Raw genomic sequence first — 288,358 nt, forward strand, 5'->3', positions numbered from 1 at the left:
GTGACGAGTCCAATAAGTTATACATTCTGTACTCCTTTTTGTACTAACTTCAGTGACGAATAAAGTTCTATTCTATTCTATTCTATTCAAAGGGATTTGAGAAACAGTACAATGTGTCACATCAAGCAGATATTGGAAGGAGTGAAGTTATCAAGTGAATATAGTTTAAAGAACTAAAAAACACGCTTTTGAAGAACATCGAACTAAAAATTTATGAATATTTTTTTTAATGAGCTTACAACAATAACGAACGAAAAATACTAGTTTTATTATGAAAAAAGCGATGGGCGCTTGAACTACAAAAAATATGGCACAAAGGCCCACGCTTTTTCACAATAATACTAGTATTTTTCGTTCGTTATTGTTTTAAGCTTATTTAAAAAATATTTTTAACTTTTTAGTTCGATGTTCTTTAAAGGCGTATTTTTTAAACTATATTTATTTTTTAATTTTTTAGTTTCGTATGCTATAAAAGCGTGTTTTTCAGTCTTTTCAAATTATATTTATTTTATCTAAACTTTGAGATCAATCAGCCGTATATTGTTTAGAAAAATGACCATTGATATTTTGCGATTCCGGAGAGGGAGTCTGAAAATCAGCCACCAAACCCAAGTCAGCAGGCGCGCAAAGGGGGGTTAAAAATAAGGCAGCAAGCGCGCGTGTTAATAAAAAAGATAATTTTTCCAAATGAAGAAATACATGTAAAGTGAGTTCGAATTATATCAAGGAGGTTACGTACAACGCCATTTGCCCGCGAATAGATCAAGCAATAATGTCGATATATCAAAGAGGTTACGTAAAGCGCCATCTGCCTGTGAATAGATCAAGCAATAATGTAGATAATTCTGTCAAATACAGATCCCGAGTTTGATTGTTACAAATAAACAAACAAACATACATACTGACATACAGATGAAGCTAATAAACGCGTGTTAATTAAAAAGGGAAACGTATTGAATAAAATTGAACTGTTTCCATTATTTTACTAATAAAACATACCTACCAATTCTATTCTTCAACTCTTTGGAATCATCAAGTTAACTAGAACTAGATTCGAACCCAATTTACAATACACACCAGCTGCTCTAACTGGTGGAAATAATATGATTTGGTACTCAGTACCATGATGAGTATACCAATTGTTTAGAATCTGTGCAGTTATTTTTGAAATCCAATGCTGTTAAATATCAGTATCTTGCTTACTAGAGATTCGTATGCTACTGTATGTCAGTATTTATTGATTTCATGGATTACATTATTTAGAAGCTCAGAAAATTTAATGAAATGGTTTAGAATAAATGTTATTAGTTTAGAAAATTCATTGGGCAGGTTTAGAATGACTGTAATAAGTTCTTAATTTTTCATAAGATATGAATTTTTGAAAAACAAAGGATCATTTTTCAGTATTTTAATTCTAAAATATTTTAGTCCACCGTCTTTTGTCCGTGTAGGGGATCGAAATGCAGAGGTCAGAAGGGGCGGCAAAATTTGAATAGCCTACTGGCGGCAAATGTGTTAATCCGCCACTTATTTGGTGTAACAAGTTGTTGGATATAAAAGCGAATGTAATGGGCTCACCCGAGAAAAAAGAGAGCTCTTATTTTGGTAACAGCTTCCATTCACTACATCAAAGACAGATGTGTAAACTGCTATTTCCTAGATTTTTAGACCAATTGGTACATAATTTCTAGACAACATGTGAGATGAATCTCTCAATTGGGATCTACATATTGATGATGTTTATAACCAAATTAACCAAATGAAATTGTTAAATATAAGGTCATGGGGATGCGATAGAGATTTTAATAGAATATTTGTTGCCGAAAAACGAATTATAAGACTAATTTTTGATATGGATATTGTGATAGCTGAAAACATATTCTTATAAGGGGAAATTATTATCAGTCCCATTTGGTATTATCAGTCCCATGCATATAAACAACATATAACATATATATCCAAATGTGTGACTCATGTAAGAAACAATCTAGCATTTTTTGGAACGAAGTTCAAAAGTTTTAGATATCAATGTATTGGTTTTTTTGAAAATATTCTTCGATTAACGGTACCCAGTAGAAGCGTGGTGTATCAAGTGAGGTTTTTTTCATAGAATAAGATGAATTGCTTTCCATATTAGGATTTCGTTAGAAAAATACTCTTGAAAAATATAAATCTGTATTGTCTTACGAGGTCTGTTAAAAAATAACGTGAATATTCGAATTTTGCGGGCACGTACATTCGATTAGCGATTTTTTTATGTTGGTTAACTAGTCTTGAATATATATTCACAGATTAGGATGTTTAGTTTGTTAGTCAGAGGTATGAAAGTTACAAACATTTTGCGTGTTTGACGATTTTCTGATATCGAAAAAAATGGATCAGAGAGGTATCTTCAAATTTTATGTTAAAAATTGAATTAAGTGTCCAAAAACACTTGAAATGTTGACATTGGCATACGGTGGTTACACTATAGTAAAAATGACATGGAGAAATCTTGCAGATTGGGGTGCTGCTACAAAATCATCTTCGCAAACCAGTAGCCTGCCAATTGAAATACGTAGACCTGAAGAAATCAATGACTATTTTTTAAACGTGGCTGGACATTCAATAGTAAATAAGAACACTCTCTCATTCTACAATAATGATAAATTGAACGCTCCTACGAACTTTTCCCTCACCGATATATGTGATGATTATATTTTGACTGCTATCAAAGAAATAAAATCTAATGCACTAGGTATTGACAATATAAATATCAAGATAATTTCTTTAGTGATACCACACTGTATTAATGAAGTTAAACATATTTTCAACGGGTCCTTCAGACAGAGTATTTCTACAGATGTTGCTAATATAGTTCTATTTCTGAAAAAAGAATGCACCTACCACGTTCAGTGACCTACGCCCTATCAGCATTCTGCCCCCATTCTCTAAAATATTCGAGAAAAATATTTCCCGTCAAGTAAGGACTTTTCTTGAAGAAAATCGAATACTCCCTTACGAGCAGTCTGGGTTCCGCAAAAAACACGGAAGTAGAAAGTCAAAACCTTCCTCAGAGCTTTGCTGTAATGACCTCAAAAAGCTACTTAGTCGGTTGTCGAATTCACTTCAAAATCATTAGTTTATTCTTTCTTCAGCTTATATTTATCGATGAAGTCAGAAAAACCACCTAGTACATTTTTTTCTAACAAATCAGGTGCAAGATGTTAGCGTAACAGTTTCAAATGGATTACATCAAATACGTACTTGTGTTACGATCATTTCTTTATACTTGAGTGAGAAGTCAAAAATGTATCTTTTTTGTTCGGCCACTGCAACTTATCTAACTTGGCCATGCTCTAGTGAACGCAATAGAAAAGAAAGGTATTGACATACTATGTAGATACATATTATGTAATCCAGTCGATGAAAGGAGAACTGTACTAATCATGAATTGATGTATTGAAAGAACTTGCTACAGTGAATTAAATGCAATATGAGGCCACATTTATCAGTCAAGAAAGTATGAAGAGTATTTTCGTTCATGTCCAACAACAATATTTTTAACTCTTACTATAGAGAAATTCAAAATTTCACACGATGTAAAATTTGTATTATCAGTAACCTATTTGTGTGAAATGGTTCCTTAGTCTTATCTGTGATTTAGAAGAACATTTACTGTCGATAAAGAAGTTCATGCGTCTCACGGTTGTCGGGAGGTGAAGAGGCGCGCACGTCCGCGTCTCGTCTCCGACGTCCGGACTGTGTGAATCGGCGTCTAAGTAAACAAAAAGTGTAATTTTGAACACACTGATCCTTCTTATACTCTTGTTGTAAATAAGTGTGGGATGCTTTAAATAATATTTTTATCATGCCATAGGACTTATTGTTGATATTGAACACAATCAAAATTTTTCACATATAGTCAGTGGGCATACTTGAAGACTGGCTATAATCAAATCATATAAATGAACAATTCGCTCTGACCAGTCTCAACTCTCTACACTGTAGGTTAATGGACTGATACCCATCAGAAAACAACTACTCCCCTGGCTAATACCATGAAGGGCGTTGAATTATATCCAACGAGTGTCAGAGCAGGATTCTTCACTGAAGTTATTCCTACTATTGAAAATCGTCGAGATTTCATGGAATTTTGGAGTTTGGAGCACCCAGTATTGGCTGTTTTGTGTTCTGATTTATAAAAATAAATGAAACATGATTTGTCAGATTTTGATATAAGAATTGTCAGATTAAAAGTTTTTAGAGTCTTTGTAAAGAGTTTATTCCATTTGTATCCTTTTCGATACGTATTCTTCACCGGGTAGGTGCTGTTTTACGAATTTTTATAACATTTGGCGACCGTGACAGGACACGGAAAAACTTTTGAAGACTTTAGATGTCCACCGAACTTCGTTCACACGAATCTATACCGAAACGGTTCGACTAATGGAAAATGCAGATTTGGATATAGCTGACGTAATGGGGAATGTTAAGGTGTTAGACGAGAATATTGAAGTTATTCGAGATTTGGATAAGCAGTTCCTAGAGAAGATGTTGGAAGAAGATACGCCTGCCGACGACGTAGATGATGAGATAGCAAGGTCAGATTTTGATATAAGAATTGTCAGAATGAAAGTTTTTGAGATTTTCTGCAGTTTCGAAAAGTTATTAGAGTCTTTGTAAAGAGTTTATTCCATTTGTATCCTTTTCGATACGTATTCTTCACCGGGTAGGTGCTGTTTTACAAATTTTTATAACACCTACTTATGCTGTTGGCGATACAACTGACGCAATAGATTTTCAATTATTGAAATACGCAGACCGATTTCGGGCTGTTTGGCCACTCGCCAGTGCAAGGTAATGTCTATCTTCAACATAAAGTCTATGATTTCCGATAATTGAAAATCGAATTCCTTCAGAGAATCATTCCTCGAACTAGGCTGAAGCGGACAACAAAGAACATGTTCGTCATCACCCCATCTGCCTGTGAACGAGGTAACCAACCGCATATCCGATATTTGCCCAATTCCTCGTATAAACAAAGAAAACTATTCACATATAGTCAGTGGGTAAACTTATAGACTTGCTATAAATCAAATCATCTAAAAGAACAATTCGTTCAGGCCAGTCTGAGCTCTCTACATTGTAGGTTCATGGACTGACGCCCATCAAAAAAACTACTCCTCTGGCTAATACCACGAAGGGCGTTGGATATGCTAGCTTAGACTGGCAAAAAACACCCTCATTTTCAATCAAAAATTCTCGCGTCAAAATATCAGCTTTTTTCAAAAATGGTGTGCTTTTTGTTCGTTGAAATCTCTATTTTCTGATGGTGTGAAAAAATATACATTACTATAGTAAACGTTCTCAGAAAATGCAAAAAATGTAAAAAAAACTCGAATTCGATTTTTTTAATCAATATGTACAATTTTGATCTGTACATTGAGATTTACACTTTATTTACTCAAAAAAAACGTAAAATTTGAGATTCCATATATAGCTTTTCCATACTGTCTTTGATTGGTACCCCGAAATTAAAAAATCAGTTACTGTCACAACAGTACCAGCAACTACTTTAACTAAAAGAGAAGAACGTAGTCATAGAAAAACCACGGACAATATTCCAGAGTTTGATTATCAAAACCATACAATAAAACCATTTTTGCAAGAAAAATTTTCATCTTAGGAGAATAACAAGGACAAAATAATAAAAACTTTAATGAAAAGATTACAGTCACAAGGGTTTTCCTGTAAACAATTAGAAGAAGATGCTGTCATAATTAAGACCTCGATAGAAATTGCCTGAGATACTAATAAAACTGTCATTGTTGTGGGTCAAGATATTGATATTTTGGTCTTTTTATAGCAATGAAAATCAAATATCTAATCATAACGTTTATTTTGTCGAACCAGGTTCTGGTCTACATTGTTTTTCTGGTTGCGATAAAGTATCTGGATTTTCCAGAAAGGAAAGAAACGTATCGTAAATTCATTATTAGATGATGAAACTTAGTAAAATTGGGCCAATGTTTTTTATAAAGAAGATGCAAGAAGAGAAGATATTAAAAAAATGGATTACAATTAATCAAAGTTATTTATAAATGTAAAAAGGAAAAAATAACACTGAATCAATTAAGATTTCAAAAATATCAATTGGCAAAAATCAAATCATCTTTCATTTTGGCAAACCTCCCACCCACAGAAGGGGCAGTAGAACAATATTGTTATAGGCAATATTATCAGCTTCAAACTTGGTTGGGTAACGAACTGACAGCACAGATTGGAGCTGGAAGCAACATCAACGTGGCATTATCCCCAAATTTACAGAAAAGGAATTACTCCCGGAAGTACTGCTTAAAACTATTTGCTACAGCTGTCAAACTGGATGTAACAGTTTAAAATGTGGCTGTCGTAAACATGGTTTGAAATGCACAAATTCATGCTCAAATTGTCATGGTTCTGTAAATTTGCTCCAATATGTAAGAAAAAACCTACGAGGAAGTTAATGATTCAGATGAAATTTTGGATGAAGAACCAATGCAGACTGAAAAGAATATTAGATACGAAGAATGGTCTTGAAGATTTCGAAGATCAACTAGAATTGGAAAGGTTTGTCGTATCTAACGATGAAGAAATGCCATCAAAAAGACAATAACTAATGGATTAGTGATTAAAATTCAAGATAAGGTAATTATAAATAACAGGATTAACGTTTTTGAAAATATTATTATTATTATCCTAATCAGAATGCAGTATCTGAATTCAATAGTACTATTTATATGTATATTTATATTTTATAAGATTTTCTATGACATGAATGTAATTAGAATTAAATAAATGAACTTTTCAACTGAATAAAATTGCAGCAATCACATTTTTTGATAAAATTTTACATAATGATTGAAAAAAAAATTCGAAATCGAATTTTTTTCGATTTTTTACATTTTCTGAGAACATTAACTATAGTAATATATTTTTTCACATCATCAGGAAGTAGATATTTCAACGAACAAGAAACACACCGACTTTTTGAAAAAAGTTGATATTTTGATGCGAGAATTTTCGATTTGAAATTAGGGTGCTTTTTTGAAATTAAGTCAAAATAAGGTAAAAAAATCAATATTTTAAATCAAATGAATTACAGTGTATTTGGAATATAAAAAGGTAGGTTTTCACCAAATTTCGTGGCCATTTTTTTAAGATAAAAATAGAAAACCAAACACTTGGTTATTTGAATTTTTTACATAAATTTTGAGGTTATGTGAAAAAACTGTGGATAGAAAAGTTGTAGATCTTTTCATTACCTACAACTTTGCTTCCCAAATGTTTTTTCACAGGACTCGTAGTTTTGCCGGAAATCGAGATGAACCATTTTTTCCCTCATAAATTCACCCCCTTCCACTGCCCGGACTCATATTTATTTGAAAATAGTTGTTTGGAGAGGGCTTTTTTCTTTCAGTTTGTGTCTGAAGGTTACTTCTTTTCACAAACTACCCATCTTTAGATGATTCCCCCATCTTACATTTTTTGTATAAGGATGTAGAAGTAGAAAACGAAAACCTTTATTTCCCAAATAGTGAAGAAATAGAAATATTTTCTTCGATAAAGTATTTGCACCGTTCCGAAATAAAATATTTTCATCTGTGAATTTCATTAGTTCGGACTTCCATCGTCTAATGTTTTGAATTCCCTGGAAGAACAAACAAAATTGAAATGAATAGCTGTATTTTTTTGCTCAATATAATTGTTATATTCAGCTATTCATTCATTCATTCGTTTGTTTCATGTTGTTTTGCGTTGGTGTTGTTTCGAAAATTTGGTTGTTGCAAATACGTATCTAATGTCTGATGGTTTTCAAAATAGTAATATTATCAACACGAAAAAACTACTTTTCGAGCTGTGAAGAGGAATTTAATTAAATTCGAAACGTCGGAGAGAAAACAATTGTTTTTTTTTTTGAGAGAAAATTAATCCTGTTACCCAAAAAAACCTGTTTTATTTGTACTTTCAGGGATTTCAAATCATATTATATCATATTAGACAATAGAAGTCCGAACTAATGAAATTCATCATGAAACATCGTCAACCACCTTCAAACAAATTTTTGTCTGTATTCTAATTTTGTCAAGCGTACATCAAAACTGAAAAAACATTCGAAAACTAATTGATTAATTGATGAAAAATCAATTCATAACTCTTTAAAGAAATGTTTACTTAGTGAATCTTACATGAACGGAAATTAAATGATTCCAATATCTACCAGTTGAGCTGCCCTAAATAAAAACTGTTCTACGCTATTTTTATCATTGTTTCACTTTGTCCAAATCCTAATTGATATTGTATATGATTAGAAAAGTGCTTGTACTTTAGAGAATAATAAAAAAATCATGTCTTACCCTCCACCAGCTTTAACTCCTAAAAATGAACACAGTGCCAAGATACCCCACAAAAACTGAAAAAAAAAACACTCAAATCAATAAAAAATCACTGAGTAACACCGACCGAACCTTACCCAAGACCTGATGTTAAAATTCATTTTTGATTTCCGAATTGGACTCGGCACCTTTTGACTGTGACGAATATGCGAATGTTTGCTCTAGCTTTTATAGAAACGAGGGAATTCAAATTGGAATGGCAGACAACATGCATTGTATAGTGGGCATATCGGGTGAAATTTTACTCTCTCCTGATGCGTATGTAATAATCACATCCGTAAATCCAACATTACATGATTACAAGTGGTAAAAATGATTAGTTTGCAAAAACATCATTAGACTTGTCAACGGATTCAAAATTTCAAAAAGTATAGATTTATTAATCCTGCCAGTTTGATTTATCTAGGTGGTTTTTGAAATAAACTGCCAAAAGCATTCATTTATTTATAGTTGGAGTTCAATTTGTTGAAATTTCAACCGTTTCTTTACCCCGAACTCAATTCGAAATGAAAATGAAGTTGATAGGTACTGGTTAACAGAAGAATTACCAGTAATCCGGTCAATATAGACATTGGAAGGAACATAAATTTACAACAAGCTGCAAACCCGTGTAATTGTTCAAAACATAGTAAAAAATGAGGATTTTAAAATTCCGAATGATTGCGATGCCTGGAAAAAAATGTATTCGAGGTCAAAGGTCAAAAATCTCGAAAAAAATTGGTTTCTTGCGATTTTCAGGGAAACGGTGAGATTTATCCTAAAATAACTTCAGATAAAAATTGTAGATCATAAAATATTCTCTACAAAAAATGTATCAATACTTTTTTTCTTAGAGCCACCGTTTCTGAGATACGATGAGTCAAAAAGTTGTAATCGTCATTATATACACACGTTTCCACGCCACCTATGAGGTACTGTACTAACCGCATTATTTTTAACGTGGTTTCCACAGTAGGCCTATTCCACATGAATGTTGTGATTCTGTCATATTGAAAACTTCCATAATAAAATATATTAGGAAGGGTTGAAAATTATAAAAGCGATTGAAATTTAAAAAATATAAAAATTTATTCATCTGAGTCATAACCTTCAAATACTTCTTCTTGTCGTTCTTCTTCTTGGTGTTCTTCTTCCTCTTCTTGATGTTCATCCTGGGTGTAGGTAAACTGCGTCAAGAGTGATGTATTGCATGTTTCCTCGTTGGTATCAAATGAATCCTCCACTATTGGTGATGCAGCATTAGAACATGACTGGCCTTGACAATGTGTACATGCCAGAGAACACAACAGTCCAACTTTTTTACAACCACATTTAGCGCTACATCCCTTTTTACAGTTGCAAAAAATTGTGTTCAGCAGTTTTTCCGGCGCAGGTGGGGAGTAAAGTCTGAATAGGTTCTAATGCATTGTCGACCAACTTCCAACCCCAGTCTTTTGGGTCTAGGTGATAACCAAGTCATACTTGAACTTAGTAATATACCCGAAAAAGATGTTGATGATCAGCAACTGAGGTTGGAGGAAGACAAGCTAATTGCACCTGCTTCTTATTTTTAGTGTTTTTTACGAAACATGCATATCGATACTTATCTAAGCAGGTGGTTTTTTTGGGAGCTTTGTGCATATAAACTATGTTTTGAACGATTACACGCATTTGCAGCTTGTTGTAAATTTATGTACCTCCACTCTTATTTTATAGTCTAATTTGACCGGACTACAGATTCTAGAACCTTCTTTGAACAATCTTCATTCAACAATACTTTTTTACAGATTTTATATGACTGCTTTGGAGAGCGAATTGAAGGTTTAGTCTTCATATAGGGACTTTTTCAAAGCCTTTGATAGAGTCAGCCATGATTTGATCATTGCCAAAATATCGTCTTCTGGTTTTCATGGAGCATTGTTGAAACGGTTGAAGATTCTTTTAGGTCATATTGTAAGAATTGCTCTAATATCCCCTCTCATTCAAACTACAACAGGGATCTATCTCATTATGGTCCATTATGTATGGCCCATTATGAATGGTATATAATTAGTTGCATGACCCTTGCAGTAGTCAAATGTCATCGCCAATCGTTTTTCAGAATATCGCAGCCAGTTTTTTTAAGGACAAAATACAAGCACTTCAGGAAAATCCTTGAGGCGCTCTCAGAGCGGTGCCTGTGCGAAAGTAGCGATTCACATTGGATTTGAATCGCTGGAGATTGAATCTATTTGGGAAAACGTTCTCAGGAAGTTTATTCCACATAAACGCAGTTCTCCAAATGAAAGAGGTATTAAACAGTGAAGTTCAAGGTGTACTGATTTGAACCTCCAAACGATGAGCAGCCACAATCCGTCGTTTATTTCTTATATATACCACTCTTGGTAGAATCAAATGTGCCAAGTCACTTGAACACTTTCCGTGAAAGTATCTATAGAAGTTAGACAAATCCCCATCCTTTCTTCTATGTTCCAGACTATCAAGGTTCCAAGTGATGTTCGCCCTTCCAATCAGGCGGGTGGCTCTTTTCTGCAGCTTCAGGGTATGCTTAGAAGCAGAGCTCCATACATGAGAACAATACTCCAAAGAAGGTCTGATCTGAGCGTTAAAAATCATCAAAAGTGGCTGAGGTGTGTACAGTTTTCTGGTTCAGAACAATGTTCCAAGCTTCTGATATCCTTCTGGAAGGATATCTATGAACATCCGCAGCCACTCAACTTAGACACTCCAGCCCTAGCGCAGTTCGAAGCTTTCAACAGAGAGCTTCGACAGCCTGAGCTCGATGAACTGCGCAATCCGATAACCCCGGATGACGTTCGAAGAGCCCTTGTGGGTTCCAAGAACTTTGCTGCACCAGGCCCAGAGTGGGCTGAACACTTATTGGTGGAAAAAACTACCAAGTACCCACCGCCATCTGGCCAGAGTTTTCAATTCATAGCTGGACGGAGAGCAGCCGATTCCGGATTGGTTTGTCGAGGGTCGGACCGTTTTTATCCCCAAAAGCGGAGACTTGTCGATTCCTAAGAATTACAGAGCGATAACATGCTTGAATCCGTGTTATAAGTTGTTTACAAACATCTTAAACATACAAATACTCACCGCAGTTGACCGAGTGTTCGAACGGATATATGAGCAGAGAGGGTCGAAGAGAGGAGTCGCTAGATGTAAAGAGAACCTTCTCATCGATAAATGTATAACGCAGGACTCGATACAATATAAGCGTAACCTCTCTATGGTCTGGATTGATTACCGTAAGGCATTTGATACAATTTTGCATGAGCTCATCTTGCATTTGCTCAGATGCCTTGCGGTACCCGATAACATAGTGAGATGCATTGAACAACTGATACCACTTTGGTGAACTCGCTTCACGATAACATCTGGTCAAGCAAGAGTCCAAACAGGGTGAGTCACTTTCAGAAGTGGTGTATTTCAGGGTGATTCCCTCAGTCCCTTCTCTTCTGCATCTCACTATTGCCATTACCTATTGCGCTTAGAAATACTCGAGGGTATAACTGTGGTACCACCAGAAACCGGAGGCACAAGGTAACCCATTTGTTTTATATGGATGATCTTGAACTTTATGCCTCTGGAGAGAAGGATCTCCATGCACACATGGGTGTGGAAGAGTACACGCATGTTATCGGTATGAAATTCGGGATGTCCATCTCAAAAGAGGACGATGAGGGGACTACGGAGAGGATGTGCAGCTCGTAGATGGAAGTTTCCTACCCCATCTGGATGCCGGAGAGACGTATACTTACCTCGGGGTGGAACAACGCCACTCACAAGAGGTAAAAGCAGTGAAAAACTCTCTCCGCGGCAAGTAACAGCACAAACTTCGACAGATCTGGTCATCGGAACTGTCGGGGAAGAACAAAGTTGCTGCAACAAATATTCTTGTCGTTCCAATCTTACTCTACTCGTTTGGAGTAGTGAAGTGAACTCGGGACTGTATCAACTCGACGTAAAGACCCGAAAAATGATGCATCTCTATAGGAGTTTGCATCCCAAATCGTCCGTTCCACGGTTGTACTTACCCCGACAACAGGGAGGCCGTGGACTTTTGAGTTTGGAGTGTCTATATGACAAAATGGTACTGGATACAGCCTGTAAAGTCGTCAAGAGTTCGGATCCCCTTCTCTGCATGGTCCGTGACCATGAGAAAATAGGAATTGGAGCATTTCTCCTTGGGAGAAGCTGATGAACTCGGTATAGTTTTCAACTCTGAACGAGGTGACCACAACTCTGTCACCGAGTTGGAACCCGTTCACCAAAAAGCTCAGATAAAAGCCGCAGAGATCACCTTACTTCTGCGGAGACACAAGGATAAGCCAATGCATGGGGTCTTCTTCAATAACATTGGAGACCTTGGCTTATCAAAGCGCCTGACGTTCACTTTTCTCAGGTCGAGTGGGCTGAAGTCGGAAACTGAGGGGTTCATCATGGCTTGCCAGAATGGTGTCTTCAACACCTTAGTCTACCGCAGTCGCATGATGGATATAGAGGTTACTGACACAAAGTGCACGGCCTGCCGCGAGGCGCCCGAGACCCTAATGCACTTGCTATCAGCATGTCCAGCATATGCCGTCTCGGCCCATATCCATCGACATAACGCGGCCCTAAGAGTGCTATATTACCATCTACAGCACTCTTACGGTATTGACGAGACATCGGTGTTGCCCTACGCCCCGGAGGATATTGAATCCGTTGTGGGAAACGAAAAGTGCCGAATTTATTGGAACTATTCGTTCCCCACCCTCAGGCTCATACAAGCTAATAAGCCTGATGTAGTCCTTCTCGACCACCAGAGCAGAACGATATTTGTGGTGGAGTTTTCAGCTCCTGGCGAGAGAAATATCGTCAGAAAAGAGGAGGAAAAACGGATAAAATATCGAGATTTTTTCTTCAAACTCCGCAGACTCTATCCATATTACTCTGTCAAGATGTTTTTCTGATTATTGGGGTCCTTGGTGGAATGATGCCCTCTCTACTCTCGAATCTTAAAATCATACCGGCTTGCCGCACTAAGGCAAAAATCTTAGCCGCACAGATACAGAAGGCTGTTATTCTTGGCTCACTGCGCTTGCTCAGGGCACATAATTCTCGGACCCAATGATCACTTACCCCACGGTGTGGGGAGTGGTCATTGTATCGGGGCTTCGGGGGATAGGGCCTGACCAGTGCACACTACGGTGAAAAAATAATAATAATAATAATCTTTATTTAATTTCCATAATACGAAGAAGTGTCTTATAATAAAATAAAGTGAATAAAGCCGATGAGCGATAAGTGCTATTGCACTTGCTTCGCCATACAATACCTAAAAATACGGATAACAATAACATACATATACAAGTACTAAACAATAGCAAAAAGGAATAAATAAATACATAGTATATTATATAATAATAATAATCAGAGTAGTTATAAATTTACTCCTCATTTATGTAAGTAATAATAATAATTAACTCTATTCAATAGTGATACAAAAGTGTTATCTTACGAAACACATGGATGAAGCTAATGAGCGGTATATGTTGTTGCACACTAATTATGATTCTTTTGGGCAAATCTGGATTGCCGTTGACCTCATTCAACAATTTCTGAGCGATGCTCATGCGATGTTTTTTAGTCAAAATTTAGCAATTTTGGAACGAATTTCGCTGCCACACGCTTCGTGCCTGAAACTGTGAATATATGTAGTTTCGGAAATGTAAGATTTTGTTTTTCTTCCATCAATTACAAGCTTGCTTACTAAGAACCAGATTTTGGCTCGTTCTATAACTTCCTCAAGGATCGCAATGGGGTACTTGTCTTCACGGTTATAATGTTGCCAAATGTGTGGTATCATCACTTTATATTTGAGGTGGAGATATTTGGTAAATCATTCATATGAATTATAAAGAAAAGTGGGGCCATTATTTGTGTTCTGGCGATATACATGAAGAACAATTGAAAGACAATTCCGCTTTTTACTTCGATAATGTCTTAGCACAATCATGTCGCTGAAATTGCTAAGCTTGGAACACTGCATAGAAAACTGCACACACCTCAGCAAGTTTTGATTCTTTCTGAAGCTGAGATCAGACTTTCTGTGGAGTATTGTTCTCATGTATGGAGCTCTGCCTCCAAACATACCCTGAAGCTGCTGGATTCCATTCAGGAAAGAACCACCCGTCTGATTGGAGACGCGAACATCACGTGCAACCTTGATAGCCTTGGGCATCGAAGAAAGGTTGGAGATTTGTCTCCTATAGATACTTTCACGGGAAGTGTTCAAGTGACTTGGCACAAATCCACCAAGATTTCACCCAGAGTGGTACATATCAAAAATACACGATGGACATTGGCTGCTCATCGTTTTGAGGTTCAACTCATTACACCTCGAACGTCACTGTTTGTACTCTTTCTTTTGGAGAACGGCGTTTATGTGGAATAAACTTTCTGGGAACGCTTTTCCAAATGGATTCATTCTCCAGCGATTCAAATCCAATGTGAATCACTACTTTTGCACAGGCACCGCTCTAAGAGCGCCTTAGAGATTTTCCTGTAGTGCTTGTGTTTTTTCTTAAAAAAATACTACAACATTTCCAGTATTTACTCGATTGTAATGTTAGTTTTCAAGGAAAATCTGTTAAATTATTGCATTTTTCAGGAAACGACTTATTGGCATTTCAGAGCTCCAAACTCTCTAAACAAGGGGATTGATTTACGAAAACAAAGTAGCAAAGAAAAGAAAACGAAATATCTTTTCAAAGTGATATCACTCAACTCATATTCATAGTCGGAAAAAATTGCAAGAGTTGAAGATTTTGCGTTGGTTTTTTCATCAAAATTCATTTGCATCACGAACAAGTATGATGTGCTTCCGAAAAAGCTCTTTCCCTGACAGATTTAAATAGATGAGTTTGATTTTTAGATTCTAGTTTTATCATTTCTGTATGGAGGAAGGATAAAAATTCCCTAGGCTGCTAGTTCAATAGGTATTAGGTAGGGTATTAGAATATTAAATTCATCCAACAATAAAAAATTCCCAAATAAATTCGTCACCCACCTGAGATGAAGAAAATAAATCACACTTTGTGTGTAGGGACTCGTTTTCAACTCATCAGCAATCTTTTGGATGAGGAAGAAACAGTCCTTATCAAACAACCACTCTTTATAGCAAACTAAACATTTGAATCCAACATACTCAAAACTGACCTGACCACTGGTCTATACTTATTTTTCTCAACGGTTCATTTCGTGCGAATTCTTCAAATTTCCGCAGTATTTTGTATCAGAGTAATCACCAACTTCCGTTGAAGTACTGACTGGGACAGGAATAAATAGAAGATAAAATCTTATGTTTACTACTTCTGTGTTTGAATATGTAATATACAGTGCTGCCTAAAAGTATCGGGTATATTGTCTAGAATCGTTGATAGAACATTTCAGCAAAATGTTCAGACAGGTAGAATTTCTTTTCAAAATGGCCATTTGGTAATATAAACTTCATTTTCCTCTTCTTCGCCGAACTTAACCTAACCTGAAGCTCTGAAATCCAAATTTATTTATTTATACCTACACTGTTCTATATGTTACACCTAATAACTACAGGGATATAAGTCAAATCACAATACAATACAATTACAATACGTTATAAGATAAAAACATTACATATAGAATTAGCTGAAGTAAAAAGACCCAATCTCAGAGATGGAACAGTAAAAAATGTCGAGCTGATAACTTGCCGAATTACATTAGACACACATGTTATGCAGAAGTGAACGTTTCAGAATATTTGTACGTGGTATTGACAGATAAAAAGGATTAACCACTCTAGAGGTTGGTCTAGGTACATTGAAATTAAGTTTTTGCAGAATATATGGGTCAATAATTACATTATTAATCAGTTCAAAAAGAAAAACTGTGGAGTGAATGAATGAATGAAAATCGTTTATTCAAAATTTTTTGGTTAATTACACTTCATTTGTTCGGTATGTTTGTGTGGGGCCCTGCTATAGGCTAATTCCTCTACAGGGTAAGTATGTTGTATGTGTGTGTGTTTTGTTGTGTGTTGGAGTCTGTGTTGTGTTGTTTTTGTGTTCCGCTTGTTCATATGGTTTGTTCCGTTGATCCGTAGGGTGGTCCGGGTCCATTGCAGAGGTCGTGGTGTTGGTACTTTTTGGGTACGGGTTTTTTGGCCGGGGCTGTAGGGGGTGAAACTCTTCGGATTTCGGGTTTTTCCAAGACGCTGCTATCCACTGTCCGCTATCTGATTCTCAGTGGGAATTCCTCTAGGATATCTTGGATCGGCTCCGGCGGGTCTTCCATTGCCCCAAGAAGTCTGGCTGGGGGAAAGGGGAGCTTTTTCCTGGGTATCCTTCTGGATCCTCCACGGGGAATCCAAGGCGTTGTGAGCGTGTTGATGGCATCGGTGTTGTTGCTGCTCATCGTTCTGGTCGCATATCGTCCTTGAAATTCCTGAAATCGTTGGTTGATAGGTGTAGTATTGGTTAAGTTGTATAGGTTTAGGGATGGGTTCGATAGGGGAGGTTATGTATATTCCGAAGGATTCTTTTCTCGGTTGTGAGGATTCGGTGGGATAGTCTCGGGGAAAGGGTACAGTATATCATCGCTTTGTAGTCTAGGACTGGTCTTATGAAATATTTATACGTATGAAGGAGAGTTTCACTGTCGCATCTCCCGAGCTTGCCTCCCAGAGCCTTGAGCACGTTGGCTCTCTTCCGGACTCTCTCTCTCAGGTCGGTCTCCCAGTTGAGGGTCCTCGTGAAGGTGACCCCCAAGTAGGACACCAAATCCTGGAGTATGAGGTTTTCCCCTAAAAGTCTGAGATTCAAGTTATCACTGTGGAGTGACAATCACGATGGCAACTCAGGCTATTCATAGTATGTCTAGCTAACAATGCATCATGGGGAAATCCAATTGGTGGATTGGATTTCCCCATGATGCATTGATCTATAGGAGAGAAGTTTTAGGAAACGACGTTGTACTGATTCAACTTTCTCTGTATACACCTGAAGGTTTTACTCAAGCTTTCTGCTTAGGTCAATTAGTTGTTGTTTTTTCGTTGGGCATCTGCCACAAAATCATGGGTGAGAGGCAAGGGGTAAGGTGTTTTCACCTGAACCTGGAGCATGTCATATGCAAAATATACATATAGATGGAGCTAAAGAAGTTTTACTTCAGTCGTGCGGTCTAAAGCACACTCGCTTTTTTTCTATTTTTGAATTCATACAGTAGTTAAGCTGAAACTATATTTTTTATAAAAACAATGTCTTGAAGTTTTTCTCGATTAACTGTTCATCAAAATGAAACTCCCTAGTATATTATTGTCAATAGATAGGAACTGTAGAAATTAGAAATACACTATGGAACACAATGAAAAAAAAACTATGCACTTAGTGAAAAAACATCTATTTATTGAAAAATAATGTTGTGATATGAAGTATTCTATTTTGGAATGATTAATAAAAATTAGACTGACTAGGTATTTGAAGAAATTTAACATTTTGTCGGAATTTCAATATGGTCTTAGAGAAAGCAGATCAACTCATACCTGGAATATCTACAGACCTCTACAGGCCTCTTGCCACTGTATGTCACAAAACCCTTTTACGAAAGCTGGATGATTATGGAATCCGTGGGAATAGATACGACTTTTTGTCCAGTTATTCATCAGATCTTGAACAGAGTTTTGGAACTGATAGTGTCCTGAGTGTTTCCAGAACTGTGAGCTTTGGTGTTCCTCAAGGCACTGTACTGGGGCTACTTCTTTTGCCTATCTATATGAATAGTCTGTTTTCTTTAAATATGACTGGTCAAACTATCAGTTTCTCCGATGATACTTCCATTTTGGACACTTCTTCAACTTGGCAAAATATGAAACAATCCATTGAAGATAATTTTTCAGATATTTCGAAATGGTTTCAATTCAATGAATTAACTGTTAATTACCAAAAAAACTTGGTACTTACAATTTACATCTTATATTAGTGGGTTACCGAACTTAGGTCCCCTTAAAATAGCCTTGAATAAACAAATCTCTTCAGCAACATCGGTGAAATACCTTGGTGTCATGATAGATCGACATATAATAATAATAATAATGATGTTTATTCAAAAAATTTTCAAAATTTTACAATTGAAGTACATAAGCATATTTGATGATTGTTGAATAAACAACGGCATCACTGAAGCAATATAAAAAGTATTGCTTATATGTGATATAGCCAACATACAGAATAATTTAACGAAATAATATTTGACGAGAACATATATAATAATGAAGTACAAATATTACATAGACAAAATACTAAGATAAAACATATATAATAGTATTAATATAATAGGTATAAGAATAATGATAATATAATAATAATAATAATCATAATACAGACAAGTTTCAAAATAGATATGATATGAAGTGGGATTTACATATAAAACCACTTGTCAAAAAATTGAGAGGGTTTCTTCCAAAAATTAGATATTTCAAAAAACTTATGGATATCAGACAATTAAAAATGATTTTTTTCTCGCTAGTACCATCACAAATTACATACGGAAGTTTAGGATTGGGGGGGGGTGTTAGTGATTGTTTTGCAGAAAATGTAAATGTGGTTCAAAAATGGATTCTGAAACTAATATTTGCCGAGAAACGTTACTATAGCAGTGATCTCTTTTATAAAGATGCATTTTGCATGAAAATATTATTTCTCATTAAAAATAAGAAATGTATACTACAAGTTTATGAACATGTCCATAATAAAAGAAAGAATGATTCTATTTTTTTACCCCGATGTGACAAAACGATTGGATAACGAAGTGTCAATAACCTGGCACCAAGAATATAGAAGCAAATACCTGATGAGATTCAGAATATTGAAAAATTAGGAAAATTCAAAAATTCTTTAGCTAAGTGGATTCTCAAGACGGAACGTAATATTTTTAATGATAAATTGTAAGTGAGTATTTGAAAGAAAAATTAAAAAGGGTACCCCCTGATTATGTCATTTACCTCCTGATTAGGTCATTTACCAAAGTGTGAAATTTACTCTACATGTAAATCATCAAAAAACCCATATATGACTTCACCTGGATGTGTCATCATATCACGTACAAGCAGTTTGTACTGCATCTGTGATTTTTCTGTTTATTTGTTCTTTTCCAAGTGTCACATTGTTTCGTAAGATTTTATTTTATTATACAAGTAAACATTATTATTATAAAAAATTAAAGATTTTCACTTCCTGTTTGGCGGCCACTAGTACGGGTGCCCTCGGCGATCACCGACTAGCTGACCTGGCTAGTCCGGACCTGGTTTTATTTATTTGTTTCAATATTCCACATATTCTAGAAAAAGAAAACATTTTCTATGTTCGATCCCTCATAAATATATTCAAACGACTGCATATTGCTATTCAACAGCTAATAAAAGGAATTATGAGGATGATAGAAAGTATTTTGAATTAATTTCCGTTGTAACATGGTTGGACGTTTTAATTGGGCTTAAGTGTATCATCGAATATTCAATAAGCGTTACGTAATGCCTTTCATTATTTCTTTTTTATTCTCACACGGAAATGAAGGTTGATCAGTTCCAGTTTCGATTCAGAAAAAAATGTGCTTCCTTTCTTGACTTTCGAGATAAAAATCCAAACAAGGAGTTACGTAAGTGTTTCGCTTCTTACGCAATTACTCTGAAAATTAGTCGGACAAAGTTCGAAGAAAGTCATTAGGCCTGGTGTTAGTCCTGAAAATATTGACGGAAGCCTTGTATTGTCACACTCTTGATGTGCAACTAATTTGTGAGAATGGGGAAATTATTATTCTGTTTGAAATCTGTTTTTCCATTAATCAGCTGTCGCCCCCATACGAACGATGACTCTCAGAAGTTGAGAAACTTGTGCGAGCTAAAGACTAACGAGGTCTTACCTTTCAACGTATGATTCCTTATTATGAAATTAATCAATTAGAAAATTCTCATCTTTGTCGTTTCTGATAATTCGTTTTAATTTAGTCTGGCAACATTACTTGGCGTTGAGCTGCTATCGCGGGGAATCCCGGTCAGAGACCTCGGGACTTCCTCTTAATAGAAAGTCAATCAAAGTATTGCATGCAGACGCAGTCTCGCTTCATGTTCCAATATCATAATTTCTAAAAGTATTTCATGTGGGAATAATTAATAGTGTTACATAGTTTTACAATGATAACAAGTGTTTAATAGTTAGAAATTAGGATTGTTTCATCGAGTAAAGTAAAGTGAGTGAATAGCCGCGGTGTCAGTATCTTTGACTGGGGTTTCAATACGGCGACCTAGACATGATTTTTTATTACTTTTCAGTCGGGTTATTTCAATTTTTGATTTTGTTGTTTATTTCATAAGCCCTTCTTCTTGCACCATCAGAGGGCCTCGCGAAATGTACCTTGTCCACATTAAATTTCGATCTTGCGCCGCCACTGCCATCAAGGCATAATACACTGTATTACCATCCTATTGAATATATTCATTCATGCAGATTTGGTGCACGGTTTGTTTTCTAATGCATTGTTTTCCAGCTACAATTCTTCATCTGCCAAGAGAGTGAGGGAACTGCCTCAGTCACTATACAGTATGTAACAACGAAAACTTAACAGAGCCGTTTTTGAATACAAAAAGTAAGATGTTTAAAAACAGCTCGGACAAGTCGATTTCTAATTGAAGGGGGACACCTTTCAGACTTATCAGATTTTTTGTAGTACGCACCCTCTCGGAGGGGTGCGTCCGACGACACTTATTTAGATAGGGAAAGTAGGTCGAGTGGCACCTTGTTATAAAGGTCTTTCGAATACCTTTACATCTTTGTTGAAAGAAAAATTTTGTAACTATTAGTTTTCGAGATAATTTGAAGATTTAAAGGTGGTTTTATTGAGTTCAACTCTTTTTAAAATAAATCAAATAGTTTTTAAGGTACAATTTACGTTCAGAACTTAAAAAAAAAGTTTTTTGCTTTTTATGACAACCTGCTAATACGTGTCCATTTGATTTCGTAAAAAAGTAAGAATTATTTGTTTATTACGAGGAGATTTTTTTGAGGGATGGGGTTGGTTACCACCCTTACATTTTAGGTAAATTGAGTGGCACCTCCTTATGAAGGTTGCCTTTTGACGTGGATATTTTATGTTTCTGATAAAAAGTGAATCATACTAAAAACTCACCTACACAACGAATACAACCTGCTGATTTCCTTGAATGCTGATGACACAGAAAAGTTTAAAAAACTGTTTTAGGTTTAATAAATTCCAATAATTGTTTTTGAAGCACACACAAAAAAAGTAACACCTAATAAGGGTAACTCACATAGGAAATTTAGAGAAAATGTTCAAAATGTGCGCCATTTTGCTCCATGCAACAATAAAGATTTTGTTCGAATTTTGCTCTTACATTATTCAACATCTCAGGAGTTATAGCTCGGCATTCATCAATAATTCTACGACGTAATTCATCCAAATTGACTGGCTGTGTAGCATAAACTTTAGACTTTAAATATCCCCACAAAAAGTAGTCCAGTGGTGTTGAATCTGGTGATCGTGCTGGCCATTCAATTGGACCTCTTCTGCCAATCCATTGTCCTTCAAAATGATTATTCAAAAAATTTCGAACCTGCTGGGCATAATGGGGTGGTGCACCGTCTTGTTGAAAATGGATAAATTCATCTTGACATCTTGGATCCTGTTCAATTATTTCAACTATACGAGGTTGTATTGCCTCTTCAAGAAGTTGAAAATAAGAATCACCGGTTAAATTTCCATCAATTAAAAATGGACCTATAATATGATTGCCTAATATTCCGGCCCAGACAATCAACTTTTGGGGATGTTGGGTATGTAATAACGGCAATTGTGACGGTTCACGCAACCATTTAAATAAAATGAGCTTTCGTCCGAAAAACAGATGTTATAAAGCAGCTCGGGATTTTGCATTAATATCTCACTCATGCCCTCACAAAACTCCCGTCTTCGGTCAAAATCATCCTCATTGAGTTCATGAACAAGTTTAATTTTGTAAGGATGGAATTTGTGGTTTTTAAGGATTCTCCATGCGCTCATATGGCTTATTCGGTCATTGCTGATAAACCTCTGGTGCTTAACCTGGGATTGGCGATGATTTGACCAATCACTCCAATTGCATTATCGTCATTCACTACCCTTCTCTGAACATTTCTTTTCTTATTCAAAACCGAACCTGCCTCCCTGAATTTTGTGACCAAATCCAGTACGTGATTTCTGCTTAGGTGTTTACCAGGGTTTTGCTCGTTAAATAAAATTGATGTTCTATTAGCATCTTGGTCGTTGTCAAAAAATAAAGCAATAACTGAAACCCTTTCAGCAGTAGTGTAAGGCATTTTTAAATAAATAACAATACACGACCCGTTTAAACAAAACAATCGAACGATGTACTAATGAAAACTGGAAGAAGAGGAGTGGGTATTGATTTTAAAAAAGGGATTTTTATTTAACAAAAAACTGATAAGAAGAACTGCTCGAATTTTTTTTACCGAGTGGTCTGTCTAATGCATTATTAACATGGCAATTTTAACTTCAAATTATCTAAAAAACTAATCGTTACAAAAATTTTCTTTTAACAGAGTTGTAAAGATATCGAAAGACCTTTAAAACAAGGTGCCACTCGACCTACTTTTCCTATCTGAATAAGGGTCGTCGGACGCACCCCTCCGAGGGTGTGCGTACTACAAAAAATCTCATTAGTCTGAAAGATATCCCCCTCTGATTAGAAATCGACGTGTCCGAGCTTTTTTCAAAAATCTTACTTTTTATATTCAAAAACGGCTCTGTTAAGTTTCCGTTGTTACACACTGTATTGGCAGACTTGGTCCACTGCGACTTTTTCATGTTCCCAAGATTCAAAAGACCCATGGAAGGGTTTCGCGACGATTATATCTGTGGGGAATACTTTGAATGTAAAAATATAAAAATTAATGAATAAATTATTTTTTGCGAAATATGAAAATTCACTTCATTTTTTGAACAGACCTAGTACAGGAAATAGGAGTACCATTTGGAATAAAATTCATATTTTCACTCACATCTGAAAATTAAATAGAAATATTGAAACGGTATCGAATTTGATTGAGCTATCCTTTATGATCTTGTTTGAAATTGTTCATTATTTCGGGAAAGATAAATGAACAAGAGTAAATCTAACACCTAATTATGCAAGACCATCACACGACGGGTGATATTTCATATTTATGAAACACTTTCTGATTAACTCATCGAATGAAACTGCCGAGGTTAATGAGCTGTCGAACACGAAGACGAAAATTAATGTTCCGTTGTTATGGGTTTAATTTGAAATTTCGACATGGATTATCTGTGATTTGTTTATTTTTAGGTGAACAACGGCGAAATCTACTGTCGTTATCATTAACTTGTTGAATTAATACCACAGAGCCTCAAAAAAATTTGACGAGGAAAAGAAGCAAGAACATTTGTTTGAAAGTACCATGTTCGAATATTTGAAAAGAATACTTCAATGACTAAACTCGTATTTGTCAACAATAGGCGATCTACTTAACGCGACTAGATGCTTAACCAATACGTCGCGTATTCTTTTCGATTTCACTGAAGTTTAGATTAACATTTCTATTCGATGATCTCAAGATTTCTGAATATTACAACTAAATTGTTGTTTTTCCAGGAGGAGTTTTGATTGGAGGATTACTTTATTATTATGTTATGTGAATCGGTAAAGTGTGGTAATTCATTTTTCATTTCAGTCTCTAAAATCTGTTCCTTGAAAGAGTTTCACTTGATTTACAGGACGCCGCTAACGAGCCATTAAAATAGTGTCTTGCGACAAACAACGTCAAAAGAGGCGGCTAACACTTCTTCTCAAGTATGGACCCCTCCATGTCCCCTCCCGGGTTGAGTGCCCTGAAGTAGAAGCTTCCCCCCCCAGCTATTCAGCGAGGAGAACCTACTACCCCACTTCATCCACCCCCGCTCTCCAAGCGGTCCTCAACTCACTGATGGGCACTTCAGCAAGATTGACATCTGACCTCATTTGGTCGAAAGTCAGCCTTTAGGTGCTATTCTTTCGCGATCGGTAAAAAGTATATTGTCTGACTATTCCTAACTGAATTTTTGCATGGGGGCCCCCAAAAACTAACCGGCGGCTATTGCTATTAACGTCGGGCGTTCCTTGGTGAATCTAAGGGTAATTGGATCGCGGTCGAGTTGTTCTGCGGTGAACTTGCTGGAAGAAAATCTGATTAGTGTACTTACCGGAGTCGCCTGACGGCGACTCGAGGGGGCGGTCTTTGGTTCTGTTTCGTCGACCTTGGATGTTTGTCCCTTTCTCGGAACCTGGAGTCATCCATGTTCAACGCATCGTGTAGATCGCGTAGCGTTGGGTTGTTATGCGATCTGATTCTATCGAACACGCTTTCTGCGTGTTCTCTCATATACACGTCCACATATTGCGTGTCCAGGTCTAAGTCTCTGTATATATACATGTGGACGAGCATTATCGTGCATTAGGTTGAAGTTTTCACCAATAGCACCAGCAAACGGACGGACGATAGGTAGAAGAATGGTGTCGAGGTACTGTCGAGTTGTGAGGGAGCGATTTGGAAAAAACGAGATCGGTTCTGCCGCCGATCATGATTCCGCCCCATAGCATTACTGTACCACCTCTGTATGTGTGGACTTCCTGGACGTGTCTCAAACGTTCATTATTTCCAGGTCGTCTCCACAGTCTTACTCGACGAGAATCTGGATGAAATCCAAATCTGAATTCGTCTGTAAACAAAACTGTGGCCCAATCATTTGCATCCCAGTTTTGATGTTCTTGACACCACTCTAATCTTCTACCGCGATTGCCTCTCGACAAAGGTGGACATCTAAGTGGCCTTCTGTTGTGGAGATCTGCTTCATGCAGTCGATTTCTGACAGTATCACGACCAATGGTTACCTGGGGTGTCTGCTGCAACACGTTAACCAACTCAGGTGCTGTGATTGTCGGTTGTCTTCTTGCGGTTAAGACCAAAAATCGGTCTTGAACTGCAGTTATAGAGCGTCCTCGCCCTGGATGTTGTTCGGCTGGACTGCCAGTTTCACGGGAACGCCGCCACAATCGACTGATAACACTTTGGGAGACCCCCAAACGAAGAGCTACATCATTTTGTCGCATGCCACCTTGAAGAAGCCCTACAGCTCTATTCATCTCAGCCAATGGTAAGTGATGGCGTTCCATGTTAAAGCACAATATTTCCAGTTTAATTGCTGAACAAGAACTGCATATAATGTACAAACTCGACACTTTCAGATTATTCATTTTTGCCGAAAACCTACAGTTTGTAAAAAACTTGATAAAAGATTAGTTACCGTTTTTGCAGGCTTTGTTCAACCATAGAAATCTACAGGGTGGTCGATTGTACCAATTTAATCGAAATTAAACTCATGCATTTATTTTTATGATATTTAGTATGTTATAAAAATATCCCTACACTTTTCCGATGTGTGTATATATCTATTTGGGCATGAGGACAGTTAAGTATGGAATACTGGGTCCATACTTAAACGTGCCTCACGGTGTCAGAAACATATGTGTGTTTATTTCTTTATACAGAATGTCAATTTGAAAAGGTACCACCTTATATTATGGCCCCTAAACAAAATCTAAAAGTACTCAGAAACAGGTCTGATATTTTCAAGGGGGACATTCTGTAGGCAAGTTTTCAATTACATTACATCGACCATCTAGCAGGGCCGGACACAACATCTTGTATAGCGAAACATGTGTTTTGCAATGAAAAATATATAAATCAATAAAAAGTTATTCATTTGATTGAATGTTTGAAAAGGTGTCCATTTTTTTCTAAACAGTGAAAAAGTCTACTCTAAAAGCCTTCTCTTAACATTCTGAAAACTTCTGTCTGCGTGGAGTTTCCTTCAAATCTCCCAATCGAGTCTCTGATTTATGAATAGTCAATTATAGATGCCCACATAGGAAGAAATCTAGAGGCGCTAGGTCAAGTGATCGTGATGGTCATTCTATAGCTCATTTTCAACCAATTCATCTGCCAAGAAAGCTGTCGAGAAAAGTGGTGTATAGGAATTGATTGTGAAAAAAAATCGTTTTGAAAAATCATGTCAGTCACATCAATTTGATTTTCCAAACTAGTTATTGTTAAAAGGTATATTATTTCTTCAAGCAGATTGTAGTACAGATTTGAGTAAAGCTGGCCAGTTAGATATTCCTCAATGAATAAACGTCCAATACTAGTATTTTCAAGAATACCAGACCGAAGATTCACTTCCTCCGGATACTGTGTATGACCTTTTCTAAAAAAAGCGGATTTGCATTACTCCAATAGCGACAATCCGTTAACAACTTGTTAACATGCCCATTATAGCAACAAACGTACCCTCATTATTGTGCAAAACATTTTAGTATTCATTTATAAAATACGTCATGGAGCTGTTTTCATTTTATGCGTGTGAAATGTATTTAACTTGAGTCGTTTCCTACATGACGTGCCACAATGCGAAGTGATGTGGATGGATCTGCAGTGAAAGTGTCTAAAACTTCTATTTGCGCTGCTTCATCCGAAACACGCCGATCATTTCTTTTTTTGTTAGCAACGGAAACAGTTTCACTAAAATTACCTACTAATTTCCACAAAATCCCCATAAATGAGAATGATTTCAGGTATTTGCTGAATTGTAACCACCAATCTGTAGAAAATTGAAATTTGTTTTTCCTTCAACCAGCTTTTGCTTCCCTGTGAATGCCAACCCTCAGAAGTGGAAACCTGTACGATTTGAGGATTACTGAGGTCTTACCTTTCAACATGCGATTCATAGCAGGAGTTGGACGAGTGGAACAACCAATTGCTCCAACCCAGCCGGATTCTGTCTCGTCATTATTGAAAATCATTTAATAAACGCATAACATCTAATTCGCATTTTACAATTTGGTGACCAGAATTGGTCTCGTGAATGATAAATAATCTGTTTAAAATCTGTTTTTCCGTTAATCAGCTGCCGCCCCATACGAACGACAACTCTCAGAAGTTGAGAAACTTGTGCGAGCTAAGGACTAACGAGGTCTTACCTTTTAACGTGTGATTCCTAACACGTTTCTGATGCATAATTTAACAAAGAAATTTTTTTTCAGCGGTATGAGAATTGTATTTAACTTGTGAAATGTGACAAAATAGGTAGAACGATCATTTCAGTGATTGATGTTTATTTCTTTATTTTTAACAATCCTTTAACTAACTTGTCATTCGAAACTACCATACAAGTAGGTACTATTTTAGATGAATTACATTATTTCTATTAATTATTATTTTCTTGTTGCATATTAGAAGTGAAAATACTTCATAAACATTTACCGCTGTGTAATACGACTTCAGTTTCTTTCATTTCATTTCATTGAAATAATATCACACGGTGTTTTTGACACCAAAACTTGTAATGCCCTGTGTAGTAATGAATATTACTACACAGTTATTTTAACACCTCGACACGTGTTTCGATCACCAAGTGATCATCTTCAAGAGGAATATCAAATTAATCCTATTTACAAAGTTTTCCTTATTTATACCATCAATTTCACAATATTGCCTTATCTACTAGTCTTAAATCCTGTCCTTATGTAATAGTCAGGTACATCTAATAATTGAAATATTATTTTAACAAGCTATATAAAATTAATTTCGCAATATTGCCTTATCTACTAGTCTTAAATTAATTTTAGACTATCTTCTTATGAAAATCCAATAATTGAAATATTATTTCAACAAGCTATACATATAGTATACTTTCACTAGTTCGGACTTCCATTGTCTACTATATAAAATGATTTGAAATCCCTGAAACAAGTAAAAAAGAATAATTAAAAAAGAATAGTTGAAAAAAACAATTATATTAAGCAACAATAAACCTGAAATGAAATGATAGTGAAATAACCTACAAGTGAGTGCGGAAAATCCTATATTGGTGAAACTAAGAGGCCATTGAATGTTCGCATTGCCGAGCACAAGAAGCACACACAGCGAGGAGAAACCAGCAAATCAGGAATAGCAGACCATGTTTGGACCCATCAACACAACATCGAGTGGTCCTAAGCTGAGATCTTCCACAGAGAGGAACATTGGTTCAGGAGAAAATTTAAGGAAGCCGCATACATGTTGTCCAACAACGTATTCAGCCAGGCCAGCGTAGATATACGAAACATATGGAAACCCATCATCAAACGAAAAATGACCAACTCCCGCCAAAACGGTCATCTCTCACGGAATCAGTGAAGCGGAAAATGGAAAGTAGAGAAAGTGAAAGTATTTTAACGGCCTATAAAATAGTCATCTCTCGGAGGAATCAGTCCAGTAATCACCCGAAGACGATTGTAGATACCAACAATCGAAACGTCGTGAACTAACGTGACTTGGAATCTCTACACTTTTTTATTTTTTTATTATTTTCTTTTTCCATTCCTTTAATTTTTATTTATTCAATTATTATATTTTTACTTGTAGGTTATTTCACTATCATTTCATTTCAGGTTTATTGTTGCTTAATATAATTGTTTTTTTCAACTATTCTTTTTTAATTATTCTTTTTTACTTGTTTCAGGGATTTCAAATCATTTTATAGTAGACAATGGAAGTCCGAACTAGTGAAATTCATCACGAAACATTGTCAATCACCTTCAAACATATAGTATACTATTAGGTATTGGTCCACCATCGTTATTCATAATATGCTGTTTTTACACTAGATGCCTGTTGTTGTTAACTAGTTAGTTGAGTCTAATCTTAATGAACTGAATTCTATGGAATGGTTTTTTTTTAGAATTCATACACTACAGAGCCTTTTAGAAAGTCCAAAAGACAAAGTCGAGAGTTCGAAAAAGTCTGAAATTTACGAAATTAAATGTAAGGACTGCGATGCAATATATTATGGACAGACAAACAGATCTATTGAAATAAGATATAAGGAACACTTGGCACACTTAAATTATGGAAGACCTGAAAAATCAGCAGTCACCGATAATATTTTGCAACAAATCCATTCCACAGACTTCAGTTCATTAGGCTTAGTTAGACAAGTTAACAACAACAGGCATATAGATGCCTATGAGAGTGTAGAAATGAGTAAACATAATCATATTATGAATAACGATGGTGAACCAATCGACCAATACCTACTAGTATACTATACAGGGTGGTAATTAGGTATGTACCATAAATTCAACAGACGATTCTTTAGATAATTTCAAGACGAAATGTTCATATGAACATGGGTCCGCAAATCCTTCGTTCTCAAGATACAGGGTGTTGAAATAGAAATAAAAAAAAGTTATTCGTAAATATCTTAAATATCTTTCACCTAATTTTGTTGTAATTTGGCAATGGTATTTATAACACTAAGGAGCTAAGTTACCCTGAACGTGATTCAATTCATTGAGTCCAGTGGCGTCTCGAGCGGGAAATGAACGAATATTTTTGACTTAAAAATGTACGCCACTGACTTTTGTGCATTTTTCATCATTCTTTCAGATCAAACAATTAGAAATACAACTTTTTTTTCTCCTGAATTTTTTTCGTATCTTGCTTAGTTTTTAAGAAAAGAAAGTCGACCTAATTGCATATCCCTGGACCTCACAAGGAATAATATGTGGAATTAAATGTTTCTTTTGGAAATTATTACTTTTTCAATTTTTCATTACTGATTATGTAACAATAACAACAAATATTAAATAACATTAATATCTAGACTAACGAATTGCACTAAATTATAAGTGTTGGAAATGGACTAATTTGGCTTCAATACAACCGTCTAGCCGCCGCATCATTGAATTTCGCACTCTTCTGAAAATACCATAAATAATCAAGGATTGCCTTGGAAAACGATTGCAGCATTTGATAAATAACTTGACAGTTGTTGTCAACTTTATAAGCTTTTGTTATAGAAAGTGTGTTCAGTGGTTATTTTTCGAACCATTTTTGTTAAACATAGTTCAATTTACTAACAGTGAAATGGCAGATATGCATTTCTGTTATGGAATGGCTCACGAAAACTCGAATGCTGCAAGACGCATTCACCATGAAAGATTTCCTCAGCGTGTAGTGCCTAATAGAAGAACTTTTGAACGTCTCCATGCACGACATTCTGAAACAGGCAGATTTAAAAGATCGACGGTTGTCATTGGGAGGCCTGCAACGGTACGAACAGTTCAAATTGAAGAAGCTGTTTCAAATGAGTTTGAAGTAAATCCTCATACCAGTACTCGGAAAATAGCTGAAGAACTGAATATTATTATGTCACAGTGTGCAAGCTCTATTGCCCAGAGATTTGCCTGTAAGACTAGCTTTTTCTAATTGGTTACGCGGTAAAATAAAAAGAAATCCAGGTTTTCTAAGTCGAATCTTGTTTACAGGTGAAGCTTGTTTTTCTCACAATTCAATTATTAACTTCCACAACAATCACATTTAGGCCGAAAACAATCCACACGCCTTGATAGAAAATAATTTTCAAGAACAGTTTTCTTTTAATATTTGGGTTGGAATTGTCGGTGACCATCTCATTGGGCATCACTTCCTTCCACCTAGACTTAATGGAGAAGAATACCGAAGGTTTTTAGAATTTGTTTTACCTGGACTTTCAGAAGAAATTCCAGTCATGGAAAGATTCCGTATGTGGTACATGCACGATGGTGCTCCACCACACTTTAGTGTAGTGGCACGGCAATTTTTACATGAAAATTACCATAATCGCTGGATTGGGAGAGCAGGCCAACACACATGGCCACCTCGCTCGCCCGAAATGAATCCCTTGGATCATTTTCTCTGGGGACACCTTAAAGCGTTGGTATACAAAACTGCTATTCAAAGTGAAGAGGATTTACGGAATAAAATCATTAATTCATGAGACATAATAAAAAATACGCCAGGTATTTTCAGAAGAGTGCGAAATTCAATGATGCGGCTGCTAGACGGTTGTATTGAAGCCGAAGGAGGCCATTTCCAACACTCAATTTAGTGCAATTCGTTAGTCTAGATGTTAATGTTATTTAATATTTGTTGTTATTGTTACATAATTAGTAATGAAAAATTGTTAAAATAATAATTTTCATATAATTCATAATTCCCCATATAATTCCTTGTGAGGAATACGAAAAAAATTCAAGAGACAAAAAAGTTGTATTTCTAATTGCTCAATTCGAACAAATAATAAAAATTGCACAAAAGTCAGTGGCGTACATTTTTAAGTCAAAAATATTCATTCAAATCTCGCTCGAGACGCCACTGGACTTAATAAATTGAATTACGTTCGGGCTAAATTAGCTCCTTAATGCTATAGAAACCATTGCCAAATAACAACAAAATTAGGTGAAGGAAGATATTTACGAATAACTTTTTTTTAATTTTATTTCAACACCCGGTATCTTGAGAACGAAGGATTTACGGACCTATGTTTATATGAAAATTTCGTCTTAAAATTACCTAAAGGATCATCTCTTTAAATTTATGATACATACTTACCCTGTATAGCTTGTTAAAATAATATTTCAATTATTAGAATTACCTGACTATCACATAAGGACACATCGTAAAATTAATTTAAGACTAGTAAATGAGGCAATATTGTGAAATTATTTTACGACATTCAAGACTCAAGTACCTAGAAGAGGTACTTATGGTATAAATAAGGAAAACTTTGCAAATAGGATTAGTTCGATCTTACTTTTGAAGATGGTCACTTGATGATCGAAACACGTGTCGAGGTGTTAAATAAACGGTTTGGTGTTGAGAAAAAACTCCAGTAATATTCATTACTACACCAAAGGTTCCAAACAGTGCATTACAAATTATTTCTATTGATAATTATCAACGAAATATTTTGCTTTTTATTGTTTTGTTGGATATTAAAAGCAAAAATACCGCTATGTGATACAACTTCAGTCCCACTCATTTTAGTCTATTGAAATAATACTGCAAGGTGGTTTGGACACCTAAACTTGTTTACAATTTCCACCAGATACCTCGTGAACTGCTAAAACAAAGGTCAACAAGTATGTTGTATTTCTGAAGAGATAGCTGAACGATTTTCAAAATAAGGTATTACTCAACACCCTTTTCTATTAAAAATTTTAGAGACTGTGCCCGCCTCTCTAGAGGTTTAATGCAATACTATAGAAAACTAGCCTACAAAATGACCACCCCAAAAATAAGTTTCATGTGTTTTTGCATATTCTTATATTTTCTGCTGGGCTCGAAATATAGAGGGTGGTATTCACAAATTGACACACTGTATTTATTTTGCGGTTCAATACAAATCGTTCTTCTGGAATATTGAAACAATCAATCCTGTTAAAACATTCTGTTAAGTGCTACAAGCGAAGAGACAAATTGTCATGATAAATTTCCCACCGAAACAAGAGTCTCACTCCACATTCAACGACTTCGATGTCGAGTCTAATTAAAATTCCAAATATGAAAAAGAAATGGATCAAGTTACTTAGGCCACATACCGAAGGGTATCTCGAAGGGATCCTTAATAAGGCGTGGGTATATCTGTTTGTATTAGTGTCGAGTTCATTGCCTGTACAGATATTATCATAATAAGCGCTTTTCTATGATTTCTCGCATTCCAGAGGACCAAGACATGCCGCTTGTTAGTCACTTCAGTTCGGAGATTAATTTCGTGTTGATGTACATGAGAATACTTAGATTCGAAATATCGTTGGCGATGATCTGAAACATCAGTGGCAGCCTTCTAGAGACTGTGGTGAATTGCGATTGCAAAATTTGGATTTCATTTCACAATTTACATGTAGTTTTGTTCTATAAAGTGGCCTCAGAAACCCTTCATGGAACTTCTGAAGAAAGTCGACAAAAATTGCAGAACTTAACTAAAAAATACCAAGAAAAACACTCTGAATTGACAATTATATTTCACACCATTCTGATTGTTGCTATCATTTTCTAATTTACTAATTAAACCACTATATTTGCTGCAAATGAAAAAAAACACATTTATACAGTTAATTATATGATTTTCACTATAAAGGGGTTTTGTTAAATCCTTTATATTGAAAATAAAGGGTTTTACAAAAGCCCTTTATAGAGACACCTGTTTCGCTATACAAATAGTATTCTCAAGCGTAAAATAATAAGTTATTTCTAAATTACAACTTTTTTATACTCTAACAAGTTACCTACTTGTATGCCTACTTTCTAATGAATGAATCTACCTGAAAAGGTCAGGTATAAATTCAATATCTATATGAATAAATCAAATTTCGGAAAGTACCCTAATTATATTTAACTTTTCTCACCTGGAAATGAACAGGTTGAGTTTTAAACCTTTCTTATGGAAATGGAGGGTCTTGAATTCAGGGTTGAACTTATGTCCCTCTGTGAGTGGCATATGTGGAGTTTATTTTTCCATTCTGGAAACTATTTCTGTGTTCCTTTATGCGAGCTTTGAACGTTCTTCCAGTTTGACTTATAAATAAAAGATCGGATATGACCAACATGATAATTTATTCACTCCTGATTTTTGTGAAACTGAACTTTTATCTTTGTTATTCTCAATGTGCTGAGTTGTTGTTAGTATTGAAAGCAATATTTGCACCTTTGTTATACAGAAAATTTCAAATATTCGTAGTGACTTGACCTAAAAAGGTTGAGGTTCTATAACTTTTATCCTCATCTCTTCTAATTGCGTAAACTTTACTCAAAGCTTGGCTGTATAACTTTTTCGATAATATAGAATGTATTAGACTGCTATCGTAATCCTTCTTGACGACTGTTTTAATTTGGTCACTTCTCTATTGAAACTTGCATCTGACAAGGGAATTGTTATCAGTCTTTGGATCGTACTGTTGAATGCTGCTACTTTGTGTTGATACAGGTGGGGAACGAATTATGAAAGATAATATCTGTATATACTGGTTTACGATAAATTGAAAAATCATGTTCATTATCAACTTTTGTTATTGTCGAGTCGAAAAAAATTATAGAGTCGTCCTTTTCCATCTCCATGGTGAATATGATAGAAGGGTGGAGAAAATTGATGAAATTCAAGAACAGGTCCAAAGTGAGTGGGTCGATTCGACCCTTCACTGCAACCCACAAGGTTTAATTGTGGCTCACACCTATTCACAATCGGGCAAATAGACTCAGCTTCTTAACGAAGCCGATTAGTTTGTATGGTGAGTGGTCTTTCAGGTCAGATGGTGAGATTACGGCTCTGCCAAATTCTAAAGACCTGATTCGGTCCCCAGCGGGGCAGGTACAAAGTATATGCTCTGTTAAAAAGGTAGTCGGATAGTCAAATTGCAAGATTCCTACCTTGTTACCCACAACAACCTTCCCATATGAGGGTTTTTGCACGTCAGCTACACCTGACGATGCCTTAGATTCAGCCGTGCAGGGCTTTTTCACCTCTGGTTTTGATGAATCATCACTTGAGCGCAAACGTTTGCTAACCTGCTCATGGGGCGTTTGTTCCCCCACCTGAGACAGATTCTGCGTACGCCGCTCAAGAATTTGGTGCAAGGTGGCTTTATAAAGTACCCCGCTCTTGAAGAGACGACTCAGTCATCGACATTCATCTCCTGCACTAAATGTATAGGGAGGTCAGTTGGAGTTGTAAACTCGACATCCAGCTCCTCTGTAGACTAGCTCCTGAATTAAATTTACAGGGAGGTCAGTTGGAGTCGTAAACTCGACATCCATCTCCTTTGTAGAATCGCTCCTGATCTAAGTTTACAGGGAGGTCAGTTGGCGTCGTAGGCTCGACATCCATCTCCTCTATAGACTCGGTGTCGGAAAAAAATTTTAAGTTTACTCTGTCCATACAAGTAGCTAGGGAAAGAAGGTCAATCACGGCAGAGCCCCGCATTACCGTGACAAGGCGATGCTACGACGAGAGGGCGCCCGGTATCTCGAAGATTCCGTAGAGACATTGTCATTCATCCTCTCGGCACGGATACACACACCTTAGGATTAAGCCATCGTTGGAATACCATTCAGTTAGGGAATAACAGAACCACAAGTGATTCTGTCATTCCCGTATCCAGCAGGGCTACGTGGAAACAGACATCCGATGGTCGGTTTGCTCAACCCCCACATCCCAAGCAATGCACTCGCGGAAAACAGCATGCACAGTGGTTCAGGCAGTGAAAGATGAACAAGGACAGCCAACCCGCCAATTCGAAAATTTAGTCAATTGTGTGTTCGTTCCTGTGAAACATACCAGGATATCATCTACATATCTATACCAATACACGAAACTTTTTACCAGTGGGTTACTATGTATTTTTCTCTCCAAATCGCCCATGAAAAGTTCTGCCATTATGAAACCTTCACAGGACAAGTAGAAAATTTCTTTGAATTGGAAGTAATTCTGTGACAAACAAACCGTAAGCAAGTCTAATATTTCCTGTTTTACCCCTATACAATAGATTATCTACAATAGATTATCTACAAGCGAAAATGCGGGAAAAACGGCATTTCTATCACTACTACATTCCTCAATTCCTCTCGTGCGTTTTTTGGTTCAAATAACAACAGCAGATAAGTGTACAAAAAGAATTTAGGCAAACGTTCATTGATTCAGTTCGGTTGCTTTTGAAATTATTTCAACTCTACTGTAAAAATGGTTCATTCCATTCCTGAACGGGTTGAAATTGTTAAACTTTATTATCAACATAATAGTTGTGCTAGACTCACTGCTTGCCTCTTTAATAAAAATGTGAATGATTCGTACGTTGCCAAATTAGTCCAAAAGTTTGTCGACACCGGATCTGTCTGTAATGCGAAACACCAGCCACGGAAACCGATCAGAAATGAAGCAGTGGAAGTCGCTGTTTTGGGACATGTTGAATTGGATCATACTCAAAGTACCCGTCAGCTTGCTGCAGCCTCAGGTGTCTCCCGTTCGTCCATAATACGGATATTAAAAGCCTATAAATTTCATCCGTACAAAATTGAATTAGTACAGGAACTCAATGAAGATGATCCTGATAGAAGGCTGCAATTTTGTGAAAAACTGAGCCAGCTACTAATTGATGATCCGCACCTATCATTCAACACGTGCTTTTCCGATGAGAGTACATTTTTTTTGAATGGAGCTGTGAATAGGCATAATTGCCGTTACTGAGATGACAGTAACCCACACTTATTCCGAGAGGTCCATACCCAGTACCCTCAAAAAAAAAAATCAATGTCTGGCATATTAGGTAGTCATATCGTAGGGCCACTTTTTATTCCTGGGAATTTAACTGGTGAGATCTACCTGAACATGCTTGAAGATACAATTGATCCCCTCATAACAGAAATAATTGAAAATGACCAAAATCATAATGATGATCGGCTTCATTTCTGGCAAGATGGAGCACATCCTCACTATGTTGCTCCGGTAAGAGAGTTTTTAGATGACCAGTTTCCTGGACGGTGGATTGGAAAGAGAGGCCCCATTGAATGGCCTGCCAGGTCACCTGATTTATCGCCTTTACACTTTTTCCTTTGGGGACACTTGAAAAATAAATGTTTTGTTACGCAGCCCGAGTCCATAGAAGATCTTCGCCAACGAATTACAACAGAGTGCAGAAGTATAACATCTGATATGCTACAGAATGTTAGGAATAGATTTGAACAAAATCTGTATTATTGTATGGAAGCAAATGGGTAACATTTTCAGCACTTGCTAAAGTAGGATTCTACTTAGTCAATTACACATTCCAAAGTACTGGGTTGTGGTTGTTTTTCTTCATAATACCTACATGTTTGATTGAAATACAACAAATTAGGTATCATTGGGAAGATAATTTTGTGCCCTTTCAAATGATATATCACTCGAACCCACTTTCCATTTAAAATTTTAGAGGTGTTACTCACCCTCGCTAGGGGGTTGAAGGTACAGGTAGAAAAATACATCTAAAGTGTGTCCCCCTCATTCAATACGTGCTTTTTCGATGAGAGTACAAAATTGACCTGTCCGAGCATTTTTGCGTTAAGTTACAAAAAAAGGAGAAAAGCAAGGTGCATACTTTTCGTTGGACCACTCTGTATAACTAGTATTACTAATAGTAGAGCGTGTTCATACTATGAGCGCCTGAGGCAGCTATTGTATAGCAAAACACGTGTTACGGTTTTGTAAACTGTAAACAATTTTATTCATTCGGCAAATCATAAATATTAGGAACTCCAGCAGAAACGTTAATGAGAAGCAAGTAGATCTCCGTTTGTTTGAAGGTGATTGACAATGTTTCGTGATGAATTTCACTAGTTCGGACTTCCATTGTCTATTATATAAAATGATTTGAAATCCCTGAAACAAGTAAAAAAGAATAATAAAAAAAATAGCTGAAAATAACAATTATATTGAGCAAAAATAACCTGAAATGAAATAATAGTGAAATAATATAACAATTGAATAAATATAAATTAAGGAATGAAATTAGAAAATAATAAAAATAAAAAAGTGTAGAGATTCCAAGTCACGTTAGTTCACGACGTTTCGACTGTTGGTATCTACAATCGTCTTAGGCAAGTAGATCTGTTTACTTTCCGAATTATCTTTATGACGTTCAACATTTCGCGTTCATAACACTGATTTTTGATATTTCAAATTATTACGACGTACTAGTTGAGTTAAGTAATTTATTTATTTATGAGAAATGCAGAGTTTTTTTCTGATTGATTCGGCCGTTACTTGATGAAGATCCATAGTGATTTGAAAAACTACACCTCACGATTTGATCTTCTCAAACTTTATTTGAAAAATATATCACATCACATGTTTCGTTAGCACAGTAGCTTTCTCAAGTGATTTGAATACTTCAACTTGTTCCTACATTAATATTTATATACCTACTAGAGGTAACCATAATTGAGACTACCACCAAAAAATTACCTAAACCTCTACCTAAGGTACCTGTTCAATTACGATCACCTGAAGCATATTACCTCACATCTACATCAATAATAATTCTTTCTCGGTTTTTAAGAAAACAAGTTCAATAATGCTGATCTATTCAAATCCAGTTGGTCATTCATTAGAATAACTTGCCAAGAAAGTCTAAGCAAAAGGGACTCGATGTAGATAATCAAAAAGATAATCAAAATTATAGAGCTTCAACGTATTTTGGACAGCCAACGGAAAAATTAGCTTCATTTTAAGGAAACGATATATAAAAATTGCATATAAAACAAGTAATACATTGGGAAAGTTAGTTAAAAATAATAAAGACAAAACATTCAAATTCGAGAAAACAGAAGTGTATTAATTAAAGTGTGGAACGTGCCCTAAGGTATATATTGGTCAAACGGGCAGAACATTTAGGAACATCATACGAGCTATGTAAATAAGAAAGCAAATTCAACATATTCAAATCATTTTCTAGAAGAAAATCATATCCTTAACGATTAGTTCAAAATTTTGCACATAGAAAATGAAGATTTGAAACTGAATCATTTGGAAGCAATGGAAATTAATAAACTTAAAAATTCAAATATTGTAAGTTGAAGTATTCATATCACTCGAGACAGCTACTGAGCTAGCGAAACATGTTATGATATATTTTTCAAATAAAGTTTGTGAAGATCAAATCGTGATATGTAGTTTTTGAGATTACAGAGTTTTTTAACGATATTTATATTTCTAACTGAGACCGATTAAACTGTTATTATAAAGAACTGAGGTCATTATCGTTAGTGCTCTTGTTCACTTATAAATAGTGCTTTTTATTATTTGATCATTGTTTAATAGTGGTTATTAAAGTTTTATCTCAATAAACAAATGATATGATTTCAGTAAAGATCCCAAAAACTATTTGAGATATCTGAAAAGCAAATGCTTTGAAAAAAGCACCACCATCCGGAACTATAACTCAATACTTATTTCGAACTAAACAAGGGGAAGAATTTGGGTTGCGCATAGACACATGAATAAACAATGAATTCGTCGATTAGGTAACTTTCGAGAAATGCAAGTTAACATAGAAATACAGATAATTTTTAAACAAAAATTCTAGGATTTTCATCATTTTTGGAACTACTCTTCGAAAACATTAAAAATTATACCCATTGGAAAACAGGTTTGATTTTCCAGTTATCTTAAAAGTTGGAGGCGTTGAAGAATTGAAAATGTTAATGAAGAAATCAATGTAATGAAATTTCCAGTCGACATAAAAATAGTTTCTTTCATCAACCTTCAATCAAAATGTTTGTTTCATATTTGTTTTTATCTGATATAGGCCAATTTGCAACACGCCGTTTAGTTCATTAGATTTCATCATCAACGTTATCTTTTTAAATACGGACCTTTATTCTAATACATAGCTGAATTTGTTATAACAGTAGCAACAAAAATCGATGAAAAATACTAGAGGTCCGTATTTAGAAAAGTAAAGTTGAAGATGAAATATAATAAACGGAACGTCGCATTGCAAATTGGTTCACATCAGATTATCACAAATATGAAACAGATTTGAAAATCCCTCAGCTTTTTTTTATTCATTCGAAATGGAGGCGGTAGAGCCCAAAAACGAAGTTCAACAATTCTAGTTTTTGGCGAATATTTCAAAAACAACCAACAATTCTTGGTCCCCAAAACATATACTACATGGTTTACACCTTTTTCCGGGACTCTGTTGGTATCTTGATCTATTCATTTTTGGAATTTTCCAAGGTGTTGCGTATTCAAAAGAATTTACAACTGATTTTTTCATTGAATAGGGACCCAACTTACGTGAGTTCAACTGCGTAACAATTAAAGAACCGGTTTTATTTTATATGCATAGATATATTGGGAAACTTCGAACTGTTATTTTTTATGGTTTATGTCTGTATGAGATGCAGTGGTGCTGATATATGAATGGATTTAAAACCTGTTAGATCATGAAGGTATTAAATGAGTGCTGACCTATAAGAAGCGTTGGTACGTGGGAATTTATCGTCACGAACCACTTCTATATCCTCCTCAACTCAGACTTATTATATATGATATATACGGACATTATTTTTTCACTTCAAATTCATGCATAAACGTTCTTCAGTTTCAGGGCTATCGCATATGACAGGTTTTGATGCATGCGCATCAAAGAACACTTTTTTTAGCCAACTGCGATCGTTTTTGCTTGATTTCTTTCCTCAAACGTTCCAATAAGTCAGTGACGGCTCGTGCATTGGAGAACAGGGGAGGCTAAAGTCATAAAGACTATATACACACAGAAAAGCCCGCCGGAGGCGCAAAAATTTTTTGGGATACCGCACCTATTCAAATCAAAATACGTAATATTTGCATAAATGCAAACAAAAATTGTGTATTGCCGAAAATTATACGTATAAAATTGACCATTAAAAAACAAAAACAAGGAAAAAGGGTTGTCATTGAGATATTTAATATAAATGAACTCTTCTCAGTCAATAAATAATAATACTTTTCTCTTCTAATATAACAGTTTTGTTAAAAATTGCTACAAATATTTTATAAGCACAAGTACTTAATTTTGCTTATCTTTGATATATCTCAAAACGATTGGAAGTTGTGATGTACAGATAATATCTGTAGTTTCATCAATTTTCCATGCGAAAAAAGAAACACTTTCAATCTCCTTGCCTATATTTTCCTTAATAATATATGCCAGACTGTCTAAACTCATTTTGGATGGTTTTTGAGGTGCCTGAAAAACGCTACCGTTTAAAAAAGTGCCAAATTGTGAATCATATTTGCCCCATAACATTAAAAGTTCCTTGTAATTGCCGCGATTATTCGAATCTTCGGTTTCATCGTGTCCGCGAAAAGCTAATTCTGGGAAACCCAAATAAATCGTAATATCGATAAGTCTTTTTAAATTCGACCGATTTTCCTTAACCTGATTATTAAAAGAAATTATGGCCTCTTTTTGAGCTGTATCTAAAGCTGTTTCTATATTTTCTTTGCTAAACAATTTTAATTTACAAGACATATACTCCTAAGATTTAAAATGTCTTTCTGTAGAATAAGGTGAATTTTTTAAATCGAAGTACTATTTTAGGCCACGTTTGGTATTCGGTTTGTACGGAAAATAAAACAAAGGGCCAACAAAATAGTTTTTCTTGTTTAATGGAGCCGGTTAACCAATCGCATTTATCGTACCAACTAATATTAAATCTTCGATTTTGTCGATTATTTGACGCTTCAAAACCAAAAAGAGCTAAATCGAGTACATGTGAACCAGACTATATAAAATCATAATGGACATTCTCAACTGGAATACTCACATTCTTAACTGGAATACTCTGGCTCATAGAAGAATGAAATAAGATCTTACACTAATTCACAAAATGATCAATCATTATCCGGAACTTGTTGAACTTTAAATGTGAATCCATTAAGGAGAACAAGAATTACAGAAATCTTCAGAGTATATACCCTCTCATCATACCAACTATGGCCAGCGGGCCATATAGGTAAAAATTTTGAGATTTGCGTATACTTACAATGTGGATTCAGACCTATTCAGTTCTTCTTTGGAATCATTCAAAAACGCTGTGAAAAGGATGTAAATGATTGGCTTATTTTTGACTTTTTTGCGTGAAAAGATAGTGTTAAACACTCCTGTACCTATAAAGAAAATATTTAAACGACTTCATTCCTATAATATATCCTCTTCAGTAAATTATCTCCATAAATGAGAAAACACCTGTTTCAACATGTCAGAAACTGTTTTTAAAAGTATGTTTAAACAGCATCTGTTTAGCATTCAGAATAACTAGGTCCGCGGCGAGAATCCTGAAAAAGGTTTAAGCTATTCATATATCTCTATATCTATATATCACCTTCTCTTTTCTTTTTTCCTTTCTTCTTTTCTTCTCTTCAAACCCTAAAAGAATATTCTATATTTATACATTTTTGGCATTGGTGGAAGAGCAGATGCGAATGCAAATTCGCCTTTTGAACCAAAAGCCATTTGCACATCAAATATAAAGTATTTTTATTTTTTTCTCTATAGTATTTTTTTTTAATTGAAGGGGTTATATTTTTAGGAGTGATTAATTTTTTTTGTATCAAGATGGAGTAATAGAAAGCCAAAAACTATTTTTTTTGTTATCTTGTTATTTTGATGGGCAATAAATGTATTATTATTATTTTTTTATTTTGAGTGATGCAACTAATTTTCCTTTATTTTCAGTATTTCAATATTAAATTTTACAAAAAGGATTTAAAGCTTTATATCTTCTATTAATTTTCTGCGAGCGCTTTCGACAGTTGGTAGTACTGTCATCTTCTTGGCCCTTCTCAAACTGAACTTGTTATCCTGTCGTCTGCCTCTTTATACGTTAAGAGCGTCTTAACTCAGGTATTTCAGGCACTTTAAGTAAATTTGCCTGAATTTGTACTGCATCAGGTACTCTTCTTTGTGTTAGATCTTCTCTAGGAATGTGTATGGTTTTCTTTAATATATTGAATGAGAGGTCTTGTTGTGTTTTGATTTGTACTTGTTCCTCGATAAGTGATTTATGACTGTTAAATTTATGGATGTTCAAGTTTTCCCAAATGTCTATGCGGTTTCCCTTGTTGATTTGTTTTATGAGGTTTATGTTCTCTGGTGAGGGAAAATTATGTTTGTTTTGTATGGCGAGTGTTACGAGGTTTGATTTATATACTATTGGATTTATGTATGCCTTTTTGTGCTCATTGTACCTTTGTATCAGTTTTTTCTTGGTTTGGCCGATATAGAATTTGTTGCAGTCCGAGCATTGTATAATGTATATCCCGTTTTGGTCTTTGTCTTCTTCTTTTTCATAGTTGTTTATTTTTTGTGTTATCTTCGTGTTCGGCTTGTATGTAATGTTGATGTTCAGTGGTTTTAAGATGTTTGTTAGTTTTTTGGTATAAGAATGGAATAAGAATAGAACAAATAAAAAAAGAAATTAACGAAATAAATCAAAAACTATGTTTCAGCATTGAGGAAGAACACAACTCAAAACTTAACTACCTGAACATAACCATAGGATATAACCACAACAAAACACAATTTCGAATGGCAATAAACAGGAAACCAACACAAACAAGCTCCACCATACCCGCAAGTTCAAACCATCCACTATCACACAAAATGGCTGCCTATAACGCATTCATATATAGAATGTTAAGGATACCACTCAGCAATGAAGCCCGAAACAAAGAACGGAAAGACATATACCAAATAGCGAACGAAAACGGATACACCCAAAAGACAATAGATAAACTAGAAAACAGCATCAAACAAAAAATACAGAAGAAGGATCAAGCCACCCCAACAGACAAAACAACACAATGATGGACAGCATTTACGTACGTAGGGCACCAAACCAAAAAACTAACAAATAAGCCGAACACGAAGATAACACAAAAAATAAACAACTATGAAAAAGAAGAAGACAAAGACCAAAACGGGATATACAGTATACAATGCTCGGACTGCAACAAATTCTATATCGGCCAAACCAAGAAAAAACTGATCCAAAGGTACAATGAGCACAAAAAGGCATACATAAATCCAATAGTATATAAATCAAACCTCGCAACACACGCCATATAAACATAATTTCCCCCACCAGAGAACATAAAACTCATAAAACAAGTCAACAAGGGAAACCGCATGGACATTTGGGAAAACTTGAACATCCATAAATTTAACAGCCATAAATCACTTATCGAGGAACAAGTACAAATCAAAACACAAGACCTCACATTCAATATATTAAACAAAACCATACACATTCCTAGAGAAGATCTAACACAAAGAAGAGTACCTGATGCAGTACAAATACAGCCAAATTTACCTAAAGTACCTGAAATACCTGAGTTGAGACGCTCTGACCGTATAAAGAGGCAGACAACAGGATGACAAGTTCAGTTTGAGGAGTGCCTAGAAGATGACAGTACTACCAACTGTCGAAAGCGCTCGCAGATAATTGATAGAAGATATAAAACTTCAAATCAAATTTAATATTTAAATAAAGGAAAATTTGTCGCATCATTCAATATATATATATATATATATATATATATATATATATATATATATATATATATATATATATATATATATATATATATATATATATATATATAACCTTCTTTTTTCTTTTTTTCCTTTCTTCTTTTCTACTCTTCAAATCCTAAAAGAATATTTTATTTTTATACATTTTCAGCATTGGTGGAAGAGCAGATGCGAATGCAATTTCGCCTTCTGAACCCAAAGCCATTTGCACATCAAATATAAAGTGTTTTTATTTTTTTCTGTATAGTATTTTTTTATTGAAGGGGTTATTTTGATTGGCAATAAATGTATTATCATTATTATTATTATTTTTATATATTTTTTCCTTACATTTAGCTGATAGTTATAGTACATATGTGTGAACTTGTTAATTATTTTGTGAATAGCCGTAAATACATAAATAAAATAGATTTTCCAAGTTTGTCAAATTAAATACGGTCTATTTCCCTTCGCACTGTATAATAGTACCCGGGATATCGCTTTCAAAAGATGGTAATTTCTTTCAGGTGAGAAGAACGAGTCGCGTTCACTTGTAATAAATAATCTCCAGTAATAACGGTCTGAATGGACCAGATCGTAGATACGTGTGGCCGGCTTTTTGACCAAGGGCCAAAGGGGCAGGGCAAGGTCTAGCTGAGCTTATATAACATCCTCCTTCGGCGCCAGTCCACTAGATTATTCAGTTTTGTGGTTAATCTAGTGTGCACGAGTGATTTTTTCTATCGAAGGGACCGGACCATGGAACTGACGAGTAGGATTTTTGTGAGTAGAGTGAAGTTTACGAGTGAAACAATTGGAAATTTATTTTCAAATTTGTATAGGATATTTTTTGCATCGACCGTTTTATTGAAAAAAAAAACAAGACGTTAGAATCTGATGGGCTGCTTATACATTTTTGTATTGATATTGCATTAAGACATTTTTTTTTTAAATTACTAATACGAACAACAGATCTATATTTTCCGGGATCAGTAATATTTAATAATTCTGAGCAAAGACTGGTTGGGTAACAGGATAAATTTTTCTTTAAAAAACAATACCTCCCACAAAACTTATACTTTACAAGAAATAATGAATTTTTAATTAAATTACCTACCGGAAATTAGTTTCTTTGTGTTGAAAATCATACTATTTTGATAACCATCTGACATATTAGATACATAATAAAAAATAAAAAACATTGAAACAACTGAATTTTTGAGACAACACCAACGCAGCAATGACTTTAACTGTGATTCTGGTGAGGTAGGGTGTTTTTTTATCAATGACAGAAAGAAAAAGAATGAAAAAAGGGAAATTATTTAGGTATTTTACTCATCAAATTGAAATATACAGTGTAAGGCTATCTACGTCCCTTCTAGTGTTAACACTATCACATTTAAGGATATGTATCATTTCGTTCAAAAGTCTTTTGGGTAAATGTGGTTGAACATCTAGAATAGTTGGACGATCAAAATCAAAAATGTTTTCATATTCATTTTCATGTTCAACGAGGGCTGTGGGGTTTTTGATATTTAGTTTCTTAGAATCTCTCATGTGTTTTAAGGTACCCTCCGGTTTGACCAACATAGCATTTGTGACAGCTTCCATAGTTCAATTTGTACACAATATTGGATTGTATTTCTTGTGTTTGTTGTTTCCAACTGTATTTTCATTTGAATAGGCTACTTTAATTTGTTCGTCACTGAGTAGCATTCCAAGTTCATCGGATAAACTTTCTACAAATGGAATTTTGTGATATTAGAGTTACACCCCTGTATTTTGGGAAGAGGAACCTCTTTCTTGAATTATTTTTCTAATAAGGGCTCTAGGAAAATTATTTTTTCATAATCGTATAATTTTTGTGACGGATATATTTATGAAAATTCAGTGTTACAGAGCCCTGAAGAAGAATTCAATCAAACTCGAAACTTCGACAAGAAAACAAATGTTTTTAAAAAAATGCATCCTGTTAACCAACCAACTTTTCTTCATAAAAATTATTGGATAACTAAACTAGTTAACCGATTATTGAATAATACCAAAAAACGATTAACTCCTCTGGTTCTTTAAAAGTGGAAAAACACAAAAGTAGTCTGACTTGAATCACTCTCAATTTTGAAATTACAAATACGGATCTATATTTTTTAAGTATTTCCTGGATCGTCACTGATTTCATTATTATTGAATGTCGTAGAATTTAAACTGGTCCCAATTTTCCTGATAGGTTCGATAATTTCATGAGGTTCAAATGAATGTGAATTCTTTAAAGAAATAAAAAAATCATTGACACTACGTTATTTGAATAAGGCACCAAATGAATAGAAAGTATTATTGCAACTCTGTGAGTCAAGAGAAGTTTTTCTAAATCATATAACATCCAGAAACTTCAGGAAAACTTTTTCATCTTGGCACTGAGTTCAATGATTCTTGTAAAAAGTTGCTTTAAGACTATTGAAAAGTATGAAAAAAATATGAGTCAGCTTTTAAACTAATGAGCTAGTTGATGACTAAATCCTGTTGACTGATTGATCTTTCCTAATATGAAGTTAATGCGAAGTTGCTGAGTAATTTTGAATGATATACGGAAAGTCAATAAATAGAAGATCTCTCAATATATTTCTCCAGCATCTTCGAAACTATGAACATGTCATAATTTTCAATCCTGGTCTTCCATATTCCAGGTGTGCTAAGTGTTCCTTATATCTCATTTTAATAGATCTTTTTGTCTGTCCATAATATTTTGCATCGCAGTCCTTACATTCAATTTCGTAAATTTCAGACTTTTTCCAATTCTCGACTTTGTCTTTTGGATTTCCTAAAAGACTCTGTAATGTATGACTTGTTTTAAATACCACCTTCATACCTAGTTCTTTGAAAATATTTCCAAACTTCTTCATGTATTGGTGGTATGGAACTGAGATACTTATATTATTCATCTTGGTTTTCGTCATTTTTTAATTCTTAACCTAAACTTCTTCTTCCTCATTATATCATCTACAATACCCCTCGAGAAATCGTTAGTGGCTGCTATTATCTGTATTGTACGTTTTTCTTTTGTGAACCTCTCATGTGTGGGAGGAAAATTCAATAGACGATGCACTAGAAAATTCAGCCCAGCACGTTAGTGCTCTCCACAGTGATATGAACTGTCAAAAATATACCTATACGTGCTTGTTTCCTGAAAAGATTAACTCTAGTAAATTTTAGAATGATTAACCCTAATAATTGATTTGAATAAACTACATATACTTTTTTAAAGAACTAATGAACGTTTCTCATGCAACATAATATTCGACTCTCCAATTTTTCTAATTCGTTAAAGCTCTTGGAAAATATGTTATTCATACATTTGTCTGAATCTGTTCGGTCAGATTCAAAATTATTATTGAATCTTGTGCTTTATGTATGTACATACCTAATAAATTGAGTTCATAACTTTGATAATACTGTAGAAGTTTCAAATCCCGAGAAAGTATATTCTATCGTATGGATCTCTTAGATCTAAAAAACCTATCTCTGATATTTAAATAAGTATCTAGATATTACTATTTTGATCTCATTGAATCTTCTGAATTTTGATGTTGCGTGATGCATCTATGAATTCAAATGAAATTTTGATACATTACACTATAAATGATAGCTGTAGTATTCATAAAAGTTCAATATTTCATGTTTCTTCTTTCAGTTTTGACGCCCGACATGTCATTGATGCTCTCGATAATGAAATCAAATAAATAGGTCAAACAGAAACTCAATTTTGTCATCGATAATGCTCATATTTCTTGAGAGGCTATTTCGATTACGTAGTTCAGAACCAGAATTAATTTGATTTCATGCATCAATGAGTCATTTATATTTTTGACTGCGTTGGCAATATCTTCCTCCGAATCATGAACCAATCTATAATCAGAACACAGACTCAAGGGGTATAAACTTAGTTTTAATAAATGATTAATGAAAGCGGCCCCAAAATGCTTCCTTGGTGAACTCCTATTCCATTCAATGATTTATTGAGATCACAATATATAAGGATAACAATGATTGAAGAAACTTTCAAACTAATTGAATGCAGTTCCAGCTGTACAAAATTTTTATAATTGGAGAAGAAATTTCTTACGAACCGCCAATTCTTCAGTCCACGTGGACTAGTTGACAGCGGCTTTATTTCTCTGTATTGGTTTTGTTGGCCTTTGAAAGCGCCGACACTCTAGGTATGCACAATACCGGTTGCTTCGACTATAGAAGATCATATGACCCAAATTTTTTATTCAAATGAAACACTGATTGGGTGAAATTTGATTAGTATGAAAAGTTGGCGGATCAATTATATAGATTAGAAACAGTGGAATCAGTATTGAACTCTGGGGGACATTGATAAGTACTGTCATGGATATTTTAACAAGTATCTTCGATGCTTATTTGGAGATGGATAATAATCTGAGACAGAGAGTAAAATTCCTGAAGTCGCTTTCGATCACCAATCAATAGATCGATCAGTATAATTGAAGGTAATATCAAACTTCCTGTCCCTAGAATTCCGAAGGCAATCAACTAGAACATGTACGATATCAACCAATTACGATCAACATCATCCCAAATATCTTCCGCCTACGGATGAAAGAAAATACATCTCGAAACTCTCAACGAAATTTCGACAATCACGTCTCTGGGAGTACTTCTTGTCGAGATTTATGGAAGCTAATGTGAACTAATTTAACACTCCGGGGGCCTAACCCGTAATCTTCAATAGTGACAAGGCAAGTTCCCACACGAATATTCTGAATGGGGCCATTAAGAGGGCCCTCGATCTGTCTACAGGAGCAAGCATGTATTTGTTTACGAAGGCAAGACAACAGAATTATTATTTAAAAAATGGATGTTTGATTGGACATGTCAGGTAAACACGATTTTTCAGTCGACACAGTAGCGCAGGGGCGGCTTTAGGATTTGTAGTTGTAATTTAAATGAAGGGATTTGGAATGAAGATAGTATTTTCATGTGTTGAATAAAATGAGTAAAAAATAGTTTTTATATTGGACAGTTTTTTTGAAAAAAAAGATAATGATGTAGAAAATGTATTTAAATCTAAAAAATAATTCAGAATGTCCTAGGTAGCAGTCATCACACCATTCTCCCCAGCAATCTTCGGTATTGATCAGATAAAAAATAATGAAATCGTTCAGCGTAGCGTAACCTGAGTAAATAAGTGAATATTTTCGAATTATTTTTTAGCTTTTAGTACATCATCTACACCAGTATTTTTTTTCAATAAAACCTTTCGAAATATTTTTTTTTACTCATTTCATTTTTGTTTGTTACAGTTTTATTATTATTTACCATGTTGTTCCACGAGTATCTAATATACATTATAACGGTAGACTCCCCTCCAGTGGTCTAATAGAGGGGCAAGGCATTATATACAACAAACTGTGCCAGAATCTTGAAAATGCTGACGATATATCATTTTTATCCACCGTAACGCCAAACATTTCTTGGCACGATACAAAATGTTGAATTTCATCAGTTCAGACTTCCATTGTCTGAAAATAACAATTTTATTAAACAAAAAACTGAAATTACAAAGAAATAACATACAAGCAACAACCAAACAAATAAAAATTGAAATATTAAAAGCTGAAAATTAAAAAAATTAAAAATATTATTGGGCAGATACGTAAACGACACCCTCATAAATTATACAAATTCAACAAATCTTAAATTTAATGTAAATTATGAAATGCACCATGTGCATCTGGTATGTTTCCATTTGAGCTGAAGAAAATCTATAGTTTTTCCTATTAGAATATGTAGAAATGTTACATCAGCTCTACTACCAGTTGAGCTGAAATTGAGCTGGTATGATTAACCAAAAATATATAATACATTATAAATGTATTTTGGTGGTATCAATAAACAAATAAGCATCAATTAAAACTTAATTTGCAAATTATTACCTTCATTCACTCCAATTGTCAGGATTCGAAATTATCAAATACAAAAATTGTAATGAACCATATATTTTTGCATCAAAAGAATATTATAATTGGATTTCTATAATACTATTTTTCTCTCGACCTCTCTTAACTTCTCTTGTCGAGAGAAGCCTCTCTTGTCTTGTCTTGTCTTGTCTTGTCCAAGAGGACCTTATGTCTTGTCTTGACGAGACAAAATTTTTCGAAAGGAAAATCTTCTCTTGTCTCGATCGAGACATGATTAGACAAGACAAGACGAGACAAGAGTCGAGAATCTCTTGTCTCGGCGGCAACACTACTCATAATATGGAACTATGGGAATGCAGAACTAGACACTTTCCCGAAGCACATCAACAATGTGATTCCTTCCATCACTTTCAAAATGGAGAAGGAAATCCACAACGAATTGCCTTTCTTAGACGTATTAGTGAAGAGGACCGACACCAAATGAGAAACATCTGTATATCGAAAACCCACTCACACAGGACAGTATCTGAACCAGAAATCCAACCACCATCAATCGACTGAGAGAGGAATCATCAAGACTCTGCTAGACCGTGCTTTTGGGCTCTGTAATACAAAGGAAGGTCTCGAAAAGGAACTAGGCATCATCAAAAATGACCTTCAACGGAATGGTTACTCCAGAGCGATGGTGGAACAGGCCTTAGCTAGAAAAAAGCAAGAACTTCACAAGGAAGAGAAGCCGCCACAACCAGTACTTGTACTTCCCTACATCCGAGGATTATCGGAAAGGATAAGACGGATTGGGTTCAAGTATAACATCAGGACTTGCTTCAGATCTGGGAACACAATCCATAGCAGCCTCACGAAAGCCAGGCCACCAAACACGGACTGCGACTCCAAGAATTGCATTTACCGGATACCTTGCGAGTGCGGAGAATCATACATCGTTGAAACTAAGAGGCCATTGAAAGTTCGCATTGCTGAACACAAGAAACACACACAGCGAGGAGAAACCAGCAAATCTGGAATAGCAGAGCATGTTTGGACATTTGATGTTATGTTAATACATAATATCAAATGGGCTCAAGCTGAAATCATTCACAAAGAGGAACACTGGTTTAGGATAAAATTCAAAGAAGCCGCGTATATGTTGTCCAACAATGCATTTAGTCAAGCTAGCGTAGAGATACGTAACATATGGAAACCTCTAATCAAGCGAAAAATGACCAACTTCCGCCAAACAGTCATCTCCCGCTAAAACCAATGAAGCGGAAAGAGGGAAGAGAGGATAGATGAAAGCACTCGAATGACTTATAAATAGTCAGATCTCGGAGGAATAAGTCCAGTTATCACCTGAAGACGATTGTGGATACTAACAATCGAAACGTCGTAACATAACTTGGTTTGAAATTTTTTAATTTTCATTTTTTGTCAATAATATTTTTAATTTTTTAATTTTCAGCTTTAAATATTTCAATTTTCATTTTTTTGGTTGTTGCTTGTATGTTATTTCTTTGTAATTTCAGTTTTTTGTTCAATAAAATTGTCATTTTCAGTTGATCTTTTTAATTTTTTTACGGTTGTCAAATAAATTTATATTATATTAGACAATGGATGTCCGAACTGATGAAATACACCACGAAACATTGTCAACCACCTTCAAACAAATGACAAAATCTTGACTTGGACGGGAGATCCATGTTTATATCCCGATTCTGAGTTGATAAAATTCTTTGTATATATTTTATTGGATATGCATCTTTTTCATGTTATACGACTATAGTATTAGTCAAGCCCTTTCAGTTGATAGCCATATTGAGGTAGTTGTGTATTAATATGTAAACCTCCATTTTCTATCTGTGGCCATTTTTAATTTGCTTTCTTTTTCGAAGTGTACCTACTATTCAACTAGTCAAGCCCTGTCGTTTGATACCCATATTGAGGAAGTTGCGAAAATATATCTAACTCGCCATTTTGTAGCTGCGGCCATCTTGGATTCACAATGATACATAATTCATCAAGTTGCATCATCATCAAAACTAAATGTGTGTACCAAATATCAGATTAATTTGTCAACAGGAAGGTGGTTTTGACCCCCTTCAATTATTAAATTTGACCCAAACAAACAGGTCAAGCTAAATAAAACCATTAAAAAAAGAGTAACCTCAGAGAAGTTACTCTCATCAAACAAGTAAGAATATATTTATTGGTACGGGTATGTTGACGATGATAGCTTGCTTCAGAGAAACAGATTGACATTTACAGTTACTTTTCCAAAGAATGAACAATATAGTATAATAATAATGATGTTATTTTCATTCTTACATTTGCAATATGTATGATGTGTGCCCTCAAGCTTAATTTTCAATTCCGAGAAACTAGCAATAACTTTGTAAGGAAAAAAACATAATACCTGGTCGACGTTTGAATCAAACAATCCCTTCGTGGTTCAGCCTAATACTACTGATGACACTTGGCGAATGCTTTGTTTTTGAACTATGGTTTCATCTGGTTTCAGTTGTGTTCCAAAGTAGTTCATATTTATTGAAGTATATTGTCAAGATTAAGATGCAGCATTCGGTATATTACTATCAAATTTATATGTAGTTAAATGGTGAGATAAAATTGGATTCACTGAGATACTTTTCGTAGTCAAACAGAATGTAGTTAAACGTCATCAAGGTCTAAGTGTACACAAGATAAAGTCCTGTTCCAGTCCTTTTCCTGATCTATGATTTTTTTAGGAATACGTGTTGGGAATTATTGAAAAGTTATGATATAGTTCCAGTGGATTTGTTAATTTTGTAGATAAAACTTCTTTAACAATTATTCCTGAATTTTTTGTTTCAGATATTATTAGGTGCCATTGTAGCACTAACGTCGTCCACATCAGCATTTTGGCTAGGTTGGGGATCACCCGAACAGCAGTAAGTATAAGGGAAATTTAAAACTCACTATATTTTACTGCAGTTAGTCGAATGGATGCAATGAAATATTTTCAAAAGGGTTCAATACGATTTCCACAACTAGAACAACTGACTAAAAATAACTTTATCATTAAATTTTTCACTATCCATGATAATAACTAGATTTCTAGACACGCTTCGTTAACATCTCGGCAGAAGTTTCTACCGAGGAAGCTATGTTGTTAGGAAAACGAGCCTAGAAACAAAAATGCTTGTGAATATTTTGTGTAACTATTCTCAGATAGTGTCATTAATTTTCATGAAGTAACGGGTCAGTCTATTCATGATTTTTCACTATAGACAATAACTTGACAATAACAACTAAACACAAATCACAAATAGATCAAAAAACCACCAATGAAAGCGTGAAAAAATTGAACGATCACCGAATCACAATCGATGAAGTTGATCATGTTGGGTATGAAATCTGTGGCAGCGAAATTTGTTCCAGAATCATTGAATTTTTGAACAAAAACAATGGCGAATGGAAGTTGCTCGAGAGTTACCAAATGAAACTAAAACTGAGTCGCCCCAGTGGAGCCATTATATCTCGCCAAGACCGAAAAAGGCTCGAAAAGTGCGATTGAAGTTCTTCGATTTCAATAGCATGGTGTATCATAAATTCTTGTCATGAGGTCCTGCGGTCAATAAGGAGAACTACCTTCAATGACTTAGCACCACGATAATGCATCTGCTCACACTTCATCAGCCTCCAAATTCGCAGACATGAGTCCTTGTGACTTTTTCCTATTTCCAAAAATGAAGAGAACTTCAAATATCCGTCGTTTCACAAGTATAGATGACATCAAAATCGCATTGCTGAAAGAGCTAAAGACTAACCCAAAGATCGGGACTGGGTAGTGAGGAAATAAAAAACAAATACTCAATTATAATCACGTTCTAAGGAAATATTGCACTTCTCTATCAATTTTCTTCTTTTTTGCTCTCTAAATTTCCAAAACTCACGGATAGACTTCACTGTGATTCTTACTATGACAGGTTTACAAAATCGCGACACTTGTTTTGCCATACAACCAGGACCACTTGATGAAGCAGTGGTTTTATATAACTGTTCAAAGTGAATATCACAATAAACGATATCAGTAATTTGTGATACTGATTTTCATCAAGTGTGGGCTAGTTCCATTCAATTTTTAAAATTTCGTTTCTAATGCATTTTACAAGTACACAATTTATAAAGCATATATGTCTCAAGTCTGAAGACGCTGCATTGTTAAGTATTTGTTTGGCAGCCATCATTAGCGAACATTCTCGGTGAATTTGTGGAAATGAAGAAAATTAATCAACGTTTTGTGGTACAATACTTTCATTCGAAAGACTTCAGCCCGACCAATATAAAAGCTGAACGAGATTCTACTCTGGGTGAGTCTCCTTTGTTTACAACAGCCAAATATTGGGTATATAGCAGAGTTTAAATGAGGTCGTACGAGCTGCCAAGACGACCATCGCAGTGGTCGACCAAATGAGGTGACAACTCCAGAAACGGTGAAGAAAAACCACAAAACGGTACTGAATGATCGTTGACTGAAAGTATGCGAGCCAGCGTACTTTCAAAAAGTGCAGTATATAGTATATTTCCTGAAAAGTTGGACATGAGAAAGCTTTGTGCAAGATGGTAGTCGCGTTTACTCACACTCGAGCAAAAGCAGTACCTACCGTGAAGATGTTTCAGTTGAGTGTTTAGCGAAGTTTCACAGCAACAAAGCAGAATTCTCACGTCGTATCTCACAAATCCATTATCACAATGACCAACATTAATGAATTAAAATTTGTATCGTTGCCTCATACACCCTATTCGCCAGATATAGCTCCCTCGGATCATTTTCTGTTTCCAAACTTGAAAAAATGACTCAGTTATCAAAGATTTTCCAACGATGATGAAGTGATGTAGGCAGTTAATGGCTATTTTGAGGAGCAAGACAGTTCTTATTATAAAAACGGTATCGAACTACTTTGAACGTCGCTGGGAAAAGTGCATAGAGCTTTTTTCCATTTTTTTGGGCCGGGTACTTCTAGGACCACTCTCTTATATTAGTCCAGTCATTTTAGGGGGTTTGCCTAGCAAAGTGGACATACCCAGCTGTAGTATAAACTTTGTATTTTAGCGTCATAAAAGTATTCTCAAAATTCACATATGATTCGACGGCCGCAACTTCAAAAATTAGGGGTCAAAAGCAATATCTCGTTCACAATGGGTTTTATGCTAATTGTATTTCTCATCAATATTGTAGAGAATTAAATTTTCTACAACTTTTGTTTTAAACATTTTTTCATACGTTGAATTGTTTTTCAGATAAAGGGCAGCGCGAACGCAGATTAAATATGATTTGAAATCAACTGTCCCGATCGAAATCAGCTCATTTAAGGTTTATAAATTATTACTCAATAAATAATTATAAATAATTTTCATTGTTTATCAACAAATACACTTTATTTAAATATTTTTTCATTAATTATTTATTTTCAATTAGGTATCAATTTATTCAATAACACTTACCTGCCCGTGTGATTATAAATTTGTAAAGGGAAAAATATATATTACATCATAATTTAAATCTAATCTATAGTAATTATTCTTCAATAAATAAAAATGAAAAAAGAAATAAAATTTTAAATAATATTTTTATTAAAAAATCTCATTTGATACATTTGTGAATATCAAAATAAAAAAACAGATAAAATAAATAAAAGAATAATGAGTTTGAATTTCAATTTTTCTCTTCATCGTCGTCGGCGTTATCATCTTCATTGTCATCTACACCCAGATTCGTTTCCAATTCTTCCATGATTTCTGATTCAAAGGACCTATCTTCGTTAACATCCGTCTCATATGGTATAGCATTGAGAGAAGCTTGTCCATTACACTGGCCACAAGCTAAAGAGCATTGCAACCCCGCTTTCCTGCATCCACATCTTGAACCACAACCACTTTTGCAGTTAAAGAATATCGTATTGAGTAACTCATCTGGAGCAGGTGGTAAAATGGTCATGATAGGTTCTAGCAATTAGTTACGCATTGTCCAACCCCATTCCTGGGGTTCCAAATCATGTCCTAACCAAGTTTGAACTTGGTAATTAACACGATCAAAATGTTGGTGAGCTGCTCCGCTTGTTGGTGGGATATTTGATAACTGCACAGGTTTATTGAGCTTCGTTAGCTTGACATATTGTGCATAACGAAGATGATCGATAGTATCTACAGACTTTGGAGCATTATAAACAGCTAATAAAGTTTGCACTCCACTATCAAATAATCTTTGAACCGGACAGTTTTCTTCTTCAAATTCTGCGGCAAGTTCATCCAAATTAGATAGTTTCTCGAATGTTTCCAAGAACGTTTTTTTTCTTTTTTTAAACAGCGCAGAAGTCGTATCACAGCCCCAAAAATACGTAAAGGAACAAAATGGGTTTTTTAGAACTTGAATATTTGTCGAAACTCTCAGAGGAGTATATTTCCGTTTTCACATTTGTTTTGACACCTTTTTTAAAGAAAATTTCTTGTTCAAAAGATAGTGTACGCCCAATTAAAATCACAAGTAAATCAATATCTTGCTCTTCTTTGACGTTTAGATTCTTCAATAGCTGTCTCAAAAATGAGAACATCCGCATCATCTCTGGCCTGTTTAGTGTTGATATATTTGTTGATTAAAAATGAAAATTATTCATAATTATTGATTAACTAATGATGTATAAACCTTAAATGAGCTGATTTCGATCGGGACGACCAGTTGATTTCAAATAAATTTTAATCTGCGTTCGCGCTGCCCTCTATTTCAAAAACGATTCAACGTATCAAAAAATGTTTGAAATAAAAGTTGTAGAGAATTTAATTTTCTACAATATTGATAATCAATTTAATTAGCATAAAACCCATTGGAAAGGAGATATTCGAAAAAAGCGTGCAAAAAGTTGGTATTTTTACTTTTGACGACCAATTTTTGAAGTTGCGGCCATCGATTCATATGTGAATACTTTTATGATGCCAAAATCCAAAGTTTATACAAATTCACAGCTGGGTATGTCAACTTTTCGAAATACAGGTCTAAATCGACCTAAAATGACTGGACAATATTAGTATTCAAGTTTGGGGAAGGTATTTTAGAATTCTACTGATCCTACTATCTTTTATTCTGAATTCAATAAATATTTGATAAAGATAATAATAGAGAAATGGTAGAAACTACAATATTTGTTATTCTTCACCATTTTTTTTATTTCATTCAACAAAATTGCCATTTCGATAATAAGTTGATTTTCTTTAAAACGTCTCTACTTTTTCGATAAAAGTTATTATTTTTCGCGTCCCAGTCAACTGAAGTCAACTGGAAATTTGAACGGATTATTTGCTAAATAGTCACTTACAAACAATTGGAAGTCTAGTAATTCTTTACTTTCAGGTCCCCCGCAACCAACTACTACTACCACAAACGTGTGATCCAACCCCCGTACACCATAGAAGATCGCCGACCTGGAGCAGTACCGTCAGTACCTGTACAACTTCCCCTACAGGTACCTCTACAGGCTCAGCTTGCTCCAGTGCCCAACCTTCAGCACGTGCAGCTAGTACCCTGCCTGTGTCCTGTTTCTCAGGACTATCCCTACAGTGGTCAGCCTCAGGAGAATGTTTATTCGCAATCACAGCCGCAAGCGCAGTTCCAACAGGCCAATGTGGTACCGTCAAGCTCGCAAACGCAGCAATAATGGATGCAGGAATATTTTTTTTCTTGTTGAACAGAACTGAACGGTGGTTTGACCACAATTTGACTGATATTCAGTGGCTAATGAATTTGTTGTAGGTTGTAGCCTGTCATGTATGAAATTGTGTGTTGTATTTTTATATTATTCGTTAAATTATTTGAAATGTGTCTGTAAAATTATTGTGTAGGTAATAAAATATTATAAATTTTATGTGATTTCCCTTTGCCTTACAAACGGCATAAAAATATCACAAGTCTGCAAAAAATATATTGAGAGCTGTTTTATTTTTGTTTGTGGACAAATCTTTTGTTTTTGGGTGTGCTGAATCCCAAAATGACATTAACTTCGTCATAGAACGTCATGTTTTCTGACAATGTAGTTATCTATGTTGAATCTATGATCTTGATAGCTTGCAAAATTGGTTCAGTGAAAATTCATTGTTTTTGAATACCTCCAAAACGAAAGCAGTACCTTTTTATACTGCCCAAAATATTAACACGGTAGACACAGCTATCCGCTAGGACTATACATATCCGTCTTTCAGGCGGAAGTGTATGCTATCTTGCAGTGTGCAAGGCTTATTAAATAGAGACCTCAAAGAAATGAGCGAATCAGTATTTTTACAGACAGCAAGAGCGCTCTAGGGGCTCTGACAAATACGAAGGTGACATCAAAACTGGTCTGGGAATACCATGAAGAAATGAATGAACTTGCGAACAGGAACAAGTTAACTTTGTACTGGGTGCCAGGGCATTCAGGAATCACAGGTAATGATAAAGCTGATGAAAGCTCTAGACGCGGATCATCAACTTCATATAAAGGTCCCTCCTCTGGAGGTACCAAAATTATTGGTAGGAAACCAGATCAGGACATGGACCAATAAGAAGCACACAGAGTACTGGACAAAAGTACCTGGCAACAAACACAGTAGAACCTTCATTAGGGAACCGTCCGAGAAAAGAACCGAAGAACTACTTCAATATAGTAGGGTTCGGCTCAGAATAATTACTAGTCCAGTCATTATAGTAAGTTCACCTCGGAATTCGAGATACCCAGCTGTAAGTCTGTAAATACTTGTATATTGACACCCTAAAAGTTGTCTGAAAACCTACATATGGTAGGGTGTACGCAACTATTAAACTTCAAGGTCAAAGGTCACAAAAATCGGTTTCTTGCGCTTTTTTTGTAAATATCTCATTTCCTATTGGTTTTTTGCCATTTGTATTCATTATCAATATTGTATAATACAGAATTCTCTACAAATTTTGTTCAAAAAATTTTTCATACGGTGAACCGTTTTCGAAATAAAGGGCGGAGAGCGCGCGGTCACAGGATCACTTCAGGTCAACCGGTGCCTCCGATCGAAAACGCGCCATATATAGTTGATGAACTATCGATAAATCAATGATTATAAATATTTGTCAATTTTTATAAACTATAATATTATATTTTATAATTTTTTTCCTAACCTATCCACTTTTTATTCAGTATTAATTTATTCAACAACACTTACCTGCCCATGTAATTGCAGAATTGTTAATGAAAATATAGAAATTATATTTGAGTTTTAACCTAATTAATAACTTCTTACATGATGAAAAAAACAAATGAATTATGAATTAATCTTTTTATTAAAAAATATTCAATACATTTATTTTTATTAAAAGTGAAAAAATGGAATAAAGGTACAAAAACTACAATTTATAATTTTAATCATCTTCTTCCTCTTCATCGTCGTCTTCCGGCTGCTGTTAAATTTCAAACTGGTCTTCATTATCGTCTTCAACGACATTTGTCTCAAGTTCTTCCATGATTTCGAGTTCCATCTTCGTTAATGTCGCTCTGATATGGTAGAGCATTGAGACAAGCTTGCCCATTACATTGGCCATAAGCCAAAGAGCATTGCAAGCCCGCTTTCCTGTATCCGCATCGCGAACCACAACCACTCTTGCAGTTGCAGAAAATTGTATTTAACAAATCTTCTGGAGCAGGTGGTAAAATTGTCATGATAGGCTTCGGAAAATCGTTTCGCATTGCCCAACCCCATACCTGGGGTTCCAAATCATGCCCTAACAAAGTTTGAACTTGATAATATACACGTTTGAAATGTTGATGAGCAGCTGCACTTGTTGGTGGAATATTTGAAAGCTGCACAGGTTTATTTAGTTTTGCAGACTTGACGTAATGCATATAACGAAGATGATCGAGACTTTTCACAGATTTCGGAGCATTATAGACTGCCAATAAGGTTTGAGTTCCAGTCTCTAATAATCTCTGGGCCGAACAATTTTCTTCCTCAAATGCTGCAGCTAGTTCATCCAAATTTGTCAGTTTCTCAAAAACTTTTGAATATTATTTTTTTCCCTTTTTAAAAAGCGCAGAAGTTGTGTCACAGCCACTTAATGCGTGCAGAAATAAAATATGTGTTTTGGAATGAGGATAATTATCAAAACTTTTAGCCGAGTATATCTCCGTTTTTACATTTCCTTTCCCAACTTTTTTAAAGAAAATTTCTTGTTCGTAAGACAGTGTACGCCCAATCAAAATGACAAGTAAATCAATATCTTGTCCTATTATAACTGCAGTTTTTTCAGACTTTGATTCTTGAATTGCAGTTTCAACAATAAGAACATCCGCATCATCCCTTGCTTATTTAGTAGTAATATTTGCAGCTTGTAATTTTCCAATTAACATATTAATGAATTTTTCTTGAGTAACTGGTACAACCATTGTTTCATCGAAACAGACTTCATACGTTCTTCTCTGCTGCTCCATAGCGTTTACGTTTTTACTGTAGTCTGAATATCCGTCAAATACAACAATTATTTTGGAACTGTAATGCCTTTGTAAATATAATTCATGTATTTATCAAAAATAATAGAAAAAGTATCTTCTCTGCTCCATACAACATGATGAAGAAGAAATCCGCCATCAATAATTTACGTCACATTATTTTCATTGAGAACAAAATCAATTGGGCTCATGTTGTCATACAATGACGATTTTGTTGTTTTTCTCATGCCATCATTTTCAAATAGAGCTGTTCGATACGGACTTATGCGAATGTGAGGCACTGAATCAAAGGAGGCAGGCAATATATGGACTCACAAAATTACGCCCAGAAGAATATGACGAACATCCAACACGGAACCTGTATAAACTAGTACAGGGAACGAGACTGATGGAATGGGTGTCATGAGAAGATGGAAAACACTGCAGTCCAAGAGGCTGCAGTGTTTTCTGGAGACTTGGACTAAATGGACAAGTCAGACAGCTGTCAAGGTACAAAAAAAAACACGAATATTGGAATATCCGGTATTAGAATAGAGAGAGTTGACATTATAAAATGTGTATGGCTTTTTCTAGTCAGCAATCTCAATTTCCGTCAGCATGGCGATAATTAGACCAGGGCTGAAGCCTTCAAAAATGGTAAAAAGTGAAAAAAATAATAGTAGGATGAAACCCATTAAAAAAGGAAGGGAATATGATAAAAATGGAAAGAAAAATAAATTACGGGGCGAGTTTTTAAGGGTGAAAAATGATTTATCTCGATTTCCGGCAAAACTAGAAGTTCTATGGAAGAAAGTTAAATAGCAAAGTTGTTGGTAATAAAAAGATCTACAACTTTTATGAAAACAATTTTTTCACATAACCTCAAAATTTATGTGAAAACTTCAAATAACCAAGTTTTCGGTTTTTTATTTTTCTTTTTCAAAAAAAAAAAATTCTGGAAATTTGGTGAAAACTCACCTACTTTCTGACGGTGTAAAAAATATACATTACCATAGTGAATGTTCTCAGAAAATGCAAAAAATCGAAAAAAACTTGAATTCGAAAATATTTTTTTTAATCATTATGTACAATTCTGATTTGAAACGTAAGATTCCATGTTACATTTATGAACGAAAAAATTGCAAATCGAAATATACTACTATAATTAACAAACAAATAAGTTAATAAACTTAAAATTTGATAAAACATCTACAATATTTTGAAAAGGTTGTAGAATCTTCTTTAAATAATATTTGTAGATGAATATTTATTTCTTAGGTTAGGGTAGGTTAAAAATATCGAAATAATTCGAGTTTTTTTTGATATTTTGCATTTTTTGAGAACTTTTACTCTATGGCAATGTATTTTTTTACACCATCAGAAATTAGAGATTCCAACGAACAAAAAGAACACCGACTTTTGAAAAAAGCTGATATTTTGACGCCAGAATTTTCGATTGAAAATTAGGGTGCTCTTTTAATATTAAGTGAAAATAAGGTGAAAAAATAAATATTTTAGATCAAATAGTGTATTTGAGACATGGAAAGGTAAGTTTTCACCAAATTTCGTATCAGACAATTATACTTTGTTCAAAAAGGATGCCAACTGAAGATGACACTCCAAACAATTCATATGCAACGAGAACAAGGCATCACCATTGTAGGTATTTCACTGGTTTCCAAATCTATAGGACAGAGAAGCTACTGGTATCTAGCTCCCAAACTATTCAACTTTTTACCAAAAGAAATTACACATGAAACTTCTCTGAGACGTTTTAAAAAACAATTAACATCATTTGTAAAGAAAAATGAAAGAATGGATATTCATAAACTGATCAAAGGTTGAACCACTGTGCAAATATATCATTGTTTGCTTATATTTATCAATCCCATTTCGCAGATTAATATGATTAGCAATAGCCTATAAATAGCCTCATTATTCATTAGCTATAACATCTATGGAGATATTGAAATGAATGTATGTATACTCATATACATATATGATATAATTCAATTAAATATAATTTTATTTGATGTGAATTTATTTTACACTTAGTTTATTCATATTTATTCATGATTGTATGTATTGTAATTCCAAGTATGTATAATACTTCTGTGGATATTGTTATGTTTATACATTTTTATACCCAAATCTGATATTTCTGTATCGATTTTCCTTTTACCACGAATAAACGTCTTTATTATTATTATTTAATTTTAGTACCTGATCTATCTCAATTGAAATATCGAGATGTGTATTCTAAATTCAGTCATCTCCCGAAACAAAATTCTGATTGAATCACCCCATCCCAATATCCTAGGTGAACCCTTGTTTCGTTGTCACGAGTGATTGGCATCTTCAGGGTACATAAATTTATGCATTCACCGGCGTCAGTATTCTGAAAAAGATAGACAAATTACATATTCATAATGCTTTTTTCATTCATCTAGGTATTTCATATATCTATTCAATGTAGTGTGAATACTCGTATGTCCATTGATTATTATGAATCTGAGTTGTAGTTGTGTCACTTCTAGTAAGGGTACGGGTAATCCAGATGTTCTTTTAGGCTGAAAAATAAAATTATTCAGAATATGTCTGACATTTCAAGGAAGTTTGATTTCATCAAATTATCATACACAAATAGAAGAACAATATTAGAACAGGGAATTGTCAGTGATGGGTAAGAAAAAATTGAATATACTCACCTAGGAATGAATTGTGACAATCTAAATAATCTCCCACTTTCTCCTTTATCAAGATTCTCAATTTCTTTCACATCATCCATGCTGAGGGAAAAGTCGAACAGATTGAAATTTTCCTCAAGCCTGGTAGGGTTTGAACTTTTCGGTATTACAACGATATTCTTCTGAATAAAAAACCTGAGGATCACCTGAGCGGTTGATTTTCCATACTTGGCCCCAATTTTCTTCAGGGTTTCGTCACCAAGGATATTCGGTCCATCAGGCATATCACTGAAACCAACAAAAATGTTTTTGTCTCGGTACCCTCAATTTCAGAACCCGGGTGATGAAAATCGACTTTGTGGAGTTGTAAAAAAAAATAGAGTTTTTCATCAGAAACTAAAGTCAGAAAGGTGGCAAGAGAAGATACTCCTTCAATGAGCCTTTTTTCCGAGAATAGTACAGCGAACGTATCACGAGAGGCAGCACTAGTAATAGGGACGAATAAACTATTCACAAGTAAAACAGTGTTATTTACGTAATGTTAATTTATTATTTAAAAATATAAATCTGATATAAAAAATTATTTTGTGCTAGTATAATGACAACAAAGCATTGCTGTTTTGCGAATTGTACATCGGATAATCGATAACCTCACATTAATGAGGTAAGATGTAAGAAATGGATACATGCTTCGAGAAGAGTGGATTTAACAGTGCAAAAAATAAATAAATATTCATATGTATGCATGAAATGAATAGTAAACTTTTCATAGTTAATTACCATTGATTAGAATGAGATATAACCTCAATCGTTTATTAAACTGTATTCATTTATAATATTTAATTAAATTTATTTCATTACCATCTACAGTGTGACCCATTTTTAATGGAAACATCCCCCTAAAATTTGTAATTCGATTTTAATAATTTTTTTTTGAAATATCAAGTACTAAAAGATCTACCTTGGGACAAAATTTGAAACGTTTATTAAAGTTTCAGGGCATACTACGATATTTTTTCCTAGTCGAAAATCGGGATTTTTTATTAGCGATTTTTTTATTGAAAAAATCATCACTACGCCACTGGATTCATAGTGCCTCTAAACAGGTGTGACCAAAATTTTATGAAAAAATATTCATTTTAACAAAGTTATGACAACTCAAAAATTCGAAAACTCACACAGCTAACAGTTACAAAAAACACCCTCTATCAACAGATATAGCCATGAGAATCTTTTTTTTTATAATTTCAACAATAAAGTGCCGCCAGATGAAAAAAAAATAAATAGCGTCAATGTTTTTAATGAAAATAACGGAATTGCATTCAAGTTTTCAGGCAAATTAACTACAACTAAGACCTAATATTTCAATTTAAATCTTAGTTGTGAAAGATTTAAGTGTACTATTGTCAACAATGTTCACCTTACAGTTTTTCCAATTATTTTGTGTCATGGCTATAAGTTTGAGCGTGAGAGAGAAAATTGAAATTGTACGCCTTTCGGGAGATGATGTTAGAAGTGCTAGAGCGGTTTGTAGAGTATTTAATGAGAGACATCCAGATCGTCCTCGTATTAGCTGCGGTACGGTAAATAAAATAAATAAAATATTCAATGAAACTGGTGCAGTATCAAAAATGATGTAAAAAAGTAATCCTGTACAAAGACGAAACAGGAATGACAGGAAATAATCCTAATGCCAGTATAAGGAATGCCACTTTAGATTTGAATATTCCACGAGAAACTATTCGGAGATGTCTCAAGGCAAAGAATATTAAACCTTTCAAGCCAAAGTTTTTACACACACTTCAAGAAGGCGACGAAGCAAGACGCCTGGAATATTGTTTATGTGCCCAAGGGGAATATTTAAACAATAGAAATTTCCTAAAAAATATTTTATATAGCGACGAAGCCACTTGCACTACAAATGGAGTAGTGTCATCACAGAATTGTTGCTATTGGGCAGAGGATAATCCTAACTGGGTAATAAACTGTAAAAGCCAGTATTCCCAAAAAATCAACGTCTGGTGTGGGATATTGAACGAACGAATTATTGGTCCTTTCTTTTTTGAGGAAAACATCAATACGCAGAGGTTTCTACAATTTTTAAACACAGAGTTTTGGGATGCTATTCACGAGCTGCCAATCAATGAACGATCAAATTTAATTGTCCAGTTAGATGGGTGTTCAGTTCATTATGCCAGAGCTGTGAGGCAATGGCTTAACGAACATTTTCCAAACCGATGGATAGGCCGTGATAGTCCGTTTATAGAGTGGCCACCCAGATCTCCAGACCTCATAGTTTTGGACTTTTTTCTCTGGGGACTTCTCACACAAAAGGTTTACAAAAACCGCTCAAGAGATAGAAATGAACTTTGTGCAAGAATTCGACAGGTATGTGCAGATATTAGCCCTTTATTGGCTATATGTTGAAATCATAAAATTAATATTCTCATGGCTATATCTGTTGATATGGGAAGTTTTTTGTAACTGTTAGCTGTGTGAGTTTTCGAATTTTTGAATTGTCATAACTTTGTTACTAATGAATATTTTTTCATGAAATTTTGGTCACACCTGTTTAGAGGCACTCTGAATTCAGTGGCGTAGTGGTTTTTTCAATAAAAAAATCCCTAATATAAAATCCCGATTTTCGACTAAGAAAAAATATCGTAGTATGCCCTGAAACATGAATAAACATTTCAAATTTTGTCCCAAGGTAGACCTTTTAGTACTTGACATTTAAAAAAAAATTATTGAAATCGATTAACAACTTCAAATTTTAGCGGGGTGTTTCCATTAAAAATGGGTCACACTGCATATTTGATTCATATTTCACTCGGAAATAAATTTGAAATTCATAATTATTTTAAATTTCTTTAAATGTATTTATTACAGTTTGGATTGTCTCACCTGTCTATTACTTTTCTTTTTTCCAGTTACTTTTAAATTACGGCATGCACAACGTTTTAATGTTACAACATTGTTATCATTTACAGTTGCAAATTTTAGTTTTGCTCCAGGAACATCTTCTTGTATTAAAAACATTTTTTTCAAATGTACTTCATCATATGTTTATATGAGGATAAAGCAGTGTTTGTCCCTACCGAACTACTAGCGCTGCTAGTGAGTGATTTTTCGTACTTCAGGAAAAAGTTTCGTTGAATGAAACAAATAAAGATCAACTTCGAATAAAACTCGTACTGCAATTATTCATTAATAAAACAATATCATAAATGTTCTCTAATGAGCACTTTCAACTGATGGCTTCGAAAATAAAATGACATAATTTTCCTGGTGTCGTGTTCTGGACAGCTAACGTCAATAACTTTTAAAGCCACTTGAAAGCATTCTGGCTATTTGTAGACCTGTCAGCCATGTAATCAACAATTAATCCACCTCTATTGAAAATACATTTTTCCGTTAATCAACGGTTCGCACAGCGGTCGATTGAGTGAGTGGAGCAAACCACCCACGTCAACCCACCACCCTACCGTCCCAACTTCAATTGTATACCTTTTTGTGAGGAAAATATCTGATCGATGGGAAATTTGAACCCCCAATTCACTGCTGAAAAGACATATATTTATATTGGAATTGAAGAAAAATATGTCGGGGTTTATGTATCAGGTGTAGTCTTCCCTGGATTTGATATCACCAGCCTTTTCTAAAATTATTATATGCATATGTTGTACTAATTACATACGTAAAAAGTTCCTTCTTCCTAATATTTTAAATAGAACTAGATTTCAAGATCAGAACAATACGTAAAAATGCATTATTCTAGCAAAAAAATTGGCAGTATCCTCTAGATGATGCGTGACTCAACATAGTGTCTTTCTTATGTAAAATTACTAAAATGACGCATTTTTACGTAAATTTTGTGCGCCTTTGATATCTTGTCCCGTTCAAAACTAAAAGGTGGGAAACTTTCTAGTTCACAATTTATTCCACTTTGTAATGTACTTACAAACCCTTTTGGGCAAGAATTTTGCCGATTCCTGGTGACCCCAAAGACGAATACGACACAACTACAATGTCGTTATCGTGGCAGAACTTGACAAGTTCAGGTTGTTGTAGACATACTGTTAGTTCGATCTGCAAACTAGCTGGTTTTATTCTAGAAGATTGGATGACTTTTTCGATCTGTTTGATGTTGAAATTTGATAAACCAATCGTTTTCGCTCGGCCAGCATCTACTTGTTGTTCCATAGCCTAACAAATGTATCAAAATAAGTAATTTCATATTGATATGAACAGCAATTGATTTTTATTGTTACACGCTATCCACTATTACTTATATAAGTTTACAAGTAAACAGAAAAAAAGATAGGGACAGCACTGTAGGTATTCGTATTCTAGACATATACGATATGTTCCGAAATTTCAATTTCACCGGACCTTAAACCTCCCGAAATCTTCAAAAGCAAACTGAAGAGGTGAAATACCTTGGTACTATCCTCGACAGGAAGCTAACATGAAACTCTCACCTACAGAGTAGATCAAAAAGAGCATATGTGGCTTATGAGCAATGTCGGAGAACAGTGGGACACGTATGGGGTCTTTTACCCGTGTGGTCACCTGGATCTATACTGCAATAATAAGACCTATGTTAACGTACGGAGCCATTGCATGGGGACCAAAAGTTCTACAAGCAACCGCCATCCAAAAATCGTATAAAATACAGCGATTGGCTTGTTTAAACATCACAAGAGCCATGAGGACAACACCAACCGCGGCAATGGAATTGATTACTGGTCTGACCCCTCTGTACCTGTACGCACGGCTGGTGTAAACCTCGAAGTAGGGATGGGTCAATTGAGGCTGAGCCTATGGCGAGGAGCGCTTACTGCGCAACCTCTGCTGGAGGCAACCAGTAATGCAAGTGAACCCAGGTATGTGTTTAATAAACCCTGCAAAATACAAATAAAACATAATACAGAGTCAGATGCTACAAATGCAATACGCATATATACAGACGGTTCAAAAACCAAAGAAAGATCAGGATGTGGAGTATACTCCAGATCACTAAGCCAGCGTTGTTCAAACAGAACTGGCTGGTATCTGAATCGCCACAAAAGAAATAACCAGGAAAGGAACGTGTTACCTCAGGGCTAATACTAGAGTGCCACCAAGATTTAGCCAAAGCCTCGGTAGATAATAACAGTATCCTGAGGTGAGTTAAAGGGCACGATAGGAGTAAAAGTAATCGCATTGCCGACTCTTTAGCCAAGGAAGCGGCGCTGAACTAAGAATTTTAGGACCCAGTGGCACCTACAGCCTGATGACTTCGACAATTGCGGAACCAGCCAAATGTCACACCAATGCTTAATCCCTAAAGAGATGGGATGGAATCAAAGGATGCAATCTTGCCAGGATCACCCTGGGCGACCCTGAAAAGCTGGCGCCGAAGAAAATATCTGGCGATGACCAGAAAAAATCTACGCTTAACAGTACGATTTCTGACTGGTCACTGTCAACTAAGGAAACACCTCCACAATATGGGGCTAGTAGACACACCTCTATGCAGGATGTGTGAACAGGAAGATGAAACTGTCAGGCATGTCCTATGCAAGTGTCCGGAGTTATCGTCAGTAAGAGAGTGTGTGTTCGGCGAGTCTTGGCCTACACCTGCCGATATAAAGGAGATGTCTCCCAGCGACCTGTCCCCCTTCCTGGAAAGCACAGGATGGACGATGACCTAGGAGGCAACTCCTCGGGAGGTTGTACAATGGGCTTACACTCACCCTCCCTACTCTACAGATACAGATACCTTGAATACTATAAGTTGGCACCCAACGTGGGGCTCAAATATAAACATGGAGGAAGCATTACTAACATTTTCAAGTCAACGAAGGTTATTCCCGTCAAAACATAAATACAGTGCAAAAAAATGAGTAAGACCCTAGACCTGTTTAATCGATTGAAATTAACACTAATCGGTGCTTACGACGAGAGCTGTCAACAGGTTATTATAATTTTCGTAACTTTGGAACATAATTCCTGAAATGTTGAATTTGAATTATCGTTTTTTTTTCCTTGAACGTCGAGTACCTTCAGCCGTTTTTTTGAAACTTTTCTCACCCTTTTTTTATTCTCATCAATTCCTTATCTCTGATATTCAAAATGTAGATAAAATAGTTGCCAATACATACATGACTTTGCTATTAGGAAAACTTCCATCAGAGACAGTGTTACCACATTGGCCTGAACGATAAACAGAGAAAAATATTTTTAATGCATGTTTGACCACTACATATTACAAAACGAAGTCCCCCCACCGAGTGTGTCTAAATGTATGTCTATCTAAATGCGATTAACTCAAAAACTTTTGACATGATTTTCATACGGTTTTCATCAATAGACAGAGTGATTTATCAAAAAGCAGTTCCGATATGCCTTTTCTGGTATGTCCTTGAGCTCTCTCAGCATTTTATGAATCTCTTCAATCTTGGGAACAGAAAAAGTCACAGGAGGTCAAATCTGGTAAATACGGTGGCTGAGGCATGATTACGGTGTTGTTTCTAGCCAATATATTACAAACAAACAATGACTAGTAATGAGGTACACTATCATGATGCAAAAGCTATGAATTATTTGTTGGTTATGATTACGACAGTAACTATACCTTAACTCTACTGAGACAACTCAGATGAATATATGAATCAAATAAAACTCACAAATTCAAAAAACAAATATAAGAGACCGAAAGGAAACATTAATTGCCAAACTTCACTGATTCACTTAACCTCACGAAAAAAATACAACAATCCTTCAATTCAAAGTCCTTGAATTTATATATGAAGTCCAGAAGTCTCAAGATCATAATCGGAACCTCTCGTATCGATAAAATTTTGAGGTCTTGTGGTATTACTATTGAATAAATAAGTTATTATCCTCAAACTAAACTATGTATATTTGCTACAAACAGTCAAAAAATCTTGTTTTATTTGCAATATCAGATAACACACCACAACTGTAACATGCCAAATGACGCCATTTTTGGCGTTGAGAAACGCACGTCGGGAAAAGTATTACAGCTTTGGGGTGTGAAATAAGTGTTGGGAAACTTATCAAGGTTTTTCCTAGAGAACTTTTGCATATCTATCAATTAATTCGTAATAATAATAATAATAATATACTTTATTTCAAAAAATGCAGACTAATACAGCTGAAGCAGTAATGAAGACATAGAATGAAAAGGCGTCACAGAGAAAAACATTAAACATTTGTATATATAAAATCTAAAAAAAAGATTAAATAATAAAGTAGATATAAAATATGTTGCAAAAATATTCATAAACATATATTGAAGACATATAGAGTTGCCTATCAGCTGGGAAAATTACAATTAAAATATTCACCAGTATTATATGGTTCATTTTCTATAATAATTTTTTTAATTTCTTTCTTGAATTTGCTGATGCCATTGATTGATTTTATTCGAGCTGGCAATTTATTGAAAAATTCTATACACATGTAGTGAGGACTACTTTCTGTTATAGAGACTCTGTGTAATGGATACATGATATTTCTCGTTCTTGTTTCATGCCCGTGTGAAATATTATAGGTCAAAAAGGTATCTTTATTTTTGAAAAAATATATTAAGCATTCATATATATATATATATATTATATATATATATATATATATATATATATATATATATAATATATATATATAAATATTATATATATATATTATATATATATATATATATATATATATATATATAATATATGCCAAAACTTGTCATTATATTATTCTTCCGAAAACACCCTCTACATGATGCTATGTAGGCCATGTTTAACATAACCCGTAAGGTTCTTCTTTTTTGTATTACAAAAATTTTTTGAACATCATGACTACATCCCAAAACAAAATTCCGTACTTTGCCACCAATTCGAAGCTGGAATGATATATTATTTTCATTGAGTTTGGGTGGAGATATTTGTTGAGAGATCTTATAGCATAAAGCACCCTATTGAGTTTCATACATAGATCTTCTATGTGTTCTGACCAGGTCAGAAATTCATTGATATATAAACCAAGAAACTTTGATTTTGATGTTATTTCTCTGTCTTTTGTAACTATTTTAATTGTCGGTGGACATTCCAACTGCAGCTGTCTTGAGCGAAACAATACTGTGTGGGTTTTTGATTCGTTAAAAATTAATTTGTTGCTATCAAACCATTCTTTTGTTTTTTTAAAAGAGATTTTCAGTATTTCTATGATTTTTGGGAAATTTTCACCGCCAATCAATATATTTGTATCATCAGCATAGCTTGTTATGAACTGATCATTTCTGGTATTCATTGAGCATAAGTCATTGGTAAAGATTATAAATAGAATCGGTCCGAGAATGCTACCTTGCGGTATTCCAATATTTGATTGGAGTATCTGTGATTTATAAAACATTCCCTCATTTTTAATGGAAACTCTCTGAGTTCGACCATTCAGGTATGAACTAGCCCATTTCAAAGCGTTTCCTCTAATTCCATACTTCTCTAATTTATACATTAGAAGAGATCTGTCCAAACAGTCATATGCTTTAGAAAGATCTAAAAACATTCCTAACGATAAATATTTTTTTTCAATGAAATTCAATACATGTTGAGTGAATTGGAAGATGGCTGACATTGTAGATCTACCTTGGATGTAACCATGTTGATTCTTACTGAAAATGTTACATTCATTAAAGAAATCTATCAGTTGTTCAGAAAATGTTAATTCAAACAATTTTGAGAAACTAGGAGGTTGACTTATTGGCCTATAATTTTCCATGAGTTCTTTATCACCGTTTTTATATATAGGTGTAACTAAAGATACTTTATAAACAAATTAGCTTTTACCTTCCACACTGCAACGTGATCAGCCACCACTGGCTTGCCAGGTGTGTTTATATCAATAAATTCCATCGCGATCGGAGTGTGGATGAGATACAGATCCACATAATCCAGCTGCAGTAGTTCCAGTGAGCGCTTCAAGAAGAGTTCCACTTTATCCGCGAAAACGCCTTGATTAGGTAGTTTAGTAGTTATGAAGAGGTCTTCTCTCTTGATTTTGCCAGAGGAAAGCCACCGTTTGAGAACACGACCAATGATCTCTTCGGTGTCGTACATAAAGGCTGTGTCGATGTGTCGGTATCCAAGTTCAAGGGCAGCGTTGACTGCATTCTCAACAACCTCTTCCTTACCTTTCTGAAAGAAAATTATAATTTTTTTGAGAAATAATTCTCTCGACCAACCATAAAAAACAGTTGGCATAACAAAAACGATCCCCTACACGTAAAATTCCACGACGTTTCGTTTCCATGACGAGGATATATATGCTGTCTGTTCAAAAAATAGGGTGAATTTTTATTCTTACCAAAAATTTCAATTATTCATCAATTTCTATTTTATTCCATTCAAAGTAGCCCCCCTTCTCAAATATAATATAATTGTGCCAGCTCTTTCAGCAATTCAGTTCTTATCTCTTCAAAAACGAAAGCTATGATTCTAACAACCTCTTACAAATATAAACAAATAAATATAAATACTCTTTCCCTGTATGCTGATGGTCAGAAACTTGAATTTGTGAAAGAATTCAAATATTTAAGTTTTATGTTGGACAACAGTATGTCTTTTGGTGCACACTATAACTATATGACTAAAAAGATTTCAAAAAAACTATATTTCTTCACTAGAATTTCGAAACACCTTTCTACAAATGCGAAAATAACCGTATATAATACAATAATACAGCCCCATTTTGATTATTGCAGTACGCTGTTATACAGTTTTGACCAAAATAAAATTATGTCTCCGCAAAAGTTACAGAACAGAGGAATGAGGGTGGTTCTTGGATGTAATCGTTATGCAAGTATATGCTTTATGCTCAGTGCATTACAGTGGATGTCTATTCGTGAAAGATATTACAGGTCAGCAATGATATTTATTTTTAAGATAACCAATCATATGCTACCTTCTTATTTCGAAGAATTTATCATTTATAGAAATTCCACTCACAATTACACTACTAGACAAAATGACAATTTTCACCTGCCACGATGTAGTTTATCAAACTCCATGAAAATTTTATTATATAAAGGCCTCATTGAATATAACAAACTTCCCCAAAATGTGAAGAATAATAAAAACCTGTTTCAATTCAAAAAAGATTTGACTGATTATATGAAAGGTATCACAATAGAATAGATAGTAAGTGACTCGGTATATATTATGTATTTATGTGTACCTATATGTATATATGTATTATATCCTTATTATGTGTGTCTATATAACATGAAATATTATGTATATTATGTTTGTGTATTAGGATCTTTCTACCAATAAATCATTCATTCAATCATTCATTCATTCTCCTCAATCATCGCATAACGCCAGTCTTCCATGGGTCTCTTCAACCTTAGGAAGAGAAAACACTCGTAGGAGGTCAAATCAGGTGAATACGGTGGCTGAGGCATAAATACGGTGGCTGAGGCATGATTACGGTGTTGTTTTCGAACTTGGCGTGCTTTTTTGGTCATGGCTCTCCGTGGCTCTTCCGCTGAGATGATTGGACTTTGGTTTCGAGTTGATAACGATATACCGTAAAAAGGGGGCAATAGAAACAGTTTTCGACCTTTCAGACTCTACAGCTGAGTTGGTATTCACTTTATCTAAAAGGAATAAATTGGAAAATGTGTGTTATTACTGATATAAAAAAAGGTCTCACAAGGCAATGCCAAAAAATGTCACAGTTTTTTCCGAAAATTCGAAATTTTTTCTTCACCCTCCAAGCGGGGTGAATAGAAACAGAAGTTATTTTAGCACTCAATTTATCACTGAACCTTGTAGAAGGCGAATAGAAACAATAACATTTTACCTTCAAGTGTATATATAGTCATTGGAAAATTTTTGAAAAATAAAGCAAAATGTTCCACTCAAAGGTTTTTTACGAAAACAACAATATAAGCTTTCATTACAAATATAGCAACATAAAAAAATAAATGTATCATTTTATAGATCTGGTGCTCAGACGGCTCAAAAAAAAAAGAAGGCTCAGGATGTGGGGTGTACTCCAGATCACTAAGCGTGGTTCAAACAGAACGGGCTGGTATCTCAATCGCCACAAAGAAAAAATAACCAGGAAAGGAGTTTCTGGTAAAAACTCAACAATCTGCACTGACAGCAGATAAGCCCTATTATTAGCCTTGAACAGACAACGTGCTACCTCAGGGCTAGTACTAGAGTGCCACCAAGATTTAGCAAAAGCTCGTAGATAATACATTATCCTGAGGTGGATTAAAGAGCAAGACAGGAGTAAAGGTAATCGCAATGCCAATTTTTTAGCCAAGGAAGCGGCTGGACTAAGAATTTTAGGACCCAGTGGCACCTACGGCCCGATGACTTCGACAATTGTGGAATTAGCCAAACGTCACACCCATGCTCGAACCTTAAAGAGATGGAATGAAATCAAACGATGCAATCTTGCCAAGATCACCCTGGACGACCCTGGGAAGCTGGCGCCGAAGAAATATCTGGCGATGACCAGGAAAAATCTACGTTCAACAATAGGATTTCTGACTGGCCACTGTCAACTAAGAAAACACCTCCATAATATGGGGCTAGTGGACACACCTCTATGCAGCCTCAAAACTTATTTAAGAAACTCCACAAGCCAGGAACGACTAAACGGTTTGACGTTAACGTCAATCCACCGTAGAATTGACATCGACACCGAGAAGGTAATTGATTTGTTTGCTGCGAAGAAAACTAGAAAAATAAATTTGATTTTGTAAAAAGATGTTGATATTTCTGTAATGGTTTTCTAATAAATATATATGATCATGTAACACCATTTTCTTTCTTTCGTTATTTTTATATTTCATGTTGTTCTATTGTTCCACCAAACCAATTTCCCCCTCGAAATTGTTTTCTAGCTACGGCCTTGATCCTAGGTGAGTGAGAAGTAGGCTATTCTGCCTGCGTAGCAGCCTGAGGCAAGTTTTTTTTTCAAGTTTTTCATGTGTTCCTCAAATTTTAGCTTATCGTCTAAGTAAATAATACCCAAAACTTTTGTATATGATGTGTTGTTAACATTATGGATAGGTACCTAGATAAAGATCATTATGAATGAATTTAAATGTCGAAATACTGGTTTTTTCATAATTAAAACAAAGCGAAGTTGATACACACGTTTCTCAAGTCCTTGGCAGGGCCGTCGCCATGGGGGAATGGGGGGGGCTGCTTTTTCGACTTGGGGAAAAGTTAAGAAATCTTGGGCCATGAAGATAGAAAAAAATAATAGTGAAATAATAAATAAAAATAAAAAAAATTAAAATAATTAACTTGAAGAGAATTCTGAGTTGTTTGAAATCTTCAAAAAAGTTCAATTTCTCCCAAGTAAGAGAACAGTCCTGAATAGTAGAAAACAATAAGAACAATATTATTTAAGTGTTGTTTCCTTTCATTTGTATTGAATATTCCTATATATGGACCAAGGACCTTGGTCCAAAGTAGAATAATTTCCATTAATATTTTTATAATCACCAAATTTTTTTTTTTGTGCATACCCTGACGGGCATAAGCATTCAGCCAATCTTTGGATAGCTAAGTAAGAAAATTGATATATTATAGCAGTAACTAATCCCTCGGCTTTCATTTCTTGGAAAGTTGGGAAATTTTGCTGGTGGAGTTGGGAAAATTTGGATTCCCTTCCCCCCCCTGGTTTTTCTTTTCGCTACGGCCCTGGTCCTTGGAGATGTTTGCTTTCAGAAGTTAATATTATTTCATGCCACATTAACGTAGTATTATCCGCAAACATGGTAAATGATCCTTGAACGTCTAATTTACTGAAATCATTCAGATAAATGATTTTTTGTTCTGGAAATTTGAAACATATCTCGTATGTCAATTCAAAATACCTGTTATTGTTGTAATGTTTCATGATAGTTACGAAATTCCATAACAACGATGAATTTTTCGGTAGAGTTCGTTTCTATTTGAACAGCCTCGTACAATATATATTGTACCAACCTAGTCAATATAAAAGCACTCTTCATTTATCAATCATTACTACGAGTAGGTATAGTACGCATACAAAATTCACGGCAAAAAAACAAGGATGACCATATCGACTCTCAACAATAACCTTCAGGTTCACTCTTTCAAAAAATATTTTTACCCAAAGATCGTTCATGTATTTCGGTCCAAAATTTTTCAACCATATCCCACCCGACCTTAGAGAAATGAAAAATCACAAAACTTTTGAAATACAAGTGAAAAAATGTATATTACTAAACCTTGATAAATTTCCGATAGATAAAATTTAGCAATGGTATATTTATTCTATTAATCCCATGATGCACCTAAGGCATAAAAGGAAAACCAATCCCTGTTGTTTCCGCTGGTTAATCCTCGTTATAACAACAAACTTCTTTTTGACTGAGTATATAGATACTCTATATACTCGCAACTTATATGTATTGTTATCATATAAGTTAATAAGTTGATTAATGAATTTTATATCTATATAGTCACCTCGAAAGTTCCGGTTCCAAGTCCTACTGATGGTATTTTGTATCCACCAATCATAGTTTGATATTTCGCCATATTCAGTTCACTTTAACAAATTACACCGAGTTAATGTACTCAATTGACTTTGACAAAGTAAGGTCGGATGCACATTGATATCTGTTCCTTGATACTTATTTGAACTACTAAATCATCAGCGTCAGCAAGTAAGAGTAAACACTTGAGAACTGAGTTGCTTGATTACAGTTTGTTGGTTATATAATCATATATAATCATAGTTTCATGATGCACACTGATCAGTGAGGTACATTCATTAACAAAAACAAAGGTTTCAAAAATGTTTTAAAAGAATTAATTCTATTGTTGGAGGCTGTACATTTCAGTTCGCTTACGGAATACGAACTCTGCATGATTTGTCAACGGTACTATACAGTGTGATCAAACCCAAATCGATACTATTTCTAACTTCTTCATTATTGCAGATACGAGTTCGGGTACATTAGAGAACTCATAGTGTATTTCAAAAAATGTGTTTGATAAGACACCCTATATATTTCTGCCTTGATCGGCTGCTAACTCTTTTCTGAATTTGATGATTGGATGATATTGTTATCCATCATGTCCATCATTTGCACACAAAAATAAGTTCTTTTATCAAGATCGTCTTTCATGAACTCCTGAGTAGGTATCATTTTATAGGGATGCATTTTGTTTTCTTTTAATATGTTTACTATCGATTTATGGCTAACATAACCTTATTAGGAACCACACGTTGAAATGTAAGACCTCGTTGGTCCTTAGCTCGCAAAAGTTTCTCAACTTCTGAGAGTTATCGTTCGTATGAGGGCGACAGCTGATTAACGGAAAAACAGATTTTAAACAGATTTTTAAACATTGAATGTAGTGGATGCCTGTCTACTCGATGTATGTGGGTTTTCCTTAAAACTCAGGCATCATATCTAGTTTGAGTTCATCACTCATTGCATTGACAGCTGTTTTTTTTTATCTGCCCAACATAACCAAGCTCACGAAACTGCTTTTTTTATTTTGCTTATTGTTCCTTGAGATATGGGCGGTAAATTAGGAAATTTCTCATGAAAAACGCGACCTAATTCTGTTGTGTTCGAGTTTTATCTACGTAACCAATCATTTGTAAAACTGTCATTTTATGCATATCTCCCAACACCAAACCGTTATTTTAACACCTCCACACGTGTTTCGATCACCAAGTGATCATCTTCAAGAGGAAGATTAATCTTCCTATTCACTGTATGTATTTGTTCCATTTAAAATTGTGACAATTGTATATGTGCCGTGATTTATGTGTTTATATTTGTTTTATCTTTAGTATTCAAGTATTCTAACTATTGTTTTCATTCTTATGTAGCACAATTATTGACTTACCATATGTACATTAAGTATCGATAAATTTATCATCATTATTTTTATTGATTGTGATGCACTATTTGGAACCTATGGTGGAGTAATGAAATTGACTGGAGCTTTATTCCAACAGCAAACCGTTATTTTCAACACCTCGACACGTGTTTCGATCACCAAATGATCATCTTCAAGAGGAAGTTTTTAAAAGAAGAAGAAGAAAATAACGGTTTGGTGTTGGGATAAAACTTCAGTAATATTCATTTTTATTAATACTGTTTCCGTTAACCAGCTGTCGTTGCCCTACGAACGACAACCCTCAAAAGTCGAATCTTGTTCGATCTAAGTATTAACGAGGTCCCATTTTAGAACACAGACAATATAAACGTCGATAACCTAATGATTTTCAAGTTTCACTTGTGAAACGTTAGTGAAGTCATATCTATCAGATAGAGATCAGTTTGATGCTTTCAATAGAAAAAGGTCGACACTATTCAGACCAATCTCTGGCGCTCCTCAGGGATCAATTCTAGGCCCACTTTTATTTATAATGATCATTAACAATATAGGTGATTATATGAGACATTCCAAATTCCTACTCTATGCAGATGATTTCAAATTATACCAAACCATCAACGATGAAAGAGACAGTGAAAACCTTCAAAAAGACTTAGATTATATCACTATCTTTTGTGAGACGAACAACTTCAGGTATGCTGAATGAGGAAAAATGCAAAGTTATGTCTTTTTCACGGAAAAATGTTATTACTCCAACGGAATACTCAATAAATGGCACCAAACTGGAAAAACTTGCTTAAATCAAAGATCTAGGAGTCATATTTAATAGTAACTTCAACTTCAGAAATCACATGGAATATATTGTACGTGATGCAAACAGAAAGCTTGGTTTTGTATTAAGAAATGCCAGGGATTTCAAATGGGAACTAGGAATTTTTCTATTCAATGACTTTGTCAGATCAAAGCTTGAATACGCTTCAACAATTTTGAATCCGCAAACAGCATTTCATTCAGAGATGATAAGAAAAAATACAGAAGAAATTTCTTAGCCACACCTACTTCAAAAAAAATTAAGTTTCCTTCTATGATCTCCTATAGGACTCAACTAGAACATTTTGACATGCCAACCCTGTCGGATCATCGAAGCGTGAATGATGTACTATTTATATTCAACATATTTAATCAGATAATAAATGTACCTGAATTCCTCTGTGTGATCAATCTTCATGTTCCTAGTGCTAGTCTAAGAAATCGCAGTAGGGTTTTCTATGCAGACACCCGATCAGAGTCTCCACTCAATCGCTGCCTCAGGCAAGTCAATGATCTAGTCGTAAGTCATCAAAGTCTTGATTTTTTTGCTGTGATGAATTAGAATAAAACAGTCGTTTTAAAAAAAATGTGCCATATATACCTGTTTTTATTAATGTTTTTCTTGTACGTAATTTTAGATGTTTATTTATTCTGTGTATTGTAAAATCATATAATTTATGTACCATGACATTGACTGTATACATGCAGTTTAAATAAAATCTATATCTATCTACAATTGCTGAAATGAAAATTGATGATTTCATGTTAAAACAATACACAATAATTGATACATAATAGTAGGCATTACAGATTTATTTTTTCAAATAAACGCTTAAGCTGTAACATACTACTTCATTGTGACTATTTATTTGGGAATGCATAAATGCTATTCATTTTTGATGATCGCTACTTGTCAATCTAGTATGCATTAATGGGGAATGTTCCTCCTGACGAAAATCAAGTAGTTTTCATAAAAGAGCTCTAAAACAAAGCATTTTAAACTTATCATTTCAACCTTTTTCTTCAAAAAATATTTAAATACTTAAAAAAGAGGAATGAAATAATGCATTCAACATTTAAAGGAATTCGTTTCTATTTCACCATTTGGCAACATCGGTTATAGCTAATAAGGGACAATGAATCTGTTACCTGTATGAGACAAACAAAGATGACATATTTCAGTGGCGTGGTGTTCTGTTTACTTATGTTCCAAGACATTCTGTGACATATGACATTTTGTGCACCTAACCTATCTTTCTCTATATGAATAAATAACAAAACAACTGTTGTGTATGTGGCTTGTGGTATTGAACTATAATTTATATGGTTTATGAAGATAATTTTCCTTTTTTTTTAAAGTAGAATATCTAGGTACGCATAAATTATTTCAACTTGATATAGGCGCTGTTGCCAATATGTGAATTAGAAACAAATGCCTTTAAAAATTAAAACTCAACAAACGTCAGTGTTGCCAATCATTAAACACCTGACATATGTACAACCATTTTTTTATTTCATTGAAAATTGTATTTCATAATACTGCATTTTATACTGCTAGATAATGAAATGAAACAAGCTGTAATTTGTAAACAGTGTAATGTATAAATAAAATATAGGTATATTAACAATATGTACAAATTATATACAGAAAAATTAAATGTAAGGTAGAGATAAAAAACAAGATTAAACTTTAATCTTATAATAATTTTTATGCTTACCATCAAAGTTAAAAATAATCCAATAACAATACTATTTTAAATATATACCAGTTCACTCTTAGAAATTACATACATCCAAGTATATCATAATACAATTCATGAAGCAAATTAACTCTACTGCACTAATCATTTATATACAGTCTTTGTCATTTTTTCACACCGCAGTTCATAAGTTCCACAAGAATTGGTAGACGATTTTTTCTGAGCAGCGCAGCGATAGATGTTATACCTATATAGTTACAAACATATTTACGGTAAGTTTTTTCATAGCTACAATGTACGAGTCCAATTCATTCAAGTACAGATACAGCAGAAATTAACTGCTTGTTTTTACATAAAAATTGTTTTACAATAAAGGAACTAGGTACAAAAGTAAGGACCAAGGAGGTATCAAGTGAAATACAGTGGATCATAAGTGTATCAAGTGACGAAGTCACTTCATACTTCGATTTGTCCCAATCATCAAAATAAATCTGGTCTTCTTATAACCTTAAGCTGTTTACAGTGATGAAACTGAAGAACAAAATATTTATTTTCTATAAGACTTGCACAGTGCCGAAATTGTATTCCAAATATGTGGAGAAATGATTACATTCTTCAAAAATTTACTGTTACCGATAATATTTTTTGGTAGAACATATAACTAGCCTCTTGGGGAAAAACGAAAAAATTTAAACAAACTGCCCAAAAGATCAAGTTATGAAACTCCGAACAATGAAAATCTATAACGTATTCAAGAAACACTAACCAGTTTTACAAAAACCCAAAACATATTTCGCTTACAGAACTTGCTCAAAATTATAATCAGGAAGAGGGCTCCCCCTAAACCATCATCTGACACTTCATCCTTTAGAGTAAAACAGCGGGGATAGGATTATCTCCAGGATAGTTTCTTAATAGTAAAAATATGGCTGAACAAAAAATTAGCAAAAAAAGATCCCATCGGCTTACTAGAAAACGATAAGATATTGGCCAGTTAAGCTGACAGCTGACACTCGGCAGAACATAAATGGCGTTTAGTCAAAACAGGGAGAAAACAAGTGACATCAGACAAACTTTGAAGTATGATATGTTTTTTACCTGCTCAATCTCGAAACCTAAGATCAATCATATTTCACTCAACCCTTCCTGAGGTTTGAAGGTTTTTTGGAATTTGGGTTTACATATTGGAATCATGCATATAACTTTCACGAGTCGAGACATGAAAATTATATACAATACATATGAATAAATTATGACTAAAGTATACAGCTTATAAACATTCAATGCAATCGAAAAAATAGAAATAGAATCCGACAATACGGTGAAGTATCAACAAAAATAAATATACAAAGAATAAAAAATTAAAATTCACTTGAAATAATTGATTGTAATGATCTGAAAATGTCAAAATCGAAATTTTCTCAAAAACCTGATGTTTCCAAATCAAAATACAAATAACTTCGTTCACAGATGTTGGTTTTTCATTCGGAATTTGTTTCCACAACTAAAAGAAATAGTGAATCATCATCATTAGAATCCCAGTTCATCATCAGGTAATTCAAAATTGACATTTCTGAAGTGACATAGCACCGAAAAAAATTTAATTATACTACATAGTTGGCAGTACACGTCAATATAACTGCATCATCTGTAACATATCTAATTATTGAAACAAAAATAGCAAGAAGCAGAAAAATATCACAGTTGTTGAAAAATATTCGATTTAAATAAAATATATATGTATATGTGCATGCTAGTTAGTAATAATGAACGCTACAAAAATCATATCACAGCTTCAATCACAGATTCGACTTTCAATAAAGATCACGCAAAAATCATATCAACATCTACAAAAATGACTAGACCAGACAAACATCATCTCATATTTCCACAATGAGAGATTTTCGCACACTTCACAGCTTCTCTCAAACTATGGACCATTTTTTTATATATGAAAATGAAAAATTACTGGCTTTGTTCATAATAACCTTTTTCACCTGCTAAAAATCTAAATTCTGATTCAAGACCTGAAGTAAAACGTACAAAATAACATTTTGTACGAGAACATTTCAAAAAGAAACGGAAATATTACCATGTTAGACGTGAGGTGAAACATATAAAATAACATGTTGTACAAAAGCACTTCAGGAAGTAATCGTATTATTAATTTTAGAGAAAAATAAGAGGTAATATGGCATATCACCTCGCATATGCTGGTGCATAATGTTCTCAGAAGTTGTCTACAGTCTCGACGAGAACACATTACATAAAAAATGTAGCAAGTAATAGTTTGACCCACACTGCGGTAATTTAACATGTCCAGGAATGCCACTTGATCAATAAAAAAAGTTTGGCGTTTATATGACATAAACCAATGATTATATAAATTTCAGTTTGGAATCAGAAAACGAATTAAAATACTGATGAAAAAACTGGTAAGTTTCTATAATTTGCCAAATATTGGGAAACAAAGTACCTTGAGTTAATGTTATTCAAAAAACATGCAAACTCCTTCATATCAGTCACACACTTGATACATCCTTTCCACTCGTTCTTATAAAAATTCCATATTCAACAATCAGACTCATTAATCTTGATCTATGTCATTACAATATTGAATAATGAGGTTCAAAGAAAGAAAATAATGGAATTTTGAGGTGACATCACATTGAAAGATTTTTTTTAATTAAAACTATCCCTTATCCTTCCTAAAATGTGACAAAAGTAATTAATATTGGCAAAAACTTTTTTGAAGTGTAACAATGAAAAACATTTGTTGCTTTTTCTCATTTCTCACTTTAGATTTGGCGAATTTTTTTATTCAAAAATATTTCTTTTCAGGTATGAACCAATTATCTTCAATTTTTTGAAACATTTAAGAGGTTCATAACAATTTCAGAATAGCTTGCCATGTACATGTCAACAATTTTAAAAATTTGTAAAAACTGAATCGATATCTCTCTATATATGCAATTTCCAACTACGAAATACTCTTATTACATGAGTGGATGGACAATGTGAATGTACACTGTTTATAAAGTTATAAACTTACCCATTTTTAATTATAAAATATCTTAATATTCAGTCAGTTAAAGAGAACAAAACCCGGGCAAATACTGTTGGAAATACCCAATGTTCTCTTATTTGATATTTGTGGCGACATCTACCTATGTATAATGTATGCAATATCCATATTGTTAAATGGCAACACTACCATGCATTTGTTTTGTATTTAAAGCAGTTGAATAAAAAATTTTATCACGGCTACAGCCTTTTTCTTCAACAACTTTTGCTTTATCTATAAAAATCTGCTATTCAAACAACAGGTTATGGTTCCAGATGGCTCATATCACATTTAGTTATCTCTTCGAACAGCAAAATAAAAACAATTTGTAGTGTCACGAGTCGCCTTCAGTTCCTGTTCCTCTTAAAAGAAAGATGGCAATTAACTACCTAACAAGTGTGCTGAAGCTTTTAGGCAGTGAGAACTATGATGACTAAGCGTTTGCTGTCAAAAATATTATTATTCTCCAAGGCTTGAATTAATGCATCGATGACAAAGAGACAGATACGAAGACTATCAAAAAGGCAAAGGCTAAGCTGAACCTCACTCAATGGGGCACGTGAAATATGCAAAAACGGCCGAGGACGTGTTGACGAGTCTGAAAAACCTGTACGATGATAGTGGATTCATGCGTGAAATAGGTCTCCTACGCACACTCATATCATCAAGATAGAAAAACCATGATAGCATATAAAGCTACATAAATCAAATTATCGAGACATCCCAGAAATTGAGACGGACCCGTTTCAATATCGAAGAAGAATGGGTGGGGTCACTCCTGTTGGCGGGGCTTCCTGAGAGATACATACCCATGATCATGGCCGTCGAACATTCGGTAATCAACATTACTACTCATATCATCAACACAAAGTTGTTGGTCATACAGATGGCGGCACCTTCGGTGGCAACAACGGTGCGTTTGCGGCCAATCGATATCCCAAGCCAAGCTTCCAAAAAACGAATAGAGATGGCGATAGTAGGATTAATTTACGAGGCAAATCAGCTGGAAGCGGTCAAGCCTAAACATCGAACCATGAGGTTGGGGTCATTCGAGTTCAAGTTCAACACGTGTTGTAAATTAGAAGGACCTCAAAAAATGGTTACTATATGTCCAAATGCCTTAATACTAATGAATCCAAAAGTGGGTTCAGTGCTGTATTTACCACAAGCAATTTCAAAGACACATATTGATATGTTGACAGTGGAGCCAGTGTTCATTTGACTGCCAGCAAACAGTGGTAAGTCAACATAAGAAAACCAGATTTGCAGGGGATTGTGGATTGAATCAAAGTGGAATGTGCAGGTGACATTGAAATGAACACACTCACAGATTAAAGACATATTTTATTGAAAGGGGTTCAGTATGCCCTTTGTCTAACCTAACCTAACCTTTTGTCCGTTTGCCAATTCATTAAAAATGGCTATTGAGTATGTTTCAGTGAACATGGATGTCTCATGTATAATCCAGAAAATGTACTGGTAGCTTCAGCTAGCCTAAATTACAAGTTTATAAATTGGATGTTTATGAAATCACTGTGAATAGTGAAATTTGGCATAGGCCCTTAGGATATCTAAACAATTCTTACCAAGACAAGACAGCGAAATTAGTAAGTAAGTAATAAAGGGCAAACTAATGTGCAAAACTATGAAGTCTGCTGTAGAGGCAAGCAAACTCGCCTTCCATTTCCCAAAGAGGGAAGATGAGCAGGAGTATTACTCATGAAACAACATCATTAGGAGGAGCAAAATATTTTTCAACATACATCAATGATTACAGTCGCATGAGCATCATTTACTTCCTGAAGACCAAAGATGAGACATTCAAGAAGTTTAAAGAATTCAAAAATATGGTGGAAAATCATAAAAACCTGAAGATAAAGATCCTTAGAAGCGATAATGGTGGTGAATATAGCAAGGAATTCAGCAGGTGTCATCAAACCTCAAATAGCCATACACCACATCAAATTGGCATGACTGAGATACTAAATTGGACCCTAATTGAGAAGGCAAAATGCCTTATATTTGATGAAGGCCTTAGTAACCGATTAATTTCATATACCTCTCAAAATTTGAATTTTGAAACCGAGTTTTTGGGTTTATATTATCATTTCCCTTTTTCTGGAAATGATTTCAACATTAATCTCTCATACACCAAGCTCAATTGATGAACATGAATGTGATCTCATAATATTAAAAAATTTGCTGTTAAGCTAATATTTTCATGTATAATGAAATCAAAGATAAAATGAAATATTAGTGTAATGTATTGAAATGGTTTCAATCGTTCCTAGAAAATAAGCTACAAGTAACTAAAATAGTTGAGTCAGTATCAGATTGCACGAGTTGTAAGTTTAATAGCAACGAAGCATATTCTGATTCCAACAACTAGATTTAGAGAATCATCAATCATCATATAGTTCAGAACTTCTAAATATATTAATAGATTTGAAATGAATATAATCTTCCCACTAAATCATTCAATGCAAAGTCAACCTCGTTTCGAAAACTAATTAAAGAAAAAGGACAAGCTATATGGGTCTTACATCGATACTGTTCTAGAATATGAATGTCGCAACAAAAGATAATATACCTGCTCCAGTACCTCACGGTTTTTCCTTTTCCTCGATTTTTTTTTCACCTTCACATCTTCAAAGGTGTCGGACTGGTCAGCGATGCCCAGACGCAGATGAATTGGCAATTTTCCATCTGAAAAAGAAAACAAAAAATATGTCCTTCAGTAAGTTACTACCAAGCTCGATAGCGTACATTGAAAACAAAAGCCACTGTCCAAACAAGCTCAAGTAATAATTACTGATCGATGAAAAAATTGTGGAAACAAAATGAGTTATTTGAAAAACTACGGAGAAATGCAGATATTACAGAAATATCAATTTGCTCAACAACCTATAAAGGTGTGAAAGGTCACAGAATATTTTCTTCCACAATTGACAGATCGGAACTGTCAGCAGTTTTACAGAAAAACAAAGCACCGTTGGAACTGAATAAACTCTTTGATGACATTGTTGAAGCTTTTTATATATCTATAGTGGTTTATGGTCAATTTGTAGACAATTCCAAAGCTCCAACCATCAAATTCTCATGCAAAAATTATCGAAATATGGTATAAGTTGTTAAATACAATGTTGGTTTTCCAAACATTAATCTATTCATTTCACTTGCTGCAAAGTACAAAAAAGAAACTTATTTCTCTATATACAATAGCAAAGAAAAAATCAAAGGAAAATTACTTGCAAATGAATTAGTAAAAGAATTCATGGAAAGTGATTTTTATCAATTAATAATGTTTTTGATCTTGATTTGAAAATATTTATATTACGGGCTGCTTTTAGAATCTCATCAAATTTGTTGATAAGTTTTGTTCCAGGATAGAGATGGCTTTATGAATACACTGGCCCGTTATTTGATAAAAATTAACGGTGTCGAGAGCTTCATCAGTTGGACTAGTGCATCAGACTATTTTACAATGTCTTTTATATAATAATAGGTAATTACAGAATTCAAGTAGATAGATAATTAATTCTGTTGACACGACTGATCTAGAAAAAAAATAGTTACCAGGAAAAGTCTACCATAATCATTTGATAAAAACCCTGCTAGCTACTTCAATATTCAGCTTGATGAAGAATTAGAAAAATAATCAAGTGATGAGAGTGAAACCCAAACCCCAGTAGAGGATATAGAAGATATTAAATAAGCAGATTTCATCCATGCAAGTTTCATATGTGGAGAAGGAATGCTTCAAGATTTATATACAGTTATATACAGTACATTTTCAGATGATTCAACAATAAGCTTTGCACGGACTGGTTATTAGTCATATTAGGAAAAGCTAGATGAAGTTCCAGAAATTCACATAAGTTTTCGGTACTTCTTGAACATTTACCACAAAGTAAACAAGTGAGGATTTTTCTCGTTAGAAGTGTTTTACGTGATCGGCAATTTTATGCTAAAAAAAACAGATCAAAGAATTTGCAGCAAAGTTTGTGTAAATGGAGTGCATAAAAATACTTGAAATATTGACAGTGGCATACGGTGATTGTACTCATAGTCAGAAAAATGTTTACAAGTGATACAAAAGGTCAGAAGATGTTAATGACGATGCTCGTCCTAGACGCCCCAGCACATCAACGACAGATGAAAATGTAGAGAAAGTGAAAAAAATTGTTATGGAGAATCGTCGAATCACTATTGGATTAAATCTGAAAATATTAAGCTTTTCCGAATTTTCAGTAAATGCGATTCAGAACTGGACCATAATTGGTACATTTAGGTTATTTTCTTTCACACTCTTGAAATAAAATAAATATTATCACTGTTATAACTGAATTGTCAATAAACCTTGACAGAAAATTATTGTTGATTATTTATCACCCTTATTTTAAACTGTCGATTATCTATAATCCTCAACTTAACAGTTCAACTGTTGGTAATGGCTAATAGACTGTTTCAATTGTCAATTATAGATAGTTCAAATTGTCGATTGTCCATTATTTACAGATAAATGGCAATTTGAACTGTTGATTATGACTGATTGATACTTTGAAGAGTCAATCATGGCTAATCAACAGTTTAAACTGTTGATTATAGATAAGTTCACATTGTCAATTATAAAAATACTCTGTGGCCTTTCAGCCCCTTCATGACAACCTAAAAAAGAAAAATAATATTCAAATAGTTTCAGTTCAGTAATAGATTTCAAATAATAGAAAATTTAAATAATTTTTCCAGTGTCACATCAGTAGATTCTGAAGCTCGTCTCGACATGCCTTATATGGAAATAATAAAACTTGTGATACCTGGTCTGCGATAGTATCTAAATTTGAATTGTCTACGCTTGTATCGAGGCTTGTACACACGAACTTTTCTCTCTGTTTTGCAGGCAACACAAAACTTTCTTGAAAAATAATCAGCATGCAGTATTTCTCTAACAGCCGCAATCTCTAAATACAACAAAATCGTACTTAGTTTCACAGTCAGAAAATTTCAATGGACCCTTTCATGTCACCTCTTTTAATCGATATTATGAATTTCGCTTTCTACTTCCACATTTACCTATCGAAAACGATTTTGAGTGTGCAACACTTACCACTGTGAGTAATACTCTTGTCCCGCGACTTCTTTTTGGACTTCTTGAAGACGGCTCCCTGCAGGGCAAATTGGAGTAACCTAGAAGAGACTTCTTCTTGTGCTGGTAACTTATTTAGCTTCTCAGCTCTTTTTCTACTGAGTTGAGCTCTGAGATCTCCTGCAAGAAATACATATAATATGTTAGGTTATAGTATAAAATTTCAAGAGAGAGAGAGAGACCACTTCTGAAGAAAGTAGCTATTCTTGCTCTCAATTTTTTCTGCCAAGTTGTATTATGTACTCTGTATTTTATTAAGTAAAACTTCATTATATAAAAGAATAGACTGTTCTATGATTCAAACAATAATAATAAAGGTGGTTCTTCAATTTCTTGTTTATTTTCTTGATCATCAATTATTTCAAGTTGGTAAAGGACTTCAAAAGCTCTAATGCAAGTAGCTATGATCATGTCTTGAATGATCTTGAAAAATCTACAAATGAACTGTCTTTACTCTTTGTTATTTCTCATAAATCTCTCTGTGGTACATGGATTTTTTTTCAAAAAACTGAAAATGGCACTGGTTATTCCTATCTTTAAAAAAGGTGACCATAATGAGTATGAAAACTATAAATCATTTTTGAACTCCAAAAATATCTCGCCAAATCAACTGGCAATAAATCATTTATTCATTTCCCGCCAAATGAAAATTTGTATTTGCACCAATCAGAAAACTTTCAGATCAACGGATGACAGAACTGCGTGAGTGTAGCCTTATTTCCTTTGGGAATTTATTTTATATTGAAAAAAAAAAGTACAAGGAAAAAAATCACTCACCGTCATTCACTGCAGAATTCTCCTCCTCCTCGCTATCATTAAAAATCAAATCAGATTTCATTTCCTCATCTTCATCTTCAACTTCTACAGAGATTTCACAATCGCTTTCAACCGCTGCAACCTTCTCATTCTTGATTTGGATCTTTTCCTCCTCCTTTTTCACAGACCTAGACTTTGTATTCTTCTCATACTTTGACGGATTCTTGATTTTAATCTCGATCTTTCTCTCAAACTTCCTATCCATGACCGGAGATGGTTTCTCACTCTTTCCTGATATTCGACGTTTAACTTGCGCTTTTTCCTGAGATTCTATTTTCTTCGGGACTGGTTTTTCCTTGGACTCTCGGTGTGATTCTCGCCTACTACTAGATTCCCTTCTGCCAGCCGGAGAACGAGTTCTGGTCCTCCTGTCACTAAATCTGCTGCAGTAGCTTCCCCCTCTTTCTCTGTCTCTAGTATCCCTTCGAGTATCTGGCAGAGCCTCAGATTTTATCTCTTCCTTGGCGCCATTCACCAACTTCGTGAAAGGCAAACTTACCACTTTTTCATTAGCTTTTTCTTTGACTTTGAAACGTCCCTCATTGTCGCTGGCGAAATCATCGTCAGAAAATATATCTTCCACCTTTTGGTCCAGTACGATTTCATCATCTTCGAGTAAAGCGTCCTCGTTGAGCAGCTTCTCCAGTTCTTTGAACTCGTCGGGATCCTTGTCAGTGTCTTTTTTTGTTGGATCAACTTCTTCCAACTCTTCTTCAACTATTGGCTGCGGAGGAACTTCCACGGGCACCTCCGCAGGTTTGTTCTCCTTTGGCTTCAGCCTTATGATGCCTTTCTTGCCAATTTCGTTTGTTTCGAACTTCCTCTTTCGTGCCTCAAGAACTGGGTCCAAAGGTACCACCTCTTTCTGGGGCACAACCTCTTTCTCTTTAGATGCTCTGCTCGAATTCCCGTTTCCAGAATTATTAGGTTTGCCAGACCCCAGTCTTTCCCGTACCCTGGGCCTATTTGTAGGAGAATGATCACTATTTGGAGGTTTTACTCTTCTAGGAGATCCGGACCTTTTGTTCGGGGATAGAGATCGCCTTCTGGGGGACAGTCTACGGGGGGATCGCCTGGGAGAAATAGACCTCCTTGGAAACCGTCTTGGGGGGGTCAAGGACCTCCTAGGGCTTCGTGAAAGGCTCCTGGAAGGACTTCGAGAATAAGATCGCCTGGGTGACCTCCTGCGTTTTTCGATTATTGCCTTGTTTTGTAGAACAAAAGCTGCACTCCTCGGAGATAGAGGGGCCCTCGTGGTCGTTGTTAAAGATTCGGTGTTGATGGCAAGTGGTGACAATGGTCTGTCGAAAAACATTGGCATTTGTGGTGGAATGACACCTGGAGGTGCAAACATTGGATTGAACTGCTGATTTGGGAAAGGTAAAATGTGTGGCTGAAAATGATTCGGGGGCGGACCATACTGTACATGAGGAGGTGGAACAAGAGGAAAATTAATTGCATGGTTGGAGAAGTTCCTGTGGTTTGTCCTTCTGTGGAATGCTCTTCTATTAAATGGAGACCTCGATCTGACAGGTCGTTTACTGGGACTAGGAACATCTGCAGGTATTGGTTCAATTTTTACTGGGTTCATAGGCTGAGCCGAGATTTCCCCTGCAACTTCTTTCTTTTCTATTTCAATTTCCTGGATATTCTTTATATCTTTATCAGGCTCTTCAACATTTTTCTCAAGATCTTCACTGTCATGTTTGGAATCTTGATTCTTGGGTTCAGACTCTGACACTGTCCTTTTCTTCTTCTTTACTTTTTTCACTTTCGGCTTATCCTCCGCAATTTGATTATCTTCTTTAGGTTTTCCTTGAATTTCATTATCTAGTTCTTGCATTAAGGCTTCCAAACTATCAGCTCTTTGTAGTTTTCCTCCAGTAACTTCATCCTCTGAAGAAATATCTCCTACATCTGATTCTGACTCAGATTTATCTGAATTATTATAACGGCTGAACTTGCTTGTGCCTTCTTTTTCAATCCCTTGTTGCTCATCTGATGTTTTACTGTATTTTTCTTGTGGTAGGGTCAGTGATGCAGGAGATTTCTGTGCGACTGTGTCTTCAACGTTTGCTTCGTCTAATACAGGTGTTATGGATATCAGGTTTGTACTTCGAACTCGATTGAATTGGACCTATAAATACAATTTTTAATTTTACAGAGTTTCATGTGTCTATAACTTTTTCTTTATCTTCAACTGCAGTTCAACTGATCGAAGATCAGTATTTACAGAAACTTCGCAGTGGTTCTATTCAAAAACTATCAGAATATAAACATTTGGGGTTCAAGAACACAAAATTTCACTACAGCCCATAATGGCTCACACTGTTAATGGATTTCGTGAAACCTTACGGCAAGTATTTGTGAAGCTCTTTACTCTTATGTCTACAGACAAGTTATAGACAAATTCGTGTTTCTTCAAGAAAATGAAACATTAATTGAGGTGTCCTTTAACGTAGTGTTTTGGGACATATCTTTTTATATTGGAATTATAAAAAACTGAAATAAGTCGGTTTTTTTACTGCAATTAAATTTGAATTTGTATATGTTTTTAGTGATACTATACTTGTATTCATCTTGCATTTCATTTAATGTTTACATTAGTTTCATTTTTGCTTTTAACTTTACATTTTTGATTGGGACTACCTGGAGAATATTTAAAAAAGTTAACTACATACTGATGAAGGTTTATCACTTCCTTAACCTTAATAAACTTAAGCTAAATTTCAATAAGACAAAAAACAACTATTATCACAACACTTTACAGATGTAACTTCATTGATAAAAATTCTATAGCAATTGATGTTACTCAACACTCCCTTAAAACTGATCATATATATATAATAATAATAATAATATTTTTTATTGCGATACGGTCGTGTTTTCTTCAAGACTTGATGAACAGATAGGAAGATTCGTTTGAATTTTCTCAAAATTCCGGAGGTCGGGTCCCGACTAAGTCTTTTGTATGTCCTTGGATGGAGTAAAACAATTTTCTCATTATAATCCTTGGTGTTTCATCAGGACCATAGCATTTCTTTTGTCAGCAGACAATACCAAGATATTCTTATCTGTATTACCTGTTTTTACCAGTGAATTAATGATTATATTTGTTCTTTCAGATAGATAAATCAAACCTAAAATTGACTAGGTGACTGGACCATTGGTAATAGCTAATGCTTCTGGAATTTGAAATAGTTATAATTAAGGAAAAATACATCAGTCCTGCCCAAGGAAACTGTTGTATAGTGAAACACGGGTCGCAGCTTCATAAACCTTCCATAATGAAAATCTCAGTTTGATATATTAGAAAGGTTTGATATGGATTTTCATCAGGTATTGATCTTTTCCATTAAATTTGTGTAGCAATGGTACAATAATAAACAGACCCAGCTTACATTTTTTCCTACTCTCCCCTGATGTCCAAAATATCTTCCTCTTTTATTTCGTCCTTTAAGTGATCTGTAATGATTGCCTTTCTCGGGGCTTGAACATTGATTGTATGGTAGAGTAGAACATTCAGGGAACTCATTTTTCCTCTTCAGGGACTGTAATGCTGCTAGTCGCAAACTTTCTATGTCATCTTCTTCATCGGAACCAGCAACCTAAAAGGTCCACTTTTGAATATATTCAAAATATAATTTAATGAAAATAAAAAATACCTTTTTTAGGTTATTCATTCCTAAAATCATAGGAAGTTCTAACTAGCACTTCAAACGATTATTGTACGAAATTTAAATTTGTTTGAACTCTTCAATATCTCATAATAAACTTCTAATCGAAGAGCAAATATGGCTGCTTCAGCATTTTACATTTGTGTGACGTGCGACATTTGACATAACAGAGGTTAGTTTCTTATGGTTAGTTTCTTATGGTGCGTATATGGCGTAAAGAGGAAAGTGCTATGCTGTTCAATTCAACACTGGATTTACCGATTACTTTCAACGACATTCAGTATTAAAGAGACTTTAACCACAGAATACGTTACGAAAAAGGCACACAGCATGGAAAAAAGTGCAATTTTTGTGTAATAAACTTTTCAATTTTCTAGAGCCTAAATTAGAATTGAATAGAATTTCCCAGCTTCATTTTGTACATCCTTACAACGTAGGTATTTGATACAAAGTTTTCAACACTTTATAAACTATAACTATCAAAATAAAGCAGAAACTGACGTAACATTACATTAAATTCCGTTTCAAAACCAACCTCACGTCAGTTTTGAATCATCATTAATACGTTTCAAATCATAGTTTATATGAAGTCATCGTTTCAATGCCATAATGAATGTATTTGAATCACAAACGAATACGTCTTGAATACATGAGCGCCAGAAAACGCCTTCTTTGTTTATCAAACAAGTACTTGACAGTAGCAAAATAGTTATCTTCTTTTGAAGTTTAATATGTAGAAGTTGGCCATACTAATTAATCCGATTGTGTTTCATTGAAAACATTCTTGGAAAACCTAACGGATTTTTTTTCACTGGTAGTGTTGTAATTCATAACATTAACAATTGTTTATTCATATTAACCCAACATAAACATCTCAACAATCATTGTCTAAATATTTTTCTTACTGCCTGGCGATCTATGCCACAAACCACCTACTATATAGACTCCCCACGGCAATGGTATTGGTCGAAGATGCTTTTGTAAGAGTAAGAGAGTAAGCAGTTTGTGATCTATGCACCTGGACAGTTCTGTACTAGATGCAACGACTATAATTGGCTTGCAAGATTGATAATATAGAGATAACTACGTTTTTTCATATTTTCGGTCATTACTCAATCATTTTCATTAGATATTAGTATTAATTTGAATCATGAGGCCACTATCTGTGGTACTCATTCAATGTTTCCCCTTCATGCGAGTTTAATTTGTTTTGATTTGACACTAGTCATGTACAACTCCTTCATCATGCTCTGAACAGTTTTGGAACTATTATATAAATTGATAATTTCATTATGATAGTACACCTTTTTGGATCTTTCGGTTACATTTTTATGTTGGTTGTTAATTATATTAATTTGTTGTAGATATATTATGTCAGCTCAAGGAAAACTGCATGTAATCTAAACACTTTATTTTTTCATACAAGCTGCAGTTTGACCTACGTACACCTAAGACATGATCCACATGACGATTTATTCCACATGACAATTTATAAACGCCTAATTTTGCTGATACCCAACTCTTGTATTTATTTTTAATATGCATGGTTAAGTTATTATTGACTTTATGAGCCTTGTTCACACCTTCATTATGTAAGCACTTTTTCATGCTAATGTTTAATTGTACACTAGATTGCTATCACAACCATTGTTGATCGCGATTGTTTAATGTAACACGCAGCTCTTTATTAAAATTCACGGTAGACACATAGTCATGGTGCTATATGCCACTTTGTGCTGATATGAATAGGAGGAATATGATATTATATCCATGTGGACTGAAAAACTTGTGTATTATTAAATTTGTCGAGTCCAGAAAATTCATTGAATCATTTTCTTTTTTATCCATAGTAAATGTGATGGAAGGGTCAAGAAAATTAATGACATCCAATACAGTTTTCATTCTCTCTCTCTCTCTAAAGTGGTTGGACGTTGCTTCCCACTCCGGCGCATTTTCCCTCCTGTATCGAATTGACAGAAGCTTCGTCGGGGGGAGGGGAGGGCAACGGTCTTGCTCGAAGCAATGCTGCCACTCCGTTTTTATCGAACTTTTAATAATAAAAAACAGTAGTTTTTTTTAACATAAAAACAATTTGATTTTTTTGAAGTCGCCTCCTGCTTGGGAACCTTCAGTTTTCTATTCATTCTGGTGAAATATACTAGAACGTCATTGACATAACAAGCATAACACAACAAATTTCCCACCTGCGGGTTACTGGGTATTTTTCGTTCAAAATCATCCATGGAAATTTCCGTCAACAGAGGTTCGGTTTATCTATGAATGTGACAAGTAGGCCGTTTTATAGGTTTCGATTAAGAATTGTTGGATTTACCTCCGATGACTGTAGGCTAACGTAAACGATGGATGGAGCAGTAGTTAATAAAAGTTAATTCGGGTTGAGCATGCCCATCATCCAAGGATATATTAATATACAGGGTGTCCCTGGACTTCCTCTTTTCCTCTCGGGAATGTATAGATGGGGTCAAAATATCACCAGTACTTCATATAACTTTTTTCCTAAAAGTCTTCGTAACCAAGTTACGGGCCCTCGAAGTTACAAAATGAAAAATGTTTTTCTTTGATAACTTTTCAAGTGAATATTCAAAATCATCCAAATTTTGGTAATTGACTAAACAAATGAATTCCGTCGATGAGCTTTCATGCAGGAGTCAGTTGTTTTGCTACAAAGTCAGGAACGGACTACCCCCGATGGTCCACACCCCAAAACTTTGAAATGACAGATATTTTTCAATATTTTTCAACAAAATAAGGTTACTTGGACAATTTTATGAATAAAAGTACTCGTGTGGAAAGTCGATCGGAGCAACGAGTCTTGATAAAAATGTAGTTCTACTCGACGACATCAAACCCGCTCGTCCACCATTATTTGAAATGAATAATTATCAAAGCAGAAATAATAATGATAACGTTAATTCAACAACATTTATCCTGAGATGTCTACCATTATTCAAAAATATTAGTTTTTAAGGAAAATGGAAATGATAGGTAAAATGTTCATAAGGAATTTTTATAATGCAAACACGTTTAACTAACGAAACTCAAGAGCCTCAAGAGCAAACAAAAATGAAAAATCCGCTACAGAAACTGCTCGATATGACCACCTTCTCTCTCTATACATTTTCTTAGTCTGCGAAGACACCCTCTCTGTACTTGAAATAGCATTCCAGGGTCGTTTCGTATGGCTTCACAATGTAATGTTATTCTATTCAACAATGCATCTCTTGTGTGAATAGGTGTAGCGTAAACAAGGCTTTTTAGATGCCCCCACAGAAAGAAATCCAATGGATTTAAATCCGGAGACCGCGATGGTCATGAATATGGCCCACCTCTACCAATCCATCTATTGTGGAAAATATGGTTCAGATGGTCACGCACAATCAAACTAAAATGAGGAGGAGCGCCATCATGCATAAACCACATATCTCTTCGGGTTTGCAATGGAACTGTTCCAAAAGTCCATTCAAATTGTTCTGAATGAACTCCAAATAACGTTCTCCATTCAATCGGTCCTGTAGAACGAATGGTCCTATAAGATGGTTTCCTATGATACCAGCCCAAACATTCACGTTGAATTTCCGTTGGTGTTTGGTTTGCAATATCCCATGGGGATTTTCTTCGGCCCATATATGGAGATTATGAGAGTTGATAACTCCATCTCTACTGAAACCTGCTTCATCAGTGAATAAAACTCGATTAATAAAAGTCATATACTCTCTTTGCCTATCCATGAACCAATTGGCATATTCCAGTCGTGCTGGAAAATCTTGAGGTGTCATGGCATGTACCTTCTGGATGTGAAATGGGTGGAGCAGTTGTTCCCTAATTATTCTATGAATAGTGGACTTGGATGTATGGAACTGTTCTGATAGATTTCTGATGCTCATTGAAGGATCATCAGCGACGGCTTCCAAAATATTTTCCTCCAATACAACAGTACGTACAGCCCTAGGAGCGCCCTCACCACTCCGTTTTGGCAAAACTGTACCTACAATAATATCGAAATAAAACAACGTGCTCAAATTAATTATCAATTATTACATACCTGTCTTCCTCAAGCTGCGATCGACACGCTCGAATGTTTCTCTTGACGGTACCGTTCGATTGGGAAAATGCTCGGAATACAGACGACGAGCTTCTGCAGCATTACAAAATGCTCGTCCATAAAATACATGCATATCTGCATATTCATTGAATGTAAACTGTTCGGCCATATCAAAAAAATTCAAAATATCCTATAGAATATTGACAATACAATGATAGTCATATGACAACGCACCACTCAACAAAACAAAATCGCATTCCAGTTTCTCATTTTTTATCAAAACTTTCTAAAAGGTTTTTTGTCAACATCTGTGGAAGAAATGGAACATAATTATTCCCTGGATATTTTTCACCTGATCATGTGCAGCCGTTTTTGTAGTTCATTCGTTTGCTTTTTATTAGTATAGTAAATATTTTTTCCGATGTGCGTTTTTTCAGCTAAATTTAGATTCGTGTTAAAGAATTTCTCCCATAAAATTATAATTATCAGTGAAACTCCTCAACAGTTTAGCTGTGAAGAAGAATTTGAAACATTCGAATGTTGAGTTTCATGAGATTCAGATAACTGATCAACACAAAACGTGATTATTCCACACGTATTATGTACATACAAAATATGGAATGAATTCGATATTTCATAGTAGAGTAGCTTGTTAGTTTAAAAACACCACGAATCTACAGAACTTGATATTTCTTTTGAAAAAATATCTGCTATCACAATTGTGACTTAAACTTCCATATAGGTACTGTACTTTTTGTTTACGACTTCATTTTAGCATACTTTGTATTATTATCGTTATTTAAATCAATAATGAATTTATTAATATGGAAGTGTCCAATCTCCATATAGTCTTTTTCAACTAAAATAACTCCTTTAATCCTTTTCTGCCAGTCTTCTTAGGTAATATTAGATACTTCTTCAATTAGCTCTACTACCCCTTATCAAATTTTGGAAAATAATTTTTACACCTGATGCTTTGTTTCAATTTTCCCCAAATCAACTAGATGGGATTGAAAACACAAAAATAAAGGGGAAGTCTCAGTATGGTGTGTCCATACTTTTCAGCAATACTCTCAAGGGATTTCACTTTTTCAAATGTTTTTATCTGTAAAACTTCAAGTAGTTGGTTTTTGGTAACAGTAATCTTCAAAATACAAATTGATATCCATTAAAAAACTTTGTATTTCATTTTTCCTCGAATTTTTATTCTGTACTTTGATGAGCTGTCGCGAATGATAGAAAGCGTCGTCAAGAACTATTACATTATTCGCACCCAAATTTGGGATCGATGTGTTTTCAAACCATTCCTCGAAAATGTTTTTATGATAGTCCTCAGTCCACAAGTTTTTTCCACATAATTTCAGAGAATTCGAAACCATCCTTTACTTCCTCCGCAACGCACAATGATTAGTCGCGATCCATTGTTTGCAGGCATGTTAGGCGTACACATTCTCGAACCATCAGTCCACCCTTTCGTAACTGTGTCGTGAGTGTCATACCAAGTTTCATCCAAATAGAAAATTTGCCGTTGTTCTTGTCTATATTTAGTTATTTGTTACGCAATTCCACAATTCTTCTGCTTTCCATAACTGCTTGACGTTTGTCTTTTATTTTAAATCTAAATCTTAAGTTTCTTTATCCAATTCTGAAGAGTTTTGTCACAGCAGCTCACGTTATGGCCGGAAGTATTCAATTTCTTCCTTATGATTTCAGTTGTAGGATTATCATTGCTTTTGTAATAGTCTGATTTTATTAGGTGAACATCTGAAGGTTTTGGTAATCTTGTATCACATCGCGTCTTGCATTCATAAAGTTTGTTTTTGACTATTTTACGTACAGTTGAGAAAGGAATTTCAGTCAAATCTAATGTTGCTTGTAATAGTTTGTTTTCTCGAACCAAACTTGAGATGTAGATTCTTATATACAATGAAACATACTCTGTGTGTTTCAATATTCAAATGCATCCGAATCTCATTCACTGGTCTCTCTTTTTCGCATTGTTCACCATCACTATTGGAATCGCTATACTGGAAAAAGTCTTCGTTGTTATCATACTCGTTATTACTATTAGTACTTGTCCAAGGAAGCCATATTTTAAACAGATAACAAAAAATTTAAGTAATCATAACTGCACCAATATTAAATTTCAACACTCAATCGCGATCAGTTCCTGAACTGAACACGACAGCTTTAACCATCCCCGCATTCCCCGATTTCTATTAGTCACTGTAACATGACTTCAAATTTAATTTTATGACTCTTCAGCCAATCATATAACTCGGCTAGTAAAAATTATCCAATATGAACCGCCAATTCTGTAGTCCATATGGACTACTATTTCTCGGCCGGTTCATTTCTATGTATCGGTTTTTTGGCCTTTGAGAGTGCCGACAACTTTAAATGTTCACAATATCGTTTACTTCGACTATACGTGTGGCAGATACCCAACGGAAAGATAACTAACGCAGTTGATGTCGCGCAGAAATACAAATACCGTAGGTCTACATAATAGGCAAGGGGTGAGGTGTTTTTCACCTGAACTTTGGGCATATATGAAAGAGAGGAAGTAACATGCTTTTCAATCAATACGCTTCTGAAAAACAAACTGAGAATACCTGATTGGTCGGAGGCTTGACGGGAAGCGTTTTGGTTGGTTGGTGGGGTAATTGTGTGGTGTGATGGATCACGCTCGACGCGGGGCACATTTATTAATAATAATAATAATGATAATAGGTCTTTATTCCCAGAATGATACAATGAATAAATGTGAACATTCAGTGAAATGGGAAAGGCTGAAGATCAGTTGGTTGCATCGAAAGATGCAACCTCTGTTTTTCATCTTAGGCCAATTGTTCTGTACGCGCGTCGAGGGGAGTGTTGCAGTTCTGGTGTGTTCAAGCAGTGTTTCTGTTGGAATATTCAAGATTTAAAAAAACCTCTAGACACTTACATCGATGTTGGTAATATTTTGAAATAGCTGCCAAAGATGCGGTTTCTCTTTAAACGCTGTTAAGTTCCTTGGAGACAAACAAATGCAACAAACCCCAGATTCCTTCAAAGATACGTTGTTTTTATCGCCTTCACTTGCTCTACTGGTTTTATATTCTACTACTTCACTATAGTTTTCTGGCAAAAATTTCATTCTCAGAATGGCATCGTTGTTCTTAGCGATTTCAATAAACAATGATATTTCTTCCAGTGTATCAATGCATGCCTTGCATATATTCTTCGGAAAATTGATCAGGGAATGAACCTTTAAGAAAATGTTCGTTTAGATTTGAAATGAAGGAGTGAGTGTGTAAGGATGTTGAAAATTTCTGTAAAATACGAAAATCATATTTCGGTATAATTTATTATTCTATACCTAGAAAATCACATCAGCATACATTTTTTGTAACAGCGTCATAAAGATATATAAAAAAACTGGCAATACTGATATTCGATGCTAAATCATAGTTAACTGATTTCCAAAGTGGCTTTGTTAATAAGTGGCACACTTAACAAATTTACCACTTTATTTGATAATACAAAAATATTACTCAAGAACAATCGTTTTTTTGAAGGTGGTTGACAATGATTCATAGTGCATTTCATCAGTTCAGACTTCCATTGTCTAATATAATATAAATTGATTTGAAATCCCTGAAAGAATCTGTAAAAAATTAAATCCGGAATAGCAGAGCATGTTTGGACTCATCAACATAACATCAAGTGGTCTCAAGCTGAGGAAGAACACTGGTTTAGGAGAAAATTCAAAGAAGCTGCATATATGTTATCCAATAACGCATTTCGCCAAGTTAGCGTAGAGATACACAACATATGGAAATCTGTAATCAAGCGGAACATGACCAACTCCCGCCAAATGGTCAGTTCCTGCTAAAACCAATGAAGCAGAGAGAGGGAAGAGGGGATGAGTGAGAGCACCCGAATGACTTATAAATAGTCAGATCTCCGAGGAATAAGTCCAGTTATCACCAGAAGACGATTGTTTTTCAATTTTCTTAATTTTCAGCTCGTGTTAATATGTCAATTTTTTTGTTTTTTTTTGTTGTTGCCTGTATGTTATTCCTTTGTATTTTCTGTTTTTTTGCTTATTGAAATTGTTATTTTTCAGCTAATCTTTTTAATTTTTTACAGATTCTTTCAGGGATTTCAAATCAATTTATATTATATTAGACAATGGAAGTCCGAACTGATGAAAAGTTTCTGGACTTTTCGCCACCTCCACTCTCTTTCAAATAGTTTTTCTCCCTCTCGCTTGTTCTGAAATAACTCTTCGTAACTTTTAATTGGGACTAGAAACGGTAGCTTGACATTTTTAGAGTTGTCAAGGCCACACTTGCCACTTGGTTGTATTCTCTACAAAATCAACCATTTAAGCAATACAAAATAAAACGATATTTAATTGAAAATTACCTGAAGCTAGCTCTGAAGTCACAAGCATAGAACAATGGAACATTAAATTGATTAAATGAGAAAATAACACCTCGATTGGGTTCTCCGGTCGAATTCAAACAATTGTTTTGACGTCGTAGCGATTGATCAAGGTTTTTTCAATGCAAAAACAAAAAGTATGTTGTATACGAGTAAGAGATATAAAATATTTCAATCATTAAATCTCAGTAATGAACAAACTACAGCAGATAGAAGAACTTAGATGTGATTGTCACAAATCTCTTTAAACAGGCGAGGAAAATTTCTTAACGTGCGAACTACACCAATAACGAAATTATCTTAAAAGTACAATTGGTTTTAGGTAGGAAAGGGCTCCTGAACTTATGCTTTTGCTTGCAGCCATATTTCATTTGATAATGCAACATGGAGAATAGCAGTTGAACACAAAAACATATAATAAGACTCATGTACGATTTGAAATATAGAGAATCATGTAGATCTAACTTTTTGGAGCATCGTTTTTTACTATTACATCCGATATTTATACTCAAGTATGTAGTGTGAAAAGAAATGTTACTGATTTTTGTCTACTGTCTAAATGTCATAACTACCCTTCAAGAGAAATTACAATAAAGGTGTCAAAATTCAAAACAACTTTCGAAAAGTCGACCTTCTACAACAAGCTGCCAAATTTTCTGAAGGAAATCAGTGACTATAACAAATTTAAAAAAAGATATCTAGCTAAGGGTTGCTTCCATTCTGTTGAGGAATTTCTGAATCACCAACTGTTACATATTTCATTTTATTGCCATTTCTGTACCATTTCATTGAGTAAATCATTATATTACTGTATCTATGTACTTCATTTATTTTATTTTAGGATATTTTATGAGTTGCTCAACATGTACGATGTACTTAATCCATTGCTTGTTATGTTATGGGGTGTTTTTCAATTTTTTTTTTAATTCCAAGTACATTTTATTGCTTTTATTGATTGGTTACCTAATCATTTTTTTTGTTCAATATTTTTTCTATAGGAACACAATCATTATTGCATTACATCACAAAACTAAAAAATCATGGATTACAAAAGGTATAAAAGTATCTGTGAAAAAAATGCAAATAATGCATGACATTACATGGAGACATCGATAGTACTCATATTATATAGATATAGCGAGCGCTTTCTATAGAAGGCTATGCTATCATCTTCATGGCACTACTCAAACTACCAAAGTTGAACAACTTTGGTAGTTTGGCAACGCTGGGTGTAATTCATTGGATCTCTGGAGCAGTGAAGAATGAGTTTCTGACAAAATATTCAACATTAGAAAGGGGTTCACCTGATCACACCGAGGATTGATAATGTACTCAATTTTTTTTTTCTTTCAGCACAAGTTTCCCACTTTTTGTGTAATGATAGAAAAGTAGAAAACCAAAAGTATTTTTCTGCACATTTTTTAAATCTCACTAGCATCATTGGGTAGCATCTTCAAAAACCCTCTGTTTTTGCAGCAAATCATATGAACTGTAGGTAGATTCATGCACCAGTTTCAAGTTGAAAATTATAGGTATGTGCACGAATGTTCCAATTGAATTTTATTTGATGTCAAGTGCATCAACTGCTGTGGTCATGCTTGTGTTCTAGGAAGGTAATCTCAGTAACTCCCCAAGCAACCCAAGGTGCATTCGTAGAACCATACAAATTCACTTGAGAAAAATAGCTGCTCATAAATGAGTTCAACCCACAATTTCCGGATAGTGAGTGAGCCGCACTACCACTTGCGTCAATTGATAATTTACAACTTCTTATAACTGAATACTGGTGCATAAATTGACCTTATATGTTCCTAATGTACCTAATAATGTTCTTGTCGGGTGAACCTGACAAAATTATTTTAGCGTAGGTAAATGGGTATGAAACAACTTTGCAGGCAACTTACATCAATTTTCCTGATCTCATGAAATAATTCAAACAGATGGCTTTTTTCTTGGAACAAGCTCAAGTCGCCTGGTTTCAAACAAATTCGACAAATATATGGAAAACTTTCAAGGGTTGCAATAGAGCCCTTATCATCCTCAATCTTTATCTCATCCATTTTACAAAATACTGGATAGGATTACCAATATTGTTATGTGTTGATTGGTTGAATCACACAATGCATCAATAGTTGTCAAAAATTAAAATCTTGCCATATTTGCTTGCCTGCTTCATTTTTTTGCATCTACTCATGGCCATACATGAACTTGTGGATTATAATTTCACTGAAAAATCTAAAATAGTATAAGTACAGAGGAGCTAAATAAACACAAACATAAAGTTACCCATCTTCTTCTTCTTCTTTTTTTACCCATTTAGTCAGAAACATGACAAGTGACAAGTTGGATAAGAGAGCATTGACTGCTTAGACAAGAGAATAAAGAATAAATCAGGTTTCCAGTAGGAACTATTTGAACAGGATACATTTCCACCTGAAATGATTTATTTTATAAATGTATATTTCTCCGATTATCAACTAAACCAACCGTCACTGTTTTATGGTCTAACTTACTTCAAATGTAAACAAATTCTCCAAACCTCTCATTACCCGCCACCCCCCTCTACCGTAAGTTGTACAGAAAATGATAGTCCGATACCCGCTTCAAAATACATGTATTGTATTGGTATAGGCACCGTATCGTATAGGCATGGCAACTCATGTCTTATTGACCTTATTAAGTGATGTGTACCCATGGTTGCCAACTTCGGTAAATAATGACATTTGCTAATAAATATCTGTTTAAAAACTGTTTTTCCGTTAACCAGCTGTTGCACCCCTACGAACGACAACCCTCAGAGAAGCGAAACTTGTGCGAGTTAAGGATTAACGAGGTGTGATTCCTAACACAGAAAGATAAATAACATATCTTTCTAAATTCCTTCTGCATTTTCCTTTTTGGTAAATGAGAAACAGATTTCCAGAATATGGCCGAAAAGAGATTTCCAGTCGTCCTATATGAAGTTGGGGCTCCAGAATGAAGAATAAGATATTAAGAAATATGTCCCAAAAATGAAAATGCAAAAAGAACTCAAAAAGATAGGTTATATATATAAATTATATATTATAAACTATTTAGTTTCTACAATTAATGAAACGAATTCGAGACGAGTAACTGAGAATAGGTTATTTATTCATAAGCAAATGTCATTATTTTATCGCATGTGGTCGCATAACTTAAGGTCAATTATTACTCTGAGAATTTACCGCTTTTGGCCTATCAGACTGAAGATGTTTTGCTTGTAGAATCATGATGAAGGCAAGTTTTGTTCTGGCTAATATTACTACTTCGCCAGAAATATTCTAAGCTCTGATTAACTTCATACTGTATTCGTATTTTAAAAGATATGAAAACAATGTTTAAAGAAATGAGACTTTTAAAAGAAACAACGAAGATGTTACCAATGGGATGATGTTCGCAAAGGGCGTTTAGGGGTATATGTACCCCTGAAATAACCTTGTTTTCAGAATTCAACTGTTACTTTTTACTTGATAATGGGGTAAAATCCGTAACTGGTCGTAAAAATGAAATAACTAGTGAAAATTAGACGAAAATGTTTTTCATTCCTTTCATTGAAGTGATCATGAATTTCCACAAAATAAAGTCATCAATTAGACAGATCCAGTTACTAAATAGAAATAAAAATTAGTATATTCTGATACTGTTAGATTATTAAAATCTTGCATAACATTATTAGTATGTCTTGTGTTTAACTGATCTGTGTAATGTCCAGTTTCCCACTGGGCGTATTTGCCGAATATATGATCAGTGAGAAGAGAATCGCGCATGGCGACCCATCGCCACGTCAGCAATCGATTTTACGTGCGGCTATAGATGTTCAACATGAAAAATCGAGATCAATTAGTTTATTGAGATTTCGTTGTTAACAAAATAATGAGGAAAAATGCTACCTCAGTCAACTCAATGATGAATTTGTTTACTATTTTTTACAAAAAAGACACAGTGTCTCCACCATATTTCTCATTCTACCTAAAGATATAAAATTTTCCTAAATAATAGACCTGACCAGAATAATCACTAAAATACGTCAAGTAGCTCTCATGAAGGCTATTCTAATGATGCAATATTGAATTATTTTAATTGTATCTTTGAATTGTGCTATATAAATTCTAGCAAGAAAACACAAATGGTTTATTCGCTTTATTTTTTCTTGAGTATACAAACATTGTATTATAAAATATCTGTGAAGATGTTTTGATATATTTTCATAAATTTCCATTTTTATTGGTTGGTCAGTACCATCATCGGTCTTTTAATGAATCAACTAATGGCTCGTAACCCCCTCAATATTTGCATGCTAACAAAATCTTGAACTTGACAACAACTATGGCAGTTCAAGAGACAGCATTGCCAAAAAAAAGTTGAAAGAAATATGTCGGCTCACTGCCGTCTTCAAGTCTACTTATACTTTTTTTCGAAGCAAGTTTTTAAGCAAAAAGATGTGAATAAGTAAAACCGTTGATGAATGTTCAGTGTTTTCAGTGACATCAAAAAATTCTATAAAAATTCGAAAAAGAGATGACTTTCGGGGAACGGATGCCCATGCCACCTCATTTCGTAGTGGGATTCATATAGAATGATCCAAGAACGACTATTCAGATTGCGCTTCTAGAAAATGATTACGTAGTTAGCCTCATTCTGACTAAAACTTCTATTTTCAAATCTCTTTTCACAATTGAACTTTTTATTAGGTTGTTTCAAAAGTTTTGTCCGTTTTCATGAGTCTACTCCAAACTGTAATATCTCACCGAATACTTATTCAATTTAATCGAAATAAGCACCATTTGAATCAGTGCACTTTTGCCAACATAGCACAAGTCGATTAATTCCGTCAGCATAAAAAATTTTAGCTCGGGATTCGATGGAGTCGACGAAGGCCGTTTTTGACTGGTCCTGATCGGCGAAGGTTTGACTTTGTAGCCGTAGAAAAAAGAAGAAATCAGGCATTTGTTTTATTTCTATATAAGCTATTGAATGGAAAATTGGATTGTCCTGTACTATTATCAGAAATTGATATCTTTGTTCCAAGAATATCTTCTAGGCACATCAATACTTTTTTATGCAAAAGGGCACAAACTAACTTAATGTTGAAATCACCAATCAATTTGATGTGTCGTAATGCGAACAAGCTCTCTACTAACATCGATATTTTTTGTTGCAGTATTTGTGAAATTAAAAATGAGTCTCGTGCGTACCTACAAGTCATTTATGTTTTTTATATCAAATAGTATTGATCTTATATCAAATACTATTAATTCTTCAAGTATGTTACTTTTGCTCTGTAAATGGGAAACTGTTGGGCAGTAAACGCTATTATTATTATCATTATTATTATTAAAATAGGATCGAAAATTGAACAACCTAATAGTATCCACTCTTAACTTCAACTGCCTTTTTCTGGTATGGGATAGCAAATTATGCAGGAATTGACTGGCTCGATGGAATCTTCTCTTGCTCGGATATTTTTCCATAAAATGTCGTTAATAGTGAAACTTTACAACAATAACATATGTTACTTATGTTCTGGGTATTTGAGGTGGTGCCTCCGTAAACTGCTGATGGTAGTGTAACTTTTATTGCACGTCTCACACGTATAAAGCATTTTTCCTTCGTGGGTAAGCATATGCTGGCGCAAAAGATTCTTTGTAGTATAAAATTCATTGCAAATAGCACATCTATATTCTGTTTCGTCAGCATGGATGATCATATGCTGTTTCAAATGAGTCGATCTAACAAATGATTTCTCGCAGTACTGGCACTGAAACGGCCTTTCTCCTGTGTGATAACGAAAATGATCTTTCAAATGTGATTTAAGGAGAAAACGTTTCTCGCATAAACTACATTGAAAATCCCTTTTGTTAGTGTGGGTGAGTAAATGACTGTATAAATTACTTTTGTGAGAAAATCTTTTCTCACAGCAATCACATTTGTGTGGTTTTTCTCCAGTGTGAGAGATCAAATGGACGCTCAAATTATGCTTTTCTGCGAAATCTTTTTGACAATAATCACATTTAAAAGGTTTCTCTTCTGCGTGCCTGACCATATGCCGTTTGTAACTCGATTTCAGGGGAAAACGCTTTTGGCAAACATCACATTGAAATGGTAATTCTTTGGTGTGACTGAGTAAATGGATAGTCAGTTCACGTTTCTCGTCGAAATTTTCCTTACAGATATTACACTGGAATGCCTTTTTGTTTTCAGTAGTTTCACTATGTGTGAGTAAATGTTCTTTCAAGGTATCCTTATCAGGCAGAAATTTTTTGCAGAAATGACATTGGAGAGGCTTTTCTTCAGTGTGAGTTAGCAGATGACCTTTCAACTGACACTTTTGAATAAATATTTCTTTGCAGAATTGACACGGGAATGGCTTTTTTTCATTGGGAGAATCTATATGTCGTTTCAAATTCGACTTAGATGCAAACACCCCTTGACAAAATTCACATTGGAACGAATTCCCAGGGGGAATTGGCGTGTGTAATTCGGATTCGCTTTCGTAGGATTGCACTGTTGGAGTTGACAGTTCGTTCGCCTCCTCGCTGACATCTATTCTTTCTTCTTTGATGTCGAAAAACTCTTTCTTGATCTCAGTAAATTCTTTTTTTACATCCGCAAATTCTTTATCATTTATAATTTTATTTTGTTCAAGATCCCCTTCAGCATTGAAGTCTCTACACGTAGAAGATTCAATTTTGATAGGATTTGAAAAAAATTCTGTTTTCACAACATGAGCTATGCTGATAGCATTATCTAGTTTTCTCTCATTGGCTAAAGACGAGGTGATGAATGCTGACATTTTTTCCAGTTTGTCTATACATACAACACATGTGAAGATTTCATTTTCAACCTGAAAAAATTGAAATTATTGAAATTGAAATGTTCGAGTGCAAGACACTTACATCTATGTTGGTAACATTTAGAATCAGTTGAGTTAGATGTGATTCCTTTTTAATTCGAGCTCCATTACTTGCAGATGAACAAATGCGACAAATTACACTTTCCTGTCTGAATGTGTCTTCCTTGTTATATTCATCAACTGATCCATCATTTTTTATTTTCAATTCAGATTTTCCACGTTCAATACGATTTGGATATTCAATGTCTTTTTTTAGAATCGATTTTATTTCCATGTTGGCATCATTAGTCTTGGCAACTTCAATAAACATCAATATTTCTTCAAGCTGATTTACGCATTCGTTGCATATATTCCTCGGGAAATTGATCACTTGCGGTACCTTTAAGAAAATATCTACTTAAATTGAAGATTGAATAACCATTAGGACAATGATAAACTGATTGGTATTGGTAGAATAATATTATCTTGAAGCTCACAGGTGTAAAATATTTCGTAGTAGATCGATTGATTATGAAGATTATTGGGTGTCTTGATATAGATACAGAAGGTAATAATTGGACATAGCCCTCAAGGAAGTGGCCCATCATCAGTATAGTGCAACCAAGTGTAAGGATGGACAATACTTGGTTACCATGTGTTTCCCATAGATATGAAATTGTATAATAAACTGCCTTGGAAGAATATGAACATAAACAAATTTAAATATACAATCAAAAAGGCAATACTCAAAAGTTGTTTCTATTCCATAAACGAGTTTATGGAATTAAATATATTCGATAATTAACCACTTTTCACAGTGCTATTCATGAGTCTTTTATGACTCCGAAATTTAATTTATTTTTAGTGTTAGTGTCTTATATGTTGTATGAATTCAAATCATTCCATTTCACCATGGAAGATAATCTTATCCACCGCGCTCGTCCTATTACAGATGTATTATATTACGTAGTCAATAAAATCTATCGATCTATCATTAAGTTAGTGCGACATGCAATAGTGGAATCAGAGCCATTTCGTTCTTAAGTTTTTGATTTTCATTATAAAATTACTTTTTTCATTGCAATTATTTATTTGAGTTTTAGGTGTGTTAGGTTAGAGTAATGCAAATTGTAGTGGAACTTATTTGTTGAAGGTATTTTAATCATATAACATGGCTGAAGTACTGGAGACAATTTCCCTAATTTTCAACTACATAATATTACTGCAGTTTTTTCTCAACGCCAAACCGTTATTTTAACACCACGACACGTGGTGTTAAAATAAACAAGTGATAATCTTCAAGAGGAATATTTAACTAAATATATTTACAATGTTATCCTTATTTATACCATAGATACCTCTTCTAGGTATCTACCTGTGTCTTAAGTGTCAAAATAATTTCACAATATCGGTCGGTCGGTAGCCAAGCGGTTCGGCGTGGGTGATTTGTTCACTCACTCGAATTGACTGCCGTGTTGGTCGGTGGTTCAAGCCCTAGTATGAACGATCGATCTTCACTTGCTATTGTCCAACCCGTGTTGGAATCACAAGATGAAAGGTAAGACCTCGTTAATCCTTAGCTCGCACAAGTTTCAACTTCTGAGGGTTGTCGTTCGTAGGGGTGCGACAGCTGGTTAACGGAAAAAACAGATTTTAAACAGATTTTTCAAAACAGATATTGTCTTATATCTACTAGTCTCAAATAAATGTGTCCTTATGTAATAGTCAGGTAAATCTAATAATTAAAATTATCATGTTTACTTATTTCTACACTCTCATAGGCATCTAGATCCCTGTTATTGCTAACTTGTGTAACTAATCTTAATGAACTGAAGTCTATGGAATGGTTTTGTTGCTCTTTCATATTTTAAATGTGATAAGTGCTCCTTATATCTTCTTTTAATAGATCTTTTTGTCTGTCCATAATATTTTGCATCACAGTCCCTAAATTTAATTTTGTAAATTCCAGACTTTTCCGAATTCTCGACTTTGTCTCTTGGATTTCATAAAAAGCTCTCTATTGTATAATAATAACAATATACTTTATTGTCATCAAGAATAAATCTTGTGGCCAAAGCTTGTGAAAATAAATACAAATGTAAATATAGAAATATAAAATGTGAATATAAAAACACCTACAAAAAAGTAAAGTTAGAACATACATTATAGTTCAACGCCGAAATTTGGTATCAACATGGTTGTGTACAGACTTGTTTAAAAATATTATCATATATACTTATATATAATATTCCATGAATAAACACACCCATTGCACCAGACAATCAAACATTTATATCCAAACAAGAATATAAACAAAAATCTTATATAACCTAAATTCAAATATGCACATTTTGTAACGTAAATTTATCATTATAGAACTCTTGGAAATTATAATAGGGCCTATCAGCCAAAAATATTTTTACTCTTATTCTAAACAATTAGTTGGTCAAATTTGCCTGTCTTATATCTGAGGGCAAGTGATTAAACAACTTAACCATATTTTAATAAATAGAATTCTTAACCAAATTTGTTAGAGGAATTGGTGATTTCAACGCGGTGGAACGGGTGCTATAAGAATGGCATTAAGCCTCAAATAGGGAAATATTTATGTAAATGAGGCAAACCGATTCCAAAATGAACAAAGCAATCACTGTTAAAATCTTTTGCTCAATGAATTTGTGTCTGCACGAATCACGAGGTTTAATCTTACACATATACCTGATAGCCCGTTTCTGCAGTACTAATAAAGACAGAAGTGCTGATGAATTGCATACTCCCCAAAATAGTATTCCATAACGTAGGTGGGATTCAACGAGGGTGTAATACACCGTTCTAGAAATTTTGATTCCCAAATTTAATGAAGTTACTTTCACTGCATAACATCCAGAACAAATTTTACTCTCAAGTTGTTTGATATGTTCAATAAATTTGAGCTTATTGTCAATATGAATACATAGAAATTTAGATTGGTTCTCGTTCTTGATCACTAAGTTATCACCAAATGACAGTTCATCAAGAGCACATCTGAATGATAAAATGTTTGTTTTAGTGATATTGAAGGATAGCAAATTAGCATCACACCACTACTTGATTTTTTTCATATCAGTATCTATTGCATTATGTAAATCATTTTAGTTTTTTTGTTCCACAATATCGTCGTGTCATTAGCGAAAAGCGTGAAATTTCCAGAAACGTTCAAATTTGCAATGTCATTGACATATAATGAGAATATGATGGGTCCTAAAACTGATCCTTGTGGAATACCACACAAAATTTCTCTTTTTTTTCTGAAAGTCCTGTTGTTCTTACCATTTGATCCCTTTCTGAAAGATAAGATTCAAACCATTTGAGCGTCATTTCTCTGCAGCAGTATTGGTGAATTTTTCTTGGCAATATCTTATGATCAACGCAATCGAACGCCTTAGAAAGATCACAAAAGACTTGTTTTAAAATCCTCCTTCATACCTAGTTCCTTGATAATCTTTCCAAAGTTCTTCGTGTATTGCTGGTATGGAACAGATATATTTATCTTGGTTTTCGTTGTTTATAAAAGTCGAGATTTCGTTCATTCCTAACCTAAACTTTTTCTTCCTTATTATATCATCTACAATACCACTCGAGAAACCGTTACTGCCTGCTGTTTCTTGTATTGTACATTTTTCATTTGTGAACCTTTCATATGTGAGAGGAAAAGTCAAAAGACGATGCACTAGAAAATTCAGCCCAGCACGTCTTTGCTGTCCACAGTGATGTAAACTGTCAGAAATATACCTGTACGTGCTTGTTTCCTTTAATACATTGCATTCTATCCCTCCATATTGGCTCCTCATTACTAAAACGTCAAGAAATGGAAGTTGTCCTTTATTTTCTATATATGATGGAATCGGCCGATACTTGATAAAAATCCATAACTAACTTATTCTAAAAAAACTTCATTGTGTGATTTTCACTAGATAGTTTTACAAAAACGCAACACGTGTTTCGCCATACAATGGCTTCCTCGGGCGTCGATTAAGACACTAGATAGTTTTACAAAAACACAAACACGTGTTTCGCCATACAATGGCTTCCTCGGGCGTGTCTTAATCGACGCCCGAGGAAGCCATTGTATGGCGAAACACGTGTTGCGTTTTTGTAAAACTATCTAGTGAAAACCACACAATAAAGTGTTTTTAGAATACGTTCTTTATTTTCTAATTCATAAGGGAGTTTTATTGATGGAAATCTATTATTAAAAAAGGAAACAAAGTCCTCAATATTCGATTTTATGTTACCGAATATCGCGAAAACATCATCCACATACCTCAGCCATATCCTAGGAAACTACTTTTTTTCTTTGGTTTCCATTTCGAATCTGCTCCTCTACAGGTTTGCCAGTTAGGGGGTCAATTGGTTAACGATAGTCGTTCCCTCCTGTTGTTAACAAATGTAACCTTCTACCTGGAATCGGTTTTGTTTCATACACAAATTAGTAAGAGAAACGAATTCATCAATTTCGTTATTATTGAAATTATTATTATTTAGTAATTCCCTGAGGTATTGTAAGGTCTGTGGAATTGGGACGCTAGGAAATTAGGAACTAAAATCAAATGAAACCAAAAACAAAAGAACTAACATCAAAGAAACAAAAAAAGATAAGGCAATATTGTGAAATTAATTTGGTATAAATAAGGATAACATTGTAAGTATATTGAGTTTGATCTTTCTCTTGAAAATGATCACTTGGTGATCAAAAAACGTATCGAGGTGTTAAAATAACGGTTTGGTGTTGGAAGAACCTCTAATAATATTTATTAGGTACTACACCAAAGATTCCAAACAGTGCATCACAAGTTCAACAACATAATTAAGGACATTTGTTCATTTACATACTCTTTCAATCCTAAAATAATTTCCACTATAACTTTTTACTGATTATTTTCTGAAAAAATAATGAGAATTGATGTCACTGCATCAAGATCTTTTTGTGCCCATCTCACATTGAAGATAAATTAGATGGTTCAAACTTGATTCTGATTCTCATAACCATTTAAATCGATAATAGACAAATCTTCACCAATTCACTCAAAAGATTGATATTATAATAGCAACAAATTACACATATTATTGACTACTTAGATAAACAATATATGATATAACTGACCGTACTGGATAGCACGCAAGGGAAATCCAAGAAAGGGGTTGAATCTACTTATTATAATAAAATAAAAATGAGGAAATGTATTGAAATGTAACTAGGATTTAATAAATACTTAACAGCACGACATAGTAGAATAAACATTTATTCACATATGGAGCTACAAAACACATGACATTGAATGGACTTCATTTCAACTTCCCTTTTTTAGTGTGGGATAGCACACTATGCAGGAAATAACAGGCTCGATGGAATCTTCTCTTGCTTGGAGTTTTTCCATAAAATGTCGTGAACAGTGAAACTAAGCAGCATAACATGTGTTACTTATGATCTGGGTATTTAAGGTGGTGCATCCGCAAACTGCTGACGGCAGTGTAACTTTTATTGCACGTCTCACACGTATAAAGCATTTTTTCTTCGTGGGTGAGCCTATGCTGGCGCAAAAGATACTTTGTAGCGAAAAATTCATTGCAAATAGCACACCTGTTTTCTGTATCGTCAACATGAATGATCATATGTTTCTTCAAAATACTCGACCTTACGAACGATTTTTCACAGTACTGGCACTGGAACGGCTTTTTCTCCTGTGTGACATCGAAAATGCTCTTTCAAATGTGTTTTGAGAAGAAAACGTTTTTCGCACAAACTACATTGAAAATCCCGTTTGTTAGTGTGGGTGAGTAAATGACGGTATAAATTACTTTTGTGGGAAAATCTTTTCTCACAGCAATCACATTTGTGTGGTTTTTCTCCAGTGTGAGAGATCAAATGGACGCTCAAATTATGCTTTTCTGCGAAATCTTTTTGGCAGTATTCACATTTAAAAGGCTTCTCTCCTGCGTGCCTGACCATATGCTGTTTATAACTTGATTTCAGGGGAAAACGCTTTAGGCAAACATCACATTGAAATGGTAATTCTTTGGTGTGATTGAGTAAGTGGACAGTCAGTTCACGTTTCTCGTCGAAATTTTCCTTACAAATATTACACTGGAATGCCTTTTTGTTTTCAGTAGTTTCACTATGTGTGAGTAAATGTTCTTTCAAAGTATCCTTGTCAGGCAGAAATTTTTTGCAGAAATGACATTGGAGAGGCTTTTTTTTTCAGTGTGAGTCAGTAGATGACCTTTCAACTGACACTTTTGAATAAATACTTCTTTGCAGAATTGACACCGGAATGGCTTCTTTTCATTGGAAGAATCTATATGTCGTTTCAAATTCGACTTAGTTGCAAACACGCCTTGACAAAATTTACATTGGAACGAATTTCCAAGGGGAATTGGCGTGTGTAATTCGGATTCGCTTTCGTAGGATTGCACTGTTGGAGTTGACAGTTCGTTCGCCTCCTCGCTGACATCTATTCTTTCTTCTTTGATGTCGAAAAACTCTTTCTTGATCTCAGTAAATTCTTGTTTCACATCTACAAATTCTTTCTCATTTGTAATTTCATTTCGTTCGAAGTCCCCTTCAGAATTGAAATCTCCACATGTAGAAGATTCAATTTTGATGGAATTTGAATTATTTTCTGTTTTCACAATACACTCCATGCTAATAGCATTGTTTAGTTTTCTCTCATTAGCTAAAGACGAGGTGATGAATGCTGACATTTTTTCCAGTTTGTCTATACATACAACGCATGTGAAGATTTCATTTTCAACCTGAAAAAATTGAAATTATTGAAATTGAAATTTTCAAGTGCAAGACACTTACATCTATGTTAGTAACATTTATAATCAGTTGAGTTAAATGCGATTCCCTTTTGATTCGAGATCCATTACTTGTAGATGAACAAATACGACAAATTACACTTTCCTGTCTGAATTTGTCTTCCTTCTTATATTCATCAACTGATTCAACATTTGTTATCCTGCACTCAGTTTTTCCACTTTCAATACGATTTGGATATTCGACGTCTTTTCTTAGAATCGATTTTATTTCTATGTTGGCATCATTAATCTTGGCAACTTCAATGAACATTAATATTTCTTCAAGCTGATTTACACATCCATTGCATATATTCCTCGGGACATTGACCACTTGCGGTACCTTTAAGAAAATATCTACTTAGATTGAAGATTGAATAACAATTAGGGACAGTGATAAACTGATTGGCATTGATAGAATATTATCTCATATATATCGGGAAAGGTTAATACAGTGGAGCTGCTGGAAAATAATTTCACGAAAAGATAAGTACTATTCTGCCCGGTACTGACGATGCCCAACCTTGACTGCAACCTCAATTCGTGAGGTTGCAGTCAATAGCTGGGCTGTTGTTACAAAGAAAACTCTTTGTTATATGTCAAGCTTTCGGTATATTTCACACCTTCGCCAGGACAACTATAATAATGAGATTATATATCTTGTGAAAAATATATAAATATGGAGAACTTACTAACGTGAGAATAAAATATAAAAAGGTTCAAAAACAGATAGAAAAACATTAAATAATGATAGTTGATAAAAATTTTTGGCTGACAATGTCAAGTGGGAAAATTCTGAATGATACTCGAATTACTTTTTTTTATTTTTGGAAATGATACATATTAACAACGAAGAACATTCAATTAATAAACGAACTGATATTGATAGTTTTAACAAAATTTACACGTACCTACTGAAATACGATAAAGAAAATAAAAGATCTAGTAATTCGAGTATCATTCAGAATTTTCCCACTTGATATCGTCAGCCAAAAATTTTTATCAACAACCATTTTTTTTCTAATTGTAAAATAAATTAAAAACAAAACAAAAAAAATGTAGTGAGTTTTAAGTGTGCAAGTTTAGAGTAACGCAGATTTTGTCTGAAGTGAAACCTATTTGTTGAAGGCATTTCAATCATATAACATGGCTGAAGTAGTGGAGACAGCTTCCCTAATTTTCAACTACATAATATTAGTGGAGTTTTTTATCAATACCAAACCGTTTTTTTTACCACCTCAACTATTGTTTCGATCATCAAAAGGAAATATATTTACAAAGTTATCCTTATCTATACCATAGATACCTCCTCTAGGTACCTGTGTCTTAAATTAATTTCACAATATTGCCTTATTTACTAGTTTTAAATTAATTTCACAATATGTTGTCCATATATAATAGTCAGGTAAATCTTATAATTAAAATATTATTTTAAGCTATATAGTATACCATTGGGTATTGCTCCACCATCCACCATATTTTCAAAATTACTTATTTCTAAACTCCCATAGCATTTAGATGCCCGTTGTGTAACTTATTCTAATAAACTAAAGTCTATGGAATAGTTTCGTCGCCCATATGATGGGCGACTGCTGATTTTTCAGGTCTTCCATATTTAAGTGTGCTAAGTGTTTCTTATATCTCATTTTAAGAGATCTTTTTGTCTGTCCGTAATATTTTGCATGGCAGTCCTTACACTTAATTGTGTAAATTCGAGACTTTTCCGAATTCTCAACTTTGTCTTTTGGATTTCCTAAAAAGCTCTCTAGTGTACGACTTGTTTTAAAAACCACTTTCACACCTAGTTCCTTGAAAATATTTCCAAAGTTCTTCGTGTATTGGTGGTATGGAACTGAGATATATTTATCTTGGTTTTTGTCGTTTCTAAAAGTCAAGATTTCGTTCATTCTTAACCTAAACTTTTTCTTCCTTTTTATATCTACAATACCCCTCGAGAAACCATAACTGGCTGCTATTTCCTGTATTATATGTTTTCCTTTTGTGAACCTCCCTTGTGTGAGAGGAAAAGTCAAAAGATGATGCACTAAAAAATTCAGGGCAGCATGTTTGTGCTGTCCACAGTATGTGTCAAGAATGTACCTGCACGTGCTTGTTTCCTTTCTGAATACAACATATTCTAGCTCTCCATATTGGCTCCTCATTACCAAAACGTCAAGAAATAGAAGTTGTCCTTTATTTTCTAACTCATACGTGAATTTTATTGATGAAAATCTGTTATTTAAACAGGAAACAAAGTCCTCAATATTCGATTTTTTGTTATAGAATACTGCGAAAACATCATCCACATACCTTAGCCATATCCTAGGAAAATACTTTGACTTTTCTTTGGTTTCCATTTCGAATCAGCTCATGAACAGGTTTGCCAGGTAGGGGGACAAGGGGTTACCCATAGCAGTTCCCTCCTGTTGTTCATAAAAGCAACCTTCTATCTGGAATCGGTTTTGTTTCATACACAAATTAGTGAGAGAAACGAATTCATCAATTTAGTTATTATTGAAATCATTTTTCCTTAGTAATTCTCCGAGATATTGTAAGGTCTGTGGAATTGGGACCCTAGGAAATAAAGAGCTAACATCAAAAGAAACCAACACCAAAAGAACTAACATCAAAGAAACAAAAAAGATAAGGCATTATTGTGAAATTAATGCAAGTTTTGAATAAAATCAGAGCGATCTCATTCTTAAGTTTTTCATTATAAAATTACTTTTTTCTTTGCAATTACTTTTTTGAGTTTTGGGTGTGTAAGGTTAAAGTAATGCAGATTGTCTGAAGTGGAACCTATTTGTTGAAGGTATTTCAATCACATAACATGGCCGAAGTAGTGGATACAACTTTCCTAATTTTCAATTACATAATTCAGGGCTTTCGTTCATCTAGATACTCTTTCAATCCTAAAATAATATTTTCTAGGAAAATAATGAGAATTGATGTCACTGCAATGAGATCTTTTTGTCCATATGTCACATTGAAGGGCATTGATGGTTCAAACTTTTTTCTGATTCTCATATACTAATAAAAATATTAATATCGTCTTTATTATCTTCTAATACATTTAAAGCAAATTTTTTTTATATACCTTGGGAGCTGTCTGACTTGTCCATTTGAATCCAAGTCTCCAGGAAACACTGCAGCCTCTTGGGCTTATTGCGTTTGTTCTCCCATCTTCTCATGACACCCATTCCATCAGTCTCGTTTCCTGTACTAGTTTGTACAGGTTCCGTGTTGGATGTTCGTCATATTCTTCTAGACGTAATTTCATACGTCCATATATTGCCTGCCTCCTGTGATTCAGTGCCTCACATTCACATAAGATGTGTAAAGCTGTTTCTATCCCTTCGTTGCATAATCTGCAGCTGAGGTCTCCATTGTACAGCCCCATTTTATTCAGGTGTTCTCTGAGCGGGCAATGACCGGTTAGTAACCCTGTAATTATTCTGAGTCGATCCCTACTATATTGAAGTAGTTCTTCGGTTCTTTTCTCGGACGGTTCCCCAATGAAGGTTCTACTGTTTGTTGCCAGGTACTTTTGTCCAGTACTCTGTGTGCTTCTTATTGGTCCATATCCTAATCTGGTTTCGTACCAGTGATTTTGATACCCCCAGAGCTGGTTCATATGAAGTTGATGATCCACGTCTAGCGCATTCATCAGCTTTATCATTACCTGTGATTCCTGAATGCCCTGGCACCCAGTACAAAGTTAATTTGTTCCTGTTCCTGTTAAAGCAAATTAATCAGGAACAGTTCATTTATTATATGAAGATAAAAGGCAAAGTTTCAATTTACATGATGACAAGTCATCATTCAGTTGCTCATACGTGAATTTTATTGATGGAAATCTGTAATTAAAACAGGAAACAAAGTCCTCAATATTCGATTTTTTGTTATCGAATATTGCGAAAACATCATCCACATACCTTAGCCATATCCCATATCCATTTAAATCGATCATCGACAAATCTTCACCAATTCTCTTGAAGGATTGATATTAAAATAGTGACAAATTACACATATTGTTGACTACTACGACAAACAATGTATGATAGAATTGGCCGTACTGGATAGCAAGCAAGGGAAATTCAAGAAAGGAATCGAATGTACTTATTATAATAAAAAAATAAATAAAAATGTAATGTAATGTAATAAATGTATCGAAATGTAACTAGGATTTAATGAATTCTTAACAGCCCAACACAGTAGAATAAACCTTTATTGAGATATGGCTACAAAAACATATAAAAAAGGACAAAACTTTTGAAACGACCTAATAGTATCTATTTTACTTCAACTGCCTTTACTAGTGTGGGATAGCAAACTATGCAGGAAATAAAAGGCTCTAAGGAATCTGCTCTTGCTTGTATTTTTTTCATAAAATGTCGTGAACATGAAACTTTGCAGCATAACATGTGTTACTTATGATCTGGATGTCTAAGGTGGTGCATCTGCAAACTAATGACGGCATTGTAACTTTCATTGCACGTCTCATACGAGACGTGCAATGAAAGTTACGTGGTGGTGCATACGCCTATGCTGGAGCAAAAGATACTTTGTAGTAAAACATGCTTTGCAAAGGTCACACCGGTATAATGTTTTGTCATCATGAATGATAATATGTTTCTCCAAAATACTCGACCTTACAAACGTTTTCTTGCAGTACATGCACTGATACGGCATCTCTCTTGGGTGACATTGAAAATGCTTTTTCCAATGTTTTTTCAGAAATAAACTTTTTCGCACAATCTACATTGAAAATTTCTATTGTTAATGTGGATGAGTAAAAATTTATTTCGTGGGAAAATCTTTTGTCACACCTACCACATTCGTGTGGAAAATGAGAGATCAAATGGACGCTCAAATTATGCTTTTCTGCGAAATCTTTTTGGCAGTATTTACATTTAAAAGGCTTCTCTCCTGCGGCTTTGTGCCTGTTTATATGCTCTTGATACCTTGATTTCAGGTGAAAACGTTTTTGGCAAACATCCCATTGAAATGGTAATTCTTTGGTGTGACTGAGTAAGTGGATAGTCACTTCACGCTTCTCGTCGAAATTTTTCTTACAAATATTACACTGGAGAGGCTTTTTTTCAGGGTGATTTAGCAGATGACCTTTCAACTGACACTTCAGAGGGAATATGTCTTTGCATAATTGACACTGGAATGGTTTTTTTTCATTGGGAGATTCTACATGTCTTTTGAAATCTGACTTAGTTGTAAACACCCCTTGACAATACATACATAGGCGGCAATTTCTAGGGAGAATTGGCGTGTGTAATTCGGATTCGCTTTCGTAGGATTGCACTGATGGAGTTGACAGTTTATTCGCATCCTCGGTGACATCCATTCTTTCTTCTTTGATGTCAAAAAATTCTTTGTTGACCTCAGTAAATTCTTTTTTTACATCTACAAATTCTTTCTTCTTTGTAATTTCATTTTGTTCGAAATCCCCTTCAGGAATGAAATCTCCACATGTAGAAGATTCAATTTTGATGCAATTTGAAACATTTTCTGTTTTCACAATACACTCTATGCTAATAGCATTATCTAGTTTTCTCTCATTGGCTAAAGACGAGGTGATGAATGCTGACATTTTTTCCAGTTTGTCTATACATACAACACATGTGACGATTTCATTTTTAACCTAAAAAAATTAAAATTATTGAAATTGAAATGTTCGAGTGCAAGACACTTACATCTATGTTGGTAACATTTTGAATCAGTTGAGTCAGATGTGATTCCCTATTGATTCACGTTCCATTACTTGTAGATGAACAAATGCGACACATTACACTTCCCTCTCTGAATCTGTCTTCCTTCTTATATTCATCAACTGATCCATCATTTATTATCCTCAACTCAGATTTTCCACACTTTCAATGGATATTCAATGTCTTTTTCTAGAATCGATTTTAGTTCCATATTGGCATCATTAGTCTTGGCAACTTCAATAAACATCAATATCTCTTCAAGCTGATTTACGCATCCATTGCATATATTCCTCGGGACATTGATCATTTGCGGTACCTTTAAGAAAATATCTACTTAGATTGAAAAACCATTAGGACAGTGACGAACTGATTGGCATTGGTAGAAGAAAATTATATTGTAGCTTCACAGGTGTACAAAATTTCGGAGTAGATTGAAGGAGGTCTAAAAAATTGTAAAATTTTATGATTCATTGGTGAAATTGAAATCGATGATATTGAATATATCATCTATTTTTTGAATATTTGGTATATAAACTGGTTAATATAGACACTTTCCTTCAAACATTCAATTTGGCTGGTAGCTTCTGTATTGAACACTACCTTATTCTGGGGTACTCAATAATTTTCATGTTATCAAATAGGAAAAGCAACCTAAAACAAAAATACTCGTAATGGGAATAAAAGGTATCAGGAATTGAAAATAAGTGGTACTCCCCCTGTTGTCGATGTTGATGTTGTGAGTTAGAGACAATTACATTGTCTATCTTGGCAACCATTGATGAGTATGTATTCAGAATCGAGGTGAAATTATCAGTACTATGAACCTCAATGTGACGAAAAAAATCAACTGAAAGTTGTAGTGGGAATTAGTATAGGATGGATATGAATAATTTTGTCTCCATTAGGTAAGTTATTCTATATGTTCAAAGAACTTTGAAAAAACATGTTTCGGTTTACATAAATCTTCAATACTCAAACGTTACTCACTTATCACTCAATCAATCAATTACATAATAAACCAAAAAATCGGGGGAGCTTGAATCATTCCTACAAAAAATTGAAAATACCTTTGAAAATATACATAATTCGAAAAAATATTAACTCAAGACTAGTATAGATAACACAGCTCTGAAAAAAAACTTACTGGTCTTTATGTAGTTTTTTGCGCTGATTTCAAAAATGACATTTGTTTTTATCTGTCACGTAAGGTTTGCCTACAAAATAAGGATGAAATAATTGAAAAAGTACAAAAAAAAACAGGAATTGTGGATTTATTTTTATTATTTTAACATGAAGTAAAAGAAAAAAAAACAATACTTACATAGCTAAACTAAGTATAATAGTGATACACAAGTGTTTGCAAAGTGATTATAAGTCTTTGAAAAAACGTATTTTTTCCGTCAAAGCTTCTTTTGGTACTTTTTCGGCTGTGTTCTTGTAAATTTTTCCTTTTTAACATCCAACAGTAGTCTGCCATCATGTTAACATTCCACCGACCTTGGTATCTGCGTTCCATTTCTTTTATGTCTTGATGGAACCGTTCTCCTTGTTCCTCACTTACAGAGTCCCTAGATTTTCGGGAAAGTAGTCCAGATGTGAGTGTAAGAAATGGACTTTGACACCCATGTTGCAGCCCAGCATTTTGTAGTTTTGCATCAATTCAGCAACCAAAGTTATGTAGTTTGGGTCTTTTTTGTTTCCAAGAAAGCCTGTATAAACGAGTTCCAGGCATTTTTTTTCTTTAATTTCCATTTTAGTGACAAAGCTTTCATCTTTTAAAAGTTTTCTTATGTCAGGCCCAACGAAGACTCCTTCTTTTAGTTTAGCATCGGGTAGACCAGGAAACTTTTGAGAAAGATACTTGAAACAATCTCCTTCTTTGTCTAATGCTTTCACAAACTGTTTCATTAGCCCCAATTTGGTATGGAGTGGTGGAAGTAAAATTTTTTAGGGATCCACTAAACTTTGTTTTTCAACATTTTTAACTCCATGAATAAGACCCTTTCTTATTGGCCACACCTGCTTAACAGTGTTGTTTCCTGTCACGGCTATCCCATTCACATAGGAAACATGGAAACTTAGTGTAACCGCTTTGTTGACCTAGTAACATTGGAATAACTTTCAAGTCTCCACAAATGGTCCACTTATAATAATTAGAGTAGCTGAGCTTATTAAGAACAAATTCAAGATTTTCGTAGCATTCTTTCAAATGGAATGAGTGTCCAACAGGCACAGAAGCTTATTGGTTCCCATTGTGAAGAAGTATAGCTTTCAAACTTCTTTTTTTTTAGGGAGGGGGCAGACAGACTGACACATACATGTCTTGTTCCAGCAGGAACTGGATTTTCCCAGTTTAGATTCATTTTGTTATTGAAATAAATAGATTAAAACCGTATTTTACCTCAGATATACTAACATTGTGTAGTAACGTGTTCAACATAAAAGCTCCATAATTCAGACTCAGTTTACCGCTTATATAGGCTATATATAATGCACAAATTTGACACACACGGTATTCGAGGCCAACTAAACCTATGGATTGAAAATTACATGACAGATAGTACTTTCTCGGTCAAAGTGGGTCACTCTTTTTCTTCGCACAGACAAGTCACAAGTAGAGTTCCCCAGGGATCTGTTCTTGGCCCGCTCCTCTTCGTTGTTTATGCAAGTGATCTTGCTCATCACATGAAGTCCAGCAAGTCGTTTTTTGCCGATGATACTAAACTGTATGTAAATGCCTTAGTCGAACATCGTTCCCTTCAAGAAAACCTCAACTCGATTAGTCAGTGGTGCGAGGATTGGCTTCTACCTCTTAACGTCGACAAATGCGTCGTACTTCATCAAGAAAAGAACAATACACTCCATATGTACACAATACGCGGTCAATCGTCACGTACAGTGTTCACATGTAGATTTGGGAGTGACTATTAATACCGACTTAATTTGGTCCGAACATATAATATCCACATGCAAACGCGCAAACATACTGATTTACCTCATCTGCAAAACGTTCCTCCATCTATCATATTCAAGTTCCATAAAACTCTACAAAACCTACGTTCGTCCAATCATGGAGTATGCAGGTCCAGTGTGGTGTCCTGTTCTGGTGCGCGATAGGGACTTTTTGGAAAATGTACAGCGTCGAGCCACACGTATGACTTTTGATGAAGTGCGTCCAACCTATCCCGAAAGACTGAGGACGGCACAACTGCTAGCTTTTGACCAACGTCGACTAGCTAAGTATAACTATGCTAATCAGAAAGAACTTTTTGTTTTCAACAATGATTGCGGTTATGTGGTAACACACTCAAATTAAAAAAGGAAAAATTCGCAACGAGGCAGAGACAATATTTTTTGGTGAATCGTATTTCCGAAACATGGAATAACTTACCCATCGATGTTATGAATTCCGATTCAGTGAACAGTTTCAAAAGCAAAGTAGACATTTGCTTAATCGGATCTATGCATATATTAATTAGTTTTCTTTTCTTTTTGCATGCATTGTATTAACTTGTTAGTTTCGCATCGGGTAGACCAGGAAACTTTTGAGAAAGATACTTGAAACAATCTCCTTCTTTGTCTAATGCTTTCACAAACTGTTTCATTAGCCCCAATTTGGTATGGAGTGGTGGAAGTATAATTTTTTAGGGATCCACTAAACTTTGTTTTTCAACATTTTTAACTCCATGAATAAGACCCTTTCTTATTGACCACACCTGCTTAACAGTGTTGTTTCCTGTCACGGCTATCCCATTCACATAGGAAACTTAGTGTAACCACTTTGTTGACCTAGAAACATTGAAATAACTTTCAAGTCTCCACAAATGGTCCACTTATAATAATTAGAGTAGCTGAGCTTATTAAGAACAAATTCAAGATTTTCGTAGCTCTATGCATATATTAATTATTTTTCTTTTCTTTTTGCATGCATTGTATTAACTTGTTGGTATCCTTCGTTTTTAGGCTTACATAGGACTTCGTCCTCAGCCTTTATTTAAATGTAATAATAATAATAATAATACAGAAACATCGAACCCATACCGAACATAAAAACCCATTTAATAAGAACATATCAGGTGAAATTTGTGACTTATCTATAGGTGATATGAATTTTTTTGCTATTTTATCTGCACACAAAATACTGTTAAAATCACTAGTTAAATATCCTACAATTTTTTCATCGCATACATGTGTAATTTGGTGAACAGCATACCTAAAATTATTTGTACGAACTACAAACACGAATCAGTTCTCTTGAATACTAAAATATTCATAAAAATGGCTCAAAACACACTGGTTTGCAGATAAAGTGGAACGTATAACCTACATTCAATGTAAATATCTATGTTTTGTACTTTTACCACCATGGCGGTAGCATCTAATTTCGAATTTTTAATATCTCCCTAATAAAGTAAATTTCAAAACCTAATACTGGAGTTACCAAAAATATAATCTTATAATATTTCACAAACATTTCTTACAAGACTTTTAAAGTATCACTTCATGGTGAGATTTTTTGGTGTTACACTTGAACAAGTTATCATGGATTTTCATCAAGTATCGCCCAATTTCATGACATACACTAAATTTATTTTATTCGTGACATTATTATATACAGAAACTTTAAGCTTCAGTGTAAGAAAATAAATACTTCGAAATAAAATTTCAAGACATTCATTTCTCTCAGATACTTACAGAGTAGGTTCTGGAAATGCCTGCCGGAAAACTACTTTTTCGGCTAATTCTTCGCTGTATTCGGATGAGGTGGAATCATCATCGGGTTGAATAACGATCGGATTTATGGAACTTTGCACATAATATTTGTTCTCGTCTTTTATAACGTGGGCCACACAGTTCCTCCACACATTACTATTACCTACTTCATTCACTACTCGCCTTATATTGTCAAGCACCACAGCATTCAAAGTCGGTGAGTGATAACATTTCCGCAAGCTTTCTTTCATTGTGGCCCAAACCATTTCAATTGGATTGAACACATAATACTATGGAGGCAAACGCAAGAGAATATGACCACGTGTTTCACACATCGAATCAATAATATACTGTTTTTTGAAATTACGTTGTTTTATGGTCGCCAGTAATACCTTTTTCGTTGGAATCTTTTCGGGTATTTCCATGTCATGATTTCGCATGAAATCAACAATATCTGCTTATTTTGTGTTATTGTTTGGTATTGTAGTCAATAACCGAGAATGATACGAAGCGTTACCCAAAACAATAACCTAGTTTGGGGGAATATTTGGGAGAAGCTGCTCACTGAACCAGGTTTCGAATAAAGTGGTAATCAGCAGACGAATCTTTTATATTTTTGGCCAACAGAAGCAAAGCGTTAGGTACGAAACCACTTTTATACCCGGCATGCAAAATTATAACACGTTTTCCCCTTGAAGAAGGTGTGTTCAAAGCACAATACTTGGTTTCGTTTACCCAGCCATATTTGACAACATCATGGGTGTCAAGCCAGGTTTCGTCGAGGTAGATTATATGTCTGCTGGATTCTCGGTAGCTTTTCATTCGCTTCAAATATTCTTGTCGGAGTTGAACAATGCGTGTCGATTCCATTATGACCATCCGATTGTTCAATTTTTTTTATATTTGAAACGACAAGACAATAAGACACCTCGTAGAGTTTCTAAAGATTTGTAATTGTAATCGGGATAGTCGAGTAATTTATACCAAATCATTTCCAAGGTTGGTACTTCATTTTTTTTTGGTATATACCATAAATTGTTCGCCGAATCACATCTTTTGTAGCACCATCAACGTTTGCGAATTTTTTATTTCTTTGTTTTCGTTTCATTGCATGGTCAATGCCATCCCCTATTTTAATGGCTCGAAGAACTGTCGAACGAGATTGTTTCGTTAACTCGCATATTCTATTCACACTAGCATTCTGTGACAGTTTTTCCTCTTCAAGTATTCATGAATGGCGGTACCGGCCGGGGAGCCGGCTGGTACCGCCACAACTGCGATGTCTCTGTATTTTAAATCTGCAATATTTTCGAAAACATTTGTTCAAATTACATGATGTAAAGGGCTTTATTGATACATATTAAATGCACAATGTATTTGAGGCACTTAATTGGATAAGGAATAATGCTGTATTGCTTAAAATCGCTTCGTAAATAAGCCATTATTTATCGTAGGTTATTTTGGGTTTTCCCTAAGAGACAAACACATATCATCGCATCATTTAAGGTGTACAATACTGTAATATATTATTTTGATCTATGTCGTAAGGTTCAGCAAGCGTTTGCAATGTAAGCGCAAAAATGTGTTTATTTACGGCATTTTTCTCTACTATATTATGCATGTTATATACATATAAACCTTCCTCTTGAATCACTCTATACAGTGTGTCAATTTTGAACCTCAAAATGGTCTATATCTCACGAACGAAAGCTGATATCGAAAAATGCTTGAAACCGTTTCTAGGATAGTAGGGGAAACTAAAGTGACATGAAAGAGAACTCACCCCCATCAACCCCCTATGTCCCACCCACCAAAACTCAAGAATTTTAAATTGCAAAACTCTACTTGATATACATCATTCTAAATACTATAGAAAATGCTATCCAATGGTATAAATAATAATTGTACAGGGTGAAACAATAATTGTGAAACTTTGGCTTAAATGGAATATTTAATGAGGTTTTTGTTGAGCTAAAAATGTATTAACAATGTCAATTAAGTAAATGTTCACAGTGGGTTCCGTTGTTTTGTAAACAATAATATAGCCTATTGTCAAAGTCTGCACGAACTTTGGCAAATGTTGTTCTAGTAATGGCGCGACATGCTTGCGTAATTCTTTCTCGCAATATATTGGTAACATCTGTAACTTATAACCTCAACCTGGTTGTTACCTCCATTCCTAATCCAATTACTCATGTTGTATTGCGTGTGTTCACTAATAATAAACTTAATACTTTTGCTGACATGTGCTTAGGTATTATTATCACATCCAAACATACATAACATGTGTAATTTTTTATTATTGTAACAATAATAGTCCCTCAAATATCTCGTTTTACTTCTCATGGTTTGATATTTTTGTTAAGAACCGTTCAAATTGGTGTTTTTGATGTGAGTGGATAAGTGTCTCTTCAAAATCGCCTTTTGATTGAACCTTTTTTGGCAAACTTCACATCCAAATGGTTTTTCTCCAGTGTGGACGAGTAAATGTCGCTGTAGACCTGTTTTCTTACGGAAACATTTTTGGCATACCTCACATTCGTGTGGTTTCATGCCGTGATCAAGGTGTAAGTGCTTCAGCAACATGGTTCTTGAAAGAAATGTTTGTTTGCAGGTATCACACTCGTGAGTTTTTCCTTCGTCGTGAAGTAGCAGGTGTTTATTGAAAGTGGTTTTTGTAGCGAATTGTATATTGCAAGAATCGCAATTGTGCCTTTTACCTTCAACATGGCTGCGCATATGTCTTTCTAGACTACTTGCTCGTTTAAAGTATATTTTACAATGATCGCATTGATTCAGTTTTCCTACTCCATGAGAGCGAAGATGATTTCGGAAAGTTGATCTGGAAATGCTTTGTTTTTTGCAGATGTGGCATTCAAATACCTTGCTATGAATGAGCATATGATTATATGAATGACCTTTCTGAAAAACAATTTCTTTCTTGATGTCAATAACTTTTTCCTTGATGTCACTCATTTCTCGACTTTCAACTGCAAAAATATCTTTCCCAATTATTTTTTCGTTTGTTACTTTGATATCAATGCTACCTTCTTCTTCAGTATCAACAATTTCTTCCTTGGCGTCAATCATTTCTTGACTTTCATCTGCAAAATCATCTTTCTCAATTATTTTTTCGTTTGTTTCTTTGATATCGATGCTACCATCTTGAATATCAATAACGGCTTCCTTGATGTCAATAATTTCTTCCTTAATGTCAAATATTTCTTGACTTTCATCTGCAAAATCATCTTTTCCAATCATTTTTCCGTTTGTTACTTTGACATCGATGCTACCTTCTTCTTCAACATGAACACTTTCTTTCTTGACGTCGATAATTTCTTCGCTTATATCTGCAAAATCATCTTTCTCGATTATTTCATCTTTCGATATTATATTTCGCTTAAAACTTTCATCATCTCTCATATTTCTATTCGCTGATGGACCTTCAATCGAATTCTGATAACTTTTGGTTTCGTCCACCCCAGATATCAAAATAACATTTTGAAGTTTCTCTTCAGTGTTCAAGATTGAAGTGACAAATGAAGAAATTTTCACCAGATTGCGTACACATGAGCTACATGTGAAGATATAGGTAGTAATCTAAAACCAAAAAAAAAAGAGCATTGAAATGGGAATCCACAATCAACGAAACACTTACATTAATATTGGTAATATTCTGAATCAGTTGAATAAAATATGCATCCTCTTTTATTGGTGTTACATCACTTGGAGATGAACAAATCTGACAAATTTGTGATCCACGTCGAGTAATCCCTTCATAGTATTCAACAGTTGTATCTATTGTTTTGCTGATATCTTTCTTCGGTATCGATTTCATTTCCAATCCAGCACAATTAGTATTTGCTTTTTCAATAAACATCATTATTTCTTCGAGTTTGTTAACACATCCTGTGCATATATTCCTCGGAAAATTGATCAGTGATCGAACCTTTAATAAAAGATCCCTTGATATTAAATAGGTATATAATAATTGGTTTTCAGTCAAGCACTTGAAAGAGGTACAGGGGATCAGAGAAAACGATTTATTTTACTTCTTCTAATATTGTTTGTCAATAATAACACTGTAAAGGTGAAAGTTGACAAAACGTGATTTCAGAGAAATGAAATGATTTTCATAATTATTTATTTACAGGCATATGGTCATATATTTTTGTGAAAGTCAAACAGAGGCTAAATAACTTTCTTTTATAAGCACATTTTTCACACCTTGGGTTTATAATATTACAGCAATATACAGATCCCCATCGACATGTCCGTATGAATACAACAACTCTCTTAATAACTTTCTGGAACAAAAAGTCAATAACAAAGAAGACGTAAATATAATCGTGGTAGACATCAACATCAATATTTTAGATAACAAAAGTTAGCTACTTCAATAAAAAATGTACTAGTAGTAGTCCGGTCAAATTAGACTAAAAAATAAGAGTGAAGGTACATAAATTCACAACAAGCTGCAAATGCGTGTAATTGTTCAAAACATAGTTAAAAATAAGATTTTAAAATTCCGAATGATTGCGATGCCTGGAAGAAAAATTATTCGAGGTCAAAGGTCAAAAATCTCGAAAAAAATTGGTTTTTCGCGATTTTGAGGAAAACGGTAAGTTTTATCATAAAATAACCTCAGATAAGAATTGAAGATCATAAAATTCTCTACAAAAACTGTATCAATACTTTTTTTTCTTAGAGCCACCGTTTCTGAGATACGACGAGTCGAAAAGTTGTAATCGTCATTATATGCATAAGTATGCCACGTATAAAGTTGTAATTTAAGTAAAAATATTTTTCTATTGGTATACATAAGTATAAATATATGAATATCAGGTAGAATGAAATCCAGTCCCTTAATTTGTACGCTAGTGTCACCCTGAGCCAACATCTGTCTCCCTGTTCAATTGTGTTCAATAGATCCCGAAGTGTACGAAAAATTTAGGATGGATACGACCAAGCAGCATGTTGATGCGAGTGACTAAAGAGTAAAAAAAGATGCTAAAGACATCCGAAAACTTTTAGAGTGGTTCTCAATACATGACCCTTTTCCAGAGGTAAATAAAATGATATCTATTGCAAGTGGTGATGATAAAATGAACTGTTATAAAGCTCGTGAAGTTGGACTTGCCTCTATGGCGAAAATAACTGGACTAACATTCAATGATATTTAATTTAAACGCGCAGACAAAGTTGTTCCTCTTTTAGCGATGAGTAGTACTATAAAAGTTCACGAAGAAAAAGTACCTGTTGACCCTGTATTATTGTTCTAGCGCATGAGTATTACTGCAGCATTTCAAGAAGAAATTGAGAAATATTTTGAATATGAATTGGCTCCCTACCCTTTATCGTTGTTTGATGACCTCGGGATGCGTGAAACACAGAAGTCTGCCATTTACGATTGTCTCCAACAGGTCAATTTTGAAATTAACAATACTAATACGACATACATCATTGACGGTGGATACTTACTACATCGTGTTGTGTGGGATAGTGAAGAAACATTTAGCATTATTTTAAATACGTTTAGTATGTACGTAGACATTTTGGTGCCAGAATTACGGTCGTATTTGATGGCTATGATGATTGCACGAGAAATATTGAAGCTGCAGAACAACGTCGTCGAACTTTAGCAACATCTTCATCTTCCGATATTCTATTTGATGAACTTATGACAGTTCATACCAGTCAACAGAAATTTCTTGCAAATACTCACAACAAATCTCGGTTCATTTCAGTGTTGAAGGATAAGTTTATTGGCGAAAATATATTGATTAAACATGCTAATAACGATGCCGACGTACTGATTATTGAATCAGCTATAGAGCAATTTAATTTGACAAATACAACTATTGTTGTTGGTGAAGATATAGACTTACTCGTACTTTTTACTGCTCGAACTCCACCTGAAAAAACTATTTTCTTTCTAAAGCCGGGAAAGTCAAACCAAAATAATATATTCGTCAAAAAGTTTATCTACTTTTGCAATAACTGCAATACACGCAATAACTGGATGTGATACGACGTCTGCATTTTACAGGAGGGGTATGGCAACAGTCTTTAAAATGTTTGAAAAACAAGATTTAGTTCAATGTGCTGAAGTTTTCAAAAAAAGTAATTCGACTCAACAAGAAATTATCACCAACGGGATTCAGTTTCTTCTTTCTATGTACATAGCTCCGAAAAAAAAAACACCTGCTTAGATAAGTATCGACATTCATGTTTCGTAAAAAACACTAAAAATAAGAAACAGGTGCAATTAGTTCGTTTTCCTCCAACCTCATTTGCTGCTCATCAACATCTTTTCGGGTATATTACCAAGTTCAAGTGTGGCTTAGTTATCAGCTAGATCCCGTGTTAGGAATCACACGTTAAAAGGTAAGACCTCGTTAATCCTTAGCTCGCACAAGTTTCGACTTCTGAGGGTTGTCGTTCGTAGGGGTGCGACAGCTGGTTAACGGAAAAACAGATTTTAAAACAGATTTTTTTTTAAAAGACTGGGGTTGGAAGTTGGTCGACAATGCATTAGAACCTATTCAGACTTTACTCCCACCTGCGCCGGAAAAACTGCTGAACACAATTTTTTGCAACTGTAAAAAGGGATGCAGCGCTAAATGTGGTTGTAAAAAAGTTGGACTGTTGTGTTCTCTGGCATGTACACATTGTCAAGGCCAGTCACGTTCTAATGCTGAATCACCAATAGTGGAGGATTCATTTGATAGATTTGATTTTGTAGAGAATTTTATGATCTCCAATTTTTATCTGAGGTTATTTTATGATAAAACTTACCGTTTTCCTGAAAATCGCGAAAAATCATTTTTTTTCAAGATTTTTTACCTTTGACCTCGAATAATTTTCTTTCCAGGCATCGCAATCATTCGTAATTTTAAAATCTTATTTTTAACTATGTTTTGAACAATTACACGCGTTTGCATCTTGTTGTAAATTTATGTACCTTTCAATGTCTAGATTGACCGGATTATAGTTACAGAAAACTCACTTTAGTCAACTCGTTCTATCTTGAAGAAACCAACGAAAGAGAAATACGGAAAATAATACTCAAGCTAAAAACCGGAAAATCTCCTGGTATTGATAGAATAAAATCTGAAACATCAATAGAATTTGTTGATTATCAACTGAATTGATATTGAACAAATCCTTGCAGTCAGGTATATTCCCGGATATTTTTAAACACCCCATCATAAAACCCACATATAAAACGGGAAATAAAATGAAAGTTTTCTGATTGATTCGGCCGTTACTTGATGAAGATCCATAGTGATTTCAAAAACTACACCTCACGATTTGTAATGAGGTGTAGTTCTTGAAATTAAAATGAAAGTTATAAATTATAGACCCATATCACTCATCAGTAATATGGCAAAAATATTTGAAAAGTTGCTGAAAATCAGAATCTTCATCTTCCTCTTGAAGATGATCACTTGGTATTCGAAACACATGTCGAGGTGTTAAAATAATGGTTTGGTGTTGGGAAAAACTCCAGTAATATTCACAATGGAAGTATTGATGATTGTGATGATAATGCAAGTTATCATTCCATGAAAATTTGATAGAATACCAACTAATGCATGGAAAAAAACGGATATCAATGATACAAGAATTTTGAAACATTTATCTCTCCCAACTACTTACACAGTAAAGTCTGGAAAATGTCTATCGGAAAACAACTACTTTCTAACGTATTCTAAAAACACTTTATTGTGTGATTTTCACTAGATAGTTTTACAAAAACGCAACACGTGTTTCGCCATACAATGGCTTCCTCGGGCGTGTCTTAAGACACACACGTGCCGGGCGCTTGAAGAAGGAAAACTATCACACTTCACAGAATGCTATTGTGAATAGAATATGCGAGTTAACGAAACTATCTCGTTCGACAGTTCTTCGAGTTATTAAAATAGGGGATATCATTGACCATGCAATGAAACGAAAATAAAGGAATAAAAAATTCGCAAACGTTGATGGTGCTACTAAAGATGTGATTCGGCGAATAATTTATGGTATATACCAAAAAAATTAAATACCAACCTTGGAAATGATAAATTACTTGACTATCCCGATTACAATTACAAATCTTCAGAAACTCTACGAGGTATCTTATTGTCTTGTGGTTTCAAATATAAAAAATTGAACAATCGGATGGTCATAATGGAATCGACACGCATTGTTCAACTCCGACAAGAATATTTGAGGTCGAGAATCCAGCAGACATAATCTACTTCGACGAAACTTGGTTTGACACCCATGATGTTGTCAAATATGGCTGGGTAGATGAAACCAAGTGTTTTGAACACACCTTCTTCAAGGGGAAAACCTGTTATAATTTTGCATGCCGGGAATGAAAGTGGTTTCGTACCTAAGGCTTTGCTTCTGTCGGCCAAAAATATAAAAGATTCGTCTGCTGATTACCACTTTATTTGAAACCTGGTTCAGTGAGCAGCTTCTCCCAAATATTCCTCCAAACTCGGTTATTGTCATGGATAACGCTTCCTATCATTCTCGGTTATTGACTACAATACCAAACAATAACACAAAAAAACAGATATTGTTGATTTAATGCGAAATCATGACATGAAAATACCCGAAAAGATTTCAACGAAAAAGGTATTACTGGCGACCATAAAACAACGTAGTTTCAAAAAAGAGTATATTATTGATTCGACGTGTGGAACACGTGGTCATATCCTCTTACGTTTGCCTCCATAGTATTGTGTGTTCAATCCAATCGAAATGGTTTGGGCCACAATGAAAGAAAGCTTGCGGAAATGTAATCAGTCACCGACTATGAATGCTGTAGTGCTTGACAATATAAGGCGAGTGGTGAATGAAGTAGGTAATAGTGATGTGTGGAAGAACTGTGTGGCCCACGTTATAAAAGAAGAGAACAAATATTATGTGCAAAGTTCCATAAATTCGATCGTTATTCAACCCGATGATGATTCCACCTCATCCGAATATAGCGAAGAAGAATATTGATTTTTCTAGCAATTTTGTTGGCCTCTATTGTAAATATATGTTTGTGTGATTATTTGTGTTTTCATTGTATTTTAGAGTTTTCGACTCGGAAATCAACTACCTTAAATTTCTAAGTTTTTCATAATTATCCATGGTTGAAAAATTCAGTTGAGATAACTTTTTCATGGGGTGATCAATTGCTATGATTGTAAAAATAAGTAGGTAACTGAAAAATTACCACTGAAAAATAATATGCCGACGCCTATGTCGAGGCGGGAATTCCTTCTCTGTGCTGTTCCAATTGGTATTGGAAATACTATACACCAAACAATCAAACATTTATATCCAAACAAGAATATAAACAAAAATCTTATGTAACCTATATTCAAATATGCACATTTTGTCACGTAAATTTATCATTATAGAACTCTTGCAAATTATAATAGGATCTATTAGCCAGAAATGTTTTTACTCTTATTCTGAACATGCAATATTGCTTTGCATAAATCATTAGAGTTTTTGTTGTTCCACACTATCGTCGTGTCATAGAAAATAGTGAATTTTCCAGAAATGTTCAAATTGGCAATATCACTGACATACAATAAGAATGAGATGGGTCCAAAAACTGATCCTTGTAGCACACCACACAAAAAACCCTTTTTTTTTCTGAAACTCCTGTTGTTCTTACTATTTGACTCCTTCCTGAGAGGTAATAATCAAACCATTTGAGTGTCATTCCTCTGCAGCCGTATTGGTGAATTTTTCTCAGCAAGATCTTATGATCAACGCAATCAAACGCCTTAGATAGATCACATCATCAAGGTCACGCTCAGCCCCACGATCTCTCTATCTTTCTTTCTGAAATACTGCGTCTGTTCGAAGATAATTCCACCGACTTCCAATGCGATATATAAGCATTACCATGACGTAGGAGAGGGTAATCTAGTTCGGAGAGAGCAGTGCGAAATGAGGTAATAAGGCGATATACATTTGAGCATTAGTATAAAGTTCAGTTAGAGATTTTGTGTTGTATTGACAATGTAGTAGTGAGATAAAATTGAGTTCATTTGACATTTATCGTTGAACCCACGGGGAAAACTTGTAAATAACATTTCAAAAAAGAATATTTTGACAAAATCAAAAACATTACCTTTGGCATAAAAGTAAGGATAAATAAAAATTAAAAGAAATAGTGTAATAATAATTTATTTTCAATAATAGAAAGTATACTCCAAATACATATATTACAAATCTTCAATCAGGCGTAACTGAGCTTGTCGATAGAAACCCCAGAGGGTAAAAAAACTCATTTATTATCACATTAAATATCTAAAAATTCATGTTTCAATAACGAATTGAAAGGTGTATATACAAAATTCATTCATTGGCCAAAGCAAAACTTATCATTCTCATAGGCATGCTGTTTCACAGGGAGCAGAAGGGTCAATCATTTACGAAAAGTGCATACCAATGAAAATTATTTTGAAATTTGGGTTCAGCATTTCCAAAAACGCCTACGTATATATAATTTCGAAAGAGCCTAAACATATTTTTCATACTATCAATGAAAAAGTACCATGTACTGATAAATAAAAATTATCATTATACCATTAGAAGCGGTGACTTCAACAAAAAAAGGAGTATCATATAATAGCCAGTGGCGGAGTTATAATTTATCACAGTTGTAAAAAACAATATTTTCAGTCAGTGATATTGGGACGCTTGGAAAAAGGAACTCACATCGAATGATCCCATTAATTCACCTTCTCCTCATTTGATATCTTTTATTTTCTCTATGAATTCTTGTGAGTTTTTAACACTCGCATCGGTTGGGCCGATCGGGAGATTTTTAAATTCTTTTCTCAACCATTTAGCGATATTATACGAAGACGAATTAATTGCTGAGAGACTATTGGTCGCATCGATTTTCCAGGTTTGTGTATATTTGGTAAACAATATATCTTTGAAAAAAAACTCCAAGCGTCCCAATATCACAAGCTCTAGAGTGTTTGAGGGATCTTCTGAAATCGAACAACTTAGCAAATGAAGCTGTTGAAGAATACATTCAACTCACCAAGTTTGCATGGATCAAAATTGTTTTCAATATAGTGGCTCATATCATGAACAGCGTGAAGGAACGGCTATGGGTAACCCATTGTCTCCATTTATAGCGAACCTATTCATGGGCAGGTTTGAGACGGAAGCTGAGAAAGAACTCAGTTACTTCCCTAGGGTCTGGATCAGGTATGTTGATGACATATTTGCTGTAGTGGATACAAGGATAACCAGAATTGAGAATGTCCCTTCAGCACTAAACAACAGGTGTAAGAGTATAAAATTCACATATGAAGTAGAAAAAGAACGAAAGTTGCCGTTTTTAGATGTATTGGTCATAAGGAACGAACCGAACGAAATAGAATTTGACATTTACAGGAAAGACACGGGCACTTTCAGATACATTCCCAATGACTCGAATCATTGTCCACAACACAAAATGGCGGCACTGCAATTTCTGGTACACAGGTTAATAACTTTTCCTTTAAAGAAAGATAAGTACGACAATGAAAAGATTGTGATTCGGTATGTAGCTGAAGCAAACGGTTTTAACCCAGATATAGTTGACAAGATAATTAGAAAATGCAAGGTTAGGGAAGCACTTCGTAAATCTTCGACTTTTCAAAAAGACGAGAGTAATAACAAGTTTATAGTAATCCCATATGAACCCCAATACACGAGAGGGCTTCAACAGATATTCAATAAAGTAAATATGAAAGTTGCAGCAGCTTCTTGGTAAACCAAAAGATAGACTAGAAAACACAGAAAGGTCGGGGATTTACGAAATCAGTTGTCAAGATTGCAACAGCAAATACATCGGCCAGAGCCGACGAGCGATCAAAACCCGCTTCAAGGAGCATTGCGCACACATGAAATATGAAAGGATAGAAAAATCCAGTGTCGCCCAACATGCTCTAGACAAGGACCACAGAATTGGTGAAAACAATCTGAAACTGATTAAGCATGTGCATGACACTAGGCTACTCGATGCATGTGAGAGTCTAGAAATAGCAAAATGTAAGAACGGCATAAATGGCGATAAGGGACCCATCCCGTTTAGCCTGATTTTTAATCTTCTGTTAGGAAGAGAATAATTACTAAGAACTTGCAGGTAGTTAATTACCGAGAAATTCCATATTGGACTTCAGGTATACAACCTCAGGTAACAAATTTTAGTATATGAGGATTAACCAGACTAGAATAGGTATCAATTTTCTTCTCCTGAGGATGCTAACTTTGTTGGCGAAACGCGCGTCGAATGCAAAAATATCAGTTTGGTGTTTGGGTAATTGATCCCGAAAAAAGTTATTCAAGTTTGAAAGAATAACGGACGAAAAATACTCGTATTTTTGTGAAAAAAGCGACAGGTGCTTGATATACAAAAAATGTGGCACAAGGCCCCCACGTTTTTTTCACAATAATGTTAGTATTTTTCGTTCGTTATTGTTTAAAGTTTATTTGAAGAAATATTTTCATCATTTCAGTTCATGTTATTTGAAAGCTTGTTGTTTAGTTTTTTAAACTACCTATATTTATTTTTCATTTTTTAGTTTCGTTTGCTATAAAAGCGTAATTTTTAGTCTTTTTAAACTATATTTATTTTATAGAAACTTTGGGATCAATCAGGCGTATATTGTTTAGAAAAATGACCATCGACATTTTCCGATTCCGGACAAGGAGCCTGACAATCAGTAACAAAGTCCAAGGCAGCAGGCGCGCAAAGGAGGGTTACAAATAAGGCAGTAGGCGCGCGTGTTAATAAAAAAAACATTTTTTTCAAATGAAGAAATACATGTAAAGTGAGTTCGAATTATATGGCGTACAGCGCCATATGCCTGTGAATAGATCAAGCAATAATGTCGATAATTCTGTCAAATACAGATCCCGAGTTTGAGAGTTACAAACAAACATACATACTTACATACAGTTGAAGCTAATAAAAGCGTGTTAAAAAGCTACTGTGATAGCGAAACATGTGCAATTTATTGAACAAAGTTTGTGGAGATCAAATCGTAAAGGTGTAGTTTATGAATAAATACTTTATTTATTTTGAAATTTTACAATTTATATATCCTTGTTACAGATTATATGACCCCGTACATAAAATACTTATGTGTAATTGCTTGTAATGCATATTTTTGCATGAAGAAAGTTTTTTATGTTTGGAGACGTGCAAACCAGGGCCTTAGCGAAAAGAAAAACCCGCGGGGGAGGGAATCCAAATTTTCCCAACCCCACCAACAAAATTTCCCAACTTTCGAAAAAATGAAAGCCGAGGGATTAATTACTACTATAATATATTAATTTTCTTACTTAGCTATCCAAAGATTGTCTGAATGCTTATGCCCGTTAGCGTATGCACAAAAAAAATAAATTTTGGTAATTATAAAAATAATAATGGGAATTATTCTACTTTGGACCAAGGTCCTTGGTATTTCACCATATCCACCATGTATAGGAATATTCAATAGAAATGAAAGGAAACAACACTTGAATAATATTGTGCTTATTGTATTCTACTATTCTTTTTTCTATGTTCACGGCCCGAAATTTCCCAACGTTTCCAAGTCGAAAAAACAGCGAAAAGTTGGGAATTTGGTAAAATTGTAACTCAAAAATTTGTGGACTGTTCAGAACTGTTCTCTTACTTGGGCGAAACTAAAGTTTTTTGAGGTTTTCAAACAAGAGTTTCAAAGTATGGGATTTCCAAGTTATGCATGTTGGGAAATCCCGACCTTCTCCTGGTTCTTTCCCTTTTCTTATTACCTTTTCCTTTCTTTTCTCTCATTTTTATTTTTTTTTTCAATCTTCACGGCCCAAAATTTCCCAACTTTTTCCCAAGTCGAAAAAGCAGGATGATTTTTTCATGTATGTGAAAATTGAATAGCAGATAAAATCATGAAATATCTATGTAAACATCTATATAGAAAATTTCAAACGAGACTTGAAAATTATCATTTTCTAGTGTAGAATACGCAAATGTTTCTTCAAACTCTCTTTCTGATTGAACCTTCTTTGGCAATGATAACATTCAAAGGGTTTTTCTCCAGTGTGGATGAGTAAATGTCGCTCCAAACTTCCTTTCACACCGAAACACTTTTTGCATACCTCGCATTTATATTTCTCAACGTGGGAACGTACGTGCTCTTTCAAAAGGCTATTAGAGACAAATTTTTTATTGCACATACTACATTCGTATTTTCTATCTCCAAAATGAATGAGTAAATGCGTTTTCAAATTGCTTTTATATGTGAATTGTTTTTGACAATAATCACATTTAGGCGGCTTTTTATCAGACTGAGAACAGACATGTTGACCTAATGTGCTTTTGGACGGAAATTCCTTTTTGCAATAATAACAACTGAACCGTTCATTTTCATCGTGGGTACGAATATGTTCCTTGAAACTTGTGCTTTTGAAGTATTGTTTTTTGCAGATGTGACACTCGAATACCTTTCGTTTAGTGTGAGTAAGTAAATGGGCATTTAAATTTCGTTTTTGAGAAAAGCTTCTTTCGCAGCAGTCACATTTATATGGTTTCACTCCAGTGTGGGTGACTAAGTGATTCTGCAAAAGGCTTTTGAAAATGAAACGCTTCTTGCAATATTCACATTCATATGATTTTTCTTCAGAATGGGTATGTGCGAGCAAATGCCGCCTCAAAGTATTTTTTTTAAAGAAACGAATTTGACAGTACTGGCATTGGAAAGACATTTCTTCAGTATGAGTCTGCAAATGATCTTTCAAATGACTTTTCTCAGTGAATATTTCTTTACAGAAATCACACTGATGAGTTTCACTTTTACTATGAGTGAGCAAATGCTCTTTCAAAGTTTTCTTTTCGGAGAAACGATTTTTGCAAAAATAACAGTGGAAAGGCATCTCCTCAGCATGAACCAGCATATGATCTTTCAGTTGACACTTTTGTATGAATTTTTGTTCGCATAAATGACACTGTGATGGGCTCTTTCTACCAGTGATTATATGATTTTTCAAATTATTCTTGTACAGAAAACATTGTTTACAAAAATCACATTGAAATGGTCTTTCTGGTGTTGGTTCTAAAGGAAGTTTTGATCCACTTGGAGAGCTACTGTCATTATTATCTCTAGGCAATTTATTTTTATGAGTGCGCAAATGTCTTTCGAAATTGGGGCTTCGATAAAAAGATTTTTCGCAGTAACTGCACTGGTACGGCTTTTCTCCACTATGACTTCGAACATGTTCTTTAAAATCATAATTTGAAAAGTAACTTTTTTTGCAGATATTGCATTCGTATCCTTTTTTATTAGTATGCGTGAATAAATGCTTTGTCAAGTGACCCATCTGAGAAAAACTCTTCTCACAGCAGTCGCACTTGTATGGTCTCTCTCCAGTGTGGATCAACAAATGCTTCTGTAAACTGCCCTTAGTAACGAATCCTTTTTCGCATCTGTAACACTGATATGGTTTTTTCCCAGTGTAAGAGAGCAAATGCCGTTCCAAGTACTCCTTTCTGGAGAAACGAATCTGGCAGTTATGGCACTGGAATGGCATTTCTTTAGTGTGAGTTTGTAAATGGTTCTTCAACTGACAATTATCGGTGAATTTTTGTTTGCAAATATGACACCGATGAGTTTTCCTTTCAGTGTGACTCAACAAATGTTTTTTCAGAGTTGCTTTGTCAGAGAAACGATTTTTACAAAAATGACAGCGAAATGGCATCTCGTCAACATGGATTTGAAAATGATCTTTTAGTTGACACTTTTGCAGGAATTTCTTTTCGCATATATGACACTGTAATGGTATTTTTTTCCCAGAGACTATATGATTCTTCAAGTTACCCTTAGTACCAAAACATTGTTTACAAAAAGCACATTGGAATGGCCTTTCTGCCGTGGGTTGTAAAGGAAGTTTGGATTTGTTTTGAAAGTAAATTATATTAGAAACTGATAATTCTTTTTCATTAGTTTCTTCCTTGACATTAATGCCATCTTCTTCCTCGATATCAACAATTTCTTCTTTGATGTCAACAGTTTCATTTGCGAATTCACTCTCCTCGATATTTTTTTCTATCTTTGCATCATTTTGACATATTATCATTTCAACTTTCAAATCTTTAGTCTCTGCTGATTCAACTTGAATGTGATTCGAACAATTTCCAGCTTCTTCTTTCCCAGCTCTTGTGAGACCATTTTTAAGTTTCTCCTCATTATAGATAGATGAAGTGACAAATGAAGATATTTTTTCTATTTTCCTTATACATGAGAGGCACAAGAAAATTTCGCTACCAACCTAAAATAAAAAAATTATTGAGACTGAAACAAACAATCAGCAAGAAACTTACGTTAATGCTGGTGACAATATGGATGAGCTGAATGAGATGTGTCTCCTCTTTTATTTGTTTTACTTCACTTGGATATAAACAAATTCGACAACTTATTGGTTCACTTTGAGTTGTATCTACATCACTATATTCATCGATTGCTCTATCTGTCTTTACTGCATTGTCTTTCTTCACTATTGATTGTATTTCCAATCCAGCTTCATTACTCTTTGCGTCTTCAATAAACACAAATATTTCTTCTAGCTGATTGGCACATCCAGTGCATATATTCCTTGGAAAATTGATCATTGAATCCACCTTTAAGAAAACACCCACTTAGATTAAATACTGAATGTTTGGTTTTAATGTTTAGACAAGGTCGTTTGTATTAGCTTGTTTCGAAAGTTTTGATCGTTTTCACGGCATGTGTTTCTGTAACTCCAGGTATATACTGATCGATAGAGAATTTTGTACTCTATACATTGATGATGTTCGTTTTTTTTAATTTTGATTTCTTGCCTCTTTTCATGGACGTGTAATCGAAAATTTCAAAGAACACGTAAATTTTTATTTCTAGGGGGACTAATTCTGACATGGAAATCATACCCGAAACTTCACCACCCTGCGGTCAGCAACTACACCCCTATTTTTTTAAACGGCAAGGGGGGTCGATTAATACATTATTTACATTATTTGAAAGGTCTTTGGTCCCTCTATTACTTCTGTAATTTTTTTCGAAATACGTTCATTCGTTGAGAAATTAAATGTTGAAGGTTTTATTAAAAAAAAAAAAAAAAAAAAAAAAAAAAAAAAAAAAAAAAAAAAAGATGAAGATGTCCGGAGTCAGAAATCGGCAATCCTGATCAATTCTCTGTCGCTGATCTTCTAGATTTGTAGAATTTATTCAATTAGTTGTAAACGTTTACAAATGTAAGACACTGGTAGTTTTTGTTGAATCTAGTTGTCGCAGAACAAAAAGTACATAGTTGGTCACTGTCACTTCTTCACGAAATCATCATTCAGTCATTGTTGTTCACTGTGTTGCAACATGGTTTATTCCACTGAAGAAAGAATAAAAATTGTTGCAACTTATTATCGAAATAATGAATGTGCTAAAGCTGCTGCAACAATTCATAATACACTTAATGGATGAGTTTCGAACTTCAGGTTCAATTCAATTAAACGAAGGTGATCCTAATCGTCTGTTGAACTTTTTGTTGCAATGGTTCAACTATTTTTATATAGTTGAAGGCGATAAATTCTACATTACTTACTTAGTGCAACACAGTGTTGCTTACGGCTGGACTAACTCACAGCTCCTCTTCCAATTTTGAAAACTTAGCCACTGTAGGACTTTCTATCTGTTTCATTTGATCCGCAATCTGCGTCACTGTAGGCTTCCATAATAATTTTTTCAGTTTTTGAATATTCTAATCCATGGTTTCTTGTCCCATTTAGATATCGGAGAATATGTTTTATACCCTTCCAATGGTTCTTTGAAGGCCTATGATTGAACTAACTCATAAATGTAACGGGAAATGCTAAATCCACTCTTGTCGAAACTGCCAAATATAAAAGATTTCCAATAACTCTCTGATATAATTTTGTATCTTCCTCATTCAAGGGTTTATCGTCATCAATTTTGAATTTTTCTCCTACGGGTAGAGCAGTAGATACCTTCTTTGCTTCTAACATGTTAATTTCTCTCAAAAGTTCGATGGCATATAATGACTGGTCTAATCTTATTTTATCCCGATCTCTCGTAACTCTGATTGATGAAATATTTTTCACTTCCCCCAAATCTTTGGTATCAAAATTTTGTTTGAAACTTCAAAATTGAATGAATCAGTTCAATACAAAGCTGACTAAAAATCAACCATTTCTAACATCGTCGACTTCAGTTGTGTGAGGTGTTCAGCAAGAAATTGACCAATTACCCAAACCTATTATGCATAAATATTACTGGAGTTTTTTCCCAACACCAAATCGTTATTTTTACACCTCGACACGTGTTTCGATCACCAAGTGATCATCTTCAAAGAGGAGTTTTTGGTTTCTTGTGATGTTAGTTCCTTATTTCCTAGCGTCCCAATTCCACAGACCTTGCAATACCTCAGGGAAAGAAAAATAATTTCAATAATAACGAAATCGATGAATTCATTTCTCTTACTAATTTGTGTATGAAACAAAATCGGTTCCTGGTAGAAGGTTGCTTTTATGAACAACAGGAAGGAACGGCCATGGGAAACCCCTTGTCCCCCTACCTGGCAGACCTGTTCATGAGCAGATTCGAAATGGAAACCAAAGAAAAGTCGAAGTATTTTCCTAGGATTTGGCTAAGGTATGTGGATGATATTTTCGCGATATTCGATACCAAAAAATCGAATATTGACGACTTTGTTTCCATTTTAAATAATAGATGTCCATCAATAAAATTCACATATGAGTTAGAAAATAAAGGACAACTATCATTTCTTGACGTTTTGGTAATGAGGAGCCAATATGGAGGGTTAGAATATATATATTTAGAAAAGAAACAAGCACGTACAGGTATATTCCTGACAGTTCACATAACTGTGGACAGCATAAACGTGCTGTGTTCATTCAGACTTTAATTTATGACATTAAAAATAAAATAAATACAACAATAAAAATTAATTGGCGCTCCGGGGCGACTTCATTGATTCCAGTGGCGCATTTGCTTTTTCAGCTGCAGGAAAACCCGGAAAAACCTGCAGCACCACATCATCTGAAGAGAATTCGGAATAGTCAGGAATTTACGAAATTGAATGTAAGGACTGCGATGCAAAATATGGACAGACAAAAAGATCTATTAAAGTAAGATATAAGAAACACATAGCACACTTAAAATATGGAAGACCTGAAAAATCAGCAGTCGCCCATCATATTTTGCAACAAAACCATTCCATAGACTTCAGTTCATTAAGATTAGTTAGACAAGTTAACAACAACAGGCAACTAGATGCCTATGAGAGTGTAGAAATAAGTAACACAATAATATTATGAATAACGATAATGGACCTATACCAAAGAGCATACTATATAGCTTGTTAAAATAAAATGAAATAATGTTGGGTTTACTGATTACTACATAAGGACACAATGCCAAAATAAATTTTGATAGGCAATATTGTGAAATTAATTTTTATATAGCTGAAAATTGTTTTAAATAAACATATATTGTAAAATAATAGATAAGGCAAAATTGTGAAATCAATTTAGGTTGGTATGCCTGGATGGTTTACCTGTGTGAGTTACCTTTATAGCATAAATAGGATTAGCTCGCACTAGTCCTTAGTTTTAATCTTCCTCTTTGAAGATGATCACTTGGTGATCGAAACACGTGTCGAAGTGTTAAAAATGACGATTTGGTGTTGGGAAAAAACTCCAGTAATATTCATTACTACACCAAAGGTTCCAAACAGTGCATCATAAGTACCTATTATACATGTTTTCAGACGAAAGTTCTTTCATGTTGAATGGTGAGGTGAATAGACATAATTGTCGTTTCTGGAGTGATGTGAATCCTCAATTGGTGATGGAAACACATTCACAAACTCCACAAAAATTGAATGTCTGGGCCGGCATTCTTGATAATCATATTGTTGGACCATTCTTCATTGAAGGTAATCTCAATAGAGACACATACTTAAATCTATTACAAAACTGTGTAGATCCTATGAATACACAAATTTTAGAAAATCATGAACGTTTAGTAGAAAATGACATAACATTCCAGCAGGATACTGCATCCCCACATTTTGAAGTTCGGGTGAGATAGTTTTTGGACGAACGTTTTCCTATGCGTTGGATCGGCAGAAGGGATCCAGTGGAGTGGCCAGCTAGATCACCTGATCTCACAGCTGTGGACTTCTTTCTGTGGGGACACCTGAATAATTGTTCGGAATGCCGATTGCTGATTCCGGACATCTTGAATAATGTACAGAACGCTTTCGAGAGTAGACAGTAATATTGTTTGGGACTAGGTGGATGTCATTTTGAACAATTCATCCGTTGATTGTGTTTCCTCTGATATTATTTGTTGTTGATTTTCTCATTAAAATGAACGACAGCGAATTTTATGTTTTTTTTTCTTGATAAAACGTTCAGCATTTACTTTACTTTCAAATGACGTATCATTCGACCCCCATGCCTTTGAAAAAAAAATAGGGTGGGTAGTTGCTGATCGCATGGGGATGAAGTTTCGGGTATAATTTTCACATCAGAATTAGCCCCCCTATAAATAAAATTTGACGCGTTCTTTGAAATTTTCAATTACACGTCCGTTTCTGACTTACAGGGGTCAAGTTTTCGTTGGAACGCCCTGTATAATTTCGTTGAGCGATTTTCGGTAAATTTTTCTCTGCGAATTCAGATTGAACCAAAGCTTCTGGAGATTTTAGCCTCGAAGTTGAGTCCCGAAGTGGTCGACCTACAGTAATCCAGGACGAGGATTTGAGGAGCCTGGTGGGGACTGATCCATCACAAACGGTGCGTGGGATGGCGGAAGAACTGGGCGTCACCTCCTGTGTGATTCTTGATTGTTTAAAACTTATTTGAGAGGTCAAGAAGCTCAAAAAGTGGGTGCCTAACAATTAGAACGATCCACAGAAATTGTCACGTTTCAAAGTCGGTTTTTTGCTTTCGCGCAACCAAAACAATCCTTTTTTGGGTCGGATCGTCACGTATGATGGAAAGTGGGTACTCTACGACAATAGGAAACATTCAGGACAGTGGATGAGCCATCCAGGCACTTCAAAAAGACGAAAACCCACCAAAGAAAGACCGTGGTAACTGTATAGTAGTCAGCAGCTATAGCGTTTTTCAACCAGGCCAAACAATCATGGCAGAGTCCTATTGTGTGGAAATTGACGAAATGTACCAATATTTGCGTCAGTAGCAGTCGGCACTGGTCAGCAGAAGAGGTCCGATCTTGCTCCGCGACAACGCCCGTCCGCACGTTTCACAAATGAAACGAATCGAGTATCTGAGTACTGCCTCACTCACCATACTTCCTAGACCTCTCGCCAACAGACTACCACCTTTTCGAGCATTTCAATAACTTACCCACCAGTAGAATCTTCGCCAATCAGGAACAGGCTAAAACGGCCTTCGTCGACTTCATCGAATCCCGAGCACACAATTTTTATGCTGAGGGAATTAGTCGACTTGCGTCACATTGGCAAAAATGCACTGATTGAAATAGCGCTTATCTCGAATACTTTGAATGAGTATTCACTGATATATTACAGTAGACTCATAAATCAAATCAAATCAATTTAATGCAGAGTGCAACAGACTGTTGGTTGACACTGGAAGTCACAGCATTCTGGAAATGACCTCTGACTTTATGCCTCCAACTGTCAACTACGAACTGCCTTATAAAGTAGTATTCCCGAGTAGAGAGGACTGGATCCTCCGGGAGAAGGAAATATTAAGAGCAGATAGTTGTCGGTTCACAGAAGGATCAAAAACACCTTCCGGCTCTGGTGCAGGTGTTATTAGTCGAAGACCCAGGACAGAGTTATCTACCTGATATTTCAACCTGCCTAGAAACCTATGCGACTGTATTTCAAGCGGAAATGTACGCTATTGAATTGTGTGCGGAGAGATTGGATAAATCCAACCTCACTCGACAAGTCAATAAAAGTATTTTCGGACAGTCAAGCGGCGTTGGAAGCTCTTGGCTCCAACCGAGCAACTTCTAAATTGGTAGCAACTGCCAAAAACGGCTCTCCTCAATAGGAAGACTCAACAGATTGTTTCTGGTCTGGATTCCTGGCCAAACTGGCCTGGAAGGCAATGAAGCTGCTGACTCTCTTGCAAAGGAGGGTGCTGCAAGTGGCTTCATCGGACCAGAACCTGTCATTGGCATCGCTTTGGGCTTTGCCAAACAAACACTGAACCTGGATGGCAAGACGATTTATGGACTTCTGGCAGAATCTTCCAGGATTGGCTCACTCAAAGGCGTTTATTCACCCTTCGAAGCTTGATACCAAACAGTTGTTGGACTACAGTAGGGATGAACTAAGATGTCTAACAGGCCTTCTTACAGGTCACTGTCACTTGAGTCATCATCTGCAGAGACTTGGACTGTCTGAAGACAGTGTGTGTCGCCTCTGTTTGGAAAATGATGAAACAGCAGAGCATATACTTTGTGCCTGCCCCGCTGGGGACCGAATCAGGTCTTTAGAGTTCGGCAGAGCCGTACTCTTACCATCTGACCTGAAAGACCACTCACCATACAAACTAATCGGCTTCGATAAGAAGCTGGGTTCATCTGGCCGAGTGCGAATAGGTGTGAGCCACAATAAACCCTTGCGGGTTGCGGTGGAGGGTTAAATAGACCCACTCACCTTAGACCTAACCTAACCTAGACTCATAAAAACGAACAAAACGTTCGATCACAGAGTGGTTCACCGAAAATTACCCACCTCAGAAGCATGACTTTAAAAAAAACAATGATTTTGTTTTCAAGGGGGAGGTACGCTATTTAATTCAATATAACGAATTCCGTTTTTGTTGGAACGGCATATTTCCAAAGAAATGTATTACTTCCAAACTTGATTCAAGTAAGAAATAAATAATATCGGACTCTCATGTAGGTACAGTATGACGAGCCAAAAAAGATTTGCATTCATCGTAATAATGAAGTTTGTTGAGAATCATTCCAGCGAGTAATGACGATTTCTCGCGAGTTGAATACTATACTTTTTCTATGACATCAGAATATTTCAAAATAAGATTCATTTGTAAGGAATATCCCGAAAATTAATTCCAAAATATTATTTTATTCAATTTTGAATGCGAAAATGCGGTGTTTATAAGCATTAGGATTCGAACCCATGAAGGAAGTCTCATATTCTACCAAATACGCCACAATTGTATGTACAAATTAGTGTAACATAAAACTATTTGAGTTTCAAACTACTCTCATTTGGGTTTCAAGTGATGAACTTTTAAAAAATATTGATTTCTTCGACATATTACAAATTGAATTGTGAATTTCTCAAAAAATGTCAGTTTTGGAGACTATTTTATCTCATTATTCAAATTTGTGTGGATGAAATAGTTTTAAGAAATTGCGATATAACATAGTGGATGTTTCATTTGAAAAAATAAAGTTTGTCAAGTTAATGGCTGTGTATAAAATCTCCTGTTTGAGAAATGTAACTTTCAGTCAATGCCAAAATTTCATCTCACTCTTGATATTTCATGTGATGCATTTACGGTGGTCTGTTTTACCGAAGGTTTTCTTTCTTTCAGCCGCAAAACTTTCGAAATAAAGAAATACTTCCTTATGTAAAACATTTCCCTCAGTTCAACAGTGAAAAAATTTACAAGGAAGTCCATTGAAAAAAAAGATCATTTTTATTGTCCCGCTTCAAAGGAACATTCTGTATAATTCAAAATATTTTTAAAATAAGCAACAAAGTAAACCATAACTTTTATCTGAAACATATTATCATACTCTCATTATAGGGAAGATACTGATCCTCACATACTGGGCCCCTCTATGTTAGCTCTATGCAAACCTGCCTATAGTTAGCATTCCTTTTTGTACAGTATACCTGAGGTTTGCGTCAGCTGTCAGTGTGGGATATATGAAGTCCGACAGATGACAAGCAGCTTGTTTTTGGTTTTTTCTCCCAAGTTTAGAAAGTTGTTTCTATTTCATCACCATGTGTGTTGATATAAATGACACAGTATTATACATTATTTAATTTTGTAAGATGGACAAACCATCACCTTACATATCGATGGTTATTGAACTTATTCCTAAGATTAGTTATTGTATCAACAATGTAGTATGCGGAAAAACGGTCAAAAAGGAGGTAAATTTTCGTTATGTGGACACCCGGCGATTTTGAAAAAATTTTTGACTGTACTTACGTATTTTGATGCGTAGATTACGAATCCGAAAGAAAAAAGCAGCGCTCTCCATTATTTAAAAAGTTACGGCCCTTCAAAGTGCAGAAAAGGGCAACTTTTCAGCCTTCTTTTTCACTAAATAAACTATTTAAAAACACAAGCATTTATTTAGTAGGTCACCTTTACACCTTATTCCTCCTTCTTTAACACTTTTCACTTCAATAATCAACATTTTTCTTATAAAAAACTTAATTTAAAAACGAATGCTTCTCCTGGTGACATTATTCTATTTTTAGGTTAGTTACTAGTGACATTTCAGAAAAAGCGGTTGGTATTTGCCGTCGCCTACTATTTCAAATTAGTATTATACTACCAAATACCAATTTACGATCTAAAGAATGAAGGTAAAAAACATTTGAATCACTTCAGGAATATGGACTGCATCAGTCGTACCAACCATATCATCAACCTTAAAAACGTAAAATACAGTGATATGTAACCAAAAAGCAGCTCCGTACATTTTTTAACATTTTTATAAGAAAACTGTTGATTATTGAAGTGAAAAGTGTTAAAGAAGGAGGAATAAGGTGTAAAGGTGACCTACTAAATAAATGCTTGTGTTTTTAAATAGTTTATTTAGTGAAAAAGAAGGCTGAAAAGTTGCCCTTTTCTGAACTTTGAAGGGCCGTAACTTTTTAAATAAGGGAGAGCGCCGCTTTTTTCTTTCGGATTCGTAATCTACGCATCAAAATACGTAAGTACAGTCAAAAATTTTTTCAAAATCGCCGGGTGTCCACATAACGAAAATTTACCAAAAAGGATAAACATTTTCGTAGAAAATTCACAAACGATTATTAATTTTTTTCGACGTGAGTGCGCATATGTCTCTTCAAAGTTTCCTTCTGACTGAACCTTTTTTGGCAACGGTCACATTCAAACGGTCTTTCTCCAGTGTGAGTGAGTAAATGCCGTTCCAAAGTTCCTCTTACAGTGAAACATTTTTTGCACACCTCGCATATATGTTTTTCATTATGAGAACGTAAGTGTGTTTGTAAAAGACTTTTGGAAACAAATTTTTACTGCAGATATTGCATTCGTGTTTTTTTTTCCCAAAATGAATAAGTAAATGTTTTTTCAAAACGTTTTTCGACGCAAATTGCTTTTTGCAGGTAAGGCACTGATGAGATTTACTTATAGTGTGGGTGAGTAGATGCTCTTTCAAAGTTGTCCTTTCAGCGAATCGATTTTTGCAGAAAATGCACTCGAATGGTGATTCTTTAGCATGAAAGAGTAAATGATCTTCCATTTGGCACTTCTGCGGAAATATTTTTTGACACAAATGGCACTGGGATGGACTTCTGCTTCCAGTGATTATGTGGTTTTTTAAAGTAGTCTTATGAGTAAAACATCGTTTACAAAAGTCACATTGGAATGGCCTTTCTGTGGTTGGTTCTAAAGGAAGTTTGGATTTCCCCGGAAAGTTAGGATTACTGGAAACTGGTAGCTCGATTTCTTTCATTTCTTCTTTGACATCAATGCTATCTTCTTCCTTCGTATCAGCAATTTCTCTTTTGAAGTTCATTTCACCTGCAAATTCATTTCGATCAATAGTTCTTTCAACTTGTGAGTCTCTACTCTCTGAGGGCTCAATTACAATAGAATTTAAATAATTTTCGGTTTCTTCAAACCCAGTTCTTGTAAGAGCACTCCTAAGTTTTTCCTCATTATACAGAGATGAAGTGATAAATGAGGATATGTTTTCTAGTTTGTCTACACATGAGTCACAAAGGAAAATTTCTGCTTTAACCTGAAAAAAAAAAACATCAAGAGACAAACAAACACTCACCATGAAACTTACCTCAATGTTTGTAACAATCTGAATGAGCTGAATCAGATGTGTTTCCTCTTTCCTCCGTGTTACATTACTTGGAGATGAACAAATTCGACAAATGTGATATTCATGTAGGTTTATATCCTCGTTATTGCCTTCAACAGCTGCTCCATCATTTGTTAATCCTCTTTCTTTCTTCACTATCGTTTGTATTTCCACACGGGCATCATTACTCTTAGTATTTTCAATAAACATCAATATTTCTTCTAACGTATCAGCACATCCTGTGCATATATTCCTTGGAAAATTGATCATTAGATGAACCTTCAAGAAAACATCCACTTAGAATGAATATTGAATGTTGGCATTTTAGTGACTGAACGTGGATACTTCAAAGGAATAGTTGTTAGCCAGAACGATCCACTAGAAAATATGATGCAAACTTCGACAAAAAAGCGCAGTTTCGAATTCTGGGTTGACTTTGTTGTCAATGATATACCGGGTGACAACGAAATCATTGTACACGGCGCCATTCAATAGTTGATGAGGTGAGAAATTCGAAATGAACCTATAGATATAGATCATTGAAACCGACATTTTTAATAAAAAAACACCTGAAAATCTATGCAGGATTGACCGGAAATGAATCCAAGTGAAGAACTTTAAATACCAACCTGTATATTTTTTCCGACCATTTGATCGGACATAAAATTATCATTTCAACGATATAGCACATAAGGCAATTCTTATTCAAAATGGCGGCTTAGGTATCAGTTTCTCCAAACTCAATATGACGTCATCTATAGAAATATTGACAATCAACTCGATGTAGAAAGAAACAAACACCGAAGTTTGATCAGTTTTTGAATAAAGATAAAAAGTAGTAACTCAAATTGACAAGAAATTATCACTAAGGGCAGTCGCTTTCTTCTCTCTATGTACGGAGCTCATAAAAAAACTACCTGCTTAGATAAGTATACAGGCTGATTCACGGTGGATGGCACATTAGACGTTTCTGGTGAACCAGACAACGGATCACTTTGAAAATTTAATGGAGGGCATATTCGGACATTCTCTAGCCAACTAAAATATTTTCGACAATGCGGTGTTGCCGCTTCTATTAGAAAGCAGTAGCAACTTTGATTTTTCAAATGGAACACTCTGTATATAATATTATTTTTGGAATCTCCAACAATTGCCCGACAACTTTTCTTGATATTTCCCTATACCTATCTGTTACCGTTTTCGAAATAAAAATTAATTTCAATTTTTTTCTTCGAAAATCATGACTTCTAAAAATGCCGATATCTTTTAGTTAAGAAGTACTATGATATCGAAATTTGGTTTGGAGTTAGGTGATACTTGGACACTTCCCACACGTCAGCCTAATCTCCGTTACTTCAATACAGGGTGGTAACAAAATACAGTTTTTTCGTTTTCTTGAAAAAGTTGCTGAAATTTGATTATTTTAAATGGAACACCCTGTATATTATTGAAAATTCGGAAAGCTGCTAAAATTTGCTTTCTTTCTATGTATATCATACCTATACCTAACTAGTCAAGTTTCGGACTTATGAACATTTATTTGTGAAAATGTCACTTCAGAATGGTATTTCCATTCGGTATTTGGTAAGCAGGCCATGATTACTATTTGACAGTAGCGTTGTGACATTCTCCTAATAATATCGACATTTTCGTCACTTCAGAAGTTGCAAATACCTTCAAAACGATGGAACAAAACTATTCAAACGAAGTTCTTATGAATTTGTTTATTATTTTTGGACAGTGTGACAAAATTATCAGCAGAACATGTAGAAAGTTCAATGAAATGTATCCGAATCTACCGCCAATGAACCTCAAGAAATTTATACGAATTCAGAACAATTTCAATATGTTTGGATAAACTTTAAAAAAGCACCAAGAAACTTGAAATTGGAAATATTGATATGAATAATTATAAAAAAGTAAAACAATCATGTGGAATATTTCAAAATATGTTCGAATCGCTGGCCGTTCACTTCCAAGCACTTTAAAATGCGGGTGTTGACTGCTTTCGTGGTGGCAGATCTGATTTCATTGGGATCCAAATCTTCAAATGTTTGGGCAATCCTTTCTAACAATTCATCTCTCGAACGCACGGGTATTTTGTAAACTCTTACTTTAAACATTCCCCACAAATAAAAATCTAATGGATTAAGATCGGGTGATCTCGCTGGCCAATTCCATGGTCCCAAGCGCCTCATCCACCGATCGTCAAATAGTCTATCCAGTTCTGCGCTCACTTCTCTTGTGCAATGTGCGTCTAGTTGGTACCAACAGTTTCGATAATCTTCGAGTGGCAGATTATCCACGAAACTGTCTACAGTATTCTCCAAAATATTCAGGTAGCTTCTGGATGTTAATGACTCCTCGTATATCACGTACCTCAATTTGTTGTCCATCAACATGCAGAAGACATTAAAACTAAATTTTTCTTGAAATCCGGCTTCTTTTGTGACGTGAGGATTTTCACTGGACCAATAATGACGATTTTTTCTATTGAAAATCCCTTCTCTCGAAAATTTCGATTCATCAGTCCAAATAATTTTATTTAAAAAAAGTGGATCTTCTTGAATGCGTGTCAACAACATTTCACAAAATTCTACTCTCTGTTGAGGATCTTGAGGCTTCATTGCTTGAATTTTGGTGAATTTATAATCATGCATTTTATGTCTTCGCAAGATTCTTTGAACCGATGAATATTTTATACCCAAATCTTCTTCAGCACTTCTTATCGATGACTCGGGAAATGCGTGAAAATATGCTAAGACATTAATCTGGTTGTCTTCGAAAGTTACGGGTCGAGGCAAGTTTTTTGGTGCTTTTAAAGTTGATCCAAATGCATTGAAATTGTTCTGAATTCGTATAAATTTCTTGAGGTTCATTGGCGGTAGATTCGGATACATTTCATTGAACTTTCTACATGTTCTGCTGATAATTTTGTCACACTGTCCAAAAATAATAAACAAATTCATAAGAACTTCGTTTGAATAGTTTTGTTCCATCGTTTTGAAGGTATTTGCAACTTCTGAAGTGACGAAAATGTCGATATTATTAGGAGAATGTCACAACGCTACTGTCAAATAGTAATCATGGCCTGCTTACCAAATACCGAATGGAAATACCATTCTGAAGGGACATTTTCACAAATAAATGTTCATAAGTCCGAAACTTGACTAGTTAGGTATAGGTATGATATACATAGAAAGAAAGCAAATTTCAGCAGCTTTCCGAATTTTCAATAATATACAGGGTGTTTCATTTGAAATAATCAGATTTCAGCAACTTTATTGCAACTGTATTGAAAATTGAAATTAATTTTTATTTCGAAAACGGTAACAGATAGGTATAGGGAAATATCAAGAAAAGTTGTCGGGCAATTATTGGAGATTCCAAAAATAATATTATATACAGAGTGTTCCATTTGAAAAATCAAAGTTGCTACTGCTTTCTAATAGAAGCGGCAACAACGCATTGTCGAAAATATTTTAGTTGGCTAGAGAATGTCCGAATATGCCCTCCATTAAATTTTCAAAGTGATCCGTTGTCTGGTTCACCAGAAACGTCTAATGTGCCATCCACCGTGAATCCACCGTAGATATGCATGTTTCGCTAAAAATACCAAAAGTAAAAAACAAGTACAATTACCTTGTCTTCCTCCAACCTCAGTTGCTGCTCATCAACATCTTTTTCGGGTATATTACCAAGTTCAAATGTGGCTTGGTTATCAGCTAGACCCTACAGACTGTTGAACATAATTTTTGCAACTGCAAAAAGGGGTACAGTGCTAAATGTGGTTGCAAAAAAGTCGGATTGTTTTGTTCTCTGGCATGTACACATTGTCAAGGCTGGTCGTGCTCACATATTGAAGCACCAACAGTGGAGAAACCGTTTGATTCCAACGAGGCGACATGCGATACATCGCTATTAACGCAGTTTACATGTATTCAGGATAAAAATGAAGAAGAACAAGAAGAAGAACAAGACGAACAAGAACAAGAAGATCAAGTAGAAGAACAAAAAGAATATGAAAGTTACGACTCGGACGATTAAATTTCACTATTTTTTTTTAACTTAAATTGCTTTTATCTTTTCAATGTCTGCTAATATTCATTATTTTGCAAAGATCCTGTTTCAAATTAAACAGGATCACAACTGACCCGTGGGATAGGCCTACTGGGAAAACCACGTTAAAAAAAACGCGCTAAGTACACTAACTCATAGGTGGCGTGGAAACGTGTGTATATTATGACGATTACAACTTTTTGAATCGTTACATCTCAAAAACAGTGGCTCGTAGGAAAATAGTATTGATACATTTTTGTAAACAATTTTATGATCTACAATTTTTGTCTCAAGTATTTTCATGATAGTTTTGCTGAAAATCACGAAAAACTATTTTTTTGACCTTTGACTTCGAATAAAATTTTTTCCATACAGGGGAAAAATGGGGAACTTTCAAATTTTATTTTTAATCATATTTTAAACAATCTTACTGATTTTCAGCTTGGTGGGAATTTAGGTAGCTTCGAATGTCTAAATTGACCGGACTATCAGAATTAGGCTTAAACTTGATTTTTGTCCACGTGAATGCGTAAATGTTCCTTCAAACTACCCTTTTGATTGAATCTTTTTTGACAATGATGACATTCGAAGGGTTTCTCTCCAGTGTGGATGAGAAAATGTCGCTCCAAACTTTGTTTCGTAGTGAAACACTTCTTGCATAACTTGCACATGTGTTTCTCAACATGGGAACGTATGTGATCTTTCATGAGGCTTTCAGAGACGAACAGCTTTTTGCAAACACTGCATTCGTGTTTCTTTTCTCCCAAGTGAATGAGTAAATGTTTTTTCAAATTGCCTGCGGAAGAGAATTGTTTTTTGCAATAGTCACATTCGGACGACTTTTTGTCGGAATGGGTTTGCAAATGCTGTTTCAAATTGCACTTCCGATAAAAAGCTTTTTCGCAGAGGTCACACTTATATGGCCTTTCTCCGGTGTGACTGCGCACATGGTCTTTGAAATTTCTGAGTAAATCGTAAGATTTTCTGCAGAAAGGGCATTCGAGTCCCTTTTTATCAGTGTGATTGCGCAAATGAACATCTAAATGACCCTTCCGAAAAAAACCTTTGTCGCAGTAATTACATTTGTATGGCTTCACTTCATTATGAGTTATCAGATGCTTCTGCAAACGACTTTCATTAACGAAACATTTTTTGCAGTATTCACATCCGTACGATTTTTCTTCAGAATGAGTGAGCAAATGCCGTTTCAAAATATCTTTTCTAGAGAAACGCATTTGACAGTTATGGCATTGGAATGGCAATTCCTTGGTGTGAGTTTGTAAATGATCTTTCAATTCATTCATCTGATTGTAGTTTTCTTTGCAAAACTGACATTGGTAACATTCCGTTTTAGTGTGAGTGAGTAAATGTTCTTGCAACATTGCCTTTTCAGGGTAACGATTTCTACAGAAAATACACTCGAATGGTTTTTCTTTAGTGTGAGTGAGTAAATGATCTTTCAGTTCACAATTTTGAACAATTTTTTTATCGCACAAATGACACTGTGGCGGATTTTTTTTCCCAGCGATTATATGCTGTTTCATAGAATTTTTGGTAACGAAACATTGTTTACAGAAATCGCATTGGAATGGTCTTGCCGCTGTGGGTTTTAAAGGGAGCTTTAATCCAATTTGATAGTTGATGACGATATTAGAAACTGATAGTTCCATTTTGTTCATTTCTTCTTCGACATCAATACTGCCTTCTTCCTCAGTGACGATATTTTCTTTCTTAATGTCAACAATTTCCTTATGTTCATCCTCAAATTCGTGTTCGATATTTTCTTCTTTTGTCGCATCATTAACAGTCACTTTCAAATCGTCACTCACTGACGATTCAACTGAAATGGGATTCGAAAAACTTTCAGTTTCCACAGCTCCAGTATTTGTAAGTGCATTTCTAAGTTTGTCCTCATTACATAGGGATGAAGCGACAAATAAATATATGCTTTCTAATTTGCCTATACAGGAGTCACACGAGAAGATTTCGTCTTTAATCTAAAATAAAAAAGAACATTAGCAAAGACACAAATGATCAGCAAGATCCTTACATCAATGTTGGTAACATTCTTAACAAGCTGAATCAGATGTGTTCTTTCTTTGATTGCTGTTACATTACTTGGAGATGAACAAATTCGACAAAGTTGAGGTCCATATCGAGTTATATCCTCTTTATTGTTTTCGTCTGTTGCTTCTTTCTTCAGAATCGATTCAATTTCCAATTCAGCATCATTACTCTTTGTGTTTTCCATAAACATCAATATTTCTTCTAGCTCATTCACGCATCCTGTGCATATATTCCTCGGAAAATTGATCATTTCATGAACCTTCAAGAAAACACCCACTTAGTTCAACTATTGCATATTGGTTTTTCAGAGAGAGGAAAAGACATTTTGATTATTTATTATTCAGTTTTCGTCAAAACGCTGAATTTTGATTTAGAGGAAGATATATTTCATTATTTGATTGACTCAATTACTTACATCCATTGGACAGGAAATTTGAAAACATTTTAATCATTACTCAAAGTGGGCAACTTTTGAAGATACTCTGAAAAAGACTGACTTCGATTTCAAAAAAATGTATCTGAATTTGCACCCCTGAAAACTTCAAACATTAAAGGCTGACCTCCGATTTCAAGCACCTGGTATATAGGAGTGTCAATTTGCACCATTTTCAACGAATTTGATTAGAGTCATCTCAAACTGCCACAGTAGCATTCACTAAGGGGACTAAGACATAGAGCCAAAGACCTCTGAAACTTTGAAGCGAAGAGATACAGCTGAGGGAGGTCAAATACCTGGGTGTTATACTAGAACCCTGGCTGATCGAAATCAACATCTAGAAAGAGTGAAACGAAAGGCTGAGGTAGCACTGATACTGGCCAGACATGAGGGCTGATACCGTACCGGTTGAACCAATGAAATGCATATGCATCTATGGTCTGGTGGCCAAAGAAGAAACTAACTCTATTAACAAACTAAGCAGAGTGCAAAGACTAGTATGTTGGGGAATCACTAGCAATGAAAACTACCGTAACAACTGCATTGGGTAAACTCTTGAATCCTCCTTTTCATATCTTGTAATAATTGTGGAAGCAAGAGTGGGCCAATTCAGACTCGAGAACTTATCGACCTACATGGTATCGGAAAAATAAACAAATTTCGGAATTTGTGGAGGAGCGAACCTATTCTTGGACCACATGTCATCAAAATCTTAAAACGCGAAGCACTGAGTCATTCCGAGAACATCCTCGGTAGAAACACCTGGTACGGAGATGGCTCGAAAACCGAACGTGAGTCGGGAGCTGGAATATACTGTGCGGTGAGAAATCTTCATTTCATTTACCCGTTCGGCCAGTACATTTCAGTCTTCCTGGCAAATACGTATACAATTCTGTAATGGGCAAGAGACACTGATTCGAAGCCTCAACAAAATCAATTTTCATACAGCCAGTCTGCACTCGGGGACACTGACGACCCCAAAGTGACTGATTCGGAAATGCTGTCAGAAACTGAGGAAATTAGCGAATAGAAATAGATTGACTATATATTGGGTGCCAGATCACTCAGGTATCATGGGCAACAAAAAAGCTTACGAGTGTGCTAAACACGGATACTTACCTCCATACGGTGCATTTATTTAATGTCCCGATTCCTTTTCTTGATGCTCATTTACGCTATACATAGAACCTACCTACCAACCACAACTGGTTGGATCTATGCCACGCTAGTAAACATAACTGCAACTACGACTCTTCAAGGCGAGGCTATCAGATTTAGGGTCACCAGGGACTGCCCTCCTGGTGGATAGTCTGCTTGATGCCCTCGACAGAAGAAAAGTCGATCTGCAAGCTTATGCCGATGACCTTGTCATCCTGGCAAGGTCCACGTCGGGAAGGGTAGCTTGTAATATCCTCCAAAACGGGTTGGACGTTGTTCACAGTTGGTGCCTGAGGGAGCAGATGTCTGTCAACCCCATCAAAACTGTATTAATCCCCTTCATCAAGAGGAGAAAATTGGACAATCTAACGTCACTTTCCCTCAATGATGTGGTCATTCCATTTGGAACGGAGGTGAAATATCTTGGAATTGTCCTTGATAAAAGACTCACCTGGAACGCTCACTTGGAAAACCTTTTACACAAAGCCAGACTGTCTCTATGGACATGTCAAAGGATTTGTAGTGAAACTTGGGGTTTAGGTCCCAAACAAATCCATTGGATTTATGTGATAATTGTCAGACCAATGATCACTTATGGTGCAATTGCTTGGTGGCCGAAGGTTTTGCAGAAAACGGCCCAAGCGAAGCTTTCTGGCTTACGGAGACAGGCTTGTCTGGCTATCAGTGGTGCCATCAGTACCACACCGTCAGCGACCATGGAGATCCTTCCAAATCTACCTCCTCTCCACATTTTTTTGGAGAGAGAGGCTAGATGGACTGCATACAGACTTGTGCACATTGCCAATTGCACAAATCAATTCAATGCAGAGTGCAACAGACTGTGACATTGGAAGTCACAGTATTTTGGAAATGACCACTGACTTTATGCCTCCAACTGTCAACTACGAACAGCCTTATAAAGTACTATTCCCGAGGCGAGAGAACTGGGTCCTCGGGGAGAAGGAAATATTAAGAGCAGATAGTTGTTGGCTCACAGAAGGATCAAAAACACCTTCAGGTTCTGGTGCAGGTGTTTTCAGTCGCAGATCCAGGACATATATATCAACTACCTAGGAACTTATACGACTGTATTTCAAGCGGAAATTTACGCTTGGAGATTGGATAAATCCAACCTCACTCACAAGTCAATAAAAGTATTCTCGGACAGTCAAGCGGTGTTGGAAGCTCTTGGCTCTTATCGAGCAACTTCTAAATTGGTAGCAACTGCCAAAAACGACTCTCCTCAATAGGAAGACTTAACAGATTGTTTCTGGTCTGGATTCCTGGCCAAACTGGCCTGGAAGGCAATGAAGCTGCTGACTCTCTTGCAAAGGAGGGTGCTGCAAATGGCTTCATCGAACCAGAACCTGTCATTGGCATCGCTTTGGGATTTGCCAAACAAACACTGAACCTGGATGGCAAGACGATTTATGGACTTCTGGCAGAATCTTCCAGGATTGGCTCACTCCAAGGCGTTTATTCACCCTTCGAAGCTTGATACCAAACAGTTGTTGGACTACAGTAGACATGAACTACGATGTTTAACAGGCCTTCTTACAGGTCACTGTCATTTGAATCATCATATGCAGAGACTTGGACTGTCTGAAGACAGTGGGTGTCGACTCTGTCTGGAAAATGATGAAACAGCAGAGCATATACTTTGTGCCTGTCCCTATGGGGATCGAATCAGGTTCTTAGAGTTCGGCAAATTCCTGACCTGAAAGACCACTCACCTTACAAACTAATCGGCTTCGTTAAAAAGCTGCTTTTATTTGGCCGAGTGTGAATAGGTGTGAGCCACGATAAACTCTTTGGGTTGTGGTGGAGGGTCGAATAGACCTACTAACTTTAGACATATCTCCTACCTACTATGTGCGATTGAATTTAATGTCATAGACGCCTGAAGATATTATTGAATGGTAAAAAGTGTGGCGATTCAGTGGGGACTAGTTATAGGGATTAATATCGTCCATTATTTGTTGAGTAAAAAATTATGACCTTATGGCCTATAGGAGCACTTGCACATAAAATTCTATTATTCTCAAGAGCAAGAAGTCACGAAAATTATTTTCCCATTAATTTACGGCGAGTACAGATTGAAAAATGATAAACAAAAAAAGCTTATTACAGTGTGGACGAACTCTTCCGAATACTATCAGATGATTGGTGTGCAACTGTGTGTTTTTTAGAATAGAAAAAATTGTGGCATGTAATTTTATTTCAATACTCTTTCACTTACTATGTTCTGTGGCTTTTTCCTGGATTATTGACCGTGGTCTGCAGGTTTTTGTATCTGGTATTTCAACAGTAGCAACAACTGAACTTAATCGGATCCCTTGTAGTTGTAGAGTGATCTACATTGGAACCAAAAAGAGAAGTGTAAATGCCAGACTCCCTGAAGGTGCTATTACAGGTGTTTCATAACCTTATTTACGTATGTCATACAATGAATGTAAACAACATTTGAGGTTATATTGAGGGAAATGATTTTATAAGTGCATGTATGCATAAAAACAGATTTACTAGATTAAAAATACCATGTTTTACAATTAATTACCTAGCAGCTTTTACTCCCTTAACCTCAGCAGATGTAAAATCCGGGTTTGATGCAAAATATGTGGTCATCATGAATGCATCTATTTTTGGAAGATTATTTGACTGTGCTTTCACAAAACCGTTGTCCGTCATTGCTGTTGAAGACGCTTAGTATTTCTTGACATTAAAATATTAGAAAACTAAGCTAGAATAGCAATACAACCAATTTTTCCATTCAACACAACCTGAATGTATGAAAATAAATCACAGGTGACTGACAGGACATGCCGTATGACGTCACGTTTCATTTCGACCAATGGTGGGGTATTTTACAAATTCGAATTTCGCTCGTAAATTTTTCACGTTTTGATTTATGTTTTGAATAATTAAATACATATTAAGTTAGAAAATAACGAATTGAGTAATACTAGGACCTTAAAAGCTCAGGAAAAAAAATCAGGTCGTTTTATTTTTTATGCATATTCCCTATTCCGTCATGATTTGATTTCTATTACCAATATCTCTATTAGAAAAATGATCCGACAAGCCATAGCATCGAAGTTTGGCCAGCAAACCCTCATGCAAGAGACGGTGAAAGACCTTAGAAATATCAAGCGCTACAACTCTTGATTCTCGATTGCGTTATTCCAAATATGGGTGACATACGATATAAGGTGGCCTGTTGATCTTTGTTTCCAAAACCCATATTGATGATCGCTCAAGATGTTGAAGCCTTCCAAATATTTTGAGGATATAGTGTTTTTGATCGGGACTGCAGGTTGACCTTGCATGATACTCCAAATAGTTGAACACTGCGCGCGCACTGACCTTTATTTCGAAAATGGTTCAACTGATTTTTCTTTACAATATCAGTGCATATATCATATTACAAAAAAGTGAAAGAATAAAAAATTCATCAAAATAAAAAAAAAATCAAATTCAACAAAAACCCACAAGAAAAATTCCGTAAGATTCCAGACGATAAACTCTACTTAAAAGCAGCAATCTCATCCCCCTAGGGGGAAGTTATTTAGATCGGATCATATCGCTTGAACTTTTTGAAAAATTATAATCCATCATTTCATGGTCGTTTACGAAGAAAATCGATTGTCAAGGGCCTCTGCATATAAGAGGTCAGTTCGATAAATGAGGTGATGTTTAAATTTCGCTGGCTATGACGTTCGAATGACCTTTTTTATTTCTCATGTTGGTACACCCGTCTCGAACATATGCTTACAGTTTAGTATGTTTATTTTATTGGCGAGAAGCGTAAAAGTGTTTTGCGTGCTCAGCGACCACGCCGAATACTGTGTCGATCCCATAGATGGGCGCCTTTGTTTATACAGTGCTTTTCTATAATATCCCCCCCACTTTTATTTTTTGAACGAGTCAACTCAAAAAATTTAAATTTGGGGTAATGAAATCAATGCATGAATACTTTATTTTGAAGTGAAATTGACAGATGAAACTTTCAAGATGGCGACTGGGAAAAAAATTAAATGAAAAGGGGGTCTTGTGACACACCATTTGAAGCTCCTAACGAATACTTCACAACCCTATAATATGAAGTCAATATCTTCACCTACTACAAAATGGTGGAACATTTAATAATTTCCTGAAGACAAACACATTAATATCGACGTTTTTAGAAACATTCCTTTTTATCTGCCATATGGCAGTTCCAACAACCCAATAGAGTTTGTTGAGTTATTTTTCGTTTATAAAAACGACAAAAAATGTCAGTACGACAATGAACATCATTGTTCAGTTAGAATATTCTCATTTAGTTTTCGGTTTTACTAATAGAAAGGTACCACGTCAACAATCTCTAAAAGTCCCCAGGTCATCCGTCCATTCCGGAAGAACAGCAAGTGCAAATAATTGGTGAGACGGTAGTAAATCCTGAACAGTCCACTTATTCCGTCGCGAATGTTCGTGAGGTGTCTGCTACTACTCTGTGGAGACTTTTGAATGGCACACTAATTAACTAAAGATGACGCTGATCGAAGGGCAGAATTCTGCGAAATCATGACGGAAACCAATGCAAGGCATCCTACCTATCTCCACAATATTTGTTTTAGTGACGAATCTGCATTTTTTTAAACGGCAATGATCACAGATAAAATTGCCGTTATTAAAATGACACCAAACCTCACGTTTTCCGAGAAACACATACCCAATATCCAGAAAAAAATTAACGTTTTGGTAGGAATATTGGGAAACCGTATTGTAGGGCCTCTATTTATTGATCAAAATTCAACAGGGAAACTGTATTCGAATATGCTGGAAACTACTGTTGACCCTCTCATCATCACTGAAATCGTCGAAGCGAATCCTAATGAATTCTATATGGATACTGTATTGCAACAAGATGGAGCACCATTACATTACTATTTGAAGCACAAGGTGTACAAAACTGACCCTGCTTCACTATTGGATATACGGCAGATAATAATAAATATTTGTAGAGATATTGACGTAAGTGTGTTCAAAAATGTTCGGCATGAAATATCGGATAGGCTGTTCATATGTCAAGAAGTTCAAGGCAACCATTTCAAGCATTTTCTGAACTACCCTCAAGCTTATTGTCTCATATTATGTAGTTAAATGTCAATATATTTAGGCAATTATTAAAAGTTCCGCCATTTTGTAGTAGTTGAAGATATTCATGAAGATATCCATTTAATTTTTTTCCCCCAGATGGCGCTCAGTCGTCATCTTAAAAGTTTCATCTGTCAATTTCACTTCAAAATAAAGTACTTGTAATGTACTGTTTGGAACCTTTGGTGTAGTAATGAATATTACTGGAGTTTTTTCCCAACACCAAATCGTTATTTTTACACCTCGACACGTGTTTCGATCACCAAGTGATCATCTTCAAGAGGAAGATAAAACTAACAACTACTCAAAACTAAAGCTACTTATACTAATCAGGTACATCATACAGGTAGGTAATCAGTAATACCACCCATACAAGTGTACCACCCCAAAATAATTTTACAATATGTCCTTATGTATGTTTACATGTTACAGCTATACAGGCTGATTCACGGTGGATGGCACATTAGACGTTTCTGGTGAACCAGACAACGGATCACTTTGAAAATTTAATGGAGGGCATATTCGGACATTCTCTAGCCAACTAAAATATTTTCGACAATGCGGTGTTGCCGCTTCTATTAGAAAGCAGTAGCAACTTTGATTTTTCAAATGGAACACTCTGTATATAATATTATTTTTGGAATCTCCAACAATTGCCCGACAACTTTTCTTGATATTTCCCTATACCTATCTGTTACCGTTTTCGAAATAAAAATTAATTTCAATTTTTTTCTTCGAAAATCATGACTTCTAAAAATGCCGATATCTTTTAGTTAAGAAGTACTATGATATCGAAATTTGGTTTGGAGTTAGGTGATACTTGGACACTTCCCACACGTCAGCCTAATCTCCGTTACTTCAATACAGGGTGGTAAAAAAATACAGTTTTTTCGTTTGCTTGAAAAAGTTGCTGAAATTTGATTATTTTGAATGGAACACCCTGCATATTATTGAAAATTCGGAAAGCTGCTGAAATTTGCTTTCTTTCTATGTATATCATACCTATACCTAACTAGTCATGTTTCGGACTTATGAACATTTATTTGTGAAAATGTCCCTTCAGAATGGTATTTCCATGCGGTATTTGGTAAGCAGGCCATGATTACTATTTGACAGTAGCGTTGTGACATTCTCCTAATAATATCGACATTTTCGTCACTTTAGAAGTTGCAAATACCTTCAAAACGATGGAACAAAACTATTCAAACGAAGTTCTTATGAATTTGTTTATTATTTTTGGACAGTGTGACAAAATTATCAGCAGAACATGTAGAAAGTTCAATGAAATGTATCCGAATCTACCGCCAATGAACCTCAAGAGATTTATACGAATTCAGAACAATTTCAATATGTTTGGATAAACTTTAAAAAAGCACCAAGAAACTTGAAATTGGAAATATTGATATGAATAATTATAAAAAAGTAAAACAATCATGTGGAATATTTCAAAATATGTTCGAATCGCTGGCCGTTCACTTCCAAGCACTTTAAAATGAGGCGTGTTGACTGCTTTCGTGGTGGCAGATCTCATTTCATTGGGATCCAAATCTTCAAATGTTTGGGCAATCCTTTCTAACAATTCATCTCTCGAACGCACGGGTATTTTGTAAACTTTTTCTTTAAACATTCCCTACAAATAAAAATCTAATGGATTAAGATCGGGTGATCTCGCTGGCCAATTCCATGGTCCCAAGCGCCTCATCCACCGATCGTCAAATAGTCTATCCAGTTCTGTGCTCACTTCTCTTGTGCAATGTGCAGGAGCTCCGTCTAGTTGGTACCAACAGTTTCGATAATCTTCGAGTGGCAGATTATCCACGAAACTGTCTACAGTATTCTCCAAAATATTCAGGTAGCTTCTGGATGTTAATGACTCCTCGTATATCACGTACCTCAATTTGTTGTCCATCAACATGCAGAAGACATTAAAACTAAATTTTTCTTGAAATCCGGCTTCTTTTGTGACGTGAGGATTTTCACTGGACCAATAATGACGATTTTTTCTATTGAAAATCCCTTCTCTCGAAAATTTCGATTCATCAGTCCAAATAATTTTATTTAAAAAAAGTGGATCTTCTTGAATGCGTGTCAACAACATTTCACAAAATTCTACTCTCTGTTGAGGATCTTGAAGCTTCATTGCTTGAATTTTGGTGAATTTATAATCATGCATTTTATGTCTTCGCAAGATTCTTTGAACCGATGAATATTTTATACCCAAATCTTCTTCAGCACTTCTTATCGATGACTCGGGAAATTCGTGAAAATATGGTAAGACATTAATCTGGTTGTCTTCGAAAGTTACGGGTCGAGGCAAGTTTCTTGGTGCTTTTAAAGTTGATCCAAATGCATTGAAATTGTTCTGAATTCGTATAAATTTCTTGAGGTTCATTGGCGGTAGATTCTGATACATTTCATTGAACTTTCTACATGTTCTGCTGATAATTTTGTCACACTGTCCAAAAATAATAAACAAATTCATAAGAACTTCGTTTGAATAGTTTTGTTCCATCGTTTTGAAGGTATTTGCAACTTCTGAAGTGACGAAAATGTCGATATTATTAGGAGAATGTCACAAGGCTACTGTCAAATAGTAATCATGGCCTGCTTACCAAATACCGAATGGAAATGCCATTCTGAAGGGACATTTTCACAAATAAATGTTCATAAGTCCGAAACTTGACTAGTTAGGTATAGGTATGATATACATAGAAAGAAAGCAAATTTCAGCAGCTTTCCGAATTTTCAATAATATACAGGGTGTTCCATTTAAAATAATCAAATTTCAGCAACTTTTTCAAGCAAACGAAAAAACTGTATTTTTTTACCACCCTGTATTGAAGTAACGGAGATTAGGCTGACGTGTGGGAAGTGTCCAAGTATCACCTAACTCCAAACCAAATTTCGATATCATAGTACTTCTTAACTAAAAGATATCGGCATTTTTAGAAGACATGATTTTCGAAGAAAAAAATTGAAATTAATTTTTATTCCGAAAACGGTAACAGATAGGTATAGGGAAATATCAAGAAAAGTTGTCGGGCAATTGTTGGAGATTCCAAAAATAATATTATATACAGGGTGTTCCATTTGAAAAATCAAAGTTGCTACTGCTTTCTAATAGAAGCGGCAACACCGCATTGTCGAAAATATTTTAGTTGGCTAGAGAATGTCCGAATATGCCCTCCATTGAATTTTCAAAGTGATCCGTTGTCTGGTTCATCAGAAACGTCTAATGTGCCATCCACCGTGAATCAGCCTGTATATAGAACAATTTTCAGCTATATAAAATTAGTTTCACAACATTGCCTATCTAAATATATTTACAATGTGTCTTTTTGTAGTAAACAGTAAACCCAACAATATTATTTCAGCAAGCTATATAGTATGCTATTTGGTATTGGTCCGTTATCGTTATTCATAATATTATTATGTTTACTTATTTCTACACTCTCATTTGGTGTTGGGAAAAAACTCCAGTAATATTCAAAATAAAGTATTCATACATTAATTTCTTTATCCCAAATTTCAATTTTTTGAGTTGACCCGTTCAAAAAATAAAAGTGGGGGACATTAAAAAAATGCACTGTATACTTGAAAGTCAAAGTTAGATCTACATAGAATATTGCAGGATGTATTCAATCAAATGCTAATAATTCGGTAACTAATAATAACATAATCGATAACAAATGAAAGTTTGAAAGTGCCATGTGTGGAAAAATGCTTCTTCAAATAGAGCTCTTTTCTGAATCCTTTTCGCAATGTTCTTCCAAAGAATGACTCAACAAATGCCGCTGCAAAAGATAGTTTTCAATAAACTTTTCCCCGCAACAATAACATCTGAATGGCTTTTCATCGGTATGTAGGAACGAATGCCTCCGCAAAATGGGATTCGAGGTGAAACCTTTTTGCAAATATCACATTTGTAAGGCTTCTCGGTGAAATGAGTGAGAAAATGCTGATGCAGACTGGACTTTTGGGTGAAACTTTTTTGACAACAATCACACTTGAAAGGTTTCTCTCCAGTGTGGACACGCAAATGGCTCTGCAGCGAGGAGCTTAGAGTGAATATTTGTTGACAAATGTTACACTTGGGTAGTTTGTTTTCGGTGCCCTTCAGTTGTACAGTGCTTTCCTCTTCAAAACTTTTTTCGCAAAACTCAAGTTTGTGTTGCTTTTTGTGAGAGTACGTCAGCAGATGCCTCTTCAGAGTGCTTTCTCGAGCGAAAACGCTTTTACAATAATCACATTTGAACGACTTTACTCCAGTGTGGCCGAGAAAATGCTGCCGCAAAGAGGACTTTGTTGCTAAACCTTTTTGGCAAATTTTACATTTATAAGGCTTGTCATCGGTGTGCCTGAGTACATGTTTTTGGCCAGGGTGTTTCTCACAAACGTGTGTGACCAGATGTTGACGGAAATCGAAGTTCCTAGTAAAGGTTTCATCGCAGCTATTACATTTCAATGGTTCATTTTTGGAGCAAGAATTTTGTCTGTAACAAGCTGATTTCGTTAGCTTCTTGCAAGTGTGGGAGAGCAGATCAGTCTTTTGATAGAAAATTCTTCTGCAGTGACTGCACCTGTGTGTTTTTTCAACGGCATGCATAGCATGCATCTTCAAATGATTCTGAAAACTTCTCTGCACCGTGAAACTTTTTTGACAAAAATTACACTTGTAAGGCATTTCTCTACAGTGGCTAGGCAAATGATTCCTCAACGAATACTTCTCAGCGAAACGTTTTTCGCCACGATCACACTGATATTTTTTTTCCACGTGGATGAGCATATGTCTTTTCAAATAACTCTCTTTAGTGTATGTTTTTTGGCACACACTGCATTGGTGATTTTGCATTTGGAAATTTTCAGAATCCAATTCTTTCAGTTCCAGCTTGCTTTGATGGTTTGCAAAAGTAGAAGCATTCTCGTCAATTATTTCTTCTTTGATGTCAATTTCATCAGCAGAAGTTGAGGGCTTTATATCATCACACTCCAATGAATCATTTAAATCAGAATACCTTTCAGTTGCAACCGTCTCATTTTTCACAATGTACTCAAATTTTTCGTCAGTACTTTTTGACGAAACGGTGAAGGATGATATCATTTCTAGATTTTCCATACATGAGTTGCACATATTGCTTCCCAGTTTTGCCTGAAAAAAAAAGGACATGAATATTGGAAACGCACTAAACCATCTGCAGAACACTACTTCCTGATTGGTAAGATCTTGGAACAGTTGAATCAGATGTGTACATTTCTCATGCAATGTTAGACTAAGTGGAGAAGAGCAAATTCGGCAAACCCCAGATTTCTCTGGAGATGAATCTCTTTCGGTGGTCATCTCATTTTCTTGGTAAAAATTTCCACTTTCAATTGATTCTGGCATTCAAGTCTTACATCTGCTGCCGGTTTTCCATCCAGATTGGTGATATTATTTTTCAAGATTTCAATGAATACGGATATTTCTTGCAGTTTGTCGATGCATCCTTTGCAAATATTTCTCGGAAAATTAATCCTTAAGCGGACCTTTAAAAAATAAAAAAGTACTCACTCAGATGATAGCCAAAAGTACAAGATTGCCCAATGGTGAGAGCATAATAATATTAAATTGTTTCAAAAAATTTGTTCGTTTTAATGTCATCTGTCTTTGTAATTCCACATCTCAATAAATATTTATTCAACTGGGGTGTATACTGATCGATAGAGGATTTTGTACTCTATACATTGAAGGTGTTTTTTTTTCTCCAAATTTCAATGTCTTGCCTCTTTTCAGCTCATTACCCAGAACCGATGACAATGCATGTTGATCATAAACGTGACCTGATGCTGCTGCCAGGATCAGCTCCGTACGAGAGATCTCCTCAGCGGTAAATGGCAGGGACACACATTTTTTTATACGCATTCGTTTATGATAGTTGGTAGGCCCACCATGAAATAGATGCCACATCCAGGGTTGGCTTCAATAAAAAAATATATTTCTAGAAAAAAAATGTAATCAAGCTTTTACCTTTAAATACCTACTTCCCGACTCTAAAAAAAGACAATAAATAGTGTAGTAGGTTGTAAGAACCCATATTTATTTGCATTGTAAAAATATATTATTATCTACCATCCTCTAAGTTCCCAGAGCAAGAGGGCCCATCACGTAATGTGAGCAACAGGCACAAGAGGTATACCATGACTTGTGTAATTTGGTGAGATGGGCGTCATTAGCATTTATCTGCAACATGTCTAGGAGAAGCAAAACTCCAAAATCAAACCCGGAACGGTGTTTCGTCAGGCACGAGTAAGCTCTAAGCTGAAAAAAGTGGCGCATCTTTCACCAAATTACCACCCAAGTCAAGGTGAGGCATGCCGAGGACCGAGTGGCATCAGGGTGATGTCGTGAACGTACCACCTCAGGGCACCGAAGTGCACCCAGTTGTATATTAGCTCTTACCCTGCTAAACGAAGCTCTGGGAGGGTTGACAAATATTTCTTTGGTACTCGTGGGAACATTATGGGAAATGAAGAAACATCAACACAAAGGAAAAGAAGGTTAGAGAAAGAAATTGAAACGAAATGAAAAACTTGCCAATGAAAACGTTAACTTGAAACGCCAAAGGCCTCCTGATAAAAGAATTAGACTGTTCGAAATTAACTGGGACTCGGCCATGTAATAATGAATCCATCAATGAAATGAATAGACTAAGAAATATAACAAGCTAATTCTTCTATAAGGTATGAATGAATGATTTATTGGTAGGAAGATCCTAATACACAAACATAATATACATAATATTTCATGTTATATAGACACACATAGTAAGGATATAATACATATACAGTGCTAGTCAAAAGTCCCCTCCCCCCTCGTATCTTTTGAACGGGTATACTTATAATAATGAAATTTGGAGTGTGGAAATAAACGGATGTAGGCTTCTTAACTGGTCATAACAGGTGACGCAATAGTCATAAATGACGTCACAAGGCCACTGTGACCAAAAATTTTAAATGGGACCCTATGGCAAGTGACAGCTCGTTTGAAAGGTATTGAAAATACCTATTCAGTCATACCAATTTTGTTTGGGTTTCGGCTGATTTTGATTGATAAATTGAAGAAATACGAAAATTATAGTTTCGCATTTAATTAATAAAGATTTAAGAACCAGTTCTTATAATAAGTGTTCAAAATGTGCTCCATCTACTTCCTGGCAGTAATGCATCCTATTGCTAAACTCTTGTCGTACTCGTCCCAGTGTGTCAGCGGAAATTGCCCTACATTCTTCAACAATTCGTTGTTTCAGAATGGCAATACTGTCAGGTGCTGTAGCGTAAACCTTAGATTTCAAGTACCCCCATAGAAAAAAATCTAATGGTGTAAGGTCCGGTGACCGAGCTGGCCATTCGATCGAACCTCGTCGTCCAATCCATCTACCACGATATTCTTCATCTAGGTAACGTCTTACTGCACCGTAATAGTGTGCAGGAGCACCATCTTGTTGAAACGTTATTTCCAAGTTGTCGAATTCATCTGGATTATCTTCTAGAATTTCAAGAATTAACGCCTCAATATCAGTTTGTAACATCTCCAGATACAATTCACCGGTTAAGTTAGCATTGAGAAAAAGAGGCCCAACTATGTGGTTTCCCAAAATACCTGCCCAAACATTTACTTTTTCTGGAAATTGAGTATGTTTTTCACGAAAGATGTGAGGATTTGTGTCACTCCAATACCTCACATTTTGAGTGTTAACATTTCCATTGAGAAAGAAAGTACTTTCGTCACTAAAACAAATTGTCTGTATGTAGCCTGGTTGTTGGTTCATTTTATCGGACATAGTTTCACAGAATTCTAGTCTTCGGTCGGGGTCATCATCTGAAAGTTGGTGCACCATTTTTATTTGTATGGATGAAATTTGTTTTTAGCCAACACCCTATGTACTGTCCTTTGACTGACTTCACAGATAGACGCAACTTGGGCTGTGGAAGAAGTAGGGTTCACTACCATTTCTCCAAGTATGTCAATTTTTTTGTCATCACTAATTGTTGGTCGACCAGATCGTTTGGCATCTTGAACACTACCTGATGCTTCAAACTTCCGAAGAAGCTCCCTCAAATAAACCCTCGATATAGGGCGATCGGGGTACCTCTCATTAAACAGTCGTTCCGCTGCATGGAAATTGTTTCTACATTCACCAATTATTAAGATAGCTGCTACTTTGTCGGCTACAGTACGTACCATTTTGCCTATGTAAACACTTAAACGTCTCGTTAAACAATAGCTTAGGTAAATTTTCAAGGTATAAACACTTTTGACAAGTAGATAATTCAAACACGTCAACCTTTTTGACAATGAACCAGAGGCATACTTTAAAATCTTTATTAATTAAATGCGAAACAATAATTTTCGTATTTCTTCAATTTATCAATCAAAATCAGCCGAAACCCAAACAAAATTGGTATGACTGAATAGGTATTTTCAATACCTTTCAAACGAGCTGTCACTTGCCATAGGGTCCCATTTAAAATTTTTGGTCACAGTGGCCTTGTGACGTCATTTATGACTATTGCGTCACCTGTTATGACCAGTTAAGAAGCCTACATCCGTTTATTTCCACCCTCCAAATTTCATTATTATAAGTATACCCGTTCCAAAGATACGAGGGGGGGAGGGGACTTTTGACTAGCACTGTATACATATAGGTACACATAAATACATAATATATACCGAGTCACTTACTATCTATTCTATTGTGATACCTTTCATATAATCAGTCAAATCTTTTTTGAATTGAAACAAGTTTTTATTATTCTTCACATTTTGGGGAAGCTTGTTATATTCAATGAGGCCTTTATATAATAAAATTTTCATGGAGTTTGATAAACTACATCGTGGCAGGTGAAAATTGTCATTTTGTCTAGTAGTGTAATTGTGAGTGGAATTTCTATAAATGATAAATTCTTCGAAATAAGAAGGTAGCATATGATTGGTTATCTTAAAAATAAATATCATTGCTGACCTGTAATATCTTTCACGAATAGACATCCAGTGTTATGCACTGAGCATAAAGCATATACTTGCATAACGATTACATCCAAGAACCACCCTCATTCCTATGTTCTGTAACTTTTGCAGAGACATAATTTTATTTTGGTCAAAACTGTATAACAGCGTACTGCAATAATCAAAATGGGGCTGTATTATTGTATTATATACGGTTATTTTCGCATTTGTAGAAAGGTGTTTCGAAATTCTAGTGAAGAAATATAGTTTTTTTGAAATCTTTTTAGTCATATAGTTATAGTGTCATATAGTTATATGTCGGAGGAGTAGGTACCTACCTACTTCTATAGAATATAGTTTATCCTAATGATAGTTTTCCCCGTTCCTTAAGTTTTTCTGTTGAAGGACTCTCCGTTTTATAGATGGACTTTCGTATTGATCGATAACTATCGATTGAAACTAAAAAATATAAAATAAAATAATGATAAAAAACCTTTTAAAACAAGCTTTTATTTAAGTGCCCTAAAAAGATCAAAATAAAATTTTAAATCACATTAACCACATTCATTTATGACTTTACAGAATTGAAATAATAATAAAAGCTTGTCGCGATAATTTCAATTTGTAATTGAAATTTTGTAATTAGGTAGGCACCTACTGAACTTGTGAGCAATTCATAACGTTTGTAATTAAATAAAAGTGCCGTTAATGCTTAAAATGTGGAACTTTAACCTTGAATAACTTTTTTGCACACATAGGATTTATCGGGTTTGAAATTTATTGCAGTACCTAGTTGAGCTGTCAGAATGTTTCTTAATTTCAATTTCATTTGACTGAATGTGTAGAGATTTCTTCTAGGCATCGCGACAAGCTCTATTATAATTTCAATTCTGTAAAGTCATAAATGAATGTGGTTAATGTGATTAAAAATAATTGTATTTTGATCTTTTTAAAGCACTTGAATAAAATCTTGTTTTAAAAGTTTTTTTTATCATTATTTTATTTAATGGATCAATTGTTTTGCATTATCAGATGTTCCATGATGAACAGATTTCAAGCTAAAAATTATTTGAGTTGAAAACAAGCCAACTTGAATAAATTTCTGTACAATCTCTTACCCAGATTTCATAGGTGTTTTTTTGTGAAGTATACTTCAAAAAAGTCTTATTTTGCCTAGTTGAGTTTGAATTCGATATTCTCTTCATTTTGTATTTGTCTCATTCTACAATAACAATTACCTACCAGGCGAAGTTACAATTGGTGTTTCGGTTTTTGTGACTTCTTGATAAGTAATTGTTTATATGCTTCGGGCACGGATTGAAATAGTGAGTTTGTACTATCAGAATGGAAATAGTACTAAAGCTGCTGCGCGTATGTTCAATGATAATCATCCAGGAAGAAATGTACGACACAAATACGTGGGAATTATTGAACAGATCTATGGAAACTGGATCTGTTAATAATGAAAAGCATAACCGTTCAGGAGTTGTCAACGATGAAGCTATTTGTACTGCAGTTTTAGAAAATGGAAAATTCGCAATCTCTTACAAATTTGTCTCGAGAATCAGGAATCAGTCATTCAAATGTTTTCAGGATCCTTCTTAAGTACAAATTTCATCAATATAAGATTAGAATGGTTCATGAATTGAACGAAAATGATTTCGATAGACGTATCGAGTTTTGTAAAAGTCTTACTGAACGGATCAACTTGCATCAGAATTTTTTGTATAAAATTTGTTTTTCGGATGAATGTACGTTTAGTTTGAATGGAGAGGTGAATCGACAAAATTGTCGATATTTGAGTGATACGAATCCTCATTTATACCGTCAAGTTCATACCCAACGACCTCAAAAACTGAATGTTTGGGCAGGAATTTTAGTTGACATAATAGGACCTTTTTTTATCGATGAAAATTTAACTAATAATAATACTTTATTTCCGTTAGACAATATACATTGTATAGGAATAGAATAAAAGAAATAAAAATAAAGATAAAAACAGAGTATAAGAAACATACAAGTTGAAACAACACCTTAAAACTAAAATAATACACTACTTATCTAATCTAAAAAATTTATTCAATGAATAAAAACATTGTTCAATTAGAAAACTCTTTAAATTTCTCTTAAACATCACATAATTATGTTCTTCCCTTAAATGATGGGGCAGTTTATCTAATTTTTTATTCCAATGTATTCTGGTGCAAATGAAGTTATTCTTAGTCTTGCATATGGCACATGAAATCTATTTTTTGTTCTAGTGTCATAGTGATGAACATTTTTATTCATTTTGAAATGTGTTTTGTTTTTGAATATGTAGCTGCATATTTCAAATATATAAACAGATGTGAGTGTTATGATGTGATAATTTTTGAAAATTTGTCTGCAAGATTCTCTCCTTGAGACATTCGCAATACACCGTATAATGCGTTTTTGAGCAATGAATACGTTATGAGTCATGGATGACCCACCCCAGAAGCAGACACCATACCTCAGTCTTGAATCAACTTAGCATAATAAATGCTCATTGGTTGAGTGGTAGTTAAAACTGTCCGCAGATTCATAAATAGAAATTTCATTGAATTAAGCTTAGAAATTAGATGCTGGCAATGAGCATTCCAGTTCAAGTTTTCATCAAGAAGAATACCCAGGAATTTAAAACTTTTATTCGATTTTGAGTATGTCACATTATCAGCACTGAAACTGAAGTCTTCCATCCTATTTTGTCTATTATGAAAACGAATAATATTTGTTTTATCCGAATTAAAAAATAAATCATGATAATTGAAAAATTCTGATATATGTTCAACTTCAGAAGCACATTTGTCTTTCAATATTTCATCATCTGATGCCGAGATGATCATAGAAATGTCGTCGGCATAAGCTGTATAATGAACTTCAGAAACAACAGAGTCTATATTGTTTACATATAGAATAAAAAGGATTGGGCCCAGAATGGACCCTTGAGGTACTCCCATATCTACACTGAAAGGCTCAGAATTTATTCTCTGGATTTCATTTTTGACCGTACACTGGAGAGGATGAGGATGAGGATATCCAGTTGAGAGATGCACCTCTTAGTCCATATCTTTCCAATTTCAGTAAAAGTTTTTGATGATTGACGCAGTTGAATGCCCGACTCAAATCACAGAATATCGCTGCCGGGCATTCACCTGCCTCAATATATCTAATTACCTCATTATATAATAAAAAAATGGCAGTATTAGTTGATTTTTCTGCACGAAAGCCATGCTGCGTGTTTGTTAATATTTTGTGTAGATTCAAAAATGAAGTAGTGATAAATATTTGGATATGTTGAAGAATCGAATAATACCGTGTATCAATAGGGCAATTGAGAACGATATAGGTAAATTTATTCGAAAACGAAATATTTTTTCAGCAAGACGGTGCACCTCCTCATTATCCCTTTGAAGAGTGCTTATTTGTAGAGGTGTGTTATTTATGCAGTAATCATGAGAAATAACATTATGTTTAAGGGTGTATTTTGAGTATTTACATTTGTTTGTGTTGAAGAGAAGATTATTTCTGGTACAGCAAAGGTACAAAAAGTCAAGGTCTTTTTATAAGATTGAGCAGTCCTCTGATGTAATGGGCTGAAAGATTTTCAAATCATCTGCAAAGAGTAAGAAGTTACTAGAGAGATTATTTCCTATGTGTTAATGAAAAGTGAGAATAAAAGAGGTGCTAAACTGCTTCCTTGAGGGGCACCACTGTTAGCAATAAATTGGAACGACTTGTGACCTCTATAATCTACGAATATGATACGTTCAGTTAAGTATGAGCGGTATAAGTAATACATAATATATTGTTAAATAGATCATTGTCTACAATTGATATCAAATCAAAGTGAATATCGAATTAAAGATAATATCATTTAAAAAAATATCACAAAAATACAACTTCAAATTTCAGAGAAATTAATACCACGATCATAATACAAACCAAATAACTATTTGGTTCATATCACTGAAAACTTGTTAAATATGCCATTTTGGTGTTGAATATATAATAATCTTCCGAAAGAATTAAAAAGAAATCAAGAAAAAATTTCAAAAATTCGAATTATGTTTCCATTAGCGTAATGAAGGATCATAAAATAAGCCTCAAATTAGGCAAATTAAAAATTTACAAATGATTCAGTCAGCTTAATGGTAAAGCTAGCAAAATCCAATTCATTTATAAAAAAAAACAAATGATGAATCGGTGATATGACGAAAAATGAGACTGAAATGATTCCAAAATTATGACATAACCTAATTCATCAAAATGTTTTTTCTGTGATTGGATTCTGCCAAGCTATATCTTTCAAATAAAGAGCAAAAAATTCGTGAATTGATTTCAAAATCACCTTAAAATTATAACCTGAGAATAAATGTATAAATCTAAAGTGATTGTGCTGGGGGATTAACAGGGATGTATAAAATAAACATGTAGGATCGTTTTAATGAATATGTTGATTGTGATCATACAGTCACATCTGAGATGACACAAGAGTCAATTCTAGTACCATTACTTTGCAAAATCTTCATTAATAATTTTGGAGTCTAGCTGCGTATTTGAAATGTGTAGTCACTTAGTGACAAAATAGTAAACTATCTCTTAAGATCCCGAAATGTCGTAAAAATTGAAAAACAACCTGATACTCTTACTCTCTTATTTATTTCAAAGTTTCAGGTTTTATTTGAAATCGAATGATACATTTACCGTTTTTAACTGAGAAGTGCTGTTTCAATTTATATTTATTTTCAAATAAATTGATATTAAAAATACATTTTTCAGTACAAACTCTCATATACCAACTATAAGAAGGAGAAAATAAACTTTAAATTAGATCAAACCCATCGATTTATCACTTCACAAAATTCATAAGATATAAAAGCTCATGAAAAAAAAATTCTTAAAATTACACATATCAAGATCAAGTTACATACTGTATTCTTGTTTATACACAAGTAAATGTCACGACGAGCTTATATATATGTTTGTTTGAAAATGGCAAACAATGTTTAATGGTGAATTTCATTAGTTCGGACTTCTACTGTCTAATATAAAATTATTTGAAATCCCTGAAAAAAAATCATTAAAATAAAATACAAGAGTCACATCTGAGATGTCAGAAGAGTCAATTCTAGTACCATTACTTCGCAATATCTTTGTCACACGAAAACAATTGTGGATAGTAACAATCAAAACGTCGGGAAGTAACTTGGCTTGAAACCTTTTAATTTTTGTTTTTATTTTGATTATTCAATTCTCAATTGTTGCTTGTATTGTTCCTAATTGTAATTTCATTTCAGGTTTTTTTGCTAATGAAATTCGAGCTTTTATATCATATGAATTGTATGAATTACGTAATGAATTGATGGATTTGATCTAATTCAAAGTTTATTTTTTTCTTTTCAAAGTCGGTAACGGAAAGTTTGTACTCAATTTTTTTACTATAAATTTATTTTTTAGTTATCGCTCGACATGTTCCTTAGTCTGTTCATTTCATTTAATGTGCCATTATTCCATCGTCATTAAGTACCATATTTCTTTGAGCACTACAAAACTATCCCTGGTCTTTGCCGATGTATAACTCTTTAAAGCAAACCTTTCATGTCATATCCACATCATGTGCATAATAAACTAGTCCGTCATCTTGGGTTTTCCGCCATATTGGATGTAGACTTAGCTAAACCTGCATCGTCACCCAAACTAAACGTGTAAGCAGAATTTCAGCTCTCAATCGGTTGATGACAACTACTTCAAAATTCAGTTGTAAAATTTAATCCCAATTAGCATACAAACATTGCAAGTTTAATAAAATATTGTAATAAACATTCACTGACTATGTGTGTGTACTTACCTCATGCCTTTGTATACAAGTTTATACAACTTCATTCTTTCCATAACAATGGCTGAATAGCAATATCAATCATTTTACCTACCATTAACTAGCGGTAATGTACCATGTTATTAAAAACTACCAGAATTTTGAAATTGCCTTGTAGGTGCACAAATTCACCAACCATGATGAAGTCAATCATATATTTTTGTCAATCAATAAATTCATTTGTTTAGATGCAACAATTATAAGAGCGGTTGATTATAAACGTGAAACATACATTTTTCTATGTACAGTTTGGAACGATATTCATGTTCATCCTTTCCGCTTCAAAGTCTTCTATCAAATTTTGGAACACTACCCAACCACACTTTCCGTAATCAGTAATTGTGTAACATAATTCAAGTGTAACAAAAATAGTATAGGTGCAAAGAAGTTTTTAGACACTTCATATATGAAATAGTTTGCATGTTTCTTTAGAAATATGAAAACAAATTCGCTCCAAAAGAAAAAGTCTCGACCTGTCGGTAACGTAGTGACCTCAAAATTATTTCAAATACAAGTTTGTAACTAAAATCTGCAAAATTCTGTATGGGACTCCTGCAACTCTCTTGGACATTTCTGTAACTAGAGGAGTTTCTTTTCGATCTCAAATGATCTATATCTGTAGCAACCTGTCAATTATTTTTTATTCCAATTGGAAAAAAGGCAACATTGATGGTTTTAACATGATACAGGAATTTTTTAAATAAATCAGGCAACTTTTGCATTATGGTTACCTAATGGTTTGTTTTTCAAACTGATATCATCTTCCACAGTCTGTATAGAAATAAGAAATAATTATAAATTCCATACAACTGCAGAAAAAGCAGACTAATGAGTATACCATATGTTGGTGCGTTAATAAAAAAGGTTTTGAAGGAAAACAATACAAAATCAATTAACAACTTGTCACATTCTTAACTTGTCTAGGATGATTCGAAAACCAAATTAAAAAAAAAGAATATGTTTGTCATACAGAAGATGTATATCAAGGTTCATGATGATAAACCGTCGGAAGGACATACTTTACTAATGCTTGCATTTTAGATTATGAACTTCACCATCTATTTATTCAACAGTAAGCTACTGTTTTTTTGTATTGTCATATATGGCTGATGAAATAATAAAGATGGTATTATTATTATATACCTGAGTCATCTGTTTCTTTAGTTCAAGGTCTTAAATTACCCAAATACCAATTAGAATGACTCAACAAGACTCAAAGTCAATCACAAGTATTGAATGTATATGTCTCTTCATTTAGTTGTGAAACTAATTCATTTACAACAGTGAATAATACAGTGTCAGATTATAAATATAATGAAATTAACATGAAAAAATACAGTCTGATTAAAAATACATATGTATGAATAAAAAGTTACATAAAAAGTCATACATAGGAATATACTACCTATATATTTTCAATCATCTTTTGAATATATTTATCAAACCACTATCTTCAATTTCTCGTGGGAGGTCATTAAAACAATCTACTCCTTTACAAAATAAAAAATTATGTGCACTATTTTTTTTTCTATTTTTCAACTTGTATATTGTTTCTGTTTCTTGTGTTATACTCATGTATTTCAGCGACATAAGTTAATTTATTCTGTAGAAATACAGGTGAATTTCCAGTTTTGATTTCAAAAATAAAAATTAGTGTTTCGTACTCTAAGAGTTCCTTCACGGGTAGCCATTGAAGGGTTTGCAACATATTTGCTATTGGTTTTATACTCGAATATTGTAAGATTATTCGCATAGCACGATTCTGCATCTTTTGTAATCTGTTTATTTCATTTTGATTAAGAAAAAACAGAATGGTAGAACAATAATTTGAATGTGGAAGGATTATGGAGTTGTATACTAATAATGGATACCACTGGCTCATATATGGGGAACATCTTAAATACCTCCTACTTTTTGTATCAAAATCATCATAATCGACTCCCGCTTAATTATATATTATATTATATTGTTCATTGTCATATGTGTGTGTGTATATATGTGTATGTGGATGTATGTATATGCGTATATGTGTGTACATGTATGTGTGTGTGTATGTATATATGTGTATATATATATATATATATATATATATATATATATATATATATATATATATATGTATGTGTATATGTATATATGTGTATATATATATATTGTCAAGTTATTTATTCATTTTATTCGTTTATTTATCTATATATTGTGGATTTATTTATGTATTGTGTATTTATTTATGTATTGTGTATTTATTTATGTATTGTGTATTTATTCATGTATTGTGTATTTATTCATGTTTTTACGATACTCGTGTATTTATCTATGTATTGTATATTTATTCATTCATTTATTCATGTTATACTAGGCGATATCACGCACAAGAAACATTTTTTTCGAAAATGTTTCTTTTGTGATGCCTTTGTTTGTTCACCCCTATTTTATAATATTTTTGTTGTTATCATTATGGTGAATAAACTTATTATTATTATTATCTTAAATAGTTGACTTGGTAAGCTATTGTTTTGATAACTTGATTAGCATGTTCTTTGAGTTATAATTTGCTGTCAATATTTACACCCAAGTACACGAATTTGTTTACCTTTTCTACAGTGTGACCCATTTAAAATGGAACCACCCCTGTAGAATGTGCATTTTTCAATCAATCTCAATTTTTTTTTATTGAAATATTAAGCATGAAAAACTGTATCTTGACACTAACTTTCACAATTTTAGTTTCATTTCCAAGGCACTCTATGGTTTTTTTTGTTTGTCAAAAACGGCGAAAGTTTATTAGGCAATTTTTGTTTTCAAATTTGACTACACCACTGGATTCGTAGTCGTTATAAATCAAAACTGTCAAATTTTCATTAAAAAATATTTGTTAACAACGAAGTTACAACAACTTCAATTTTGGAAACAAAGTATTTGTTTGTAATTTTTATTCAGATTATAGACATATTTGAGATCTGACAACACTGTCATCACCAAGTAGAACACCAGTGAATTTGTACAGTGAAAATCCGAAGTCAACAGCTCAATGCGTTCTACAGTTATAACTCCTGAAAATATGGTAATGTGAGAGATTTGTGGTGCAAGCGTTTTGTAATAAAAATCTGACTACGCCACTGGATTTGTGGATAATATTCCCTCAAAATCATTCATTTGAGTGTAGGTTACGAGAAGTGTATTCTAGAATAACAGAAAATTAAAAATTCATTTTCAAGTTATGCAGTACTTAGTACATTCTTCCGCATAGCCGCTAAAATCAAATTGATTTAAAGCATGGAAATCATTTATTCAATAATAAAACAGAGAGCAGGACAAAAATTGTTCCCTGTAAATTCTTCATAACTCAGCTAAAACAATCTTTTAGAGGAGATATCAATAATTTGAGGAAGCTGAACTCATTATGCAAAGGTTTTATAATAAATCAACAGTAGGCTGTGATTTTGACAGTTAATCATAAATAAAATAATAGTTGTTAGTTACGTGCATTTAATAATGGCTTTGCAATTATCATTAGAAGAAAGAATTGAAATTGTGAGAATTTCTGGGGACAATTATCATAGTGAAAGAGAAGCAGCTAGGATATTTAATCACAGACATCCAAATCGACTTCCCATTGACAGAAGCACCGTCAGTAAAATTAACAAAACATTTAAAGAAACCGGTGCAATCAGCAAACATATTTTAAAAAATAATCACCGAAGAAGAAATTTAAACGAAGGTGCTGTTTTAGATTATTTTAGAAACCACCCAAACAGAAGTTTACGAGTCGCCAGTTTGGATTTAAACTCACCGAGAGAGACTATTCGACGATGTCTTAAACAAAACAAAATGAGAGCATTTAAACCTAAATTTCTTCACTCTTTAAAGGCAGGTGATGAAGTGAAACGTATGGAATTTTGTTTGTGGGCACAAGGCGAGTACCTGAATACAAGAAATTTTTTAAACTGTTTAGTGATGAAGCTTCTTTCAGCACCAATGGGGTAGTTTCATCGCAAAATGCTCGGTATTGGGCTACGGAAAATCCGCACTGGATCATAAATTGTAAAAGTCAATATTCCGAAAAAGTTAACGTTTGGTGTGGTATAGTACAAAATAGAATAATAGGTCCATATTTTTTTGATGGAAACATAAACGGGCAAAATTTTTTGAAATTTCTAAATAACCAATTATCGGACGAAATAGATGAAATGCCTCTTGCGGAACAAGTAAATTTATATTTTCAGCTCGACGGCTGTTCCGTGCACAATTCGAGGATTGTTAAAGAGTGGCTAAATAACCAGTTTCCAAATCATTGGATAGGACGAGGTAGTGACTTAATTGAATGGCCACCTAGATCGCCTGATCTAACAATATTAGACTTTTTTCTGTGGGGTATTCTGACACAAAAAGTATACAGAACAAGACCAACGAATCGAGCTGAACTCATGCAAAGGATACGACAAGCTTGTGCCGAAATTACAGTTCAACAAATAAGAAATAGTGTAAACAATATTCGGAAGAGATACGATAAATGTATTGAACTTAATGGAGGTTTGGTAGAAGCCACAAAAATTTGAATGTTTAGTTTTAAATCAATGTTTATTTTAGTATCAGTTTTTTCTTAATGGCAATTAATTGTTGAATAAATACTTTGAAACTTGTTTGTATACATTTTGTTTTCATCAGCTATAGAAGAAGGTAGAGTAAGTTCAGAATCTCATAAAATGTGATTTTCCAGGTGCGCTGTTACAAAAGTACTATTATTTATTATTGGGAAACTTCCAAAAAGCTTACAAGTATGACCATTAATACTTCAAGATTCTATCAAGATTTGGTAAAAGCGCAATTGGGAGATCCCATGACATGAGATTCTGAACTTGGTCTACTACTGCGTAACTTGAAAATGAACTTTTAATTTTCTGTTATTCAATTATTCAATTTTTATTTTAATTTTCACTTCTCGTAACCTACACTCAAATGAATGATTTTAAGGGAATATTATCCACAAATCCAGTGGCGTAGTCAGATTTTTATTACAAAACGCTTGCACCACAAATCTCTCACATTACCATATTTTCAGGAGTTATAACTGTAGAACGCATTGAGCTGTTGACTTCGGATTTTCACTGTACAAATTCAATGGTGTTCTACTTGGTGATGACAGTGTTGTCAGATCTCAAATATGTCTATAATCTGAATAAAAATTACAAACAAATACTTTGTTTCCAAAATTGAAGTTGTTGTAACTTCGTTGTTAACAAATATTTTTTAATGAAAATTTGACAGTTTTGATTTATAACGACTACAAATCCAGTGGTGTAGTCAAATTTGAAAACAAAAATTGCCTAATAAACTTTTGCCGTTTTTGACAAACAAAAAAAACCATAGAGTGCCTTGGAAATGAAACTAAAATTGTGAAAGTTAGTGTCAAGATACAGTTTTTCATGCTTAATATTTCAATAAAAAAAAATTGAGATTGATTGAAAAATGCACATTCTACAGGGGTGGTTCCATTTTAAATGGGTCACACTGTATATCAAAAGAACATAGAAAACGACACTATCAAAATTTAATTTTTGCTCTGATTCATCATGGATTGTTTACTTTGAAATCTATTGGAAGAGTAAAATAGAAAACACTTTCACTAATGCCAGTGCTAGAATTCAAATTCCAATATATGACTTACTTCTAGACAAATCATTCACATTCCACTGGGTAATGGACAAATTAAAAGCATAGTACACTTAAAATAGCTGGGACTGAATATACATAAATATCTGAAATTCAACAACCATATAGAACAGCTATGCAAAAAACTATCTTCTGGAAGTCATGTAGGTAAATCTACCTATTGCAATGTAAACTCAAGCGATAAACATGGAGAAACCTTTAAAAGCAATGGAATATTGACAGTTTGTTCGCTTTTTAGAAACTTCCTGATTTATTCACAGTTATCGAGAGAAATTCAACAACCCCATTTGTCTACAATATAAAATCTCAAAACATGAAACTGTCACTACCCACCAACACTCTAATTAAATAATTAAAAATAATATTGCAAATATAAGGGATAAAAATGTATATCCACCTACCGTTGCCGAATAAGAAATTGAAATATGAGAATTAAAACCTTCATGTTTTTATACTAAATTTGTAACTAAAGTTACTGCAGATTTTTCGTACAAGGCCACATTCAAAATAGTACAATAAACAATATATAACATTCAAGACTTCTTCAATTCATTTATCTAGTGCTTTGTGTTTGTATAATGCCTGGCAAAACTAGAACTGATTATCGTATTATGTATTTTTTAGAAAAAGAAGTCTTTGTGAGAGAATCATGAATGATTTTTTTACTCAGTTCAAGTGTGATTTTATCTGTGAATTGATCATAATTACTGAATTTGCAGTACCTACTTATGCTTCTGGCAACTTTTAATTCCTTGTTTTCATATTTGAATTTCTATGTGTCTCCTTTGTACTGTCAATAAGAAAATCATTTCAACACAATAAAGTATTGTTTGAAGGTAGTTGACATTTCTTGGTGTATTTCATTAGTTCGGACTTCCATTTTCTAATATGATATAAATTGATTTGACATACCCGAAAGAATCTGTAAGAAATTAAAAAAGAAATTAGCTGAAAAATCTAATCTTTTTAATTTTTTTCAGATTCTTTCAGGTATTTCCAGTCAATTTATATCATATTAGACAATGGAAGTCGGAACTAATGAAATACAATGAAGTATATCTTGATTGACTAACTGATCCATTTAGTAGCCTATTAGATAGTTCTGGAGAAAGCACAGAGGTGTGTTTCATGAATCAGAGACTTAAATATAAATCTCAAAAGCGAACGAAAATTCCAAAATTCAGTTCAAAGAATCAATGACTGAAACACTTTAGTATATTTTTCAATGAAAGAATTATATTGGTGTAGACAGTAACTTTTCAAACAATATGTTTGCTCTTTCCACACTTGTAGGTATGTTCTTCTCTAAAACTATTTTGAATTCTATGTTGTCATCTATGCTATACATTGCTAAACTAAAGAATACGTTACTTCCCAAATTTTGTTCTTGAAGTGAAAAAATAATGTATGCAGTTGAAGGCAGTATGAACATTATATATTTTTTATATTCAACTGAATACTGAATAAAGAAGATCTAACAGCATGGTAAAGTATTTTTTTTCTAATTTTATTTCCTGGGTGGACCTCTCCTCTTTAAAAAAGAACTGGAAAAAGCTCTCAATAGATCAACAGTACTGGAATTAATAGAGTCAGAACTTTTCGACCTATAATATTTGAGAGAAAAACATGAGTAGAATTTCAAATGATGATAATGATGAGAACCAGGAAACATGGAAAGTGTCGAAATTATGAACTCAGTTAAAAGTAATCTTCTTCACAATAAGCCTTTACCACATAGTAACTTCCTCAGTTGGACTGTTGAACGCTACTTACACAGAAATTATTAAAGTGGATACTTATTGAAGAAAGGGCGCAAGCTGTTCAAACAGAAAAAATTAGTACAAGGAACAAAGATAAAAATTAGAAAAACTCTTTCCTTTAGTACTATGTAAAATAAAAAAAGTGAGTAGAAGTGTCTCAGCTTATTATATCCCTTATTTTCAACCATTCATTCAAAATGTATTCAATGTTATACAAGCTGCAACTTAAAAAGTTGTGAGCTAAAACAATTACATTGCTAATTTTTTTTCAAAAAACCATGGCTTTAAAGGATGAACTGATATATTCTGCTAAAATCATTGCTAGGGACACAAACTAAGGAAGCTTTGTTTTACGTTGCTAAGTGAATTTTCGAAAACTTCAACATTTGAAAGGGGAATAAAGTCAATGTAAACTCAGGCATGAAGTTATCAAGTCCAAGAAAGTGCAGCTCTCAGTACCCTTGTACTGAATGAGTTTGAAAACACTTACATCAATTTTTCTGATGGTCTGGAATACGTCCAATAAGTAGCTTTCCTCTTCGAAAGGTCTTAGATCATCTCGGCGTTTGCAACATATTCGGCAAATAAATGGGAAATCTTCCAACTTTATAAACCAGTCTTTACTATCTTCTTCCTTCATCTCCATCATATCCATATTTGAAATGATCTGAATCACAATTAGTTCAACTCTTCACGTTTGTTATAAATTGTTCACTTCGCGTACGAGAAGTACATTTAATTATTGTTTCAATTATTACGACTTCGCCACAATCTTATTATCCGGATTCCATTCCATATTCACTTCACCGAACTACACCTCTCTTTTTAACCAATGTAACCAACACATGACAACACAGGTTGTCATGTAAAGTATCTAAGTAGGTGTGTATGCATGCACTGTTTTATTTTTAGAGTTTTCCATTAGTATAATCAGTGCAAGTCAGGAGTAACTTTGTTCTCGATGTCTCAATAGAACATACTATTGAACTGAAATCTTAGTTTTCCTAAAACTAGTGTTGCCTTTGTTTCGCATTAACATTACACTATTTGTTCTCTTTAATTTTTTATAAGCTATTGGGTGTGAGGTTTCCCCCCGTAAATGGGTTTCCTTACAATTTAGATACCAAAGTTTGATCGTGTTTTGTCACAGAACTGAAGATATGTTCCAAAATTAATTAGAGTGACAATTGGCAGATGACGAGTTTAGATTTGGAATATTTGAATGGGTGATTGCCAAAAAATACCTTGTACACTTCTATATTGTTTTGTGAAAAACACAAAAAACTTTCTGAACGAACAAAATATGTTTTTTAATAATAAGCGACTAAACAATTTTTATATTTTACATATCTTGATGAGTAGGATCATTGGCAACTTCTTTGTTGTTTTGTAAAAAGAGATAATTTTGGGACATATTTCAATAAAAATTCCATTTCCTGACAAAATAATTAAAAACACTCGATCTAGGCCACTCTTGATAAAGGAATAATATAGAGATCCAATAAATTTCATCATTTCAATCACACCGGTGGTAAGTACAACGCAAATTACTTGAAAAATATGGTCCATTAAATCGAAATCGGTCGTAACGAATAATAAACTTAGTAGACATGAAAAAAAAATTTAAAATATGTTTTTTCTGTTGACCAGCTATCGCACCCCTACGAACGATAACCCTCAGAAGTCGATACTTGTGCGAGCTAAGAACTAACGAAGACTTACCTTTTAACGTGTGATTCCTAAGACGGTTGGACGATAGCGGGTGAAAATCGAACGTTCAGCCTGGGGCTTGAACCATCGACAATGTCAAGTTGGCAGTTCAATCTTCAACGTTGTTTACATTTTGGAATGAATGGCTATCAAATGAAAGATTTCTTCACATTATGGTTCATAAATTGAAGATCTCAACAAAGTACGCGCGACAAATTTAGATTCTTGGACCATCTATCGGTTAAAGCATCAGGGTTTCTTTACAACTTTGGTACCTACCACTAATTTTCAACTAGATGACAACAGAGGCCGAAATCTCTGTCATTTGTTATATGTTTGCAATGAGAGCGCAGATACTATCGATATTAAAGCTTGGCCATTATTGGAACCCTCTTTCTTTATATTCCTAAATCGAGTTTCATTTCAACAACATAGATGGCGTTCTAGTTTCAACAACATCTCAACTTACTCTTATGATATACTACGATTTATGAATTTTCTGCGTTTATTCTCTCACTTACTGTTATTATTGATATAGAAATGCATATTTCGGTTTTTTTTTATTATAGAACGTAGAGTTCACTTAAAAATTCCAATTTTGAGTATAAGATCATGTCAATTCAGACAATTTTTTCATAATAATCATATTTGTCTCCATATTTTCAGAGCAAATACGTAAAGCTTACACAAAAGATTATTTACGATGAACTATACGTTGCAATCATTATATTCTTCTGAGGAAATGCCTTTTTGGTGAACAATCTGCTTGGGAGTGAGATTGTGCCGTTTCAAATTCGACTTTTTGATGCGTTGAACAGAGTAGCGGTTGACAGTTGAGTCAACTGTCAACCGGGATTGTCCGGGATTGGCTTCCACCAATAAAAAAAGAAATCCTGGATTGGTGGTCCAGATTATGGTAAGTCTACAGTTTTCTAGTTGATATCAATTATTTCTCCTCTGACCTCAGTGATTTTTTCACAATAATCTATAACTTCTCGGTCAGTTATATAGTTATATGTTGATCTGGTATCTCTATAATTTTAAAAATATTACATGAATGTGATTCGATTTCAGTTGGAGGCGAAAAAATGTCTGGATTCGCAACTTGAGTTCTGCTAATAACATTTCCTAGTTTCCTTTCATTGCATGTAGAAGAACACATGAATGATAATTTTTCAAACTTTGTTATACATAATGTTAAGTCCCTATGGGCTCATCGTTGAAATTGTTCGCTCCATACCTACATTTAGGGATGCGGGAAGTTCATTAATTTGCTTCAAAAATAACACAGAACAATGACAAAACTAAGGACGGCATTTATTACATAGATAAAACTATAACAATAATTAAACATTTTAGGTACTTATATTATTGGGACCATCTTTGTTCAGGGAGACATGTCAACAGCCGAATTCTGCACCAGGATCCTTTCCTTCACAGACCACCAAAGTCTGCTTCCACTCTCCACTCAGTTCTCCCAAAAAAAATTACTGCTGTCTATGAATATATCGGCAATAATCGAGCTAGTTTATTGGTTTCCAAAGTTCCAAAGTATTGATTCAATGTGAAGCAGAATAATAAAATAGTTGATGGTGTGCTGAGATATTCTATTTTGAGAACTCTTTTAACCTTACTTGAAATGAAATTTGACAAATCTGCCCTGCTCGTTGAAAACCGGTCCCCAGCTTTGAAGTATTGAAAGTTTATGAAAAGTGGTATGGAATTAAGTATGCTTACTACAAATAATATGTATAGAAAACTAGAAGAGCATGAGAATATTGAAATCACTAAAAAAGTAAAATAAAACCAGTGATATCTAAGAAAAATTGCACATTGAAAGAATTCAATGAAATGCATCAAGGATTTAAGGTACCATTTAGTTGCAAATCACGCGCTATCATCATTAGTTCGACCACATACTGCATCGGAATTTCATTTCCTGGTAAAAAGTTCAAAGCCGCCGCCACTGGGGTTGAAATCCTCAACCGAATTTCTGGATCAATAGTATATAGTGATGCCTGTCTCAACTTCCGATCTGGATCTGGACGTGTAACCAGTGCAACCAAGACTGGCAAAACTAGATGCGAGTTTCATGCATATGATCTTGGTGAGCAAACTGCTAGAGGTAAAGAGGTAATCTGATGAGGGGTGTGAGTAGACTTAGGGCGTTGATCGTCGCGTTCGCTTGTCTTGATGGCTTGTTGAGGCGACAGTTTTGTTGCAGGTCCCTCGTAAGTGATATATGATCGGGGGCGCGTTTGCCACAGGCTCCCTATGTGGATCCTCGAACTGCACAAACTACGTGAGCTTGTAAACTTTATATGGAACGGCGCTATTCCAGAATTTCCACGTTAGACTTGAAAGCTCTTATTACACTAAGCTGCGTTTGCAATCTTGTCAGACCTCTGATCCACAATATTTGACCAGTACTAGGTCTGCTAGAGTCCATGTCGGATTTCTCTTCTCCATTTTTAGTGGCTATCGCGTACTCTTGCGGATGACCTCGGCCCCAAGAGAGGATAATTGGAATTTTGCGAGTCGGCACCGTGGTGATGAGCTGTCCCCAAACGAGTGTTCCGATTCCGAAAAAGATACACCACATCCATTGCTCTAGCGTCAGGCTCTTGGTAGCGAACGCTATTTTACCATATTCGACGATGAAAATCTGTGACAGACACGTTCCAACCCATATGGAGTAGAAAATAGGGTTTGTGAAAATTCCCTCGAATATATTCCGTTGGTCGTGGATTTTTCTCGCGTTGAATTCATTAAAAAAAGTCATCATAACGAAAGTATTGAAAATAACGGTGAAATGTTGAGTTGGTCCTTGACCCACTTCAGCTCCTCTTCCAGACTGTATATCTAGAAATTTGTCGCCTACGAAAAGCAATCCAAATATAACCACTAATTGATAGACCGCTTGTCCTAAAATATTTTTCATCATCGTTCTTGAAATCAACGGTTTTGTTCTGCCATACGGTTTTCTAAGAAGCAAATCTCCGGTGGGCATTTCAGTAGCCAAAGCTAAAGAAGCTAAGGTGTCCATTATCAAATTCACCCACAACATTTGTACAGCCTTCAGCGGACTGTCCTGTACAGCGCAAGCACCAATGAAAGCTACGGTAACAGCAACAACATTGACAGTGAGCTGAAATTGTAAGAATTTGGCTATACTGTCATAAACGTTTCTACCCCACATAACTGCTTTCACAATACTACTGAAATTGTCGTCAGTCAAAATAATGTCAGACGCTTCCTTGGCTACATCAGTACCGGCGATACCCATGGCAAAACCAACGTCAGCTTTTTTCAAGGCGGGTCCATCATTCGTACCATCGCCGGTAACTGCAACAACTTCCCTGTTATCGCTAATCTTACTATCGATAATGCCCTTCACTAATGTGTATTTGTCAGTTGGGGAAGATCTAGCAAGGACACGCAATTTAGGCCAGACTTTGTCGAGGAGGTGTTGCTGAACCTCACCTTCACTATCCCTGATCATCTTGTTGAACTCTTTACCCTCCAAAATAAGAAAGTCCTCATTAGGTTTAATGATCCCGCATTTGATTGCTATCGACCTGGCGGTGTTCAAGTTGTCACCAGTGACCATTCTGACGGTGATACCTGCTTTCTGACACTTCCTTATGGCTTCTGGCACTTCAGGCCTGACAGGATCTTCGATTCCAACCACACATAAACAAGTTAAATTATTCACTATATTGTCTTCGTCGTTCCAGTTCGGTTCTTTATCATAATGTACTTGATTAGCTTCTGCTTTCCCCGGCACAAAATCCCTGAAAGCGATGCTGATGGTTCTCAGACCGTCGCAAGCCATCGGTTCAATCACTTGTTTCAGTAATCTTTCCTGCATGTCTCTTGTGAATTGTTGCAGGCGACCGTCCTGGCCGTAGATGAAGGCACACTTATTCAATATTATTTCTGAAGCTCCTTTCGTGAATAACCGGTAACCGCCACCCTCTCTACGAATGACTGTGCTCATGGACTTCCTCACCGAGTTGAAGGTGTACACTCGAGTGAAACTCTCTTCTGGGTAATTATCTCGCACAGTTTGGTAGTTCTTACCTAGACCCTGTACGAATCCCAACAGCGCGCATTCCGTTTTGTTACCAACTTGTTTTGGTAGGTCGTTTCCGTCGTCTGGAGGTATAATACGTGTCGTATAAGCGCAGTTGACGGCGATTCCTTGTACGATGAGATTGCCGACGTAACTGGGAATATTAGAAAATTTCGGCATTATTTTACAAAGCTGTTCGCAAATGTATGACTGAACAACAGTCATTCGATTTGTTGTTAGAGTACCGGTTTTATCGGAACAGATTGCAGTGGCATTACCCATAGTTTCACAGGCATCCAAATGCCTCACCAAATTGTTGTCTTTCATCATTTTCTTAACGCTGTAAGCTAAAGATATAGTAACAGCTAAGGGTAATCCTTCAGGCACAGCAACAACAAGTACGGTGACACCAATAATAAAGTGGCGTACCAGATAATTAACGTACGAGTTTTTCCATTTTTCCTCATCGATAACGAACGTTTTGATACAAAACTGTATAACTAATATAACGACTGTTATAACTGCTATTGTGGAACCGGCATAACCGATTTGGATAGCAAGTTTGGTGAGTTTCGCTTGGAGAACAGACTTTTCCTTCATGGGACTTTTGGATGATGTTTTCGTGGATTGAACGTTTTCCTTGCCACCTTGGGAAGTTGTGGGCGAGTTGTCTGTCCCGTTTTCTTCATTACCTGGTGAACTTTTCTTCTTCCTCTGTTGTTTAGCTTCTTTCTTCTTTTTTTTTACTTCGGCCTCTTGTTCATTGACAGCAGCTCCCAGGAGAGTGAGAATAATACCGGCCTGCGAGTTTACACCAACGGCGGTAACCAGCATCTTTCCAGAGCCCTCCATAACATGAGTACCGGAAAGTAACATTGGATCGAAGGTTTTGCCTTTTCTGACATGATCTGATTCACCTGTCAGTGAGGACTCGTCTATTTTCAAATCATTCGATTGAATGATAATCCCGTCAGCTGGTAAAAGATCCCCATATCTGATTTGGCAAATATCACCTACAACTATATCACTGACGGAGATTTGCTTAACTTCTCCTTGCCTAATTACGGCAAATTTGTGTTCTCCTTCTATTCGATTTTGTAACCCTCTGAATTGTCTCTCTTTCGTATAATCATTGAAGGCTGTTACGAATACTACTACTATTACTGAAATTAAAATTGCTGAGCCTTCTATCCATCCGTGATTCGTTTCGTCATCGTCAAATTTTGATTCTTCCGTTTCGGGTTGATAAAAGGAAAGCAATAAAGACACTATGGCTGCTACTTCTAGAATGATAAGGGTAACGTCCTGTAAAGCTTCCCATACTAATTGCACAAATGTTTTAGATGGTTTTGGAGGAACTGAATTTGATCCAAAAGTTTCTTTTCTATGTTGGATGTCCACTTGTGATCCACCGAGTCCTTCGTTGGGCGATGTATACAATTTCTTACATATTTCTTGTGTCCCACCATATTTTGTAATTTCTGCTATTCCATCTGGACCCCTGAGCTCCATAAGGTCACGTAGCTGTTTTACAGTAATTCCATATTGTGCGGGACGACCGTCTATCGTAGCCATTTTATGAAACAATTTCTTTTTTCATTAAAATTAAAATTCTAATAGTGCGTGATAACTTCCGAACATATTTCAAAATATTTACAATAAAATCTAAAAAATCAACTATATAGTAGTTTTTCTTCTTTCATTCGATTCATTTCAGAACTTCACCGACAGATGTCAAGAGACTTTTGATGAACTGTTGTTGATTGACTTTTTAGACGTTCGATGTAATACAAGATGTTCTCTTAAATTGATCTGTTGCAATTTTGTCATTTTCTATGAATTGTTTCAAGTCGGCTAACTAAGTATGATCCATTTCTACATACACTTATTCCCAAATATAAGAATTGATTGCATGATTGCTTTATTGTTTGAACAAAAATAGTCTTGTCACGAAGCTTACCTTATAAGTAATAAAGATGAAGCTGAAAGTCAACAACTTTAGTGCAAGTGGACACATTATTATCAAGGTATAAAATTACATAAAATTGAATAGAATGAGGCAAACCATAGACACGTGTTTTCGGCTTTTGGCTCATTATCAGTATGGTGCAGCCAAGTGTAAGGATGGGCAACACTTGGTTATCAAAAGGAAGACATTCAGCAGGAACCAGCTGCATATTTGTGGTTTCAGTTAATAGATCTTGTGTTTACAAGAAAACTATCAAAATCACACAAAAATGTGCGGCTGGCTCCTGCTGGTGGCTCTGTGCCTTCGTATTTCTTTCTATTGGTAACCTAGTGTTGCCCATACTTACACTTGACTGGACCATACTACATTCTTCTCTTATTCATTTTATAATAACAGCATTATATGAAAACAATCAACTCAATCTGAGCGATAAGGTTGAATTCTGTGAAACATCTACCAAGAATTAGGTTCTTGCAATGGCATATATACAGGGTTATTGATTGTGAAGTTGTTTGGGAATCTCTACTATACTAAGTGATTTTTGTTTGTGGGGTTGCAGTCAATTTTGAGGATGCCAGGGAGTAGGAAAGAAACTCTTAGGTATTGCGTCAAGCTTTCGGAAATGTTTATTTCCTTCTTTAGGACTTATATCTTGAGTTTGAGAGAAGCTAGTTCCTTCATAATAATCAACGATTATAGGTCATCTTATGCAGACAAACAGTGTAAAGATAGTTAAATGTTAATTGAAGATGACCGATGAACTTTGATTGTTGTGAAGGAACTAGCTCCTCTCAAACTCACGATGTAAGTCCTGAAGAAGGAAATAAACATTTCCAAGTTTATTTTTTACTCCCTGGCATCCTCGAAATTGACTGCAACCTCACAAACAGAAATCAGTTAGTGGTTTCGAAGTTGTTTCTTCAACTGACCAGTCACGACCAACCCATATAATATCCATATGGAACTGGTAAATAGTGGGGCTCTGCAGCAAATGAAAGAGTACTCTTTAAAGTTTGTCCAAGCTTTCGGAAATTGTATATGTATTTAGTATTAAGATATAATTGGATGGCTACACTCACAACTTTGTTGAGGATGTTCCATATGATGATTAGGTAAAATATTGGGCACATATAATCATCATATGAAACGTCCTCAACAAAGTTGTAAGTCTAACCATCCCTTTATATCTCAATATTATACTTACACTCACAATTTTGTAGCATCCCTGATGATGGAAAAAATTTATTAAATTTCCGAAAGCTTGGACAAACTTTGAAGAGTACTCTTTTATTTGCTGCAGAGCTAGTTCTATTCCTAACTAGTCAGCAACGACTGTGTGTGTATGTGTGTGTATGATATGAATCAAAAGGGATGAATTCGTGGACAGAACACGTGTTTCTGGCTTTTGGCCTCATATATATTATATATGTTGTCGGTGAGTTCGGGTTGAACCGCGAATAAATCGAATACAAAACTGGAGTTTTGTATTCGATTACATTACAAAATTTAACAACTTCAACTGAGAGGTTTTACAAATATATCCACCTAATGAAAGTGTTTTTACTCTATGACAGTTGATTACAGATGATAGTGAAACAATTACAATTTATTAATTAGGTTACATGTTATAATCTATATTCAAAAACGAGTCGATGTGAATAATCGCTCTTCATCACGAATAATTGCATGGGAAGTGAAATGCTATGATTAATGGAAAAAGATCAGCAACATGAAACCTACGATATGTCAGTATTTCAATACATGAATTAGTTTTGAGCTTATAATTGAAAACATGTTTTTTAGTAAATACTTGAGCTGTTTAAATATAAATTTCATATACAACCACAGTATATCACTTTTAGGTGCTTATCCATCATTATGAACCTCAATTATCTTTTCAAAATGATAGTGTTAGCAAGTTTCATCATCCAAATTACTGTAAACTAAGATTTTGTACTACACTCTTCTCTGAATAATCTTTTACTAATAACAATATATAGAAATGTACAGGTCTGTCTGAGTGATAAAGTTAGATCCAGTAAACTTGCCTAACCGCTAGAAAGAAACATTAACTGATAATTGATAATAACGTTTTCACACCATGTAACGTAAATCATCTACTGTGAATTAGGTCCATGCAATTGAGTACAGGTTGATTGTGAATGTAATAGCAGTAGATCTTCAACGAATGGTGAGTCTATACACATTATATATAAAAAAAGGATATGTGGAAACGTATGTGCTCATCTGTCTGAAAAATTCATCTTCGTTTGCTCAGAATTTTTGTCAACAATATCAATTGCTTTTAAATTTCGATCAGCTTATCTCTCTATCTAGAAATCTCCACTCTTCGGAAGAACTCTGAGTCAAATATTTCCAAACGGAGAAGAATATCAAACATTTTCATAATTTGGTTCATGTCGACGAATTCAATGTTCCCCTTCTTCCGACTAGGAAAGGTCCTGTTCCCAAACTTGGACACAATTATGTATTTTGAACCCATCTGGTTTTTCATCAGACAGAAAAAAGGAGTTTTGTCAATCAACATACCTGTTCATATCAAACGTTGCCTTGACTGAAGCTTAAACGTTCAGAATTTAGGTTTTCGCTCAAAGTCGTTTTGAGACATTTCACCAGCAAGGGAAAATTTTTGAGGAAGGTTTTTCACCTCCCAAAAAATGTTTGATACCTACTGTAGTCTGTTCTATATTTGAATCCTTAGATAGTATTCGTACTGTATTTCAGGACTTTGCACCTCAAAACAAAATTACGCCTTGTAATAGGGGAGCCCAAGCGGGGATTTCGGGATTTACTGAAGCGCGGCATATTAATATACAAGGGGATACCTTGTACCCGGTTAAGTACCTCCACCAAATATGAGCCTCATATATAAGCCGCCTGTGAGGGATGAAAGATAAGATTAGTAGAAAAAAATGATAACAGAAATTCTCGAGCGCGTCAGATTAAGGTAGGGTGAGTTAATTACGTGCTAAAAAGTGTATATTTCAGTAATCTGACAATTTGAGAGAGGCGTAAAGGAAGGGAAAGGCAGCAAAGTTTTAAAAAAATAACGTCATTTCGACATTCTCGAGCGTAGCTATTTTTTTTATTCTGAAGGAAATAATTCAAGGATAACGAAAAATATATAATCTGACGATTTCCTCAAGCCGAAATAACAAAAAATTCGTCGATAAAGTTCATTGCGTGCAGCTGTGTGATACCTATATTTCCCTCTCCGAGTTTCTATTCCTCTATTCTCTATTCACTTTTTCTTTATCTATTACTCTCTCACTCCGTCTCCACTCTGAATTCTGTTGCCATGACGCCATCACAGCTGATCACAGAGACTCGTTCGTGATGAAGATGATGATTAATTAATCAATTAATTGATGGATGTTGCCGTTACTACGTGGTAGGAAATCATAATGAAGAAAAGAGAGATTAAATTTTGTATGTTTTTTACCACTTTTATTTGTAACTAACGTTTCGCCCTATAAGGACATTTTCAAACTTATGCAATATATAAGGACATTTTCAAACTTATGCAATATATAAGTTTGAAAATGTCCTTATAGGACGAAACTGCAATAACGTTAGTTACAAATAATAGTGGCAAAAACATAGAAAGTTTCATTTATCTTCTCTTCATTGATTAATCAATTGATTATAAAAAATTAAATTTTTATAAGCATTTAAAAAAATATTTTTTTATGAATACAAGTATTCTACTTAAAAAAAGATATACTTATTCATTTGCATGCTATTTCCTGAGCGTTTCAATTAATTAACTCTAATGAGTTGAACAAAATATTGTTTTTGTCAGATTGAGCGAATCCCTCTAGATAATCGTCAGATTATGAGACAGCACGTCTAAAACATAAAGATCAACCATATATATCTTAATCTGATGCGCTTGAGTAATTCAAAATGGCGAATTTCGTTTGCACATTATAATAATGGCCGCGAGTTCGCGTCAGATCGAAATCGTAAGATTATTGAATGAGAGCTTTTTTTTTGTTGCACTTAACACCCCCTTAGAAAATCTGACGCGCTTGATTAATTTTTTTTCTTTTCACTTTTAACCCTTACGTATAACCACCCACATCATGCAAACGATCAGATTAACATACAAACATTATTAAAAATACGTAGGACATTGATTCTATCAATATCTGACGCGCTCGAGTATGTCCATGCAACAGTATTTTTTTTACATATTTAAAAATCTATAGCCGCTTCCCCCACCGATGAAAAGGTATATATTATATAACATTATTTTCTTCTTATCATCTAAGCTCTGCAAACTAATATGTCTCAATGACGCTCGAGTAAATCCCCATTTTGCATCGTGGGCTTGTCCTGCTGGAATCGACTGCTGGCCGCATTTAATGGATAATTCTGTATTGCTATTGCTAAACTCGCATTATGTCGCCATATGAAGGTATTGAAGGGAAAGTTTCTATATGAAAATTCAAATCGTTACCATATTTGATAATGTCAACCGTAGTAGTAGACGAAACGCCAGACATATGCTCTTGCAGATCACGGCCAAAAAAAATAGCTTTCACACAATACTTAGTATACTATAACTTTCATGTTTTCGAAGCTGAATACATTGAAAATATTTTTCTACAGCGAATGACAAAAAAAAGTCTTTAAACAGTAGAGGGGAGATCACTGATGAAAATTTTGATAATATTAACAATTCATTAATGAAATTGTGTTCACAACACCCAATTTTCATTTCTCTCCCAGTATTTTTTGTAGTTTTGTATTTTATTCTCAATTCAGTATTTCAGCTATTTTTCATACTAGTGATACAATTTTGGAATCATCTTGTATCTTCAACTATTATTTCGGAAAAGAGTATTTCATAATGGAAAGTGGACTTGTTACATAAATTGACAATTATATTGTTCTTGAGTGATTGATTTATTCATAGATGCACTGTATAAAGAATAATAAATAAGCGTCCCTAAACCAGATCAAATGTGAAATATAAAACCCTTGAGTAGGAAAAGGGTCAGTGTTTCATGAAGAAGAAAAGAAAAGAAAAAGAAAAAAGAAAAAGGAACGAAAAAGGAAAAGAAAACGAAAAAGAAAAAGAAAAAAAAAAGAAAAAGGAAACGAAAAAAAAACAAAAAAAAAAGAAAAACATTGAAACTAAAAAGAAAAAAAAGAAACAGAAACAGAAAAAGAAACAAAAGAATAAAGATAAAAAAAGAACAGATTAATCCATTTACAGGACAATATATAATATAATGTTACGTTTTTTCCCGTGAGTTGACCAATAATTGACGACACTGCATAATCAAACCTAATTTTATTTCACTTTAAATACACTAAACATTTCAACTATTATTTGAATGTCTATCGCGTCCACTAGACTGTGTCGGTATGCTCGCGGCAATCGTTTAAATATCGTAATCAAATGCCGTAGAAATTTCGCCGAAGTTCCGTCGAAATCGGTAGCATTATTCTCGCTGTTTCCAGAGTGGTAGGAAACATCATACGTTCGCGCTCTCTCAGCTACGTCACCATTGGTTTATGGCTACCAGTGGCGGCCGGCGTTATTTTCTTTCGGGCATGATTTACAACAATAATAATGAGGTATAAATAAAGGCTACTCAAGCTGAATATATAACAAAAGATTGACATATTAAGGATTTGACAAATTACGAGATTAATTCATATATCATAATTCATGCTCGAATTAAGAAAAAAAGAGATGACATAATAATTAGTTATTTTTTGTAAATAACATGAAATGAATGCAGTAAGCTAGATGACGGTTTGTTCAATTTTGGATAATATGGTCTTCAGTGGATCGAAATTAATACCGTATTGACTGCAGTGGGTATTAAAATTTTCACACAAATTTATAGGAGACACTTTACAAGGTTGAATCTAGTAAAATGGGTATAGAAAGTGATCTGTCTACGCGAAGTAGCTTGAAGTACGTTGAAGTAACGTTCTAGTAACGAGGGTGCATCAATGGAACAATGCAAATTTTTTATATCATAATAATACTTTATGAAATTGTACGTTCATGGTAGTCATGGAGAGGCATGGTACACGCCATCAGTTCTAAATGCAAGAAACTTCAGAAAACGCCTTTGCACCTTTTCCAAGGTTTCCTAATGTACATTATAGAGAGGATACCGAATCAAAGTAGTATACTCTAACTTGGAGCGAACGAGAGATCTATAAAGTATGGTTAAGGCGGTAATATTAGTGAATGATTCACAGTTGCGCAGAGCAAAGCCAAGCATTTTTCAAGCCGATGCCGTGATGGTATCAGTGTGGTCAACAAATGTCAACCTGCTGTCAAATGTCACCCCTAGATCTTTGACAGCTTCTCCGCGAAGGAGTATTTCATCCTTGAAAGTATAAAAATACTCAATAATATTGACATTACGTGTAAAAGCGCAAGCTTCACACTTTTTAACATTCATTGCCAGTTATCTATCAGGTCTAAATGAGACTGGAGGTAAGAGCAGCTCTCTGAACTTGTGATAGATGAAAAGATCTTCAAGTCGTCTGCAGTAAGTTTGTTGCCATACGAAAGCTCGGAGGTGAGATCATTCATGAAGATGAGGAAAAGCAGGGGTCCCAGATTGGAGCCTTGTGGCACATCGGATGGTGATAAGTATGGTGCAGATGCATTATTAAAAACAACAGTGGTTCTCTGATCCGAATAAGAGCGTAGAAGTTGAGTTAGCGAGAGATTTGAACCCGTTTGAGCTATTTTCCCTAGTAAGATGGAGTGACCGTCGGAGGCATTTGCAAAATCTATGTATATAACGTCAACTTGCCCTTTTCTGTTCATTACTTCTATTAAAATATGCTTAATACTGCAGAGATTCGATATACTGAATTTTTTGATAGAAGCCATGCTGTTTTGCAGAGATCAGGGGTTTGACTTATGGCATTAGCTGGTAATACACAGATGTCTCAAATGCCTCCGCGAAGTTACACAGAATAGTAGTTTTCAGTATTCTCTGGGTTTCCAGATTCAAGAATTGGGCAGATTTTTAAATGTTTCCATCGTTCAGAAAAATGAGATTGGCTTAGGATTGTGTTGATTGTGTTTTGACAATGGATAAGCAAAAACCTGAGCACAGTCCCTCACTAGGAAACTGAAGTCATTTTATTGGGTGATTTCCTAGGTCAAAGTACTACTTGTTCCTCTGTGAAGGGTGTTATGAAATTATTTTTTCCTCTCATAGTATCAGAGTTGCACTCAAGATGTGTATGGTGGGAGAAAACACTGCTAAAAAACGCAGCAAAATCGTTTAATATGTCTTGAGGGGCATCTAGTATGGTGTCTTTGTTTGCATTGAACGAAATTCCAGAAGCTTTTTGGGAAGAAAAAATAAACAATGAATTGCCTGAAATATAGAAAGAATGAACAACGACACAGACAAATGTTAAAATATTTTGAGCATAATGACTACATCAGCCACCTATATATAATCTATTCAATCTAAATGGGCTTCTAGTAGCGCGATAAAACAAATGAATTGTTAATCAAATTCATAACCAATAAATAGAATATTAAACGACTTCCGTATCAGCAGCAGAAGTTACATTTTTTGTGACTATTGAAGGAATGAGGGAAATTGAAAACTGTGCCGTGTGCATTCTTCAACCTTGTAGTTACTTGTCTTCATGGCTCTTGCCTTTCGAAGGGCATTGCATTCACACGAGAAAACGATATTCGGAAGTACCACATTTCAAAAAGAGAGGAGGATCTTGCTTCTTCTATAGTTTATCCATCATCGGCACGTTTGCCTTATTGTTGAATTTGTACTGTATTTCCGTAATATGTGTTGTAGATAAATTTAAATGTATGTTAATAATAACAGACCAACTTACAGGATTGTATGGATTCATACTTTATCTTGTGGTGTGGTTCAAAGTACCCTTCTATTTGAAAGCTTTGAATATTATTTCCGAAATCGTCTCTGACTCATCCAAGAATCCTAAATTTGAAATGGTTTCTTCAGAGGACCGAAAAAAGTTCCAATTGATATATCTGATAGGAAATGTGGTAGTCTTCATGTCACACGCCTTAATTGTATACCATTTTTATGAGCTGATTCACCACTATGGAATAAACTTGACATTATTATCGAAGCTCATTGTCTTCATCAGTACTATTTTCCAAGTGACGATTAATTCCACCATCAGTCTACAAAACCTACTGCAATATCACTTGTTGAAAAAATGGTATTCGAGAATGGGGAACGATTTGGGCGATACTTTTAGATCGAGTAGACTCATTGGTTCCTTGGAAAGTATACTTGGTAGCCACATAAACATGAAAAGAAAAATGACTTTATTTTCCATATGTATGAACGAGTATTTCAATCCTACTCTCCTTGTTTTTCTGCTGACTTCTGTTGCAATGCTCATAATCAACTTTTATATTTTCATCACGCCCCGGGATGAACATCATGCTCTGGAAGTTAGATCGCTACAGTGGCGTACGGCGATAATAATTATGATGTTGGTTGCGAATATAATGGTTATAGACCGTCAAAATATGGTAAGCCATTAGATAACATTTTTTGTTTCTCTTAATATACAACTGATGATTTTACACAATGCAGACGTGTATAATAATAATGCTAGTCATAATAGTTTATTGAATCCTTGACGATCATAGGGTGATATAGAATACGTCGAAATTTTTATAAAAATCGTCACAAAAACGTAAGATATAACAAATTTATATATAAAAAAGAAACAAGAGAAAATATACTCAATATATTATTTGATATAAAACTTCCTGATTGATTAAAATATTTAGCAACACTGTGAAAGAAACCGTTGATCAGAAGTTCTTTCAGGGTTTGTTTGAATATGTATATATATATATATATATATATATATATATATATATATATATATATATATATATATGAATAAATAAGTACCATTCTGATCATTCCCATATTGATTTCAATTCAAGAGCCTATTGGGAAGCTAACCGGAAATGTCATCGAAAAGCGAATCCACATGTTTCTAGAAATGATATGAAATCGAGAAAGGTTAATGCACTCAACCTGCTGGAAAATAATTCCATGAATCAAAAGATAAATAAATAAGTACCATTCTGATCATTCCCATATTGATTTCAATTCAAGAGCCCCCCTCTCGGGTTGAGTGCCCTGAGTTGAAATCTTATTCACACGGCTTAATTATTTACAATCCTTAGAAATTCACAATCATAAACATTGCGGGTGCAACCTGTTAAATGATCAAATCGATTTAGTTCACACCGGTTTTCAAATTGGCATATCCGCATTGTAAATTGTGAATTTAGGTACTCAAGCAAGCAAAGTACCAAGCCAAGAGATCGCGGTCGAGTTCTGCTCGGTGAACCTGAAAAGGAAGTGTTAGTTATCTGTTAGAAAACTTTTTATACTCACAGCAGCCGCCTGATAGCGACTATTGGGAGTGGTCTCTGGTTCTGCTTCGTTGGCCTCCTGTGTTTGTCCCTCTCTCAGAATCTGAGGCCATCCCTGTTTAGTGCATTGTGTGCGCTGGATTGTCGTGCGCTCGAATACTGTCAAACATGTCCTCTGCGTTTTTTCTAATATATGCGTCTACAAGCATTAAGGATTATCGGTAATATAGCGGCCTTTATCTTCAGAAGATTCACTTTCAATCCCATTTTCCTTCTTCAACCTATTATTGGTAATAGGTTTTGTCGGGCAGATTTAGCCATTCCTATTCTTTGCCGGATGTGACACCTGGATGTTAATCTTTTGTCTAGGTTGACTCCCAGGTATCGTTGGTCCACGGAATCTCTTGTAGGTTGAAGATAACGTTTCCTTCCGGGTGTACCATCCTCCGGGTGAACAGTATTGCCTAACTCTTGTCAGGGTTTATACTGATCTTCCACAGGTTGGCTCATTCCTCTAATCTATCTGCCTGTTGCAGCAATTATCTGATGACGTGCGCTTGGCTTCTTGATCTCGCTAGCAGAGCTGTGTCGTCCGCGTAGAACGCCAATTTGTTAAAGTTGTTCTCCGGCTTGGGCACGTCTGCTGTGTATACCGAGAAGAGGTGTGGCGACATGACAATGTGCCAAAGTGTTTTCGTTTGGTTATCCGATTCACTAATGACTGCATTGTAATGCAATTTTCATCTGAGAGAGATTTTCTTATCAATGTTCCTCTTCAGTAATTTATAATTTTTTTTTACCATTACATCATCTGCCCTCTTGGATAACCAAGCCAAATCCTTTAACATTTAGCTCATTTGGTTAAGTTCATGTGAAAATTTGATTTTTTCACTTTTCTGGAGTTCTGATCAATTTTTCTGTGAGACTATTTTTCTACATTTGTTGGTGGATTGAGAACCAAGCGACATGTAGCGATTTGTCCGTGTTGATCAGAGAGACCCGGGTTAAGATTAGTGGTTTCAATTAATTCAGGTGTATTCGACCCAACATAATCAATAGCAGAAGAACTTATACAGCGTGACTCACGGTCGATGGTAGGTTAGACGTTTCTGGAAAACGCAAAGCATGATTTTTCTGAAAATTTCTCCTCTCACATTTCGTTATCTGTTCTATCGATCTAAAATATTTTCAGCATTGCGGCGTTGCCACTTCTATCAAAAAGTCCTTGCAACTTTATTTTTTTGAATGAAACACCCCGTATATTAATACATTTTTGGAATCGCTCTGGTATTTTACTACTCTTTTGTTAATAATGTCCTATACCTATCTCTATCTGTTTTCGAGATAAAAAATAAATTGTGCTAAATATGGTCCAAAACATAGCCTTAATTGAGATTAAGTTGTACATCATTACTCTCAATTCATGAAAAGTTGATATTTTGATGATAGTTTGGACAAACTCGAAATATTTGAATAACACCAAGAAATCGACTCCATATCATACATGGCGTGCTAAAATTACTATTATTTCCAAAATGAATGCAAATATCGATTATTCAAACGAAGTTCTTATGAAGTTATTTATTATACACATGAACAAAGTGATCAAATAATTGTCAGAATGTGTAAAAAATTCAACCAAATGTATCCTGAATTAACACCAATGAACGAGAGGAAGTTTGTAAGGTTACAAAATAATTTCCTTAACTATGGCTCAACGTTTCCAGGGAACAACTGTACCAAAATCAGTCATTTCTAGGTAAAAAGTAAGATTTTGTAGGCTAAAACATGTGACAGTACAGACAATAACAGAATAGGATGATTCAAAATATTGTAAACAAAATATAACATTTTCACAATAAATGCTGAAAATTTTGTTCATTACATTCTAAACACTTTTAAATGTTTTTTTGTACGCGACTTGTGGTTGCTTTTTCAATTTCCTGGGGATCCAGATCTTCAATACTCCGCACTATTCGCCGTCGCAATTCTGATTTGGTAGGCACTGGAGTACTGTATACCCTTTCTTTCAAAACACCCCATAAAAAAAGTCAAGTGGCGTGAGATCGGGTGAACTCGGTGGCCAATCCCACGGCCCTAAACGCCTAAACCAACGATCGTCGAAGAGTTCGTCCAGTTTCCTGGAAACTTTCTGGGTGGAATGAGCTGGCGCTCCGTCTAGTTGAAACCACGAATTCCTATATTCCTCTAAAGGCAAATTTTCAAGAAAATCGGTTCCAGTCGTCCTTAATATTTGGAGATATCTCTCTGCATTCAGTGTGTCTTCATAAATAAAAAAGCTAATTTTATTGTTCTTCAGAATACAAAAAACATTCAGGTCAAATTTTTCTTGAAAACCCATTTCTTTTGTAACATGAGGATTATGATCAGCCCAAAAATGTTTATTCCTTCTATTGAAAATACCATCCCTCGTAAATTTGGATTCGTCGCTCCAAATTATTTTTGACAAAAATTCCCGATCTTCCTGTGTATGAATCAAAAGGGATTCACAAAAATGCATTCTGCGTTCGAAGTCTTCTGCTTTTAAAGCTTGAACTTTGGTAAATTTATACGGATGCATTCCGTGATTTTTCAAAATTCGTTGTACTGAAGCATGTGATACACCTAAATCTTTTTCAAAACCACCGCACACCAATGCGTTCAAAGTGTAAGAAACGATATGGATTTTGAAGAGGAAACGTTGCTTCTCGCCATGTTAATTGACGAAGATGGTGAACCTCAAAAGTAGGTATAAACTAATCTTGTTTCTTAATAAATAGGTATAGTTATAAAATTGACCTGTATATTTTTTTCTAGAAAAAAAACGAAGAATTTGGATTCACGATATTAACTTAACTCGTGAAATTCAAGGAAAATTTCACACATTATATCACGAACTAAGAGAGGACGAACAGCGCTTTTTAATATATTTCAGGATGACTGTAGAATGTTTCGATGAAATATTAGATCTCATAAAAGAGGACATAACAAAACAGTTTACTCATTACAGAGAACCTATAGGACCAGCTGAACGACTAGCTGTAACACTTAGTAAGTAACTAACGAAATAATTACTTTTAAAACATAATTTTTATTTGTTGAACAAGTAAATAACGAAATAAGTATCTACCTAATTAAGTATTGCACATGTTTTAAATGTTGGACGGGAATTTCGTTAGTGAAGTTCCAAATTTTTCATACCAATCTACAGAAGATTCACTGTCATCAAAATTGGATTCTTATGATCCCGGTCTGTCCAGAGAAAAAGAATTTTCAGAAATATGCACCACAGGATTGGAGTAAGCCTCAGGTTGTGGAAAAACGTACGAGTTTGTAGACCTGCGTCGCTCTTCCTCATCCAGATGCTCCAATTCTTGCTCCATTAGTAGTTGTGATATTTTAAATTTAATGATAGCCTGTCTTCTTTTTGAAAATTTTTTTACAGTCTTAACATATCCTTTGAATATATCATCAATGTCATCACATGCACTTTCTGCAGTTTTCCTATCAAAATAAGAAATAACTTGCTCTACAGATGATGAAGATGATTGGTGTTTTGCTGGCTGATTTTGCCGTTGGCTTAACTGAGTTGCTGGTGCTTTGCTGAATTCATGTTTTTTGTTCTTTTTTGCTGGTGGCTGATTTGTACCAATTGGCTGACGGTTAGTATTTGTTTGCTGCATGTCAGAAAGTGATTGGGTACTTTCACTAGGTGTCTGTGATTCAACCGAAGGGTCATTTTTATCTGCTGTTTCCTGACATTGGACTTGATTGTGGCCTTGTTCAGTAAGTTCAGATGATGGTGGTTGTCGTACTGACATTACGTTTGAATGTGTTTTGGCAACTGCCAAGGAAGGTCGCAAAAATTCCATTTGTTGAGCCCAAGGCCAAGTTTTATAACGATCCAAGATCTTCGTTTCTTGTCCAGTGGTGGTTTTTTCGGTTCTTAAATATTTACTATAGAAATCGCGTAGGTTTTTCCATTTTTTCTTTATTTCTTCACCTGAAACAAGTTAAAATTTTTCTTGATAACATTTTTATTGCTAATCTATTAAAATGCTTTGAGAAAATATTTATTTTTAGGATATCTTGCAACTGGAGATTCATGTAAAACTATTGGCCATAGTTTTAGAATGGGATTTCGAACAGTGAGTGCCATAGTTTTTGAGGTTTGTACTGCGCTTTGAAACCATATGCAACCCTTATACATGCCTGAACCAACTGAAGAAATATGGGAAAAAAGTATAAATGGTTTCTACAAAAAATTGCAATTTCCAAACTGTTTAGGAAGCATTGACGGAAAGCATATTACCATAAAATGTCCGGATAAAACTGGATCTAATTACTTTTGTTATTTGCAGAAATTTTCTTACGTTTTACTAGCTATCGTAGATTATGATTACAAATTTATCTGTTGGAGGATATGGCAGAAATAGCGACGGTGGATTGTTCGAACAATCTATTATGGGGCAAAGACTTGATAACAAAACCTTTAATGTCCCAAAAGATAAACCTTTGCCATTTCAAGATGAGTGTATACCTTGTGTTCTTGTTGGTGATGAAGCTTTCCCACTAAAGGAATATTTAATGCGACCTTTTCCACATCGTCAATCAAAATCTGATCTAAGAAAAGAAGTCTTTAATAAAAGGTTGTGCCGAGCACGCCGTGTCGTGGAAAATGCATTTGGAATGTTATCCAATAAGTGGCGGCTTCTCTTCAGACCTATTGAAGTAAAAGTTGAAACAGCCATAATTATTGTTAAAACTGTTTGTGTATTACACAATTACTTGCTCATAAAACAGTGTGACTTGCCATCCAATTTATTAGAAGAAAATGAAGCGTACCCTGGAACCATTAGAAATAGAAATGATAACAGAAGACCAACAAATACTGCATTTCGAATTCGTCAAAGATTTGTTTCGTTTTTTAATGACAATAATTAATAATTAAAATAAATATTTTAAGAAAAATACATTACCTACTACAAATATGTTATTTTGTACTTACCAGTTACCCCTTCAAACGACTAGGCAATCTCGTCCCATATTTTGTCTTTTTGCTTGATATTTTTATACTCACTATTAGTGAGATCATACAAAATTGGTTTAACACGAAGACTTTCGATAAGCTCCTCTGTGCTCAACATGTTTTGTCCTGCAGAAGATCGCGCGAATTGAGCGGGCAAATAGTGTAAGCAGCGTTCTACCGCCGAACGCCAAGCGAGACGCGGACAGTTCGCTGCAAAACAAGAGGGCGCGTGTGGTAGATCGGTTAGGTTTGCCCTCCTTAATTATTTTACACGCACAGCGTTTGAACGCATCGCCACCGCGTCCGCCACCGCGTTCGCGGCCGCTCCTGTTTGCGCGAGCCTTAATTCAGGATACATTTGTTTGAATTTTCTACAAGTTCTGGCAATGATTTTATCACACTGTCCGTGTATAATAAATAATTTCATAAGAACTTCGTTTGAATAATCAATATTTGCATTCATTTTTGGCGATTTTTTGAAACACCGTCAATAACCATTTATCAATTACTTACAAAAGTCAACAAACTGTCATAAGCTTGATATTTCCACGGCTACCTAGAAATCAAATTTTTTTAAAATTATTTTTTGTACAACTGTTATTGAAAATCTCTTTGATAGAAACACTTCAATCAGAACACCTACCAAAAAATCATTTAGAAAAGTTCACACATGCAGTTCGTGCTATTGGTAATATTAAATCCCTGTGAAGTTATTGACGATGACGAAGTAGTATTCAGTCCAACTGTAGAAAGTCCTTCATGACCAACCAATAATCCTCCTTAAAATAACGTGAGTTGGCGTATGTAGTTGTAACATATGCCTTGTAATCCAAAGATCGTGTGTTCAAATCCCATGGACCCTATAATTTTTTTTATTATCAGCAGTAACGTTATACAAAAAAATGTGTATGATACATTTGTTAAAAGTGATTTTATTTTGCTCGTGAGTTTGCTCCACTTGCTGACGCTCGTTTTGCAATAATCCCCACTTACAAAATACAATGCAACTTTCAACACTTGTAGGTAAAACGTGAATAACTATTTTTCCACAAAAACGGCTTAATTAAAAAAACTGAATGATTTAGGTATAGGGACCTGTATATCATCTTGAAGCATTTTTCACCATCTTTCAATTTATCGAGTGATATACAGGGGGTTTCATTTGAAAAAATGAATTTTCGACTACTTTTATGCACAATGGAAATAATAGTAATTTTAGCACGCCCTGTATGATATGGAGTCGATTTCTTGGCGTTATTTGAATATTTCGAGTTTGTCCAAACTATCTTCAAAATATCAACTTTTCATGAATTGATAGTACTGATGCACTTAATTTCAATCAAGGCTATGTTTTGGACCATATTTAGCACAATTTATTTTTTATTTCGAAAACAGATAGAGATAGGTATAGGACATTATTAACAAAAAAGTATTAAAACACTAGAGCGATTCCAAAATGTATTAATATACGGGGTATTCCATTAAAAAAAAATAATTGCTAGGACTTTTTGATAGAAGTGGCAACGCCGCAATGCTGAAAATATTTTAGATCGATAGAACAGGTAAGGAAATGTGAGAGGTGGAATTTTCAGAAAAATCATGCTTTGCGTTTTCCAGAAACGTCTAACCTACCACCGACCGTAAGTCACGCTGTATAATTTACTGTTGAAAATGTTCTTGTATTTTCATTTATCAGAAACGTCATGTCGTAAGAACCGAAGAGATCTTTCAATTAGGCATATTGTATCTATTGAATTATGAAAATGTGAAAAGTTTTAGGAATTCAGTCATTATTCATTCAATGTACTTAGAATATTCTAGAATATTCCGAAGACATCCTAAAAATTGATGGCATTAATGAAATGGAATGAAAGAATCCAATAAAACGTGACTTGCATTACATATAGTTGATATATCACAAATTCCCCCAATAAATGTTCGGAAAAGGAAACACAGCTAACGACTGTCTCACTACAAATGAGCATGTTAGAAGGCAACATGCACTTACCACAAAATATTGAGATGATCCAAGGAACAGATAGCTGTATAGTGTGTATGTTGAGACCTTGCGTGGAAGCTGCCCAGTGGATTGTTCCTTACAAAGGGTTTTGTGAGCATTCCAGGAGAAGGTATTCTAGAAAGCCCCATTTCCAGAGGATCAAGGGTGGCAGAGTGATATATGCCGTTACCATAATGACAATATTAGCCCTGATGTGAAACCTCCATTATCTTTCAAAAAATTGTTCCAAATATTCTGTGAGATGCCTTTCGATGCTTGCTGATGAAATATTTGGTATCTACGGAGTGTGCCTACATTATGTGTTGAGAAAGAACGCCCGATTTTTCACGGAGGCTATAAACGTCACATGCGAAATTTTCGAAGACAAATTCAAAGTCGGGATGAGTACCGAAGCTTCTTCTAACTGGAACAGACAATTGAGATGGAGATTTTTGATAGGAGGTGCCGTACTGTATACTTTATATGCAACGATTTCTTTAAATTTGTACATGAACGTGAGGATTTTCGGATTCAGCTCCGAAATTATCTTCAAATTGGTGGTTTCAATCGGCGCAATGCTTTCGATAACTTTATATCATACGTATCTTCAACACTCGGCACTGAACCGTCAGATTCTGGAAAAGGTTTATTTGAGTATATTTCAGGATCTGAAAAACAAATCACGATCAGAGATGGTCGCAGGATCCTTGGAGAAAAATGTTGGTGAGCAGATACGAACCAACAGAAGAATGTATTTATTGTACAGCTACATGAATAAATTTGTCAATCCAGCCTTTCTCTTGTTTCTGATGATGTCTGAAATGTTTCTCATTATCACCATTTACATCTTCATATCATCTGTTGATGAATATTATGAACAGGAAATGAGGTTACTGCAGGGCCGAACAGCGTTATTGATTGTGCTAATAATTGTGGCAATGAACCAACTAGACCATCAAACACTGGTGAGTCTCATTTTTAATAATACATGTGTTATTGAAGTAATAACTTCTTATGGGAGAATAAACCGCTTCGTTACCTAACGCGTTAAAGCGCCAGTCTCTCTGGCTTCCCCTTCTCTCAGGCATACGTTAGCGGATGGCAGGCTACTCCTCTCTTGTCGAACAAATGCTTCTGTCCTCTCTTCGCATGACTCAGTGTTTAGTGTGCGATGACATATACTGTTGACAGTATTATAAAAATATAACCAGTAAGCACGATAGGATAGAGTGTTGTACCTGAAGCACACAGAAGTAGATACAACCTTTTTATAAATCACAAAGCAAACGTCTATGGATTCGTTTCAGATACCTTTTAAACTGATTTTTGAAAATTTTTTGACAGGGCGTCCAAAGGTACAACACTGTGTTGTGTTGTACCTTTGTCCACATTACGTTGTACCTGTGGACAGAGAACAAATTGCCTTCAATTAAGAATAAACAACACAAACTAACATAATCTTTATTATTAAATCAATCATAAGATGACAAACATGATTACATTGTATGTATCAAATGCAGGGGTAAATGCTTTTGCGAATGCCTGGCCTACGAGTTCAGCTACGTCATACAAGCTTATAGGACGTCCAGGATGGGTCATCATCCACTCATTAGATATGGTATTGTAGTAGATTTTGTATGGCCCAAAAACAGTCCTGTCAAGAGGTTGAGTTCTGTGTGAGGTGTGCGGTGGCAACATTGATAGCACAATATTATTTTTCTTTCATTTTTAATCTTCCTCTTTGAAGATAATCACTTGGTGATCGAAACACGTGTCGAGGTGTTAAAAATAACGATTTGGTGTTGGGAAAAAACTCCAGTAATATCCATTACTACACCAAAGGTTCCAAACAGTGCATCATAAATTATTTTTCTTCGCCAAATCAATCACGGAAACTGCAATATGGGACTCATGATTATCGAGTATTAGTAGCACTTTTTCTTGCTCTGTCGGCTTAACGTGGGCTATAAAATGCTGCAAGTACTGGGAAAAAAGGTGCTCGTTTGACCATCCTGATGAATTTGCCCCTCCAACTGAGCCCGGTGGTGCACCATATAACATGTGGTCTTTGAAAAACACACGAGGAAATATCAACATGGGCGGCACATGGTTACCGATGGCATTAACCGCAGCAATCATAGTTACATTGATCACCCTTTCTCCGGATGTCATACTACCTAGTTGCTTTACACCTTTTGAGGCTATTATCTTAGGTGGTGCATGGACTGAAGAATTCCCGGTTTCATCTAAATTATAGATATTGGCAGGGGAAAACTTATAGCGTGACATTACTGTTTCAAGATTGTTAAAGAAAGCTTGGATATTTCCTTTGTTACAACTGGTTGACCTTGCCAGGCTTGTAGCCTCGGGTTTCCTTAATGACAATGTTGGATGTCGATTCACGAAATGTCTTAGCCATTCTTTGCCTGCAGTTGCATTTGTAGTCCAATTGTCTGGTGTTTTTATCTTGTTTTCACGTGCGTACTGAAATGCTAAGATTCTTGCATCTTTTTTTTGTGAGTCCATAATGAAGCGACACTGCCTGTGCCAAGTATTGCTCCAACTGTGATTCTTGTTCAAGTGAAAACACTTTTTTAACTTCGTTGTTCGCGTTGTATTCGAATGCAGATAGAGTTCGACAAATATCATATTTTTTGGCAGCTTATCGAACCGGAATCTTATTTTTGAGGACGTCTTCGACAGCTTTCTGCAAAGCACCTACATCCACTTTTCCTCTTTTTATTCCACTTTTGCTCCGTGGCATTTTTTCTGTACAGAAGCTTGGTGTCAGTGGACTTGTTATTTAAGTTAAAGAGCATTAGAGTTCAATTTTATAGAGTTTATTAGCCGAGTGCAGAGAGGCTAATACATCACACGAGTGATAAAAATTGCCTCAATGCAGCGGTGCATATTAAAGCAAAGAGACCACTGAGCTTTCTCTGATTTGAGAATTATTTATTACCTATGCATCAAAAACACACTTCAATGCCAATTTCGCCTTACTTTAATGTCTACTTCCAGAGTGAAATTACAAATAAATTAGAAAAAGGTAAAATGTTTTGTCTAGTTGTACCTTTGGCCAGACTAAAGGTACAACAAATGTAATGACCCAAGGTACAACAATGTTTACTAATACCAAAACACATTTATGTTTTCAGATTATGTTGGTTGGTGAACACAAGTTTTAAATAACAAACGTAGTATATTTCTTACCTCTGAAATTATAGATGAAACTAGCCACAACTCTATAACACACCGACTCTTTATGCTGCAGCTAATTATTTACTTTTAACACGAAAAATTCACAAGCCTGACTAAATTCCAGAGTCTTTATATTTATGAAGCGAAACAATTGTACCGACTTCTAGTGGTCAATAGCTGAACGTTGAAGCAAAAATTTTTTCCAGAACGGTGAAAGCAACAATTTTAACGACAGTCACCAGAGGTACAAGCGCCCAAAGGTTGTTATTATGCCAAACGTGGCTTAGAAATAATGATACTAATTTTGTGTATGTACAGTATTAGTACCACTATATATTCCTACAAAAGTAACAATTGGCTCATGGTAGCTATAATATATGTAGATACACAAAATAATCAATAAAAGATTTTAATAATAAATAACCTTTCTTTACATTATCATGTTATTATACATTAAATTCAAGTAATAACCTGAAATGTTCTCAAGTTGAACGATTTCAGTATTGAATAGTTCAACTTAGATTAGTTTAAGTTATCACTTCTGTCGGGCGTCCCGAGAAGCACACGTTGTTTTTCTACAGTTTTTTCACGTTTGGACTGATTCATTACTGGAGTTCCAAAAATATCAGTTAAAATCAGATAGCATAAATCTGAATATTATGAGATGGACCTGGGAGTTCCTCAGGGATCGATTCTGAGTCCGCTTATTCTTTTGTTATTCATAAACGATCTACCTGATCATATTAGTTCAGATTATGTAGTTCTTCATGCAGATAACTGATTCAGATAGTCCTGGAGACTTACAAAAAACCTAAATAATTCAGCAAAAGAATTCATAAATTGTTGTGGAAAAAATTTCGCGATAGTGAATGCAAATATTTAGTTTCAAGGGCACTAAGTGAAGTTGCTGAAAACATTACAAAAACTAAGTATGTTGTGAATCTCATCAAAATAAACAACTTTTTCCTATAAAAAGTTCAGCGAAAAATCATACATTTTGATGAATATTAGGAACAGGAAATAAGGTTGCTGCATGGCCGAACAGCGTTATTGATTGTTTTAATAATTGTGGCAATGAAATAACTAGACTATGAAACGTTGGTGAGTCTCATTTTTAATAATACATAATAATAATAATAATAAATCGGCTTTATTGATAATACAAAAAAAAAACAATACAAAGATATATTTGAAAATGAAAATAGTTTACAGGAGATTCTGGTATTCCTTGGCGAAGTCTAGCTCAAAGCTACTTTAACTCAACCAACAAGCACCACTCCACAATGCACGCAAACATACAAAAATAAAAGCAATTAACAGTGATGGTACCACGAAATGAGAACCGTAAATAAAATAATAATTTGTGATTACCTTCTGAAAATAGTTGATAAATAATTTAATTGAATTGATCTGTTGTCTAAAAAGTTAAAGTTGACATTACTGACTATCATAGATATAATTATAGAGTTTTACAGCACCAAAAAGAAATGATCTCTGAAACTGTGCAGTGCGATGTTGTGGCATAGTTAATTTGTTTTTATGTCTGATGTTTCTTGAGTGAATATTTTCACGCAGAATTAGTTTTTGTATTAAAAGAGGAGAATGGGGAAGGGAGAATGGAGAATGGGGAAGGAGAATGGACAAAACAACCCAAATGATGAATCATACGGTTTTTCATATTGAGCCAGCGGGAGTTTTTGAAGGCTTCAGAAATTGAATCATACTTACGAAGTCCATAAATTAGGCGGCAACAAGAATTTTGCACTTTTTGTATTCTTTTTTTATCTGAATCATGTAAGTATGGCTCATATATGAAGTCACAGTAGTTGAAATGGCTTAGAACCAAACTATCACAGAGCATTCTTTTTAGAGGTTGGCTCAAAATAAAACGATTACAGTATAACAGTTTCAATGACATATAAGCTTTTTTCATTAAATTTTAACATGACTAGTAAATCTAAGATCAGTGTCAAGCATGACCCCTAAGTTTTTAGCTGTATTGACAGGAGTCAAGATAGTATGACCAAGTTCTAAAAGGAAATTGTTTTCTGCAAATTTACGATTCTTCTGCGATCCAAAGTGCATCATCATTGTTTTATTAGGATTAATTTTCAAATCATGTTCACTTGATAGCTCATTGATCAAATCAAGATCAGTATTGAAGAGATTTTCTGCCTCAGCACACTTATCGATTTTAAAGTGCATGTATAATTGTATGTCATCAGCATACGCCTGTATTTTACATTTCTTGATGGACGAGATAATGTCAGTAGTATAAATGATGAACAATAAAGGTCCCAAAATGGAACCCTGTGGCACTCCTGATAGAATATCAAGAGGTAAGGAGTGATGACCATCAACAACAACTTTTTGAGATCGACCAAGTAAATAAGACCAGATGAGAAATAAGGCAGCACTATCAAAACCATAATATTTGGGTTTCATGCAAATCAGCTCATGATTGATGGTATCGAATGCTTTCGAAAAATCTAGTAGTACCAGAGTGCTAATCATTCCCTTATCAAATCCCTCAACAATGTCTTGTGTAACAGTAGCAAGAGCTGTAGCCGTGCTAAAACTCTGCCTAAAACCACATTGCGATGGTGATAATAGATTATTGTTATTGAAATATTCATTAATTTGTAAATAAATAACTCTTTCAAAAATTTTACTCGTGGTTGGAAGTATACTGATAATTCTGAGATCAGAATAACTAGCTGGATCATTATTCTTGGGAATGGGTTTCCCAATGGCCATTTTCCACAAGTCTGGAAAATATGAACGTTCAAAACAACAATTGATGATATGCGTAACATATTTATCTATAAACGGGCTACAAAGTTTCAACATTCTGATTGAAATATTATCAACCCCTGAAGCTTGACTTTTAATCATTCAGGATTTCATGAATAGCTTCTTCAGTAGCGAATCGAAATGAGAAGTTATCTTGCCTGATTAAATAATGATTTCTATAAAATTCAATATTTTCATCACAATTATTAGAAACGTTTTGTACGAATTGGGCAAAATAGTTGTTTATTTCATCGGGATTCGAGAGGTGATTGGGTAATGAATATTGTTTTTTTGAACGAGCATTGAGGTTAGAAAGAGCATTCCAGGTTTTGCGTGGTATTTTTTCAGAACAGACAGACTTGAGATATGTCCTTTTTTAAGTTCTAACTATTGACAAGGTATAATTTCTCAATTCTTTATACCTCATACGATCATTAACAGATTCAGTTTTTTTGAATTTTTGAAAGGCTTTATCACGTTCTTTCATAAGAAATCTGAGATTTTGTGTTACAGTTATTTTTCTACAGTTCTTCTTGTTTGGATTGATTCATTGCTGGAGTTTCAAATATGAAAAATATCGCTTATTAATTTTTTTGTTATTCATAAACGATCTACCTGGTGGAAAGAGAAATGGAAATTTCTATGTGTTTTACCACTTTTATTTGTCCTATATGGACATTATCAAACTTATATATTGCATAAGTTTGAAAATGTCCTTATATATTGTATAAATTTGAAAATGTCCTTATAGGACGAATACATTTTTAGTTTAAAGTAGTATGTGGCTTGCCTAGCTGTACTTGCTTCTTTCAATAAATCGATGGATGTAGCCGTTACTACGTGGTAGGAGATTATAATGAAAAAAGAAATGAAAATTTCTATGTTTTTCACCACTTTTATTTGTAACTAACGTTACTGCAGTTTCGTCCTATGAACTCAGTTTATTGTATAAGTTTGAGAATGTCCATATAGGACGAAACTGCAGTAACGTTAGTTACAAATAAAAGTGGTAAAAAACATAGAAATTTTCATTTCTCTTTTCATTATGATCTCCTACCACGTAGTAACGGCTACATCCATCGATCTACCTGATCATATTAGTTCAGATTATGTAGTTCTCCAAGCGAATAACTGATTCAGATAGCCTTGAAGACTTATAAAAAACTGAATAATTCAGCAAAAGAATTTATAAATTTGTTTGAAGGTGATTGATAATGTTTCATGATGAATTTCATAAGTTCGGACTTCGGAGTGGTTTGAAAATCTGGCCATTGAAGAAGCCCACAAGAAACCTCGTGAATGGTGGAGATACGTTGGCGACACCTTCATAGGAATACTGATCTAGACGCCTTCCTGAAGCACATCGTCAGCGTAAGACCTTCCATCACTTTCACAATTGAGAAAGAAATCCACAACGAATTCCCATTCTCAGACGCATTGGTGAATAGGACCGACACTAAGTGTGAAACTGTATACCGAAAACCCACTCACAGGGGACAGTATCTGAGCTAAAAGAGAAATCATCAAGACTTTATAAGACCGTGCTTTCGGGTTCTGTAGTACGAAAGAAGGTCTCGAGAAGGAACTAGACATCATCAAAAATAATCTTCAACAGAATGGCTACTCCAAAACGATGGCTAAAAGACAGCAGGAGCCTCGCAAGGACGAGAAGCCGTCACAACCAGTGCTTGCACTTCCCATTCATCAGAGGATTATCGGAAAGGATAAGAAGAATTGGGTCCTAGTACAACATTAGAACCTGCTTCAGATCAGGAAAAACTATCCGTGCAGCCTCACGAAAACCAGGCTGAGATTCCAAGAATTGCATTTACCTGATACCCTGTGAGTGCGGAAAATCCTATATTGGTGAAACTAAGAGGCCATTGAATGTTCACATTGCCGGCGAGCACAAAAAACACACACAGCGAGGGAAAATTAGAAAATCAGGAATAGTAGAGCATGTTTGGACCCATCAACATAACAGCGAGTGGTCCCAAGCTGAGGTCATACACAAGGAGGAACATTGGTTTAGGAGGAAATTGAAAGAAGCCGCATACATGCGGCCCAACAGTGTATTCAGCCAAGCTAGCGTAGAGATACGCAACATATGAAAATCCATAATCAAGGGAAAAATTGCCAATTCCCTTCAAACGATCATCTCCCACTAAACCGATGAAGCGGAAAAAGGAAAGCGGAGATAAGTGAAAGTACTCGAAAACCATAAATAGTCATCTCTTGGAGGAACTGAGTCCAGTTATCACCCGAAGACTATTGTGGATACTATCAATCGAAACGTCGTGATGTAACTTGACTTGGAATTTCTCAACTTTTTATTTTTATTTTTAATTTTTGTTCAATTGTTCTATTTTTCCTTGTATTTTATTTCACTGTTATTACATTTCAGGTTTTTTGCTTAAGATAATTGTTATTTTCAGCTATTTCTCAATTCTTCTTTTATTAGTTCTTTCAGAGATTTCAAATCATTCTATATAATATCAGACAATGGGAGTCCGAATTAATGAAATTAATTCATAATTTGTTGTCAAAAAAAAGTCTCGATAGTGAATGCTGAGAACATTACAAAAACTAAATGTGTGGTGAATATCATCAAAATAAACAACTTTTTCTTATAAAATGTTTATCGAAAAATCATTCGTTTTGATAAATATTATGAACAGGAAATAAGGTTGCTGTAGGGCCAAACAGTGTTATTGATTGTTTTGATAATTTTGGCAATGAACCAACTACATTCTCAAACGCCAGTGAGTCTCATTTTTAATAATACATGTGTTACGGTTATTTTTCTATAGTTCTTTTCGTTCTTGAAGATGATCACTTGGTGATCGAAACATGTGTTGAGGTGTTAAAATAACGGTTTGGTTGAGAAAAAACTCCAGTAATATTCATTACTACACCAAACAGTGCATCACAAATTTCAGTGTTATTGCTTAGAATAATTGTTATTTTTAAGCTGATCTTTTCAATTTTTTATAAATTCTTTCAGGGATTTCAAATCAATTCATATAATATTAGACAATGGAAGTCCCAACTAATGGAATTTAACTACATCGAATTGAATTATATGAAAATTACATTACAAACTACGTAATATCTAACAGAGTTTCTCAAAATCATTGTGAATGATCCATTTAATATTTATAATGAAACGAATGTCTCAAATGAAAAAAGTTCAGTAATAATTGAAGAGGCGAGTGGATAGTTTCATTAATCTTTAAAGGAAAGTACTGGGGAATAAACATTCATTGTCTTGATATCAAATCTAATGGAAATCACGTCTATTAGAATAAAATCAATTAACGGAATACCTAGACCATCAGCTGGAAAATATTCAATCACCGAAATAATGGATTCTTGCACGAAATACAGAATGACTCTAATATGGTGAGTTCCTCACTTATATCGCAAAAGATGATTGCCGAACGAATAACCGACTTTTTCCTCTATCTATTTAAAATCAAGGAAATGGAAAACTGCATTCCTTGCATCAGAAGACACGCCATACCTCATCTTTGGTGGTTCACTCCTTACAGAGCATATTGTGAACATGTTAAAGGAAAATATTATTCAAAGAGACCCTTCGTGGTCAGCGACAGAAGTTGGGATTGGCTGTTTTATTCAACAATATCTTTCAATGTTTTCGCAATGTTGTGGAATCTATACTACCTGGCCAGTCTTCCAAATGCACATCATCTTCTTCTTATCTCAGATGAAATATTCTGCTTCTACGGGACAATAGTGTACGTGTCTTCACTTTGGAGGAGTGAATTGTACTTGGCATCAGTGAATTTGTGGTGTGAGCTTTATGAGGAACGAAGGTTCTTAGGTTTCACGGATCTGATGAGTATCAAATACCGCAGATGGATCCGTCTAAGATGTCTGCTTATCACCTACTACTTATATATATGTTATGTGATATATATGTTAATGCAGGGTGTCCTGGTTTACCAACACGGATGGTCTTTGGAATCTATCGCCATTGTTATGGTTTTTGTAACAACAATAATTCAATTGTCAACGCAAGCTCTATTGCTACCAGCGAACTCTATTTATTCACATCTCATTGGATCAATATATTCCGACATCGAAAATGATTTGATACATTTCCAGTTGGAGTCGAAGGGATTACTAGAAGAGAGGCTGAAACAACATTGTCGATTTGTTTCTAGAGGTGGAAACGCTATTCACTATCATGAGAACTATATTGCCCCCGTCTCACCGTGTTTTTTCCAGCTGCTGTTGCCGTACTCATCATCAATATCTACTTATACGTTACACCAAGTGATGAAAACATTTTTTTGGATGTCAAATTCCTTCAACTTCGTACATTCTTCTTGGTCCTGGTAATTTTTGAATTGACAATTTCTTTGGACAATAGTAACTTGGTAAGTCCTCTCTATATTCTGGTTGTCAATACAACATGAAACGAAGTAGTTAGATATTGTGGAATTGGCCGCGGTGGTAATGCGCCCGACTCACGATCGGAAGGCCGGGTTCGATTCCCGCCTCGACCAGATATTTTTCTCGAGATAATTTATCTGGTTGAAGCTGGGATGATTCTGCAACCGTGTTAGGAATCACACGTTAAAAGGTAAGACCTCGTTAGTCCTTAGCTCGCACAAGTTTGTCAACATCTGAGAGTTGTCGTTCGTATGGGGGCGACAGCTGATTAATGGAAAAACAGATTTTTTTTAAACAGATTGCAGAACTATACCTCATATGGAGTGTGTACGATGTTATGCAGTTTTCTTTGTCCAAATCTGTACAATCAAAATTGCACTACTGATGAATCATTCAAAAACTCCAAACAACAACAATTTTCATCACGTAGTAATTATTAGGTGAATATTTGGCTTTGGTTTGTTGAAAACATAAATTATATAAATGTACTCAACGACATGATAGTCTGAAATTTTCACAAATCAGTTAATAAAACCGCAATATATTCAACAAACATTCCAATACTACTCCTCTTTCATAAAACAAATATAGTATGATACTTTCTAAGAGAAGAAGAACCTTTTTAGATTAGGTTAGATTGGGTTCAAAGTGAGTGGGTCTATTCGACCCTCCACCGCAACCCGCAAGGGTTTATTGTGGTTCACTCTTATTCACACTCGACCAAATGAACCCAGCCTCTTAACGAAGCCGATTAGTTTGTATGGTGAGTGGTCTTTCAGGTCAGATGGTAAGAGTACGGCTCTGCCGAACCCTGAAAAAACCTGATCTGGTCCCCAGCGGGGCAGGCACAAAGTATATGCTCTGCTGTTTCATCGTTATTGAGGTAGTCGGATAGTCAAGGTGCAAGATTTCCACCTTGATACCCGCGACAACCTTCCCATATGAGGGTTTTTGCACGTCAGCTACACCTGACGATGCCTTAGATTCAACCGTGCAGGGCTTTTTCGCCTCTGGTTTTGGTGAATCATCACTTGAGCAAAAACGTTTGCTAACCTGCTCATGGGGGGCTTATTCCTCCACCTGAGACAGATTCTATGTACGCCGCTCAAGAATTTGGTGCAAGGTGGTTTCATAAGGTACCCCGCTCTTGAGGAAACGACTCAGTCGTTTCCTGGCTACACCTACGAACCTTTTTTAGGTACAGTTATTGAAGGAGTTGGAGAGTTGAGAAGCTCTCGCTACTGATCTGAATTTACAGGGAGGTCAGTTGGAGTCGTAAGCTCTACATCCATCTCCTCTGTGGACTTAGCGTCAGAAAGAATTTTAAGGTTAACTCTGTCCATAAAAGTCTCACGATTAGCTAGGGAAAGAAGGTCAATCACGGCAGAGCCCCTCATTAGCGTGACAAGGCGATGCTACGACGAGAGGGCGCCCGGTATCTAGAAGGTTCCTGTAACGGTTCAAAATACATTTAATTATTTTTTTATTCGGTTTCAGTTTTACTTTATTTTAGGTATTCATTGGAATCGTAGCCACAGTTCATTTAGCTCGGATGTTAAATGGGTTGCATATTCTTGGTGGACAGATCCATATTCATAAAGAATCACGGGTTGCCGCAGTACAATTTATTTATCAGTTCTCGGTATGGAGAAGAAAAAAAAAGCTTTCTTTTCTCTACAAGAGATAAAATTAAAACAGGTCGGATTTTGCGAAGTAGCAGTGCTGATGTGTAGGAATTTTTCTGTCGTGTTTCAAATTGAAAATTCTCACAAAATTGTGGATTACTGCACTTCTGCTTTCAAGCAACTAATTGCCTATCGTTTCGTCACTTTATTGTGACCTCAGCGAATAGTTTGCTCTTCGTTACGAAGGATTTACGTAAGCCGATAACAACATCATCAATCGATACTACCCTCAACCAACCAAAGAGGGTTTTAGTTCTATTCTTAGTCTTAGTCTTCGTCCTGGTCCTGGTATCCATGACCCTAGGTTTTACCGTGACCATTCCGTGACCATCCGATTATTGGGTTTCAATTGGGCTCCCAAACGATTATTTCTTCAATATTCCATAACCGGGCGTTCCATATCTGAGACCGCCTGGAGAAATTGCAACCCACGTGCGAATTATTTGAACGTTCGAGTTCCGTAACGACGATTTCGAGTTGGAGGGCTGTGCCTGCTATTCCGTGTGCCGTTGGACAGTGGAACCATCCTCGACATCAAATTATTCAGATAAGCTGCATGATTTTATTAGATTTCTCTTTCCGTTGGAAAGCAAATATTTAGTATATATTCAAAATATCAAAAGTGTACACTCAACGTGATCACGTAGAGGTAACAATAGTTGGTAAAATTTGAGTTATTTCTGTCTAAACAAGATTCTGAAGAAAAGTGTTTGGGGACCAGTAATATAATCTTGTTCAGTTTGTTCCACGAAATTGGTCTATATTCATTTCGTAAAATTTAGAGATACAAATAATAAGAAGAGATCTTTGCAGTTATTTAACTTATGTTGGCTCTGGGAAACAGAACCATAACTAGCTAGTGGAAGTCTCCCAACTTAGACTCGCTCATTTTCTTTTGAAGTTGGTGGCGCCCTATATATATATTTAATTTTTTTCTCTATCCGGTATAGAGAGTGTTTGAGTTCAACCCACCCTATACCCGACTGAGCTGCCGTGCAATCTTTTGCGCGTGCCTCTTGAGCGTCTGTTACCGAGCCCTTCAGAAATTAGCTAACCTGTTAAGAAATAACTAAGAACCATAAGTTCTTTTTTTTTTTGTTATTTTCGTTTTGTTTTGTTGGCACGTGGCATTCCGTACAGACAGCTGATAAGCCCAGTGTCATTCATCCTCTCGGCACGGATACACACACCTTTTATAATATTCTCATTTCAATGCTAAACAAGTGCAACAACATATACCGCTCATTAGCTTCATCCATATGTTTCGTAAGATAACACTTTTGTATCACCATTGAATAGAGTGTGCTCAACCCCCACATCCCAAGCCAATGCTCTCGCCAAAAACAGCATGCAAAGTGGTTCAGGCAGTGAAAGATGAACAAAGACAGCCAACTCGCCCCTTTTACATCAACAGTGACTTTCTCGAAACAGTTACATCTCATTGAGTTTGCACTCTAAATATCCGTTTTGGATTTGAAACCAATATCGTTCATAGAAACGCTACACAAGTCGATATTTGAAAAAAAAGCTAGAAAAGGTCATTTATATGGAACACAATCATTCTAAATGAGACTGTTCTTGAAGTTTTAGAGAAAGATTTTTGTCCTGTCGCCTCATTAGTATGTATAAAAATAATATTACAAAACGAAGCACACATTTCTTACAGCTCATGTACATTGGAGCAAGTGTTCGTTAGCATCTTCTCTCCAGGTGTCTTCTAATCCTGATGAGATTCCTCATTGTTGATATCATATAGTCCTGTAGACTGAAGCGCTTGGCTGAGGCACCTCATGCGAAGAATCGCCTTATGAGGCTGGTTCGTATAGTTCTTCAAGTCGGACTTCGTTTCGATGCTAGGAATGTTTCCTGTCGCGTCGTGGACGATTTGCTGGAATTTGCTCCCGTCGAAGATCCTCTTCGACGGAAGTTCTCTTTATCCACTCCAACTTCTCTTACGATAGAGTTGTGGTCCGAGGACCCTCCGTCTTTTCCATCTCTGATGTGGTACTATGTTACTATGTTATGACGAGTATGTCGGGAACGTGATCCGCTTGGGGATAGTGGGTTCTCAGCCTACAGGACGTTCGCAGTGTCCTCAAAAATCTTTGGGAGCCTGACAAGCTCCGGCCTCTCCGCTTTCCATTGCTACAGTTCCATTCGTGCGATTTTGCGTTGAAATTGCCGATGGTCATTGACAGGTGATGATCTGAGAACATTTACATGTCTGTTCTTTGTAGGTTTTCCTGCGGAGGAGATCCAAGATGTTTTTGACGCCTCGACCTCACTTTGACGGCGACTGATTCGCCAAACTGGTGTTCCAGTTTTTGGTCTTCGTACTGCATCAGGTCGGTCCTCCTGGAAATGCTGTTCTTCCTGCGGCCGCGCAGCTTGGCCTGTCAACTCTGTAGGGTTTGAAGCCTAGCATGAGGAGATGTTGCGTGGCCCTCAGCTTGGTTTCCTGAATTGCCATGACGTTGATGGGAAAACGTGGCATCAACACATCTTTGCGAATTGAACTACAATTGGCATTTCAAGATTCTATGACAGAGTTTCAGGAATCTGTTGAATGGCCATCAGTGTTTTTCAAGTTTTGTAGTAGGGCAGACGGCAATGCCCTGTGCTCATCTGTCAGCTTGTTCAAAATGTCTGTAAGGTTTGTTGTTTCGGAGGCTTGTGTCTTGGGTGGGTTCTCCTTGGTATCCGCTGTCTTTGCTACTGATTTCAGGCCAATTTTGGCTAGGTGTTCTTGGCAACAATCACTGGTTTGGGTTTGGTGAGGAATTCACATCCACTGTAGCTGGCCGAGTGGCCTTGCCTGCAGTTAGTATAGGTCGCCTCCATCCTACTTTTCCACAGTTGCGTGACTCGTGGTTTTAACCACATTTCACGCAGTGAGTTGGTAACATTTCTGTGAGTGCTCGAACCGTTGTCACCGGTGGCTTTGGGATACGACCTTTTTGCGCTAGCGATGTGGCTGTGCCCTCGTAATAAGGTTGGTGCATGTTTGTATTTTGATTATTTCTTGCTTGTTGCATGGCACCTTCATCAGGGATGATGGCCGTGTTTTTCCTATCCTTTTCAACGTCATCTGGTGACACTCGATTGCTTGGCTTCTTCTTGTTCGTAACATCTTCTGGCGATGCCCCGGATCACAACATGTAGTGGTGTCTTTTTAAAGTGGAAGTGTGGAGGTACACCCCATTTTCTCCAAATAATCGAGTGGCGTCTCTCCACGGATGAAACGTTATTTCTATTTAGGTCCCTCAGGACTATTGGCAGTGGTTTTACTGGGTTTTGCTTTGTTGCTGCGGGTACTTGCTCACCGCAGCTATCTTCCCGCAGATCTTGCATTCCCAATTTGAGTAGTTCAATTAGGGATTGTTGGTTAATTGTTCCCACAGGAACAGTTAGCGGATTATTTGATAGGTTTACTGCACTTCCATCCTTCATAGCTGAGCAGGCCCACTTTCTCTTTAAACTCAACTCCTTATTCTTGATAAACATTGTCTAGCAAAAATCATGCGACTAAATAGATGACGGTGACGAAGAGATAGCGCAATGCTCACCAGGGAGCCTCAAGGGGCCTCAAACAAACAAGGAAATCAATGAAGATTGCTATATAACGCAGAATCAGACTTAGCACTGAAAGATAACCCCTCATAGTTTTCTGGAAAATGTTTTTCCTAACGTTTTTTTTCATATCTAATTCAACGAATCCAAAAAAGAGGTTAAAATGGATGAAAAATTATTGCCGTTACGAAAGAGGCATATCTTAATGCTATCTTCTCTTGAGATTGGTTAGGTACAAGTACAGTTACAAATACAACTGATTACCTGACAAGGCATAAATACGCTTTACGAAGCCTAAAAGTTAGTCATCGGACATCAAGCCATGATGGTTAAACCTCTGAAAAAGCTAGCCACTCGCACTAGCGAAACGCCAGGAAAAAATTATAGAAATCCACGGCTTTCAAACTCGAAAAATAATGACAGTGAATATGAATTTCTAAAGAATGAATAGGGCATCAATCGAATAACATGTTATTGTATTTTTTGTATTCATTGCTAGGAACAGAAAAAGTAAATGTGTATGAACAACACAAGATACATGATTACATTTTCATTCAAAACTTCTCGGTAAAATAATTACTCATCATATTCAATAAAATTTCGAGTTCGAAGTCGGAAATTCTAGAAATGAAATTTCTACAGGAAAGGACTTGTGAAATAACTACATGTAATTGAATTATACGAGATAGCTATTTATGATATGAGTGTTAGAAGTAAGATTTTATTTTGTGAGTGACATAGCGTAGCGAGTTGAGCAGTTTCATGAACAAAATAAAACTTAGGTTAGGTTAGGTCCAAAGCGAGTGGGTCTATTCGGCCCTCCACCGCAACCCGCAAGGGTTTATTGTAGATCACATCTATTCACACTCGACCAAATAAACCTAGCTTCTTAACGAAGCCGATTAGTTCGTATGATGAGTGGTCTTTCAGGTCAGACGGTAAGAGTACGGCTCTGCCGAACTCTAAAAACGTGATTCAGTCCCCAGCGAAGCAGGCACAAAGTATATGCTCTGCTGTTTCATCATTTTCTGAACAGAGGTGACACATACTGTCTTCCGACAGTCCGAGTCTCTGCATATGATGATTTAAATGACAGTGACCTGTGAGAAGGCCTGTTAGACATCGTAGTTCATCCCTACTGTAGTCTTATATATGAGGTTGGATTCTTCCAATCTCTCCGCATACAATTCAATAAAACTTACGTTAAACACAAATATCTTACAAAGTTTTTTGTACAACTGTCCTTTTTCCATAATAAAATAGATACAGTATTGTTTACAGCTCACGCGTTTTATTCAAAGTCACACTCAAAGGTTTGGCTGTATTCAGATATAAACGTACAATGAAGTTGAGACCAGTTCTTCGTGATTTCTTGTGAACAGGACACACATAGAGATTTGATGGCTTAGGATCCGTTGAATCCGTTGAATAAACAGCAAATATGTGGATGACAGCCATCAGTGTGTACTTTACTGATCGATTCTGCCAAACGGGCTAGACGTCTGTACCACCCAGCACCGTCGAAGGAAAGTCCATACACTGAAACTCCTTCTGGTGGTGCATTTGCTACTTCCTCTCTAGAATTTTCCGTAACTTCGTTGAATAACGTCACTTGCTCCAGAGCCTAGTCTTTATGTGCTCTGGCGACTTCTTGCTTCATGGCGGTCAGGAATCCTCGAGGATTGAAGAAGCCTGCCACCCAGAAACTCACAGGTCGACCAGAAGAGCACCATGCTCTGAATTGGGTATCTTGTTTCACCAGCTTAGCAAACTAGAAACCAAGCGAGCTTGATGCCCATGATCCACGAAGCCACATACCTGACACTTTAGCATCGTAATCATTACCTAATGCCTCACTCATAATGATTGTCTCCTCGATTGCCAGAAGTAGGTCCTTGAATGAAGCCACCACCATGGCTATCACTTTCTGCATTCTGTTTAGAGGATTCAGTAGATTCGTGGCTCTCAACCTTTCTTTCACTTCGAACGGAGCTGATTATTTGGCAATTTGGACAACATATCTTCTTGGGGTTCCCTTCGTAGAGGTGCACAAGTGAGGGAGCTTTCCTGCAGAGGCAGCCGGTTCCCTGCCTTTATTCAAGTCGGAGCTCTTGGCGCACGCCGCAGGAAGTGCTCTGGCTGTTGGAGGTGATCTGCTATGTCCAGCCTCATTCCAAGCGGTAGATTGGGGTGGACATTTCTGTTCATCTCCAGCCACCGCCTTAGATTGAGGTGAGCACTTCTGTCAAGCCTCAGGATTGGTTTTTGTTTTTGTTGTTTCATTCATGTGTGTTCCGACGAGTAGGCTGATTACAATGGGGTTTCGTGCAGTTCCTCAAAGGGAACGTTCGTGACCGCATATCACCCTGCGACCATTCAGCCGTCGGCACGATTCCTCATACCTTAGCTTGGGTTGGAGGGTCCACGGTGGCATGTTCTGCAAAGGCTTTTGGGGGTTTTAGTTCCCCACACCCTACTTATTTCTGCCACTGACCAGGAGTCCAGCGACCCCGTCCCTAAAGCCAAATTGGCCCCCGGACAGGGCCTCCAGTTCCCTGGACCTATCCCACCTATCCCACCTATCCACCAGGGGACCCGCACGATAGGTAGCCCAACCCACAGGTTTAACCACAGTAATTACTGTTGTATCCGATAATGAAAATGAATAATAAAAATAATATATTCCAAAATTTTGTATGTATAACCGTGTTATTACTGTCATAATTACATTTGGGGAATTGAGGTTCGTGGGACATTAAGTTTGTCATTAATTTTTCCACCACCGATGGAAATAATGCATTTTCTTGATGATGAAGTGTATAGTGGTATTACTACCATTTCGAAATAGTGTTATTCCTGCGTGTGTATCACAATGTATAAAAACGAAAATGATTGCTTGATGTGTTTGTTGAAAATATTATGTGGGAGTGTATTTTCGCCAATAGAGTTCAAATGCTCGCATAATCAGAAGAGCAGGGTGCATACAAAAGTCCGAAAACTTGTATATGGACTGCAATTGTTAGGTTTTTCTGTGAACATCGTTTTGACGATGGCCATAATCTTCAAGAATGAGTACTGCAACGCTGAATACACTGGAGGTTTGAAATTAGTTAAAAAAATACTTTTTTTGCTTTGTGGATACTATTCCTGGTTCTGGAACCTGTTATCGGTTCCCAACAACGTAGTCTCCTATAATGGATGGTTGACTATTCAAGAACACAAAAACTACTTCCAGATTCAATCCCACTCGTTAAAAAAAGAATTGATGACTTTGACTTGGAATCGTAGGTTATTTGATTTCATCCTATGGTGTTTTGTCATCATTTACGCGTATTACAAATTCTATTATTCTGGAAACGAAAACTTTTATATAAAAATATCCAAGGTCTGTATCATATACTATTTATACAGCCTATGTTTTGAGCTCCAGATGTATTGTCATTCTTATCGAATCATAGCAAATTTCTTTGAGTTTTCTCTGAGAAACACTCTTCTGATGTCGATTTCACTAGATGATAGATTCACATATTATAAAGGAATTGCTTTGTTTTACGACTACCAGTTCCGACATGTTAGACTCGAAGAGAGGATTTCTATGCGATGTAGGCTCTATTTGGCCCTCGTCCAAACAACAAACCGATTTTTGAAAATAATCAAATTTTACAGCCTGATTTTGGTGGCTCTTTTTACTCTTCTCACAATTGTAGATACATTTCTTCTAATTGATCCAGATATTGAGACTGATTCGGTAGATATTTTTGAGTACTTTTATCTGAAAGTACCGTATCTTTCCATCGGAGTTTTGTTGTTATATCGAGCTGATCAAGTGAATCATATGGTGAGAAAATGATAATAATTGTAATAGTTATAATGATGTTGGTTTATGAAAGAAAGTATTTTCTGAGAACATTCAAAAAAAAAATTTTTTAAAAATTTTCACTGTTCTCAACTTCTTCATTTCCTTTTTTCCACAACAATAACATTGAAGTATCTAATAAAGAGACCAGATTCAACGTTGAGTTGATAGAAATCCATATTTTTTCAAGGGCAGAGCACAAGCACTACAGGAAAATCTTTAAGGCGCTCTTAGTAGTGCGAAAGTAGTGATCCACATTGGATTTGTATCGCTGGAGTTCAAATCCATTTGGAAAAACGTTCTCAGGAAGTTTATTCCATATAAATGCAGTTCCCAAATGGAAGAGTTCTCAAACAGTGAAGTTCGAAGTATACTGAGTTGAACTTCAAAACGATGAGCAGCCATAGTCCGTCGCATATTTCTGATATGTACCGCTATTGCTGGAATCAAATGTGCTTGAATGTCACTTGAACACTTCCCGTGAAAGTATCTATAGAAGATAATATGTTTTTCGTGTTTCGAACACCAAGTGAGTATCTTCAAGAGGAAGATCTTCCTCTTTCTCTTGAAGATGATCACTTGGTGATCGAAACACGTGTCGAGGTGTAAAATAATGGTTTGGTGTTGGGAAAAACTGCAGTGTTATTTATTATCACACCAAAGGTTCCAAACAGTGCATTACAAATCCATAGAAGAGAGACAAATCTCCAGGAAGTTCATTCCATATAAACGCAGCTCCCCAGATGAAAGAGTTCCTAAACAGTGAAGATCGAGGTGTACTGAGTTGAACCTCATAACGATGAGCGTATTTCTGATACGTTGTGACGTGTCAAAAAGGTTCGTGAACAAATTGCGGTCACTGCCAAGTCCCGCCCTGCTTACCCCAATACATTCCCCACCATCCACCTGATTAGCATTTAGTGCGATTGGTGTTTAAACCACGATGACTAACTAAGACGAGGCGATATTGGGAAGTGCGTTCCGTACAAAGGTGGTTTGTCCACAGCGATACAAATTGATGGGTTTTTTGGAAAATCTTGATTATGATCGGAGTTAGATTGTATTTAGACTACGGCAGTCTAAGGCTATCATTGTAAGGGTGCTACTTTATTTGCTTCCTTAGGATATAGTCGAAATTTCTGTTATTTGGGTTCAAGCGAGTTTTGGTATATTCGTAAAGAAAACGCACTTCTATGAGTAGTACAAAAGAGATCCGTTGGTAACACTACTCGAAGTGTCACGAAATGGACTTGGAAAGTGGGAGGTTTCCAGTTCGGGACAGTCTTTCGAGAGAGTTGGTGAGAGAAGGTTGAAGAAGAATTGTCAGAGTGAACGACTGAAGTCGTCACGCAATATTTCATATCCAAAAATATCTGCAGGTTTCTAAAACCATCCTATGTTGGGGATTATCTGGATTTATTGCTGTTGCGTTATAGTCTGGGTGAGGCGTTGTGGATTGTGAAGACCTTGTTGATTGTTTTGGAATTTTGGGCAAATTGCTCATTCAGCACCCGATCAGGGGATTACAGCCTCTGACACACCTTTTTCTTCGTTTCACCACTCCTGGTTTATTTTAGAGAAACCTTTGTGCAAAAGTTCAGGTCCGAAATACATCGTTTGGAGGCCGGATTTGCTTCGGAAACTCTTTTGAAGGACCATATCCCTTTTTGAGAAACTGAGTCCAAGTGTCGAGGTTCAGTTGGAGGGCAGGGATACTTTTCTGAAAGTCGTGCGGGCTGTTTTCAGTCCAAGCTTCATTTGGGAGACTGCCGATCCAAGATCCTACCCCTGCACGATTTGTTGGAGGTTCCACGATTCAGCTATTCCTGTTTCAGGCCCCCCCGTTAGGACCACAAGTCTATCCGGATTCAGATAAGTGTTTGAACACATGAGAAATATACTCCTATTTTGATCTATTCAATGTAAGTTTTCACGGATGGTAGAATATGATGTGTTGTTTTTCCGGGTGTTCATCCGTTGTGTACTATTCGATAGTCGACGTTTCGCCATCATCTCAGATGGCATTATCAAGACGAGTTACTGCTTCGCTTCGAGAGAAAAACAACACATCATATATATATATATATATATATATATATATATATATATATATACTCTTGATCAAGTACTCTTTGATCATTCCCATATTGATTTCAATTCAAGAGCTACCGGTATACAGCTGTTTCATATATATATATATATATATATATATATATATATATATATATATATATATATATATATATATATATATATATATATATATATATATATATATATATATATATATGGGTGACTTGGGTACTTACGATGCCCAATAGGCTGAAACAGCTGTATACCGGTAGCTCTTGAATTGAAATCAATATGGGAATGGGAGGTTAAATATCTGGGAGTAATCCTAGATTCCAAATTGACCTGGAACCAACACTTGGATAAAGAGGAAAGCGGAGGTAGCACTGATGCTCGCCAGATGCACTTAAGGAAAAAACATGGGGACTTAAACCAGACATGGTATATTGGCTATACACGTTGGTGGTTAAACCCATGATAACATACGCATCTCTGGTCTGGTGGCCAAAGGTGAAGCAGGCGACCGCCATCAACATACTAGGCAAGGTGCAAAGACTTGCATGTTTGGGAATGACGGGAGCAATGAGAACTACCCCAACAGCTGCATTGGAGACACTCCTGAATCTACCTCCTTTACACTTTGTGATAATGGGGGAGGCCAGGATAGGCCAATTCAGACTTGAAAACTCACCGAACTACAGAAGATCGGACCGAACAGAAATTTCGAAACAAGTGAAGGAGCATATATCGAATATGTGTAAGTACCACATGACACCGAAGTACACCTTTAACATAAACTTCACGGCCAAAATCATAAGCCGTGAAGAGTGGAAGACCATTAGTCATCCCGAAAACATGTTTGGAAAAAACACCTGGTATACAGATGGATCGAAGACCAAACATGGAACGGGAACTGGAATATACCGAGCGGATAGAAATCTAAACTACAGCTATCCGCTAGGACTATACACATCCGTATTTCAGGCGGAAGTGTATGCTATCTTGCAGTGTGCAAGACTTATTAAATTGAGACCTCAAAGAAATGAGCGGATCAATATTTTTACAGACAGCAGGAGCGCACTAGGGGCTCTGACAAACCCGAAGGTGACATCAAAACTGGTCTGGGAATGCCATGAAGAACTGAATGAACTTGCAAACAGGAACAAATTAAGTTTATACTGGGTGCCAGAGCATTCAGGAATCACAGGTCATGATGAAGCTGATAAATGCGCTAGACGCGGATCATCAACTTCATATATAGGTCCTGAACCAGCTCTGGGGGTATCAAAATCACTGGTTCGAAACCAGATTAGGATATGGACCAATAAGAAGCACACAGAGTACTGGACAAAAGGACCTGGCAACAAACACAGTAGAACCTTCATTGGGGAACCGTCCGAGAAAAGAACCGAAGAACTACTTCAATATAGTAGGGATCGGCTCAGAATAATTACAGGGTTACTAACCGGTCATTGTCCGCTCAGAGAACACCTGAATAAAATGGGGCTGTACAATGGAGACCTCAGCTGCAGATCATGCAACGAAGGGATAGAAACAGCTCTACACATCTTATGCGAATGTGAGATATTGAATCACAGAAGGCAGGCAATATATAGACGTATGAAATTACGTCCAGAAGAATATGACGAACATCCAACACGGGACCTGTACAAACTAGTACAAGGAACGAGACTGATGGAATGGGTGTCATGAGAAGATGGGAAAACAAACGCAATAAGCCCAAGAGGCTGCACTGTTTCTTGGAGACTTGGACTAAATGGACAAGTGAGACAGCTCCCAAGGTACAAAAAAAAAATGAGTTGTGAATTTTTTCGCCATTGAATACAATTACAATTCATACTTACAGTAAAAATGAGTGAACAAAATTATTGAACATATAAATTGACGAAAAAGTTAAATATGTATAGGATTTTTTGTGGGTTTGACAAATGTCATACCTTCACATAAATGTCATTTCTCAATGGGTATGATGATTTTATAATTTTTGACTCTAAAGAAAGAGTTATTGATTGATACAATTTTTATTATTATTATGTTTCTGATGTAGTTCCAGTAGGTTACTGTACATGCTGCTGAGATTATCAATGTCTTTTCTTATTCATACAATCAGAAAACTTATTAATTTCAACCATTTCAAGAAAAAGGCGTTTGGAAATATTTTTTTCTGTATGTAAAACGTTGATATTAGTGTAATTTGTTTTATGTCCTGTTTCTATAGAATGTTGTGCTAATGCACATGATTTCTTATTAAGCTTTATATCACTTTTATGTGAAGTTATTCTATCATTAAGAATTCTAGATGTTGTTCCAATATAGGTAATCCAAGTTACAATTGTTACAAGGAATGTTATAAATTATATTTGACTTTTTTGTAGTATCCGTTTTATCTTTCAATTTAGTATTCAAATCCTCTATAGTCTCAATATTTTTTGGCGTATTTCGATATTTTGTTCATTATGAAGAAGTTTTATGATATTTGAAGATAAATTTCCAAGTTTAGGTATAGATTTATGAGAAATATTGATAGATGAACTATCATTACATACATTTCTGTTGATCACATCGGAATTTATATTACTGCCAGTATTGAAAATTATTTCATTAAGAAGTTTTCTGGGATGAGAATTTTCGATCAATATGTCTCTAAGAAGTGTGAAACAAACAGAAAAAAAAACAGGTCAATTATTATTTCTCAATTAGAAGAGTTCTGAAGAATTTCGAAATTATCATTTTAACCTTTTGTAGTAATAGGTACACAACTTGTCCAACGAAAATTTCCACAATTTCTCTGATATAATGGGTAATTATGGGAGTAATAAATGTCGAAAATGAATATGCTCATTAGGTTCTACATATTAGTGACGACAAATTGCTCAATTGTCTGTCTACCGGAAAATAGAATTAACTTGTATATCTAACAAGGTTATCATTCATGCCTAGTTGTTGATTTCAAATGGAGAGAAACCAAAAGGACTGTCTAACTTGCTTATTGAAAGCAGCTTGCGGAACTGTGCTAGTACCAATGGAGTTCAATTGTCCCCACGACCTCCAGAGAAACAGTTCCGTTAAAATAAAGAAAAATATTTATTGTTTCCAATGGATATGCTTGTCTCTGAACGTGGCCGTAACAACGGCAATCATGCTATGGAGGAATGAGTGTAACAATCCAAATGGACATTGCCTCAGATGGGTAACCGAAGCCCTTTCTTATTTCAGTGGATACTTCGGCTGGTTTTGGAGATTGATGACGATTCCCAGTAATGTAGAGGCATACAACGGATACTTAACTATTCGGAAGCACAGGGAACACTTTCTGATACAGACGCAGTCTTTTGAGAAGGAGTTGGAGAGTTTCAGACAGATGCGTCGATATTTCAACATATTTGCTTGGTGTTTCACCTCCGTGAATGCATACTACGAAATGCGGGTTACGGGATTCTGTGACATTTACATGCACCTCTTGAAAGTTATGGTTTCGCATTATCTGATCTCTCTTTGCTTCGAGCTGTCGATGTTGTGCAGTTTTGGAAAGGCAGCGGCCAATTTTTACCTCTTCTCTTTGAAGAACTCGATGTTGATGTCGATATCTCCAACGGACAAAAACACATTTTACGAAGATCATCAGGTTAACTATGACCACGAATTCCAGCACGTGGAACTCCGAGAAAGAATTGCAAAGAGAGAAAGACTGTTTATGGCTTTGATGAGAAACGGAGATTTGTTGATGGAGATGTTGAATCCCTATTGTTCAATTTTCGTCGCTAATCTTATGATATATATCATCCTAGATACTTTTCTTCTCACGGATCCGGAGGTGGCTAGACAAACGGAAAATTTTTACAAGTACATGTTCCTGAAATTTCCTATTTTATTGGTCACAGTGATAGTGACAAATCGAGCTGAAGACGTTAATCAAATGGTGAGAATTTCAATAGTAATAGTAATAATCATTTTATTGATCAAATCCTACTTGAGGTAGTGATTGTATAGCGAAGAAGTTGTGGTTTCTTAAACCTTTTATAGTTGAAATCAAAATACATCTCATTAGTAGGTTTTGATATAGCGAATTTTGAAACGGTTCAATATCAACAAGGCGTCTGGTGCTGATGAAAGGCCCGTCATTGTACTTAAAAAGAGCGCAAATGAATTCGCACCAGTATTTTGCAGACTTGTCAACTTGTCTTACAAGAAAGCGATGTTTTCTTTTTGTTGGGAGATCGCTCGCGTTCAACCTATTCCCAACAAAAAAAAGGTAACAAAAATCTTCAAAATAACTACAGATCAGTCGCTCATGGAGAAAGTCGTAAACCACCATATCCTCAAATATTTGAAAGGCATCAACATCTTGAGCGATCATCAATATGACTTTCGAAAACAAAGGCGACCTTGTATCGTGTGTCACCCATATTTGGAATAATGCAATCGAAAAATTTGGAGAATTGAAAGCTGTTGCGCTTGATATTTGCAAGGCCTTCGACCGTGTGTGGCATGAGTGTTTGCTGGTCAAACTTCGATGCTATGGCTTGTCAGATCATTTTTGTGTACGACTCTTCAGCTTCCTGTAATAACGTTCCCTGCAAGTAGCCGTCGATGGATATCTGTCGAATACTTTCACCATCAACGCAGGTGTTCCCCAGGCCTGGCTCCAACCCTTTTTTCATTGTATATCACCGACTTATTGGAAACCCTACAATCCAATATACAGAGTGTAACTTAGTAAGTGTAAAACATTCATGGAGGTGATTCCTCATCGAAAAAAGATAGGATCTTTCATATAAAGAATTTTCATTGGAGCATCCCTTGTTAAGATACAGCCCCTGAAAGGGGGTACATTAAATTTGTATAACAATTTTTTTCACAAGCACTAAAAAAGTTACAATATTGAAATTGACCTGTCGTTTTGTACTACCAAAAAGAACCTCAGCCAGAAATTTATTTGATTTACCCCATTGTTGTAAGAGGTGGAAAACGCAACCCTTAAAATTTATTTCAAATGTATGTTTTTGTCTTATTATCTGCTTACCATTTAAAAACTTATTTTCGATAGCCTGTTTCATTCTGAACAAAAAATGTCTTCTGGGTTTTTCGCCCAAAATGAACCAGTTCGCAGCAAAAAATTATTTTAGGAACAACTACAGAGATACATCGACATAAATGCGAAAATACGAAACTAATCTATCTAGTAGGTCGCTATTAGCGATAGTGACAATTAAATTGGTATGACGTTGTCAGTTTGTGAATTTTCGGAATTGACTTAATACTAACTGTGTATTCAACGAAAGTCATTTTTTGTGGAGGAAAAAGTCAGTTTTTTATCGACCTCATTATAATTTTTATATTTTTTCAGATTGTGGAAGGTAACAATTACCCAAAAAAAGGTCGATAAAAAACTAATTGTGTGTTGTTGTTTTGTTCTTAATTTGTTACTTTAATAATTCACTTGTTATTAACATGGCATACATAAATGAGGAAATGGCTGATATGCATTACGTTTACGGTCTGTCGTAGGGGAATGGCTTAGAAGCTTCAAGAAGATATGCTGAAATGTATCCTCAACGGCAGCATCCTTCACATAGAATATTTGCTCGACTTCATCAACGATTACGAGAACATGATTCATTCGACAAAAGAACGCAGGATTGTGATCGCCATCGAGAAGTACGAACACCACAGCTTGAGGAAGCAGTACTTAATTTGATTGAAGAACAACCTACTACCAGTACTTAAAAGATTGCTTGCCAGCTAAATGTTGATCATATGACGGTATTTCGAATTTTAAAGGAACAACTCTTATACCCTCACCATCTGCAACGAGTACAGGCACTGTTACCGCGAGACTTTCCGAACCGTCTTGAATTTTGCAATTGGATGCTGGAAATGAATAGAAGAAATTGTGACTTTCTGAAGACGATAGAATTCACAGACGAATGTTGTTTTTCTCGGGACAAGATTATTAATTTTCAAAATTATGACATATGGGCTGATGAAAACCCTCTCGCTATTGTCGAAACTAACCATCAAGAACAGTTTTCTCTTAACGTGTGGCTCGGAATTATTGGATATGAGTTAATTGGGCCTCATTTTCTACCTCCTCAATTGAATGGTGAGGCATAAGTTCATTTTCTAAGAGAAGTGCATCCAGTACTGCTGGAGGAAGTTCCTTTGGGCGTCAGAAGGAATATGTTTTTTATGCATGATGGGGCTCCCGCCCATTTTAGTCAAGTAGTACAGCATTTAACTAAAACATATGCAAATCAGTGGATAGGTCGAGGAGGACTACAGAACTGATCCGCTCGATCCTCGGATCTCAATCTTCTCGATTTCTCTATTTGGGGCCATTTACAGCATTTGGTTTATCGTACTCCTGTTCGCCATGTAGAGGATTTAAGAAACCGCATCATCGATGCGTGCAGGGTAATCAGAGAGGCTCCAGGAATATTTGAGCGAATACATGGCTCAATGCCCCGACGTCTAGACGCATGCCTGATGTCTGAAGGTAGACATATTGAACATTTACTATGATTTCTACATGTTGTGTGTTTTGTTACTGATAAATTAGTTTTGTTTATTACCCTTTAATCGTTCAATGCAGGTACTAAATACAAAATAACAATAAATCCAGTTCGCATTTATGAGATGTATCTCTGTAGTTATTCGCAAAGAAATGTTTTGCTGCGAACTGGTTCATTTTGTGCAAAAAACCCAAGAGACATTTTTTGTTCAGAATGAAACAGGCTATCGGAAATGAATTTAAATGCTGAATAAATGATAAGACAAAAAGTTACATTGAAAATACATTTTAGGAGTCGCCTTTTCCACCCCTTACAACCATGGGATAATCCAAATAAATTACTGACTGAGTGTCTTTTTGGTAGTACAAAACGTCAGGTCAATTTCAATATTGTAACTTTTTCAGTGCTTGTGAAAAAAATTGTTATACAAATTTTATGTACCCCCTTTAAGGGGCTGTATCTTAACAAGGGATGATCCAATGAAGTGTCTTTATATGGAAGATCCTATCTTTTTCTCAATGAGGAATCACCTCGTTAAATGTTTTACACTTATTCAGTTACACCCTGTATTGCTTTGCTGACGACAGCACACTTGTCTCGTCATTCCATTTGGATTCCAGGACATCGTCTACAGAGGCACATCGTCACCGGCAGCAGATTGCATATCTTAATGATGATCTAGAAGTGATTTCGAATTGGGTTGAAACTAACCAGGTTCAATTCAATGCCACATAAACTCAGGATTTGGTTTTCTTCAAGAAGATAAATGTCTTCAAATCGTATATGAATAATGTCAGGTCAGACAATTCCGCTTTCTGTTTCAATAAGTTTGTTGGGTGTTAAAATGGACACCAATATGTCTTGGCACAATCATGTCGCTGGAATTGCAGAGGCTGCTTTTCAAAAGCTTGGAACACTGTTCCGAACCAGAAAACTGTACATATCTTAGCAATCTCAGATACTTTATGAAGCTCGGATAAAACCTTCTTTGGAGTATTGTTCTCACGTATGAAGCTCTGCATCCAAACATACCCTGAAGTTGCTGGATTCCATTCAGAAAAGAGCCATCTGCTTGATTGGAGACGCGAACATCACGTGCAACCTCGATAGTCTGGAGCATCGAAGAAAGGTTAGAGATTTGTCTCTCTTCTATAGATACTTTGACCTTGCACATTTGATTCCAACAAGAGAGTACATATCAGAAATACACGACGGACTGTTGCTGTTCATCGTTTTGAAGTTCAACTCAGTACACCTCGAACTTCACTGTTCAAGAACTCTTCCACCTGGAGAGCTGCGTTTATGTGGAATGAACTTCATGGAAACGTTTTTCCAAATGGTTCCACTCTGAGAGTGCCTTGAGGGTTTTCCCGTAGTGCTTGGGTTTTGTCCAAAAAAAAATTCATTGAATATCGGCCAGTTCCATTCAAATTCCTGATTTGATTTTCAGAAAGAAAATAGGAGTGTTTGTTTGAAAGTGGTCGACAATGTTTCATTGTGAATTTTACTAGTTCGGACTTTCATTGTCTAATATGATCCTAATATGACTCGTAATCTATGAAATAACGGAATGAATAGCAAAGTATCAATTCATACAAGCACTATAGAGCAATGGAAGTACAATAAAACGAATAAAACAACGTGATCAAGATGAAAGGCGAAAATGACAACATAGTAAAATGGAATTAAAAATACAAATGCGGGCAAAAATAAAAGAATAATTAAAAAAAAGGCCAGGACCACTTGTTGTTAGTTGATGAGTCCAAACATGCTCTGCTATTCCCGATTTGCTGGTTTGTGTTTCTTGTACGGACTTTTAATGGCCTCTCAGTTTCACCGATACATGATTTTCCAAACTCACAGGGTATCTGATAAATGTGACTCTTGTTGGAATCGCAGTCCGCATTTAGTGGCCTGGTTTTCGTGAGTCTGCTACTCTAGTCCTCTGGTCTAGGTCCTCGTTTCCGGATAGTTTCTTCCATATAACATGGAAAAATGGAACGAACTTACCTACAGAAATAATCATGGAATCGGTGTACTCAACTGCTATTTCTGACTGAAGGGCGAATTCTTTACGCAAGATGAGGGACTGCCAATGGGGTCGCCACTTTCACCGGTTATAGCCAACATATATATGGAGTGGTTTGAAACTCTGGACGTTGAAGAAGCCCACAAGAAACCCCGAACCTGGTTGAGATACGTTGACGACATAGTATGAAAATATGGAAATACAGAAGTAGACACCTTTCTGAAGCACGTCAACAGCGTAAAACCATTTATCACCTTCATAATGGAGAAGAAAGTCCACAACGAATTGCATCTATTACACGTTGGGTGAAGAGGACCGACACTATGTGGGAAACATCTGTATACCGAAACCCCACCCACACGGGATGGTATCCGGAGAACAAATCCAACCACCACCAATCTGTCAAAAGAGAAATCATCAAGACTATAGTAGATCGTGCTTTCGGGCTCTGTAATACAAAAGAAGATTTCGAGAATGAACTTGACATCATCAAAAATGATCTTCAACGGAATGGCTACTCCAAAGCGATTGGTGGAACAGACTTTGGCTAAAAAACAGCAGGAGCCTCGCAACGAAGAGAAGCCGTCACAACCAGTGCTTTCACTTCCCTACATCAGATGATTATCGGAATGGATAAAAAGAATTGCGGCCAAGTACAACATCAGAACCTGCTTCAGATCCGGAAACACTATCCGTAGCAGCCTCAAGAAAACCAGGCCACCAAGTAAAATTCGAAAATGGGGGTGTGGTTCAAAAAAAAAATTTAAGAATTGGCAATCAATTCAACGAGTTTAACAAGTTTGACATGTTTCTTATTGGAGTGAATTTGGGACATAATAAGTTTATTCTCATTCTACGATTTTGCAATTTTTGAAGTCTATAATTCTGATTTTGATTCAACAAATATAGTTTTGTGGAGCAATAGGTTATGCGGAATGATATAATAGTGTAGCGAATTGAAATTTTTACCCATTTGTGAAATAACTTGTATATCTGTGGAGGATCTCAATTTTTGTTGATATTTTTTTGTGAAAATTCACTCTTTGCTCAATGACTGAACTCTTTACTTTTGACGAATATGAATATGAAATACTTGCAATTCATTTTTGAACTTTTCTCACATGAATCGTTCGTTTTGTTAGTTGAAAAATTTGAAGTGAATTACGGTATTCAAAAACATTAATATTTTTTTATTGTACAATATTTGTCAAATGAATTCGTATTGTTTTTCTGCGGCTTTTTTTCCAAAGATTACCAAAAATTAATCGCTCTATATAAATTGTTGTCCCACTGTGATATCTTGCCCCGTTCAAAAGTAAGGAGAATGATACTATTTACGTTTGCACTGTAAATGACTGTATTATATGAAATTTCAGCTGAGATGAGTTAGTTATTTCCAAAATGTGATTGTCATGTCCAGTGTAATTTCAGAAATGATGACCATTATCAGTCAAATATTTATCAGTAAGTACATTAATGATTTATTCACTGGGAATATTCTGATAATAGTGAACAACAAAGACAGGTCAATATCAGTAGTCTAGTGTTTCTTTCCGTTTCTCATGCATCGAGATGATTGAACAAGAAGAATTGTCTCACTTGTTTATTAAAAGTAATATATGGAACCCAAGTTTGTGTTTAATAAACCCTACAAAATACAAATTAAGCAGAACACAGAGTCAGATGCTAAAAATGCAATACGGATTTATACAGACGGCTCAAAGACCAAAGAAGGCTCAGGATGTGGAGTGTACTCTAAGTCACTAAGCCTAAGGATTAAGTGGGGAATGGGAAGAAATACCAGCGTGGTCCAAACAGAACTGGCTGGTATCTCAATCGCCACAAAAGAAATAACCAAGAAAGGAATTTCTGGCAAAAACATAACAATCTGCACTGATAGCAGACAAGTACTATTAGCCTTGAACAGACAGCGTGTTACCTCAGGCCTAGTACTAGAGTGCCACCAAGATTTAGCCAAAGCCTCGGTAGATAATAACATTATCCTGAGGTGGGTTAAAGGGCACGACAAGAATAGAGGCAATCGCATTGTCGACTTTTCAGCCAAGGAAGCGGCTGGACTAAGAATTTTAGGACTCAGTGGCACCCACGGCCTGATGACTTCGACAATTGCGGAACTAGTCAAATGTTACACCCATGCTCAATCCTTGAAGAGATGGGATGAAATCAAAGGATGCAATCTTGCCAGGATCACCTTGGGCGACCCTGGGAAGCTGGCGCCGAAGAAATATCTGGCGATGACCAGATGACCACTGTCAACTAAGGAAACACCTCCATAATATGGGGCTAGTAGACACACCTCTATGCAGGATGTGTGAACAGGAAGATGAGAGTCAGGCATGTCCTGTGCAAGTGCCCGGAGTTATCGTCCATAAGAGAGTGTGTGTTCGGCGAGTCTTGGCCTACACCTGCCGATATAAAGGAGATGTCTCCCAGCGAACTGTCCACCTTCCTGGAAAGGACAGGATGGATGATGACCTAGGAAGACAACTCTTTGGGAGGATGTACAATGGGTCACATGTGGCCTAAGTGCGTGGGCTTACACTCACCCTCCCTACTCTACAGATACAGATATGGAACTGTTCTGGTCCCGATAGACTTAAAATATCCACATATCAAGTCGCCTGTCAGAATCAATAAAACGAAATATTCTCTTCAAGTGACTGGTTCAGTTTTGAGTATTATTATCACTGTGGCAATCATAGGATCCAAAAAAGATTGCAATATAATGGATACCAACTGTTTCATACTAGTTAGAGAAGGCTTATTTTTTCTTTGTGGTCATTTCGTCTAGTTTCGGAGGCTATTCACTGTACCTGACACTGTTACATCTTACAACGCTTGGAACAGTATCCAAGAATTTAAGAACTATTTTCCAATTCAGTATCCTTCCTTCGAAAGAGAACTGGAACTGTTTACATTGAAGATGTTGCTGTTCAACCTCTACGTGTACGGCTCTGCTGAACTCTAAAAACATAATTTGGTCCCCAGCGGGGCAGGCACAAAGTATGTAATAATAATAATAATAATAATAATAATATGCTTTATTATCATAAGACATAGTCTTGTAGGCAAAGCTTGTGTAGTACATATTTAAAAAAATGCAATACATACCAACTGAAATAAAAATATAAATAGTGCATGGATACAAACCATGTTAAAATGAAGGATATAAAAGATTTGTAGATATAAAAGTGTAAAAGTCAAGTTTATAAAAGAGTGAACATAAAAAGTAACAACTTAAGAGCTCCTTAATGAATAAAGATGAAAAATATGCGTAAGTCAGCTAAAAGCTATCGTTAAAATATTCATCCAAAGTATAATAGGGTCTATCAGATAGAAATTGTTTGACTAACTTCCTGAATTGGAAGTCATTTATATTGGCAGATTTTATGTCCATACGCGAATGATTGTGCATTTTTCCACCGTTGTAAAATATGTAGTCTCTGGTAATGTTTTCAGTTGCACAGTGAGTTTCAGAGTGTGTCTGCAGCTTCGGGTGTTGTAATGGGAAGAGGATGCAGCAAAGTTTAATACATGCTTATTTATTGAACACACAGATTCCACTATAAATAATGCAGTTACCGTTAGAATATTATGTTTTTTGAAGAAGATTCTACAGGAGTCTCTTGGTTCAAGGTTTCCTATGAACTGTATTGCCCTTTTCTGTAAAATTAATAGACTTCTGAATAAAGTTGGACTGCATGCTCTCCAAAACGGTATTCCGTGGCGTAAGTGAGAATCTATGTGCTCTACTGTTCCATCATTTTCCAAACAGAGGCGACACACATTGTCTTCCGACAGTCCGAGTCACTGCATATAATAATTCAAATGACAGTGACCTGTAAGAAGGCCTCTTTGACATCGTAGTTCATCCCTACTGTAGTCTAACAACTGTTTGGTATCACGCTTCGAAGGGTGAATAAACGCCTTGGAGTGAGTCAATCCTGGAAGATTCTGCCAGAAGTCCATTCGTCTTTTTGCCATCCAGGTGTTCAATCTTTCTTTGGCAAAGCCTAGATGCCAATGACAGGTTCTGATCCGATGAAGCTGCTTGCTGCACCCTCCTTTGCAAGTGAGTCAGCAGCCTCATTGTCTTCCAAGCCAGTATGGCCAGGAATCCAGACCAGAGACAACCTGTTCAGTCTTCCTATCGAGGAGAGTCGATTTTGGCAATTTGATACCAATTTAGATGTTGCTCGGTAGGAGCCAAGAGCTTTCAACGCCGCTTGACTGTACGAGAATATATTTATTGACTTGTGTATGAGGTTGGATTCTACCAATTTTCCCGCACAATTCAATAGCATAAATTTCCGCTTGAAATACAGTCACATAGGTTCTTAGGTAGGCTGATATCTCTGTCCTGTGTCTACGACTGAAAACACTACAGCTACAGTACATGTTGTTTCAGACACTTTTCTTATGACCGACCGAGAAGTGGCCAGAGAACCTTTGAATACATCTTTTCACAATTCCCATTTATGGGAATATGTGGGAATATATGTTTATGGAGTTCCAGGCTGATAAAGTCAATCAACTGGTGAGAAAAGTTACAATTCAGGTACAGTGTGCCTTTAGTTGAAGCAACAATTGAAAATATTTGGAGAATTTCTGTGCGTGACTATTCGTAGTATTAAAGTTTCATATATAGCAAAATGGTATGCGAACAGATGCTAATCACATGAGAAATTGATGACTCTTCCTTCGAAAATAGTATCTATTGCTGAAAGAGATGGCGTAAACATTTTTAGTAGTCTTTGTGTAATAAGGTTTATTGCAAGCTAAATTATATCCATCCAACAAAAGAAGCAACCCAAACAATGGTAGATGAGTGATCAAAGCATGATGACTACGCATATTTGCATCTATTGGGTGATATAAACAAGCCTCCTTACGCTGGCCAATCAGATTTAAGTGCAATCGGCTGGCGAAATTAAAGTGGTCAGTTGTGTTTTAACGCCTGTGGTGTATACGTATACGTTATTTTGAAGTTTATAATATTCAATATGTCAATTACTGATACGAGTGAAGAAACTGCTGATTTGTGTCTCAACACTACTTTAAAAAAATCGTATATATAGCCGTATATTATAAAAGAACCGTCGTTTCTTGGTGCGACTCTATACAAGTAGCCTTGTCTGCATGATAATATTTTGGAGCACTCCGTTGCTTGGTTGGACAGAGTATAGACAATTCGAAAACGTATTGGTTTCCACTTGGATAATGAGTTATTCAAGTTTTTGTCAAGAAATTAATTCATTACATTTCAATTAAACATACATGCGGTCAAATTTCGAAAGGCAACCTAGCAAAAGTGCATTCAGTTAACTATAATTTTATATAAAAAAAACTTTAATACAATATGTTCAAACTCTGTAATAACACATGGAGAAGTTTCTTCAATCCCCCTGCTCCATTAATAATTGAAAATTAATGTTTTTTACTCTAGTTTCACCTGAAATATTTTCTGTATAGCTGTTTTACAAATATATTTTAGTTTTTACTCACCTAAAATTGAAAGGTTCAAGGTAATGTGCAGCTGATATTATCATATAGACTTCATTATTCTATATAGATAGTAAAAAAATGTACTGGGGTAAAGAAAAAGAAACCATAACAAATATTCGTTGTCGTATTCATGATAGGTGAAAACATCCCTTACTAATGGTGCAATCGTGATAAAATATTCATTACAGTTCAAGTAATTGGTATTGCTGGAAGTGTACAACTTATCATGACTTAATATTTTCTATCAATAATCCCAAATGGAAACGTAGATTGATTGATTTGTATGGTATGTACATATAACGATAATATAATCAATATTCACCTATCGTATTCTTTCCATTGTTTTTTCTTTGTTCTAGAATGAAGATGTTTTATCATTTCTGTTCAAATATCCGATCAGCAAGCTGACTCGACAGGAAGCTGCTCAGGTAAGCACACTTTCTTCATATGATATTCAATTCAATTTTGACTGGTTATTATATTTTTCATGATTGGAAACAAACAGTGGAATGAATAAGAAACATTTGAAATAATTATAGTACATTTTTCTCCATTGAGATTGATTCATTGATTATTTTTATATACTTTTTTGGAAGATTTCCGTTCCCACAAAACGAGTATTTATCGAAAATCCATCTTACTGAATACTGTCTCCAGTTTGGAGATACGAAACTGTAAATCAATTTTTTAACGTAAGTAATAAAGTGGAAAATGGTAAGTATTTGATTTCCAAGAATAAAACTTACTTTTAAAACAAATATACACAATTTTTTGTACAACTGTCCTGTTTTCATACTAGAATAGATAGATTTAATATTTCTATAAAAACACATTTTGACATCTCTTTTCAGTTAATTATTTTCATGTTTGAATTTCACTAGTTTGGACTTTCATTCTCTACTATATAAAATGATTTGAAATCTCTGAAACAACTAAAAAAGAAGAATTGAAAATGAATATCTGAAAATAATAATTATATTAAGCAGAATAAACCTGGAATGGAATAATAGTGAAATAAAATACAAGTAAAAATAGAACAATTGAATAAATAAATATAAAGAAATGAAAAAAGAAAATGAAAATAAAAAGTGGAGGATTCCAAGTCACGTTAGTTCACGACGTTTCGATTGTTAGTATCAACAATCATCTTTGGGTGATGACTGGACTGATTCCTCCGAGAGATGACTATTTATAGGTCGTTTGAGTACTTTCACTTATCCCCGCTTTCCATTTTCCGCTTCACTGGTTCCGTGGGAGATGATCGTTTTGGCGGGAGTTGGCCATTTTTCGCTTGATGATGGGTTTCCATATGTTGCGTATTTCTACGCTGGCTTGGCTGAATACGTTGTTGGACAACATGTATGCGGCTTCCTTGAATTTTCTCCTAAACCAATGTTTCTCTCTGTGCAAGATCTCAGTTTGGGACCACTCGATGTTGTGTAGATGGGTCCAAACATGGTCTGCTATTCTTGATTTGCTGGTTTCCCCTCGCTGTGTGTGTTTCTTGTGCTCGGCAATGCGAACATTCAATGGCCTCTTAGTTTCACCAATATAGGATTTTCCGCACTCACAGGGTATCCGGTAAATGCAATTCTTGGAATCGCAGTCCGCGTTTGGTGGCCTGGTTTTTGTGAGACTGCTACGAATAGTGTTACCGGATCTGAAGCAGGTTCTGATGTTGTACTTGGAACCAATTCTTCTTATCCTCTCCGATAATCCTCTGATGTAGGGAAGTGCAAGCACTGGTTGTGTCGGCTTCTCTTCCTTGCGAGGCTCCCGCTGTCTTTTAGCCAAAGTCTTTTCTTCCATCGCTTTGGAGTAGCCATTCCATTGAAGATCAGTTTTGATGATGTCTAGTTCCTTCTCGAGACCTTCCTTCGTATTACAGAGCCCAAAAGCACGGTCCAATAGAGTCTTGATGATTCCTCTTTCAGTCGATTGATGGTGGTTGGATTTGTGATTCAGATACTGTCCCGTATGAGTGGGTTTTCGGTATACAGATGTTTGCCACTTAGTGTCGGTCCTCTTCACCAAAACGTCTAAGATAATCATTCACCATTTGCACAATGGAGAAGGAAATCCACATTGGATTGCCATTAGTAGACGTTTTGGTGAAGAAGACCGACACTAAGTGGGAAACATCTGTATACCGAAAACCCACTCATACGGGACAGTATTTGAACCACGAATCCAACCACCATCAATCGACTTAAAGAGGAATCATCAAGACTCTATTAGACCGTGCTTTTGGGCTCTGTAATACAAAGGAAGGTCTCGAGAAGAAACTAGACGGAATGGCTACTACAAAGCGATGGTAGAAAAGACTTTGGCTAAGACACAGCAGGAGCCTCACAAGGAAGAGAAGCCGTCACAACTGTGCTTGCACTTAGAGCAAATCTGGAATAGCAGACCATGTTTGGACCCATCAACACAACTTCGAGTGGTCCCAAGCTAAGATCTTGCACAGAGAGGAACATTGGTTTAGGAGAAAATTCAAGGAAGCCGCATACATGTTGTCCAACAACGTATTTAGCCAAGCCAGCGTAGAAATACGCAACATATGGAAACCCATCATCAAGCGAAAAATGGCCAACTCCCGCCAAAACGGTCATCTCCCACGGAACCAGTGAAGCGGAAAATTGAAAGCGGGGATAAGTGAAAGTACTCGAACAACCTATAAATAGTCATCTTTCGGAGGAATCATTCCAGTCATCACCCGAAGACGATTGTAGATACTATCTTACATTCTTATTTATTTCGATAAGTTTCAAGGTTTTGGCATTTTTGTTGTAATATTCTTCTTGTTTTTTGTGAATTGATTTTATTTGGTTATTTTTGGTGAAATTGGTTTCAAATGAGTTTTAGAAGTTTCTAGACATTGATAATTGTGATGAAAATCCACTTTCTAATGGGGTTTTCCTGTACATGAGAAGTATTAAATCTAAATCTTTTTTGTTATCTATGGCTTCGATCAACTTTTTTTTAACAGTTTGTGTTTGCCTTTCTATCACCCCACTCATTGAGGATAGTTAGGACTGAAAGTGATATGATCAAAACTGTATTCAACGAAAAACGCAACAAACTGAGCCGATTTAAATTGCGATCCATTGTCTGAAATCACTATTGCTGGAATACCTAAGCGACTAAATATTGCTTCAAGATGTTGATAATTTTGATTCTGATGATGTTTTGGAAATGACCGCGTCTGATAACACGTTGTATGAAGTACCTGGAAAAACAATGTTTGGTCGAAGAATGAAAAAACCTGATACATTGAATTGAATTTTATGGGCCTAATTTTGAATGAGTAAAAAAGTTTTAATTTTTTGGAGATCCTACCGACTTCGCCATGTCGAGGTTCCTTGAAACATTAGCTGGAGATAGACTGACTTTAATTTCTTCCGCACTCATTTTTGTTATCACTTTTTACATACAAGTACAATCCATGGAAAAAGCATCTAGGTACAGTAGGTAGCAGAAATAACTATATTCATGACATTAGCCTTCATACATTCGTATGAACTTCTACTTTACAATTTCAACTTTTTCAGATTTTGGAAGATAATAATCTCCAAAAAAAGTGGATGGAAATCTTCTGGTTTTCTTTACAAAAATGACCTTCGGTTCACAAGTCTGCAAAAAAAACTTGCGCTGATTTCAAAAATTGCATTTGTTTTTATCTATCACGTAAGGTTTTCCTACAAAATAAGGATGAATTAATTGAAAAACTACAAAAAAACGAGAAATTGTGAATTTATTTTTATTATTTTAACATGAAGTAAAAGCACAAAAACGATGCTACATAGCTAAACTAAGCATAATAGTGATACAAACGTGTTTGCAAAGTGATTATAAGTCTTTGTAAAAACGTTTTCTTTTTCCGTCAAAGCTTCTTTTGGTACTTTTTCAGCTGTGTTCTTGTGAATTTTCCCTTTTCAACATCCAACAGTAGTCTGCCATCATATTAACATTCCACCGACCATGGTATCTGCGTTCCATTCCTTTTATGTCTTGATGGAACCGTTCTCCTTGTGCGTCACTTACAGCCCCTAGATTTTCGGGAAAGTGGTCCAGATGTGAGTGTAGGAAATGGACTTTGACAATCATGTTGCAGCCTAACATTTTGTAGTTTTGTATCAATCCAGCAACCAAAGTTTTGTAGTTTGGGTCTTTTTTGTTTCCAAGAAAGCCTGTTATAACAAGTTAAAATGAATTCCAGGCATTTTTTTTTTCATTTCCATTTCATCTTTTGAAAGTTTTCTTATGTCGGGCCCAACGAAGACTCCTTCTTTTAGTTTAGCATCGGATAGACCAGGAAACTTTTCAGAAAGATATTTGAAACAACCCCCTTCTTTGTCTAATGCTTTCACAAACTGTTTCATTAGCCCCAATTGGATATGGAGTGGTGGAAGTAAGATTTTTTTAGGATCCACTATACTTTGTTTTTCAACATTTTTAACTCCAGGAATAAGAGCCTTTCTTATTGGCTACACCTGCTTGACATAGTGTTGTTTCCTGTCACGGCTATCCTATGCACATAGAAAACATGGAAAGTTAGTGTAACCACTTTGTTGACCTAGAAACATTGAAATAACTTTCAAGTATCCACAAATGGTCCACTATTGATCAGAGTAGCTGAGCTTATTAGGAACAAATTCAAGATTTTCGTAGTATTCTTTCAAATGGACTGAGTGTCCAACAGGCAGAGAAGCATATTGGTTCTCAAGTGTGAAGAAGTACAGCTATCAAACTTTTTTTTGATGAATTGATGAAAAGTCCCCATTTCTCTGGTTCTTACGTTATGTTGAACATTTCCATGACGCCGGGTAGATTGTTGCAGAAAACTAGGTCACCTTCTTGTGTAAAAAAGGAACAACTTCCCTTTCTCTAAATCGGTACCATAAAAATGAAACATCGGAAGCTAACATATGTCTTTCTGTAAGTCTAAGTCAGAAACATCGAACCCATACCAAACCTAAAAACCCATTTAATAAGAAAATTCCAGGTGAAATTTGTGACTTATCTATAGGTGATAGAATTTGTTTACTGTTTTTTCTGTAATTTGCACACAAAATACTGTCAAAATCACTAGTTAAACATCCTACAATTTTTTCATCGCAGACCTGTGAATCCGACCCTTTTTCTTGCCTGATTTCTGGAGTATCAAGTAACATTCTTAAAACCCTTCATGTTTTTGAGGAACTCCAACCAAAATAGATCCTAGAACATCATTGACAAAATATTTTTGTAGGTGGAAATGCTAGTTGCTACACTCATACTTCAGAAACCAGTAGTTAGAGCATCAGACACCATCACTATTGGGAGAAGATTACTCGCATCGGTAAGCAAAATTGAGAGACCGAAATTGTATTCATAATTTCCGGAATTATGATCTTTTACTTTGAAATTCTAGATATCTGGAACCGTTCTCACGTACGTCTTGGTAGCTCTACAGTTCCGGGCAGCTTGGTCTGAAACTTGAGTGACGGTCCCCAAAATGCTTCATTATCTCAAAAAAGTATCGCCAGCTTCAATTCCTCCGAACAAGCAAGCGCCAACAAATCATAAAAACGATATTTGTTTCTGCAAAACAATTAGGCCAATTTTATACGCATGCAGATTCTTAGGATTGTGCCCCATTTTGATGAGTCATCAGGATGGCAAATGTGTGTTTCGCAAATCCTGGCCTTTGTATATACACAGTGTGATAGTCTCTTGTTATTTCACTTACGAAGTGGTCACTTATCTGGACATTGACAAATTAACTCACCATAAATCACTCTTACCACTTTTAGATGATATAACTAATATTATTTATGGATGTTACGCTGTACTGGCTACCATGGTAGTTCTGCTGAGGATACCAAAACACGTTGACACACTGAATCAGTTGGCAGTAGTGTTCAGAGATGGCGTGTTCTGCCACTCAGCAAGAAAAGTAGTACTTCTAGTTCAATATGGAATTATCTCTCTGGTTTTAATAGCCGTACTGATGCAAGGAGGAGCTTTGCTGTGGCTCCACTCATCTGCTTCATATGAAACAAACTTCACCATAGGAGGAATGTTGCTCAGATTGACGCAAAATGTAACTTTTCTCTTCTATGCCCAGTTCTGCACTTACATTTCTGTGATCGTTGGAACACTGGCTTGTTTCGAAAAACTAACCCTGAGCTCGTTGGGTTACATTCCTGTGCACCCTACGGAAGGAGTAGACGAATCCAATAACACCAGAAGTTTCATGGGGATCATCCCCATCAAGCTATGCAAGGGCGAGCACCCACGTCCTGTGAAATTTTCCTTCCTTAACGCAGGTGGGGTACTAGAACACCTGAGGATCGCACACGAAGAAATTAGCTTGTGCATTTACAGTTACAACGAGAGCATGAATCCTTTTTTTCTTCTCCATATCATTGTGGAACTCGTGCTGCTGATCGTCCATTGGTACGCTGTGATCGTCTTCGTGGTGTACTCTTTCAATAGTACTGAAGCTGACGCGATTCATTTACTGAATTGCTTGTTCGTCCTTCTCCATACTTGGGGACTGTTTGCATTTTTGAAGAATGCTCAACACATGAAAAATATGGTAAGTAAATACACTGGAAACAATATGACAAAATGAAGAAATACATGTGAAGTGAGTTCGAATTATATCAAGGAGGTTGCGTACAGCGCCATCTGCCCGCGAATAGATCAAGCAATAATGTCGATACATATTCTGTTGTGAATTTGGTTATAGTTATTTTGGTTAAATTTTTTTACACATCTTATTGTGAAAATAAAGATTATGAGATTCATGAAATTATCTGAATAAAATTATCATTTGCTCGAAGACTACATCAAAATAGTTCGAACTCATTTGCAGCTAAATACATACACTGAAAATCCGAATTCTTTTTCATGAAATGAAAAAATTTAAAAAATTTGCAACTTTGCAAAAAAGAATATTCCGCATTTCAATGTGGGTATTTTCTGGAAAAGATGTGGCATCGAACTTTCATATTCAACAAAATTGTGAGATCGGAATAATGTTTTTTTGAATCGGGAGAGTCAAAATTCGAAAAATAAAATAAAAATCTAAAAAAAATCGAAATGACAGTGGAGGAGAGTTCAAATTTTGAGAAATGGAATTGAAAACTGTGGAACTTGTTTTCTTGAAATTTCTGTAAATTTTTTTTTTTTGGAGATTATCGAAAAAAACGTCAAATTTGACAGGATCAAAGAAGCACATTACATATGAATGGGGCTGTTTTTCACTATTACCCTAGTAAAAATTCAATGCGGAATCAGATTTTGAATGAATCTATTAACAAAAAACATATGTTGCGGACTTGATGTGAGACACTGTACATATTCTTTTTTCAGGCATTTCATCTACTTCGGTTTAAAGAATATCAAATTCCTCCAAAAGTGCTTAGTGGCTAAGAGTTTTTGCGATTTTTGATATGAAGCCAGAGCATAAAGTTGAAATTCTGATTCAGCATTCCAAAAAAGGGACCCTATAAGAAACCTACTTCTACAATTTTTTCTTGAGAATGCTGTTTTCCAATCTTGAATGATTAGACTGAATATATTGAAATGATGATTTAGTGCAAAGGCAGTGTACTTGGCTATCGGTCAGAAGGTCATGAGTTCGAATCCACCTTCCACTAAATATTTTTATGCGAGAATTCATCAAAATGGAGATATTTTTTGTTGCTAATATGTTTTTAAGCGGAACGAACATAAGTCGGAATAGTTATAGTATTTCCGATACCAATTGGAACAGCACAGAGAAGGAATCCCCGCCTCGACATAGGCGTCGGCATATTATTTTTCAGTGGTAGTTTTTCAGTTACTTATTCTTACAATCATAGCAATTGATCACCCCATGAAAAAGTTATCTTAACGGAATTTTTCCACCATGGGTAATTATGAGAAACTTCGAAATTTAAGGTAGTTGATTTCCGAGTCGAAAACTCTAAAATACAATGAAAATACAAATAATCACACCGAATTCTCGTCAAACATATATTTACAAAATAATAGAGACCAGCAAAATTGCTAGAAAAATCAAAATTCTCCTTCGATATATTCGGATGAGGTGGAATCATCATCGAGTTGAATAACGATCGAATTTATGGAACTTTGCACATAATATTTGTTTTCTTCTTTTATAACGTGGGCCACACAGTTCTTCCACACATCACTATTACCTACTTCATTCACCACTCGCCTTATATTGTCAAGCACTACAGCTTTCAGAGTCGGTGACTGATTACATTTCCGCAGGCTTTCTTTTATTGTGGCCCAAACCACTTCAACTGGATTGAACACACAATAGTATGGAGACAAACGTAAGAGAATATGACCACGTGGTTTACACATCGAATCAATAATATACTCTTTTTTGAAATTACGTTGTTCTATGGTCGCCAGTAATACTTTTTTCGTTGGAATCTTCTATTTCCATGTCATGATTTCGCATGAAATCAACAATATCAGCTTTTTTTGTGTTATTGTTTGGTATTGTAGTCAATAACAGAGAATGATACGAAGCGTTATCCATAACAATAACCAAGTTTGGAGGAATTTTTGGGAGAAGCTGCTCACTGAACCAGGTTTCGAATGAAGCCGTAGTCATATATTCGTGGTAATCAGCAGACTAATCTCTAATATTTTTGGCCGACAGAAGCAAAGCGTTAGGTACGAAACCACTTTCATTCCCGGCATGCAAAATTATAACACGTTTTCCTCTTGAAGAAGGTGTGTTCAAAGCACAATACTTGATTTCGTCTACCCAGCTATATTCGACAATATCATGGGTGTCAAACCAAGTTTCGTCGAGGTGGATACTCCTTAACTTTTCATTCGCCTAAAATATTCTTGTCGTAGTTGAACAATGCGTGTCGATTCCATTATGACCATCCGATTATTCAATTTTTTATATTTGAAACCACAAGACAATAAGACACCTCGTAGAGTTTCTAAAGATTTTTAATTGTAATAGGGATATTCGAGTAATTTATACCAAATAATTTCCAAGGTTGCTACTTTATTTTTTTGGTATATACCATAAATTGTGCGCCGAATCATATCTTTTGTAGCAACATCAACGTTTGCGAATTTTTTATTCCTTTGTTTTCGTTTCATTGCATGGTCAATGACATCCCCTATTTTAATGACTCGAAGAACTGTCGAACGAGATAGTGTCGTTAACTCGCATATTCTATTCACAATAGCATTCTGTGAAGTGTGACAGTTTTCCTTCTTCAAGCATTCATGAATATTTAAAATTACTCGCTGAACTTGAACATGTAAGTCCTTATTTTCAAATTCCGGATCCCTGTCGATTGACACAGATTCCTCACACGTAATGTTATCATTTGTTTGAAAAGGTCCCCAGAAAGCCATATTGATGAAAGTACCTAAAAACACTAATATTTTCACAAAAATCGGTTTAAACGATGAGCTTGGAACCTTTGGTGTAAAAGTTGAAAACTTTTTCCAGAAATCAATTACCCTAACACCAAACTGATATTTTTGCACTCGACGCGCGTTTCGCTAACAAGGTTAGCATCTTCAGGAGAAGCAAATTGATACTGAATCTGAAGACAAGGGTTAGCTGTTTATATATCTGAAGTTTTATTGGTTCGATGTGGACTTTGTTTGTTAAATGAAGATTATCCTGATTGATTTTTCGGTAATTAACTAGTGGAAGCACTACCTGCAAATTAATTTGTCCGCTTTTCAATCTATTGTTGACAATTCAATTTGCAGGTAGTGGTTCCACTAGTTAATTACCGAAAAATCAATTAGGATAATCATCATTTAACAAACAAAGTCCACATCGGACCAAAAAACTTCAGGTAAATAAACAGCTAACCCTTGTCTTTAGATTCAGTACCAATTTGCTTCTCCTGAAGATGCTAACCTTGTTAGCGAAACGCGCGTCGAGTGCAAGAATATCAGTTTGGTGTTAGGTTAATTGATCTCTAGAAAATGTTTTCAAAAATCGGTTTGCAAAACCACGCACTACCTCGCCTAACCCCACGAACACACGGCACTGATAAAGAAATATTGTGAAACGGACAAAAAACTAGTATTCAGCCAGTCCAGCTAGCCGAGCCTTCATTCCTTAACTACATTTGATAGCACGTTTACTAACTATCTGGGCGACTAGGGGCCACAGCCAAGAAATGTTTATGACTGTACTCTTATTTTTATTGCCGTTTCAATTGGGAATGGATAGACTATAACTGAAGTATGAAGATTCTTTGAATATGTCTGAACATTCAGATATTATATAGGCTGATGTTGGTTGATCATCATTCCTCAGCAATTTTGGTATACATCAGAGACATATCATTATCGAAAGCTTATAATTTCATGTATTTTCAATAGATAGAGGGACTGATTTCATTTCTACTCGACTATTCCACGAGAATATCAAACGAGGAGGAGCATCAGCAAACTAGATTCTTCATAGAAAAACTCAAAAATCACCGACCCTTCAGTGCCAGTGGAGTTTTCAATATTGACCTTGGGATTGCAGGGCCAGTAAGTACATATTTCATATCTAGGTTTTATTGGGTTGTTTTGTAAGTTCTGTCCGTTTTCATGAATCTACTTTGAACTGTAATCAGTGGATACTCACTTTTGCCAACGTAAGTCGATGATTTCCATCAACCGGAAGACGAAACGTCTGTATCGGGGAAAAAGTGGCAATGTGGAAGTGCAATTCATTTTCGGATCTTTCGAAAAATATAGCCAGAAAAAAGTAAAAACCATTTTCCGAAATTTCTGTTTTTTCCTGATATCTCCGGATATACTAGAAATTTCAGAACTTTTTCAACGGCATATTGTTAGTCAGGTAAATGCGTAACTTTGCCCCGATTCAACCATTTTCGAATCTCTCATAGTTTCTGAGATCCCAATGGTGATACACTGGAATAAATATTCATTGACATATAGTTTCAAAAAGACGACATTGAAATAGAAAAAACTTTTGAAACAACCTGATATACTGATTATTACGTATACTTTTGGAGCAGTGGTGAATATCCAATATAGGTTGAAGATAACTTCACAAATATAATGGTAGTACAACCACATATCAATTAATTTCAGTGGGAAATCCGATAGTATGAAAGAGAAATTCTACCACAGAAATATTTTCCTATTTTCTCAAGAACTTCAGTAGACATTTACCTTCAGAAAGTCTTTCTTTTTCAAAACACAAGCCATGAAAAAAAAAAGATTCTTGCGAAGCCTACAGAACGGATAATAATTCAAGTACGTTCATTAGAAAGAAAAGGATATATATTTAGTGTCAGATAGATCAGGAGTTTATGAGTTGATTTTCATGGTTCTTGTTCGAAACTATTTTGTTGGCCAAATGGGGAGAATATTTTTCCAAAAAATGAAATAACATATGAGTAATTTTTTCGAACGTGAAGACCAATTCCTTCTCTGAAAGCCATCTTCTCACAGAGATACATGATTTCAACCACGACTATGATTTACCTATTGCATTTAGAAGATAAACGTTCAAAACTCAATTTTTTGCAATGCTGAGAAATCAATATATTCAAGAATTTGAAAAATTCACTGAATGAGCAAATATAAGAGGGAATTCGGAATTAGTTTATGATACCTTCATTTATGGAGTTGGTGAAATTTTTCTCCTAATGTTCAAAATTTCAGTTTATGCCTGAACTGTGTCGAAATATTAGTCATTGAGTGGGTATATTAATACTAATAATATACTTAATTATCATTAAAAATAAATCTTGTGGGCAAAGGTTGTGAAAACTAAATACAAAAATATAGAAATATAAAACGTGAATATACATACACTATAGTTCAACGTCGAAATTTTGTATGAACATGGTTGTGTACAGATTTGTTTAAAAATATTATCAACACTTATATAATAGACATATAAACATGTGATTTATATATATATATATATATATATATATATATATATATATATATATATATATATATATATATATACATTGTAGTAAATTATTCGATAATTACAAAAAAAGTATATATGACAAAACATTTACTTCCAAAAATTTCAAACAATGAATCTATATTATAACTGTTCGCAACTTTTCATCAAACAAATTAATCCATGTAACATTTCAAATCAAGTGTCATTTAAAATAGAACAAATTTTTCGAAGAATCGTTTTTAATGTGTCGAACAAATGCATGAATCAATTAAATTCAAACAAATAAATTGTTAGTTGAATAAATTGAGGAATGAATATTTGTGACAATAAAAAGTAAAACGGCGTTCCATAATAGTGGATCTATATATTCTGCGGTAGTTATTGAAGAAGTCATGGAAGTGAAGATTGTCAGTAAATTTTCGTATGTTATGCAGTTGTAGGTAAATTTTTCGAAGAAATTTTCAATCCTGTTGTAAGGTAATTCCTTTCATAATGCATACATCTTCATTAAGTTTGGTAAAATTATTAATCAATCAGAATGTCATATGATTCAGTTGTATTTACTTACCATATGAAGTACTAACTAGATTTTTTCCCAAAAAACTGATCTGTCAAAAATATTTCCCTCTCAATTAAAATATTTTTTCCTCTTTTGCAGATTTCAGCGAATATATTGACATATGTGTTGGTTGCCCTGCAGTTCGACATTCTTGATGAGTGACTCACATTCAACTACACTGAAATTTTCAAAGTATATCACACACTTGTAATATTTCACAAATAAAATTATCCAACCGCTTTTTTGTATACCTAGATGAAAATTAATATTTTCATCATCTTTCATTTATCGTCGTACAAAAATGAATAATTCAATATTCTGTTCATAATCTCTGAAATATCTAGTTTCATCAACAGGAGATGAATCGATAAATCGATTTGATAAGTTGGAGTGGAAGTAACCAGGTTCAATTCAAAGCCACGATAATCCAGGCATCGGTTTTCTCAAAAAAAAAACAGAAAGAATAAACGGGTATGTTTATAGACCATAACAAATAACAGTGTAAAAATATAACATGAGAGTGAAACTGATTCTCAAACTAGAATTATCTCGTTATCAACTTGTGAAATGTTATATATTCTCTCATAAGGTAGAATTCCAACTTACACGAGAACCTAAATTACATTATTCGAACTTGGCGGACTTTCTGATGTGGGTATTTGAACTTGCCTGGCTGCCGTACTATTTTTCAGCTTCAAACCCGTGTGTACTAATGCTATGATATATACACATATGACAGGAATGTGGTGTAATTTATTGCCCTTCTTATATTGTCCCCAAGACGCAACAACAATAAGGCAATTATTACAAAATTGACATGGCATCCTCTGTCTCTTTCTCTCTAAACCGACATGGAGGTTAGTAAAAACACAAATTGACTCATGATACTATACTGGGTTCTGTTCTCCCTCTCAGGTACGGTATCCGTGTAAAATACAAATCCGTTATAAGTGCCACCAAACGAAATAACAATTAACTCACTGACCGCAATTTACCGTAATTCCACTATCGCAAAATCACTTTTCGGAAAGTCCCTTGTCGCAACCTTCTTCCGCAACTGACTTTCTCAACTCCCTTTCGCGACCGACTTTCGCAGCTGTCCGATTGCCACTGTTCCAATTAACTCTCGATCACAAAGGCATCTTTTCGCAACTTACTTTTGTAACTTCTCTATCGCAATTCCCTTTCGCGGCCGACTTCCCGCAACTCTCGTCCGCCACTGTCCCCCAATCAACTGTTTAATTATTAGTTCGAAGAACTGCCCCTAACACTCCTACCTCGTAGCGTCCCATTATTGGTCTGATCTCTGTTTAATATTCCCGAATTCTTCCATAACACTTCCTATTCAAGACCTACATCTTCTTTTCATCGAAGTCATTGGTCAGTTTTCATTTTAAACAAATTTTCGGGCCCACCTATTCAGATATGGCCAAACTTCTTGTCCACGAAGCTGAAATGCAAACTCGTAGCTTGCATTTTCGCGTTCCCAGTATTATAACTTATCAACAGGATACGTTTGTTCAGTCTAGCCTGAACGAAACTTAACTTTCATGATGCCGCCAAGGTTTAACAATAATAAATTAAATTCCACGCTTACTCTGTTGGAGAAGTATCGATATCAAAAAACCGAGTGACCGACTCCGATTTTTGTGAATAAAATGATATTTTTTCTTAACCATCGCAATGTCACTTATTACAGGTAGAAATGTCACTAGTCAAACAATTTTGGATAAATTGAGTATTGGTATTTTAATGTGTAGATTACAAATTCTAAAAAAATTGGTCCTCCATTTTCAGGTTTCATACTGGTGACATTTCGGGAAAGCGGTGGGTAACTGACACCGATTACTATTCAAAATTCGAACGAATTTTCAAATTTTAGTGAAAGTGAGAGGAAGTTCAACTCCCTATTTGAGTCAAGTTGGAGTTTTTGCAGCAACAGTAAGTTGTACCTATTACAATGAAGAATGAAATTGATTTATGACTCTTTGCTGTACAGATATAACAAAAAACGGAAAAAAACCCTCACTTTGAGTGCAATAAATATTATAAAGTATAATTTTGTTTTATTTACCTTATTTACATAAAATTCAATTATATTTTTTTGGATTCCCATTCAAATCCTTCAAAATTTGGTGTTGAATGCACCAATTTGCACCATTTTGCCAATTTTCTCATCTAACTAATAATTGTATAGATTTTTCATTCTCTCATAGTAGTTGTACATGAGGTACCTACATTAATTTGATTTCTAATGAATTAAAAACGCAATATTTAACTGTTTTTTTGAAGTTTCACTATTATATTCATTGTACTTTACGTTGTGTAACTGAAATTGTCACTAACGATAGTTATATCTTAAACATATATACTTTTTACCATCGTTAATTTTATGGGTTTAACTTTATATCTGTGAATTATATCTGTGTTTTACCAAATTCTTGGAATTGTATTGTTCCTGTAATGCGAAGCAAGTGCTTTTGCTTCATTCAACTGTTATTATTATGTTGTGTGAAACCATTCAAATAAATGAATGAAGTTATTATTATTATAACTTTTTTCCACCGCAGTGTGCGCTGGTCAGGTCCTATCCCCAAAGCCCCGATATATTCGGAAGGGTGCGCCAGCATTATCAACCAACGACCACACCCCACACCGTGGGATGAGTTATCATTATGCCTGAGAATCATGTGCCCTGAGCAAGCGCAGTGAACCAAGAATGACAGGCTTTTACATCTGTCCGGCTAATATTTCTGCCTTACTGTGGCAAGCTAGTATGATTTTAAGATTCAAGAGTAGAGAGGGCATCATTCCACCAAGTATTCCAATAATCAGAACAACCATCTTGACAGAGTGGTCTGGATAAAGTCTGCAGAGTTCGAAGAGAAAATATCGATATTTCAACCGTTTTTCTTCCTCTTTTCGGACAATATTCGTCTCGACAGGAGCTGAAAACTCCACGATAAATATCGTTTTGCTCTGGTGGTCGAGAAGAACTACATCCGGCTTATTAGCTCGTATGAGCCTGAGGGTGGGGAACGAATAGTTCCAATAAATTTGGCACTTCTCGTTCCTCACAACGGATTCAATATTCCCCGGAGCGTAGGGCAACACCGGCGTCTCGTCAATACCGTAAGAGTGCCGTAGATGGTAATATAGCACTCTCAGGGCCGCGTTATGTCGATGGATATAGGCCGAGACCGCATATGCTGGACATGCTGATAGCAAGTGCATTAGGGTCTCGGGCGCCTCGTGGCAGGCCCTGCACCTTGTGTTAGGAATCACTATACCTATCATGCGACTGTGGTATATTAAGGTGTTGAAGACATCATCCTGGCAAGCCATAATGAAACCCTCGGTTTCCGATTTCAACCCACTCGTTCTGAGGAAAGCGAAAGTCAGACGCTTTGATAAACCAATGTCCCCAATGTGGCTTTTATCTGAGCTTTTTGCTGAACGGGTTCCAACTCGGTGACAGAGTTGTGGTCACCTCGTTCAGTGTCGAAAACTATACCGAGTTCATTAGCTGCTCGGGCACCCACTCTGAAGAGAAATGCTCCAATTCCTGCTCTTTCATGGTCACGGATCATGCAGAGAAAGGAATACGAACTCCTGACGACTTTACAGGCTATATCTAAGACCATTCTGTCATGAAGACACTCCAAACTCAAAAGACCACGGCCCCCCTGTTGTCGGGGGAAGAACAACCGTGGAACGGACGATTCGAGGTGCAAACTTCTATGGAGATGCATCATTTTTCGGGTCTTTACGTCAAGTTGATACAGCTCCTCCCAAGTCCACTTCACTACTCCAAACGAGTAAAGTAAGATTGGAACGGCAAACATATTTGTTGCAGCAACTTTGTTCTTCCCCGACAATTTCGGTGGCCAGATTTGTCGAAGTTTGTGATGATACTTGCCGCGGAGAGAGTTCTTCACTGTTGTAACCTCTTGTGAGTAGCGTTGTTCCACCCCGAGGTAAGTGTACGTCTCTCCGGCATCCAAATGGTGTAGGATGCTTCCATCTACGAGCTGCACATCCTTTCCGTAGTCCCCGCATCGTCCTCTTTTGAGATGGACCATTGCACATTTGTATATCCCGAATTTTATATCGATAGCATGCGTGTACTCTTCCACCACCCTCAAGGAATGATGCAGATCCTTTTTTTCAGAGGCATAAAGTTTAAGATCATCCATATAAAACAAATGGGCGACCGTGTGCCTCCGGTTTTCGGGGGTGCCACAGTTATACTGTTGAGTATTTCTGAACGCAACGGATAATAGCAATGGTGAGATGCAGACGAGAAGAGGACCGAGGGAATCGCCCTGAAATACACCCCTTCTGAAAGTAACCCACCCTGTTTGGACTCTGGCTTGACCAGATGTTATGGTGAAGCGATTTCGCCAGAGTGTTATCAGTTGTTCATTGCATCCCATTGCGTCGGGTACCTCAAGGCATTATTATTATTATCATCATGCATTAAGTAATAGTGCTGACGTTAGTTTCATCGCACTGTATAAGTATCGCATAGATATTCTCAGAATGCTCATACAATGTTTCTTATACAGAATACATTAAACAAACTTTCTATCAGCTTTTGGAAAATGAATTGGAACGTTTTCAGAAAAAATCGAAGAAACTAATCAACTCAATGGATGATATGGAAATAATCCGAACACTAGTGTATTAGGCGTAATTGTTGTCTTATCAGAACTGTACCTAATCACTTATTGGGGTAGAGATACGCCTGAGATATCCCAAACTTCGAAACTAAAATAGAAGCTCGGTATATTGACCCTGAAGTTCTCCAACGAAAAGCATGGACTTTTTGAAAAAACTGATTGCTCGTACAGAAGATGTGGAAAACTGTTCGATTTGCATTCTGAGAACCTCAATAGAATGCGCTCCTTGGATATTTCCCTACCAACTGTACTGTAGACATTCACCCGAAAGGTTTTCGGAGACATTTCACATCCGCAAGAATCGGTTGTGGTGCTGGATCCATCATTGTCTTCTTCTCGTGGGAATTGCTATGTGGTTGGATAACATATACTATCTGTGTACCATATATGAAGAAGACGAAGTTCGGGCCCTCATACTTCTGTCGGATGCACTCTTTGGTATCAACGCTATAAACGTTTATGCTTGTATCCTCTTGAAGGAGAGATATTTAACAACGGTAATTGAAATCACCAGTAGAATTGTTGACGGAAACTCTGGTTGCGGTTACACGACTTGTTTGTCTCCAAACTACCGCGAAAGGCTGAATATCAGGTGCCAAGCAGAGCGCTTATTCGTATATTTAGTGCACGTATTTTTCATAATTGCATTTGTTATCTTTCTGAAGTTCTACGACTTGCAAGAGGATGGAATTTCCATATTATTCAACTGTTCGAGTACCATGGTTCTGTGTACTTACGGCGTAATATTGATACAACAACAGGACTTTCATTTCCACATGGCGCGAGTGATATTGGTGAATATAATGGATGATATGGAGAATCCTGTCATAGTGGGCAGTACGTGCGTACTGAGGAAAAAATTGGAAGTGCATTTGCAACTGATTTCAGCACTAAGATTCTCTATGGATAATCTTGTCGCTTTCATGGGACCTTGTACAGTTATTTATATCCTAACTGCTATCATTATTTTTATTGAAAATATATATTTGTACGCTCTTTCATGGGGAGAATATTACAGTCTATATATTGGATACCAGCAAATACGTACAATACTCTTAGTAATTTTGTTACTTGAAGTTATTTTCCGGATGGATGTCAACAATATTGTAAGTATGTGAAAATGCAAGTAGAATGAAATTAGTTCAATTATTTTCCAATCAGGAAATAACAAAAGAAGAGTATATTGTATTACCATCAAGTCACGAAAACGAAATTGTACAAAAAAATTGAGATCATACAATTTTTGTGAAAACTATTTCTTGGGTGTTTTGGCTGTGTTCTGCAGGTGGCATACGTTTCATCCACTACTGTGGTAGACATTATCGAAGGCGATGTGGTAACGGTCGCAGTGGTGCCCGACTTGGTGCTCGAGTTGTGGTTCCCGTTCCAAACGCGGTTACTTAGATGCCCCCCATACCCCCTCCCAGTTTGAGTGCCCTCAGTAGAAATGTTCTCCACAACGTTAATGTATGCAGAACATCCCATCTCGTCCATCCACACCCGTTCCTCCGGAGCGGTCCTCAACTTACTGATGGGCACTTCAGCAAAATTAACATCTGACCTTCTTTGGTCGAAAGTCAGCCTCTAGGTGCTTTTACTTTCTGATCTATTGTATTGTTTTATCTTGACTTTCCTAACTGAATTTTTGCATGGGGTCCCAAAAACTAACCAAAGACTATTGTTTTTAAAAAAGAGATCGCGGTCGAGTGCTTCTCGTTGAACCTGAAAAGGAAGTGTTAGTTATCTGTTAGGAACATTTTTATACTTACAGGAGCCGCCTGATAGCGACTCTCGGGGGTGGTCCCTAGTTCTGCTTCAATGGCCTCCTGTGTTTTTCCCTCTCTTGGAATCTGGGGTCATCCTTGTTCAGTGCATTGTGTAGATCGCTTAGCGCTGGATTGTCGTGTGCTCGAATTCTGTCAAACGTGTCCGTCTTAGTGTTTTCTTATGTATGCGTCTAAGTTGTGTATGTTCAGGTCTAGATCCCGTAATATGTACATATTCGGTACATACCTTGGAGCGTTTACGGTGGCCATTACTTACGCACGCGTAAGTCATAAACGACTGTATCTGTCTTCTGTATGTCGCTGCGCACTGACCCCAGACAGTGCAGGCATACAGGATTATCGATAATATTACGGTCTTAATTCAGCAGCTTCACTTTCAATCCCATATTGCTTCTTTGACCTATTCTTGGTAATAGGTTTTGTTGGGTTGATCTCGCCATTCCTATTCTCTTCCGTATGCGAGACCTGAACGTTGATCTTTCATCTAGGTTGACTCCCAGGTATCTAGCTTCGTTGGTCCGCGGAATATCTTGTCCGTTAAAGGTAACGTTTTCCTTCGGGTGAACGGTATTGCCTAACTTTTGTCGGGGTTTATACTGATCTTCCACAGGTTGGCCCATTCCTCTAGTATATCTGTCTGTTGCTGCAAGTATCTGGTGACGTGCGCTTGGCTTGTTGTTGTTCTTTGGCTTGGGCACGTCCGCTGTGTATATGGAGAAGAGGTGTGGTGGAAGGACTGCTCCTTGCGGAACTCCTGCTTCCAGTAGTCGAATTGTTGATAATTCGTCTCCTACTCTGCAATGGCATCACCTGTCAGCTAGAAAAGACTGAATTAATCTTATCATTGGTTGTGTGTAGGCAAAGTTGCTCATTTTGGCCAGAAATACGTCATGCCAAACTCTGTCAAACGCCTTGAAGACGTCTAAGAAAATCGCCCTGGTGTTGTATCCTTTCCCGAGTTGAAGCCATCCGTCGCAAAGTCTACTACCCTCAGGACTTATAACTCTATCGAGTCTTCTGATCTGAAACCGAACTGTTCATGTGGTAGGATTCCTCAAATATTTTCAGGATGACACGTTCCGCCACTTCGCTTTACGAAGGGGTTAGGATGATTGACATGTGGTTATCTGTGAATAGGTGGTTCTTCTTTGGCTTCGGGATGTGGATGACCGTCGCCTTCTTGAACGGGTACGGGAAGTGCTACAGTCTGAGTATAGCATTTATGATGTTTGTTATAGCTACTATGCCCTTACGTGACAGGACTTTCAAAGCTCGAATTGTTATTTGGTCCGGGTCTGGGGCTTTCCAAGTAGCTAGACGTCTTACGATATCTTTGACTTCCTCGGGAGATGTTGGTGCCAGGGGTGGCGCATTATTCCTTCTTTGTCTTCTGAGTCTACGTATCGTCGTTTCCACCTGTGTATCTATTTCTTCTACTTTGTCCGTGAATGGGACGTCGTTTTGTCTACACTGCCTTTCGAAATTGTCCGCGAAGGCTTATGCTTTCTCTTGGTCCGTGTAGACGATTCCTCGCGCCGTGACATGGCTTTCAGGATCCCTTCCTGAAAGTTTTCTGCATTCTCCATGCAGATATGTTTTTGGTGTTCAGTTCTTCCAGACGGGTTGTCCATTGTTGATCTCGAATTGCTTTTAGTTCTTCTCGCAGTATTCTGCCGGCTCTTTGCATACACTTTTTGTCCATTGGTGCGCGAGTCCGTGGATATAGTCTTTTCAGGCGTTTCTGGTGGAAGATGTTCTTCTGAGTTGAAGCGCTGGGTTGGGACTTCCTGAGCGCTTCTTTGAATTGTTTGGGTGATCGCCTATTGCAGCTATTGCGATGATTGTATTTGACTCTGGTTTTATATTATTATCAGTGGGCGAGACTTGGTTCCTCCTAATTAGATTACCTAACCTTGTTTGTATAGCTGCAGCACAGACAGACAGATTGTATGATATTCCAGCAATGAAAATTCAAAAACATAGGGATAATTTCAGAAGAAATTACAGGTACACAAATGAAGTCAAGTATATAATCATGCAGACCACGGGCGAAAATACCGGAAAATAGCTTTCACACACCCACATAACAATAGATATTCCAGTAATATTTCATGAATATACATTTAAGGATATTGTATTATGCCATGAATATGCCATGGATATATATATATATATATATATATATATATATATATATATATATATATATATATATCTCTTCTGGAGAATATTCCCTGGAAGTGCTCCTGGCGAACCTTTGATACATTCCAAGAATATTCCTTGGGAATATTCTGGGAATATCTTGAAATATTCTTAGAATATGTAAGGTATATTTTATTAAGAATATTCCAGGAATAGAACTCGAGGAATATACACAAGTAATAAAATACATAATATTCATAAACAAATATATTTCAGAACCAATATACACTGAAATATTTGACATTTCCACCAATATTAAAAATAAAAAATCTAATTCGATATATTTATTCACTGAATGAAAATTCCTGAATATGTCATGTTACAAATATTAGAAATGTATTTGAATTAGGATGTTCCTACTCTCAAAAAAATGTATACTGAAAAATATACTAAAATAACAACTCTGTGAATTCATCAGCGCTAATTAAAAAATAATAAATATATCATTTCATTGAAGAAGAAAAAATGTATTACATCAAGAAATGAGCGAGATATAGGTTTCTCACTTCAAACAATAAACCCACAAATGAAGTATTTTAAATGAGTGGTATAATGGGTTCTTCAATGAATTTCACTTACTTAAAGTTATCCAAACTTCGCTCACCAGAAGAATTGTAACGTTCATTATCACTATTTGAAAGTGACACAATAAATTTGGAATAATAATTAATATTTGTCTCATAGGTTTCTCATGAACATTTACAACTTTTTATGACTTGGAGAGCAACTTGCATTTCCTTGTTGAAAAGTACTCATTACGTTTTCAGTTTCTTGACTCACCTTCTAGGTACCACTCCCGTTTCCTTTTGGGCATATTGATACTATCTTGGAAAAGAGTCATGAAAATTATGAAAACAAATGATACAAAAAAATGTGTCATTCACTTAATTTTCTCTACTGAAGATACACAACTGAAATCACTCTAGTTTAAACATGTACTTAGTCAAACCAACAAATCCCACACACCAACTCTCCTCGGGCCTGAAATGAGGTATTGTAGGTTGAGAATCATGACATACTTTTCTCAAAGACTGAATATGTAACTCTATTGTTTGAAGATGCAAAAGCAAACTATTCGCTGTGCTGCAAATTCGACAGACTCAAACTATAAATGGTACACTGAACGTGAGAGAATTAAACTTTGATAATAACACCAATACAACATGCATTACACACGCGAACCTGCCATGTCAACCGCCATGTTGAATCAAATGTCGATTTCAACGCAAAGCTGAAAGCGTTGTCTGTCGCGCGCTACACTCCAATTGACCAATGAGAAACGTCCAATAGTTCACTTCCCCATTTCTCTGTTGCCAGGATTTGTCGCTTTGTAATTGAATAATTTCAAATACAAAAAGACAAATAGGATGAGAATAAACCGATTTATTGACGCATTTGGTACATGTATTGGCTCATTCGAATTTTTGTCGTTTCCAACAGTTGCAGTCGGAGCAATTCATCAGAATCTTCGCGTTAAGTTCAAAAAGTTAGGTTATGCATTCGATTAAAATCTTCAAATATTTTTGTTTTTAATATTATTGAATACGTTGTCATAAGATTATTCAAAATTCCAGAAATACATATAAAACAATATTCCAAAATATACCGTGGGGATATATTCTAAAAATATAGCATATCGTATATTCGATCGGCAATATTCTTAGAATATTCACGGGAGAATAACCCATTTATAAAAATTCTATGCACATTCTTTCGGGAATAATCCTGTCATATTCATTCAAGCATATTCTATGAATATTCTAAAGGCATGTATATATTCCAAGAATATTCTATGAATATTTGGAATATATACGTTCGTTTTATGACATAGAGGGAATATTCCATGAATATCTGGTGCTGTGTGGGCAGTTATTTCCGGCAGTGAGAGTTTACATTCTTTGATCATACAATGTAACACAATCAGCTTACCAGTGAATATGGTAAAAGTTCCTAATACGAGAATAGATTTTGAGTTGTGGAAATGAATGGAAAAACTTGCTACTATCCAAAACAAGAACATCTACCAATTACCAGAAATGCATCACTCTTATAATATCACGATATATAACAGGGTAAAATTTTACTTTTCGATACACATCAATGTTTCGGATATAAATTTCTCGCAAATTTCAGCAGAGTGAGAGATATGAATTTGCGGGAAATCATCTGTTGAATTCTCTACGAATTCCAACTTAAGCAACGTCCTCTGCTTTTGATTTCTTCGTATCAAAAATCACAAATATATCGTCTGCATATCGGATCCAAGTCCGTGGAAAGTAATCTAATTTATCTTCTGCTTCCAATTTAAATCTGCTAATGAACAGATAAACTATGGAGGGGAAGAGCGGGTTTCATATTGCCGTACTCCCATGCTGTCTATAGATACAGTTGTTGAGTGTTGAAGTTCTGCCTCGAGCACCGAACTCCTCAGACCCCTTGCCAACCGACTATCATCTTTCCAAGCACTTCGATAACTTTCTCATCGATAGAACGTTCGACAACCAGGGGAAATTATTTCGGTATTTTACTTATCAAATTGAAATATGCATTATTGAAGCGATCGACATCTCTTCTAGTGCTAACACTATCGCATTTTGAATAAATATGATTGAATATCTAGAATAGCTGGATGATCAAAATGAAAAATGTATTAATAATCTTTTTCATGTTCAACGAGGACTGTGGGGTTTTTTATTTTCAGTTTCTCAGAGTCTCTCATGTGTTCTAAAATTCGTGTTTCGAGATATCGTCCGGTATTACCAACATAACATTTGTGACAGCTTCCACAGTTCCACAGTATTTCTTGTGATGTTTTTGTTATTTGTTTAGAGAAAAAATGCTTTTCAACTGTATTCTCATTTAAAAAGACCACTTCAATATGTTCGGACCGAGTATCATTCCAAGTTTATCAGATGAATTTTCTACAAATGGAATTTGGTGATATTTGAGTTTCACCCCTGTATTTTGGAAAAGGAACTTTTTTCTTTAATTATTTTTTTTAATAAGGTCTCTAGAAAAATTATTTAATCAATTAATAGAAGATTTTTGTTATGGAGTTCAGAATTGGAAATGGCAGTTGCTCATAATGTTGATTTTACTCGGAAAGTTATGTTTCAAAAAATAATTTAAAATTTCTCAGAAAAAGTTGGTTTATGATACCAGTCTGCCTTTAAAATTCGGTTTGCATTTTCGATTATTTTATTATCTAGTATCTATTTTTTGTAAAATTGAAACGATAATAACCGTATAAGTTTTGTGGACATATGTTTATGAAAATTCATTGTCACAGAGCCCCGAAGAAGAATTTAATTATAGTCGAAACGTCGAAAATATTCAATATTTTTCTTCTTTCTGGTTCATTCGACCGTTACTTGATGAAGATCCATAGTAATTTCATAAACTACACTTTGATCTTCACAAACTTCATTTTCGAAAATATATCATGTCTTGTATCAAAATAGCTACTGTTATAGCGAAACAAGTGATATATTTTTTCAAATAAAGTTTGTGAAGATCAAATCGTAAAGTGTAGCTTATGGAATAATTTTTTTTCATTACTTAAAGTAATTCTCGATATTTTTCATTACTTTAAAAAAGTTATATTATAATGACCCAAATATTATAATAACCAACTAATGGTCATGCACGTTTTTGAATCATCTTCAGCAATAGGTTTTTGTATGCATTAGTTTATCTTTCCTCATGCATATTTATTGACGATTTCATCCATTAGGGTCAGTCAGTCGATTTAAATTACCAATTTGTACAAAAACTAATATGTAAGATGATAATGAATATTTTTTTTTGTGCTCCAGAGTCAAGACGTACTGTCATTCCTATACAGATATCCACTCAGTAAACTTACTCGAGAACAAGCTGATCAGGTAAGATATTCTACTCTCCAATCTAGTATTTAGGTACTTGTTCAAATAGTGAAGTGAACAAAACTTCATCGATTACATAATAAATAAATTATACGAGTAACAAGTCAAATTTGGGAGATATCACAAGGTAACAGGTAACACAAGGTAACAGGTAACAGTAACAATATACATATGAATGTAACATTCGAATTTTATATTATCATAAGCAATAGACTAGTGGATTGTGGAGTTCATATCAACTCCACTGATTTTTTTTTCGAAATTGGTTCATTTGTTATTCAGAAATTAAATGTTGAACGTTTTATTTAAGAAAAAACAGAAAATCCGCTGTCGCTCATTTTATTGAGGAAATCAACAAAAGTAATATCAATGGCAACACAATCAACGGATAAAGTGTTCAAAATTACCTCCTCCCAGTTCCATACAATAATACAATCTATTCTGGAAAGCGTTCCTTACATTATTCAAGATGTTCAGAGTCAGCAAACGGCAGGTATTCTAGATTTTTAGGCTTAGTAGAGTACACTTCAGACGTCCCCACAGAAAGAAGTCAATAGCTGTGAGATCAGGTGATCTAGCTGGTCACTCCACTGGACTCCTTCTGCCAATCCAACGCATAGGAAAACGTTCGTCCAAAAATTGTCTCACCCGAACATCAAAATGTCGGGGTGCACCATCTTTCTGGAATGTTATTTTATTTTCTACTGAATTGTCATCATTTTCTGAAATTTTTGAAATCATAGGATCTACACAGTCTTGTAATAGATTCAAATATGTGTCTCCATTGAGATTACCCTCAATGAAGAAGAGTCCAACAATATGATTATCAAGAATGCCGGCCCAGACATTCAATTTTTGTGGAGTTTGTGATTGTGTTTCACCAAATGAGGATTCACATCGCTTCAGAAACGACAATTATGTCTGTTTGAAGGTGATTGACAATGTTTCATGATGAATTTCACTAGTTCGGACTTCCATTGTCTACTATATGAAATGATTTGAAATCCCTGAAACAACTAAAAAAGAAGAATTAAAAATGAGATAGCTGAAAATAATAATTATATTAACCAAAATAAACCTGAAAGGAAATAATAGTGAAATAAAATACAAGTAAAAATAGAACAATTGAATAAATAAAATAATGAAGAAATGAAAAAAGAAAGAAAATAAAAATAAAAAGTGAAGAGATTCCAAGTCACGTTAGTTCACGACGTTTTGATTGTTAGTATCTACAATCGTCTTCGGGTGATGACTGGACTGATTCCTCCGAGAGATGACTATTTATAGGTCGTTCGAGTACTTTCACTTATCCCCGCTTTCCATTTTCCGCTTCACTGGTTCCGTGAGAGATGACCGTTTTGGCGGGAGTTGGCCGGAATGGCTACTCCAAAGCGATGGTAGAAAAGACTTTGGCTAGAAGACAGCAGGAGCCTCACAAGGAAGAGAAGCCGTCACAACCAGTGCTTGCACTTCCCTACATCAGAGTATTATCGGAGAGGATAAGAAGAATTGGTTCCAAGTACAACATCAGAACCTGCTTCAGATCCGGTAACACTATCCGTAGCAGCCTCACGAAAACCAGGCCACCTAACGCGGACTGCGATTCCAAGAATTGCATTTACCGGATACCCTGTGAGTGCGGAAAATCCTATATTGGTGAAACTAAGAGGCCATTGAATGTTCGCATTGCCGAACACAAGAAACACACACAGCGAGGGGAAACCAGCAAATCAGGAATAGCAGACCATGTTTGGACCCATCAACACAACATCGAGTGGTCCCAAGCTGGGATCTTGCACAGAGAGGAACATTGGTTTAGGAGAAAATTCAAGGAAGCCGCATACATGTTGTCCAACAACGTATTCAGCCAAGCCAGCGTAGAAATACGCAACATATGGAAACCCATCTTCAAGCGAAAAATGGCCAACTCCCGCCAAAACGGTCATCTCCCACGGAACCAGTGAAGCGGAAAATGGAAAGCGGGGATAAGTGAAAGTACTCGAACGACCTATAAATAGTCATCTCTCGGATGAATCAGTCCAGTCATCACCCGAAGACGATTGTAGATACTAACAATCGAAACGTCGTGAACTAACGTGTCTTGGAATCTCTTCACTTTTTATTTTTATTTTCTTTCTTTTTTCATTTCTTAATTTTTTTTTCATTTATTCAATTGTTCTATTTTTACTTGTATTTTATCTCACAATTATTTCATTTCAGGTTTATTTTGGTTATTATAATTATTATTTTCAGCTATCTCATTTTTAATTCTTCTTTTTTAGTTGTTTCAGGGATTTCAAATAATTTTATATAGTATACAATGGAAGTCCGAACTAGTGAAATTCGACAATTATGTCTAGGTATTCACTTCACCATTCAACATGAAAGGGCATTCGTCTGAAAAACATGAATTGTATAATAGGTTTGGGTTATTGGTCAAAGGATGGAATTTGTAGGCTTTCAAAGTCCGAAAAACACAAGTAGATGTTACACCAGACGCTCTAACTACTTGTCTGATAGATTGTCGATTATACATTTGTACATGTTCTAAAAGTAGAACTCCAACTCCGTCATTTCTGACAGGATGGAATACTTTGTTTTCTATTGTGAACAGAACCTGAAGTTCGAAACTTGGCAGTCGGTAGCCAGGCGGTTCGACGTCGGTGCTTTGTTCACTCACTCGAATTGACTGCCGTGTTGGTCTGTGGTTCAAACCCTAGTCTGAATGATAAATTTTCACTTGCTATCGTCCAACCCGTTTTAGGAATCACACGTTAAAAGAAGAGACCTCTGACCTTCTGAGGGTTGTCGTTCGTAGGGGTGTGACAACTGGTTAACGGAAAAACAAATTTTAGAGATTTTTTATCCATTAACTGTTTGAAGTATTGATGGCTCACGTTGTGGTCTGGATGATTCGTATTATAAATTCTTGCAGCAGCTTTAGCACATTCATTATTTCTATAATAGTTTTTTTATCGACCTTTTTTGGGTGATTGTTACCTTCCACAATCTGAAAAAATATAAAAACTATAATGGAGAACTTTATACAAGTGTAGAAGGGCAAACTTTTTAGTTCACCCCGATAAGTTACTGAGTAAAAATCAAAGTATTTTTCACAAAGAAAAATCTTTTATTTATCAGTAACTTGTCATATTTAACAATTTTGCCTATCAAAAAAATTATTAAGAAATAATACTTATCTTTTACGTTTCGGAGGCCAAAATCTGCCTCCGTCTTCAGAAATGGATAAAAAATTCGAATATATTCGCAGTTATTCATTTTTTGATAGCTTATTTCTTTACTTCTTCGACAGATTTCAAAGAAGTTTTGAAATATGAAATTATGTCAATGTTGTTGATTGACAACTGAAACATTCGATGTAATACAAGGTACTCTCCGATATCAGTTTGTTGCCATTTCACCACTATCCAAAGTAAAAGATAAGTATTATTTCTAAATAATTTTTTTTTGATAGGCAAAATTATTAAATACGACAAGTTACTGATAAATAGAAGATTTTTCTTTGTGAAAAATACTTTGATTTTTACGCAGTAACTTATCGGGGTAAACTGAAAAGTTTGCCCTTCTACACTTGTATAAAGTTCTCCATTATAATTTTTATATTTTTTCAGATTGTGGAAGGTAACAATTACCCAAAAAAGGTCGATAAAAAAACTGATTTTTTTCCTCCACAAAAAAGACTTTCGTTGAATATTCTATAATAGGTTGCAACAATTTATATTTTTTCTTCAGTGGAATAAACCATGTTGGAACACAGTGCACAAGGATGACTGAATAATAATTCGTGAAGAAATGACAGTGGTCAACACCTACTTTATGTTGTGCGTCAACTAGATTCAACAAAAACTACCAGTGCGAAAAAAATTAATAGTCGTCCATTTCAAAACGTTGACTACCAATCAAATAAATTCTACGAATCTAGAAGACCTGCGACAGGAAATTGTTTGGGAATGACGATTTCTAACTCCGGACATCTTCGATAATGTAAGAATAAGGAACGCTAAATGGAACGTAATGTTTGTCATGAACTGTTACTTCTTATGATGCAAAGTTTCACAGGTGATCTCTGAGAGGTAAAACGCTAGATATATTCTAAGTGGTGCTTGGGTCTTATCTTGAGACATGAAGCACCGCTGGCTTAGGAACTCCTTTCACCGATGTATTGGTTTAACTGATTTTGCTCCCTACAATCAGATTTTTCTTTTCATTGTAACTAACACGGTTCCATATTGGATTAGGTGCGCCATCTACAGTGTTTGTGAAAGTATGTATTATAGTCGAATTGTTCACTTGCTTTTGTGCCTCTTTCATACCGTTAGACAATTGTTTCTTAGTGATAGATTTTGAGGTACTTGGTTTGATTGCGTCTTTCAATGAATCTTCATTAGTAATAGAAGATATTTTTGTTCTCATTAGCATTTTTGTAGTTAATTGTTTGTACTCTGAAGTTCTGATATTATCTGCCTGCGAGCTTACAGTGGCAACGTAATTTCGCTTTCTCTAGTTCTTGATTGAGTCATTTCAGATAGGTCAGTTAATTTTTTACACATTTTAGTTCGCCTTCAAGTGATTGAAGAGTACCTAACCTAAATTCGTCATCGTACATTTGTGGATCATCTTTTGGGTGAAAAGGCTCGCCGTTTTAACATCCGATGACTTCCTTAACATCCTCACTGAGTTTCAAATCAGTGAACACTTACTTTTAGTGAACATTTTTACTAAGTAACTCTTTTTAAATTTATCTAATACACGAATTACTTCGTTTTTACCCACGTTTCTATAATATCATATATGTGGTTTGGTGTTTTATTTTTTATTATCTCAATTTCGAAAAGCAAAGTCATACCTTTCCTAGTGTAGCTTTTTTTTTATTCTATTAGGAAAGTTCAAAGACCATCAAAGGGTCAAGTATTGACTAAGATCCTGTTAACGAATATGTTTGGTTTTCGCTTGGATACCCTGTATAAAAGTTCCAGGAGCTCATAGTTCTGAACCTTTTAGACCCTTCATTATATTAAAGATATGTTTAAACCACTTTGATGAATTTTTTCAGGTGGAAATGCTAACAATTTCTCTACAAATTCTAAAACCAGTAATAATAGCATCTGATTGTGTTTCCATCAACAGAAGATTGGTTGGGACAGTAAGTATAGTTCATAGCTGAGATACCAAAACAGAATATAATGATAACTTACATTCGATAATGAGCTCAACAGAGGTGACAGATTTCTCAATTTCGGTATTAGCTCAAGGAATGAAGAGGGATTCCATCCAAGTAAACTGTCCAAGTAGTAAGAAAAACCCTCAAAGAACATTTACAGATAGTATTTCATCAGTTCGGACTTCCATTGTCTAATATAATGTAAATTGATTTGAAATCCCTGAAAAAAATTAAAAAGATTAACCGAAAATAACAATTTTATTAAACAAAAAACTGAAATTACAAAGACATAACATACAAGCAACAACCAAAAAAATAAAAAATTGAAATAATGATTCATAATATGGAACCATGGGAATGCAGAACTAGACACTTTCCTGAAGCACATCATCAACGTAAGTTTTTCCATCACTTTCACAATGGAGGAGGAAGTCCACAACAAATTGCCTTTCTTAGACGTATTGGTGAAGAGGACCGACAATAAATGGAAAACATCTGTATATCGAAAACCCACTCACACAGGACAGTATCTGAACCAGAAATCCAATCACCATCAATCGACTAAGAGAGGAATCATCAAGACTTTACTAGACCGTGCCGTGGGGCTCTGTAATACAAAGGAAGGTCTCGAAAAGAAACTAGGCATCATTACTCCAGAGTGATGGTAGAACAGGCTTTAGCTAGAAGACAGCAAGAGCTCCACAAGGAAGAAAAGCCGCCACAACCAGTACTTATACTTCCCTACATCAGAGGATTATCGGAAAGGATAAGAAGGATTGGATCCAAGTATAACATCAGGACCTGCTTCAGATCTGGAAACACTATCAGTAGCAGCCTCACGAAAACCAGGCCACCAAATGCGGACTGCGATTCCAAGAATTGAATTTACCGGATACCCTGCGAGTGCGGAGAATCATACATCGGTGGAACTAAGAGGCCATTGAAAGTTCGCATTGCTGAGCACAAGAAACATACACAACGAGGAGAAACCAGCAAATCTGGAATAGCAGAGCATGTTTGGACTCATCAACATAATATCAAGTGGGCTCAAGCTGAAATCATCCACAAAGAGGAACACTGGTTTGGGATAAAATTAAAAGAAGCCGCGTATATGTTGTCCAACAACGCATTTAGTCAAGCTAAGAGATATGTTACATATGGAAACCTCTAATCACGCGAAAAATGACCAACTCTTGCCAAACGGTCATTTCCCTCTAAAACTGAAGAAGCGGAGAGCGCGAAGAGGAAATAGGTGAAAGCACTCGAATGACCTATAAATAATCAGTCATGGACCATTTGTCCTTCTTCGACAAAAACCAGCTATAAGGGTAAGAAGTAATTATGCAGTATCTGCAGTGGCAGCAACCCTGGTGAATGGTAGGCATCAACCCCCATAAATTGAGAAACAGCGATCGAGTTTGTTCTGAACTCCAAACATCATCGGAAGATGGCAAATGATACTTTGCTGAAACATTGTAAAAATAATCCTTGTGAGGATCAAATACACAGAACACGAAACTATCTTCTAGTGATGTCTGGAGCTCAGAACTAGACCGTCTAGATAGTCTATTCTAGCTTTGAAGCCATTTTCAAGAACCTATTGAAACTAAAATTATATGACGCAACAACAAGGTCGTAATCTATCTAACCCCCCAAAGTCTCGTCACTGGCTTTGTTCTTGCTTTGACCACTCCCCACGCCGTGGGGTAAGTGATCATGAGGCCCGAGAATCATCTGCCCTGAGCAAGCGCAGTGGGCCAAAAATGACAGGCTTTTACATCTGTCCGGCTAAGATTTCTGCCTTACTGCTGCAAGCTGGTTATTATTATATGTATAATATCACATCCAATGAAAAACAATTATAATTGGCATTTAGTGGTCTGTATGGTACTTGGAATAAAATTAATACATTGAATACAACAGACACGTTGGAAGATGATGCATGTTCTGATAATTTTCATCTAATTTCAGATCTGTGGTACCGTTGTGACCTACGCTTTGGTAGCCTTTCAATTTCGAGAAGCTCGGATAAAAATCTGAACACTGTCTGAACCTCAACTCGAAGACGGGCCGACTTCAGACGACAAATAACAGACCAAAACCAACCGCATCTGTTCCTGTCAAACAATTCTACCAGTAGTAATATTGATCCGATGGTTGGGACTCCTGATTGTGAAGCACCAAGAAGGACAGACAAATCACTTTGGTCCTTTTACACGTTTGAAGTCACTTGTTCTTTCTTATGCGATGCCACTTTCAACGTAGAATATGAAGAGTTGATAAAACCTAGAACGATGATACATTCTAGTATCTATATATCTAATAAATCAACCTATATAGAGAAAATGAAAATGATTTTGATTAAAATTGTCTTATAAATCTATACCGCGTGGACTATATCTAAGAGTGCTCTGAGAGATGTGAAACAAATCGGTTGTGATCTTTTTGGTTTTTGATATAATTCTAGAAAATCACACCAATGAAAGGCGAGACTGAAAGTTAGGTTGTTACGTGTATGATGCTTACTTAATTAGCGCGAGATGAAGTATTTTTGTACAGCTGCGTGTCTTTTCAATAGATTCAGTTTACGCAAGAGGTTCAAATTCTACATATTTTGTCAGGATCTCATATCCTAATTTCATATACTGAATACCCAGATAGAGTTGTGGAAGTCTCTCTGTATTCTCCAATTTCAAAAATTTTTGAAAACATTTATGAAATGGATACAATTCTTTCCCTATAGCTTGTGCAATCATTCCAATTGTGCGATCTTCGTTGTTGTTATCGATAAAATAAAGTAATTACTGTGGAAGAGCCGGTATATGAGATTGATGTTGGTATAGTCGAAGTAACTGATATAGTAATTCTTGAAACTATCGGCGAACTCAAAGGCCAAAGAAACCAATACAAAGAAATAATGCCACTACGAATTCTTCCAGGTAGACTAAAGAACTGGCGGTTCGTATTGGAAAATTTTTACTAACCGAGTTTTATGATTGGTGAAGAGTCATAAAATTAAATTTGAAGTGTTACGGGGACCAATGGAATGTAACGATGAGTACCACCGTTGTTAATGTTCAGTTCAGGAACTGATCGCGATTTGAGTGTTGAAATTCGATATTGGTGAAGTTATAATTACTTACATTTTATGTTATCTGTTTAAAATATGGCTTCCTTGGACAAGTATTAATAGTAAGTAACAACGCAGACTTTTCCTGTGTATTGATTCCAATAGCGCTGGTGAACAGTGCGAAAAAGAGATACCAGTGAATAAGATTCGGATGCATTAGAATATTGAAACACAGAGAGTATGTTTCAAAGTATTTAAGAATCTACATATCAAGTTTGGTTTCGAGAGAAAAAACTATTACAAGCAACATCGGATTTGACCGACATTCCTTCCTCAACTTGACGTAAAATAGTCAAAAACAAACCTTATGAACGCAAGACGCGATGTGATGCGGGATAACCAAAACCTTCAGATGTTCATATAATAAAATCATAAGAAAAAACAATATACGACTGTTCCAAAAGCAATGAGATTCCTACAATTGAAATCATAAGGAAAAAATTGAATATTTCGGGCCATAACGTGAGCTGCTGTGAATTGGATAAAGAAACTAGGATTTGGATTTGAAATAATAAACAAACGTCAAGCAGTTATGGAAAGCAGAAGAATAGTGGAATTGCGTAACGAATACTTAGAACATATAACTAAATATAGACAAGAACAACGACCAATTTTCTATTTAGACGAAACGTGGTATGACACTCACGACACAGTTACGAAAGGGTGGACTGATGGTTCGAAAATGTGTTCGCCTAACATGCCTGCAAACAAAGGATCGCGACTGATCACTGTGCATTGCGGAGGACTGGAATGTTGACTATCATAAGAACATGGAAGCTAATATTTTTGAGGAATGGTTTGAAAACACATTGGTCCCAAATTTGGATGCAATTAGAGTATAGTTCTTGACAACGCTTCCTATCATTCGCGACAGCCTATTAAAGTACCGAATAAAAATTCGAGGAAAGATGAAACACAAAGTTTTTCAATGGATAACAATTTGTATTTTGAATATAACTATACCAAAAACCAACTACTTGAAGTTTTACAGACAAAATCATTTGAAAAAGTATATGCCCTTGAGAGTATTGCTGAAAAGTATGGACACACCATATTGAGACTTCCCCCTATTTTTTGTGTTCTCAATCCCATCGAGTTGATTTGGGGAAAATTGAAACAAAGCATCAGGCGTAAAAATAATTTTTCAAAATTTGATAGAGCTACTTAAAGAAGTATCTAATATTACCGAAAAAGAATGGCAGAAAAGGATTGAAAAAGTAATTTTAGTTGAAAAAGACTATATGGAGATTGGACACTTCCATATCAATGGTGGAAATAAATTCATTATTGATTTAAATGACGACAGTGATAGTGAAACGGATATATATATATATATATATATATATATATATATATATATATATATATATATATATATATATATATATATATATATATAATATATATATATATATATATATAATAGCAGTTTTTCGGGGATTCGGTCTGATTAGAATAAATATTTACTCTTTTTAGCTTTTAGTACATTCTGTAATATTAACACAGTATAAATCCCCATAATAAACGATAATAAAAAATTTGAAAAAGTATTTCACATTATTCAATGTCAAAAAGTTGTCATTTTGATGTTGAAGACTTCTTTCAAAATTGAAATTTCCAAATTGAATATTCTCACATAGCACAGGTATTCTGTTTTATCCGTTATTATGTTTATATATATATATATATATATATATATATATATATATATATATATATATATAATATATATATTTATATATTTATTATGTCCTTTTTATATTACAGCCCTCGATAAAGCTAATAAGCGAAAGCTCGGGCAGCTAAAAAGAGTAAATATTTATTCTAATCAGACCGAATCCCCGAAAAACTACTATTCTATACATACATACGGTCGTTACACTATACACTATATATATATATATATATATATATATATATATATATATATATATATATATATATATATATATATATATATATATATATATATATAATATATAATAGAGATATAGATGTTATTGAGTGTGTATGATATAAATCAAAAGGGAAAATTGGCCTCATCAACGTGGTGCATATATAATATAGTTATTGTGATTCCTATAGCAATGGAATAACAAAATTGGTTAGCTTTCTTACCATTTTATTAAAGGGGGAACTGCTGGAAGGTAGGGTGCACTATATCGTTTACTTGAACTATACAATCAGTATCATCATCTAAATATTAACATATTGTTTTCCCCGACTGTAGGACATCTATTGGGTAGTAGTGAAAACCTGTTTAGGATTAATGAGAAATGAATGAGATATATCTTCGTTATTTGAAGAGATTGCACTTTCTCATACAAGGTACCGCTAGTTGGCTGATTCAAAATAGAATTTGAAGTGGGCAATTATTTTTATGACGACGAAGACCATATGAAATATGGTTATTTCAAAAGTTTTGAAAAGGTAACACAGGTCGATTAATTCCATCACCATAAAAACTGGTTGTTCGGGATTCGATAAAGTCGACGAAGTCTTTTTTTGCTGGCTGGAATCGATCAGAATACATCACATCACAGTATAATACATATTTATTGAGATATGGAGCTACAGAAATACATGACAAAGAAACAGAAAAAACTTTCAAAACGACGGAAATAATTGAAATTGATGAAATCGAGTAACATATATATATCGAGTTACAAATGCAATATACAGGATACTCGTGAAATATGAGTTGAAAATTTCAAGGTCACTTCGCCAAAGATTCTGCTTCGAGTTTTGTGGAGGTGGGGAGGGCTGCAATGAAAATAATTTCTCAATGATACTCAAAAGGCTTCAGTTACGATTACAAAAGAGAAAATTTTCAAGAAAGACGAGAATTACAGAGACAAAACTCTTATTTCGAAAGCTGGCAAAAATTCTTTCAATATTCAGTCCATGTTTCATTAACTGATACGATACATAGTAAAAATCAATAACAGTAACATTATCCATTTTTGATAATGATTTCCACAATATAGACTTTATTACCAATAAGCGTTTCACTACTGTACTAGTGTCCTTAGTTGGACTGGTTACGATGCAATTCATGTTCAGTTTAAATAAGTACATATTTTTATAGGACTTTCTCATTGTCTATACTTCCAGAAAATACTCAGATGAATAAAAACAATCAATAGTAATTGAATTTTCACAGCGGTTATACAGAAACGCCTGGAATTATTGGCGATTGCTAGCCTGCTCCACATTTCATATATCTGGTGACGTCACGCCAAGTTTCAATGAATCGCTTCTTTGAGGCTGTTTTCTTAAGCTTTTATGAGTTCACTCAGATAATGTTTCTTACCGAAATTATTCAATTTATCGATTTTATTTCGGAAATTAAAAAAAGTGAAAATGACTTTTCATACTTTTTCAACAATCTACTACTGCGAGGAGTATTCTGTGAAGTTGATGAAAAGTCAAGAGTCTCTAGATTGACCGCAACTCTACTGCAAACTTCATCAAGAGACATTGTAATAGAAATCGGTTGAAGGTGAATGCTAACAAGACTATGATGTTTTTTTATAGACAAAACGTACCCGATTTCTCCATATGACGTATTTTGCAATATTTTAATAGACTTACCATCTCAATTTGATGAATTTCAGGATTGAGGAAATGCTGTTTGAAATTGGGAGAAACAAGTTAGTCAACATTATAAAATTGCTATTTTATTCAAATTTGACGTATATTACGGGGAGTACTCATGATTAGCATATTTATTCCACAGAAATAGGCGGATCGGATGAATCTTAGATCTTGAACCGAACGTATTTTTAAAATAATAATCAAATGCCTTTTGACAGTGTATTATAAATATATATTACTTGTACGAGGGCGGTCTGATAAATACTTAGCTCCACCGCCTGATGGTGCCACTATCGCAAGAAAAATTTAGTATCGTATACATTCTCCTAGACCAGGGTCTCCAAACTTTGAAGCCTTCGGGCCATAATGATTTTTTCAGTTTGTTCCAAGGGCCAATTTTTGCCCTCAAGTATATTTCTAGACTAGGATAGTCGCAAAGTGCGTGACCTAAGCAAACTTACGCTTTTTTTTGCATTTCAATTATTATTGTGTATTGTGACACTTAACGACATCTAGTGGCGAGTAGTGATACTATGTACTATCTTTTTTAGCTAACCGCTAGGTGGCATTAGGCGTAATTAATTATTTGGAATTACCGCGTTGGTTCGAGAAAGTTCTGGTTCTAGCTAGTGTATTCCGATCACCTCGAGATGACAGTGATAATTGCATATAAAAAGACTAGCGGCGCAACTGCAAGTTAGTCTGCGTAGGAAAGGCGAAGGAAGCGAAACTGTCTATTGTGAAATAAAGTAACACCCGTCAATAAAAGTATTTTAATTTGACTTATTGTTTTTATGTGTGATTTGTTAGTATGGAAAAGAAGCGAAAAATCGACAGTGAATGCAGAACGTTCCAAGAAAAATGAAACTTTCAGTATTTTGTGATTGAGTCCAGTAATAAGGCGCTATGTTTAATTTGTAATGAAACCATAGCTGTTCTCAAAGACTATAACATTAAACGACACTATGAATCGAAACATCTTCAAAGTTACTCCAAGTATACAGGAAGTTTGCGGAAGGAAAAATTTGAAGCTTTGAAACGCGGACTCAAATCGCAGCAATCTTTGTTTACCAAAGCGAATACTGAACAAGAGTCTGCAACTCGCGCCAGCTTTCGTGTGGCTCTTGAAATCGGAAAACGTGGCAAACCATTCACCGATGGAGAAATGATAAAAGAATGCTTGATTGCAGTAGCCGAAGAAATATGCTCCGAAAAGGTAAATTTATTTAAAAGTGTCAGTTTGTCAGCAAACACCGTGGCTCGAAGGGTGCAAGACATCGCAGAAAATATATCATCTCAACTGACTGACAAAAATGGACATCATGAGTGGTTTTCTCTAGCATTGGATGAGTCAACGGATGTTTCAGATACTGCTCAGGTGTTGATTTTTATTCGCGGAGTAGATAAAAGCTATGAAGTGTATGAAAAACTTTTTGATATTAATAGTATTCACGGCACGATAACTAGGGCAGATATTTTTAAGGGAGTTGAAAATGACATTAATAAAAAAAACCTTCGAAATCTATAACAACTGATGGAGGCAAAAATATATATGGTAAAAATAAAGGAGTGGTTGCATTTGTGTCAAAGGCTGTAGAAAATGATGGTGGTTCAAAACCATTAGTCTTACATTGTATCATTCATCAACAGTCATTGTGCGGAAAATGTTTAGATATGTCTGAAGTTCTAAAACTAGTCATATCAGTTGTTAACTTCATCAGATCCACTGGGCTGAATCACCGACAATTCCGCGAGTTTATTCAACAGATTGGAGAAAATAATTTACCATATCATACTGTCGTACGCTGGGTTAGTTGCGGAAAAGTCCTTAAGCGCTTTTTTGAAGTTCGAGCAGAGATCGAATTTTTTTTAAATGAGAAGCAGCGCCCTTTTGCCGATTTAGAAAATAGGGAATGGATGTGAAAGTTAGCCTTCAATGTCGATTTGAAAAATCATGTGAACGAACTGAATTTGAGATTGCAAGGAGAAAATCAGCTTCTCACTGATTTATACACCAATATCAAATTCTTCAGGCAGAAAATAATACTATTTCAATCGCAATTACGTAAAAAATGTTTCACACATTTTGAAACATGTGAAATATTCAGCCACACTACAGAGACTGAATTTCCCGTCAATTTTGCAATCGAAACTTTGAGTGCTTTGAAGATAAATTTTGATACTCGTTTTTCAGATTTTGATGTCATTGCGAATGAAAATAAGCTTTTTCAAAATCCTTTTGATTCTGACATTGAAACCCTGGCTCCGGAAGTCCAAATGGAAATTATTGATTTACGGTGCAGTGATAAGCTCAAGAACAAATATCAAAATTCATCTTTGTTGAAATTTTATAAGAGTCTTCCACTGGAACAATTTGATAATTTGCATAAATTTGCTCGTGGGTTGTTTTCTGTTTTTGGTACTTCTTACTTGTGTGAGAAAACGTTTTCCAAGATGAAGTACACAAAGAATGTTTACATATCTCAATTAGCCGATGAGCATCTTAAATCTCTTTTGATAATTGGTACAAGTAAAATTGATCCACAACTACAAAGTATTGTCGATGGAAAATCACAATTACATAAATCTCATTAGTGTTTTTGTTTTACTGTGATTCATTTCAATTATTTGTTAGTTATTAATATGATTAAACTTAGATACTTAAGTTAAGTTTTCTTTGTCATCACTTCTGTAGTTAAGTTTTACCTTGAAAGTAAATAAAACCGAGTAATTATCATTCTGTTTTCTTCTTCAACTTATTATAGTAATAGTAACAACAATTAGGTATTCATTGGCTGTCGCGGGCCAGACTGATGACAGTAAATCATTGACTGTTGCGGGCCGGATTGATGACACTGGCGGGCCGGATTTGGCCCGCGGGCCGTAGTTTGGAGACCCCTGTCTTAGACTGTGGGAGCGGGCGTGTCCGCGGATTTTATAAAATGGAAAAAAGCAATACCGACAGTGATTCTATTCCTGTTATCGGAAGGAAAATCACGCAACAAAATCTAAGAGCGCTTGTATGCGGCATACGGCGACTCTTCTCCTTCGATGACGACCGTCAAAAATTGGTTTAACAGGTTTCAATATTGTCGCACGTCTATTTCTGATGGGCCATGCTCAGACGCCCCGAAAACGGCTACCACGAAGGTGTGTGAGATAACTGAGACAGTAGGTATTTCAAAAAACCACGAGGGTCATGTCTCTCATGACATTTTGGGCATGAGGAAGCTGTTGGCACAATATTAGCCGCGTTTGCCCACTTCGAACAACATGCGCAACCGTGAGATCACTTGATAGCAGTGACTTTAGTTGTTTAAGTGCAAAACGAAGAAGTTTTTGCGTCGTTACGTGACCGTAGATCCACTGATGGTCAGTCAACAATGGACTTCACCTGAAGAACGTGATCCGAAGAAGGTGAAGACTGTCCTATCGGCCGTAGAGATGATGCCCACCGTTTCCTAGGATTAACAAGGTGTTATCCACATCGACTACCTGGAGAAGAACAAAACGGTCAGAGGACTCCACTATGCCGAATTATTGGGTCGTATCGACGATTTGCAAAAAACACGGTCCCTTTTGGCAAAGACACTAAGACAACACAATGGATCACTCCTCCGCCGTCGCTACAGCCAAATTGGGCTACGAACTGCGGCATATCCACCGTAATCTATTGATTTGGCCCAGTGCGACTTCTTTCTGTTTTCAAATTCGAAAAGTCACTCTCAACGCTGAAATTTGAGTAGAATCAGTAGATAATCGCCTCCACGGAGGCGTACTTCACAGACAACCAGAAAACATATTTTTTGGACTGGTTAAAGAAGTTAAAGCATCGCTGGGTGGAAAGTATCGAGTTGAAAGCTATGTTGAAGAATACATTGCTAGTTTTCCAAAATTAACAGACCGCCCTGGTAAAACGCCAATCTAAAGCTTGTAGATGTGTATTTCGTCGACTCATTCAATTTGATT

The 288,358-nt window shown here is 35.3% G+C and overlaps 10 protein-coding genes and 1 long non-coding RNA gene across 18 annotated transcripts in view; 3 read left to right on the forward strand and 8 right to left on the reverse strand.

Annotated features, from left to right (window-relative positions):
- LOC141485505 (uncharacterized) overlaps positions 1 to 8,621 on the reverse strand; it is a 15,882-nt gene extending 7,261 nt beyond the window's left edge. Inside the window, exons 1-2 of the mRNA XM_074182330.1 lie at positions 8,495 to 8,621; positions 8,379 to 8,434 (exon numbers count right to left, since the gene is read on the reverse strand). Coding sequence (XP_074038431.1) covers positions 8,379 to 8,434; positions 8,495 to 8,518 — 80 coding nt within the window. The 5' untranslated portion in view covers positions 8,519 to 8,621. The remainder of the gene's footprint in view (positions 1 to 8,378; positions 8,435 to 8,494) is intronic.
- Positions 8,622 to 45,065: 36,444 nt separating this feature from the next.
- Positions 45,066 to 58,268, forward strand: LOC141485503 (uncharacterized). Its single transcript, XM_074182328.1, has 3 exons — positions 45,066 to 45,219; positions 53,226 to 53,302; positions 57,760 to 58,268. The coding sequence occupies exons 1-3, from the start codon at positions 45,196 to 45,198 to the stop codon at positions 58,061 to 58,063; spliced, it is 405 nt and encodes a 134-aa protein (XP_074038429.1). The 5' UTR covers positions 45,066 to 45,195; the 3' UTR covers positions 58,064 to 58,268.
- Positions 58,269 to 63,248: 4,980 nt separating this feature from the next.
- On the reverse strand, positions 63,249 to 77,271 carry LOC111508857 (aldo-keto reductase family 1 member A1). Its single transcript, XM_074182319.1, has 5 exons — positions 77,037 to 77,271; positions 72,363 to 72,710; positions 67,481 to 67,725; positions 63,541 to 63,807; positions 63,249 to 63,402 (listed from the first exon to the last, which is right to left on the reverse strand). The coding sequence occupies exons 1-5, from the start codon at positions 77,106 to 77,108 to the stop codon at positions 63,366 to 63,368; spliced, it is 969 nt and encodes a 322-aa protein (XP_074038420.1). The 5' UTR covers positions 77,109 to 77,271; the 3' UTR covers positions 63,249 to 63,365.
- Positions 77,272 to 80,817: 3,546 nt separating this feature from the next.
- Positions 80,818 to 93,793, reverse strand: LOC111508851 (uncharacterized). 4 transcript variants are annotated; one of them, XM_023164475.2, is made up of 7 exons: positions 93,630 to 93,793; positions 93,366 to 93,572; positions 89,926 to 92,101; positions 89,110 to 89,268; positions 88,820 to 88,963; positions 86,605 to 86,708; positions 80,818 to 81,185 (listed from the first exon to the last, which is right to left on the reverse strand). In XM_023164475.2, exons 1-7 carry the CDS (start codon positions 93,657 to 93,659, stop codon positions 81,180 to 81,182), a joined length of 2,826 nt encoding a protein of 941 aa, XP_023020243.2. In that variant the 5' UTR covers positions 93,660 to 93,793; the 3' UTR covers positions 80,818 to 81,179. The 4 variants fall into 4 exon arrangements, with proteins under 4 accessions (XP_023020243.2, XP_023020242.2, XP_023020246.2 ...); XM_023164474.2 differs by having other exon boundaries at positions 86,593 to 86,708; XM_023164478.2 differs by lacking the exon at positions 88,820 to 88,963 and having other exon boundaries at positions 93,630 to 93,792.
- A 6,632-nt stretch (positions 93,794 to 100,425) lies between these two features.
- LOC111508847 (uncharacterized) lies at positions 100,426 to 137,447 on the reverse strand. Its single transcript, XM_074186565.1, has 10 exons — positions 137,324 to 137,447; positions 121,537 to 121,867; positions 120,662 to 121,484; positions 115,836 to 116,171; positions 114,685 to 115,783; positions 112,763 to 112,823; positions 109,056 to 109,391; positions 104,425 to 109,003; positions 104,043 to 104,373; positions 100,426 to 100,957 (listed from the first exon to the last, which is right to left on the reverse strand). Exons 5-8 carry the CDS (start codon positions 114,978 to 114,980, stop codon positions 107,672 to 107,674), a joined length of 2,025 nt encoding a protein of 674 aa, XP_074042666.1. The 5' UTR covers positions 114,981 to 115,783; positions 115,836 to 116,171; positions 120,662 to 121,484; positions 121,537 to 121,867; positions 137,324 to 137,447; the 3' UTR covers positions 100,426 to 100,957; positions 104,043 to 104,373; positions 104,425 to 107,671.
- Positions 128,499 to 188,439, reverse strand: LOC111508858 (uncharacterized). 5 transcript variants are annotated; one of them, XM_074182360.1, is made up of 3 exons: positions 188,037 to 188,428; positions 129,923 to 130,213; positions 128,499 to 129,864 (listed from the first exon to the last, which is right to left on the reverse strand). In XM_074182360.1, the coding sequence occupies exons 1-3, from the start codon at positions 188,199 to 188,201 to the stop codon at positions 128,626 to 128,628; spliced, it is 1,695 nt and encodes a 564-aa protein (XP_074038461.1). In that variant the 5' UTR covers positions 188,202 to 188,428; the 3' UTR covers positions 128,499 to 128,625. The 5 variants fall into 5 exon arrangements, with proteins under 5 accessions (XP_074038461.1, XP_074038450.1, XP_074038453.1 ...); XM_074182349.1 differs by lacking the exons at positions 128,499 to 129,864; positions 129,923 to 130,213 and adding exons at positions 136,440 to 142,578; positions 142,631 to 142,927 and having other exon boundaries at positions 188,037 to 188,439; XM_074182352.1 differs by lacking the exons at positions 128,499 to 129,864; positions 129,923 to 130,213 and adding exons at positions 156,890 to 158,434; positions 158,488 to 158,763 and having other exon boundaries at positions 188,037 to 188,427.
- On the reverse strand, positions 150,338 to 156,352 carry LOC111508845 (uncharacterized). Its single transcript, XM_074182367.1, is given in 4 exon segments — positions 150,338 to 151,577; positions 151,580 to 152,309; positions 152,361 to 152,657; positions 156,021 to 156,352. Coding segments are annotated over 3 exon segments (1,239 nt in total). The 5' UTR covers positions 152,649 to 152,657; positions 156,021 to 156,352; the 3' UTR covers positions 150,338 to 151,356.
- Positions 188,440 to 190,552: 2,113 nt separating the features above from the next.
- PMCA (plasma membrane calcium-transporting ATPase 3) lies at positions 190,553 to 195,050 on the reverse strand. The gene has a single exon (XM_074182373.1). It carries the CDS (start codon positions 194,904 to 194,906, stop codon positions 191,589 to 191,591), a length of 3,318 nt encoding a protein of 1,105 aa, XP_074038474.1. The 5' UTR covers positions 194,907 to 195,050; the 3' UTR covers positions 190,553 to 191,588.
- An 18,550-nt stretch (positions 195,051 to 213,600) lies between these two features.
- On the reverse strand, positions 213,601 to 214,032 carry LOC141487478 (uncharacterized). The gene has a single exon (XM_074186566.1). It carries the CDS (start codon positions 214,030 to 214,032, stop codon positions 213,601 to 213,603), a length of 432 nt encoding a protein of 143 aa, XP_074042667.1.
- Positions 214,033 to 232,561: 18,529 nt separating this feature from the next.
- LOC141485544 (uncharacterized) lies at positions 232,562 to 260,159 on the forward strand. Its single transcript, XM_074182390.1, has 6 exons — positions 232,562 to 233,189; positions 247,785 to 247,853; positions 252,677 to 252,766; positions 252,839 to 254,008; positions 257,806 to 257,961; positions 260,025 to 260,159. Exons 4-6 carry the CDS (start codon positions 252,923 to 252,925, stop codon positions 260,085 to 260,087), a joined length of 1,305 nt encoding a protein of 434 aa, XP_074038491.1. The 5' UTR covers positions 232,562 to 233,189; positions 247,785 to 247,853; positions 252,677 to 252,766; positions 252,839 to 252,922; the 3' UTR covers positions 260,088 to 260,159.
- A 12,226-nt stretch (positions 260,160 to 272,385) lies between these two features.
- On the forward strand, positions 272,386 to 279,837 carry LOC141487492 (uncharacterized). The gene is made up of 3 exons (XR_012468409.1): positions 272,386 to 272,480; positions 277,555 to 277,644; positions 279,634 to 279,837. It is a non-coding gene; the product is annotated as an uncharacterized lncRNA (long non-coding RNA).
- Positions 279,838 to 288,358: the final 8,521 nt, after the last annotated feature.

Source organism: Leptinotarsa decemlineata, unplaced genomic scaffold (assembly GCF_025532065.1).
Source record: "Leptinotarsa decemlineata unplaced genomic scaffold, Ldec_3_MD MMD2_P_RNA_scaffold_2, whole genome shotgun sequence".
NCBI classification, from domain to species: domain Eukaryota; kingdom Metazoa; phylum Arthropoda; class Insecta; order Coleoptera; family Chrysomelidae; genus Leptinotarsa; species Leptinotarsa decemlineata.

Bases quoted from the DNA above. Each gene is read 5' to 3' on its own strand.
- LOC141485503 (XM_074182328.1), top strand. From the start codon at position 45,196: ATGGAACTGACGAGTAGGATTTTT. The intron at 45,220-53,225 runs GTGAGTAGAGTG...TTTTTGTTTCAG, and splicing joins AACTGACGAGTAGGATTTTT to ATATTATTAGGTGCCATTGT. The intron at 53,303-57,759 runs GTAAGTATAAGG...CTTTACTTTCAG, and splicing joins TGGGGATCACCCGAACAGCA to GTCCCCCGCAACCAACTACT.
- PMCA (XM_074182373.1), bottom strand. From the start codon at position 194,906: ATGGCTACGATAGACGGTCGTCCCGCACAATATGGAATTACTGTAAAA.
- LOC111508851 (XM_023164474.2), bottom strand. From the start codon at position 93,659: ATGATTTTAGGAATGAATAACCTAAAAAAG. The intron at 93,573-93,629 runs GTATTTTTTATT...TGGACCTTTTAG, and splicing joins GAATGAATAACCTAAAAAAG to GTTGCTGGTTCCGATGAAGA. The intron at 89,269-89,925 runs GTGAGTGATTTT...TATTTCTTGCAG, and splicing joins GAATTCTGCAGTGAATGACG to GAGATCTCAGAGCTCAACTC.
- LOC111508857 (XM_074182319.1), bottom strand. From the start codon at position 77,108: ATGGCGAAATATCAAACTATGATTGGTGGATACAAAATACCATCAGTA. The intron at 67,726-72,362 runs GTAAAAGCTAAT...TACATTTGTTAG, and splicing joins ATCACGTTGCAGTGTGGAAG to GCTATGGAACAACAAGTAGA. The intron at 63,403-63,540 runs GTGAGTATATTC...TTTATTTTTCAG, and splicing joins TTGTCACAATTCATTCCTAG to CCTAAAAGAACATCTGGATT.
- LOC111508858 (XM_074182349.1), bottom strand. From the start codon at position 188,201: ATGGATATGATGGAGATGAAGGAAGAAGATAGTAAAGACTGGTTTATA. The intron at 142,928-188,036 runs GTAAGTGTTTTC...GTTTTCTTAAAG, and splicing joins AGACCATCAGAAAAATTGAT to GTGGATTCAATGATCAATTT. The intron at 142,579-142,630 runs GTAAGTTTCTTG...TTTTTATTTTAG, and splicing joins ATATTGTCACCAGCATTAAC to GTTGGTAGCGAAATTTTCTT.
- LOC141485544 (XM_074182390.1), top strand. From the start codon at position 252,923: ATGCTTCATTATCTCAAAAAAGTATCGCCAGCTTCAATTCCTCCGAAC. The intron at 254,009-257,805 runs GTAAGTAAATAC...TATTTTCAATAG, and splicing joins CTCAACACATGAAAAATATG to ATAGAGGGACTGATTTCATT. The intron at 257,962-260,024 runs GTAAGTACATAT...CCTCTTTTGCAG, and splicing joins ACCTTGGGATTGCAGGGCCA to ATTTCAGCGAATATATTGAC.
- LOC111508847 (XM_074186565.1), bottom strand. From the start codon at position 114,980: ATGGTCAGGCACGCAGGAGAGAAGCCTTTTAAATGTGAATACTGCCAA. The intron at 112,824-114,684 runs GTGAAAAATCGT...TTGACGTTTTAG, and splicing joins GCCGTTCCAGTGCCAGTACT to TAATGAGGAGCCAATATGGA. The intron at 109,004-109,055 runs GTAAGTGTCTTG...CAATTTTTTCAG, and splicing joins TAAATGTTACCAACATAGAT to GTTGAAAATGAAATCTTCAC.
- LOC141487478 (XM_074186566.1), bottom strand. From the start codon at position 214,032: ATGTCACGCTATAAGTTTTCCCCTGCCAATATCTATAATTTAGATGAA.